Genomic DNA, 281,781 nt, shown 5'->3' with positions numbered 1-281,781 from the left:
CGTGAGAGCCACCAGGGACCAGAGGAAGAACAGGCTTCAGGAGAGAGATGGAGACAGAGCGGGGCCTCCCCTGTCCTGACTGCCACCTGTGGGGGTTGGTGCTCAGGCTCCAGGGCCCCCAGCTGGGGGGCTTGAGACGTGGGCCCCTCTGAAGGAGCTTAGCCTCTCTCCCTGCATGGTCCCCTTTGTGGGGGCTTGACCGGTACTCACCCCTTGCATCTCATCTTTTCTCTGAATAATCTCTCTCTTTACTTCTGCCATCTCACCTGCCTTCCTGTGGCCCCAGCAAGGGACCAGCCTTGGGACTTTTACCCTCACTTTGCAATGAGGGGGCAGTGACTTGGTGAGGGCCACACCGCTCACGGGTAGCAGCCAGTCCTCCTCACTCGGAACGTGCCTTTACAGTCCTACGGTTGAGCGTTAAGTCATCCAGGTTTTGCAATCCACTCAATCTTAGAGTCAAGCATGTTCTGATACAGAAATGGTGGGCTGGCAGTTTTCGCCAGGAAGACCTGCCATGTGTAGTCTGTGGAGGGGGGGCCCGTCCCCCAGCCCACCACGGCTGCAAGAAGGCTGCAGCAGAGCAGGCTGGGGTGACCGGGTGAAAGAGGCATGAGAAAACCTGGGGAGAAACACAGGCACGGCAGGATGCAGCTTCCAGGAAGACTGGGGTGTCACAGTGAGTCCAGTAAGTGGGACTGGAAATGGGGGCAAGAGAGCGAGCCTAGGAGGAAGGGTAACTCATCAGGGAGCCAGCCTGTGTGCCCAGCGCAGCACGTGGCCTGGGAGGGACTGGTAGGCGAGGGCCTGGGCTTGCCCCACCCTCACCAGGATTCCCGTCTGGCAGGCGGGGAGGCAGAAACTGGGCACCCAACCACCGAAAGGATGACTCACAGAGTACAAAGGTTTGCACAGGCACGAGAAACCCCAGAATCGGGCCAAGGGTGTCTCACAAAGCCCTTACACACAGGGCTTCAGCCTTGGGAATATTTAACTTGAATTTTTTTTTTTTTTGAGATTTAATTTTTTAAAACATTATTAGAAACTTTTTATTTTCTTCTCTCTCCTCTACCAACTTATTTTCAAAACTTTCAAACCTGAAGACAAGTTGAAAGAATAATACAGTGATACCCCTACCACCAAATTCAGGGATTATGAACATGTATTGCCACGTATGATGTCTCCCTTTCTGTCTCTCTCCCTCGCTCTATATTTTTTTCTGAACCATTTAAGTTACAATCATCGTGTGTCTTGTTACTCTTAAATATGTAGCTTGTAGCTCCTAAGAACAAGGACATTCTTCTCCCTACCCACAATGTCATGATCACACTCAGGAAATTTAACATCAACACAGTCTTATTAACTACATATGCCTCATAAGCAAATATCACTCAGTGGTCCCAACAATGACTTCTGTATCTGGTTCTGTCTTTTCCCAACCAGGATTCGATCAAGGATCATCTATTTCATTCAGTTCTCAGAATACTTTATTTCTTCCTCATACCCAGAAGGCAGGTACACAGGTGTCGCTCTATTGTTCTTTGGGCCTCTCTGTATTTCTTAACTATTGTAAATAGTTTTTTAGAAACGACTTACAAAGTTACAAGTGTGAGTGGACTCGAATCTTATTTACTGACGTGACTCACTGAGAAGGGAAGTTCATCCCCCAGATCCTGTCTGTTTGGCTCTGGGATGGAACTCACATCTGAACACAGGTGTGTCCCAGTCCTGGAAATTTACTTTTGTCATTGCAGTTTAACACATTTTGGGGACACCTCCCTGACTGGCCCCAACCTGCCCAGCTGGTCTCCTCCTGTTTCCCCCCCGAGGTCATTAAAGACTGAGGTCATTAAAGGGCTCCCTGTGTTTGCGGAGTGAATGGAGAGGGTTGTAATGTCAACAGAGAACAGCTCAAGTGCAGCAGGTGCTTAAAAAGCAAAGCAAGATCTGCCTCTGATAACTGGGCCTGAGCCGATAAGACGGAGGAGTGGCCTGGTTCCTTCCTCCATCAGCTGGCGGCTGCTCCTCTGAGTGGTGCTGTCCCCGTGACAGAGGAAGGGGAAGAAAAGGAGGCCAAGGAGAGGGAAGGGGTGAGCCTTCCTTTGCTGAGGTCTCACTACCGCCCCGGTGTTATTGATTCCCATTGTACAGGTGAGGAAACAGGCCTGAACGTGGCAGGCAGAGTTAGCCCCAGAATGAGTAGGTGCTGCAGTGAGCACTGAGGATCCACCAAGAAGAGGAGGGGATGTAGCTGAGGTCGGTCAAGAAGAGCGGAGGGAGCGGGGGGTGTGTGTAACAGGCCTGGGGCTGATGAGGAGGTGGGTTCAAGACCTTCAAGGGGCGAAGGGTCTGATACTAGAGGCTGTTCCCTGGTCCTGGGCCCTGGGGTCTTGGGAAATGGTGGTAAGGAAGCAGGGGAATGAATAGGGTTGGCTCTGGGGAATGTCTTGAGCTGGTGGCTTTAACCTGCCTGGGCCTCAGGTTGCATCTGCAGAAAGGGGATTAAGGGTTGGGGGAGACCTGCTTCACACGTGGACACCGTGAGGTCCGAACGAGGTAACGCACACATCTGGCCGGGTTAGCGCCCAGCACTTCTGCACCAGCTGAAGCAGGCAGGGTGGGCAGGGCCCGGGCTGGCAGATGGGGGCCAGGGTGATGGTGTACTCACGTAGCCGCAGGCCCGGCAGTGGTGGCGGCGGCGCGTCAGGGCGTTGAAGGGCTCCTGGCAGCGCATGCACATGGTCACCATCTTGTCCCGCACCCACTGGGGCGCCCGGAGGCCCAGCTCCACGGACTGCAGCTGTGGGGCAGCGGGGTAGGCACTTCAGGACTCCCCTGCCCTCTCTCCGAGGCCCTGGGCCCTCTGCCCACCAGCTTGTGGCAGAGAGTCTGCGGGCTGTGCTTCCCAGTGGCTCCCACATGAAGGGGACCGGACGGATAAAGACCACACTTGGGGGACGTCAATCTCTCCACATCCTGTGTTACAAGTGAGGAAACTGAGGCCCAGAGAGGTCAAGGGACTCAGCAAAGACACCCAGCAGGCCACAGTTCAGAGCTCAGAGCTGAAATAGTCACAGACACTCTCTGAAACTGCCACCCCACCTGCCTTCCACTTGCCCTTGGTCTAGCATTTTTCAGGCACTTTCAAAACCCCAGCCTGCACATACAGCCCCCCTCACCCCCCACAGCCAGTTATACTCATAGCCCTGAAATCCTTCCTGGGAGCAGCTGCACAAAGAGGCTCCCAAAGGACTTTTTTGCTAATGAGGGAGTCTTTGGCACTGAGTTTCTATGAGTAGGGTGATGCTGGGGTGTGGGGCTTCCCCTGATCCCTCCGAATCATTTGTGATGGGTGACATGCCCCTGCCCTCCAAGCTACCTAGATAGAGCCAAGAGAGGGAGTCATTTCTGTGTGAAGCTGGAGGCTCCGAGCGGGGTTGGGGGGCTAGAAATACAGAGCCTGCATTTACCTCCTGCTCCTGGGGGTCTCCCTCAGGGCTCTGGACTGCAGCCTTGAAGGTTTCATTCCGCTTCTCAATTTGGTCAATGGCGGCTTGGCAGGCCTGGTGCAGGGTGGGGGTCGGGGGTGCAGGGCAAAAGGAGGTGGTTGAGGGGGAGGCAGGAGGGGCTTGCTCATCTGTGAATCCCTCCACACATTCAACAATCACCGCTAAAAGCCTACTGGGTACCGGGCACAACATTCCAAGTGTACAGTGTCTGATTAAAGGCAGGAGAAACTATTTGGCCACCTGACGCGAAGAGCCAACTCATTGGAAAAGATCCTGATGCTGGGAAAGATTGAAGCCAGAAGGGGAAGAGGGCGACAGGAGGTGAGATGGTGGGATGGCATCACTGATTCAATGGACATGAACTTGGGCAAACTGCAGAAGATAGTGAGGGACAGGGAGGCCTGGCGTGTAGCAGTCCATGGGGTTGCAAAGAGTCAGACACAACTGAGCAACTGAACATACAACAGATGTGAAAACTGAGGCTCAGAGATGATAAACGACTTGTCCCAGGCCATTCAGCGGCAAGATCTGAACTTGTCTGACACCTACAGAGCTGAGGAAGAGCAGGTGGGTGCATGTGTGCTCACACGTACACACACACACACACACGCACACGCACTCAGCACCCCTCCCTGCCCCACAGTCACAACCCTAGGGGCCCTGGAGCTTTTGTTCTGATACCTGCAACCAGGAGATCATTTCCTCCTGGGACCTGCTCAGAAAGAGAACACAGGTGTTGAGGGGAGCGGCCCCTCCCAGTTTTCCCGTCTCTCCCCGCCCCGGCACCCCCTGCCTACCGGGCTCGCAGCTCCAGGGTTCGCTGCTTCCCGGACACCAGGAAGGAGTGGGGAAACTCTGCGTCAGTCAGCTCCCGCACCTGCTCGGAATGGGAGGGAGAGATGGCTCAGGCTCCCGCCTGCCCCCCCCCCCCCCCGAGGCACTGTGGTGGGGAGGGAGGAGGATCGTGCCCCAGGGACAATTCAGACAGAGAGACAAGGATGGGGAGCTTGTTCAGTGGCTCCCCATTCTGTCCAGCCCAGCAAAGGCGCCCTGAGCTGGCCTCGATCTACAGAGCAGACAGGACCTGGGGCTCCCGGAACTTTAGCAGATAAGCCTGCCCAGGGTGAGGTGCAGACTCCCAACAAAGGGGTCACCAAGATGGAAACTGGCTCACATGCTGGGTTTGGGGACACGGCTTTTCCTAGAGCAGACATAGAGCCTAGGATGAGACCCTCTGCCCCATATCGTGAATGAAGGAATTGATCAACCAACTCGACAGATCCGACAGATCCCCACCTCCTATCCTCCACCATCCTCATCCCAGAACTCCGCAGGTTCCGAGGCTGCTGTGAAGGCTGCCGGTCACAGAACGCTTCGCTGAGCACCCACACGTGTTCTCATTTAATGGGCACAACTGCTGAACCCACTGATCAGTTCTAACACTTAGCGGCCACCACGTGTCCCTGTGGGCACTGCCTGTCACCGGCCGCAGTCCTCTGGCACAGCTGAGCCCGTGGTCATCTACCAGTTTACAGGGAATATGGGGGACCGTGGGATACAGTGAATGACACCACTGGGGTGCAGTTAGCAAAATCCAGACTGAGAGCGACTCTGCCAGAGAAACGATCTGATTTTCAATTAATAAATGAGAGAAAAGTAGGAGAGGGAAGTATGATAGATAAAAGGGCATGTAAGAAGCATATCAGAAATGATTCACACAGATGAGCTGTGAGAAGGCAATTGTGAGACAGCCAAGGAAAACCAAGGGATCTCACTGTTATTAAATAAGTATCATTAGTTTGTTAGATGTAATCATGGTATTGTTGGCATCTTTTAGGGCAAAAAAAAAAAAGAAAAAGAAAAGAGAATCCTTGGGCCTTCACTGGCGGTACAGTCTGAGTTTCCACTGCAGGGGGCAAGGGTTTGATCCTTGGCTGGGGAACTAATATCCCACATGCAGCATGGAATGGCCAAAAAATAAAATAAAATATCTTTTTAAAAAAAGAGTTCCTGTCTCTTACAGAGACATACCCAAGTATTTATAGGTGAAATTATTATGTATCTGAGATTTCCTCTTAAATAATCCATTGGAAAAGGGGACTAGAAGAGGGGTTGCTGAAGAAACCAGTTTTGAGTTGACAATCATCATAACCAGTTGATGAATACATGAGGTACCATTTTCTCCCCTTAAAATTGTCCATAATAAACAGTGAAAGAAAATCTTTACAGCAATCTTGAGAGGCAGATATTATCACCCTCATTTGGGAGATGAGGAAATGGAGATCAGAGAGAGCAAGAGACCTGCTTGAGGTCACACAGCATCTAAAGAGCAGAATGAAGATTCAAACTCAGGGTTTTGGTCCTCACGGGAAGGTAGAAGCACATCTCTTTCTACTCTACCCCAGAGCCCGGTAAACACAGATGTCTCCCAGGCTGTGTGAAGACAGGGTCATGAAAGGAAGTGAAGACACAGGCCTGGAGCCCAAGGGCCTAGCGTGGAGGCACGGGAACCACCTTGAACCACCTGGCACTTGGCCCCTCTGCCAGCTCCCTGCTGCAAGGTGAGTAGGCCTTGGCACACTTTCAGGCGGCCCACCACTCCCGCAAGAGCATGACTTGCTCACGTGAGGCCTGGTCTACTCATAGGGCCCACAAAACCTGTCCGTTCCCTCTAGAAGGGGCTGGATGTAATCTGCTCTTGATACTCTTGACAATGCGGAGGCTCAAAGGGTCTATATCAGGAATCTGGCAAGACTCCATGACTGATGGGGGGAGGGAGAGGGACAAGAAGGGAGAAATCTAAGGTTTGGAGGCCAGAGCTAGGAAGAAACATGACACTTTTCATAGAAAAGGGGACTGGGGAGACCCCTGACCTGAGGGACCACCTCTGCAGGGGTGCAGGATGCAGGTTTCTGGAGGACAGTTCCCCGAGCTGGGCTGTGCCCAGGCTCAACCACCAGACTTGGCTGTCAGGTCCCTGCCAGCCCATGCAGCGCCTTTGTGCTAATTAGAAAAAGACACCCCTTCCTCAAAACACTTTACTGACATCTGTTGGCAAACTGGTGTAATAGTCAAGAGTCTGGTATGTTGAACCAGAGACTTGACTGCCATCTGCCGGACAAAGAGAACTGTCCATATGCAACCTGTGCTGTCTGCTGTGGCTGCAGAGCGCTCATCTCAGCTGGGGCTGCTCGTGCAGTGCCCAACCTGCACAGCAGTCCATGGAGACGCAGTTGTCTTGGGTCCATGAGTACCCAAGGGCCCACACCCCTTCCTTCTTCCCAGGCTGGCCCTGTGCAGAATGGCGCAAAGATAGGACCCAGGCAGACCGGGAGGAGAAGGGGACGACAGAGGATGACGATGGCATCACAGACTCAATGGACATGGGTCTGAGTAAACTCTGGGAGTTGGTGATGGACAGGGAGGCCTGGCGTGCTGCAGTCCATGGGGTCCCAAAGAGTTGGACACACAACTGAGCTGAACTGAAACCCTGGGGGGTGGGAATCAGCTGCTGAGATCCAGGGCTCCCTGACACTCAGGAAGGAGGGAGACCAGGAGGGTATGGGCCAGTGGGAGCCATCATGGTGGTCAAAGACCAGACCTGCCTCCAAACCTCAGACTCAGAAAATGATTCCTGTACAAACGCGGCTGGGTGGACAGCTCTGCACCCGCCAGGCCCATGCCATCCAGGAGACGGCGCTGTGTGACCACCAGAGCACCAGACACGCCCTGCAGTGATTGTATCGCAGAGACCGGCAGACGCCGGGAACCCGGTGCACACATCCTGAGCGTCAGACACTCTAGGGAACATATTTATGGATTTCCTCTTTATGACTCTGTTTTGGTCTCTATATTTCTTGGCTTTTCTGTCAATCTTTGCCTCTCTTTTTCTACGCCTGGGTCTCTGCCAGTCCTAAGATAGGGCTGCCAGTCTCCAATTTCTGTCTGTAGCTCTCCATAACCTGCCTTTCTCAGTCTCACCCACCACGGCTCCCAGATGTACAAGCGCATGCCCGCTCTGGCCTCTGGGACATTCTGGCCACATTCAGTAAGAAAAGCTGGATGAGACAGAGTAGGGGGCTGCGTTCCCAAAAGACCTCAGTCTGCTGAGGCATGGGGGGTGGGCTGGGAACCCCCAGAAGCTGCCCATGTCCTACCATCAGCTCTCATCACCCTCAGGCTATACCCCACCCCCAGGCCCTTGTTTCAGCCCCAAATGCCAGCTAATCCAAGTCGGGAGCAGGGGCAAGGCCCTCCTGCAGGGGCTCTCAGAGCTCAGGAGGTCTCCAGGGGCAGAACTGTCCTGCCCTCAGCTCCCTCCTGAGGCAAATCCTGGGAGATGTCATGTGGGATAAGGAAAGGGAAAGGGGAGATGGAAAGGTACTAAGATGGGCCAGATCTGACCTCTGTTTCTTCCAGCCCCGGCCACCGGGACCTAGGAACCATCAGAGAGGGGTGGCCAAGAGGGTTTTCTTCCCATTTCCTCCACTTATGCCTGCAATTCCACCCTATGCTTTATCCCTCTGGGTTGAAGCCTTAATAGGAGACAGTATAGTATACTGGTTAGATACAGAGGCTCTGGACTCTGTTATATCTGGGTTTTTGCTGTGTGACCCCCAAGCAAGTTACTTAATCTTTCTGAAAGTCGCTCAGTTGTGTCCAACTCTTTGCGACCCTATGGACTATACAGTCCATGGGATTCTCCAGGTCAGAATACTGGAGTGGGTAAGCCTTTACCACTGAGCCAGCTCTTTACCAGCTGAGCCACAAGGAAGCCCAAGAATACTAGAGTGGGTAGCCTATCCTGTCTCCAGTGGAACTTCCCGACCCAGGAATCGAACCAGGGTCTCCTGCATTGCAGGTGGATTGTTTACCAACTGAGCTATCAGGGAAGCCCTAACCTTTCTGGGCCTTGTGTTTTTTGTTTTTTTTTTTAAATCAGTGTTTAGGTTCACAGCAAAACTGAGAGGAAGGTACAGAGATTTCCCATATACCCCCCTGTGCCCATACATGCACAGCCTCCTCCATTAATAACACTTCCCCACCAGAAGTGTTATTAGAATCAATGAACCTGTCATTATTACCCAAGGTTCATAGTTCACATCACGCTTCACTCTTGGTGGTGTACATTCTGTGGGTTTGGATAAATGTATAATAACTGATATCTACCATTATATAGACAAAGGAGTCCATGGGGTCACAAAGAGTTGGACACGACTTAGCAACTAAACAACGACAACCATTATAGCACCATACAAAGCAGTCTCACCACCCTTAAATTCCTCTGTGTTCATCCCTCCCTTTCCCCTAACCCCTCGTAACCACTGATCCTCTCACTGTCTCCATCCAGAGACAGAATGCGTTTTCCAGGATGTCATAGTATTGGAATCATACAGTAGATGTACACCGTATGTATACATGTAGCCTTTTTAGATTGGCTTCTTCCACTTAGTAATACGAATTTAAGTTTCCTCCATGTCTTTTCATGGCTTTATAGCTCACTCCTTCTTATCACTGAATAATATTTCACTGTCTGGATGTATCACTTTATTTCCTTATTTTTGAAAATGGGATTAACTACAGATATCCTCAGACTGTACACAGTTATTTACTGCAGTCTCATTTGCAGACACTGACAACTGAGAACAGTCTAGATGTCCATCAGCAGTGGACCGGTTGAACGAATTACGGTCCATCCACACACCAGGACACTGTGCATCTATGCAAAAGGATGAGGAAGCTCCAAACAAACTGAGTTCTAATCATCTCCAGAATAAGTAGCTAGTTTAAAAAGTCCAACACAGAATAGTGTATGTGAAAAACACTGTTTATGTGAAACAAAAGTAAGGATGCCATAATGAATACCCTACCTCTGGAAGGCCTCACTAGGAGCAAAGGCGGCCTCTAGGAAAGGGGGTTAGGGGATGGAGTGCCTATATGTGCAATACATGTCGCATATATTTTTTACATAGTTTGATTTTGGAATGTGTATTATTTACACTTTTAGGTAATAAAATTTTTTTTAAGATTTTTTTAAAACTAAAGAAATGCAGGGGATAATAACAGCCCCTACATCCCAGGGCTGTAATGAGGGTCCAGTGGGATGATGCAGGGCCTAACCCATGGGGACCACTCAGTCAACGGGCACTATTACGGGCTGCTGTCCCTGCTCATTCGTGGCCATCTCTGGATGTGGACACATCCAAGTCGGCAACTGAGCTGACAGTGGACACCCTTCCTACTCAAAGCTGCAGTACTGGCATCCACCAGGAGCTGGTCAGAAATGCAGAATCTCTGACCCCACACCAGACCTACTGAATCAGAACCCATTATTTTAACAAGACTCCCAGGGGATTCATGCAGTCATAAAGTTTTCAAAGCCCTGGTGTAGATGGTAGGGAAAGCAAAGTGAAGCTGGGTGCTGGGAAGGACCCTGGACAGGAAGGCTGGGAGCACAGGTGGGAGAGATCTAAGCCTCATCTTTTCCGCCTTCACACTGCCCCAAACCCTCCACACCTGGGCTCCTGGACTGAGTTGCCGGTTGGCCCCTCCTGCTGCTCCCCATCCTGGGTCCCACCCTGGGGGTGACACCCTCCTACCTTCATGCCAGCCACGTCGATGCGGGTCCTGACCTGGAAGTGGGCGCCCACCTGGATGACCCTGGGCACACAGTAGAGCAGCATGTTGTTGAACTGCAGGAGACACGAGCGGGTGTGTGTGCACAGTGGCGCAGACAGGCGGGCACACCTCGCTGGACGTGGGCTGAGCCCACTGGGCCTTCCTCCACTCTCGCCGTGCGCTGGGCCAGCTCACAGGACAGCCCAAGTGTGACGAGGAAGCGGCGATCTAGCCCCACTCCACCTGAGGTGCTCACCGAGGGGCTGCCCGACCTGTGGACTTCAGGGGACCACGGCAGACTTTGGAGACCCACGAGTCCTTTCTCACGGCGGGTCAAGGGTGAGAGATTGTAGCTCCCGCCCCCAAACTTCCAGGTGGGACCAGTTTCCAGATCTCCAGGAGACCCCTTGGCTTCCTCACTGCAAACCGGGGCTGTTCTTCCTAGCAGCCAACCTAATTCCCTCCTGACTTGCACCCTCTAGGGCTTCCCTGGTGGCACAGTGGTAAAGAATCTGCCTGCCAATGCAGGAGACGTGGGTTCAATCACTGGGTCAGGAAGATCCCCTGGAGAAGGACATGACAACCCACTGCATTCTTGCCTGAAAAATCCCGTAGACAGAGGAGCCTGGCAGGCTACACAGTCCACGGGGTCACAAAACAGTCGGATGCGACTTAAACGACTCAACAGCAACAATAGCCTGCCCTCTCTAGAGCACAGATTGACACCACAGGTTTTGGAGCCAAACAGACTTGGTTCAGATTCTGACTCTGTGGCTTCCTAGGACATGTCTGGGAACCCCCTTAGCTGGAAATCCCTGAGGCTTGGAGGCAGCATGTGATTTGTCCCAAGTCAAGGCTATGGTTTTTCCAGTGGTCGTGTGTGGATGTGAGAATTGGACTATGAAGAAAGCTGAGCACCGAAGAATTGATGCTTTTGAACTGTGGTGTTGGAGAAGACTCTTGAGAGTCCCTTGGACTGCAAGGAGATCCAACCAGTCCATCCTAAAGGAAATCAGTCCTGAATATTCGTTGGAAGGACTGATGCTGAAGCTGAAACTCCAATGCTTTGGCCACCTGATGTGAAGAGCTGACTCATTTGAAAAGACCCTAATGCTGGGAAAGATTGAAGGCGGGAGAAGAAGGGGATGACAGAGGATGAGATATTTGGATGGCATCACCGACTCAATGGACATGAGTTTGAGTGAACTCCAGGAGTTGGTGATGGACAGGGAGGCCTGGTGTGCTGCAGTCCATGGGGTCGCAAAGAGTCAGACACGACTGAGGGACTGAACTGAACTGAACGACCAGTGTGCCAGAGCCATAAAGATAGAGAAGCCGGTTTGTCCCTGCTCTCCTGCAGTGCCGGCCAGGTAGATGCCAGGCGGGCAGGACCTGGGGCAGAGGGCCCATGCCTATGGACTCCCCTCCCCAGTGTGGAGGGAGTGGGCTCCCCAGGCATCCCCTTACCAAGAAAAGGTAGCGCTCCATGGGGCCGCTGCGGCGGAAGGAGATCTTGAGGACGGGGCCCTCGCGGAGCAGGGTGTTGGAGGGGTCGACTATATCGTCCTCCAGGCCCAGGCGCTGGTACACGTCCCACAGTTCCTGCAGCCGCTCCTGGGGGCGGGAGGGCCACCCTCAGCCAAGGCCAGGCAAGACCCTGCCTGCTCCTGGAAGGCTGGCCTCGCGTGGGCGGAGATGGGATGCGGGGAGGAGGGCAGCAGGGGGCAGGGTCAGAGGAGGGGCAGACACAGAGACCTGGCTGGGCTGGCGGGGGCTGAGAGCGGCAGGAGGAGGTCACAGGGCCCTGGGATGCCCACAGCTCCTTCTCAGAGGACTGGGGTGCTCACCATTTCAGTGATGGCTGCATTGGAGTGCTGAGCGGCTGAGAAGATCATGTCAAGGGCTTCTGAAAAGGGGGCAGGGTCAGAGTCATTCCCTGAAAGGGTAGCTGAGGCAGGAGGTCCCTGAGACTTAACCCAGTGGCCTCAGAACCTGCCCTGAGCACCCCAGGGGCAGGCCTTCCCCTGTAGCCTGGTGCATTCAGTGTCTAGATAATGGGGTTCATTTCTCACCCAGGGTGAAGGGACTAGAGGTCCCTGAAAGACAGGGCCGAGGTGGCTAGCCTCTATGACTTTCACTGCCCGCCATATCCAGGGGTGAAGGCATGGTTTCAAATCCTAGCTCTGCTTCTTTTTGGCTGTGTGACTTTGAGCAAGTCACTTAACCTCTCTGGGCCATAGTGTCTGTAGAAAAAAAAAATGACTAATGCTATAGACAATGTCTATGACGTACAACAATGTTGATGGTTGATGGTCATCAAAACCATCTTTAGCTGGTGCTCCATAAATTAGGGGAGTGGCCTGAGCCTTCCCAGTGCTGCCCCCTGCCCCCCGCCCCCCGATTCACTGGGGGTGTCCTCACTCTGGGCATCAGCCAGGTCTGGGGCCTGGCCTGGCAGCTTCTGGACGTACTCCTTGAGCAGCAGCTCGTAGCGTGGGATTCTCTGCACAGGTTCCAGCATGTGGTGCTGCAGGGTCAGGCTAGCTGAGGCCTCGCTGCTCTTGGGGAGGGAGAGGGGGAGAAGAGGAGGAGGAGTCAAAGGGGGAAGGGGTGGGTCAGGCTGCCCCTGAGGGTTGGGGGAGCCGGCAGGGCTGTGGAAGCCGCTGAGCCGGCAAGGTGTGCCAAATCACTTGGGGAACAGGAGCCACCACAGGCTGGGGGCGGCCGTGCAGGGCTCTGCCCCGTGCCTACCCCAGCCTCACCTGGATGCGGGTGATAACCTCCTGGAAAGGTGGGGATTTGTCTGTCCAGGTGGCCAGCAGCTCGATGGCTCGCTCGAAGTTCTTGACATACTCACTGTACATCTTCAGGAAGGGTGCCAGCTTCTGGATCACATCACCGATGCGGGGGGTGGTGGTCCTGCCGGAGGGGCACCAGGTACTGCCCTCAGTCTGGGGACCTCTTCTCTTGCCTCCACACGGGGTCAGGAGAGGCGAGGTTCCCCTCAGACCACCCCCCCACCTCTGCAACACAGCCTTTCTGCAGCACTCCTGAGCACAGGTATTGGGGGGGGTGTGTTATCCCGGCACAGGTGTGGTTCACCCCTCCTTAGACTGTGAGCCCCCGGAGGGCAGATGCTGACCTCTCCCATGGACAGAAGCTCCCTAAAGGCCCAGCACAGGGTCAGGCCCACAGCAGGTGTTCAATAACCACCTGATGCTTGTTCTCGTAACAATAACAAGGGTCACATGCCCAGCACTGCCCAAGACATGCTGCATGTCTCATCTCATTTAATTCGTCTCATCTCATTTAATTCTTACAACCCTGTGCAGGGGAGGAAGGACAGTCAGTCAGTGGCCCCTCTTAGAGAGGAGGAAGTCCAGGCTAAGAGAGGTAAGAAAAAGTCATTTAACCTTTTTGTTGAATTGTTACAGCAGAGCATCAGTGATCTGGAACTGGCCTGCCTGAGTCTGATTTCCAACCACACCACTTACTCCAGCTGTGTGTTCTTGGGCCAATCACCTAGCCTCTCTATACCTCAACTTTCCCATCTGAAAAAATTGGGCATGATGATAGGTTACCTTACAGGGTTGTCCTTTTTGAAAAAAATTATGGAAAAAAATTTTGATCGATCATAAAGTAAAAAAAATATAATAAGGAACCCTTATGGATCCATCAGGTTCCCTGGTGGCTCAGATGGTAAAGAATCTGCCTGTAGTTAGAGAGACCTGGGTTCTATCCCTGGGTCGGGAAGATCCCCTAGAGAAGGGGATGGCTGCCCACTCCAGTATTCTTGCCTGGAGAATTCCAAAGACAGAAGAGTCTGGTAGACTACAGTCCATGGGGTTGCAAAGAGTCAGACACGACTGAGCATCTAACACTAACTATAGATACATCGCAGGATTTAACAATTACTAAGATTGTGAAGCTGAAATTCCCATACTTTGGCCACCTGATGCGAAGGACTAACTCATTTGAAAAGACCCTGATGTTGGGAAAGATTGAAGGTGGGAGGAGAAGGGGACGACAGAGGATGAGATGGTTGGATGGTATCACCGACTCAATGGACGTTGAGTTTGAGTAAACTCCGGGAGTTGGTGATGGACAGGGAGGCCTGGTGTGCTGCAGTCCATGGGGTCGCAAAGAGTCAGACATGACTGAACGACTGGACTGAACTGAACTGAAAGATTCTTTTTGGCCAAGAAATTTTAAAGGACATGCCAGACATCATGGCATTTCCTTGGCAAGATACTAATTTCACCACTAAATACTTTCGTGGGTAACTCTGAAAGCAGAGAGGGTTTCTGGCCTAACCACAAGGCCATCATCACACAGTGAGCTGATCTGAAGACTAAGCAAGTTAATAGGTGTGAAACCCAAAGCAAGGCAAGTAGGAAATCTTCAGTTACTGCTGGTGGTTTCCACTACCTCCTAAGTCACTCAGCCTAGTGAGGACCTGATCCATCCCCTTCTCCAGAACACACACACACACACACACACACACACGACTTACTCAAGCCCTTCACTGTGCAGACAGACAAAGCCCAGAGGAGTCGAGTCATGGCCACATAGCAAGCGCAGAGACCTAACAGGCCAAGCCCAGAGTCCTGGAGGCTGCACCTCGACTTGGCCAGGGCTGCAGTTGGGGGGCCTCAAGGGCTCCTGCTGGACCTCACCAGTCGTCCAGCCGCCGCTGCAGCTCTGGGAGGAAGAACTGTGAGTGGAACTGGTAGATGGAGGAGATGTTGGAGAAGATGAGCCTGACCACGTCCTCAGGGAAGGCCTTGCTGCTGCGGGCCTCCTTCAGTAGCTCCTGGAAGAAGACCTGCAGCCACCGCTGGGTCACTGAGCCTGTGGCAGAGCAGGAGCCCCCCACCCCTGGCCCCAGCCCGGGGGAGACGAGCAGAGTCCCGGGGGCTTTGGGGTCCCTCCCCACCCAGCTTCCAGAACATTTGCGCCTCCTTAATCTCCCATCATCCACAAAAAACCCTGGGAAGAGATACAGTAATTATTCTGGCCATTTTATAGATGGGCAAACCAAGGGACTTGGCCAGAGGCTGGGAGCTGATGAATGTCAGGAGCGGGCCCATCTTGTATCTGTCAAGGCCTCGGACTTCGCCAGGCTCAAGACCCCAGTTCAGTGATTTAACCTTCTTGCCTTAGGGTTCCTGAAGACAGTGTGAAGGGCTAAGAATGGTGAGGATGCTGGGAGGCAGGGTGACAGATGAGGATGCTGTGTGGGCCCTGGAAGGACTGGCTAGTGTGGTCTCTGCTCCTAGGAGACCAGCCTAGGTACCAAGGGTGGAATCAGGAGTGGTGCTAATGAGCTGTATCCCGATTTCTGCCCAAACTCCAGTCATCAGTTAAAGGACTGAGGCTTCCTAGAATCAGACCTGAGGTCCTAACTCTCAGCTCTTATAAGGTGGGCCAGAAAGGAGAGCAGGGTTAGGGTGAGGACGCCCAGGTGCCAAGGAATGGGGCGGGGGGGCGCCCTGGCCACTGGCCTGGTCCAGCAGGTGGAGGCGGGCCACGTAGGCCTGCTCAGTCTCCAGCAGCTCCCGGACAATCTTCTTCTCCTCAGGCTCCTGCAAGGAAGTTGGGGGGAGAAGGAGAAGGAGAGATTTGGTCTCCTTTGATGGAAGCAGTATCCAAAGATGCCCCATTGAGCGGAGCTCCCAGGACTCAGGCCATGGTGCAGGCGCATCTGGGTTCATGCTGGGATTGAGAGAATGGGGCAGAGTGAGGCTGTGCCTGAGCCTCAAGAGGCCTGGAAGCTTCCACCTGTGCTCTCTTGGGAGCCACGAACTACCATATTTAGAGGTCTAGCTGCCCTGAGGTAGAGGCCACCGGGAGAGGAGAGGCCCAGGGACCTCACGGACAGGAAGCCAGGGGCCCAGCTGTGCCAGCATCCCAGATGAGCGAGCTTTCCAGCTGTCACTGCCCAGGCACTAGGCTTGGGAGATGAGCTATCATGGGCACTCCTGCCTCAGCCAAGAGCTGACTGAAGACATGTGGGAACTCTTGTTACGGACTAAATTGTGTCCCCAAGTTAATATGTTGAAGCCCTAACCTCCCATGTGACTATACTTAGTAATTAAGTTAACTGATGCGAAGGGTGGGGCCCTAACCCATCAGGACTGGTGCCCTTATAAGAAGAGGAAGGGACACAAGGTGTAGGAGAAAAGGTCGTGTGAGGACGCAGTGAGAAGATGGCCATCCACAGGCCAGGAAGGGAGCCTTGCCAGAAACCAACCCTGCCAGCACCTTGACCTTGATGTCCAGTCTTCAGAGCTGTGGGAAAATGTATTTCTGTTGTTTAAGTCACCTGTGCATGCTAAGTTGCTTCAGTCATGCCCAACTCTTTGTGACCCCATGAACTGTAGCCCACCAGGCTCCTCTGTCCGTGGGATTCTCCAGGCAAGAATATTGGAGAAGGGTTGCCATTTCCTTCTCAGGGGATCTTCCTGACCTTAGGAATCAAACTCACATCTCTTACGTCTCCTGAATTGGCAGGTGGGTTCTTTACCACCAGCACCACCTGGGAAGCTCTTTAAGTCACCTATACTGTCCTGTGCTGTGCTTAGTTGCTAAGTCGTGTCCAATTCTGTGACCGCCATAGCCTGCCAGGCTCCTCTGTCCATGAGAATTCTCCAGGCAAGAATACTGGAGTGGGTTGCCATGCCCTCCTCTGGGGATCTTCCTAACCCAGGGATTGAACCCAGGTCTCCCACATTGCAGGTGCATTCTTTACCATTTGAGCCACCAAGGAAGCCCAAGAATACTGGAGTGGGTGGCCTATCCCTTCTTCAGGGGATCTTCACAACCCAGGAATCAAACCAGGGTCTTTTGCATTACAGGTGGATTCTTTACCAACTGAGCTACCGGGGAAGCCCTTAAGTCACCTAGGCTGTTCTAGTTTGTTATGGCAGCCTGAGCTAAGTGAAACCAACCCCAAGTGAGACCAACAGAAAAACTATCCAATATCATTCCAATCAACCCACAAAACTGTCAGAAGCAGTAAGCTGCGTGGCCACTACATCTGGGGGTAGTTTGTTACATAGCAAACGATAGCCAGTAGACACAGCATGTACCAGTATGATCGCATCTCCATTCTCTAAATGAGGAAACAAGCACAGTAGGGTTACAGAGACTTGCCCAAGGTCACACAGGGAGCCGAAGAGCTGTGAGCCCTGGTGGTCTGGCTTCAACCCCATAGACAAGAAAACTGAAACCCAGAAAAGGGAGGTGACCTCCCCGGAACCAGCCTCAGGGCAGGGATCAGCACTGACCTCTATTTCTAGTGGGCAGTGTTGCCTCCTTCAGTAGGTAACCTGAGGCCACATCTGGGAGGGGTACCAGGTCCCACGTTGAGTGGTCTCAGACAAGTTCCTTAAGCTGTCTGAATTTCAACTCCATGCCTTAAAGACTCCTACAAGGCTTCCCAGGCGGTTAAGGATCCGCCCGCCAATGCAGGGGACATAGGTTCAATCCATGATCCGGGAAGATTCCACATGTGTGGAGCAACTAAGCTTGTGCGCCTCAACTACTGAAGCCCATGTGCCTGGAGCCTGTGCTCCACAAGAGAAGCCCCCACGACGAGAGGCCTGTGCACCACGGCAGAGTGCTAATTTCTCCGCAGCTAGAGAAAGCCGGTGCACGGCAACAAAAGTACCCAGCACAGTCAAAAGTAAACAAACGCGTAATAAAAATCAATACATAAATAATTAAAAATTTAAAAAGACTCCTTCAGCGAGGGGTATGAGAAATAATGTCAGCAGCAGGTTGCATAGTAGGCACTTAATCAAAGGCCATCAAGGGTGGGAGGGGGTCGTGAATCTAGCTTTCAGCTGATTTCTGGTCACAGAAGACCCCCACCCAGGGGAGGAGTTGGCTCCGGCTGGGAGAGAATGCATGGGGAGGAGATCAATCGATGGCCCCCCAGTACCCCACTTCTTCCCCAGCCCTCCGGCACCTGTGTCCCCGAGCCAGGGCAGGTCCTGGGCTGGTAAGACTTCCTCCAGGCTCCGCTGGACAGCTTGTTCTTCAGGGAGCTCAGGTACCTCCTGCTGACAGTCCTGGACCCAGATTCCAGGGCCTCCTCCACAGTGGGCTTCTCCCAGGGCCCTGCAGACGTAGGAGCCCTGCACCCAGGCTGCTGATGCCCGGCCTCCAGGCCGTGGACTCTGGGCACTGCTCCTGTCATCCTGAGGAGAAGAGAACAGTTAAGAGTAGGGAGAACTGCACCTCTCTGGTAGGGATTTGGGGGCAATTAAGGCAAATGCGCGGAGAAGGCAATGGCACCCCACTCCAGTACGCTCGCCTGGAAAATCCCATGGACAGAGGAGCCTGGTGTGCTGCAGTCCATGGGGTCTCTAAGAGTCGGGCACGACTGAGCGCTTCACTTTCACTTTTCACTTTCATGCATTGGAGAAGGAAATGGCAACCCACTCCATTGTTCTTGCCTGGAGAATCCCAGGGATGGGGGAGCTTGGTGGGCTCCCGTCTATGGGGTCACACAGAGTTGGACATGACTGAAGTGACTTAGCAGCAGCAGCAGCAGCAGCAAGGCAAATGCGAAGAGCCAACTCATTGGAAAAGACCCTGGTGCTGGGGAAGATTGAGGGCAGGAGGAGAAGGGGGCGACAGATGATGAGATGGTTGGATGGCATCACTGACTCAATGGACAGGAGTTTGAGCAAACTCTGGGAGATAGTGAAGGACAGGGAAGCTTGGCGTGCTGCAGTCTATGGGGTCAAAGAGTCAGAAACGACTTAGCGACTGAAAAACAACAACAATGCAAATCAGAGATGTTCACTGGCCTCTGAGTGTCTGGCACATAGAAGGAATTGACAGAGACATCTACTTCTCTTCCGAACACCGTTCTTGGAGGGAACTCCAGTCTTCAAAATGAGTCAGCGTAGACTGTTTCTTGTTTTCTGGGTAACTACACACTTCCCTGTTTAAAATGCAGTGAGGAACCCTTCCTTCTCCACATAGAGGATTTTTTTTAACTTTTTATTTTGTATTGGCGTATAGCTGATTAACAATGTGATAATTTCAGGTAGACAGCAAAGGGACTCAGCCATACATATACATGTATCCATTCTCCCCCAAACTCCCCTCCCATCCAGGCTGCCACATAACATTGAGTAGAGTTCCTTGTGCTATACAGTAGGTCTTTGTTGGTTATCTATTTAAAATATAGCAGTATGTGCATTTTGATCCCAAACTCCCTAACTCTCTCTTCACCCCATGCTTCCCCCCTGGAAAGGATAAATTCATTCTCCGTAAATCTGTTACTGTTTTGTAGATAAGTTCATTTGTATCATTTCTTTTTAGACTTTGCGTGTAAGGGGTGTCATACAATATGTCTCCTTCTCTGTCTGACTTACTTAGTTCACATAGATTTTATGTACCCTCCCAGATCACCCTGCCTGTGAGCCTCACCCCAGATTTTAGTCTCTCTATAGCAGGAAATCCCCTAAAACCCTAGTAACTGATACATTGAGGGAAGGAAGGAGCCATAGAACACTCTAAAGGGAGGGTAGAGCTGATAAAGCTGGGACTTTTCAGTGGGATCCTAAAAGATGATGCCATGAAAGTTCTGCACTAAATATGCCAGAAAATTTGGAAAACTCATGAGTGGCCAAAGGACTGAAAAATGTCAGTTTTCATTCCAATCCCAAAGAAAGGCAATGCCACAGAATGATCAAACTACCGCACAATTGCACTCATCTCACATGCTAGCAAAGTAATGCTCAAAATTCTCCAAGCCAGGCTTCAACAATACGTGAACCATGAACTTCCAGATGTTCAAGCTGGTTTTAGAAAAGGCAGAGGAACCAGAGATCAAATTGCCAACATCCGCTGGATCATGGAAAAAGCAAGAGAGTTCCAGAAAAACATCTACTTCTGCTTTATTGACTATGCCAAAGCCTTTGACTGTGTGGACCACAATAAACTGTGGAAAATTCTGAAAGAGATGGGAATACCTGACCTGCCTCTTGAGAAATCTGTATGCAGGTCAGGAAGCAACAGTTAGAACTGGACATGGAACAACAAACTGGTTCCAACGAGGAAAAAGAGTACATCAAGGCTGTATATTGTCATCCTGCTTATTTAACTTATATGCAGAGTACATCATGAGAAATGCTGGGCTGGAAGAAGCACAAGCTGGAATCAAGATTGCTGGGAGAAATATCAATAACTTCAGATATGCAGATGATACCACCCTTATGGTAGAAAGTGAAGAAGAACTAAAGAGTCTCTTGATGAAAGTGAAAGAGGAGAGTGAAAAAGTTGGCTCAAAGCTCAACATTCAGAAAACAAAGATCATGGCATCCGGTCCCATCACTTCATGGAAAATAGACTGAGAAACAGTGGAAACAGTGTCAGACTTTATTTTTGGGGGCTCCAAAATAACTGCAGATGGTGATCGCAGCCATGAAATTAAAAGACGCTTATTCCTTGGAATAAAAGTTATGACCAACCTAGACAGCATATTAAAAAGCAGAGATATTACTTTGTCAACAAAGGTCCGTCTAGTCAAGGCTATGGTTTTTCCAGTAGTCATGTATGGATATGAGAGTTGGACTATAAAGAAAGACAATCGCTGAAGAATTGATGCTTTTGAACTGTGGTGTTGGAGAAGACTCTTGAGAGTCCCTTGGACTGCAAGGAGATCCAATCAGTCCATCCTAAAGGAAATCAGGCCTGAATGTTCATCGGAAGGACTGACGTTGAAGCTGAAACTCCAATACTTTGGTCACCTGATGCAAAGAGCTGATTCGTTTGAAAAGACCCTGATGCTGGGGAAGATTGAAGGCAGGAGAAGAAGGGGACGACAGAGGATGAGATGGTTGGATGGTATCACCGACTCAATGGACATGAGTTTGAGTAAATTCCGGGAATTGGTGATGGACAGGGAGGCCTAGTATGCTGCGGTTCATGGGGTCGCAAAGAGTCGCACACGACTGAGCGATTGAACTGAACTTTCACTGGGAACTATGCCCTCCACACCTCTCAGTTTAGTTCAGTTCAGTGGCTCAGTCATGCCCGACTCTTTGTGACCCCATGGACTGCAGCACGCCTGGCTTGCCTGTCCTTCACCAACTCCCGGAGCTTGTTCAAACTCGTGTCCATTGAGTCAGTAATAAACAGCCAGCCTAGGGTCAGTTTCCTTCTCCCTCCAGGGATAAGCTTTCATAGTGTAGCTTTCTTATCCTACATACTGAATCTGCAGACCAGTTACATTCTTCAGATAACAGAGGCCAGCAGCAAGGAATATAGCCAACAACATATGATGTGCCCCATTCCCTTTGGTGTGGGAAGGCCTGTGGTGACGACACAGGGTGGGCAGCCTTATAAGAAAGGCAGACTGGGAAACGCAGGACCAGACAGGTACAAAATCTTCAAAACTCTGTGACGAAGTTTTTCATTACCCCCATTCTGCAACTAGAGAAAAAGGGGATCTTGCAGAAGGAGGGGGGCAGAGGTGGGATTCAGATCAGGCTGGCTGGCTCCTGAGTCTGAGCCCTAAACTGCCCTTCCCCATGTGAGTCAGGGAGAAATGGGTGCAGAGCGTCAATGTGACTTGCCCCACATCACACACTGGCTGGCGGCAGAGAGGAGATTGTGACCCAGTCCCCCGTGGTTCCTCACTGGCTCTTGCACCCCAACACCCGGTTCCTCAGCCCCTGGGTCTGCAGCTTATGGAGTTTGCTGAATCTCAGGCTTTCTGTTCTATGTTTGGTTTCAGCTTCTGCATTTCTTCCCCAGGGCGCAGACCAGTTTCTGTTTCCTCTTTACTCCCTCAGTTTCAGATCAGTTAAGGCACAGAAAGACCTCACAAGAAAGCCCGTGCCAAGGCACCTGGCCTTGGCCCCTCTCATAAGAGTGAGGGGTGTCTCTCACCCTGCTGACAAGACCTCCTCTGATCCCACTGTGGTCAAGGGCTGCCTCCTCCTGCAAGGGATATTTCCAAGGCAGAGCACATGTGCTGAGGGTCTCCACTGGGCATGCCTGGTGTGTTGAGTGGGGTTGGTGGTATCTCTGCACACCCCAGGGGATGGTGGTCCTGGAAGGTGGCACCTAGAGCTGTCCTTGGTGCTGAACAGAACATGCCGGCTGAGGCCTCTGGGAGAGGCGGGGCCAGGTCACCTGCTGAGGAAGCTGATTGGCTCTTCTAGGTCCGCATGATGCTGCCTCCACCATGAAGCCCACACAGAAGGCTTTGTCCGCTCTGAGTGCCCTCAGCAGAGTGTCTAGGCCCCTCTCAGGATATCTGTTGGTCATGACCTGGCATCACAGTCATTCCATGAGCTTAGCACCAAAGACAGAAGTCTTCTGGGCAGGGATCTTTCTTTAGGCTCCTGTGTCTGGTACAGGTCCCCTGCGACGCTGTGCCGTGCCACCCACAGCCCTCAGGACGGAGGCACTCTTCCCCTAGCTGCTGGGGGCATGGTGGCTGAGAGGTTACTGACTGGATCCCTCCCTGGGAACTGCCCTCTCTGCAAGAGAGTGGCCTCATCTAAGGTCAAGTCCACATCCAATGACTAGTCCACGTGGGGGTACAAAGACCTAGCCCTTTGCCTCGAATGGAACAGCCAGAGGGGCCTCCAGCTCCAGAACTCTCTGGAACAGGCTATATCCACTGGAGAATGCATGGCAGTTCAACTTTTACCTGTGCCCAGTGCTGCCTCCCTCAACCCCAAACCCTCCCCAGTAAACCTCCTGAAGCAAACCTCTATCCCAGAGTCTATTTCCAGAGAACCCTACCTACAACAGTCACAACCTCTAACACAATCCCGGGCTTAAGAAATGCCTGCAGAGTGGATTAATGTCACACACAGACACACGCAATGACCTCCAGCCTGTTCCTTTCAGAAGGAAGCGCCTGCTTTGCTCCTTGCCCATGAACATAAAACACTTAAACCACCCCCCACCTCTCTGTGCCTCCCCTTTCTCACCTATAATATAGGAACAGAGATGGAACCTACCCCCAATAGGCTGATAGATGATTAAATGAAATAAGTAGCAAACACACTCAGAACACTGCCCCATAGATAGGCTGACCACACAATCTGCTTTGCCTGAGATGGTCTCAACCTCTTCTCATAGGGAGTAAGCTCTTGATAAGTATTAGCTACTATTTCTGCCAGAGGGATAGTAGGTGGAGTTCTGCAGCCCAAACAAGGCATCTGGTCCACCCACACGCACACACCTAATTACACACATCTGGACTCTCCCCAACACACTGACACACACACTCTGATCTCTGCCCAGACCTGGTGCCCCAAACACTCTTCCAGGCCCTGAGGAGCCTGTGATCGAAGGATGTGGGCACTGTCCGGACAGGAGTGGGGTCCAGGACAAGGACACTGCTCATTGTCAGGGTTCAAGGCAGCCTCTGGCCTGCTCCTCAGCCAGGAGACTGGGAGGGCCTGGGCTGCCCAAGGGCCCAAGGGCAGGCAGCGGAGCTCAAGGGAGACACCAGATAGCCCTGATGACCCTCCCCACATCTACTACCCCATACCTGCTATTCTCAAACACAGTCACCAGACTGGACACAGATGTCAGAGTTTCCTCACTTGCCCCCTCCATCCTGCAGGCCTCCAGGGCAGCCCTCAGCTCCCCTGAAGCAGGGCGGGAGGTCTCCAGCCAGCACACTCAGTCACCCCCACCTGGGGTCACAGGTGGGCTCCGGCATCCTTGGAGTCCCGTCTCTCCCAAGGGCTCAGCAGACCTGCTCCCTGCTTCAGAGAGAAGAAGAAAGAGGAAGTGGTCCCAGAGCCACAGCCCTGAAGGGGAAAGGCCAGGGCTCCCTCAGGGGAGGAGCTTGCTTGGACCCCATCCCTCCCACCATGGGCGCTGACCTTTGACTCCTGTAGACCCCTGGTTCCAGAGGCCACTCCAAGGGGGCAGTGAGGGGCTAGAAGTGGCTTCCAGAACTGGGCTCTAGGCCTGAGACGCTCACCACTCTGGCCAACCACACTTTCTCTCTCACAAGTTTCCTGGGGGATTTTATTTGGTCCTTTCTCCACAACTTCTTCTCTGCATCTGACCCTGTTCACTGTTGTAAGAAAACAGCTTCTTTAATTAAAAATAAATCACAAGCCTATTAGGGGCTGGCAGAGAGAAGTAATGTGCTGTTCCTGCCTCCTCCCTCCCTGGGCTTCTCTCATTTTAATAACTGCTGTCTCCACCTTCTTGCCCCAAGGGAAGGCAACTTCCTCCCCAAAACTCTGATGTTAATAATAACGAACACACACTCTTTCTTAGTGTTGTACAAGTATTTTCTCATTTAACACCACAACAGTCCTATGAGGTGGGCCCTATTATGACCTCCATTTTACAGAAGAAAAAACTGAGGATCAGAGAGGTTAGGTAACTTGCCCAAAGTCACCCAGTAAGAAACACAAAAAAAAAGAAGTCAGATTTCTAAAGCAGAGGTCAGCGTCCTACAATTCCAGCAGATTTGGTTGGAAGCCTGCATGACCAGTTTTTGCTGCTCCATCCTCGAGCTTCCCTGCTCCCAGCCCACTGGGTTGTCTCTGCCTCCCTCCTTTAAGACTTAGTCTCCCAGTCCTTCCAGAACAATGATCTCTGCTTCTCTTCCCTTTATTCAAGTCTCACAGGCCCTTCAGGGCTCTCCCACTGGGTTCTGGTCTCACTTGACCTGAGCAAGGGCCCTCCACTGAGACTGGTCTTTGTCCTGGAGAGTAGGGGCTGAGCCTCATTTGTTCTGGTACCCGAAGCGCCTGGCAGTTTCACGCTCCAGCGCCTGTGAAACGCTGGGGCCTCCCATGCCCAAGAGCTTCCCTCCCTCAGAGTTTCGCCTAAGCAATTTCTTCTAGCAGATGCCTTCTCCCCTCATGTCTTCTGCTGCTGCTAAGTCACTTCAGTTGTGTCCGACTCTGTGCGACCCCACAGACAGCAGCCCACAAGGCTCCTCCGTCCCTGGGATTCTCAAGGCAAGAACACAGGAGTGGGTTGCCATTTCCTTCTCCAATTGATGAAAGTGAAAAGTGAAAGTGAAGTTGCTCAGTCGTGTCAGACTCTTCTCGACCCCATGGACCGCAGCCTACCAGGCTCCTCCATCCATGGGATTTTCCAGGCAAGAGTACTGGAGTGGGGTGCCATTGCCTTCTCCGCCCCTCATGTCTAAACCTCACTAACTCTCCTCACTTTCTGTTATGGAGAATTTGGAACACATGCAAAAGGAGACAGAATAATATAATGCACCCCCATGAACTCATAACTCGGACCCAGCAACCATCAACTCATGGTCAGCCTTGTTCCATCTACAGCCACATTCACCCTGCCCCTTCCCAGACCAGGTTGAAGTCAATCAGGTGATTTCACCCACAAATATTTCGGTGTGCTTCTATGATAAAAAGTAAGGAAAAATATATACTCACACACAATATATACATTGGGAATATTATGCTATACATGCACACGCACTTACAAATATTTTATGCATGTTATACACACGTATCCCTGGAGAGGGAAATGGTAACCCATTCTAGTGTTCTTGCCTGGAGAATCCCATGGATGGAGGAGCCTGGCGGGCTATAGTCCATGGGGTCGCAAGGAGTCGGACATGACTGAGCGACTTCACTTCACTTCATGCATATGTGTATGCATATGTATATATAGGAAACACTAATACCATTATCATATCCTAAGAGATGTGTGTGTGCTAAGTCGCTTCCATCATGTCTGACTCTTTGTGACCCCATGAACTATAGCCTGCCAGGCTCCTCTGTCCATGGGATTCTCCAAGCAAGAATATTGGACTGGGCTGCCTTCCCTCCTCCAGGGGATCTTCCCGACCCAGGGATTGAACCCGTGTCTCTCATGTGTTCTGTATTGGCAGGTGAGTTCTTTACCGCTAGTGCCACCTGGGAAGCCCATCACAGGAGACAATTTGCAGTAATTCCTCAATATCAAATGCCTAGTCAGCAAAGTGCCAATGCCTCACAAATGTCACCTGCTGTGAACTGACTTGTGTCCCCCCTAAATTCACATATTGAAGCCCTAACTTCCTGGGTGGCTGAAATTGGAAATAGGGCCTTTACCAGGTAATTAAGGTTAAACGGGGCTTCCCCAGTGGCTCAGCAGTAAAGAACATGCCTGCTAATGCAAGCGACACAGGAGACTCAGGTTTAATCCCTGGGTTGGGAAGCTCCCCTAGAGGAGGGCATGGCAACCCACCCCAGTATTCTTGCCTGGAGAATTCCATGGACAGAGGAGCCTGGCAGGCTATAGTCCATAGCGTCGCAGAGTCAGACATGACTGAAGCAACTTAGCACACGCCCAAGTTTTAAGGAGGTCGTAAGAGTGAGGTTGTAATTTGATGGGACTGGTGGCCTTTCAAGAAAGGGAGGAGCCCTGTCTCTCCCCACCCCACTCCCCGACTCCCACACACACCCCTGCACACTCCGAGGCAAGGCCACCTGAGACTAAGTGGTCGTCTTTAAGCTAGGAAAACAATCCTCAGAAGAAACAGCACACTGCCAGGCCTTGATCTGGGACTTCAAGCCTCCAGAACTGTGAGGAATACATTTCTGTTGTTTTTAAGCTTCTCAGTCTGTGGTATTTTGTTATGGCGGCCTGAGCAGACTAACTGATCATCATTAAAAAAAAAAAAAATCAGGATCCTAATAAGGTCCACATGTTACAATGGGCTGTTGTGTCTATTAACTCTCTTTTCATGCATAGGTTCACCTCGTTCTTTCTGTTTTCCCACACCATTTGGCTAAGAAGACGCTGGGTCGCTGAGCCTACAGCTCCCACGGTCTGCTGACTACAGAGCTGGCCCCTGAATCTCCTGTTCCCGTGGTTAGATCTAGGGGCTTGATGGGAAACATATGTAAATACCACTTCTTCCTGGATTCCTCCCACATCTGGGGAGGCCTCCCTCCTTGGTGTTCCTCTCCCCTCCACAGCAGGGCCCAGTTTCTTCCTCTGCCTCCCACCAGACTGTTTCCAGGCTCCCGACAGGCAGGGCCCTGTCCCCAGCAAAGCCCAGTGTCCTGCACGCAGTGGGGCCTCAGGAGGCATGCAGGAAGGACAAATGTCACACCCTGAGCCCAGAGGCTTATCTCACCCTTCAGCTGCCAGAGCCTTGGGCTTCCGAGCAGGGGCTGAACATCTGAACCTGCCCTTCACACCGGGGTGGGGGGAGGGGGCGCAGAGTGGGCCGGGGCACCGGCAGGAGGCCACAATAAATTGGCCCAACTCCAAACAGGGCCCAGGCACCATCCGAGCTGCCGAAGAAGGAGAATCCAAGACACCTGCACACCCCTGCTTCCCCCAGATTTTCCAGGGCCCTGCTTCTCTGATCCTCCCACCTCCCTGACCTCAGCCCGTACCATCCTGCCAGCCTTTCTGCCTGACTTGCTTCTCACCCGCAGGCACCACCCGAAGCTCAGCTTCTGGTCCCCTCATTTACACGCAGCCTCTACTACCCAATTTAGAATCTATTCCCAGGGATCCGTGGGCATCTCATCTTGCCTCCCACCCCAGCCCGAGTATGCCCAACACCTCCAGGATATCACTAAGGGCTCGTCCCACCTTTGCTTCCAATTCGACACACAATCTCGCAAACCAGCATGGTGATCACATGAAGAAATTCCAAACTCTTTGGCGTGCTGCCAAGACCCTCCTGGCTTGGCTCTTATTGACTTCCCAGTCATTTCTTCCTTATACACATGAGGTCTGGGTTGGGACCCTGACCTGGTAGCTCTGGGCTGTGCCAGCTGAGCTAAGCTGAACCATGATCCCAGGATTGCCTTTCCTGTAAGCTGACCATGGAGGCAGGACGGGACACAAGAACCTCGCTCACTCCTGTGGTCGGTGCAGGGCTCCAGCACTGCCGCAGCTCACGCGTGTTGATGGAGATCTGGGGGTTCTCTATGAACCTCCTTCAGCTTGTCTAGTCCTGGGCTGGGTGTGTGTTTAGCTCCAGGACAAAGGATGCCAACTTCGCCTATAGGTCACCTGTGTCCCTGAAGTTGCTGTCTTGGTGTAGCTGCCTGTTCATCCTCTAGAGTCCCAGCCTTTTCTCATTGGTTCTTCCTTCTTGTTCCCCCCAACTTCACATCCATCTTCCCTTCCCCACTGCGTGTCATGAGGATTTTAGACTCAGAAGCATCAATTCTTTTTTTTTTTTTTTTAACTATTTATTTGGCTGAGCCGGGTCTTAGCTGTGGCATGTCGGATCTAGTTCCCTGACTAGGGATCAAACCAGAGCAACCTCTATTGGGAATACGGGGTCTTAACCACTGGACCACCAGCATCAGTGATTTAAGTACCTGGCCCCTTGTATAAAGTCAAATTCCATATTCTGTTGATCACTTCTGGTTGATCTGCTTCTCTCATCAAATATAACCTCAACACCTTGGGCCAGTAGTTAAACTTCACTTTCCTCATCTGTGAAATGGGGATATTTATAGTACTAATCTCCTGTGGTTGTTTGTAACTATTAAATAAGAGGATTTAAGAGTAAGGCCTTCCAACCAGTCCATTCTGAAGGAGATCAGCCCTGGGATTTCTTTGGAAGGAATGATGCTAAAGCTGAAACTCCAGTACTTTGGCCACCTCATGCGAAGAGTTGACTCATTGGAAAAGACTCTGATGCTGGGAGGGATTGGGGGCAGGAGGAGAAGGGGACGACAGAGGGTGAGATGGCTGGATGGCATCACTGACTCGATGGATTTGAGTCTGAGTGAACTCTGGGAGTTGGTGATGGACAGGGAGGCCTGGCGTGCTGCGATTCATGGGGTTGCAAAGAGTCGGACATGACTGAGCGACTGAACTGAACTGAACTGAAGAGTAAGGCCTAGTACAGAGGAAGCACTCAGTGAATGTTATTCCTGACAGAAGACCTCTTCTATGGCTTCCCCACTCCCCTACTCTTGATTAATCTGTTGCTTCAGCCTGGAATGTCTCCACCCAGTAAATAACTTTTTGCTTCCTCCAGGAAGTCTTCCTTAATATCCACTGCTGGAATTCCCTTCCCTCCTCAGAGACCTGGTGCTCCTCTCTGTGCACTTTGATCTCTTCTGCCCCATTCATTAAACTCATGCATTCAGTTGGCAAGTGTATCTTGAGCATTTATTACGGTAGAGGCCATGTGTGTCAGCCCGAAGGTAGAGGTTATGGATTAAACACTGTCAGCCCTGAGGCAGAGGTTATGGATTAAACTGCCCCTTAACTCATAGCCTGATGAGGAAGCTGGGCCTATTAACTACTGAAATACAATGTGGGAAATGCTTTGAACAGGGAGCTGTGAACATTCAGAGAAGGGGCACTGAAGTCTGCAGAGAGCAGAGGGTGCCATCAAGGAAGACTTTCAGCAGAGGCAGCCTGAGAGATGAGTATACTCCCCAGGTGGACAAGGTGGGGAAAGGCATTAAAAGCAGAAGAGATATGGGCTTGAGAGACCAGGGCAAGACCAGGAAAAAGAGCAGGGAGTCGCGCGCAGTGCGGTGCCTAGGGCCTGGGGAATGGCAGGACCTGGGAGGAGGGGGCCACGGGAGCTTGGCCCTGGCAGGCTTTGTCTGCTGAGCTAAGGTGCTAAAGGGAAGTGGATACAGAATTTTATTTATACACAGGACACTCTGATCCAACGGTCATGAACACATCTCCCTCTGAGTAGGGGTACATCCATTTTAGGGCTTTTGGGGGTCCTTGGCATGAATAAGCCTCATGGCTTTTTTCTCTTCTTAGTTCTGCTTTCAAGCAGTAAGAAAGAGGGAAGAACTTAGTTCCCTGTAGCCCACACAGTGGAAAAGAGGGAGGGAGCAGTGCCCAAGCAGGAGCTGCAGGGCTGAGCAGCCACAGGACAGGCAGTCTGGCTTTCTGGCAAGAAAGCTCTGCCCTGGGATGCAGAGGCGGCTTTGTGTGCAGATCGGGGGCACCCAGAGGGCTCCTCATGGGCAGCCCTGGGGCCTCAGAAGGCACTTGGGGGCTGCTAGGGAGGAAATGTCAACATTTGGGACCTGGATGGTGTGTGTGTGTGAGAGAGCAAGAGGAATACCCATGAGATCTCCAGGGGTTTGTGAAGGGGTTTTTCAGGGGCGAGTGAGGACTCTCCAGAGAAGCATTTATCCTCAGTAAGCCAAGCCCCGGAGGGGACAGGCTGGCGTGTTCCCTGGGACCCCCTTGCCCCCCAACCTGGCCTGCAGCCTCAGTCAAGCACAGCACCTGCCAAGAGCTTAGTCGCCTGTGACTGTCAGACCTGGGAGGTGGGGCTGACGTGGCTCCAGAGGAGGTTCAGGCAGCTGGCTGAAACCTGCTCCTGCAGCACTGCCCTTGCCCCTCCTCCCCTCACAGCCTCCCCTTCCCCACTGCAGTCTTCTAGCCCCCTCCCCCCGCCCTCCCCCCCCCACCTCCCCCCCACCTGGCCCAGACAGGGGTGAGGGGGTGGGCTGTCTGGGTAGTCACGTGATGGGCAGAGGCCAACCGCTGGTGCCAGTGGAGGGGTGAGCCTTCCCCGCTAGCCTCCGGCTTTGGAGGAGGAGGGATGAAGAAAGCTCGCCTCCCTCCCAGACCAGTCTTTCCTGTCCCCTCCTCCAAACGGCCAGGATTTCCCATCCTGTCCCTCCAGTATTGATCTTCCCGTCTCCTGGGAGGGCTTGGTGCCGTCAGCTGCCCGTCAGCATGAGTGCCAGGCTCAGGCAGCCCTGCTTCTGCCCTGCCCTGCCCCAGGACGCTCCCCACATTTCCCCTTCTCTGCGCCCGGCCCCTTTCTGCTCCCAGTGCTCCTAACTTGTCAGTCGGCGGGATGTGATTATTCCCAGAGCCGACTGGCGCCTGGAGGGACCCAGGGCCGCACACCACCCGCCCTCCACAGGGGGAGACTCCCTGAGGGCGGGGGGCCTGAAAGACAGCGGACAAGTCAGTCCTGACGCGGGTGGCCTGGAGGTGTCAGTGAGGACCGTGAACAGCTCTTCTTTGGCGTGTGAACCATCTAGCTTCAAAGCTGGCAGTTCTCAGGGACTGGGCCAGGCTTGTGCAAGGCCCGGGCCCCGCCCCTTCTTTATTCCAGAAGGCCTCAAGGTCACCAGAAGCTCGCCTGGGGGTGGAGGGGGGGCCCAGGGTGGCGTCCTGGGAATGAGGACGGAGGGCCTTGCGTGAAACAGCAGCGGGGTGGGGGCTGGCCTAACAGGGAACAAGCTGGAGGCTGAGTTACACCCCCAGCCCCTGGGAGAGGGGGGCCAGCCAGGAGAGGGGGGCCGGCTGGGAGCAGAGGGAGGGATCATATTTCTTGGGGAGGACAGCCCCCCCACCCCTCACCCTCAGAGCCAAGGCAGGGGTCTGGGCAGAGAGGCGCCAGATGGGAGCCAGCAATGCAAGGCCTGAGCCCCGGAACAGTGCCAGGCGGCGCCTTCCCAGGCGCCTGGAGGGCGAGCACACGACCGGCAGGTGGGGCCTCACACCCCAGATCAAGCTCTCTTTTATCTCCAAACAGCTATGGGCCTTTCTTGAGGCCCGAAGGGCCCTCCGCAGCAGGGCATGGAGAAACATGAGCAGCTTGGAGGTTCCCAAGTGGAGAAAGGACAGATTGTTTCCAAGCAGCCAGCTGCCCTGCCTGTCCTGATGACCTTTCTCCTGTGAGCACTTCCCAGCCTGAGCTACTCTGCCCGTCTCCTGTTTACCAAGTCCAAGCTTGCTCTGCTGGCCGCACAATAGGTCAATGAATCTGAGACAGGTGTTGAGGCAAGGAAGAGACTTTAAACCGGGAGCCGGCAGACCGAAAAGATGGCAGGCTAGTGCCTCAAAATAACCATCTTATTGGGGTCTGGATGCCAGGTTCTTTAATAGACCAGAGAGAAAGAAGCAATGAGGAACCAAAGTCAAAAGGCAGTGGGGAAGTAAAGTGAAAGGGTCTTCAGTCTTGCAAAGCATCTCTAAGGGAATGGCCTGCCTTTGGAAGGGGTGAGCTAATCTCTTGTATTCACAGGTGGGCAGGGACAAACCATCTCTCCATGAGCTGAACAAAGACACTTTAGTTTATAGTCAAGCAGAGAGGCAGGGTCCTCCAGGCAAGCCACGGAGTATTATATAGTAATAAAAACGATGAAAAGCAAGTCAAAGAAACAGTTTCCAACATGGAGTCAGAATTGGCTTCCTCCCTGCAACAACCCCACGCCAGCCGCCATCCAAGAAGCAGTGATTCTCCATCTGAGATATATAATCAGTGCATCTTCTCCATGACAAAGCTCCTGTTTTCCATCTTTCTGGGAGAGCTGTAACTCTGGGAGAGTTACATAACAAACCACTAAAATCCACTCCTTCCATCAAAGAGCTGTGTGATTTCTTCTTTCTTCCCATCAGGATTCTGTCTTCCTTCTTTTCTTTTAACAAATAGGCACGGTGCTAGGAATGTGAGGAAATGCGACAAATGATGCTTATAAAAAATCTTTTTGGCTGTGCTGGTGTTCGCTGCTGCATTCAGGCTTTCTCTAGTTGCGGCGAGAAGGGGCTACTCTCTAGCTGTGACGGGCGGGCTTCTCATTGCGATGGCTTCTCTTGTTGCAGAGCATGGGGCTCTAGAGCACAGACTCAGTAGTTGTGACACGTGGGCTTAGAGGCTCTGCAGCATGTGGGATCTTCCTGGACCAGGGATCAAACCCATATCCCCTGCACTGACATGCAGATTTTTAACCTCTGGACCACCAGAGAAGTCCCACAAATGACATTGTTAAATCTCACCAGAGGCTTTAGTCCTTATAAGACAGTGGGACAGGATCTTGGCTTCTGTGTCTCTGTGTCCCCAGAATGTAGCACAGTCCCCACCACAGAGTAGGCCCTCCACTAATCTTTCCTGAATAGGAAGCAGGACACTTGGAGAGCGTAGGAAGTGCTTGTGGGAGAGTAGAGGGTCCTCTTTCCTCCTTTACCAGATTCCAAGGAGCCCCAGCCTGTCCAGCCTCCTCTGTCAGGCCCCACCCTTCAGGGTTACACATACACCCACCCTGCAGTTTTCCACCCATCTCAGGGCTCAGCAAACCACCACCACAGTCCCAGCCCCCTATATTGTCCCAGCTGACCGTTCTGATTGCTCTAGGGCAAATCGGAAAGAAAGCCGGCTGAATGTCGGTGACTCTAGCCTCAGTTTCCCCACTCTTTTCAAGGGCCACCTTTGTCTGGTCTACATTAGGGATATATCCAGCGTACGTCTCTGCTGCTGCTGTGCTGGGCCCAGTCATGTCCAGCTCTGCTACCCCATGGACTGTAGCTCACCAGGCTTCTCTGTCCCTGGGATTCTCCAGGCAAGAATACTGGAGTGGGTTGCCTTTTCCTTCTCCAGGGGATCTTCCTGACCCAGGGATCTTAAGTCTCCTGCATTGACAGGCAAATTCTTTACCACTGTACCACCGGGGGTGTCATAGCCAAGCCCACAGCCAATAGCCCACAAGGCTCAACTCCCTGACCTCCTTTCCACTGTTCTCCCTCCTCTGCCTCTGCTCTAGGCATCTGACCTCTTTTCCCTCCAACCTTCCAGACTAACTTCCACCCCCAGGGCCTATGCCTGTGTCATTCTTCCTATCTAGAACTTTCTTTTGCCATATACCTGTCTGGCTCACCCTCTCACCTCCGTTGCATATTTGCTTATGTGTTACCTTCTCACCAATGCCTTTCCTCATTCCCACATACTCCCCAACATGCAATACCACAACATGTTTCCAGTCCCCTTCCCTTGCTTTATTTGTCTCCCTTATTGCCTTCCATTATACTGATTTTCTAATGATGTTTATTGCCTCCCGCATTAGAATGCCAGTTCTGGGATTTCCTTGGTGGTCCTGTGGTTAAGAATCCATCTACCAATACAGGGGACACAGGCTTGAGTCCTAGTCCAAGAAGATCCCACATGTTGTGGAGCAACTAAGCCCATGTGCCACAATTACTGAGCCTGCATTCTGTGCCACGACTACTGAGCCCAAGCACCCTAGAGCCTGTTCAGTCAGTCGTGTTTGACTCTGCCACCCCACGGACTGCAGCAGGTCAGGCTTCCCTGTCCCATTACCAACTCCTGGAGCTTGCTCAAACTCATGTCCATCAAATCAGTGATGCCATCCAACCACCTCATCCTCTGTTGTCCCCTTCTCCTCCTGCCTTCAATCTGTCCCAGCATCAGGGTCTTTTCCAATGAGTCAGTTCTTCACATCAGGTGGCCAAAGTGTTGCAGGAAGGGGGAACCCTTCCAGGGCCCAAAACTGGGCTCTTGTCTAACACTCAGAAATGAATTGTCCGAGGAGACACATGTGCTGACAAAGCAAGAGATTTTATTGGGAAAGGGCACCCGGGTGGAGACCTGTAGGGTAAGGGAACCCAGGAGAACTGCTCTGCCACGTGGCTCACAGTCTTGGGTTTTATGATGATGGGATTAGCTTCCGGGTTGTCTTTGGCCAATCATTCTAATTCTGAGTCTTTCCTGGTGGCGCACGCATCGCTCAGCCAAGATGGATGCTAGCGAGAGGGATTCTGGGAAGTGGATGGACACGCGGTGTCTCCTTTTGACCTTTCCCAAACTCTTCCAGTTTGTGGTGGCTTATTAGTTCCATATTCCTTACCAGGAACTCCTGTCATAAAACAGCTCATGCGAATGGTTACTAAAGGGCCTGACCAGGGTGGGCGGTTTCAGTCAGTGTGCTTCCCCTAACAAAAGTATTAGAGCTTCAGCATCAGTCCTTCCAATGAATATTCAGGACTGATTTCCTTTAGGATTGACTGGTTTGGTCTCCTTGCAGTCAAAGGGACTCTCAAGAGTCTTCTCCAACACCATAGTTCAAAAGCATCAATTCTTCAGCGCTTAGCTTTTTTTATGGTCCAACTCTCACATCCATGCATGACTACTGGAAAAACCATAGGTTTGACTAGATGGACCTTTGTTGGCAAAGTAATGTCTCTGCTTTTTAATATGCTATCTAGGTTGGTCATAGCTTTTCTTCCAAGGAGCAAGCATCTTTTAATTTCATATGCTCCGCAAAAAAAAAGAAGCTACTGCAACAAGAAGCCCATGCACTGCCACTAGAGAGTAGCCACTGCTCATCACAACTACAGAAAGCCTGTGAGCAGCAATGAAGAGCCCGTGCCCCGCAACAAAGACCCAGCACAGCCAAAATTAAAAATAAATAAATAAGAATGCCAGTTCCATGAAGGCAGGCATTTTTGTCTGTTTTGCTTACTGCTATATCTCCAGCATCTGCAACAATGCTTGGCATACAGGAGGTGTTCTATGCATATTGGCTGAAGGACTCAAGGGGCATTTTTACTTTCTGTCCCTCCTGAAGTCTCACAGGGCACCTAGCTTCACTGTGAGCCAAAGGTCATTCTGCCTCTGTGTCCTGCTGGAACCCTGGCCCAGCTCTTCTGTGCAACATACAGCTTCTACCTAGTCCCACGCAGGGGTGGGGTGAGCAATTCACATCTCCCTTACTGCCCTGTTCCTCTCTTTGAGGAAGGAACAGGAACTACAACCTGGGGAGGAAAGAGAATGTAAGCTGGAGGCTACATGTGATTCTTCCTTTGGTCCAAGGAAAAAGCACCTTTACGTGGTGCCTTCCTTAAAAACAAAACAAACAAAAAACATATTATGGTCGTCTGCAGAGCTTCTCTGAAACATTTAAATTTCCAGACTCTATCCCCAGAGATTCTTAGGCAACTGTTTGGGCTCAGAGCTGAGCTTTTTTTTTTTTTAAAAAAAAAACAAAAACAAAAAAAAACTCCTTCAGTGATTCTCCATCCAAGTAATAGCCTGGTAGGCTACAGTCCATGGGGTCGCAATGAATCTGACATGACTGAGTGACTTCACTCCACTTCAGTGATTCTAATGTTCTGCCAGAATAGAGAATGAGGGGTCCCGGCAATGTCCTGGCCAGGTGCTGCTGTCCCTCAGTGTCCCAAGAGCACCCAGAGTGAACATGGCTACCCCAGACATCAAGTCTAGATCCTCCAACTGGAGAATTGTGGCTGTGCATGGGTATTCTTCAGTTCATCCAGTATGTAACCATCTACACACACACAGTTCTACCAGAAACCAAACCAATTCTCAGAGGCGGCACAACCTGAAGCAGGATTTACAAACTTACATGCCAACCAGAGCCATGCGGGCAAACCCTGAATTGCAGTAGGTATGTTGTTGAGACGCAGCTTCTACCCTGTTATGACCTGTTCTTTTCAGGAGGGAATGCAGGCCCCGTGGTGCCAGATATTCCTCTCTGTTCTTCCAAAGAGAAATCAGAATTCATAAACTTTAAATGAACTAACGCGTGTTGTTGCTCTTCAGTCGCTCAGTCATGTCCGACTCTTTGGGACCCCATGGAGTGTACCACACCAGGCTTCCCTGTCCTTCATGATCTCCTGGAGTTTGCTCAAATTCATGTCAGTGATGCTATCTATTAATCCATATTTTCACTTAAAAATCCTGATGCTGCCAACAGGTTGCTAACCCCAGTTACACGGCTGCTAAACCACCATATCTAGCAAGGCTGACCGCTCTTACAGGTGGGTGGTCTTTCACACCACCACTTTAGTGCAGTGTCCCTTCCTCCTGCCACCCTTCATGTTCAAGCTAACAGGCAATGACTGCTTGCCCCAGAGCCTCACACCACTTTTAACAGCTGTTCCCTCAGCTCTGCCAAGACTCCCCTGAAGTTTTGCAATAAAGGCTTGTTGCAGGGGTGTGCTGGAGCTGGCTCCTACTGGCTTGTGAAATTCAACTGCACCCATTTCTTCCCAAGTCCACGCTTGTTGACATCACATCAGCAGCAATGAAATCAGCCCTGGTGAGAGTATTTACACCACATTTATCAGCAAGTGCTATGAACCAGGGTTTTTCTTTTCCTAGAAAGCTAGTTCTTAAACACTTATCAGGACAGCCCTGCACAGAAGGATTTAGACTCTGCCATGCTCTTGCCTGGAAAATCCCATGGATGGAGGAGCCTGGTAGGCTGCCGTCTCTGGGGTCGCACAGAGTCGGACACGACTGAAGCGACTTAGCAGCAGCAGCAGCAAGTTGCTTCCTGACCTGGTTAGCGTGACATCAACTTGGTTGCAATAATGAGAAATTGCTATTTTGTATTCTGTCTTTTCATTCTAATGGTAGTTCTCCACATGATCCCAGGGACTGCTAATCTATGTACCTGACCATTCTCAAGGTCTACAAGAGTATTATGTATTATTTCTCTTTTTGGGGGCCATATGACATGGCATGCTGGATCTTAAGTTTCCTGACCAGGGATCAAACCCGAGTCCCCTACAGTGGAAGTGTGGAGTCTTAACCGATGGACTGCCAGGGAAGTCCCAGTATTTCGTTAATTTTCTGCTGTTTATTTGATCCTGCTTTGGGGGCATATGGGTCTTCCTAAAGTTTTCATTCTTTAAGTGGTGCTAACATAAATAACTTTGTAACGGTTAAAGGTACTTTTGCTCATTCATTCATTTTCTAGTGACTATTCACTGGGTTCTTGCCATGTGACAGACACTGTGCCAACCATGAATAGGACAGTCCAGTGTGCCCAGAGAACTTACAGTCTAACAGGGGAGGAAAGAAGCAGCTATAGGGCAGTGTGGTAAGCCCTGTGAGGGGGCAGTCACGGAGGGCAGGGGACTGCAGGAGGGCACTAACCAGCTGAGCTGGAAGTACAGACTGACAGGTTACTCAGTTGAGTGAATGCTGAGCAAGATTTTCTTTCACTCAGTCATTTCAGTGAGTATATTATTTCTAGATTATTTGATTCCTTTTCAAATACACCTCTTCTTTTCTCACAATGTCATGTCCTTTTTTCCCCTTTCTTTCAGTATTTTCCATTCTTTGCCTTCATTTGAAAACTGCCGTTTTCCCCTTAAAGTTTCTTTCAGATAGATCTATTACATCAAGTTCCAAGGAGTATTAATCCTCCTGTTTTGCCCATTCATTTTCATGTTGGAATGAATGTGTTTTTGAGTATTGCTGTTGTTCGGTCACTCAGTCGAGTCTGACTCTTTTCAACCCCATGGACTGTAGCACGCCAGGCTTTCCTGTCCATCACCACCTCCCAGAGTTTCCTCAAACTCATGTCCATTGAGTCAGTGTTGGTATCCAATCATCTCATCCTCTGTCATCCCCTTCTCCTGCTTTCAATCTTTCCCAGCAACAGGGTCTTTTCTAATGAGTTGGTTCTTCACGTCAGGTGGCCAAAGTATTGGAGCTTCAGCATCAGTCCCTCCAATAAATATCCAGGATTGATTTCTTTTCTGTTTGACTGGTTTGACCTCCTTGCAGTCCAAGGGACTCCCAAGAGTTTTCTTCAACACCACAGTTCAAAAGCATCAATTCTTCAGTGCTCAGCCTTCTTTATGGTCCAACTTTCACATCCGTACATGACTTTTGGAAAAACCATAGCTTTGACTGTATGGACCTTTTTTCAAGTGGCTTGTAGTATTTGTATTGTGAAGGTTTTTTTTTTTTCTCTTCCTCTTGGTGTCCCCATGAGCCTCAAGTTGTGGTAATTTAGCTACAGGACAGTTTTAACATTCGCTTCTGCTCTGTTCCCTAGGGGTATAATGGCTGTAACTGACCTATTTTTACTTCAATTTCTTCCAGGAAATTATTTAATTACTTAAAAACAATTCACTGAACACTTACTGTGGAAGATACAGAACAACGCAAGACAACACAATGAAGCCGCCTTACAGGGAACCACAGTTTGAAAGGGCCAAACATACACAAAAAGTAAGGTGACTACCCAAGGCAGATAAAAGGCTACTGGCCTTTCCTGTCAGAAAGGAAGGAAAAACAGAGAACTGGAGAAACATGCAGAGGAAAAGCCCAAAGGAGGAGGAGATTTGTGTGAGGAAGTTTCAGAAGGAAGGTGAAGGGTTCCTTCTGAAAAAGGAAGGAAACCCCCCTTCTGGGTGTAGTTGGTAAGGCGCTGTAACGTTAAACGAAGCTGACTTTAAGGTCCCTGTTAAGAAAGTTAAATCAGAAACCAGGCCGAAGGAAATCTTTTAAAGTGCTCCTGGGGGTGGGAGGTAGGTTCGATGAAAACACAGAGGACGAGGAGGCTTCACAGTGATTCAGACCAGAGCAAGCTTGGGCTGAAGACGTCAGCGTGGAGGAGAGAGCAATGAGGGAGGCAGCCTGACAGGATTCGGACGTGGAAAGTACATGGAGAATTTATTGTCAGGAGTAGCCAGCGGAAATGTGGCTGTTTAGAGGACAGGAAGGGAGTCTGGAAGGGCAGGTTCCAGGAAACCCGGACTAAGAGTTCAGAAGGCAGACTATTCTCAAGAACTTTCTCACAACGAAGACAGGATAAGTACAAAGGGATCAGGTCACCCATTGCTGTGTCCCTGCCACTCTAGATCCTCCATTTCTTTCCCTTTAAACAGAAGCTTTTGTTGAGCACCCCCACAACTAGCAGGTTCTACGTGTTGCTGCAGGAAGTGTGCACACTTACAAACATGAACAGGGTACTTAGAATAAATACCTTCCTCACAGGACTGTCAAGAGGCTCAGACTGGAGTCAACTTGTTCAAAACACTTTAAAAAGTGGCACAAATAAGTACGATTTAAGAGTCACCTATGGCTTGTTTTTATCAACTAAAGGTGAGACTATCGGCTCCTTGGAGAATGCTTGCAGGTGCTCACACTGAAGGACTAATTAAAACCTTCCGACCCAACGAAGGAAATTCCACGTACTCTAGCGCAGGATACACAGTATAACCGCGAACTCGAAGGAAGGCTGACGAAGGCTCAGCTGCCAAGGAGAAAGAGCACAACCGCCGAGGAGCAAACTGGGTCTGAACGAGTGAAGAGGGCAGCAGGGTGAGACAAGCCTGGGGAAAGCGAAGGGACTCGGCCTGCCACAGGAGTCCTCGCACGCCGCGGGGCCAGGGATGCGGGCTGCAAAGGGGCGGGCCCAGAACCGCGAAGAAGACTCCCGAAGCCAGGGATGGGGGGAGTTTGGAAGCGCCTCAGACCATATTGGGGGCCGCTGGCTTCCAGAACCGCCGAGCCCCGCCCCCGCCGCTCTGGGGGCGCGCCCAGGCCTGCTGCGGCCTTCGCAGTCTCCGAGGCCACGGCCCCGGCCGTCCGCGACCACTGACCCCCAGCCCACTGTTCGGCGCTGAGCTAGGGCCCAACCCCACCCGGTGTGTGTTTGGGGTGGGGGGATCGGGGCCCACATCCAGCGCCAACAGCCACCGCGCCACACTCCTGCATGCCCCGCCACCATGAGTGGTGCGGGCAGGGCCCGCCCCCTGACGCATGACGCAGAGGAGGCGTGGCGCCCGCCCCGTCACGTGACGGGGGAGTGACCTCGCCGCCCCGCGCCATGGGGGCTTCGGACCCGGAAGTGGCGTCCTGGGCTCCCGGCGGTGCCGCGGGGATGGCGGGAGCCGGAGCTGGAGCCGGAGCTCGCGGCGGGGCGGCGGCGGGGGTCGAGGCCCGGGCTCGAGACCCGCCGCCCGCACACCGCGCGCACCCGCGCCACCCTCGGCCGGCGGCGCAGCCCTCGGCCCGCAGGATGGACGGTGCGTCCGGGGGCTTGGGCTCCGGGGACAACGCCCCGACCACCGAGGCTCTTTTCGTGGCGCTTGGTGCAGGAGTGACGGCGCTCAGCCACCCGCTGCTCTACGTGAAGCTGCTCATCCAGGTGTGGGGGCCAGGGGTGCCACAGGGAGATGGAGGGCTGATATGAAGGTGACCGGCCAGGGTCTGGAGGGGGATGGGGGCGGCGGGGGGTCGAAGGCGGTGGATTTGAGGAGGGGGGCGGAGAAGGCGGGGTGATGCGCAGGAGCGGGAGAAGACTAAAGCGGTGAGGGTTTTAGGGATGCAGCGGGCATAGTTTGGGGATGCAGGAGACGAGTGCAAAATGGTCAGCGACAAATTTGGGAGAAGATGGAAGGAAAGAGGAATTTCGGGATACAGGGGAGGGGGCATTGGAACGAAGAGATAAGTTTAGGAAATGAAAGAACGGAGGCAATGGACTTGGAGGGGAGGGGCGGCATTTTGGGGTGAAAGAAGCAACAGAATTGGGGGAGGGGTGGGAAGTTTTTGGCGATAGGGTGGAGAGGAGGATTGGGGGCCAAGGCACAGTATTCAGAAGATGAACACTTGTTTAGGGTGAAGGAGAGCCAAAGCTCTAGATTTGATAGAGATGGATTTAAAGCGATTTAGGAGGATTGGGGGGGGGGGCGGGACAAAGGACTGGGGTCATGGCCAAAAATTTAGGAAAGAAAAGGGGCATCAGCTTCTGGAAAGAAGGGGACACAGGATTCAGTGTTGATGGAATTTGGCGAAGGCGAAGGATTTAGCACAGGAAAGCTATCGGTTTACAGGAGATGGGGGCTCTGGATTTGATGGCGACGACAGATTTGATGGGAGGAGGGGACAGGATGACGTGCTTTGGAGGAGGGGAGCAGATAGGGAGACGCGGTGGGGGGAGGAGTAGTGGCGATCCGTCTGGAAAGGGGAGTGAGGCGGAGGCTTTGTGGGGGGTGAGGGGAGAGATGACGCATTTGCCGAACATTGAAGTCACGGTTGGGGGCCGGAGTGGTCTGGCCGGATTGGAATTGGCCAGAGGGGCCAGTTGGGAACACAAGGTTGGAGGGTATGTAGGGACTGACTTAGACTGAGGCCAAGGTAGGCTGTCTCTGCAGTCGAGGCTTGCAGGGGCACTGGGTGCATTTGGTCGGACCAGCAGTGCCTTTACAGATAAACTGGGCTGCTTGAGAAAGGGAGAGATGGAGCTGGAAGGGGGCGGAGTGCAGGGGTGGAGGGAGTGCCTTTGGCAAAATTAGGTGGGCGTGACGGAAAGGAGCGCAGCCTAGATGGGGTGGTTCAGGCCTGGACTGATAATCTGAAGATTCAGCCTAGAATTTTTAGCTAAGAAGCAGGAGGGGTTAAAAATTGAGATGGAAACCTAACCAAATCTTGAGGTTTGATTTGAGTTGAGGCAAAAGGGTATCAGATTTACTGTCCTGATAACGGACTGAGAGTGGGAGATACAGTTGGAAAGAGAGGGACTTGAGAATAGGAGTAATTGAAATCTGGAGTCTGAGGAACCCGAGCCAGTGGATTTTGGAGTGTGACAAGGAATATGACAAAGAATGAGGACATTCAGTCTTGGAAGTGACTGACAGGGTAAAGGTTGAGACTGGTGTCTGGTTGTGATTTGGGAGCAAGGGCTGCTTTTCTTATAAAAATTAAGGTTGTATTTGCACCAATAAAGATCACAAGTTTGGGAGAGAAACTGAGGCTTTGGAACCGGTGGTACCTGAGATGAGAAGCAAGGATGATGGAATGAGATTGGGCAAGAACTGCAACTTCAGGGTGGCCAATAGGAGTGTCTGTGGAGTGGAGGCTGCTGGAGTACGAGGAATTGGGCAGAGGTCTCCATGCGAAGGAAACTGGAAGTGGCTTCATCATTTGGACCTTGGTAGGAGAAGGTCCTCCCTTCTCTCTTGCAGGAGAAGAAAATTGAAATAAGGGTCACTAGGAAAAGCAGTTGAGGAATGAGAGCGAATGGGGAATGAAGGAGAACAGGGAATTAGGGAATGAGGGAGTCGAGAGGGTGAGACAGTCTGGACAGTGGGTGGTAAGGGTGAGTGAGCCCAGCTGGGATGACTGAGGTGGTCTGTCCTGTTTGAACGCAGCTGGTGCTGAGTGTAACATATCTGAGGGTGAAATCTTAAATGGATACAGCTTGGGAATTAGAGATAACATTTTGCAAAAAGGAAGATTCCAGTTTGGGGTTGGGTGGCAGGATTGGAGTGGCAGATTTGGGGGTTGTCCCAGAAAAATGAGTAACGGTAGAGAATCTGCCTGCAATGCGGGAGATCTTGGTTCAATCCCGGGTCGGGAAGGTCCCACACGCCTTGGGGCAACTAACCATGTGTGCCTCAGGTACTGAAGCCCGAGCGCCCTGGAGCCCATGCTCGACAGCAATGAGAAGCCTGAGCACTGCTACTAACCCCCTCTCCCTGCAACTGGAGGAAGCCCGCTTACAGCAGTGAAGACCCAAAAACTTTGAGAGGGAAGGGAATAGGGGTGAGATAGGATCAGCAGGCCTTCAATAACACAGGTGGAAGTTAAGAAAATAGACTCCACAGATTTGGGAGCTATGGGAATATGGATGAAGGGACTGAGCAGGTTTAAGGGTGAAATCAAATCAATGGGGCTCCCCAGTTGTGGTGACTGGAGTGGATAAGGCAGCAAAAGGACAGTGGCTCAGACTTGGAGTTGAGGGTATAAAGAAATACGGCCTGTATAAGAGAACAAAATCAGAACAAACCTAACCTCAGAACCTTCATGCTTTTAGCCCCTAAGGGGAAAGGTCTGGAAGGGGGAGGGTTCACTGCTTAGGTCACCTGGCCCAGCCCTTCCCTCCAGCTCCCCTGGGCTTGATTTTTTTCTTGTAAGAAGTTCTCTGTCCTGGAGGGAGTTTCTTAAGTCATAATCAGTAATCTGTCATGCAGCTCAGAATCCCATCTGCAGGGGACAGCTTCAACTTCCAGAAACACTTGACTAAGGTGAAGAAGCAAAAACAAGGTCTGAAGAAGCTGGAAGCATGCGTAGTTCCACTGATAAGGCAGCACTTCCCAATCCTGCTGTTTTTACTTTCACATCCTAGCGGAGCTCCTCCGATTCATCTGGGCAGCTCTGAAGGTCCCCTGCCAGGGAGGAGCCCTCTCACACCCCACTGAGATGCTGGTCTCCTGGACACCTTGCCTCTAGCTGGGCAGCGGAGAATCCTCTCATTAATCGGCAGTATAACAAATGGCCTCACCCCTCAGGAGAACCCCTCTCCTCCTCACAGAGGGTGGGGTGGCTTGGTCCTTCACTCACCCATGGCTTTAGCAGACACCTTAATTATAATCATCATCTGTACAGCAGGAATTATAACCCTACAGAAATGAGGGGGTCATTCTGTCCCAGGGATGTGGGGTGATCAAGGTTAGATCACTGGTGAGGGATTGTCTGAGCTGGCAGTGTGCTCTGCTGGGGAGTGAGAGGGACGTATCTGTGACGTCTGCAGGGGGTGCAGGAGCCGTCTGAAGTTTGGGGCTGACATCTGGGTGTGATGGGTTTTGGCGTTGCCACCTTGGGACTGAGACTGGAGTGACGTTTTTACCCTGGAGATGAGAATTAACTGAGATTTTTTTCCTGAGATAAGCATGGGGTTTGAAGTACCTGAACGTGGGGTGAGGGGAGAGTCCCTGCACTGGAAATACCTGGAATTGGGAGGTCATAATGTTGGGGGATGGGCGGCTTGGATTGTGGTGACTGTGGTGTCTGGAACTGGAAACTTCTATGCCTCGAGCGATTACATGATGCTGATAGTTAACAGACTGCGATGAAATTCCGGGTATGTTTTGACGGGAAAGTGTCATCAGGAACAGCCCTGGACTCTGTGGGAGGAGAGTTCGAGGCCTGGGAAAGAGGAGAAGGGAGACCGAATCAGCAGGAGAATCTGACTCTGCCTCTGTGTTTGTCGATTCTGAAGGTGGGCCATGAGCCGATGCCCCCCACCATTGGGACCAACGTGCTGGGGAGGAAGGTCCTCTACCTGCCGAGCTTCTTCACCTACGGTGAGTGTGCTCCCCAGGCAGGAAAGCCCACGCCCAGAGAGACATGAAAGAGGCGTCAAGCAGGGAGCAGGCCCAGCTGGGCCCGGGGAACAAGGTGGGGCCGCATGGGGTACCCAGCGTCAGAACTGGTGTGGGAGTGGGGTCAGGGACAGAGGGGTGTCGGGGTGGGAGCCGGTGACCCGCACGGCTGTGGGACAGTTCCTCTGCCTGGGCTGCCCGCGGTCAGTGGGAGAGCAGACAGGTGCCCGAGAGAGGGCTGTCCGGGACAGGGGTTCCTGTCATCTCTGCCACCCCAGGCTGTGCCTGGGAGCGAGGGTGGCGGCGGTTTTCCCTTGTTTCCCTCCTGAGCAGTCTGGCTGTCCTGTTACCAGTTCTTTGGCCTTCCTGCTCCTCCAGCAGGAGACCTGTTGGGACCTCCTGGGTTCCTTTCCTCCCCTGTTCCCCAGGCAAGAGTGCCCTCTCATTCAAGCACCCCCATCCCCTGGGGTGGAACACTCAGGTGGGTCTCGGCTTCACCTCTGGCCCTGATGACCTGCTCGAGCTCAGGGCTGCTCTGGCCTTGCCCTCCTCGTCAGCTGCTGCCCACCCAGGCCCTTCATACAAGCACAGCAGCTCTGCCTGCCTGAGGGTCTCTCCATCAAGAAGCCCACCACGGTGGTTGGGGCTTGCCCAGTGCCAGCAAAGCCCACCAGCTGCCCACACTGCTCATCCCCAGGCCCACAGCCGGCCAGGACCATTTCACATCTACCATCCCTGCCCGCCTCCTGAACTTCTTTAAACGTGCCTTTGCTCTCTCAGCTGGGCTGATCCCCACATGCTCCATCCATCCTTGCTCGTCTTATCTGTGTAGTCAGTCCAGAACAGTCCTCTGAAAAGCTTTCCTTCTGCTAAATAACTTAGGCCCTTGCCCGCGCACCGCCCCCCCCACCTTTTTTCCACGTCACACACTCTTGGCAGAACCTCACGTCCCATTTCTCTTCCAGTTTGGCCACTTTATTGAGTACAGCATGGGCCAGGTGGAAGATGTTGTTTTGAGGGGAGAAGTCTGTTCATATTTGTTTCATTTAAAAATTGTCAGTGTGGGGGAGGAGGATGTCACAGGTTTAGGGAGCTCCCCTCACCGCCCCTGCAACTGGCACACAATGAAGCCAGTGGACACTCGCCCTGCAGGAGGCTGGGTGGCGGGCTGCCAGCCCCGTGCCTCCGTCTCTCTGTACACGGCCGTGCCGGGCTCTAGGCCTAGAGAGACCGGGACCCAGACTGTCTCTGTTGATGTCCCACAGTCGTTCTCGAAAGGACGCAGGGTGGAGGGTCTTGACAGTCATGTTATAGTGTCTTGTGAAGATGAGCCGAGTCCTGAGGTGTCCCCCGCCCCTTTTATATAAATGTGGTCTCAGTGCAGATGGTGGAAGCAGGTGCCTGGTGGGCATTTCTGGACACCATACCTGCTCTCGAGTTGGGCAGGGGGCCCAGCTATCTGGCTGTCTAGACACTGTCCGGACAGGATCTCTTCCTCCCCATCATGGTGAAAAGTGTGGCTTTCTTCAGTCTTCTCCCAGAAAGGGCCTCCTGGCGAGGAGTTTTTTGGGGGACTATAGAGAAACCGTGGAGTGATGGAGCCCCCGGCCAGCCAGGGGGCCCATGGTGGCACAGAGGCTTCTCCAGGCGCTTCTGCCTGCCCTTCTCTGCCCTGGTTCATAATTCCGCCCTGAGATGGGGGGAGGTAGGCGTGCTCCCTCCTCTTCTTCTGGCTCGGAAACTGGGTGGAAATAGAGGCTAAGTGTCCTCTCTTTCTGGAACTCACGCTCAGGCTTTATCCCACCAGCTCTCCTTCCGGCTGCTTGGAGCTCCCTTCCCCCAAAACAAACCTTCCTTCTGCCTGTTCCCTCCGCTCTGAGGCATGGCGTCCTCCCAGTGGCCCAGCCTCCCCTCTCCTCCTCCTCTCTTTCCAGCCCCACACCTGGCCCCGGAAGCCAAACCAGCAGGTACCAGGTGCCCTGGGGCCGGGAAAGCCGGTGGAGCTGCCACGAGGAATGGCTGCTGGCAGAAGCGGGGAGGGGAGGACAGGCACCTTGCGGGTTCCCGCCACTGTGCGGAGCTGGAGAGCCGAGGTCAGGGCTTGGAGGGGCTCTGTGTGAGGGAACGTTCTGCTAGCTTCCAGGCACTCAGGTTTATAAAAATTTGTCTTGTCTCCTTTTCTGAACGTTGTCTAAAAGTTGATATTTAATGAAATAAAGCAACAAAACGTTAAGAGAGTATCCATTTAGAGGCTCATGAAAAGCAATGACTTAGATAGGGTCCAGCTTCCCTGACCACTTGTTTTTTCTGTAGAGTAGTTCATCAGTGCCTCTATTTTAGTTACTTCTCCACTGGTTTTTCCCCCCTGCCCCGCCGTCCCCCGTGATTAATAAATGTCAGGAGGTGCCCGGTGGGGTCCTGGGTGCAGCACATGACAAAGTGGGCATGCCCCTCTCCCTCTCGAGCCTTTCTCCCGGGACCCCTTCCTTTTCCTTTTCCCTCCCTTAGTTTGCAAACTTCATTGTTCCCTGGGACCAGTCTTTTTCCTTTTTTTCTCTTTTTCCAGAGGAAAACATTTTTCATCAACAGAGTTGGTTCCTAGGTTGTAGCACTGAAGCTGCTGAGTTGAAAACCTGTCGCTCAATTAGCCAAGATTTTTCAAAGCTAAAAAAAAAACATGAACCTGTTTGTCAAAAAAAAAATGTTTTGAAGGTTTTGCAAAAGGAAATGGGCTAGAGAAGATAATTGGGAGTGGGGCCCAAGTGCTCCCGGGGTCGTGGCCAGTGCTCCCTCCCGTGACGGAATCCAGCAGGTACCGAGGGACAAGGCCGCATCCAGTCTGGGTGTGAAATGTGACCCAGGAGTGGGTGCCCCGGGGCCGGGTGTGACGCTGCCCCGCCTGCTCTCCCGCAGCCAAGTACATCGTGCAGGTGGATGGGAAGATAGGGCTGTTCCGAGGCCTGAGCCCCCGGCTGATGTCCAACGCCCTCTCCACTGTGACCCGGGGCAGCATGAAGAAGGTGAGCCCGGGGCGAAGCCAGGACCGGCTGCCCGGCGCCCCCCGAGCTCCCGGTCCCCCTGCAGGCCACTACGGGCACCCGTCCTGCTTCTCAGTGCCCGGGTTGGTCGAGGTGCCCCCCCCCCCCCCCCAGCACCATAACCAGACTCCAAGGCCAGGTGGTCCGGTGCTGAGTCCCCTCAATTGGAAACACTCCTGCCCTACTGTGCACCCTGTGACACTCGACAGGGGCTTTCCCCGCCAGCTTCAGCCCTGGGGGGGTTTCCCATGCTGGGCCCCGCTAACGGACACGGCCAGGAAAAGCAGCCGGAGCTGCGTCCTGCCCTCTGCGTCCCCTCCCAGTTCCATCTCAGAGGCGCTCTCGCACTCTGCTTCTGAGCCACCTCTGCTCTTTGCATCTCAGGTTTTCCCTCCAGACGAGATGGAGCAGGTTTCCAACAAGGATGACATGAAGACTTCTCTGAGGAAGGTGGTGAAGGAGGTGGGTACCCGGCCCTGGAGAAGAGCCTGATCATTATCTCTTATGCCAAGTCAGGCCAGTCGATGAAGAGTCACAGTTGGGGCCCCCTGTGTGCTCATTGGGGGATGGAGGACAGGATTGTGCGCGGGTGAACCAGGGCCCGTCTGAGGTAGACTGATTGTGTGGGAGCCTCGGGATCCTGGTTTCTCCCCGTTAAGTGCTCGTCACTCCCCGTGAGTGTCAGGGGAGACAGGCCTGACGGGAGACAGGAGTGTTCCGGAGACAGGCCAGACTGAGTGCCCGCCTCTGCTCTCTTACAGACCTCCTATGAGATGATGATGCAGTGTGTGTCGCGCATGCTGGCCCACCCCCTGCATGGTGAGCTGCCCGCTGGAGACTGCACCCCAGCCGTGGGATGAGCCCTCGTGGATGGTAGACAGGGAGCAGTAGAGTGCCTGGGAAGTAGCGTTACTGGGATCGCTAGTAATGCTGGCGTCCAGTCCAGTCCAGCGGAGTTGGGGCTCTTCCCAGGCAGAAGAAATGGGACGTGATCACAGGGTGTCTCATGATCACAGGGATCCCAGAGGCTGCCTCCCCTCCTGGGCTTGGACACAGGCCCCGCGGCCGGGGAGTTGTGGTCTTTGGCCATTGTGTCACCTGCGTGTGTGTTTCCTTTCTCCTCAGTCATCTCAATGCGCTGCATGGTCCAGTTTGTAGGACGGGAGGCCAAGTACAGGTGGGTAATGCTTCTCAGGATGGGCAGGAGGGCCCTGTCACTACTCAGAGTCTGCCAGGACAGGCCAGGCTGGGATCAGCTCCCGCCCCATTTCTGCCATTTCTAGCAGCTTCAGAGGAGTGGGCTAGTGACTTCCGTAGTCTGAGTCCAGGGCATCTTCTCCCTCGCTCATCTAGGGTGTCCCTGGATGAGCTTGGGCACCTTGCAGAGGGGTGGGTGGATTGGAGTCCTCTTGATTAGGGGTCCCACCGGGGCTCCCTCCTGACCCCTGAGTCATATCCTGACCCTTCCTCCAGCTGTCGCAGGAGCGGGCTTATAGTTGGTTCCCTCCTCTGTTAAGCTGCCATCCAACCTGTGGGCTCAGGGCTTGTCCCTCCCATTGTTTACCTGCCATGCCCGTCACTGAGCTGGGTGCTCTGGGGTCATCAGTGTGTTGACCCCGCCCTTCCCTGGGGCAGTTGTGCCCTCTCTCCCCTCTGGGTGCAGGACAGGAGGGGGTCCTGGAGACACAGGGCAGGAGTCATGCGCTTGTCTCCCTTCCTCTCAGCTTCTCATTTCCTGGGTTCGGTGGTTTCCTGTAGCTGTCCTTGGGGCCACTGCCCCAGGAAGCTTGGCTGCCATGGTGCCTCCTTTTGAGTTCGCTAGTGGGAAATTGGCCCATTCCCCCAGTGAGCTCAGAACCCAGTGGGCCGAGTCACAGTCCTGAGAAGCAGGGTAGTGGGGCCTGGCAGGGCTCTGGCTCCCACCGCCTTTCACCTAGGCCACCCCAGCCCTCAGCTTTGCAGAGCCTCCCTGCATTGTCCAGGCCCCAGAGGTTGCAGTTGAGCCTCCTTTGCATTTCACACCTAAGACGTCCCAGCCTGCCCTCTGATGGCTAAGAGGCTGCAGCGGGCGGGGCACATGTTCCCAGCTCCCTGCTGGGATAGGCCAGGTGTCTGTCTTTTTCCAGGCTGGGCGATCTGGGCGGTCTGCTGCAGGGCCTTCTGCTGCGGGGCCCTCTATTCCGTCCCTGCCCTCTGGGAAGGAGCCTCTCTCCACTCGCCTCCTCTCTCTCTCTGTCAGGCATGCAGGCTCCAGAAGGTTGTTCAGCCAGAGCTGAGCACAAAAGCCTGCCAGAAGGAGGGTCCGTCGCCTTGTAGCAGCCCAGGCCTGAAGGTTCATTCCTACATTCCAGATCCACACAAGATAGCCATAGAGAACTGGGGTTCTGCCCCCGGTGGGGTGGGTTTCCTGAGTCTCAGTGAACTGTGTCAGTGCCCCTCTCATCCCCAAACAAGGGCTGTGACTGTCTCCACTTGGCTTCTGCCCGGTGACAGAGGATGTCCCCTCCCCGTCCCAACCAGGGCCGGACAGCTCTGAGCAGGGGTTGGGGGCTCCCCTCCCCACCCGGGTGCGGGCTTCTTGCAGGCGCCCGGTGACCTTGTGTTCCCCGTGTTCTCCACAGCGGCGTGTTGAGCTCCATTGGGAAGATTTTCAAAGAAGAGGGTCTGCTGGGATTCTTCGTGTACGTGAGTTTTATACTCCCCGTAACTGTCACGGAGCAGGGTCTACTAACAGGCGCGTTCTCAACCCTCAGGCCGCGGCTGCTAGCCTCAGACTAACCGCTGCACCTCGGCTTGGCCCGTAGAGCTCCACAGCACGTGCGCTGCGGACTGGCAGAACCAGAGCTGCCCAGCCCCCTCCACGCCACGGCTCGCCCAGCAGTGGTACTGTCCGTCCAGCACACCGGGCGTGCGGGGACCATCCCCCCACTCCAACCCCACTGCCTCCGTCCGTTCGCTCCAGGGCTGGGGAGCGGGCACAAGGCTGGCCTTCAGGAGGTCTTCAGCTCGTCCATCGTCCTTGGTTTCACTGCAGAAAAACAGCTGGAAGTCTGTGACTTAGGCTGAAGGTCAAGCCCCGGGCAGCTCGTAAGCTGACTCCAGCTGATAAATCCTGTTTGACAAAGTAGTTCTTCACATTCAACATTTGGGTTTCCCAGGTGGTGCTAGTGGTAAAGATCCGGTCTCCTGTCTGCCAGTGCAGGAGACGTAAGAGACACAGGTTCGATCCCTGGGTCGGGAAGATCCCCTGGAGAAGGAAATGGCAACCCACTCTAATATTTTTGCCTGGGAAATCCCATGGACAGCAGAGCCTGGTGAGCCATATATAGTCCATGGGGTTGCAAAGAATCAGATACAACTGAAGTGATTTAACATTTAATATTTAGAATGCTTCGCATTACAGTCCCTGTTTCTGGCTTCTCTTCAAAAGTTAAGACCTGGCCGTTCCGGGCCTGCGTTTCTGCAGAGCAGCTGTCAGCAGGGCACGCCATCTCCTGAGGGTCCCAGACCCTCCACCCAACCCAAGGTGGGGTGTCTTACACCCACCTTGCTCCACCTGTGAAGAAAACTTGCACTGTATAAAAAGACTGTAAACCATGACAGAACCCAAAAGCCAGGCCTTACAAATATTTTTGTTTTGCTTTTTTTAGGTCTAGACACTGACATACATGATGTCGTGAGCATAGTGCGCTAGACCTGGGGCTCTGTGTTAACTCACTTTGAGGTGCCACAGTCGGCCAGGTGTTCTGCATGTAGGTGTGTGTGCGTGTGTATGTGGTTCTCAGTAGGAGGTGAATTTGCCACAGGGGTCGTAAGTAATGTCGGGAGACATCTTTTGGTTGTCACAGCTGGGATCTAGTGGGTAGAGACCAGGGATGTCGCTAAACATCTTGAAATGCAGAGGTCAGCTCCCATGACAAAGAATTTACTCAGCCCTAAAGGTCGACAGTGCCAAGGTTGACAAACTTTGATTTATATACACACACTTATTCAAATGTACGTTCGTGTCTGTGTATGTCTATACGTGTGTGTGTGTGTGTGTGTGAATAAATATTTGCTTGTGTGACTAATACTTCAGACCTTAAAACACTGCATATCATCGCCTCTGGTATTTTTCACTCTCACTGTATATATACATTCTATTCTGATGTGTGAATAGGACTCCCACACAACAGCTGCTTACCCATTGGATTCTTTTTTCTTTTGCATATTTGTAGAACATGATCTGTGTGCTCAGAAATCGCTGAGTGTGTATGTGAAAAGTCAGTCTGAACACAGATGGAACCAACAGGATTGGAAATTGCATTCAAGAAGGTTCATTTTATTAATGTCCCTCATATCATATTAATAGGTGTGTTATATATTTTTTTTAACTTTTCAGATATTTTGAAATACTTTTTCAAATTCAAAAATCCTAATTCTGCGTCCTCTCCCGAAGATAAAGCCATTCTCCTGAAACTCTTTCCACATGACTTCATATCTAAACAAGCAAATAAACACATTTTTTAAAAAAAAGAAAAAGACCACAAGGATCACACAGGACCCACTGATACCAATCTGGCTTTTCGCCCTCAGCACTGTATCTTAGGAAAACTTCATCTTACTGTGTAGAGATGTTTATTCTAAAGGCCATCACTTGAAAAGGCAGCCCTCCTTACTGAAGCTTGTATGGAGTGTCTTTGGTGGAACATTCCAGGGATGAAGACAGACGCCCTGAGCAAAGTTTTGTGAGCGTTGATTAGGTAAATAGGCAAAAGGAAAAATGCCAAAGTGTAGGTACTCTTTCCTTATCTGCATTTGAAAATCCCAGATTTTGCAACATTCATCTTAAGACCCAGCTTCTGTAGTTTGAAAACCACTTATGAGATCATAGGCTTAACTTGTGCTCTCAGATATGGCTTGTAGCATACACTCCACCACCCCACACCCTGTGAAGAAAGGAACACTGCCTTCCTGGTGTGGATAGCTGCTGGCCCACGTGGCCCCTGCAGCCTTCCTTCCTGAGGTGGTGCTGGTAGATAACGCTGAAGTTTAGAGCTTGGAACATCCTTGCCTGCTTCCTGGGTGTGGAGCCCCCAGGAATCGCTCCCTTCCCTCTCCTGCTTATCTCTGCTCACCTTGTTTTTTTAGCGGCTTAATCCCTCACCTCCTGGGCGATGTGGTTTTCTTGTGGGGCTGTAACCTGCTGGCCCACTTCATCAATGCCTACCTGGTGGATGACAGCGTGAGTGACACCCCAGGGGGGCTGGGGAACGACCAGAATCCAGGTTCCCAGGTTGGTTGGAACAAGGACTTGTCCATCTTTCCATGTACTGCTGATGCCCAGGGTCTGGGGCAGACTTGAGGACTCTGGGATTCTGAGCACTGGGCCCTGGGGGCTGGAGAGGGTCCTTGGTGGGTAGGGGTCTGAGCAGAAGACCTCTGATGGTCCCTGGGTGAACTTTGTCTCCGAGGAGATGAGATCGCTAACAAGACCTAGAGGGGTTTATGGGATGCCCATCCTTGGGCAGCTTCACTGGTAACGTGGATACGGACTTTATCCAAGGCTGGTTTGAGACAGTGACCCAACTAGGGGTCCCTAGTAAGGCAGGAGATAGACCAGCTTATGGTAACGCTTCAGCTCTCACTTAGTGTTGTAGGCTTGTTCAGGCCCTTTTGTGAACAGTGACGTTTGATCCTGACAGCACCCCAGTTGTGAAAGGAGCAGAATCAGGGTGACACTGTGTTTTACAGACATGAGCCCCAGAGATTGAAGGGCTGTCCTGAGGCCCTTGGCTGTGAGTCAACAGTGCTGGGACTAGGTCTCCCTCCCTGGGCCCAGCTGAGGGTGCTTCAGTCAGCTAGGCCATGCGCCATGCAGGCGCACCCCGCTCTTGTTAGCAGGAGTCTCCACAACTAGGTGTGCACAGACCTCTCAGCTGGTTGGGTCAGGCACGGGGAAGCCTTGATCCTTCTAAAAGGCACTGGTTAAGAAAGCTGGGGACTTAGTTTGACTAGTTCTGCCTGAACCAAGATACGAGTTGGGGGGCTGTGATGAGCCGGGGCTCCTGGTAGCCAGACATCCCAACAGCAGGGATCGCCCACTCTAGGAGGGTTGACGAGGGCCTGGGGACTTGTCTCCCAGAATCGCCTTGTTGGGGGTGGGGGGCTCATCGTCTTGTGTCTGTGTCTGGGCCCCAGAACAGCAGTTCCAGGGTGAGGGTGGTCTGGGAAAGAGTCCGTGGTGAGGAGTGCCTCAGAGCTCACAGCTGAGGCAGAGGGAAACGGACCATTTGAAGTGGATAAGTGGAGTCTTACTGGCCTTTTAACGTAAGCAAATACAAGTTGCAGTAATGAGAGTAGCACACCCATGGCCCTGCCCTCGCTCCAGGGCGTTGGGAGTGGGTGAGCTGCTGCCGTCACACACAGCAAGCTTGGGACAGCTGGGGTGTTGATGGGGGTCGTCCCACAGCTGACGGCTTCCTCCAGTCCAGGTGGGCAGGTGTTTGACCAGGGGCTGCTGCACTTACCCTCAGACAGCAGCAGTCAGCACTTCACTGAAAGTACTTTTCGAGTGCTTCAGGCTAAGGTGAGGCTGCCGCTCAAGCAGAGGGCCCGGTAGACCTCCACCCAGGGTTTCAGGGTGTCCATCTGGTGGGGCGGCCCCACAGGAGGCTGAGGGATGGGTCATCACCCTTCCTGTTTTGGGGCTGTTTCGTGGGTAAAGTTGAATTTAGGAGTTGGGCCTGAAGGGAGTGAGAGTTTGGTGAGGTGGGGGGCAGAAAACCCAGCGGTGCCCCTCACCTTTCACTGCAGGACCCAGGATTCTGTCTGGGCGGTTCACATGGGCACCTGGTTTTCCACTTAGTAAGCGCTTATGTGTGCCGAGCCCTGGGCACTGATCAAAGGCCCAGTCCTCAGGACTTGCAGAGGCTGCAGCCTAGAAGTCCACCTTCCTTCCCTTCACCGCTCACCACCCATGGTGGGGTCACAGAAGCCCTTTCAGTCAGGATATCCCAGTTCTGCCCCCCAGATGATTGCGGCTCTGACTCACAGGCTGCAAGAGCTGCTGGCAGGCCCTGAAAGTGGGCTCTTCGTGTGCGGAGGAGCTGAGTGCTAGCTGGGTGCAAGGCCAGTGTGGATGGCAAGGTGAAGGGGGCCACAGAGCAGGCAGTGAGGACGGGACCTGTGCATCAGAAGTCTGCTTCCCGAGCCAAACCCATCTCCCTTTGTGTCTCTCCAGTTCAGCCAGGCGCTGGCCATCCGGAGCTACACCAAATTTGTGATGGGGGTAAGTCGGGCCCTGCATGGCCCTTTCCACGGTGCTGGGGGCCTGGGTGGGGCCTAGGAGGCCAGCTCCGGTGGTGGCTGAAGGCAGGCCTTAGTGAAGGCTACTGGCACAGGGTGTCCCTGCCCCCTGAACTCCGGCCAGGGCTGCGGTGGGTGGGGTCACTGACCCTCGGGTCTCCTGCAGATCGCGGTGAGCATGCTGACCTACCCCTTCCTGCTGGTCGGCGATCTCATGGCTGTGAACAACTGCGGGTAGGTGTGTGCCCCTCCCCCAGGCACCCTGCCAGGGCTGCTGGGGGGACCTGGCTGAGCCCCTCCCGGCCGCTCTGTGTGGCCTCAGCCCACCTGGCATGCCAGCTTCCTCTGGGATTCATCATACCCCTTTGGGAGGAATATGTGGGTCAGTATATGGGTGGTGGCAGCTTTAGCTCCTCCCACTGTCTTCTGGGTCTGACACGCTCTTCTTCCCGTGCAGGCTGCAGGCTGGGCTCCCTCCTTACTCCCCAGTGTTCAAATCCTGGATCCACTGCTGGAAGTACCTGAGTGTGCAGGTAAGTGTGCACTCCAGGGAGTTTTCTCCTCATTTCTCCATAACATTGATCGGAGAGAAAAGATTTTTGTATACCCTTCATGGAAAGTTAAGGGCTTGTCATAGAATTCAAGGCTTTTATAAGTAAATTTTACTGTATGTAGAAGGGGTTTGAGGTGCTTAGATCTGAATTTCCTTAAGAATTAAACATCAGATCAGATCAGTCGCTCAGTCGTGTCTGACTCTTTGTGACCCCATGAATCGCAGCATGCCAGGCTTCCCTGTCCATCACCAACTCCTGGAGTTCACTCAGACTCAGGTCCATCCAGTCAGTGATGCCATCCAGACGTCTCATCCTCTGTTGTCCCCTTCTCCTCCTGCCCCCAATCTCTCCCAGCATCAGAGTCTTTTCCAGTGAGTTAACTATTCACATGAGGTGGCCAAAGTACTGGAGTTTCAGCTTTAGCATCATTCTTTCCAAAGAAATCCCAGGGCTGATCTCCTTCAGAATGGACTGGTTGGATCTCCTTGCAGTCCAAGGGACTCTCAAGAGTCTTCTCCAACACCACAGTTCGAAAGCATCAATTCTTCGGTGCTCAGCCTTCTTCACAGTCCAACTCTCACATCCATACATGACCACTGGAAAAACCATAGCCTTGACTAGACGAACCTTTGTTGGCAAAGTAATGTCTCTGCTTTTGAACATGCTATCTAGGTTGATCATAACTTTCCTTCCAAGGAGTAAGTGTCTTTTAATTTCATGGCTGCAGTCACCATCTGCAGTGATTTTGGAGCCCAAAAAAATAAAGTCTGACACTGTTTCCACTGTTTCCCCATCTATTTCCCATGAAGTGGTGGGACCGGATGCCATGATCTTCGTTTTCTGCATATTGAGCTTTAAGCCAACTTTTTCACTCTCCTCTTTCACTTTCATCAAGAGGCTTTTGAGTTCCTCTTCACTTTTTGCCATAAGGGTGGTGTCATCTGCATATCTGAGGTTATTGATATTTCTCCCGACAATCTTGATTCCAGTTTGTGTTTCTTCCAGTCCAGCGTTTCCCATGATGTACTCTGCATATAAGTTAAATAAACAGGGTGACAATATACAGCCTTGATGAACTCCTTTTTCTATTTGGAACCAGTCTGTTGTTCCATGTCTAGTTCTAACTGTTGCTTCCTGACCTGCATACAAATTTCTCAAGAGGCAGATCAGGTGGTCTGGTATTCCCATCTCTTTCAGAATTGTCCACAGTTTATTGTGATCCACACAGTCAAAGCCTTTGGCATAGTCAATAAAGCAGAAATAGATGTTTTTCTGGAACTCTCTTGCTTTTTCGGTGATCCAGCGGATGTTGGCAATTTGATCTCTGGTTCCTCTGCCTTTTCTAAAACCAGCTTGAACATCAGGAAGTTCACAGTTCACATATTGCTGAAGCCTGGCTTGGAGAATTTTGAGCATTACTTTACTAGCATGTGAGATGAGTGCAATTGTGCAGTAGTTTAAACATTCTTTGGCATTGCCGTTGTTTGGGATTGAAATGAAAAATGACTTTTTCCAGTCCTGTGGCCACTGCTGAGTTTTCCAAATTTGCTGGCATATTGAGTGCAGCACTTTCACAGCAGCATCTTTCAGGATTTGGAATAGCTCAACTGGAATTCCATCACCTCCACTAGCTTTGTTCATAGTGATGCTTTCTAAGGCCCACTTGACTTCACATTCCAGGATGTCTGGCTCTAGGTCAGTGATCACACCATCGTGATTATCTGGGTCGTGAAGATCTTTTTTGTACAGTTCTTCTGTGTATTCTTGTCATCTCTTCTTAATATCTTCTGCTTCTGTTAGGTCCATACCATTTCTGTCCTGTATCGAGCTCATCTTTGCATGAAATGTTCTTTGGTATCTCTGATTTTCTTGAAGAGATCCCTAGTCTTTCCCATTCTGTTGTTTTCCTTTATTTCTTTGCATTGATCGCTGAAGAAGGCTTTCTTATCTCTTCTTGCTATTCTTTGGAACTCTGCATTCAGATGTTTATATCTTTCCTTTTCTCCTTTGCTTTTTGCTTCTCTTTTTTTCACAGCTATTTGTAAGGCCTCCCCAGACAGCCATTTTGCTTTTTTGTATTTCTTTTCTATGGGAATGGTCTTGATCCCTGTCTCCTATACAGTGTCACGAACCTCATTCCATAGTTCATCAGGCACTCTATCAGATCTAGGCCCTTAAATCTATTTCTCACTTCCACTGTAAAATCATAAGGGTTTTGATTTAGGTCATACCTGAATGGTCTAGTGGTTTTCCCTACTTTCTTCTATTTAAGTCTGAATTTGGCAATAAGGAGTTCATGGTCTGAGCCACAGTCAGCTCCTGGTCTTGTTTTTGCTGATGGTATAGAGCTTCTCCATGTTTGTCTGCAAAGAATATAATCAGTCTGATTTTAGTGTTGACCATCTGGTGATGTCCATGTATAGAGTCTTCTCTTATGTTGTTGGAAGAGGGTGTTTGTTATGACCAGTGCATTTTCTTGGCAAAACTCTATTAGTCTTTGCCCTGCTTCATTCTGTATTCCAAGGCCAAATTTGCCTGTTACTCCAGGTGTTTCTTGACTTCCTACTTTTGCATTACAGTCCCCTATAATGAAAAGGACATCTTTTTTGGGTGTTAGTTCTAAAAGGTCTTGTAGGTCTTCATAGAACCGTTCAACTTCAGCTTCTTCAGCGTTACTGGTTGGGGCATAGACTTGGATTACTGTGGGCAGGAATCCCTCAGAAGAAATGGAGTGGCCATCATGGTCAACAAAAGAGTCCGAAATGCAGTACTTGGATGCAATCTCAAATTAAACATCAGACTAGGTCATTTCTTCACCTCTTAAAGACTCAGAACAAATATGGGCGAGCCCACGGGGTAGGTGGTGAAGCCCAAGAACTCCTTATAACCTTGAGTAATCTGGGCTGAAGACAAACCCGGCCTGTTGGAGGCTGGCCCCTCCTTCCCGCAGGACGCCCCAGGTGCCCAGGAGAGCCTGAGCTTGGCGCTGGGCCACATGGTGAGCTTGGTGAGAGTGCCAGTCTTGAAGTTTTTGTGTTGCCCAGGCACACTCCTCCTGGTTGGAGTTCTGGGTCCAAGGTCCAGGTGGCTGGCCGAGGGCAGATCCTTGGCTTCCCTGGCCTTGGTTGGCCTCAGTAGGATGAGGCAGGGGCCTGGGCAGGAGGAAGCAGCACACTGACTGGCCTCCGGCTTGAGAAAAGGATGGTGGATGGGAGGAAAGCAGGGAGGCGTGAGACAGACACAGGCCTTCTGCAACTCAGGTGGTTCCTCATGCATCGCGGCCTGTGTATGGGAGGAGCTCTAGGCCCCTTGGCTCTGATGCCAGAGAGCAGCGGGTGTCCTCCTCAGGAGCCCCATCAACACTGGACACTCTATGCTGCAGCGCAGAGCAGATCCTGACATTGCCCCGAGGAGTGCAAACGCAGACCGGCTGCCTCCAACCCCAGGGGCTCACAGCTCCCGGCCCTTTGTTGGTCACATGCTGGCCCGGCTCTGTGGGTTGAGGAGCCTGGCCTCCCCTCTCAACTGACCTGACTGCTCTTTCCAATCCAGGGCCAGCTCTTCCGAGGCTCCAGCCTGCTTTTCCGCCGGGTGTCATCAGGATCGTGCTTTGCCCTGGAGTAATCTGAATCACCTAAAACCAACCAACCAACCAACCGCGCTGTCTCAGCCTGGCCACCGCGGGTGAGGCCTGATCATCTCGGGGCACCTGTCAGACAACCACCCCAGCGTCACCTAGATGTGCTCTAGCAGGGCTGGGCTTCAGTTTCCGTATTTCCCATGTGTCTGTCCAGAAGCAGGGGCGGGGTGGGGGTGAGGCTGCGTCCAGTGGGCTGGGCATTGTTGGACCCGGGGAAGGTGGGGTGGGGCTGGGGAATGGGGGCCCGGTCCACTTTGCAGATTTCCCGAGTCGGCCTCGTGCAGGGGTCTTGTGGAGGCCCACGCTGGAGGGGTACAGGCTCCTGAGGTCGGGTGGCACTGCCCCACTCACACCCCTCAAGTCAGCCCCAGCTCTCATCCCGCAGCTCAGCTGGGAGCTTCGCGCTCTTGCTTTGTAAATAGGGTGTGATCCCCTTTCAGGGGGCTGCCGTCACTTCCCGGCCTTGGCTAGGAGGCTGTCTTTGTTTTTCTCAACACTACTTGTCTGATTAAGGCAGCACCTTCTAAATGGGAAATCATGTGTCTGCTCAGAATGTGTTCCTCTCCCTGTCAATTTAAAGGTTCGTCGGTTTAATGGTGATGCCTCACGTGCAGGAAATGGTTATCTGTGCAATTGTGAACACCCAGATGTTAGGCAGATCAGCGTCTCTAGTCGTATCCAGTTTAAAGTTCCTAATAAGATCTGACCCTTTGTCCCGCAAATAAATGCATCGGTGGTGATTTGGAGCTTTGTGGAGAGTGTCTTATTTTCATGAGCTTAACTGTCTGCAAGGAGAAGGCAATGGCAACCCCACTCCAGTACTCTTGCCTGGAAAATCCCATGAGCTGAGGAGCCTGGTAGGCTGCAGTCCATGGGGTCGCTAAGAGCCAGACATGACTGAGCGACTTCACTTTGACTTTTCACTTTAATGCATTGGAGAAGGAAATGGCAACCCACTCCAGTGTTTTTGCCTGGAGAATCCCAGGGACAGGGGAGCCTGGTGGGCTGCCGTCTATGGGATCGCACAGAGTCGGACACAACTGAAGCGACTTAACAGCAGCAGCAGCAACTGTCTGCAGGGTGTTTCTCAATCCTTTGTGGTTGTATGAGAAGTGAAATGAAAGTTGTGTCCAGCTCTATGCAGCCCCATGGACTATACAGTCTGTGGAATTCTCCAGGCCAGAATACTAATGTGGGTAGCCGTTCCCTTCTCTAGGGGATCTTCCCAACCCAGGAATTGAACCCAGGTCTCCCACATTGCAGGCAGATTCTTTACCAGCTGAGCCACAAGGGAAGCCCAGTTGTGTGAGAAGGGGCTGTAAAGTGACAGGGCTGGGGGCAGCCCAGCCTGGGCATGCGAAGGGCCTGGGCTTGGCGTAGATCAGTGGGCGGGGGCAGGGGGAGGGTGGTTTTCTGAATTAGGCCGAGATGCCAGTTCACAGAGCAACAGCTAGTGCACAGGCCTCTTCCCAGGGAGACACGCCCTCGAAAAAGTCCTCCCAGCTTCAGAAAATGTTCCATGCAAAAGTCCAGCTGTCCTCAGCACCGTTTGCAGATGATATTGTCGGATTTTACCAAGTTGGTTGGGGTAGCAGTCATGTGGGTACAGCAGAAGGGGTAGGCAGCCTAGCTGCAGCACCGAGCTTGGCCTTCTCTAGAAAAGGCAAAGCTCCCTCCATTTACTTCTGCCGAACACCAGGGTCTATAAACAGGCAAAACTTACAGATGGAACATGCTGGTCCCTGGAGACTGTAGGCTTCCAGCTGATGGGGTGGTAATACCAACTGAGGGCCAGCTGGTTTCCCCAAGTGTTCTCTGCCCCTGCCCTAGGGGAGCGGGCTTCGGGAGTTGGGGTTTGGGACTTAGGTCATATTTCCTCACGGTGTGGCTGGGTCCTGCCCAGGGACGGCCCTGGAATGCTTTTGCCGTAGTTCGCTTCACATATCCTTGTTCCCCGGAACACGGGAGCGTGCCTGTGCAGGTGTCCTGTAAATGTACATTGGTTGGGGGGTCACTAAGATCTTACACTCAAGCTCAGATAACCGAAGTGGCCGGGAGGGAAAGCAAATGGCAAGGCGAGTGGGCCAGGGCTCGCTGGCATGGATTCTGTAGAGAAGGAAGACCCTTCAGAGGCGGGTCTGCCACACAGCACGTGATCTTTCTCTAGCCCAGCATGGCTTCCCCTGGCACTGACCACTGCCCCGGGGTAACTGTTCTTCCCGTTGCTCCATCCTCAAGTCCTGTTCTTGGATTAATTGCTTCCTGTGGGCCCCCAGTTTCGAGTCCGAGCTCAGCTAGTCCTAAGAACCCCTCCCTCTGGCAGCTGCCGCCTCCCAGGTGTTTGGAGAAGCCACCGAGGTAAAGAGCCAGCCTGGGGGGCCTGGCGAGTCACTTTGAGGAGAGGCAGTGCCATTCCCGGGCAATACCCTGGGATCGCTGAATTTCAGGCTCTCGACTACATTTCCCAGGTTATCTTTCACATGCAGAAATGGCAAGAAAATCACCGGTGATACTCCATCTCAGTTTTTAGTTGAGCAGTTGCTAACCATTTTCAGTTCAGTATTCAGGTGCACGTATTGTATATGTTAAATGTGCCCTTTGTTTCCTGGACCTTTCATTCTTTGAGGATAGAATCCTCCCCTGCCACCCGCTCCCCTAACCCGCCATAGCACCTGGCATGTTTCTCCCTGTCCTGAAAACTAGAGTGACAAGGTCCTGATCTGAGAAAAGAGAGTGGATTGAACTGGGGTGGGGGAGGGCGGAGCTGTCTGCAAAAGGAGGGGTGATGGGAGTGGGAAAATCCTTGTGGACACCTCCCTCCCCTCCTGGAAAACCTAATTCCAGTGGACAAAGCGAGAAGGTCCCCTGACGGGCCTCTCGGGACCCCTTGTGATGAAGCCCACATCCCATGTAAAGGCGGTGGCGGTGTGTGCAGGGCGCCACTGGAGCCCGTGGCTGTGCGCAGACGTCTGGGAGTCCTGCAGCAGTGCATAGGAGTAGACCCACCCCGCTCTGGTCCCCAGGGTCTCAGGGTGCGAGACTGCCTTACCCCTCTCTTGGAACATGCCCTCCCGTTCTCACCTCAGCCCCTTTCCCTGCCACCCCTACTCCTGGCCAGTTGTCACAGCCCTGCCTGTCTACTCTAGGATACCATCTCTTGGCTTCAGTTACTTCCCAAAAATCTCCAAAGAGGTCCCTGACGTGACAGGTTTCCTGAAGGCTGTGGACACAGGCGCTGTTTATTGGCGGGAGGCCAGCCGATCCCACCCCAAAACGGAGGAGGGTGGCTTAGCCCTCCATCTGCTGGCTCTGCCCTGAGGCTGCCTCAGCTGAACGCCTCACAGGACTTGGGGCTAGCTTGAGAAAACAGGCTCACGAAAGCAGAGATGCCCTTCCCGCCTCAGGAAGGCAAGCAGGGTCAGCCTCTGGAAATCAATTAGTGTCACACATTCTCACCATAGAAGGAACAAAACCACATGATCGTGTCAATAGGCACAGTGTTTAACAAAATTCAACATCTGTTCATGATGAAAACATTCAAAAACCTAAGAAGAGAGCTTCCCCAACCTGATAAATGGCATCTATGAAAAAACCCATGGTTAATATTTTACCAAATGGTGAAATGTTTTCCCCATTAAGATCAGGAATAAGAAAAGACTGTTCTTACCATTACTTGACATTGTACTAGAGGGTCTAGCCAGGGCAGTTAGGCAAGAAAATGAAAAGTTATCTGGGTTAGAAGGCAGAAGTAAAGCTCTGCAGATGACATGATCGTGTATATAGGAAATCTAAGGAAGCCACTAAAAATGCTGTTATAACTAATAAATGAATTCAACAAGGTTGTGGTATATAAAGTTGATTGTATTTCTATATGCTTGTAATCAGAATAAAATGAAATTAATGAAACAGTCTCATTTACAACAGCATAAAAACAAACACATTTAACAAAAGAATTACAAAATTTTTATTTTGAAAACTATAAAACATTGTTGAAAGAAAGTAAAGAAAACCTAAATAAATGGAGAGACATCACATGTTCTTGGATTGGAAGCCTTAACATTGCTAAAATGATGGATTACATAATCCCTATAAAAATTTTGCAGAAATTTGACAAGCTGGTCCTAAAACTTATATGGAAATTCAAGGGATGTAGAATAGCCTAAACAATCTTGAAAAAAAAAAAAAAAATCAAAGTTGGAGGACTTACATTTACCAATTTCAAAACTTAACTGCAATACGATAGTAATGAAGATGGTGTGGTAGGTAATAGCATAAAGACAAATACGTAAATCAATGGAATATGATTGAGAGTCTAGAAATAAACATTTACATTTTAATTCACACAATTAACTATAAAACTCTTAAAACATAGGCATAAATCTCTATGACCTTGGATTAGGCAAGGGTTTCTTAGATATACACCAAAAGTGCAAATAACAAAAACATTGATGTCAGAAGTCATCAAAATGAGCAACTTTTATGTTTGAAGGATATCATCAAGACAAGACAACCCATAGAATAAGAAAAAATGTTTGCAAATCATTTATCTGATAGGGGACTTGGATCTAGAATATATAAGGAAATCCCTATAACTCAAATACTCCAGTTAAAAAATGAGCAAAAGACTTGAGTAGACGTTTCTCCAAAGAAAAATACACAGATGGCCACTAAGCACATGGAAAGATGCTCAACGTCATTAGCCATCAGGGAGATGAAAATGAAAACCACAGCAAGATACTACTTCATGCTTGCTATGATGGCTATAATCAAAAAAGACAAGTGTTGGTAATGTGGAGAAATTGAAACCCTTGTACATTGCTGGTGGGATTGTAAAATGGTGCAGTCACTTTGGAAAGTAGTCTTTGGCAGTACCTGAAAGAATTAAACACAGAGTTACTATATGACCAGAGTTAACCGTATGGTACCACTCCTAGTACGTATCCAAGAGAAATGAAGACGTATGGCCATTCCAAAACTTTGATATGAATGTTTACAGCAGCAGCATTTACAATCGCCAATTGTAGAACACACCCAGCGTCTACCAGTTGATGAATGGATGAAGTTATATTTCACATAAAGGAATATTACTTGGTAAAATCAGAAGGAATACAGTACTGTTTCATGCTACAACATGGATGAACCTTGAACATATACTAAGTGTAAGGAGCCAGATACAAAAGCCCACATATTCTATGATTCTCTTTATACAAAACGTCAGAATAGACAAATCCATAGAGACAATAGATGAGTGGTTGTTTAGGGCAGGGGCTGGCGGGTGGAGGAAAGGAGAAAGGGACCCTTGACAGGTATGGGGTTTTTGTTTGAGGTGATAAAAATGTTCTAAAATTGTGATAGTTGGCATTACCCTGTGAATATACTAAAAACCATTGAGTGATAACTATAAATCAGTGAATTTTATGTTCTATGAGTTATTCCTTAATCATATATATCACATATGTGTGTATGTATATAGATATCATATAAATATATGTATGTATACACACAGATACATACACACATGCAGTGTGCAGCTCTGGACTGATTTCCTGTTTAACTGTTCATAGCCCAGCTTTGCCTGGAGCCAGTTGCCCGCCCCTCCCCTCCAGCCCCAGTTGGGTTCCCGAGCTGCCCTCACCCACCATTGTGAGCTCTATGCACACACACATTTGTGGTCTGCTGCCCTACAGCACTTCTGGACAATCCTGTGCTCCTGTGCTTTCCTGGGGCAGTGTCAGGGGGAGGCAGGTGTCTGGGACTCCAGAGCCCTTTCTCAGGACCCCTCCGTGTCCCAGGGGTTGGCCCAGCCATCCCTGAGGTACGTTGCTGACCTTGCGTCCAGGATGGGCCTGGGCAGCAGCACCCCCTGAGAAGAGGTGGTGTGCTGCTCCCATCTTGGGTCAGGAACCCAAGTGGCTCCACCACTCCCGGGAGAGTCAGCCCAGCACCCTTGGCCTCCCTTTGGCCCTGTCTGCCTCCTGCCGGCTACCTGAAGATTTTTTTTGTTGGAGGGGGTGTGCAGTTGGAAAGGAAAAGTGCTTCAAAGAACTCAATGGAGTGTTTGAGGGCGACGGGGTGTGAAGAAGAGGGAACGGTTGTTGTGGGTCTCCCAGGGCCCCCCAGCGAGCCCTCCCCTGCCCCCCACCCTTCACAAGCACGGAGACTGGTGCTCATACACAGGCTTTTATTCCGGAGTCAGGGGCCACCTCCCTTCCCTGGTCCCTGCTCCCTACCCTCCTGTAGAACCCCTCACAGATGGGGCTTGTCCTTCATCTGCCCCTCAGCAGCCACTGCCAGCTAAACAGGCAAGTTCAGGGAGGGGGACATTCAGGGAGAACCCTTATCTTGCCTCAGCAGACAACCCAAGGCCAAGGCAGGCAGAGACCTCCCTGGAATCCTCACCCCCCCACCCCACCCCCAGACTGAGAAGAGAGGAACCAGAGGGGCCCAGGTGATGCGTGCAGTCAGCGGGCAGCAACCTGAGCTCACAGCGGCCAGGCCCTGTGCCCCTAGAGAGGTCTGTGGATGTGGATCAGACAGATGCCCCACAGCCTTTCCCTTCCAGAGGGACTTTGGCCACGAAGCGTCTCATTTGGGGAGGGCTGGGGACAGGTAGGGGAGATGGCTGGAGGCGGCTGACCTCTTCACCTGGAAAAGGTAGGAAGCACTCCTGGGAACAGGTCCAGGCTCTGATGGCCCAAGGAAGAGGCCAGGGGACTGGAAGGGGTCGAGGGGTCCTTGGGAAGCCCTGAGACCTTCTGTTCCCGGAAGAGCGGGACTGTGACCACAGGACACCTGGAGAGCTGGTCCCAGAGGCCACAGGAACGTGCTCAGAGCCACCTGCAGCTGGCTAAGGGGTGCACCTCCCCAGAGGCAGAGGCGCTCGTGGGGCAGTGCCATGGGTCGGCCCTGTAGAGGCCTCCTGTGGGCACAAGGCCTCTGGCCTGGGGTCTGGCTGGGGTGAAGGAGGGTTGCTGGGTCCCAGAGAGGACCTCCCAGGAAACTGTGGTCTCTTATTGGAAGAAAACAATCCAGAGGTGAGGGATCCCCCTGTGAGGCCTTGCCTTTGAGTGATGACCCCTTCAGAAGATTCCAGCCAACACCAGGGGAAGCAGTAGCAGCAGTCCCAGGAGGAGGCCCCCGACGTGCCCAGGGCTCGCATTTGACCCTGACCTGAAGCCATGCTTTCCAGGGCCCTCTGAATCTGCAGGAAGGGAGAGGCTTGGCCTCAGTCTGGACATCTCTCCCCACCCTCATGCCCACCCTACCTGGCACACACATGGGGACCCAGCGGCCAGGGAGGAAGCTCTTACTCGGGGGGTGCACGCCCCGCCTTGCCCACACCGCCTATGCTCGAGCAGGGTGCTGACATTCTGCAGCTCCGAGGGGAGGTAGGATGGGCTCCACAGGCCTTACCTGGCAAGGAGGACTGCAAGGCCAGGGTGCGCCCACCCACGGCATTGGCGGTGGCAGAGGCGCTGGGGGAGTTGGACAGGGACTTGGAGGAGGAGTGCCCTTTGTGCTTCAGCGTGGTCTGCAGCTCACCTGGCTTCTCCTGGGCTGGAAAGACTGAGGCCAAGATCTCACTGCAATGAGCCAACTCGGCCTCAGCCTCACCCTCCTCCTGGGAGAGGGGTAGCGGCTCCCGTGTCCCCATCAAGGATATCTTGGGGTGCAGAGAACTCTCTGGGATCCTGGAAGGCATTCTTGTACTGCTGGCCTCTTTGTCTGCTGATTTGGGGATGGGATCATGGGTTGATTTGGGGAGGAGGGTAGCTGGCCTCTTATCCAAGGAGAGCAGGCTGTGAGTGGCCAAAACAGAAGGGACCTTAGTTGCTAAGGAAAGTGGAGTCTTTGTTGCCATGGAAGGGGAGTCTTCCGTTACTAAGGAAGATGGGGCCTTGGTTTCTACAGAAGATAGAACCTTTGTTGCCAGGGAGCCTGAGACCTCTGTTACCAAGAAGGGTGGAGGTTCTGTTGCTAAGGAAGAATCAATCCCCTCTCTCCTAGAGCTTGAGGCTTCTGTTGCTAGGGAAGATGGGGCCTCAGGTACCAGGGAAGACAAATCCTGAGCCTCTTCTGGGCCTCTGATGGGTTCTGAGAAGAGAGCCAAGGCCTGGCATTAGTGCTGCAAACAGGATCCTGCATTTCTCACCCCACCGCGATCAAGATGAGGAGACCAAATGTACTGTGAAGACACACACGCACGCACGCACACGTGCACCCTCTCCAGCAAATATGTCCCTCGTTGTTTCTTGTGATTGACATTTGCCCCTTCATCCACCTCCTTGTCCAAGTCTTCCCCTCTCCACACTCGTGCTTCCACTTCTACAGGGGACTTCAGCTGGATTACTGTTCCTAGCACACCCATTGCATCTCAGGCCCTGGTCCCTCTGACCACCCATCTGGCCACACACCCCAACCCCTGCACTTGCTCAGGGAGCCCCCGACTCCTCCACCCTCTGCTTGGAGGGTAGGAAGTTGGTCCCTTGGAATGCCAGGGCACCAAAGTAGCTATGCAAGGAGGGCAAAGCAGGCCAAGTGGCCTTGGAAACCTGGACGCGTTGGGGCCGCTGAGGGTTCCTCCCATGGCCCACACAGCTGTTCTGGAGCTGCAAGAGGCTCTAGACCATCCAGTGGGTGTCCCCTGCCTCACCTTCCTTCCCCCTGTGCCACGCCTCCCCACCCCAACCGGACTCACCACAAAGGGAGTTTTTGCAGTGGTAGCCCAAGGGACATTGGGAGCACGGAGTCCCCTCTTGGTAGGGCCTCTGGCCCTTCACGTTCCCCCTGCAGGAGGTGAGGAGAATGCTGGGGGCAGGGTCCCAGCCAACCCTGACCCTATCCCTCATACACACGCCTTGTCTAGAAGTGCTCCCTGGGTCTTACTCAGCCTGAACTAACTTGCTGGACCGATGAGAGCAGACTCCATTGGTGCCCTCATAGCTCCCCAGGAGATGGGCCCCAGATCGGCCCGCTTCCTCTTCCTGAGACTGTGTCCAGCCCGGCCTTCCCCTTGGCTCTTGCCCACCCCTTCCCCCAGGGCTCCCTACCCCACTCACGGGGGCTCATAGTTGCAAACCAGCAAGTGGATGTTGGTCTCCTCAACACCCTGGAGCTTCTCACAGAAGTGGGAGCCACAGCCAATCCTCTCTGTTTTGGCCCAGACCACCTGAAGGAAGGCAAACCCAACAGTTAAGCCTGGGCAAGATGGTTCCTAGCTAGCGTCTCTCTACATCAGCCTTCCATGCGTGAGAGAGGAGGAACCTTATATGTAAGAGCCAGATTCCTGAGGACACACAGCTTCAGGACAAAAATGTCCCAAGCAGTCTCCTCTCAACCAACCACACACACTATTTCACCAGGACTCTATCCCTCTGAAAACCTTCCCCTTTGACAGACCCTCATGAATTCTTCCTGAGGGCTCTTCCTAGAGTCCCTTACATTTTAAATAAGGGATGTAACAAAGGAATGAATCTTAAACGGGTGAATCTTAAACAGGAGAATCTTAAACATTAGCAACAAATCAAAACAAGCTTTTGCACTGCCACTGGCTGAAACAAGCCAATATAGCCTCCCTTTGCTATTTCTAATTTCAGTCTGCCCAGGAGTCACTCAATCTGAAGTCAGTTTTTGTTTGGTTGGTTTTGTTTCATTTGTGCGGTAAGATCAGGCTCTCACTGTTAACTGTGAACAACTTCCCAGGATCGGGGTCTTGCGGCTTGACTCAGCTGAGAGTTCCCTAGGTACCACTGTTGAGCATCTGCCAGGCAGAAATGACCCCAGAGTGCAGATGCCTGAGAGAACACAGGGGTGGAGGCGGGGCGGTCCTCTCCTGCTGGTTCTGCCAACAGTTCCTGCATGTATGGGCATGTGAGAGGGGAAGAGGGCAGGGAGGGCTGGGGTTTCACAACTTCCTGATCTGGATGGGTGATGTTGGGATTTCCTTCCCTAAAGATCAGCACTAAAAATACCACCCAAAAGAAACACTGGAAAGTGGAACTGGTGGATATGGGTGGGAAGGTGGCTGGTTCGTTTCCTTTTCCTTTTTAAAAAATTTGTCGTGTTATTGTTTGAACAACAAAAGAGCATTGGGAGGAGGAAAAAAAAGAATTCAATAACACTAATGTTAATTCCTCTACACACCCCTACACCCCTTGTTCGCAAATGCAAACTTTCAAAATGCAGTAAAGCAATGAGTGATTGCAAGAGTCAGGAAATGCTCTCAGAAGGCTCTCTGAAACCTTCACTCTGTGACCATGTATTCTCTTATTTAAATTTTTATTTATTTATTATTATTCTCTTATTTTAAAATTGTTAGAAGCTAGCTTAAAACAACATTCAAAAAGCTAAGATCATGGCATCCGATCCCATCACTTCATGGCAAATAGATGGGGAAACAATGGAAACAGTGACAGACTTTATTTTCTTGGGCTTCAAAATCATGGCTGCAGATGGTGACTACAGCCATGAAATTTTTTTTTTTAGCATGAAATTAAGACGCTTGCTCCTTGGAAGAAAAGCTATGACCATCCTAGACAGCATATCAAAAAGCAGAGGCATTACTTTGCTGACAAAGGTCAGTCTAGTCAAAGCTTTGATCTTTCCAGTAGTCATGCATGGATGTAAGAGTTGGACCTTAAAGAAAGCTGAGCGCAAAAAATTGATGCTTTTGAACTATGGTGTTTGAGAAGACTCTTGAAAGTCCCTTGGACTGCAAGGAAATCCAACCAGTCAATCCTAAAGGAAATCAGTCCTGGATATTCACTGGAAGGACTGATGCTGAGGCTGAAGCTACAAGTACTTTGGCCACCTGATGGAAGAACTGACTCATTGGAAAAGACCCTGATGCTGGAAAAGATTGAAGGCAGGACAGAGGATGAGATGGTTGGAGGGCATCACTGACTCGATGGACATGAGTTTGAGCAAGCTCCAGGAGTTGGTGATGGACAGGGAAGCCAGGCCTGCTGCAGTCCATGGGGTCACAAAGGGTCAGACATGACTGAGCAACTGAACTGATTCTCTTATTTTGCATGTCGTTTTTAAAGACAAAATTAAGATTGTGTATTTGCTTTATCAATCCCTGGCAGATGAGGAGGAGCAACTTGGACACACTGAGAAATGACAAAAGATGGACAGTGAGAGAGGGACAGGAGAAAAGAGGGATGTGTTTACTGTTGGGACAAAGAGCCGTGTGTAGCCTCGGCCAGCGGACAATATTGTTTAGATCGCCTGGCACAGTAAGTATCCTCAAGGAGAAAGGCTTCGGGAACACTTAATTCAGGTCTCTTCAGGACCAGGAGGCCGAGAGGGCGGGAGCCGCCTAGGTTTTCAAAAGAGACAACTGAAGATGGTTTGTGAGAAACCGAACTTCGTTGGGGCCTGGACAACACCCGAATTGCTATGGAGATAAGACTCTTATGAAGGATGGAAGCAGGGGCTTAGGGACTTCTGGGATCTACCTGAGGGGAGAGGTGACCCCGCCCATTGCCGTGGGGCCCCGCCCATTGCCATATGGCTCCGCCCATCGCCGTGGGGCCCCGCCCCATTGCCATGGCCCCGCCCTCCCGGCCAGCCCCTCACCTGCGTGTAGTGGCCGCACATCTGGCCCGCGGCGCAGCTGATGGCGCTGAGGTTGTAGTGCTCACGCTCGTGGTGCCACTCCTCCATGGCCAAGGGCACGTCCAGCCCCTCGCCCGTGATGGCAAACAGGTTCTCTCCGCGTCGCCCTCTCTCCTTGTTGTGGCCCCACACGCACTGCTGCGCGTAGGCCTTGGCGAAGGCGGCCAGCTCCTCGTCCCACCTCTGCAAGGGCGGGTCAGGGATCAGGGAGGTGAGGACGCCTCGGGCTCAGGGGAGGCGGGAGAGGAGGGTGGGAGAGGGGAGGGGAGGGTGCCCACGATTCTGTGGGGGTGAGGATAGAAGATTGAGGGTGTCCTGGGGGGCCCTCTGGAGGAGGAAGACCTTCCCCTCCTTGTGGGGTGACTCCTGGCGGTGATCTGGAGCAGAATTCTGGGCCCGGTGGGCTTCTGTGGGGAGGTGGGAGGGTGGCACCCCAGGTCCGGAGGAATTAGCCAAACTTGGGACCATTCCTCAACTGTTTGGTTTTAGATAGATTGCCTACTTTTCTGAACTCTCATAAGACTTTGGGAAGAATAAATGGGATGATGTTTTTGACAGTGGAATTATTAATTAATATGAATATCTGTCTACATGAAAGGTGGGTTGTGGTGCCCTGCCAGGGCTGCCTGAACTGTCCTGAAGCATCAGATGTCCAATGAGATGTTCTGGGGCTGGGTGGTTTATTCAGCCATTCTGCTCCCTCTACCCACCCACCAGAAATCTGACTGAGGGGCCAGCACTCCCCTTTAACCTCCCACTCTCTGTGGCTCGGATGGTTAAGAATCTTCTTGTAATGCAGGAGACCTGAGTTTGACCCCTGGGTTGGGAAGATCCCCTGGAGAAGGGGATCCCCTGAAGAAGATCCCCTGGCAAACCAAACCAGTATTCTTGCCTGGAGAAGTCCATGGACAGAGGAACCTGAAGGGCTACAGTCCATGGGGTCGCAAAGAGTCAGACTCGACTGAGTGACTAACACTTTCACTCACTCCCCTTGGGATAGCCCGGCCTCCATGGCTTTTCTAGTTTCAGGCTTCCCTCCCAATTGCTCTCTTGTCAACTAGACAACTACTTTCCCCAAGAAAATGAAGTGTCTCTGTGCGACGCTCACTGAGAGAAGTGATTCAGAGCTTTGGTGGCCCAGAGAGCTGTCTAGTCCCGAAGGCAGGGTTCTCCAGGGGGGACCTCTGGTGAGATGGTAGGAGGGGGCATTTCAGGTTAGGGGGCTACAGAGGTTTTGTGTCCCTGGCAGGGTCGACAGGCCCAGTGTGGGTGGGAAGAGGGAATTAACAAGGCATCTGACCAAAGGATTGAGGAGGGAAGCCTGGATCCCATTAAACTTTGTTCTTGGCCTCTCCTGGAAATGGATGGCCTGGCAGCAACTCTCGCTCCACCCTCTGGGGGCCCTGCCAGCTGCAGGAGCCAGACGGCCCATAAAGGGCCAAGAGCGTGGGTGACCCTGAAGGGAGGGGGCTGTGTGGTCACACCCACTCCTCCCCCAACACACGACACGGTTCTCAAGAGCAGCTGCCTGGGGCAGGAATGGGAACCCTAGCTGGATAGCTCTACCGCTGTAACTTTCAGGTGAATCCCCTTCCCCTCTGTGGGCATTTTTTGTCCCAAGTCACTGGTCTCTGAGGTTCTCGCAAATGGGGAGTGGTGGAGAACAGGGATGGGGAAAGGGGCCTGGTGCTGGGGTCCAGGCTCAGGGTGTCTGGGATGACCTTCGGGGCTCCAGACTAGAGCGTAGTAAGCTCCTTCAGGGTGGCCAGCATAGAGCAGGTGCTCAGCAGACATCTGTCCGCTGTTGACATCTATGACACAGCCCTGCTCAAAAAAGCAGGCTCCTCTACAGACCTCGGCTGTAATTTCTGTTCCAACTGGATGCCTTGAGTCCCACCATTAGAGAGTCACTCCTGTGGGTCTTAAGGCTTCTCAGTTGTCCAGAGACCCTTGTGGAGAGGCTCAAGGGTCACAACACCCACCCACAGTAGCCAGTTGGTCACCATCTGAAAGCAAGTCCATTCATTCACTCATTCATTCATTCAACAGTCCTGGGCACTATGCCAGCCCTGGGGTGATGGTCAGAACTAGGAATCTCAAGATCTCAGTGTTATAAACCACTAATTTAGCCACTATGTGGTAACTGACAGCTATGCAATGGCGTAACCTTTACTAAAGGGGGCCATTTAGCCCAACCTGAGGATGGAGACTAGAGGAGGGCATGGCAACCCACACCATGATTCTTGCCTGGAGAATCCCATGGACAGAGGAGCCTGGTGGGCTACAGCCTATGGGGTCACAAAGAGTCGGACATGACTGAGCGGCTGAGCATGCATGCACGAGGATGGAGAAGGAAATGTGAAGCTAAGTGTTAAAAGTGAGGCACTGCCAGGTGGAGAGGGGAAAGGCGTCGTGAGCCGAGGCAAAACATGAACCAAGAGGTGGAGAGGGGAAACCAGGTCTTGGTGGGAGGCGACAGCTGCTGGGTTACAGAGGAAGAAGGCGTGCAGGAGGCCAGGCTGGAGAGGCAGGAGGCAGGACCACACACCCAGAGCAGGGCCTCTCAGGGGCTGGGGCTTTAGCTGGAGGCAGCAGGGAGCCACTGGGGGCCAAGGAAGGGTTTTTAGCAAGGTCAGACCAATGTATCGGACCTTCATGCTGGTTATAAAGGCCAGAGGCTGGGGAAGCAGGTAGAGGCTGTTCTAGAAGTCCATGGGAAAAGAAACACTGAACCAGGATTGTGTCAAAGAGATGGTGAGGGGTGAGAGGAGATGTTAGTCAAGAACAGTTGGGCCTTCTGGGAGGTAAAAGTGGTGATAATTAGACTTGGAGGCTGAGGGAGAGAGGAGTCTATGATGACACCTTCCTGACTCAGCCTGGATCCATTCCCTCTTCTGTATCACTTATTGAGCACTTACTGTGTGCCAGGCACTGTTCTAAGTACTTCACACATAGTCACTCATTTTGTCCTTACACCCACCCTACGAGAACTGTTATAGTGTTGTCATCTCTGACTTACAGCTGGGCACAGAGAGGATACATAACTTGGCTGAGGTCACACAGCTAATAAAGGGCAAAGTCAAATGTGAACCCAGGCCATCTAACTCCAGAGTCTCGAATTTATCACTGCTGAAGCTGAGCCTGAACCTTGTCCCAAATTTAGCCTGATGTCCCAGTCTAGCCTTATACCCTCTTCCTCAGACCACTTCCTACCAGGCAGCAGCACATGTCGTCAGTATCTGAACTGCTTCAGAAAGTGTTGCCCCACTCCTGAGGTCCACCTCTGACTGCAAAGAAGTTCCCAGCCTGTTGCCCCCAGCCTTAGCCAGCAAGAATGTAGGCTATCAGGAACCTACCAACGGGGAAACCGAGGCCCAACAGTGAGTTCCAGGCCTCAATCAGGGAACTGTAGGAACAGCTGGTACCAGCATCTGTGCTGTGCTTAGTCGCTCAGTCACGTCCAACTCTTTGATATCCCATGAACTGTAGCCCTCCAGGCTCCTCTGTCCATGGAATTCTCCAGGCAGGAATACTGGAGTGGGTTGCCGTGCCCTCCTCTAGGGGATCTTCCCAATCCAGGGATAGAACCCAGGTCTCCCAAATTGCAGGCGGATTCCTTACCAACTGAGCCACCAGGGAAGCCCTGGTACCAGCATCAGGGCCTCCTAATTTGTTGTCTGCAGCTCCTGTCGGTTGCCAAGGCTGACAGAACTGGGAAGGGGGATACTGTGTGCACCTGCGGAGCTGTAGATCTTTCTCACAGGTCTTCCTGTCTGACCCCCAGGGCAGGGGTTGCCAGCGTCATGTGATCAGGAAACAGAGGCTTTTGAGGGTCACTTCACCCAGAGTCACGGAACCAGGTTGGACAGAGATGTTAGAACTCTGGGCTTGGACCCCACAGGTGCAACCTTGCTCTTTGGCACCCCCTAAGGGGCCCTGGACACTGCTCCCCACCTAAGGGTGACTGGAGAAGATGGGCCGGTCTAGCCCTCGGCCGGGGGCAGAAAAAGGGGTCAATCGCTCACTTTATCTCTCTTAATCCTGAGCATCCTGTCCCCCAACCCTGCATCAAATAACTCCCCCTCTGACAGTGGTAACTACCTCCCCAAATCTGGCTTCTGTCATTCGTAAGTGTGTCTATCTGCGTATGTCCTCCACCAGCATGCAGTAGTACTTTTTACATGTTTTTAAACCTCATGTAAATATACCCTAGTCTACTTAAAAAATGAATATGTATATATTTTTTGAGATTTCACTTCCCCCTATTCAATATGATATCTCTGAGATTCAGTCATGTTGATATTAGTTGTTGTTTTAGTAGCTAAGTTGTGTCGGACTCTTTGCGACCCCATGGACACTGTAGCCCACCAGGCTCCTCTGTCCACGGCCAGGCAGTGGGTTGCCATTTCCTCCTCCAGGGGTACCACTGAGCCACCAGGGAAGCCCGTATGTTGACATAGAGCTCTAATTATGATCTCATTTTGTAGATGGGAAATTGAGGATCTTTCCTAGGTTAAGGGGCCTTCCCTGGTGGCTCAGTGGTGAAGAATCTGCTGGCAGTGCAGGAGATGTGGACTTGATCCTTGGGTTGGGAAGATCCCCTGAAGGATGGCAAGGCAACCCACTCCAGTATTGCCTGGACAATCCCATGGACCGAGGAGCCTGGTGGGCTATGGTCCATGGGGTTGCCAGGAGTCAGACACCAATGAAGCGACTGAGCACGCACGCGTGCACAGCAGGTTAAGGGACTCACCCTGAGTTACTGGCCTGTCGAGTGGTCGAGCAGAATTTGACGCGTGTGATCCAGAGCCTTCTCTGCCCCTGGTTCCTGTTCTCACCCCACCTCCTTAGTCCATCCCTCCTACCCTGGGTGCTGGTTCCCATCCTGCTGCCTGTTTGTTCTTCTCCTCTCCTTGGAAGGCACTTGAAAGATGGTTTCACCCCGGTGTTAGGAACTTCCTGTGTTTCCTCTCCCAGGGGCATGTGCATTTTAGGAGGTGCTGGGAAGGGGTCACTGGGTCGGGAAGCAGGGCTTCTAGGCCCAGTTTACCAGGTGTGGGACCTGCAAGCTCCTGAGGGGCCAGCAAGTCCCTCTAAGCCTCAGTTTCCTCATCTGGATAATGAGACTGCTTATGGGGCCGGAGAATTCTACAGCGTCAGGGACCCTGTTTGTGTCGGAGAGATGAATCTGAGGGATTCATCCACTCATGAATGAAGCCACTCATGAATGAAGCCACTTGTGGAGCGAAAGGGGTTGGCGGGGGTCTGGGCTGCACTCACCATTTGCAGCATGTTGGTGGCCGGCGGGGACACCTGGGTTCGGTAGAGGTTGTGCAGCTCCACCATCACATGTTTCTCCTCTTCACTGAGGGCTCCGGCGGGGCCTGGGGCAGCCCCCAGCAGTAGCAGTGGTGGCAGCAGACACGCCAGGAGGCTGCCGGAGCCGTGCATGGTGGCCAGTCCTCTCTGCCTCTCCCGTTCAGGGGTCTGGCAGCTGGATTTAAAGTCCTTCCTACACAAGCACCACCCTGGCTGGGACGGGCGGGAGGGGCTGAATCTGGAGGCCTGGCCCTGCTCACACAATGTCTCGGGGAGGGCAGGGTGCTTGGGTCCCGACCAGAGCTGAGTCCACTCCCAGCGTTTCTCCCCCCTCAAGAGTCCTTGGCCAGAGCCTCCCTTCTCTCGGTAACGGGGGCTCAGGCCAAGAGCCATGTGAGTTCTGCAGTCCCTCCTGACAGGTCCACAGAATCACAGTAACTTCTGCAGTGACTGCTTGCACACCCAGTGGTCACACCCACTGGGTGCTAAGGACACATAACAGGAAGGAAGCCACATGGACTCTACGCTCAGAGGACTGGGCAAGATAAGAAAGCTGCAGGTGGCTTGTGGAAGGATAGAGGAAGACAGGGTGTGTTTGGTAAAGGTTGGGCCAACCTCAATCTGAATCTTGGTTCTCCTCCCTTTCTAGCTGTGTTTTTGGCAGTTTTCTCAACTGAACCAATGACAGTAATAGTACCTACTTCATGGAGCTGGAAGGATTAAAATGAGATCAGATATACAAAAAGCACCTAGTACGGTACCTGGCACAGAGCAGGCCCTCGATGGGCCTTCCCTGGTGGCTCAGTGGTAAATAATCTGCCTGTGATGCAGGAGACGTGGGTTCAATCCCTGGGTTGAGAAGATCCCCTGGAGGAGGGCATGGCAACCCACTCCAGTATTCTGGCCTGGAGAATTCCATGGACAGAGGAGCCTGGTGGGCTACAGTCCGTGGGGTCGCAAGAGTCAGACGCAACTTTGCGACTAAACGACAATAGCCCCTGACAATAGACAGCAACCACACTGCTTTGGAGTAGCGTTTTTCACTATAGATAAAACTATGGCTTCCATGTGCCCTCAGCGAATGCATGTGCTTGAGGTACTTATTTGGAGGTGGGATGCTGGGACTCTTCCTGCTCTGAATATATAGAAGATAGACCATGTCTGTTTCTTCTTTTGAAATCAAGAGAGCTCACAAAAGCAGAGCCGTGAGTGAGCTGCTGTAGCAAGGACTCTGAGGGGAGGGTGTTGGAAGGGAAACAGGCCCAGTTGCGGTGGTCAAGCCCTTGCATTGTAATGACCGAGCGGGGACCAAGTTCTTGGCCTTCACACGGTAGGAAGCTGGAATCGGTCATCTCTTTAATTAATCAATTTGTTTTTGGCTGCCCTGGTCTTTGTTGCTGAGCACAGGCTCTCTAGCTGTGGTGGGCAGGCTTCTCAGGGCCGTGGCTTCTCTTGTTGCTGAGCACTGGCTCTAGAGCACTCAGGCTTCCGTAGTTGTGGTACACAGGCTTCGTTGCCCTGTGGCACGTGGAATCTTCCCAGACTAGGGATATGACCCGTGTCCCCTGCATTGGCAGGCAGATTCTTAACCACTGGACCATCAGGGAGGTCTTGGAATCAGTACTTCCAGAGTTCAGCTGGGATCCTCGAAGCCTGCACTCTCAGTGAACTATACACATAAGAATAGTCCAGATAGTGCAGTGGGGCAGAATTTATCCACCCATTCATTCATTCATTTAACAGAGGTTTCACAGAGCTTCTCTGGGTGGGGAAGATCCCCCGGAGGAGGGCATGGTAAGCCACGCCAGTATTTCTTGCCTGGAGAATCCCATGGACAGTGGAGCTTGGACAGCTGTATTTCAGAGGGTTGCACAGAGTTGGACACGACTGAAGAACTTAGTACTGGCACGCTCCATCGTGCCAGGCCCTGAGCTGGGTGAGTAAGAGAGATCTGATGATCCCCACCATCAGGAAGGAGGAAAACCACCAGGAAGCATGCATAGCTTTGTGGATAAGAGTGTGGGGCTTATCATCTGGGTGGACTTGGGCAAGTTTTTCCCTGCTTGCTGGCCTGTTTCCTCAACTGTAAACTGGGCTTAGAACAGAACCTACCTCATAGGATGGTTGTGAGCATTAAATGAGTTTAAACACGGACAGGGCTTGGGATGGTGCCTGGCACACACTAAGTGCTCATTGAGTTAGCCAATATGAATGTATTATTATTATTATTGCAGGTGGGAGGAATTACAGGGCCTTCAGTTCTAATAGAGAAAAATAATGCAGCAGCCTGGCCTGGCTTTTCCTCTGGGAAGGATCCCCTCTTGGACTGGGGGAGCGCACAGCTGGAAGGGGAGGACGTGTACACTTGGAGGGGAGGTAGACTGCGGAGGCAGAGAAGGAGGAGCCAGCTTGTCTGAGAGGGGAGGGTGAGATGGGAATGAGACTGGGAGGTTGACCAGAGCTGGCCTGACTGTTTGGGGACTGCTATGCAGCCAGAGGGCCCTACTCCACATGCACACATCCCCCCATGGGCTCAGAGCCCTTGCTGTGTTTGTGATCTCATTTACTCCTCAGATGACAGCTCTGAGGTGGGTACTGTCATCACCACACACGAGAAAACTGATGCTCAGAGAGATGAAGTGATGTCCCCAATGTTGGGGGCTGGGAAGGGGTGCACCAGAGCCTGGGACCTCCCACTGGGGAGAGAGGGAGATTGAGGGCAAGCAGACTGGGGACAGAGGGGTGGAGGCCAGGAGGTGAAGTCAGGGGAGGAGGCGGAGGAAGCACGCAGGCTTGGCTGTGCTTTACGTCAAGTACATTTTTCTCTTTAACCAGGACTTGGAGGAAATTTGTTTGTTTTTTTTTTGAAGAACACTGTATTAATGTTTATTTCTAACGACAAACAGAACATCAGTCCCTTATTTGTACAAAAATACCTGAATGTTTACAGTTAGGTTCGTGAGCCGAGGAGCTATGTACAGAAAGGAGCAAAGCACGTGGGACAAAGGTTTTGTCTTTTGGGTTAATCTGTTCTGCGTTCCCTGAAAACGTCGACACGTCGGGCGATGCCATGCTCACCACACCACGGCATCAGAGCCCCCGAGAGCCAGCCCCACCCCCGCAGAGGTGCGTCGATGGAAATTTGTTTTTTGAGTTATTATCTGTATATATTTTAAATTGTTTTTCTTTTCTTGCTTTTTTTTTTTTTTTTTGGCTTTGCTGCATGGCTTCCTGGATCTTAGTTCTCCGACCAAGGATTGAACCAGGGCCCCAGCAGTGAAAGTGTGAGTCCTAACCACTAGACAGCCAGGAAATTCCCCAAATTTTGAATAGCAATATAATTCCACAAGCCAAAAAGAGGGGAAAAATTCCACCTCTGTAGTATTCACCTTTAGTCTTTGAGTGAGTGCTACTCCAAGTGTGGTCCATGGCCCAGTGCCATTCTGCCAGATGGTCACTGCTCCTCCTTAGCACAACAGGTTCAGAAGACAAGAGCAGGCACTGAAGCACTCTTACAGTTTGACATAATTTGGCCTAATTGTTTTGTGTCTGTTGAACATGTGATTCAAAAATTGAGGCGTCTTGTGCTGTCACCGTTGTTCAGTCACTAAGTTGTCAGACTCTGCGATCTCATGGACTGCAGGGTGCCAGGCTCCTCCGGCCCCTACTATCTCCTGGAGTTTGCTTAAATTCACGTCCACTGAGTCGATGATGCTATCTAACCACCTCATCCTCTGTTGCCCACTTCTCCTTTTGCCTTCAATCTTTCCCAGTATCAGGGTCTTTTTCAATGAGTCAGCTCTTCAATTCAGGCGGCCAAATTATTGGAGCTTCAGCTTCAGCTGCAGTCCTTCCAATGAATATTCAGGGTTGATTTCCTTTCGGATTGACTGGTTTGATCTCCTTGCAGCCCAAGGGACTCTCCAGGGTCTTCTCCAGCACCACAGTTTGAAAGCACCAATTCTTCGGCGTTCAGCCTTCTTTATGGTCCAACTCTCACATCCACACATGACTACTGGAAAAACCATAGCTTTGACTATATGGTGGATCTTTGTGGGCAAAGTGATATCTCTGCTTTTTAATATGTTGCCTAGGTTGGGCATCACTTTCCTTTCAAGGAGCGAGCGTCTTTTAATTTCATGGCTGCAGTCACTGTCTGCAGTGATTTTGGAGTCCAGGAAAATAAAATCTGTCACTGCTTCCACTTTTACCTTCTATTTGCCATGAAGTGATGGGACCAGATGCCATGATCTTAGTTTTCTTAATGTTGAGTGTCAAGTCAGCTTTTTCACTCTCCTTTTTCACCCTCATCAAGAGGCTCTTTAGTTCCTCTTCACTTTCTGCCATTAGAATGGTATCATCTGCATATCTGAAGTTGCTGATATTTCTCTGAGCAGTCTTGATTCCAGTTTGTGATTCATCCAGCCTGGCATTTCACATGATGTACCGTAGGAGGCGCTAGTGGTAAAGAATTTCCTGCCAATGCAGGAGATGCAAGAGATGTGGGTTTGATTCCTGGGTCTGGAAGATCCCCTGGAGAAGGAAATGGCAACCCACTCCAGTATTCTTGACTGGAAAATTCTATGGTCAGAGGAGCCTGTGGGTACTGTTGGTGGGGTTGCAAAGAGTCAGGTATGACTGAGAGTGCACACACACACACACACACACACACACACACTCTGCATGTAAGTTAAATAAGCAGGGTGACAATATACAGCCTTGATGTACTCCTTTCCCAGTTTTGAACCAGTCAGTTGATCCATGTCCGGTTCTAGCTGTTGCTTCTTGCCCTGCATATAGGTTTCTCAGGAGACAGGTAAGGTGGTCTGCTATTTCCATCCCTTTAAGAATTTTCCAGTTTGTTGTGGTCCACATGTAAAAGGCTTTAGCATAGTCAGTGAAGCAGAAGTAGATGTTTTTCTGGAATTCCCTTGCTTTCTCTATGATACAACAGATGTTGGCAATTTGATCTCTGGCTCTGTCTTTGCTAAACCTAGCTTGTACATCTGGAAGTTCTTGGTTCAGGTATTACTGAAACTAACTTGAAGGATTTTGAACATAACCTTACTAGCATGTGAAATGAGCACAATTCTAGGTTAGTTTGAACATTCTTTGGCATTGCTCTTCTTCGGGATTAGAATGAAAACTGACCTTTTCTAGTCCTGTGGCCACAGCAAATTTTTCCAAGTTTGCTGACATATTGAATGCAGCACTTTAACAGTATCACCTTTTAGGATTTTAAATAGCTCAGCTGGGATTCCATAACCTCCACTAGCTTTGTTCATAGTAATGCTTCCTAAGGCCCACTTGACTTCACACTCCAGGATGTCTGGCTCTAGGTGAGTGACTACACCATCATGATTATATAGGTCATTAAGACCTTTTTTGTTTGCATCTTGTGTATCTACTTTTCATTTTGTTTTTCTAATAATTTTTAAAATAATTTAAAATTTTTATTTATTTTGTCTGTGCTAGGTCTCCGTTGCTGCCTGGGCTTTTCCCTAGTTGCGGTGTGTGGGTTTCTCATTGTGGTGGCTTCTCTTGCTGTGGAGCACAGGCTCTAGGGTGTGTGGGCTCGGTAGTTGCGGTTCCTGGGCTCTAGAGCACAGGCTCAATAGTTGTGGCACATGGGCTCAGTTGCTCCATGGCATGTGGGATCCTCCTGGACCGAGGACTAAACACGTGTCTCCTGCATTGGCAAGCAGATTCTTTACCACTGAGACACCAGGGAAGCCCTCTAATAATTTTATTAATGTTTTATTTTGAAATAATTGTAGACTCACAGAAAGTCACAAAAATAGCAGAGTCCCACAAGCCCTTTATCTAGCTTCTCCCAGACATCTTATATAACTGTGCTACAGTATCTAAACAAGGAAACTGACATTGGTGCAACAGTGTTGTACTGAATCTACAGACCTTGTTCAGATTTCACTTACCTTGCCGTACTCCTTTCCCAGTTCTGAACAAGCCAGTTGCTCCCTGTAGTACACATATGTGTATGTGCACATGTGTGTGCATGTGTGGTTCTGTGCAGTTTGATCTCAGATTTGTGTAGTCGTCATGACAACTAATATACAGAAATTAAAGCAACTTCCTCTTGTACCTCTTTATAGTCTCAACCCCCACTCCTAACCCTGTTTCCTGGCAACCATTACTTTTTTCTCCATTGCTATTGTTTTATAATCCAAGAATATTATGTAAATGCAATCATATAGCATGTAGCCTTTCGAGACTGACTTTTTCACTAAGCATAAATGCTCTTGCAGTCCATCCAGGTTGCTGCATGTGTTAGTATCAATAGCCCATTTCTTTAGCTGGCTGAAGGGTGTTCCACAGTACAGATGTGCCATGGTCTGTGTAACCGTTCACTCTCGAAGGACATTCAGGTTGTTTCCAGTTTGAGGTTATTATAAGATAAACATGGTGTATGGATTTTTGTCTAAACATGAGTTTTCATTTCTCTCAGATAAATGCCGGAGAATATGATTGCGGGGTCTTTTGGTGAATATGTATTTTGTTTTACAAAAACGGTGAAATTACGTTCCAGCTGCAGTGTCTGAGAGATCTAGTTCCTCCCCATTCTTGTCAGCATTTGTGGTTATCCTAGGTGGCTCAGACAGTAAAGAGTCTGCCTGCAATCTGGGAAACCCAGGTTCAATCCCTGGGTTGGGAAGATCTCCTGGAGAAGGGAATGGCTACCCACTCCAGTATTCTTGCCTGGAGAATTCCATGGAGAGAGGAGCCTGGCGGGCTACAGTCCACGGGATCAAAAAGACTGGGATACAACTGAGCAACTAACACCTTTTTTATTTTTATTTACACCATTAATGTGGGTTGAATTGTGTCCCCTTAAAAGATATGATCAAGTCCCAACCCCCAAAACATATGCCTATGATCTTTTTTGGAAATACAGTTTCTACAGATATCATCAAGCTAAGACGAAGTCACACTGGATTAGGGTGGACCCTAGATTCAGTGACTGGTATCTTTATAAGAAGGCTATGAGAAAGCACAGACACACAGGCAGGAAGGCTGTGTGATGACGAAAGGAGGGACAGAGATAGAGACGATGCAGCTGTGAGCCGAGGAGCACGGGGGTTGTCAGCCGCCTCAGGAAGCTAAAAGAGGTCTTCCCTGGTGATCCAGTGGTTAAGACTCTGCACTCTTAAAGCAGGGGTCAGGGAACTAGATCCCAGATGTCCAACTAAAAATTCACATTCTGCAACTAAGACCTGGCCAGCCAAATAAATATATTTTAAAATCTTAAAGTGTGAGTGATAGTTGCTCAGTCGTGTCCGACTCTCCGTGACCCCATGGACTGTAGCCTGCCAGGCTCCTCTCTCCATGGAATTCTCCAGGCAAGAATACTGAAGTGGGTTGCCATTTCCTAAAAAAAAAAAAAAAGAAGAAGAAGATAAAAGAGACCAGGAAGGATTCTTTCTTAGAGCCTTTGGAGGGAGCATGGTACCCTTGATGTGTTGATTTCTGGTCTAAAGAGCTGTGAGAGAATAAATCTCTGCTGTTCTAAACTGCCAAGTTTGTGGTAATTTGTTTTGCAGCCATAGGAAACTGATGGGCCCCATTCTAATCTGTGTGCTGTGAGAGCTCATTGTGATCTCACTTTGCATTTCTTGGTGGATGATGGTAGTGAATGTCTTTTCATGTGGGTATTTGCCATCCTCTTTGGTGAAGTGTCTGTTCACGTCTTACTCATTTCAAATTGGATGTTTTTTTTTTTTACTGTTAAGTTTTGCAAGTTTTTTTAAAAAGTATATTTTAGGCACTAGTCCTTTTTTTATCTTTTTTATTTACTTACTGTATGTATTTTTTGGTCATGTGGCTTGTGGGATCTTAGTTCCCTGACCAGGGGTTGAACCTGTGCCCTCGGCAGTGAAAGTGCCGAGCTCTCACCACTGGACCACCAGGGAATTCCCTGGATGCTAGTGCTTTAATAGATATATGTTTATTATTTATTTTTATGGCACTTTACAAAACTACTGATTTGTGATGGACTGGAAATTTTACAAACACAAACAGGTCCTTCACCTTCTCAAACTGGGTTTGAGAAGCACAGTCCCAGTATCTTTCCTTCTTCTTTCCTTAATGAAGCAATTGATGCTTTTGAACTGTGGTGTTGAAGAAGACTCTTAAGAGTTTCTGGGACTGTAAGGACATCCAACCAGTCAATCCTAAAGGAAATCAGTCCTGAATATTCATTGGAAGGACTCATGCTGAAGCTGAAACTCCAATACCTTGGCCACCTGATGTGAAGAACTGACTCATTTGAAAAGACCCTGATGCTGGGAAAGAGTGAAGGCAGGAGAAGACGGGGACGACAGAGGATGAGATGGTTGCATGGCATCACCAACTCGATAGACATGAGTTTTAGCAAGCTCCAGGAGTTGGTGTTGGACAGGGAATCTTGGCATGCTGCAGTCCATGGGGTCACAAAGAGTCGGACACGACTGAGCGACTGAACTGAACTGAATGAAGCAATAGCACATGTACAATGTTGGATTCTTTTTTTTTTCCCCCTTGGAAGTTATCATAAATAGTTTCTGTAATTTGGTCCTATCTTCCTAATGACCACTTTGCAGTGTTTGGAAAATAAAAACTGCGAAATTATTTTCCAGCTACATCATAGAGTAGCTGTGATGTCAGTTAACCAGTTCTCAAGGTTATACATCAGGTGAATCACTTCCCTTTGGGTGCAAGGTTTTTTCTTATATTGTGGGTATTGTTTTTTTAGTTCTCATTCTCATCATTGTAGCTCAGCTTGCTCTTTTATTAGCATAGACATAGCAGACTCGGGCCAGGTTGCTGGGTGCCACATTCTGTGTTCTCATGGAAACAAAAGGTCACTGGCACGGAATCCAAATCACTCTGAAAGTCCTGGCTTTTGCAGTCCCCAGCCACTTGATGGTACAGCAATTCACTGTATAGTGAATTATCTTTGTGTTTCTGGGTCAGGGAAGGAGAGGAAGTAGGGGAGATGGAAGTGATGGGGCAAGGAGAAAGGAACAGAGGAGGGGATCACACAGACAGAGGTACAGAGAAAGGCTGGGGAGGAAGAGACAGACGGGAGGCTGGGTGAGTGCCAGAGGAAGGGAGATGATGAAAAGGGGGTCTAGAGAGTTCAGCGGTGAAAGCAGGTCAGATGCTTCCAGGTTCTAAGCATGAGTGTCATTCACTAGCTGGGCAAATCACTTACCCCCTCAAACCTCACTTTGTTCATATGTAAAATGGGATAATACCACCTTCTTCAGAGACTTGCAGGGGTGATTCAATAAAATTAATGTCACATATGTAGCACTTGAAAAATGGTAGCTGTTGTGAATCAGTAGAAAGAGGCAGGAGGTGCCCAGGTGCCTTGATGGCGCAGAATGGGATCTGCTAACTAGTGTCTTGGTCTAGGGTTTCTTGGCTCTGGGAACAGGGACTGAGGGGCTCCGAGGAGAAGGCATCACCCCCACAGTCGAGGCCACAACAAACTGCTCTGAAGAGGAGGCTGACCCAGCCAGCCCCGAATCATGCCCAGGTCCCGGTGCCCAGCCGTGGGGTCAGAGGCTCCCTCCCTCCCCTGAAATGCCAAACTTGGCCAGTGTCCACAGCCTGCATCCAGGAGCCTCTTGACCTTAGCAGAGCTGGGCGCCTGGCCCAGACCTCCCCTGGGTTGCTGGCTTCTTGCTGCAGACAAATTCCTGACGGAGCACAGCTGTCCCAGGCCTTGCTGGACTCTTAATGGGACGTGAGTGGCCCTTTTGCCAGTGTGGGCTGGGCTTGGTTTTGGAGCTGGGTGGAGGAGCCTGTGGGAACGGGTGTATGGTGAGGATGGTGGGGGCTAAGTCTGGGCCAGCAGGGGGGCCACTTGGAGGTGTGTGTGTGACCGGCAGGGGGTCAGCCTCTGCAGGTGCTTGTGCCTGACCCCTTCATAGCTGTCTGGAGGTAACCATGGCAACGAGGACCAAGAAGAGTATCTGTGAGGATGGAGGGTGGTGATGGCAGCAAGGGAGCGGCTGAATAGTACACATGGGGACCGTGTGTACCAGGCTGAGGACAGTCAGATGCCCCCACAGCCAGTGCTCCCTACTGCTTCCTGACACCTCTCAGGTGAGAAATTCAAGTCATTTAGTTCTCCTACCTGACCTGTCCTCAGTCTCCATCACACTGTCCTTCTGGTCCAGTCCACCTTTTAATACTGTTTTTACTACGAAATACTTAAGGCCTATAAAAGTATAGATGATAATATATCAAGCGCTCATTTAGCCACTGGCTTCGGAGGTAAAACATGGAAGCCCCTAGTGCGCCTTCTCTGATCCTGAACACGTCCCTTCCCAGACATCCCGCTGTAAGATTTTGCTCTCTGACATTTGCATGATCTCCACTGTACTTTGACTACACATTCCTTATCCAGGCACAACATACATTGTTTTCTGTCTTTGAAAACGTTAGCGCTGTCCAAAGGAACTCTCTGTGATGGTGGCAGTGCTCTTTATCTGTGCCATCACAGATGGTAGCCACTAACTGCATGTGGTTTTCAAGCACTTAAAATGTGGCTGGTGTAGGAATTGTATTTAAATTTTAATTAATTTACGCTTACATAGCCCCATGTAGCTCATGGCTACCACACTGGACAGCATGGGTTAGATCCTTCTGAAACTTGTTTTTCCCTTCTTCTCCTCCTTCCTTCCTCTCTTTCCAAGGTTTCTTGACATCAAGGCTTAGAGAACTTTCTGCTCGTTTTCCCTGCTGCAGTTTTCTATTGTATGAACACACAGCTGTCTCCCTATCCATTTTCCTACTCATGGATGTTTGGGTTTTTTTCCTCACACCCCCTCCCCCACCGCCGCCCCAAATACAAAGGATAGCACAGGAATTATTTTTGTGCATATCTCTGCCTGTCTTTCCCAACTTCATTTCCGGTGCCCGCTGTGACAGACAGTCCCATGATCCTGACCGGAGTTATTTCAAGGCCTCCTAGCTGCCTGCCTGGCCCATTTCTGGACCCCACAGCTCCTTTCCTCCCCCGGCATCTGTCAGCCGCCCAGCCAGGATGATTCTGAGACACTGCATTCCTCCTGTGTCTTTCCTTCTGAGAAACTTGACGGCTCCCACAAGTTTCTCATCTCACAAGCTGGCCCTTACCCTAGGGCGTGCTGTTTGCCAGCCTCCTAGTCGTCTGCACGCATCGAGCTATTCCATCAAGCTTTCATTTTCCAGGCAAAGCACCCATTCTGGAACATGTTTTCCTGTCCCTCATCCACTAAAGTCCTTTCCCATCTCTGAAGGCCCGGCTCAGGCCTCACCTTCTCTGGTGTAGTCCTTATCCTACAGCATTCGCTCAGGAAACACTCACGAGGAGCCTGTCCTCACGGAGCTCACAGCCTGGCTTTAGCCAGTGACTCTGAGGAGCCTGTCCTCACGGAGCTCACAGCCTGGCTTTACCAGTGACTCTGGTCCACTCCCTTTCCCCACGCCCAGCTTTGTGCCATTCCTCTGGCATCTTAGCATGGATGAAGCTTCCTAATCCAAAGAGGTGTGGGTAAGGTCAGTTATGCCAACCACCTGGAGGGCACTGTCTTCCCAATCAGATGGGCACTGCCAGCCTCTGCCTCTGTGGCTCTCCCTTTTCTGGGCTTCCACTGGTGACCACTCTCTCCACTTTCTGATGGGCACGATCTTTACTGTTTCTTTGTATTATATCTCCATTCTGATTTGTCAGATGTGGAAACGGTTCCTTCATGTGGCTCTGCAGATCTGTTCTGATTCATCTTGCATTGATACGGTTTAATTCTCAGAGAACATCTTACTTTCCAGTATTTAGTTCTTCAAGTGCCCTTTACACTTGCTCCTGTGTCTCCACAACACAAATGTATTAAACCTTGAGGGGTTGGGACCATATTCTTTTCTGTAACCCTGAGGACATCTGGGGAAAAAACCCTGACACGTTCAGCCAACCCTCTGGGCTCTGCGCAGCTCAACTGGAGATGCCTGGAGGTTGGCAGAGGACAGATCTGCCAGGCACTGGGGCTTGGGCAGGAGTCGGGGAATCTGAGAGCCGAGAGGTATCTTTGGGGCCAAGATAGTTCTCTCTGAGGCCTCCTGAGTATGCTGCTGGCAGGACATCCGTGTAGAGTTTTGTCCTCAGACAGGGAGGGATCTGTGTGGGTGGAAGGAGAATGTGGCTGACTCTGTCCACATGAGCTGCCTTAAGGAACCAGAGGGCAGGAGAGAAGCGCAGGGTCTCTGCCGGAAGATTGAAGGGCCCAACCTCCAGAGGGAGCTGGGAATGGGAAGGGGTTCAGCTGAGAAGAATGAGCTTTGTTTTTTGTCCCACAAACGCGGGCCAGACAGGGCGGGTGAAAGAAAGTGTTAAATGTGGGAGTCAGCAAAAGAGGATGAGGGAAGAGCTTAGTGGGAGGCTGTGAGGGGACATCTTTAGGTGATTTTTTAAAACATATTTTTAATTTTCATTTATTTGTCTGCGTTGGGTCTTAGTTGCAGCACGTGGGATCTTGGTCGCCTTATGCAGGCTCCCTGGTGGCTCAGTAGCCCCACAGCATGTGGGATCTTGGTTCCCTGACCAGGGGAACTGCGTACCCTGCACGGCCCTGCAAGGCAGATTCTCAACCTCTGGACCACCAGGGAAGTCTCTCTTCAGATGATTTTTACCGAGGGTTCAGAATGGAACTGGGCTAAGGGAAGCCAAGGGGAGGACTGTGGAGCTGGGTAGGGAGCTGACAGACAGTATTTCCATAAACCTAAGAGGGCCGGTGGTCAGGAGCACTGGGTGGGCACTTCCACTCCTGACTCAGCCATCAGCTTCAGGCCTCGGCTTCACTTCCTCACAAAAGCGGAGAGGGGACTAGAGAACCTTTGGGGCCTGGTCCGGTTCTGCCTGTCATTTCCAGGATGGCTTTTGAGGCTGGGGGAGGGCCGTCCACAGTGAAGAGCAGCAGCTGACTGTGAGAGAGGACTCAGCTGAGCATGCGTGGAAAACGGGACGCTGAGGCCCTGCTCTGGGCCCTTCACACACCTGGTCTCAGGTATCTTTATACTGATGCTCTGAAGACAGGACTAGCTGCACTGGTTTAGGGATGAGGAAACCAAAAGCAGAGAGGTCAGTGGAACTCCCCAAGGTCACTGTCCTAACAAGCCAGGAGTGGGATTCCTACCGAGGCCTCTGGCTCCCGAGTCTCCAGCCCTTTCACTTCACGGAGAAGTCCCCGAGGGGCGAGGTGGCCCTGTGTGTGGGTGTGTGTCAGGGTGGTTGGAGAGGAAGCGCCTACTGAGTTGGCTTCTAATGTATTTTCTTACATTTACTAGGTTTCCATTAACTTAGTGTTCAGTACTTTCACTTGGTGGGGATGGAAATGAGGAAATTTTTTTTTAAACAAGAGAAGATGGAATATGGTAAGCAGTTGAGAAAATATGAGTTCCTGATCAGGACAGAGTGAAGGTTGAGGTCAGGGAGGAACAGTGAGAGTGTCTCAGCTGTCTACCTGGTGGGGAGGGTCCTCAGGTAAGAAAGCAAAGACAGGGCTTTCATGGCAAGCACTAAGTGAGCTGCACAAGTCAATACATCATTAATATGGTCAAAAGTTAGAATTTGTAAAATCTTAGTGGGGGGCACAGACACTGTTAGAATTGAGAACGTACCCAGATTATACAGAAATGAAGATTTGGCAAGAGCTGCCATGTTAAGCATGAGACATTGAAAAGAAATACATGAAACATTGAAAAGACGGAGTAGCTGCAGAAATATATGATATATTGATACATGCCTGTGATCAATGAAAACCAAGTCTAGAAAAAAAAGTAACCCAAGGAACAGAAAAAATAAATCCCTACAGCATTTTGAGCTACAGAAAAATTGAACAACATGAATTCAAGAAGTAAGCACAGATGGGATGACAATATTTAGGTTGGTGCAGATGTAATTGCAGTTTTGCACTGCTGAAATTTTCAACTGGATACTGGAATACATGCTTGAATAGATGTGGTTATGCTATACATCATTTTAATATGCACTTCTCTCTTTTTTTTTTTTTTGCTAATAACTTACTTGCTATTTTATATGTATTTTAGATTATGGAAGTGATGTTAGACAAGCAAATTTGAGTGGTTTTCTTATTTGAGTTCAAAATGGTCATAAAGCACCAGACAACTCACATTTGGCCCAGGAACTGCTAACGAATGTACTGTGCGGTGGTGGTTCAGGAAATTTCGCAAAGGAGACGAGAGCCTCGAGGATGAGGAACACACTGGCCGGCCATTGGAAGTTGACAATAACCAACTGAGAGCAGTCATCGAAGCTGATCCTCTTACCCCTACAAGAAAAGTTTCGCATTTGAAACAAACTGGAAAGGCGAGAAAATTTGCCAAGTAGGTGCCTCATGAGCTGATCGAAATCAAAAAGATTATAATTTTGAAGTGTCTTCTCTCATTCTATGCAACAACAAACCATTTCTCGATTGGATTGTGATGAGTGACAAAAAGTGGATTTTATGTGACAACCTGCAAGGACCAGCTCAGTGGTTGGACCAAGAAGCCCCAAAGCACTTCCCAAAGCCAAACTTGTGCTAAAGAAAGGTCATGGTCACTGCTTCCTGGTCTGCTGTGGGTCTGACCCATTACAGCTTTCTGACTCCCAAAGAAACCGTTACATCTGAGAAATACACTCAGTAAATTGAGATGCACCAAGATGTGTTTGAGCCTAATAATAATGAATTAAAATTTATAGTCTGAAATCGCAATTATATTTGCACTAACCAAATGTTCAACCTGATTTTAGAAAAGGCAGAGGAACCAGAGATCAAATTGCCATCATCCACTGGATCGTCGAAAAACCAAGAGAGTTTCAGAAAAACTTCTATTTCTGATTTATTGACTATGCCAAAGCCTTTGACTGTGTGGATTACAATAAACTGTGGAAAATTCTGAAGGAGATGGGAATACCAGACCACCTGACCTGCCTCTTGAGAAACCTGTATGCAAGTCAGGAAGCAACAGTTAGAACTGGACATGGAACAACAGACTGGTTCCAAATAGGAAAAGGAGTACATGAAACGCTGGGCTGGAAGAAGCACAAGCTGGAATCAAGATTGCTGGGAGAAATACCAATAACCTCAGATATGCAGATGACACCACCCTTATGGAAGAAGGTGAAGAAGAACTAAAGAGCCTCTTGATGAAAGTGAAAGAGGAGAGTGAAAAAGTTGCTTTAAAGTTCAACATTCAGAAAACTAAGATCATGGCATCTGGTCCCATCACTTCATGGCAAATAGACGGGAAACAGTGGAAACAGTGGCTGACTTTATTTTGGGGGGCTCCAAAATCACTGCAGATGGTGATTTCAGCCATGAAATTAAAAGACGCTTACTCCTTGGAAGAAAAGTTATGACCAACCTAGATAGCATATTAAAAAGCAGAGACATTACTTTGCCAACAAAGGTCCGTCTAGTCAAGGCTATGGTTTTTCCAGTAGTCACTTATGGATCTGAGAGTTGGACTATAAAGAAAGCTAAGTGCCAAAGAATTGATGCTTTTGAACTGTGGTGTTGGAGAAGACTCTTGAGAGTCCCTTGGACTGCAAGGAGATCCAACCAGTCCATCCTAAAGGAGATCAGTCCTAGGTGTTCATTGGAAGGACTGATGCTGAAGCTGAAACTCCAATACTTTGGCCACCTGATGCGAAAAGCAGACTCATTTGAGAAGACCCTGATGCTGGGAAAGATTGAAGGTGGGAGGAGAAGGGGACGACAGAGGATGAAATGGTTGGATGGCATCACTGACTCAGTGGTCATGGGTCTGGGTAGACTCCGGCAGTCGGTGATGGACAGGGAGGCCTGGTGTGCTGCAGTTCACGAGGTCGCAAAGAGTTGGACACGACTGAGCGACTGAACTGAATAGAAAGGGAACAAACTGTTGGCACTTCTATAAAACAAGCATATCAAAAATAACAAGAAACGAAATAGATATGGCTGAAAAATAAATTGATACAGAGGGAACCCTTGAGATATTCATGGTAAATGAGAAAAAAAGACAGGTATTAAAGAGAGAGAAGAGGGACTTCCCTGGCAGTCCAGTGATTAAGATGGCTTCCACTGCAGGGGGCGAGGGTTCAGTCCCTGGTCTGGGAACTAAGAGCTCACGTGCCACACCAGGTGGCCAAAAAAACAGGAGAGAGAGACAAGGCAATAGTCATAAAAGATCAAGACAATGAAACAAAGGAATAAAGGCAGAATCTGAAACAGAAAACCTAACAAATGAAAAAGCATCCATTTTAAGGAAGATACAAGACATCTTCCCCAGGATGAAGACTGGAATTGCAACTCAAAAGAGTATACCTTGTTCTAGGAGAAGGTGATAAAGAATAAAAAAGAAAGAATTCTTCAAGCATACGGATGAAGAAAAAGAAGAAGAAGGAGAGGAGGAGGAGAGGAAGAAGAAAGAGGCAGGTGAGGAGGGGAAGAAGAAGAAAGGGGAAAAAGTCACTTTTATTTTAAAGGGGAAATCTTAGGGTGGCCCACCTTGTTCCTACGAACAGTCAAGCTGCCAAATGACAATGGAGAAATGCCTCCAAAGTTCTGAGCAAAAGAAAGTGTGATGCAAGAATACTTTACTCAGCCAAGTTGTGTTCAAGCATAAAGACCACAGAGACATTCTCAAATGCAGAAAACACAGCATTTATGAGCCATTCCCTGAAAAACTTAATGATGATTCAGCCAACCAAGAGTTTGAAAACAACTCAGGAATGAGAAGTGATGGTAAAAGTACTGCTGGTGAGTCACAGATCAGTTTAAATATAAAATGAAGGCTAAATAATTCTGGGAATGATGATTTCAGAGCAGAAGGAAATTCAACAGTGATAATATCCATGTAGCTGTAATTCATACAGATTGAAAAGTAGAGGAAGAGATAAGGTTGGAGAAGGAATGAGCTATTTTTTTATCTTCAGAACCTTGAAACATATCGCCTAGAAATGAAACTTTATTGCGAACAGTTCCAGTTTTTTCAATGTTTCTCATAATCTTAACTTCAGAGAGGTTTTTAAGGAATCAATTTTTTGTGTGGGGGAGAAAGAAATGTCTACTTCACTTTCTTTTTCTTCTATCATAATTATATAAAATTGATATAGCATTTTTATTCTTTGATATGACTGGGCCCATTTTAATAAAAGCATTTTAATCTAACCTTCTAGCTAGGAATACTCTCGAGATGCTTAGAATGCTGTCAGTAGTTATGTCTGGGTGGAGGTTTCCATAACATCATTCAAACTGCCTTCAATACTTTAAAAGAAAATGAATCATTTTTACAGAAATAATAAAGTCATTATTCTGAAAAACTAAGATCGGTGAAATAGCTATCTTCAACATGGTGTCTAGAGGCTCGTCAGCTTGATTTAGTAAGAAAGCCTAAAGGACATGTGTCATGTTGAAGGAATGTGCGCTAATACAATGGAATTCAAACTGAGCAAAAAGGACATATTGAAGTTTAAAAATATCATGGGATAAGAATGATAACTTGGAAGTAAAAACAACCTGGATGCAACTTGATCTGTAGAGTCAATGCAGTTTCAATCAAAATTCCAGCAAGTTATTTTGTGAACATCGACAAACTGATTCTAAGGTTTACATGGAAAGGCCAAGGAACCAGCATAGCCAGCTCAATATTGAAGAAGAACAAAGTCAGAGGACTGGCACAACTGGGCCTCAACACTTACCAGAGTCTACAGTAATCAAAATCATCTGGTATCGGCAACATAGCAAAGATCAATAGAGCAGAAGAGAGCCCAGAAATAGATCCACATAAATACGGCAAATTGATCTTGGACAAAAGAGCAAAGGCAATACAATGAAGCAAAGACAGTGTTTTCAACAAATGGTGCAGAAACAAGTGGACACCCACATGCAAAAAAAAAATCTAAACCCAGACCTAACACCCTTCAAAAGAATTAACTCAAAATCGTTCATGGACCTCAATGTAAAACACACAACTATAAAACTCTTAGAAGATGACACAGGTGAAAATTAAGGTCATCTTGGGTATGTGGGTGAATTTCTGGATGTAACACCAGAGGCATGATCTGTGAAAGAAACAGCTGACAGGCTGGACTTTATTAAAATGTTGAATTTCTACACTGTGAAAGATAATGTCAAGAGAATAAGAAAACAAGCCACCCACTGGGAGAAAATGTTTATAAAATGTATGTTGGATCCAGGACTGTTATCCAAAACATATGAAGTCTTAAAACTCAACAATAAAAAAAAAATAAAAAATAAAAAAATAAACTACCTGATTACAAAATGGGCCAAAGCCCTGAACAGATACCTCACTGAAGAAGATACACAGATGGCAAGTAAGCATGTGAAAAGAGATTCAACGTTGTATGTTGTAGGGAACTGCAAATTAAAAGGACGGTGAGGGAATTCCCTGGTGGTTCAGTGGTTAGGATGCGGCATTTTCACTGCCATTGCCTGGGTTCAACCTGTTTAGGGAAATAAGATCCCACAAGCCGCTCAGCACAGCCAAAAAAAAAAAAAAAAAAACACTTAACAATGAGGTATGAATGGCCCAAATACAGAACACTGACAATACCTAACGCTGGTAAGGACATAGAGCGACTGCTGCTGCTGCTGCTGCTAAGTCAGTTATTCCTGGTGGAAATGCAAAATGGTGCAGCCACTTTGTAAAAGTCTGGCTGCTGCTGCTGCTTTTAAGTCGCTTCAGTCGTGTCCGACTCTGTGCAACCCCATAGACGGCAGCCCACCAGGCTCCCCCATCCCTAGGATTCTCCAGGTAAGAACACTGGAGTGGGTTGCCATTTCCTTCTCCAATGCATGAAAGTGAAAAGTGAAAGTGAAGTCGCTCAGTCGTGTCCGACTCTTAGCAACCCCATGGGCTGTAGCCCACCAGGCTCCTCCGTCCATGGGATTTTCCAGGCAAGAGTACTGGAATGGGGTGCCAAAAGTCTGGCAGTTTCTTACAAAACTAAACATTACCCTTATCATACGAGCCAGCAACCCTGCTTCTTGGGTATTTACCCAAAGGAGTTGAAAAAAAGCTGCACACAGATGTTCACAGCAGCTTTACTCATAATTGCTGCCCAAACTTGGAAGCAACCAAATAGGTGAATGGATAAACTGTGATACAGTCAGACAATAGAATATCATTTGGTGCTAAAATGAACTGAGTTGTCAAGCTATGAAAAGACATGGAGAAAACTCTCAGATGCATATGTCTAAGTTAAAGAAGCTAATCTGAAAAGGCTACATATCGTGTGATGGATGTAAACTATGTGACATTCTGGAAAAGGCAGAACTGTCAGTTCTGTTCACTCAGTCATGTCCGACTCTTTCCGACCCCATGGACTGTAGCATGCCAGACTTCCCTGTCCATCACCAACTCCCAGAGCCTGCTCAAACTCACGTCCACTCCCATCCAACCATCTCATCCTCTGTCATCCCCTTCTCCTCCGAACCCCATGAACAGTATGAAAAGGCAGAACTACGGCGACAGTAAAAAGATCAGCAGGGAGGGAAGGGTTGAATAGACAGAGCAGAGAGTATTTTTTAGGGCAGTGGAACTATTCTGTATGATGTTATATTCTGTATGACACTATCGTGACGGGTACATGTCGGTATGGGTACGTGCTAAGTTGCTTCAGCCGTCTTTGACTCTTTGTGACCCTATGGGCCATAGCCAGCCAGGCTCCTCTGGAATTTTCCAGGCAAGAATACTCAAGAGAGTTGCCACGCCCTCCCCTCCAGGGGATCTTCCTAGCCCAGGGATCAATGTCACGCCCCTTACGTCTCCTGCATTGGCAGGTGGGTTCTTTGCCACTAGCACCACCGGGGAAGCCGACACGTCAGTATGCGTTTGTCCAAACCCACAGAATATGAAACACCGAGAGAACCCTAATGTAAGTGGACTATGGACTTTGGGTGGTGATGTGTCCGTGAAGGTTCATTGACTTTAACATGTACCACTGTGGTGCAGGAAGTCAATAGTTGAGGGGAGCTGTGCCTGTGTGAGGGTAGAGGGTATGCAAGAACTGACTTTTTGCTCAATTTTGCTATGAACCTAAAACTGCTCTTTAAAAAAAAAGAAAGAGGACAAACTCAACAGTCTGGATGTTTCTAGGAATTATGGACAGTCCAGTAGAGGTGGGGCACAGTAGATGAGCAGGGAAAGCAAAGGAAAGAAGTGGAATGAGGCTGGAGGGGCCAGCCAGGACTTCCTATCTTATGGGTAATGGAGAGCCACTGAAGGGTGCTGAGCAAGGAAGTGAAGGAACAGAAGCTTTAGAAAGATCCCTGGGGCAGCTAAGTGGATGGTGAACTGGGACGGTAGGGAGGACACGAGAAACAGGGCAATCACTGGCTAAGTCCAGGAGTGAAACAGCGAGGCTCTAAACTGGGGCTGGGCATGTGACAAGGAGGCAGAGGGCTCCGGAGCTTGGTTCTGACCAGAAGCAGAGGCTTGGGGGAAAGACAGGAACCCTCGGAGACTGCACGGTTGTTGTGTACATGGTGACTTAGAAGTGCTTTGGGAGAGAGCTGATGGAGATGAGATCCCGATGCTTGGATTGACAAGTCTAGAGCTCAGGTGAGGAGCGGGCCTGGCCTGAGCTCATGGGTGACTTGCCCATGGGTGGAAGGTAAAGCAAAGAGCTGAGATCTCTCCCAGGAAGGAAGCAGAGAGGAGGATCCAGGGGCAGACTGGTAGGGGAGGCTAATATTTCAGAGACGGGTGGGAGGTCCTATAGAGGAGACGAGTGGAAAGAGGAGTCTCAAGAGGGGACCAGTGGTCGCACAGAGGCCAGGGGAGGGAGCGGTTTTCCACAGGTCAGTGTCAAGGGCTATAGAGGGGTCGAGAAAAGGGGCCTGGTGATTCTGCCACCTTTTTACATGGAATCAAGACTTATCTTCTCTTTTTTTTTTTTTTTGGTTGAAGTACAGTTTTCAAGCAGGTTAATGAATAGCATTATGGAATGCACTAATTTTCAAAGAACATACATTAGACTTGGCACAAACAAGAATGAATATGTATTTTGTAAAAACAAGCATTGAAAAAATTAACTCTAGACTCCTTGACTCATAATCCAGATAATCATTGAACAGGATGTGATTTACCAGCAAGAGAAAAGTTGAATACACGATGGCATATCCACACCATAGAATATTATCCACTAAAAAGAATGGATTAGAGAGCTATGCCAGTATGCCAGCTGACTTGAAGGGAACTCTGTGAGGTATTGAGGAAGAAAAGCAAGAAACATCAAGTGCCTATAACATGATCCCACTTTTGGCCAATCAATGACAAGTCTTGTGATTTCTGATTATGATTACAGAGAACACGGAAGAAAGAGTGGGAAGATGTATGGCAGGATGTGGCTGTATGCATATTATATTCGCCTGACCAGGGAAGAGGAGGGATGAGGTAGGGGAGGGAGAGGGTGCTGTTGCTGCTGCTGCTGCTGCTGCTAAGTCGCTTCAGTCGTGTCCGACTCTGTGCGACCCCAGACGGCAGCCCACCAGGCTCCCCCGTCCCTGGGATTCTCCAGGCCACAACACTGGAGTGGGTTGCCATTTCCTTCTCCAGGAGAAGGGTGCAGCAAGTAATAAAACAGGGGATGTCCCTGGAGGTCCAGTGGTTAAGACTTCATGCTGCCAATGCAGAAGGCCTACACTAGTCGAGAAACTGAGATCCCACATGCTGTACAGCACAGCCCAAAGAGTAAAAACAAAAGAGAAAATTATTATTTTTTAAAAAACTGAAAAAAAGAGAGAACACTAAATACTATATAGGAAATGGCCATATTTATGCATTGATATAAAATTGTGCATATAGCACAAAGAAATTTTCAAAAAAGAATAAACACACAAAAATGACTTAAATCTGCAACTGAGTTAACAGAGTGCTGCAAGTGGGGCCTGGGGGTGAGCTAGTGAGGGCGCCAGCCAGCGAGGGGGGCCTCGCTTTCCTCCTGCAAGGACCAAGGACACATGTGGGTGAGGCGACACTGTGAGGGCACCTGGGCTGTGTGCAGCCAGCTGGCAGAAGGAGAAAGGTGTTGAGGGTCTCATTTGAATTTTGGGCAAAGTGCAAGAACAGGGGAGGGTATTAACAGGAGGACTGAAATTTGAGAATTGAACAGATCAGAAGCCATTGCATGCAAACGGTTAGAAGGGGGTAAAAGAAGCATCTGTGAATGTGAGGGAGTGCAAAGCTCAGTGCGGATGTGAGACAGGACCCAGGCCGGGGTGGACAGGTGACCTGGAGGCCCACAGCAGAGGCCTGCCTCAGGAGTAGGATGTGACTATCAGTCTCTGAGTTGCGGGAGAAGAGAAAATCGGACACCAAAGGATGACACCAAGTACAGGCCAGTTCTTATCAACCAACATACACACTTTTAATTGCAAAAAGTAAAAATTTCTGTCACATGAAACCTTAATGTACATACATTCTTTACAAGTTTGCGGTAGGTACATTAAGTTACAATCAACATTCCACATTGAACACAGAGTAACATCTTAGACCATTCGGAGCCCACGTGGCTGGACAGGTGTCCGCCCCTCTGCTCACCGGGAACCCCCGGGGCCCGCCACCCCTGGCTCCATAGAGAGGAGCTGCAGCCATCCTGGATCCCGCCCCTGGTGGCGGCAGGGACTTTGCTGAGTGCCCAGTTCCCACTCCCTTCCGCCCTAGGCGTCTGTCACTGACTTTCCCACAGGAAGGAGGAGGAGGAAGAGACCATGGCTAGCGTTTTTCTGAGGATGAGACTATGGAGAGAAGTTTGGAGGGAAGGTCATCTATGGCGGAGGTTGCGCCTTCTCTGGGAATAACAGCGTGTGTCCACCCAGTTCTGGTCACCAACTCTCACAGGTAAGTGTTTGTTCCTGAAATGGCTGGAAGCGCTCTGAGGGGCTAAAGTTTGAAGGCTGGGACCCTGCTGAGCTGTAGGTCAAGGTGGCTTTGCAGGCTGACCTCACCTCCCCCACAGAGCCGTGGAGAGGGATAAGGAGATAAATTAAGCCTGGTGTGAAGCAGATGTCCCGACTCTCCAATTTCTGTCTGAAACTCAAAACTAAGCTGGTTTCCCTTCTCAGCACGGGTGTCTGCAGCTATGGCCCACTCTTAGATTGACACTGGCTGACAGACAGACAGACGCATGAAGGCAGGAGTGGCCTGTGGGCAGCCCTATCATGTCTGGACAGTTCCAGGCCTCCGCTTAGGAGTTTCGTAACATCTCTTCTCTCCAGTATTCTGCAAAGATCTGGACGTCTCACGGTCTCCAGAGAGGGAGACATGATGGGTGTAGTTAGCTCTAATGCTGAAATTATGCAGGGCACGAAAACCAGACGCAAAGCAACCTGGACGGCAGACGAGCTGGCTGGAGGGCTTCTCACCAGGGCCAGCACTTAAGAGCCACGCCGCGCCCAGGGCGGGTGGACTCAGACGTGGTGCCCGAGGGAGACCACCTGTCCGTCTTCTCTGAGATGCTTCTGCAGAAGCAGCTGCTGGATATGGAGAGGCTGATGGCGACAGAGCACAAACTTTCCATTTGTGACAGAGCTCGCTCTGTAAGCACCTCATCTGCCTAGCCTCCTGGCCCTGACGTGCGTCAGCTCTGGACCCAATATCCGTGGGTCCGAACGTGGAGAGGTTCTCAAACCAAAATGCTATGTTAAACCACGTCTCTGGCACTCCCTTCCTTCAACCAATTTTAGTGGGTGAAAAAGCTGAAAAGGGGAAGTTAATGAGTGTGCAACTTATAAGTCAGGAGAGTCTGTCTTCTAGCGATAGGAAAACTTAAAAGTCTAAAATATTCCTGTTTGAGAACTGATTCTCGAAAGGTAGACAAGATCGACTCTCTCTCTGCTCTAGTCTCTTTCCTCTACAACCTGGCCGCCTGCTGGGTGAGGATTACAGGAGAAGCAAACATCTACTCTGAGGGTTTCAATTTTCACTACGGAAGCCGCTGGCTAATGAGCAAAACTGCATCCAGATTGTATTAAAATGACTGAGGGACTTCCCTGGTGGTCCAGTGGTTAAGACTCTGTGCTCCCAGTGCAGGGGATGCGGGTTCAATCCCTGGTCAGGCAACTAAGATCCCACACCCTATGTGGTGCAGCCAAAAAAAAAAAAAAGAACACTGCCTATATAAAAAACATAAAATGATTGAGGCCATCACCTGCAGCTAAGGAATTATTTTGTTTTAAAATTCCTCCTACACCGAGGTCTATGCTGGGTTTTGGAAGAAGGGAATAGAAAACCGCGAACTAAAAAAACAAGTGATGCGAACTCCAAGGGGACCCACAACTGGAATTGGGCTGAGTCCCTCTGCTGGTCACACGTCTGGAAACTTGCGATGATGGGAAAATGGCTGGAACATTCACTCCTAAAAAGCACTTTCAGGTGGGGACGGGGGAAGGGCTTTTTATAGAAGTCATCTGTTAGCTTCTCTCCATTTCTGTCTCAAACAGTTTTGAAAACAAACCCTGAAGAGGTCCTGGCTTGCTGAGCCTACCCCTAGGTTCTCCCACTCAGCTGGGCACACCAGAGTCAGCTAGACCCACGGCTTTCCTCCTGGGCACCACTCTGCACTGGCGCGGGAAGACACTGCTGTGGAGCCAGCCATCAGCCGCCGACAAAGGAACTGTCCTCGGCCCCAGTTTCTTTACTTGTAAACGAGGCTCTCATAGCTGCTTCACAGGACTGGGCAAAGATCAGAGGAGAAGATCACGCGTACCCAGACACTCTGAAGCTGGACCGGACTATTTCATTATTAAGAAACATTACTATGTCTTTCTCTCAGAAAATGACCCCAAATTTGTCTATTTCATAGATTGTTTTGTATTTCACCAAAGAGGCAGATTCTGTTTTCATAAACTATGGTTACTTTACTCTCTCCCCCTGCTGAACAAATTGAGAGTGGGGGGAGGGTAAGTTCTACTTATGTTCTTCATGAACCAGGGCAGGGGTAGTGTTCTTCTCAATATCCAACTCTCAGGAACCTCAAGACACCTGGATATAATGCCTCAAACTGGGGCCAAAGCAGCCTTTCTCCCCAGAGAAACGCAGTACATGAGTTTCACTGCCATGTCACCTCTTGGTAAACACTCAACAAACTTGTGAGCAAGGCCCTCTGTTTAAAGCAAGCCCTGTGACTGTTCTTAGGGTGGTGGTAGACACGGGGATTTCTATGGCCCCACCAGCCCCCTGACCCTGCTTCCTCATCTTCATGAGCCTCCTTCCCACACTGGGTCATGTGGAGAAACTTTTGCTGCTTCCACGAAGGAGCTGAGAGCGAGGTGAGCAGGGGTGACCCCGCGGCACACTCACACAAAGCCTTGGGTAACTGGAAAGGAACTAGCTGGTTACTCACTGACCACTGACCAGTCAGTGGTAGAGTCTGCTTTTCAGAATTACCTTGAGAAGAAGGTACATTACTTAAAAAACCTTCTTTGAAGAATTTCACCCCTAACATAAATCTACATTCAATTCTGAACTGGACAGATGTTAAGTAAAATGAGTAGTGTACACACGGAAAGTTTCTACTTATCTGCTGCAGACCATTCTTTGTTGAAGACAGCTGACAGCTCTGGGGACCTCCCACAGAAGGCCTCAGAACACCAACACACACACAAGACTCATTCAGTTTTGAGTTGAAGATGGTATTTTTATGATCATTTAAGGTGTGAAGGGCTGGAGTAAAATGGGGAATTTGGATCACCAAAACAGTTGCTTTGCTCCTAAGTAACCCTCTCTTCTGTTAACCCAAAAGGCCTAATTTAAGAGAACTCTGAGAGACCTCTAAAGAACTTGTTTACATATCACCAGGGGCAAGGACATTGCAAAGGCTCTAAAGTATGCACAAAGCTGGCCTCTGACTGGTCCCTCTGATTTAAAACCTCTTAAATTGTAACTGCTTAGCAGCGTGCCTTTTATACGGACATGAAGTTTTGTTTTTCCTGTATTACTGCACACATGGTACTGACTCTTTTAAGCAAAAATTCCCTCAGGTACAGTTCATCCTACTTTCACTCAAGTCTGTGGAGGAGGCTCTGAGCGATGTGAACCCTCCCTGTCCTCTACAAGCCCCTAAACAGGCCATTCAAGCACACACTGATCCTCACTGACGCTCACGAGATGTGTAGAGAAAGAGGGCCTGGGGCAGGGTGCAGGGGTGCCGTCAAAGGATGACGAGGACCCCACGGTGAGCCCCATCCTCTTCCCCCACCACTGTCTGCCTCTGGTCTGTAATTCAACACGGCAGACACCTCCACTATCGGTCTGATTTCTGCAGTTCAGAACCAGAGGCTGTAGCACGGTCTGCCTCTTTTCCTTCAGCTTGGCAATGGCATGATCAGAGGCCAGATATTTAACAAAGTCGATAAAGGAATAATAAAGGGGGAAAAGAAACAAAAAAGTGTCCTTATTTGTACACTTAAGACATACAAAAAGCACTTGGGGAAAACAATGAGCAGAGCGAATCATCCAATCAAAAGGAACACAGTTTTGTATTTTCACAAGAATTAAAAACACCTCGCCTTGGTTCCCAGTACGGAGAGAGAAATCATTTCAAGACAGACAGCCGCACAGTCGCACGCCCAGCTGACCAGCACTTTGCGTCTGGAGTTCCTTCCCTAGCCACATGACAACATCACTTTGACACATCTGTAAAACATCTCTGCAGAAAGTCGGACCCTAAAGATCAAACCCGGGGAGGTGCCCTCTCCCCGGGCCAGCACTCTTAACTCACCCCCTTCTGAAGACATTTGGTAAAAGCAACACAGCTGATGAGAGCAGTGCTGCCTCAGCAGTAAAGGGCTCTGGCTGGGCCAAGGGAGGGGCGCTGGGAGCCCAACTGCTGAGAAGCCGGCCAGATAGGCGAGGGAGCAGGGAGGGAGGGAGAGACTGAGAACCTGACCCAAATGGAGGAAGGTATTACCTTAGGAATTACCGCTTCAATTATAATCAGGCTCTGACCTGGCACTGGAGACTCCGAGAGCCACTCGCACTTGGGAAAGAAGTGCACTTCTCGAGTGCAGTTTGAGGTTGTTTGATCCTTTTCACTGGTTCGATATTCCACTGTGCTTGGGAAACTGCCATGACTTCTTTAACCATCCGTGGCTTTCCAAAAGATGTACAGGGTGGTGTTACCAGGGAGATGGGACAGGCAGGCCCACCTGGCAGAGGATGGCGCTGAAGTCAGGACCTGCTGACTGCCCTCTCATGGCCAGGAGCCAGCAGAGGGGATCATGCCATGCAAGTGAGGGAGGGTACCAACCCTGCTCCCTGCCTGAAGGCAGCCTCAAGGCTTTGGTGCCAAGGGGCTGGGCAGAGGCCCATCTCTCATAGATGGGTATTGGTGGCGGAGTCCTGGCCAAGTGGCTGGGCTGGAAGAGTTGGGAGGCCCAGGCTCCGGCCTTTGCCTCCAGCACACAACTGGCTCACACATGCATGCACAGGGCAGGTGATTAAGTAACCAACCCCTGGAAAGTGGTTTCATCGTTTTTTGTTTTTACTCTCTCCATCTCGATCTGGTCTTCAGCTCTCAAAGCTGTTCCTTTAGATCTGTGTCCTATAGCTCTGACAGGGTGGTTCCATCGCAGACGACCAAAGGCTGGACCCCTCTGGCTATAATGTAGACCTTCCAGTGGGTGGCACCAGCGTAGCCTTGAAGGGAGACAGCGACAGGAAAGCGTGTAAGTGGTAGGGACTGGGCCGACTTGTGGGCACGAGCTAAGCGGGTCTGCAGAGCTGCCCTGATTCACCTACAGACTCAGAGGCCATTCCTGCTCTGGAGGTCTGTGAGCTCTTCCTAGCATAAGTGTCCCCAGCTATCATACGGGTTCATCCAAGCATGAACCAAAGTGTTTCAGCGTCACCCCTCACCTGGGTAACTGTGAATCACAGTTCGGCAGGTTTACAAAAGCAGGATGTTCTAGATACGGCTGATGCATCTGTGTGTGCTAAGTGGCTTCATCTGTGTCCGACTCTGTGTGACCCTATAGACTGTAGTCCCCCAGGCTCCCGTGTCCATGGCATTCTCCAGGTAAGGATACTGGAGTGAGTTGCCATGCCCTCCTCCAGGGGATCATCCCAACCCATGGATCGAACTTGCAGCTCTCACGTCTCCTGCATTGGCAGGCGGGTTCTTTACCACTAGCGCCACCTGGGAAGCCCTAGATAAGGCTGATGTGCATGTGTGTGTGCTAAGTCGCTCAGTCGTGTCGGACTCTTTGCAACCCCACAGACTGTAGCCCATTGGGCTCCTCTGTCCATGGGATTCTCCAGGCAAGAATACTGGAGTGGGTTGCCATACTCATCCAGGGGTTCCTCAAGGGGATCTTCCTGATCCAGGGATCAAATCTGCATCTCCTGAGGCTTCTGCACTGCAGGCAGATTCTTTACCACTGAGCCACCAGGGAAGCCCCAGATAAGGTTGATATGGAGCATCAATTCTCAGGGTCATTTTTTTTCAGCAAAAAGACAGGACGGGTTCTAAGGGAGGCCAGGGCGCCCTGTCCAATTCTCCTGAGGTTATACACAACATGGTCTCATTATAGAACATCCAGATTAACTCAAACCAATACTTCCTAAATTGTATTCTGCAAACAGTAGCACCCTATAAGACAGTGCAGGGAAAAAAGGGTTCCGTGGTCAAGTAAGTTTTAAAAACACCAGATCCCTCCAGGGCTTTTCAGAGCCTTTTGTACACTAATGTGTACTGTGTTTCAACAAGACAGGCATTTCCCAAAGTCAGTGACTCAAGAACTTATTTGCCAAGGGTCCTTCCCAGGGGCTGTTTTACGAACCCTAGGGTCATGACCTGTATCATTTCAGCAATGATATCTAGGAATGGGCTAGAAAGGTAAAATTTAAAAACTTTAATACATCAGTAACTTCCTGATGAAAAATTTTCTAGAGAAGGATATACACCACTCATCTTTAAACTGGGAGCGCTGAATGGAATGTAACCTCTGTTTGGTGACTCAAGAAGGGTCACTATGAGCCGTGACTGTACCATCACGGCAGGTAACATGGGCTTAGCTGTATCAGCCTCTGACGCTTGACACCCACGTCACTCTTGAAAATGCCGTCCGTCATGGGTTTTCTGGTGATCGTGAGCACTGCCCTCTGAATCCAGCCATCATGGGAAAATGCTTATTTTGTCAAAAAACACAGAATCTGCTTGACATGGTGCTATTCTTGAGGGTCTCTGAGGTGCAGGAGTGGCCATCTGTTTAACAGCCACTAAAGTTACTCCCGTCCACTGTCAGGGTCTGCCTTTCTGTCCTCATTTTTCCCTGCAGCAGCTGCAGCCGTTGCTTCTGTTTCTGCCGCTGCTTCCCGAGTCCACTGTCCTCCCCAGCCCTCCCCACCCCCAGCCTTCTCCTGACTTGCCCTCTTCCCTGGTTCTCATCAGCCTCCATCCCTTCTCCACATTCCTATCATGTTCTGCCCTTCACGGACACTGCCAAGCACAGGGCTCCTTTCCCTCCCTCCAGTCAGCAAGCTGTCACAGAATGACAAGGATCAGTCTCTGGATTCTGGGCCATTCTGGACCAGCCACACCAGCCTTTGATCACACAATCAAAGCTTCTTTGATCACTGCCAGTCACGCATCTTTTTTTTTTCCTTTTTTCCTTAATTCTATAATTGGCACTCGGGATGTTTGTGGGAGCTGAAAACCTGGAATTTGGATAACGAAAGTGTTTCTGTAGCTGTCTGAACTGTCAGGCATTTGTAGAACATAAGACAGAAACTTTGTCAAACACAGCTACACATTCCAAAACCAGAATGCCATGCAGACTTGTGCAGCATTACTCCACTACAGAATGACAGGTTTGGAGTAACTTCCACACAAGAATCCTCTTTTCTTGCAGTAATCCTCAAGGGCCAGGCCAGCTGTGCTCCATTATCAGCTAAATGCTTAATTTGTGCATTGTTTTCATTTTTAAATTGAAATAAAAGTTATGAAATTTGGATTAAAGTTTGGCAGTTTTCAGTATGCACCCTACCTCCAAGTGAGGTGAGAGGTTTCTAGGGACCGAGGTCTTCCAAATAGAAAAACTAAAAAGAAATAAACTGGAAAATCGGTCTGGGCTCTGTCAGGGAGTCAGGGCTCCCCTAGGTTTTGTGAGGCAAGAAAAACAAGAAGGGCAACGGTGATGCTTGTTAATTTATTTTGCTTCTGCCAAGACAGTTCTATTGTCAAACTGACAGTGGTTGATTCAAGTCTGTTTCTTTGGAACCAATTTTTAGATGGTTAAGGCACAGAACAAGTCACAGTCGGGAAATCATGGAGCCAAGGGTGGGTCATGACTGTGAGGCTGTGACCAGACTGTGGGATCCACAAGGAAGGTAGTATTTCCTTGTGTGACTGTTGCCCTTACATACTGCCTGAATTGTTTTACTAGCAAACTGGGCACAGAAAGGGTTTCATCGAATCTGAATTGGACCTCCTCTGGCTTGTCTGTGTAAAAGGAGTCACTTAAAACTGATGCTTTGCCTAACTGACAGTTGGGCCTTGGAATGGTCACCTCTCCTCTCTTGGTCTCAATTTCCTTATCTGCAAAGAAAGTATTGCTCTGAATATTTTCCATAATAATTCCTCCTAATTTGAAATCTCGAAAGCCAATGGACACATGCATTCTAAATGTGCATATGACCCACTGCTCTTTGCTACATTTTCTCAGTAATTACTTATCATTACATCTAAGCATAAATAATTGACCTTGCTAATAAAAAAAGCTATTTTTTACTTTAATAAATATTTGTAAAGGCAATATTTAATTTTTAGAATGCTTTTTTGAGTTAAAAACTAAGACGACCCTGTGGCTGCCCCTGCCCTCTGGGGGCTCCACATACCGATGTCGCCTGGCTCCAGTGGCATCGCCACGGACTGGCAGTGGCTGCGGCACTGGAAGGGCGGGAGGAGCTGCAGCATGGCCTCCCCGCTGCCGATGGTGAACAGGTCATGCATCCTGTGCATCTGGAGGAAAGGACACAGGGGAAGGGAAGGAAAACCAAGTCACATCCTGGGGCGTGGGAGAGGAGCAGACAAAAACTCTTACACGTGTGGCTCTGGGTTTCCTAGCAGCCTAAGCAAAGAGGAAGACAGAACCAAGAATAAAACTCACAATTCTGTTCGAAAGACAAAAAACAAATTAGTTTCTGCTAAGCATGGCGTCTCCCCGTACTGAGTCTAATGAAAGATTTCTATTTTTTTTTGGCCATGTCAAGGGGGCATGGGGGATTTTAGCTCCCAACCAGAGTTCAAATCTGCATTCTCTGCCATGGAAGCTCAGGGTCTTAACCCTGAGCTTAACTGAACTGTCAGGGAAGTCCCATGGTAAGATCTCTTCTAGGGTTTTTCTTAAAGAGACATTGTGTAGTTTTGTAGGCAACATCTGCAATGTCAGCCCTGTAGCAGAAATGGCTCAAGTTTCATAATTCACAATTTCTAGCCATAGTTTCCAAGTAGGTCATAGGCAAAATATTTAATTGTATTTTAACAAAAGTCTCGCAGAGGCCAACATGTGGTGGTCTAAATATGCGGTCAACTGAGGGTCTGGTTTGATTCAGACAGACAACCTGCATATCCTGTGGGCAATAGTCTGTGGAATATTATTTCTTACTATCAGACTTTTCAAGAGAATCGGACAGCAGCAAGTTCAAGTTCACAATTTTTTGGCAAGACCCAGGTGAGCAGATACATGACGCTACTGATTAAGGACTAATAACAGTAAGATCAGCCTCTGATTTTGAAAGCTAAGGATGTACAACTGCACGGGTAACTACAGCTCTCTGAGGGCATATGGATTGTAGTCGCCAGGCTCCTCCATCCATGGAGATTTCCAGAATACTGGAGTGGGTTGCCATTTCCTCCTCCAGGGGATCTTCCTGACCCAGAGAACAAGCTGGCATCTCCTGCATCAGCAGGTGGATTCCCTACCATTGAACCACCAGGGAATCAGTCCTGCTTCCAGCAAGCATTAAGTGCAAACTGCTATGTGCCTGGGGTTTAGGAGGGGCAGGAAATAGAAACAAAGGGATAGGGTGCTCTTGGTCAGACTTCTCTTCCTGTCTAGATGGCAAGAGAAAACCCCAATCCCTAATGTGCCCTTAGAAAGCAGGAGTCAGAAGTCTGACTCCTTAGGCCATGCCCTGTTTTTTCCTACCATCTGGGTCCTCCAGGGCCTGAGAATGTGGCCCTGCCCTCTCCTGCCTCCCAATTCTGGTCTCCCTCTTGCTCCCCACAGGCCCTGGCCATGACTCTGTGTCCATGGAAACGCTTCGAGCCGCTGCAGCTGCTGCTGTAGTGACAGGAGGAGGACGAGTGTCTGGAGCTGCTGTGACTGACAGAAGCCCTGTCATGAGCAGTCTTGAAAAAATTCCAGAAGACCAAAAATTAAGCAGATATATCTCTATTTCACATAGGCCTGAGAGGGGCTGGAACCACGCTCCTCCACATTCAGGATGAGGAGAAGCAGACAACAGGATGGAATGGGTCGGCCCGAGGCAACATCCTGGGGTGCGTGAAGTGGGCCCTGGAGCCCCTAACCTCTTCCCTCAGGGTCTCTCAACAACGGGACCCCACTGCTTATCTTCTATCCCAAGGCTGCCTTTTGGAACCTGGGCCCACAGACACATGACTTTACCAGAGTCCAGAGCCCAGGGATGTGGAACAAGGGTGGAGTAACGTGGCTGTGGAGAAAGGAGAGCCTGGGCCAGGGTGGGGAACAGATGCTCTAAGAAATCAGACTCTCAGGATTTCTGCCTATTTGGGCCACTCCCCTTCCAAAAACATCCTTGAGAACCACAACAAGATGATTCTGACAAGCGTCTGCGGAACTCTGTATTTACCCCTTTGGCTGGGCTCCCTGGTGTCCCTGTTCGGCAGACTGCTGAAATTAAGATTCAAGTGGGAAAACCCAAGACAGTGATGAAGGCCCTCACCCATAATTTTTTCATATATCATAATTATGAAGATAAAATCATACCAGGGCCCTGAGTTCTAGCCGAAGGCAGCAGAATAAACTTCTTTAAAACCTGAGGCCAAAGCCCAGCACCTCCACCCTACAGCTGGCAGGCAGAAGTTCTTACTTGTAGACAAAATGATTGTTTTTTAAAGGCTTTGAAATTCCTTTAACACGATTCAGCACATTTGGACCCAAACAATAGTGTCAGGAGGTTAAAGACACAACCCAGAGTTGGTAGGGGTCGCAGTTCAGCAAATTTAATTTTTTAACAAAGGAAAGTTCATCCTTTTAATTATTCCAAACCAATCCAGACTCAAAAAGCTTCCTCAGGGTTGAGACTCAACAAAAGAGCAATTCAGAGAAAAGTAAACAGACACAAACACAGTAAAGCTCTGCCCAGTCTGCTGGCCCCAGAGGAGAAACGTGGGCTCCGGGTACCTGGCCACGGACGGAGGTGAGAGGCAGCGCCACACACTGCCTCAGGCACGGCTTGTCAACCCTTCTGTTCCCAAACCACGCTCCCAAGCTTTCTGCACTCCCTTTTTGCTCTCCATCTGAAGCTTCTCATTTGTTTATTTCTGGGGAAAGCCAATCTGGGAGTGGAGAATGAGGTGAGACCTCTTACTAACTTGCTGTGCCCTTGGGCAAATCATTTAATTTCTCACAAAATGAGAAACGTTGGACTGTTCATTTACACACTATTCATTCACAGTCTGCCTGCTCTCTACTTGGAGGTAGAGAAGTCTGACTGCATGCTCAGGACTCTTTAAACTTGAGGATTCTACTTCCTTTAATGTAGAAAGGTAGCTTGCCCCCAGGTGTTAAGGGCAGGAAATAGATCTGCAAGTCACTAGACTTTCTGGAAGCATGCTTTCAGTAAAAAGTCAGGCCGCTGCAGGTGTGTTGGCAAGCAGCAGGAAGAGAGAACTCCAGATTCTGTGGATGACCCTTCAGGTCACCCTCTAAGTTGACATGCAAGGAAGGCTTTGATTATGACATCAGCCCGGTACCAAACGAGAAAAATTCTAGATCCAAATCTTCTCAGAATTTCCTACCTTACTCCCCACAATAGGTTCTGGTTGAAGAAGGAAGCATTTTTTCAAGGAGGCTTCTTTTGGAAATGGCAGATAGGTGAAAATAGGGAAAAGCTCATGTAAAATGTGTGATCTGTTCAGCGGTCTTCTCCTGCAAAATGTGTACAAGAGAGAAAAAGTAGTTAAACTGGGCAACCCAGCCCAACGCCATGGCTAAAGAGAGCTCAGTGAGGGTGGGAAAACTGTGGGTGGTGGGTGAAGAGGGAAAGATGTCAGGACAACAACGGAAGTATTAGGACCATGAAGAGCAGTCATGCTGAATCAATTAACTGAAACATCACACACACACTCACACACACACACTCACTCTACAGCCACAATTTGTCTTGTGTGGGTGGGGTGTTTATAAAATCCAGCTAAAACAACATATAGAGGGCGAAAAGAAACACTCCATTCATTCCCTCTTGGCAAAGAGACTGAAGTAACAGCAGGCAGGGCAAGAGAGGAGAAGGAAGGAGGAGGGGGGCAACAATCATGACCCTTTTGAAGTGGAGCAGTACGACGTGGGAAGCCTGTTTCAGCTCGTAAACTGAGTATTTGATCATGCACATAAACAGCAAATTTAAAGAAAGGCAGAAGCAGACAAACTACCCAACAAAAAGCCTGAAAAAGCAGTTTTAATCCTCTTTGGAATGATTCTAGAAGTAAACTTGCGTTCCTTTTATTTGTAGAAAGCAAGGTTACCCCCAAGAAATGGCCCATGTCGTCTATAAGACCCGAGAAGGAACAGGGAGATAGATGCGGGTTTCAGTGTTGGCTGGGTGACCTTAAGCAAAGTACTTAACCTCTCTGATTCCCACTTTTCCTGAACTGAAAAACGACAATGACAATTCCGACTTCCCAGCGCTATTATGAGCATCTCCAACGAGTAACAGACACTAAGCACTAAGGCATGCTGCCTGGCACAAACAAATGCCATGAAATAACCTTCCCTTTTATTCTTTGCGCTCTCTCTGCAGTCCTCAACACTCAGGACCTGCTCAGCATGAAAGCAAATGCTAAACACTGCAGTTAGGAGTGAGTGATGCTTCTATTAGGCAATCTCAGTGTCCACCATGGTGACGCCCCTCTTGACACACCTCTTCAACTCATCTCCTTCTCTCAGTTTTTCGACACTGTGCTCTGGAGTTATCACTTGACTGGGAGGGTGTGCTGTAAAGTTTACACAGTGCCGGGCATGGCAGGGTCTCGGCAGTAATTGGTACTGTTTTGACATTTGGTCTGCCCTCTTTCTGTACACACACATGGCTGGGTGCCCCTTTCCGCACTCACCATGGATACGGAAATGGGAACCACCGTCCAGGAAAGCAGCGCCACCACTTGGTGAAAAACCCTTCGGTGAAGCCTTCTGTCACCTCCGGATACTGGCACAAAAAGTCTTGAAGCCCCTCAGTCGACAGGGACTGTCCCGTCTTGGGGAGGCAGAAAACAAAAGCGCAACAAGACAACACGGAATTACTTATCAGGAATGTCCCAGGGCCTGGTGCTTTCTAGCCATTTAATGGGTTATGAGGCAGTGGGAGAACCAGTCTTTCTGCGCACCTTGATCACTAGAGGATGCAGTCTCTCAAATCTCCTTGGGGTATCTTCCAGGAGCATCACCTGGAGGGGTAATTTCTGGGCACAGCCAGTGCAGTTGGCAGGGGTGGGGTCCGACTCATTCTGCTCACAGTCATTTGTCCACCAGGGGTCAAAGTCTGAGAGAGGAAGGGATGTGGAGAAAGCAGATACAGCAGGTGAATCCAGGAGGCCCAGCAATGGAGACAGAGAGGCATAAAAATTTTAAAAGCTCACGGTGATCACCACGGGCGACCGCTGAAAAGGTACGTATCAAACAAGTTAACCCTCAAGAAGGAAACAGAGAGCCTAGCTAGGGGACAGAGGTGGAGAGGGGAGGAAATACTTTTTAACACGTACAAGTATCTCCTAAGTCAAATCAATAACTAATGTCAGTTTGGGGAGCTGTATTTGTGACATGGGGTTGGAGATGCAGTTCTTTCCCAGTTTTCTAACCTGTGACCAACAGGTCTGAACCGGCTACAGCACGTGGGGGAGGGGCAGGCAGGCAGGGTGGTCCCACTGCCAGTGATGCCAGCATTTCTCTGATATCCTACACCCTGGGCTCACAGGGACAAGGTACAAGGCCGGCCCAGGACAGCTCTGGGAAGGAAGAGTGAGAAATGGGTGCAGAGAGAAGGGATGGAGAGGAGAGAGGGCCCATCTGTGGAGTAAAGTAAATGGCCTCTGCTCATCAGCACTCTGTTCCAGTTTGGGGGAGGGGAAAGGGCTACTAACCGTGGCTTCCAGCCCCAAGGACTGCAGGGTGGTGAGAACTAGAACTCCCCACTCAGGCCCTGATTGAGAGCTCGCTGGCTCCCCCACACCCTACTCTGGTGGGTCCTTCTTTGAGGGGTTGGCTCTGTTTCTATGCAGCCTTTCTTGGTTTTCTCTGCGTTCCTTCCCTCTGAGACTATTCTGTTCATAATATTATTTCATTATGTCTTGTTTGCTTTCTGTTCCAGTCTGGGTTTCATCTGTGTTCTCTGAGATATGTGTTTGTGATAGATCTTTAATTTGAATCCAAAATTTTCACCAGATGGTTTCTGATTAAAACCCAATGAAAACCCAATCAGGAGACAGCCTAGAACAAAAGACAACAATCCAATGTGGCTGAAAGGAAATCAGCTCTTTGAGCCAAGAAACAGACGTGGAAACTGACTCAACACAAAACATTTTCTGTAGTGAGCACAAGGCAGGAGTCTGCAGGATAAGGAACACTCACCGGGGAGGGCAGTGCGAGTGCTCAGTGCATCCCAAGCCCGCATCTCCTGCAGACAAACCCTGTGTTTCCTGCAGGCAGCACTACCCACTATTCTCACCCCCGGGAGGAGCACACAGAGACCACTGCGAGCCTCCACGGGCAGCGGAAAACCTTCAGTGGCACCTGTTTTAACGGCACGCTGAGGCTGCAGTTACCCTTTTATTTTCCTTTCTGGAGTATTTTCACATGTTTCTTACTAGAGGTCAACTATGATGAACTCTTGTCAAAACACAACTCCAGGTAATGGACATACAATGAGGCATAAGTCATCGTGTTCAGTCATTCAGTCGTGTCTGACTCTTTGTGACCCCACGGACTGCAGCCCATCAGACTCCTCTGTCCATGGGATTCTCCAGGCAAGAATACTGGAGTGGGTTGCCCTGCCCTCCTCCAGGAGACCTTCCCAATCCAGGGATAGAACCTACATCTCCTGCGTCTCCTGCATTGATAGGCAGATTCTTTACCACTGAGCCACCTGGGAAGCCCCAAATGCAACTTCAGATCAGATCAGTCCCTCAGTCGTGTCCGACTCTTTGCGACCCCATGAATCGAAGCACGCCAGGCCTCCCTGTCCATCACCAACTCCCGGAGTTCACTCAGACTCAGGGCCATCCAGTCAGTGATGCCATCCAGCCATCTCATCCTCTGTCGTCCCCTTCTCCTCCTGCCCCCAATCCCTCCCAGCATCAGAGTCTTTTCCAATGAGTCAACTCTTCACATGAGGTGGCCAAAGTACTGGAGTTTCAGCTTTAGGATCATTCCTTCCAAAGAAATCCCAGGGCTGATCTCCTTCAGAATGGACTGGTTGGATCTCCCTGCAGTCCAAGGGACTCTCAAGAGTCTTCTCCAACACCACAGTTCAAAAGCATCAATTCTTCGGCGCTCAGCCTTCTTCACAGTCCAACTCTCACATCCATACACGACCACTGGAAAAACCACAGCCTTGACTAGACGGACCTTTGTTGGCAAAGTAATGTCTCTGCTTTTGAATATGCTATCTAGGTTGGTCATAACTTTCCTTCTAAGGAGTAAGCATCTTTTAATTTCATGGCTGCAGTCACCATCTGTAGTGATTTTGGAGCCCAGAAAAACAAAGTCTGACACTGTTTCCACTGTTTCCCCATCCATTTCCCATGAAGTGGTGGGACCGGATGCCATGATCTTTGTTTTCTGAATGTTGAGCTTTAAGCCAACTTTTTCACTCTCCACTTTCACTTTCATCAAGAGGCTTTTGAGTTCCTCTTCACTTTCTGCCATAAGGGTGGTGTCATCTGCATATCTGAGGTTATTGATATTTCTCCCAGCAATCTTGATTCCAGTTTGTGTTTCTTCCAGTCCAGCGTTTCTCATGATGTACTCTGCATTTAAGTTAAATAAACAGGGTGACAATATACAGCCTTGATGAACTCCTTTTCCTATTTGGAACCAGTCTGTTGTTCCATGTCCAGTTCTAACTGTTGCTTCCTGACCTGCATACAAATTTCTCAAGAGGCAGATCAGGTGGTCTGGTATTCCCATCTCTTTCAGAATTGTCCACAGTTTATTGTGATCCACACAGTCAAAGGCCTTGGCATAGTCAATAAGCAGAAATAGATGTTTTTCTGGAACTCTCTTGCTTTTTCCATGATCCAGCGGATGTTGGCAATTTGATCTCTGGTTCCTCTGCCTTTTCCAAAACCAGCTTGAACATCAGGAAGTTCACGGTTCACGTATTGCTGAAGCCTGGCTTGGAGAATTTTGAGCATTACTTTACTAGCGTGTGAGATGAGTGCAATTGTGCGGTAGTTTGAGCATTCTTTGGCATTGCCTTTCTTTGGGATTGGAATGAAAACTGACCTTTTCCAGTCCTGTGGCCACTGCTGAGTTTTCCAAATTTGCTGGCATATTGAGTGCAGCACTTTCACAGCAGCATCTTTCAGGATTTGGAATAGCTCACCTGGAATTCCATCACCTCCACTAGCTTTGTTCGTAGTGATGCTTTCTAAGGCCCACTTGACTTCACATTCCAGGATGTCTGGCTCTAGGTCAGTGATCACACCATCGTGATTATCTGGGTCGTGAAGATCTTTTTTGTACAGTTCTTCTGTGTATTCTTGCCATCTCTTCTTAATATCTTCTGCTTCTGTTAGGTCCATACCATTTCTGTCCTTTATCGAGCTCATCTTTGCATGAAATGTTCCTTTGGTATCTCTGATTTTCTTGAAGAGATCCCTAGTCTTTCCCATTCTGTCGTTTTCCTCTATTTCTTTGCATTGATCACTGAAGAAGGCTTTCTTATCTCTTCTTGCTATTCTTTGGAACTCTGCATTCAGATATTTATATCTTTCCTTTTCTCCTTTGCTTTTCGCTTCTCTTCTTTTCACAGCTATTTGTAAGGCCTCCCCAAGACAGCCATTTTGCTTTTTTGCATTTCTTTTCCATGGGGACGGTCTTGATCCCTGTCTCCTGTACAATGTCACGAACCTCATTCCATAGTTCATCAGGCACTCTATCTATCAGATCTAGGCCCTTAAATCTATTTCTCACTTCCACTGCATAATCATAAGGGATTTGATTTAGGTCATACCTGAATGGTCTAGTGGTTTTCCTAAATAGCCACAGTCAGCTCCTGGTCTTGTTTTTGCTGACTGTATAGAGCTTCTCCATCTTTGGCTGCAAAGAATATAATCAATCTGATTTCGGTGTTGACCATCTGGTGATGTCCACGTATAGAGTCTTCTCTTGTGTTGTTGGAAGAGGGTGTTTGTTATGACCAGTGCATTTTCTTGGCAAAACTCTATTAGTCTTTGCCCTGCTTCATTCCCTATTCCAAGGCCAAAAACTTATGTTGAGTCAAATCCAATTTAAAAGCCTTAATTCTCACAGAAGATAAGGGGCCAAAATAGAGCCCTGAGGCAACATACTATGTTACAATTATACAGCGTTTCGGTTTCCAGAGTACTTGTGAGGGAGGGGGAGGGAAGGGAAGAGAAAACTAGAGAGATCAGCAGCGAGCCCAAAGTGAGTTGTATTTCCGCAGGTAGTGTACTGTTTACTCTTACCATGTAATTATTGAGGAGGCATCACTATTCTGCTTTTACAGATGAGCAAACTGAGAGTGAAGGCGAGAGGAATCACCACCCAAGGGGGCGGGGTGGGAACAGCACAGAGGCTGCTGAGGAAGACAGTGCCGAGGGCTCTAGGGCTTCCTTCTAGGAAGGTTATTCTGCGGCATGACTAGGGTGTCCTGCAAGAGGGAGGCTGGCAAGAGGCAGACCCAGTCATGCTTTGTTTTTGTCCTTTTATTGGGGAGGGAGGAGGTGTACGGTGATGAGAGCGGAAATTTAACAACAGTCTAACTGAGCCAGTGGCCTTGGGAAGAAAGCGGTGATTCCAGAGGCAGTGATGACAAAATCCATGGCTCTCGGCAGCACTGCAGAGACCATCTATACAGGCTGAGATGGTCCAAGAGCTCCTCATTTAAGGGAGACCCTGGAGGGCTGCAAATACTTATTATCACATTTTTCTGCAGTAACATGTCATATTCCAAATGAGTCTGTTAATTATGACAATCATATCAGGAGTGAAGTGCTAGAAGAAATTCTAATTTATACAAAGGTGCTTGGTGGGCTGTGCTTGTGCTTAGTCGCTCAGTCATGTCCAACTCTTTGTGACCCCATGGACTGTAGCCCGCCAGGCTCCTCTGTCCATGGGGATTCTCAAGGCAAGAATACTGGAGTGGGTTGCCATGCCCTCTTCTAGGGGATCTTCCCAACCCAGGGATCGAACCCAGGTCTCCTACACTACAGGCAGATTCTTTACCATCTGAGCCACCAAGGAAGCCCGCTTCATGGGCTAGTAGCAGCAATTCTGAACCTAAGAGTATCAAGAGATTATTTTAACTTTCACTTAATTTAGTTTTATTCTGAGCTTTAGGTATTCTTGGGATTTCCAGGTAGAGATGCTTGAACAGCAGGTGGAGGAAGAAAACCCAGAGAGGAAAAGAAAACAAGAACAGAATACTAAAAAGAGAATTTAAGAAGGTGGCAGAATACAAGATAGAGATCTCTAGACATGTGAACACCAACAGTGGTCTTACACTGCATCTGTGTGTGCTCAGTCGCTTCAGTTGAGTCTGGCTCTTTGCAACGCTATGGACTGTAGACTGCCAGGCTCCTTTGTCCATGGGATTCTCCAGGCAAGTATACTGGAGTGGGTTGCCATTTCCTTCTCCAGGGGATCTTCCTGACCCAGGGATCAAACCTGCATTTCCTGCACTGTAGGCAGATTCTTTACCCACTGAGCCACCTAGGAAACCCTGTTCTTACACTACTAACCATAATCTTTTAAAAACAGAAATGGAAAATGATCTCATTCATAATAACTGGCAAAAAAATTTAACAAAAAAGGTAAAACCATAAAATTTTACTGAAGGATATAAAGTAAGACCTAGATAAATGACTAAATGTCATAAAGATATCAAGTCTTCTAAAAACACATACACATACATTTAATACAACTGGATAGAATTTCATCAGAGTCTCTTATTGGTGAAGGTGGGGATGAGGCAGAGCTGTGACAATTGCATTCTAAAGTTTATCTAGAAAGAAATATGTATGAGAATAACAACAGGCAACAATCCACCACCTGCCAAATTAACTCTAGGAGATGTTTATGTGCCCAAAGGCGACCTGGAGTAACAAAAATGAATTATAAAGTACGGTCACGTTTATAATCTATGGGGAATACACCCCTTAGGCACAGGTACAGTTAGAGAATGTAGTAAGAGCCTCGTGACAGCACTGGGCATGTGGCAGACCCGAGGACCCTCACCTCCGACTGCTCATGGCTCACCTCTGTGCTGGGCAGGAGGGCAGGTCTGGAGGCAAACGGCACTGTTCTGTTCTCTCTGTGTAGATAATATGGACAAGTAGTCCACAGAAAAACAAATACAAATGGCCTAAAAACACAACTGAAAAGACATCCACCTTCAATGATAATTGAAGAAATGTAACTTAAAGTGAGATACCACTTTTCAGTCACTTGACTGGCAAAATGATAACATCCAGGGTAGATGAGCAACACATGTTAATGAAAGTTACACACCGACATAAGTTTATGAAGATAATTTTTTAGTATTTATTAAAATGTAAAATGTCCATGCTTTCTGACCCAGGTATTCTACTTCCAAGAATCTGCTTTACAGAAATAATAGTGAAGTGTTAGTTGCTCAGTCATGTTTGACTCTTTGTGATCCCCTGGACTGTAGTCCGCCAGGCTCCTCTGTCCATGGGATTCTCCAGGTAAGAAAACTGGAATGGGTTGTCATTCCTTTCTCCAGGGGATTGCCCCGACTCATAACAAACCTGGGTCTCCCAGATCGCTGGGAGATTCTTTACCATCTGAAACACCAGGGAAGCCCCACAGAAATAATAGTACATATATATAAAAATATGTGTATATGAATGTCCCAAATCTTTTTTAATAACAGCAAAAAAATCTGGAAACTGTTAAATTAAGCAATACTCAGACCATGGAATAATATAAACTCCTGAAAAATGTGTATTCTGGGTTGAACAGTGTCCCCCCGCTAAAATTTAAGTCCTTCTGGAACCTCAGAATTTGATCATATTTGGAAATAGGTTCCTTGCAGATGTAATTAATTAAAGATGAGGTGATACTGAAGTGGGGTGGGCCCTAAATTCAATCTACATGCATTCTTATCAGAAGAAGAGAGGCTGCATGACGACTCCCAGAGGGAAGATGGCCATACAGAGTTATGCAGCCATAGCTAAGGATGCCGAGGACTGATGGCAACCAGCAGAACCTGGAAGAAGCCAAGAAGGATTCGTCCCTAGAGCCTTTGAGAAGGAGAAGAGCCCTGAAACACCTTGATTTTGGATTTCTAGCCTCCAAAACTGTGAGAAGATTAATTTTTGTTGTTTTAATTCGCCTGACCTTTGGTACTTTGTTACATACAGCAAACTTAGAAACTAATACAATGTTCCTAGCCAAAAATATTTACATAAGCCTTCCTTGTGTGTGAATCAAAAAATATTTTATATTTATAGATACAAAGTATAGGGATCTGCACAGCCATGGAAAAACTCAGAAGGATGGATGTATATTCAAGTTATTACCAGTGGTTGCCTGGGTGGAGGAGTTGGGAGGGGTAGAGGTGAGAGAATTTACTTCATTAAAAATATTTTTTTGGATTTTCCTGGCAGTGCAGGGGTTAAGACTCTGTGCTTCCAATGCAAGGGGCACGGGCTTTATTCCTGGAAGAGAAATAAAGATGCCACATGCCATGTGGCACGGCCAAAAAAAGTTAAAAAGTATATTTTCAAAAATCAAAATCTTAGGTCTTTTTTTTGTCTTCATATATGTTTTATGTATTTTCCAAATAAAAATGTCTTTGGAGGGAATTCCCTGGTGGTTCAGTGGTTAGGACTCTGAGCTTTCACTGCCAAGGGCCCAGGTTCAATCCCTGGTCGGGGAACTAAGATCCTGAAAGCCGTGAAGTACGGTGGGGAAAAAAATAGATACGTGTATATGTAGAACAGAATCATTTTGCTGTACACCTACACACAACATTGTTAATCAATATGCTTCAATTAAAAAAAAAAAACATTTTTTGTATGTCTTTGAAGACCATGAAGACTCAAACCGAGAGTATTAACTTTTAATGCAGAGTTTAGTCATCGTGGAAGGCAGGCCCCTGAAGAGGCCCCTGACAGAAGAGGAACCTGGGCCAGGTTGGTGGCCAGCCAAGGAAGAGGGGAGGTGATGCAGAAAAACAATCCCCAGAATGGGGGTAGTTCATACACTCCATCTGAATTAAGGGGAGCTCATGCACTGGAGAAGGAAGTGGCAACCCACTCCAGTGTTCTTGCCTGGAGAATCCCATGGACAGCGGAGCCTGGTGGGCTACCGTCTATGGGGTTGCACAGAGTCAGACACGACTGAAGCGACTTAGCAGCAGCAGCAGCACTTCAAGAGGAAGAGCTACTCTGGACTTCTCTGCAGCCTTTGTCACCAAGGTGGATAAAGAATGTGCTCTTATTTGTTTCAGAAAGGGATTGAGGAATGGCTAAGCAGTGAAGTGACCAGGAGGAGGGGGGCTGTGTACAGTTGGGGCTCCTTTTCCCCTTCTCACAGAATTTCCAACAACAAAAGGAGAAAAGACCAGACTTCAACTTGGCCTCCATCTGTCTGAAAAGGTTTTGTGTGCTGTGTGCTCTGTGAGCAAAATCTCACTCACGCTGGAAAAGAGCCAACAGCACACAGCAGACCATCCCACACCACCCTGGTCCACGGCTTTTCTTCAGTTACCAAACACGCTGCATCTCACTTCTTTTCAGCCCTCCTCGGCGTCTGTCCACTTGTCCTCCAGCACCAAACAGAAAGGAAGCTGGATGGCAATCCCTAACTTTCTTTTGATTTCTAAGGCTTCCTTCCTCAAGGTATCCTCCTTATACTAAAAAAAACAGTTGTGCCAGAGAAGTGAAACTCCACATTATTAGAGTTCGATAAAAGACAGGATCTGGATTCCAAATTTTCACTCTGATCACGGCATCGTTTCACTGTGTGAGATGTCAAAAACAGTCTTGCAGACAAAACACAGCCTTGAAGGTAAGGAGGGCAGAAACTGTAACCTCCCAGGCTTCTCTGTGAGTTGGGCACTCTGCAGAACAGCGGCGAGCCAGGGCCTGTCAGGAGGCTTCCTGGTGCCTGAGAGTTGTTTACAAAGGAAACGCACCCAGGCTGGCTCGCTGTGAACAATCGTAACATACTCTGGAATTTGAAGCGGAGAGTCCTTTTACACAGACTATTAATCTGGCAAAAAGAAAAAAAAAAAGAAAGAAAAAATATATATATATATATTTCTTTCCAGGAGCACAAAAACCTCCCTATGGGTAAAAAGGATAGGGAAGAAGAAAGACACAAAGTCAAGGCCAGCTCCACGAGAGCGGGGTGTCGGAGGGGGACTGTTTTGTTCGCTGCTCTGTTGAGAACAGTGCCTGGTGTACAACAGGGTCTCGATACACACTCACTGAATGACTGACTGAATGAATGAAACTTTGACTTTTCAGAAGATTTAACGATAGGATTGGGCTTCCCAGGTGGCGCTAGTAGTAAAGAATTCATCTGCGAACACAGGAGATGCAAGAGATTCGGGTTCGATACCTGGGTAGGGTAGATCCTCTGGAGTAGGAAACAGCACCCCATGCCAGAATTCTTCGCAGGAGAATTTCATGGGCAGAAGAGCCTGGTGGACTACAGTCCATGGGGCCACTAAGAGTCAGACATGACTGAGCACACACACACACACACAACAATAGGATCAAGTCCATCAGGAGAAAAAAAATCAGATGATCTGAATTTGGAGAAAAACCTCAAAATAAGGATTAAATAAATACAATCTCATGATTTCTTAGATGTCTCATATTAGAAATGTACCTAAGAGAAGCCTGCAAAGTCCACAACAAAGCCTCTGTGACATTCACTGGTGCGTGCTCAGTATTTAATCAGGCTATGCTCCAGCAGCTCATTTTGCTTAGCACTTCCAGCTCCCTGGGCATGAGGCAGGGGTGAAGCCTTGACCTTGGCCAGGCCCCCTGCAGGAGTGGCAACAGGCCCAGAGGCACTTTCATACACCATAGGGATGGAAAGAACCCAAGAAATCATTTTGCCAACAGCTCTGCTGTCAGGAAGCAATGCGTATGAACAATTCCAAACTGTAGAGTTCAGCTATTTTTGTAAGTCCTCCTCGTATAGAAATTTGTCTCTAGATGTGAGACTTCAGCTTAGTTAGTCAACCCCCTTGCATATCAGCTCCCTCATCTCTGAAATATTAACATAAAATGTTAACTGCCTTACGTGATTGCTGTGAAGACTGGGGAACACCGGGTGCAGTACATGACACAGTGCCTGGTATACACGCTGTAAGTGCTGGACGGAGCTGTCGTCACTTTACTCTTTTATTTGCAAATAAATAGGTATGAGCACTGGCCTGGACTCTAAGTCTGATTAGAGTCATGAACGATCTACTATTCCCCAAACTCCTTAATACTGGGAGATCCACTTCAACCACCCCTTCAAAGCTCATGGATACGTAACCTTCCAATTATGCAGTACACATACAGAGATGCACCTTCTAACTGTATGTGAGGAACTGACCCAGGCCTTCTCAGGATATATGAGTGTTACAATTAAAAATCAGAAATGCCCAAAGTAAACAAAATAGTTCAGTCTAATAGTCTAGTCAAGGCTATGGTTTTTCCAGTAGTCATGTATGGATGTGAGAGTTGGACTATAAAGAAAGCTGAGCGCCAAAGAATTGATGCTTTTGAACTGTGGTGTTGGAGAAGACTCTTGAGAGTCCTCTGGACTGCAAGGAGATCCAACCAGTCCATCTTAAAGGAAATCAGCCCTGGGTGTTCTTTGGAAGGACTGATGTTGAAGCTGAAACCCCAGTATTTTGGCCACCTGATGTGAAGAGCTGACTCATTTGAAAAGACCCTGATGCTGGGAAAGACTGAGGGCAGGAGGAGAAGGGGATGACAGAGGATGAGATGATTAGATGGTATTACCGACTCAATGGACATGAGTTTGGGTGGACTCCAGGAGTTGGTGATGGACAGGGAGGCCTGGTGTGCTGCAGTTCATGGGGTCGCAAAGAGCTGGACACGACTGAGCGACTGAACTGAACTGAACAGGCTGGAACCTGGCTTGTGTGAGGGCAAAGGGAGCAGGCAGTAAGTGTGATGTGATGGAACGAGTGGCAGACTCAAGTTAAGAAACTAAGGTTCAAGTGCTAGTCTGTCATGTGTGACTGGGTAAGCAAGCTATTCCACCTCTTCCAGCCAGTGTTTCCTCTTCATAAAACAGAGGCATGGAAGCAACCTAAATGCCCATCAAGAAAGGAATGGAGAGAGATGAGGCACACATGTACAATGGAATATTACTCAGCCATTAAAATGAATCAAACAATGTCATCTGCAGCAACATGGATGGACCTAGAAATCGTCACGCTGAGTGCAGTCAGTCAGAGGAGGAGAAAAACTGTATGATACCCTTATATGGGGAATCTAAATCGAAATGATACAAATAATCTTATTTACAAAACGGAAACAGACACAGATTTACAGAACAAACTTATGGTTGACAGAGGGCAAGATTCCAAGGTAGAGATCGAGAATTTGGGATGGACATGTACACACCACTGTACTTGAAATGGAAAATTCCCAAGGACTTACTGTATAGCACATGGAATTCTGCTCAATGTTATGTAGCAGACTGGATGGGAGGGGAGTGTGGGGGAGAATGGACTCACGTACATGTATGGCTGAGTTCCTCTGCTGTTCACCTGAACAATCTCAACACTGTTAACTGGATACACGCCAATACAAAATAAAAAATTAAAAAAAAAAAAAAAAAAAAACAGGAGTATGTACCAGATCAACTCTAACGTTCCTTTTGAGCTCTAAGACAATGATTTTAGGGAAGGATAAAATCCAAGAGGACAGATGGCAGGGTCAAAATGGATATAAAGGTAGAAGGTGGGAGATGGGGGTGGGAGAGTGGGTAAGAACTAAAAATGTAAATGTGAAGGGAAAACTATAGGTTAATAAGAGAAAGGACTGGGACTCTCTGGTGGCCCAGTGGCTAAGACTCAGAGCTCCCAATGCAGCGGGCCAGGGCTTGATCCCTGGTCAGGAAGCAGAACCCACACGCTGCAATTAAAGAGCCTGTGTGCTGCAACAAAGGCCTGGCACAGCCAAACAGAATCAATCAATCAGTGTTTTTCAAAAAAGAGAGAAAAGGTTAAGTAAAATAGTAAGTCAAGGTTTCCCTGGTGGCTCAGTGGTAAAGAATCCAGTAAAGAATCTGCCTGCCATGGTTCCATGACTTACCAGCCTTGGATTCTCAGGCAAGTGACCTAATCTCACTGTACTTCAGTGTCTTCTGTAAAACAGACATAAAACCAGAACCTGCTGCCTGGGAATATTGTAAAGATCAAGTGAGCCACCACATGGAAAGCCCTTTGAACAGGGCCTGGCAACTGGCAAGTACTAAGTAAGTCAGCTTAGTTATTTTCTGCTACAGAGTGGGGTGTCTACATGACTCACCAGAGTCACCTCATTCACCCTATGAAGAGGATTCAGGGGCAGGGTTTCCTACCCAAGGCTGAAACCTAGGAAAACAAAACCCCACTTCTGTTGCGTTTGTTCCCTGGGCAGAGTCAAGAGGGAAAGCCACCGGCGGTCGGGAGGAGACCTAACAGCACCGGTGTGGCGCGTCTGGAGTCGCCGCTGCCCCTGCAAGGAGCGTCAGATGGTCGCTGGGGGCACCAGGCAGCCCTTAGGGAAACAGCACGCTGAAGGGCTTTCTGCTGGGGAGCCATGCTCACTTTACATTCTCCTTCTACACTGACTTTGAAGGTACTGCTAAGTAGTCCTAACTGAAAGGCCGCTGCTTTCTGGTACATGACAACAGGAACGATAATTTATGTGTTTTGCTTTTCTGGCCCTCTTCCAGGACCAGCAGTTTGCATTTCTTTTTTTTTTTGGCCTCCCAGGATGTGGGATCTTAGTTCCCTGATCAGGGATCAAACCCATGTCCTTTACAATGGAAGCTTTGAGTCTTAACCACTGGACCCACCGGAGAAGTCCCTGCACTTCTGTTATCTAATTCTCCCCAACATGTTTCCATTCACCCCTTATTTCATTATGCATTCTTAAGCTTCCCTCCAAATGCTATGCAAAATGCTGTTACATGTCTACAGCTTCCCAGAATTATGAGACATAGGAAAATAGGGTAACAAATCTCTGTTTACAAGTAAAAGCAGCTTTGTAGTAGAATCAACAACATTAAAGACCTAAAACCACACCCTTCCAATGCTCTCTCTTTACAAGTGCGCTCTAAGGACTCATTTTATTTTAATATGCAAGGCAAAATATTCATTTGGAGTGGCCAAACAACCTGGCTTGTTGAACCTGGCTTGTTGACAAGACACTGATGTTTCTTGAATTTTTAAACTCTGATACACAGAATGAGCAATCACTGTCCACTGACTATGTTTTCTTAACTCAAGAGTCTGTGGAGATGTAGTTTATAAGATGGAGAGAAAGAAAGTAAATGCCGTGAACCTGGTCCTAAACACTGCGGACTTCCTCCCACGTGCCACAGAGCAGACGAGGAGCTTTGGGAGGCTGGGAGGGGAAGACAGGACGGGGGCCGGTGCATCCGAGGAAGCAGGGCAGGCTGGCCTCACTGACCAGTTTCTCTGGCTTTTTCCCCACGTGCTCTGGACCTCCCTGATAAACAGTTGGAGCTCTGTTGATGACATTTCAAAAATAACCTTCCCAATAAACATTAGAAAGTTAAATCTGGAATTTAAAAGTCTAAATATATGAGTTGATTTAAAAAAAAAAAAAAGACTTATGAGGTGGGGTTTTTGTTTTACAATGTTCCCTTCCTCTGATTTTGATATAATTCTGGAAACCTCTTAAGGATTTCCCAAGTGTACAAAAATAGCTTTCAAAGGAGACCCAAACCAAGCGATGATTTTTATGACTGATTAGGTCTTGGCTTAAAGAGTAGCACTATGATGATAAAGCTTGGTTTCAACTACTAACTTTTTTTTTTGGAAAACAACATTGAAGAGAAGACATACTTCTTCAACAGTTATTTTGAAGCCTAAGGTTTCAGAACATGGTTATACAAAAAGTTCTATAATCCATTTGTGGTGTTAATGTACATATTCCTTCACACAGGCGAATAAGATAAACAGATAAAATAATAGATGACTACAATAAAATCCCCAAATAATATCCCTCTATTCTTTCTCAAAAAGTAAATATCAAGTCTTACTGCATTACACTATTTTCAAAAAAGCAACTCCTCAAATGGTCTATCGGACCAGGAATTCCTGTGCTACCACTGCATTGTTACTAAAGTGTTTCTTAAATTCAACTTATTGGCAAAGTTGTATACTTATGAGCACTATGTAAGTGAATCATGAAACAGAAAAGATTCAACTGAAAGAGAGGGATACACCTAGACAAAAACCTAGCCCAACAGGCTAAGGACTATTAAGGGGTTGGACTCAGATGCTTTCAATAAAGCGATAGCTACTTATTAAAATATCTATTACGGATAGGGACCATAGGAGGGAAAATGGTAAAGATACACTCAAATCCTTCCTATGAGGAAAAACTCTCATCCCCAACATGTGTGTTTAAGAATCAGGGGGCTTGAATTTGACACCAGATGTGTTTCTCTGACAAGTTTCTTCATCCTCGGAGCCTCAGTTTCTCAATCTGCAAAATGGGGTAATAAAACCCATTCACAGAGTTTTACTGAGGATGGAATTAAATGAGACAACACAGCAAAGTGTCTCTCATTAGATGTCAATAAATGTGACCTTCTTTCTCATGACATACTGCCAAGAAAGCTGTATCTAATAAGTAGTGAATATAGTGCTCTACCTGGAAAGGGTCTGTCTTCCTTGCCCCCACGCAGAGGAACTCCCTTATTTTCTGGCATATACTTCTTGGTAATGGGCAAAGACATCAGCCGGATGTGATGGATGAGTGAGCGCCAGGTGTAAGCTCCGGAAAGCACTGGTTCAGGTGCTAATGGGCTGAAAGGTTGAACCACAAAGTAGGCAGTGAGCAAGATTAATCCCAGGGTTATGAAGACCTACAAGGAAAGACAGGAAATGGATTAATAATAGTCCCAGCAAATGAAATACTTTAATGCCAAGGGGAAAAAAAACAAAACAAAAGGCATCTTCTACTATGTCCAATGTGTTTTAAGAACTAATCCATTTTCATAAACAAGCCATTGACATTCACTTCTGAAAGGATTTAAAGCTTGACAACTGTGACAACTGCAAGGCTCACCAAGTTTGTATCACATGGATCAAGGGCCATGTTCACCATTTAAAAATACATGCAAATACAGCTATCCATAAGTACACAGCTTTCACCTACAACATTTAACAGAAGAGTCAAGTTTCCTAATCATATATGGTAACAAAGAGTAAAGGCCAATTGACTCATAGAAAAAACCAAGGTTCAGTGGTGGAATCAGTCAGCAGTAATATCTGGGGAGAATGTTGATGGGTCTGTGCTCTGTCTAAGCTATTTCCAAGTTTTTACCTTGTACATAGCTAGAAGGAGTGGATACTGGGGTGGCCCCCTCTGAGGTTCATTCTTCTCCAGCAGCTGTCTGATAAATTTTTCAATTGCCTTCTCTGACATGCCACACTGATGGCCCGTCTGTCTTACCAAATCAACAGTCTCTGAGAGTTTGTCATAAATGCTGAGCTCATTAGCGGCAAGATCCATGTCTTCCAATGCAGAGTCTCTGAGAGACAGAGAGAAAATAAATGTAAAAAGATGGTTTCTTTAAAGTACTTCCTTCTCAAAGTTACATCCTTTAGAACAGTACTTCTCGGCTACCTGTGGGGAGGGACCAGTTCTGTGTTTTTCCCAATCCACTGCTGACCAATTCTTTTGTAAAACATAATGAATATGTCGAGATAATGTCAAGATGTGGTACAAATTTTTAAGTGTTTCTTAATTGTGGGCTAGTAACAAAAATGGTTTACAGACCAGCATTGGTTCCCAAACACTTTGAGGAATACCAGTTCAGAGCACAAAAACAAATCCTTAATGGGACTCTGAAATGCTAGTGCCCGTCCAAAATGATTTTTTTTTTAATAAATATTTGTCTGTGTTGGGTCTTAGTTGTGACACTTGGGATCTATGTCGTGGCATGAGGGATCTGTTAGTTGAGGCATGTGGGATCTAGTTCCCTGACCAGGGATCAAACCTGGGCCCCCTGCATTGGGAGCGAGGAGTCTTACCTACTGGACCGCCTGGGAGGTCTCCCAAAAGATTTCTGAAACCAATCACAGGAGATCTGCTACAGGTAATTTACTAAAATAAAAAGAAATAGACTATAGAAAGTGTTATTGATCAATTACTTCCTTCCTTTCACATCAAATGAACCTTTTAGCAACATGAGAGGAGGAACTGATCACTGAAGGCAAGATTTACTGAGGAACCTGCTGATATGCTTCGTTCCTGGCTGAGCAAGGATTTCAGACAACACAAAACCACGGCATGGGAGCGCTTCACACTTGGCAGGCTGCAGTCCTCATGCTTTTCTGCAAATAGAATTTTAGACAACAAAGGGCATTTCGTTTGTATTTTACATGTTTTAAAAACCTAAGATCTATATAACTCATTTTAAAATTCAATTTGTGTTCTCACACTTATTTTAAAGCCAGGCCGTTTCACAATGGCCATACAATAAAAGGCAAAAAGTAAAGGCAATATAGAATTCTCCCCGGATCACTTGTAAAACAAAATAAAGCACTTCTCTTTAAAAAGCACTTGGGCTACGGAACAGTGTTCTTCTTCATTTATAGGAGGAAAAAACTTTCCTGGTGGCTCAGACGGTAAAGCATCTGCCTACAATGCGGGAGGCCTGGGTTTGATTCCTGGGTCGGGAAGATCCCCTGGAGAAGGAAATGGCAACGCACTCCAGTACCCTTGCCTGGAAAATCTCATGGATGGAGGAGCCCGGTAGGCTACAGTCCATGGGGTCACAAAGAGTCAGACTTCACTTTCACTTTTTCATAGGAGGAGAAACAGCCCTTGGGATCCATGCTGTCTTCTGTTGGTTGGGAGTTTTGCTGTTGTTGTTTTCATAACGCACAGGGTCCTCTTATTTCACAGACTTCATCCCTAAGGTGTTTCTAACATGGAAAAGCACTAACATGGAACAACTCTATCCCTTCCGTGAGGAGATGCTGCCCTCTGTAGAGCAGAAGAGTCAGGAAGCTCCACAGAGGCAGCGGCCTGCGCTCCACAGGCCAGCACACACCCCAGTACAGCTCCTCCTCGAACAGTGCCCTAGTCCTCAACTGCCTGCACGGCAGGATCACCTAGAGAGCTTTCAGGAATGCTCATACCTGGGCCCCAACCCAAGGCTGACCAAATCAGAGTCAGACTTCGAACAGTGGGTTAACAAACAGGTAACCTAGATTCTGAGGACTGGAGGGGTCCCCCACACATTTTAGGGGACACAATCTTTCTCCAAACTCTCTGCCGTTGCTCAAAGAGTTTTTTTAAAGACCACATAGGGCTTCATTTTAAGATTCAGGTAAAAGGGTGGTGAAAGTCTATTGTGTACTTTCGGGAATTCCCTGGTAGTCCAGTGGTTAGGTCTTGGCTCCTTTGCTGCTGGGGGCTGGGGTTCAATCCCTGGTAGGGAAACTAATATTCCATAATCTGTATGGCATGGCCAAAAAAAAAATAACAGAAAATAAAATGGATATTTTCAACAAATGGTGCTGGAACAACTATATATCCACATGCAAAAGAATGAAGTTGGACACTTCCTTACACTACAGATAAAAATTAATTCAGAATGGATAGAAGACCCAAAACTAGAAAACAAAGGGGGATCTTTGTAACACTGGAGTAGGCAATGGCTTCTTAGACAGGATACCAAAAGCACAAATAGCTAAAGAAAATTAAATTGGACTACATCAAAATTAACAACTTTTGTGCTGCCAATGATACCATCGAGAAAGTAAAATGACAACCTACAGAATGGGGGAGGGTGATGTTATTTGCAAATTATATATCTCATAAGGGACTAAGAGTCAGAGTTCATAAAGAATTCTTAGAACTCAATTATAAAAAGATAAATACCCAACTAAAAATGGGCAAAATATCTAAATAGATATTTCTCCACAGAGGATATACAAATGGCCAAGAAACTCATGAAAAGATGTTTAACCTCATTAGCCATCAGTTCAGTTAAGTTCAGTTGCTCCGTCGTGTCCGACTCTTCACGACCCCATGAATCGAAGCACGCCAGGCCTCCCTGTCCATCACCAACTCCTGGAGTTCACTCAGACTCAGGTCCATCCAGTCAGTGATGCCATCCAGCCCTCTCATCCTCTGTCGTCCCCTTCTCCTCCTGCCCCCAATCCCTCCCAGCATCAGAGTCTTTTCCACTGAGTCAACTCTTGGCATGAGGTGGCCAAAGTACTGGAGTTTCAGCTTCAGCATCATTCCCTCCAAAGAAATCCCAGGGCTGATCTCCTTCAGAATGGACTGGTTGGATCTCCTTGCAGTCCAAGGGACTCTCAAGAGTCTTCTCCAATACCACAGTTCAAAAGCATCAATTCTTCGGCGCTCAGCTTTCTTCACAGTCCAACTGTCACATCCATACATGACCACAGGAAAAACCACAGTCTTGACTAGATGGACCTTTGTTGGCAAAGTAATGTCTCTGCTTTTCAGTATGCTATCTAGGTTGGTCATAACTTTCCTTCCAAGGAGTAAGCGTCCTTTAATTTCATGGCTGCAGTCACCATCTGTAGTGATTTTGGAGCCCAAAAAAATAAAGTCTGACACTGTTTCCCCATCCATTTCCCATGAAGTGATGGGACCGGATGCCATGATCTTTGTTTTCTGAATGTTGAGCTTTAAGCCAACTTTTTCACTCTCCACTTTCACTTTCATCAAGAGGCTTTTGAGTTCCTCTTCACTTTCTGCCATAAGGGTGATGTCATCTGCGTATCTGAGGTTATTGACATTTCTCCCAGCAATCTTGATTCCAGCTTGTGTTTCTTCCAGTCCAGTGTTTCTCATGATGTACTCTTATAAGTTAAACAAGCAGTGTGATAATATACAGCCTTGACGTACTCCTTTTCCTGTTTGGAACCAGTCTGTTGTTCCATGTCCAGTTCTAACTGTTGCTTCCTGACCTGCATACAGGTTTCTCAAGAGGCAGGTCAGGTGGTCTGGTATTCAAGGAAGTGTAAATCAAAACCCCAGTGAAATGCACCTCTCACCCACTGGGATGGCTATAATCAAAAAGTCAGAGAATAACAAGTGCTGGCAGTGGAACTCTTGTACACTGCGAGTGGGAACGTAAAATGATGCAGCAGCTTTGGAAAAGTCTGGCAGTTCCTCAAAAACTCAAATACAGAGCTACCATAGGAGCCAGCAACTCCACTTGTAAGTATGTACCCATGATAATTTAAAACAAATATCCACACGAAAACTTGTTTAAGTCACAGTATTCATAAGAGCTCAAAAATGAAAGCAATCCAAATATCCAAGAAAGGATAACAAAATGGATTTCAATAATATTCATACATCAATAATATCCACAAAATGGAATATTACTGGACAATAAAAAGGAATAAAACACTGACACATACTACAACATGACTGGAGAAGGCAATGGCACACCACTCCAGTACTCTTGCCTGGAAAATCCCATGGTCGGAGGAGCCTGGTAGGCTACAGTCCATGGGTCACGAAGAGTCGGACACGACAGAGTGACTTCACTTTCACTTTTCACTTTCATGCACTGGAGATGGAAATAGCAACCCACTCCAGTATTTTTGCCTGGAGAATCCCAGGGACAGAGGAACCTGGTGGGCTGCCATCTATGGGGTCACACAGGGTCGGACACGACTGAAGCAACTTAGCAGCAGCAGCAGCAGCAGCAGCTACAACATGGATGAACCTTGAAAACATTATGCCAAGTGAAAGAAGATAATTACATGACTGAATTTATATGAAAAGTCAAGGACGGGCAAAATAGAGACAGAAAATATTAGGGGTTGCCTAGGGGAGGGGGTGGGGAGGAATGGGGAGTGACTGTTAACAGATACAAAGCTATTTCCCGGAGTGACAAAAATGTTCAAAACAAATTGTGATTGTTGCGCAACTCTGTGAATAAAAAAATCCCATTGAAGTGTACATCTTAAATAGGTGAGTTTCATGGCATACATAAATTATATCTCAATAAAGATATTTTAAATGTGTATTTATAGAATTTGAACTTATCACTGTTGTAGCATTTACTATACTCACTGCTATGATTTGGCTAAGTCACTTGGCCTATTTCCTCATCCAAAAAGCATGAGGATTGAACCAGAATGTTTTTAAAGTTTCCGCTGCACTCAATATGCCAGCAAATTTGGAAAACTCAGCAGTGGCCACAGGACTGGAAAAGGTCAGTTTTCATTCCAATCCCAAAGAAAGGCAATGCCAAAGAATGCTCAAACTACCGCACAATTGCACCCATCTCACACACTAGTAAAGTAATGCTCAAAATTCTCCAAGCCAGGCTTCAGCAATATGTGAACCGTGAACTTCCTGATGTTCAAGCTGGTTTTAGAAAAGGCAGAGGAACCAGAGATCAAATTGCCAACATCCGCTGGATCATGGAAAAAGCAAGAGAGTTCCAGAAAAACATCTATTTCTGCTTATTGACTATGCCAAGGCCTTTGACTGTGTGGATCACAATAAACTGTGGACAATTCTGAAAGAGATGGGAATACCAGACCACCTGATCTGCCTCTTGAGAAATTTGTATGCAGGTCAGGAAGCAACAGTTAGAACTGGACATGGAACAACAGACTGGTTCCAAATAGGAAAAGGAGTTCATCAAGGCTGTATATTGTCACCCTGTTTATTTAACTTAAATGCAGAATACATCATGAGAAACGCTGGACTGGAAGAAACACAAACTGGAATCAAGATTGCTGGGAGAAATATCAATAACCTCAGATATGCAGATGACACCACCCTTATGGCAGAAAGTGAAGAGGAACTCAAAAGCCTCTTGATGAAAGTGAAAGAGGAGAGTGAAAAAATTGGCTTAAAGCTCAACATTCAGAAAACAAAGATCATGGCATCCGGTCCCACCACTTCATGGGAAATAGATGGGGAAACAGTGGAAACAGTGTCAGATTTTGTTTTTCTGGGCTCCAAAATCACTACAGATTGTGACTGCAGCCATGAAATTAAAAGACGCTTACTCCTTGGAAGGAAAGTTATGACCAACCTAGATAGCATATTCAAAAGCAGAGACATTACTCTGCCAACAAAGGTCCGTCTAGTCAAGGCTATGGTTTTTCCTGTGGTCATGTATGGATGTGAGAGTTGGACTGTGAAGAAGGCTGAGTGCCAAAGAATTGATGCTTTTGAACTGTGGTGTTGGAGAAGACTCTTGAGAGTCCCTTGGACTGCAAGGAGATCCAACCAGTCCATTCTGAAGGAGATCAGCCCTGGGTGTTCTTTGGAAGGAATGATGCTAAAGCTGAAACTCCAGTACTTTGGCCACCTCATGCCAAGAGTTGACTCACTGGAAAAGACTCTGATGCTGGGAGGGATTGGGGGCAGGAGGAGAAGGGGACGACAGAGGATGAGAGGGCTGGATGGCATCACTGACTGGATGGCCCTGAGTCTGAGTGAACTCCGGGAGTTGGTGATGGACAGGGAGGCCTGGCGTGCTTCGATTCATGGGGTCGCAAAGAGTCGGACACGACTGAGTGACTGATCTGATCTGATCTAGCTCTAAAATTCTAGGGGTATATGACTATTTCTGGAAGTACAAAATGGTAATATGATACTGAATACACACACTTCTCGCAAGCTGTATATCCTTCTTCCCTGAGATTCTGATGCCATTTCCCGAGATACCAGAAGGATAGTTACTAATAATTTAATGAAGTTTCTACGAGCACATGGCGGGTCTTGGTAATAAGCCTTCTTTTTGTCTTTGCTAAAATCAGTGGTTCTCAACTAGGGGCAACTCTCCTCCCCCTTCCCCCAGGGGTATGTAAAAAGTTTGGAGACATTTGTGATTGTCACACTTCAGGGGTACTACTGGCATCTAGTGGATATGATGTTAATTAAACAACCACAACAAAAAATCTTGTCCCTTTAGGGCAAACTAGCAGAGCAGCTCCCTTGCTAGGATCTGTTGAAAGTCAACCCTCAACACAAGGGTTTGTATTAAAAAAACAAAAACAAAGAACTTGCCCCTTAAAAAACAAACAAACACAAAGTCAGGGTTAAGCATCAAGTATATTCATCTAGACTAAGTGAAATCAGCTGAAGCTTGATGGCAATCCCTTTCTCTCTAGTAAGAAGGTCCAACTCTGGCAGAAATGAGCTTTGCCACAGAGAGAAGTTTCGATGAGTGAGCTCGACTCTTAACAGTGGCTTATACCTGCAAGGGCATAGGCAGAATGACCTACAGAGTTATAAAAATCAAGGTATCATGCAACACCCTTTATACACCGAAATGCCAGAAGCCTGGGAGTGGGACCCAGGTGTGGAAGTTTTCAAACCTCTTTCCTGCTGATCACAGGCACACCCCCAATCAGGAGACACTGCTGTGGAACAGTACTTCTCAAGCAGGTGATTCTGCTCCCCAGGGGATGTCTGGAGACCTTTTCGACTGTCAAAACTGGAGGGGTACTCAACGTTTCCCAATGATTTTTTTCTTCTCCATGCCAACTTCAAAGTCCCAAGAAGAGGGAAACCAAAGGGAACAGAAAGGAAAACCTGGAATTTCTACTTTCTCTCATAGTCACAACTCATGTCTCACAGCAAATCTCCTAGGCTTGTATTTACTTCTGATCTTGAACAAAACAATTTCTTACGTAACAGATTATCATCTTCGGTGGGGTGGACACACATTAGTGCACTTGGCAATAGACTGTGAATGATACATTTTTCTCCAAATAAAGCTATACATCAACACACACAAACAAAAGCTGTAGGGGGCACTACAGCATCTAATGCAGAAAGACTAAACCTCTTACGATGCACAGGACAACTCCCCATGACAGAGAGCTCAAAACGCTAAGAGTGCTGAGGTTAAGAAATCCTGCTTTCAAGAGAGGCCTGGGGGAGATAAGCCAGGGGGCTGTTAATATCTGAAGGATTACTTAAGGAATAGAAGGAGGCAACTGACAACTCTGAAGGGATGGTCTCCACAATTCCTTCTGAGTCTCAGTATAGGAAAACACAGGACAGAGCCATAGCTGGTAGAATGACTCCGACAGAACTCACCAATAAAGACGGTTAAGGCAGAAGACAGGATAAGAGGTCAGACAAAATGTACATTTCTCCTTTATACTGTTTAAAACAGAATTTCTCTACTGATATAAACATGTTCTGAACACTGATACGACATCACCCTGGATGTCAAATCCAAAGCTGTTTCCCCAAATAAACAGCTATACCATCTAGGCAACTCTAAGATGCAATACTGACTCATCTAGTTAAAACACAAAAGCTGTATTCAGAAAGAAAGTTTCAAAAGCCCATCTAAATATTTCCCAATCTTCAACTACGGTAGGAACATACAGAGTACCTAACAATAAATTTTCTTTTTCCACATACTAGGTTCTTTAGTATTATGCTAGCTATGTAGTATGATAATCCATTCTTCAGTGTTATGAATATATTCCATTCTATTTTTTCCAATGATTCTCATTGATTGAAGACGTGTTTCATTAAACCAGGAAAAAAGGTTATCATTGAATTGTAATAAAAACCAAATTCCACATTTAAAGGAAAGATAAATGATAACACATTAAAATGATACAATTTAAAAGAGGAGCAATTTAAAACTGTAATAACTGCTTTAAATTTACAATTAAGGGAATTCCACTTTTTTGTACTCTTATCATCAACGTTCCTCTTTCTGGACATTTCTGCTCATTGTGACTTGAAGAGTCTAGTGTTTTCTTTGCTCTCTGAAAATATACTGTTGTTCTCTCAATTTTTTATTTTGAAAAATTTCAAGCCTCTAGAAAAACTGTAGTAGTACAAAGAATGTTTGTATATCCTTAACTTAGATTCACCAATTGTTAACAAACATTTGGCTATATTTACTTTCTGTCCAACTGTCTTTTTTTTTTTTTACCAGAACCATTTGAAACTTATTAATGTTAACACATCATGAAATCACTTCTAAATGTTTCAACATGTACCTCCTGAAAATAAAAGTATTATTCTACATAACCATCAGCATCATTGTCATACTTATTAAAATTAATAATTCTCTAACATTATTTAATATCTAGTCCATGGTCAAGCTTTCAAAAAAAAAAAAAAGAAAGGAAAGAAAGGCCATACAGCTTTGTAGAAATCTAGGCACCAACCAATGATCACATATCACAGTTAGCTGTTATGTCTCGTTGGTCTATTTAAATCTACAACAGATGCTGGTGTTTTTTCTGGCCTTTTATGACACTGACATATTTGAAGCAGGAACCCCCAGATTTTTAAACCTCGCCTCACTTTTTCTAGTTTCTATGGTTTAAAAAAAAAAAAAATTCTTCCTCTCTAGATTTCCAGAGCTTATACTCTTCCTCTTTTCAAAGTTAAGCTCTCAAACAAACAAAAAGTTTCACTTCCTTCTCGTTTCTCAGGTCTGCATTTGTTTCTTTTCCCCTCACACCACCGATACTGCTTTCACTAAGGTCACCAAAGGCTTTCTTCACATGCCAAGTCCAAAGGACACTTTTTCGGTTATCTCTTTGCAGCAGCTGCCATTCCTATCCATTATCTCCCTCAAGTGCCCTCAAATCTTGGCATAATTCTCTTGTTCTCATTCTCTCAGAATGTTGGCATTCATCACGGATGTCCTTGACTGTCTCATTCCCTCCATGGCTTTAGCCACCAGCTTTAGTGATTCCTACATCTCTTCACCAATCTGCTGCTGCTAAGTTGCTTCAGTCATGTCCAACTCTGTGCGACCCCATAGACAGCAGCCCACCAGGCTCCCCTGTCCCTGGGATTTTCCAGGCAAGAACATTGGAGTGGGCTGCCATTTCCTTCTCCAATGCATGAGAGTGAAAAGTGAAAGTGAAGTTGCTCAGTCGCGTCCGACTCTTCTCGACCCCATGGACTGCAGCCCACCAGGCTCTCCTGTCCATGGGATTTTACAGGCAAGAGTACTGGAGTTGGGCGCCATTGCCTTCTCCACTTCTCCAATCTAGAGCTCTCCAAAACTCAAGACCCATCCATCTAATCAGCTACCAGACATCCTGGCCCAAATTTCTTATAGTCTCCTACGTGTTATGTGTCCATACCTGACTTATTATTTTTCCCCTGCAAACGGTTTATCCTACTATATTCCTTTTCTCAAATAATGAAACATCAGTTTTCCAAATTTAAAACCTCTCCTCCTGCTTCCTCATCCCCACCAATGAACCAATCACCAAATCCTCAATTTTATATCCTGTATAGCTCTCACATTCATCACCTCCTCTTTAGCTCTACATTAGTGGCAGTCAAGGCCCTCAACATCCCTCCCATAGACCATCACAAAGATATTTTAATTTCTATAGTTCCAACCCCTTTTCTCCTTTCTGAGCCAGTCTCTACAAATTATTTTTCTAAAACACAAACTGGCTTACATTGCTCATCTATTTAAAGCACTTTAGCACTTTCCTTGACTTCCCACGCCCGGCTAGGGAATAATTTAGCATGGTGGTTAAGAATACCAGCACTGGAGTCAGAAAAAGCTGAATTCAAATACTAGATTCTCCATCTATTGTGTGGCCATGAGACACTGTCTTAACCTCTCTAAAGCCTCAGAGTTTTTATCTATAAAATAAGAATAATTGTGTCTTTCCAACCATGTTGTTAAGCAATTACAAGGTGATATATCTAAAACATTTGTCTTATTACCCAAATTAAATACATAATAATTACAATAAGATGAAGGCCAAATTACTTAGCATGACCCACTGGTTACTGCCTATCTGTTCAGTCTCGTTTCCCATTCTTTCCTCACATTCTTTGCTCCCATACTATTTCACACCTTTCTGCTTCTGTACATGTAATTTTCTGTTTACAAAAACTATCCCCCTGTGCTTTATCCAATGAGTGAACACTATTTCTGCCCTTTGAATCTTAGCCCTTCATTTCTGCCCTTTGAACCTTAAACACAACCCTATTACCCTGTATTACATCTATTCCTTGTCTCCTTGCCACGAAACTGTTTCTTGAAAGCAGATTTTTTGGAGAAAATAACAACACAAACTAATAACAGACATGGAAATTTACCTCAGAGATATGGAACCTTATCACTGCCTGTTGAACAATTTATAGAAAACACCTAAAGTAATCATTTTGTTCACAAACTAATGGTTATTTTACTTCTCATTTTTTAAAAATACATCAGCCTAATGAGAGTTTAGGTGAACAAGATAGGAACTTCACACTTGGATTTTTTGTGTGTGTGGAGCTTTAAGTAGCTGTGGAAGAACAGGGATTTGAACTGAGTCTTGAAAACTGTTTTGGTCTGTAGCAGAAAGGGCAAACAGGGCCTGTGGTATTCGAATTGGTGGATGTGAACTTCAGTCAAAACTTCAATGTAGCAAAGCTAAATTTAGGTTAAAGCATGTCCTTCCTTAAAGGGAAACTGTCATAACTCAAACAAGCAAATTTATTAAGGGAGAGATGTCCATGGAAGATTCCACTATGGGAACAACCAAATGAGCAAATAGGAAAAGACAAAAATTATTCTGGAAGTAGTCTCTATTATGAGTGAAAGTGTTAGTCACTCAGTCTGTCTGACTCTTTGCAACCCCATGGACTGTAGCCGGCCAGGCTTCTCTGTCCATAGAATTCTCCAGGCAAGAATACAGGAATGGGTTGCTGTTTCATCCTCCAGGGGATCTTCCTGACCCAGGGATTGTACCCACTTCTCCTGCACTGCAAGTGGATTCTTTATCATCTGAGCCACCAGGGAAGCCCCTACCATGAGGAGAAGGCCAAATGCCTTACAACTGGTGTACTGGCAAATACCAAGTATATGTAGGCTCTTAGACCAGAAAAGAGGTGTGGCTTGCAGGACTAATGATCTTAAAATACTAGGCAACATGAAGCAGGCAAATTTCCTTGTTCTAAATGGAGATTACAAACAGCTCATTTAATCAAGCCAATAAACCAAGTCATATTCCTTTCTGAAATCCGAGATGCCATGTTTATCATATACCAAGATCACATTTTAAAAAAAAAAAAATTCCTTCCCTAACAATTATCAGAAAAAGATGTTTCGGAGTGGGGCGGGAAATCTACTGTAAACATTCAAAAAAAAAAGACAAATCTGAAAGGGCAATGAAATATAGACTTTGCTAGGACCGCTGTTTTGGTCATATTGTGACCCCGCGAAACAAGTTCATTTAGGGCGGAACTCTCGGAAAAAAGGGAGAAGTCTTAAGAAAGTTGACCCCGGGGAGTTGGTGAAGGGTGCTGTCAGTCCGCAAAACGCCAAAGGCTCAAAGAAGAGGTCAGCGCAGGGGCACGAGTTGCACTGGCGCGGAAAGGTGGGCTGCGCGAGGATTTTACAGACGGGTGCGGCGACAGTGTTGTCACGAAGCTGCCTCCCCCCTCCCGGCCTCGGGCCCCAATCACTCACACGCTGAGCCCGCGCCCCCTCGGGCTCCTCCCGCCTCGGGGACAGCAAGCCTCCGGGCGAGGAGGATAGGCCGACAACTTCCTACTTCCGGGCGCGCGACCCGGAAGCAACTCCACAGGCGAGGCAGCGCTTCTTCTTCCCGCCGGAAGCTTCCGCCAGAAGTAGATCAGGCGATGTCTCGGAGAACTTGGGAACTATCACGAGATCTGGAGAGTTCGGCTTCTTGCTCCCCCTGGCGGCCAGTTCTTCCCTCTCGGTCTTCTTCAGTCCTTGCTGGCTGTCTCTTTGTGAGTCAACAATTACTCTCTGCCAGACATTACAAAGGGAGAGGGCAATGGCACCCCACTCCGTACTCTTGCCTGAGAAATCCCATGGATGTAGGAGTCTGGTAGGCTGCAGTCCATAGGGTCGTTAAGAGTTGGACATGACTGAGCGACTTCACTTTGACGCATTGGAGAAGGAAATGGCAACCCACTCCAGTGTTCTTGCCTGGAGAATCCCAGAGACGGGGGAGCCTGGTGGGCTGCTGTCTATGGGGTCGCACAGAGTCGGACACGACTGAAGCGACTTAGCAGCAGCAGCAGACATTACAAAGGACTTTATATTCGTGAAACTGCTTAAACAACCTTCATTTACCCTCTTACTAACCTACCTGAAGTTTATGGAAAGGTTAAATTGCTCGAGATTACACTGGAAACTCGCTCTGTTCAGATTCTGATCTGGAACATGCCCTGCGTGAATGTTGAACTGAACTGGATAAGGCATGCCTGCTTAGTCATGTCTGACACTCTGCGACCCCATAGCCTGTAGCCCTCCAGGCTCCTCTGTTCATGGAATTCTCCAGGCAAGAATACTGGAGTGAGTTGCCATTTCCTACTCCAGGGGATCTTCCTGACCTTGGGATTGAACTCGTGTCTCCTGCATTGCTGGCTGATTCTTTACCACTATGCTACCTGGGAAGCCCAACTGCATAAGGACGTGGTCCCTAACATAGGTTATTGACAGTCTACTTGGTGAGAAGAAAATCTGAGACAAGCATTTAGACAGCGATGGAATGTGGCACCAAATTAAAGATCAGGAAGAGAGAAGGAGAGTCTACTACAGATAGGATGAGTAGAGAGGAGACGAACAAGGGAGATTGGGTGAAGTTTGGTAAAGCATTGCAAGGAAAAAGACTAGCTTGGGCAGAAGTCTGAAAGTGGGAATGCTGATTCCACATATAAGGCTTGGATAATAAAACAGTCCAAAATCTGACTGGAGAAGTCAGTGAGTGGTCAATGATGAAGGGCCTTCAAGCTCAGGCCAAGTGATTTGGGATTATAATAGGCAGAGAAACCATTTAATACTTCATGGCAATATCATAGTATTTCAGATGAGGGCTTTGGCTGCTGTGTGTAAAATGGATTACTAGAGGGAAACCAAAGGGCAGGGAAGCTCCAGCAAAGGAGCTTCTGAAATAATCCTGGTGTTAAAGGTCTGAAACAGCAGTGGGAATGGGAAGAAAGGAATACAATTTGGGAACCTTTGGAAAAAAAGAGTTGACATTGTTTGATGATGTGTCATTTACAGGGAGCAGAGATAAAGAGGATGATCCTTAGGATTCCAGCTCAAAAAATGATGTTATAGTTTTGGATTATGTTGTTCTAATTATGATGTTATAATTTTTAATAAGGGATATTTATTCAGAAGACACATTAAACTTAGATACAGAATAAATGAAGTAAGTACAAGCTGCAATCTAATAGTGAACTTAGAACAGGAATCTAGGCCTCTTTGTCAACTCTGCCATGAAGCCACTGACACCTAATGTTCTCTTGGGAATAAAAAGTCCAACCAAAGCTGAGCCTCTTGAGTAAGGATTTTGGAATGAGCCAGCAAGGTACTGTCTTATGCTTCTGTTAAACCCCAATGCATCCTCACCATGCCCTAAGCCTCCCAAGATATGTAGTAAGGAACTACATAAGGTCCAGAGAAAGGAAACTCAGATAACAGACTGGACCAACAATGAAAACTTTCTCATCCAGCTCAAAGGCCATAACGAGGGCACAAACACAAGACTGCAGGAAGTGTAAATTAATTATACCTTACATTAGCACAGCTTTCATCAGTCTAAAATGTAATTTTCTTTTCAAAAAAATAATTTTATTCATTTATTTATGGCTGTGCACAGGCTTTTCCCTAGTTGAAGAGCAGGGGCTACTCTGCGTTGCAGTGCGTGCACTTCTCAATGCGGTGGCTTCCCTTGTTGCGGTGCATGGGCTCTAGGCGCACAGGTTTCAGTAGTTGTGGTTCCCAGGCTCTAGAGCACAGGCTCAGGATTGTGGCACACGGGCTTAGTTAGTGAAGTTAGTTAAGGTGGTGCGTGGGGTCTTTCTGCAGCAGGGATTGAACCTTTGTCTGCAGCATTCCAAGCGGATTGTTTACCACTGAGCCACCAGAGGTAAACATTTAGGGAAGCCCCTAAAATGTAATTTTCTGTTTATTATTCATTCAATGAAACTCGAGCATCCTATGTTCAGTCCTCTGCGAGGAGGACACAAAGATGAACAAGGCTCAGTTATTCTCTCAAGGAGCGCACTGTCTAGTTTGACCTTTACGATCTTGTATGCCCTTATTCCTGCTTGGCAATTAAGGAAACTGGGACTGAACTGTGGTCAAGAGCACAGGATCCCAGCTCTGGTACTTTGAGCAAGTTATCTCTGTAAGTCTCAGTTTCCTCAAAGTAAAAGGGGGAATAGTGATATCTACCTCTTGTGGGTTTGAAGATTAAGTGTTGTCAAAAGCTCAAAAATAAGCTACAAGGATATATTGCAGAGCACAGAGAATATGGCCAATATTTTATAATAACTATAAATGGAGTATAACCTCTACAAATTATGAATGAGGAAATTTTCAAGTGTGAGTTCCATTTGTGTTTGATTTTTAACGATGTGAAAGTACACAATAGTGCTTACTGGATGCCTGGTATAAAGTAAGCATTCATTTAACTGCCATTATCAAGTGGTGTGCAAAGCATTTACAGTATGTTCACTGATCCCATTTCTTTCTTGTCCTCCCTCCAAACTTCCTCTCATTGTCTTTGATAATGTGTAAACACTCCTAACAACCTTGGACTACCATCTATCCCAGCCACAGTCACTCTAATCCTTGCTTCTAGCCCTGACCTATTTGATCTTCATTCTCCTAGCTTTCCCTTCCTTTATCTCTGACTTTCTTCCCAGTCCTTCCCTCTTCCCTCTCCCCAGACACTTTGCCTTTGGAGACTAAGTTTGATTTGCTTTATGGCTATGGGGCTATGGACCTGTTGTTGTTTAGTACCTAAGCCATGTCCAAGTCTTTTGGGACTCCATGGACCATAGATCAGGCTCCTCTGTCCATGGGATTTCCCAAGCAAGAATACTGGAGTCGGTTGCATTTCCTTTTCCAGGGGATCTTCCTGACCCAGGGATCTAACCTGTGTCTCCTGCATTGGCAGGTGGATTCTTTACCACTGAGCCACTTGGGAAGCCTGGCTATGGACATATGTCATTTATCTGCTGAGTCTCAGTTTTCACATCTGAAAAATGGGAATAACATCAATTTTACAGGGCTGTTTTGCGGAGTAGATAACATAATAATGTCCAAGTGCTATGTAAATGTACAGCGCCTTACATTAGTGTTAGTTTCTGGCAGCTCTCATCTCTATCCCCTTCCGTTCTCTTCCTCTTCTTGGGTCTCAGCACTATTGTGGGACTAAGAAATTCTTCCAAACGTAAGGTTAGGCTTTAACTCTATTAGAAGTGCAGATTTGCCGGTCGGTCACACCCCACCCCATGCCTAAACGAACCAATCAGAGAGTCCATAGAATGGCGCGGTCTCTCTCCACTCGGAGATCACCTCCAATGGAGCTTGGCACTTTTCTCCGACCTAGGAGACAGCTTGCTTTAGCCTCACGCTCTAGATTCTCGGCCTTGGAGGTGCGGGTTGGGGTGGGGGTCTTTCCTCTGCCTGGTCTCAAATCCCCCCAATTTTGGCATCTCTCGAGTTGAACGGCGGGAACCGGAAGCCGGTTGCAGCAGCCGCGGGTCCCGGCGAATCGACGCCGGAAGTAGCGATCGCCTCGGGAGTTTTCCGCCAGCTTCGCCATGGCGGCGATTCCTCCAGACTCTTGGCAGCCGCCCAACGTGTACCTGGAGACCAGGTGAGGGTCCGGCCTCCGGGGCTGGGCTGGTGGAGGCGACGCGGAGTTTCAGGCTTAGCCGCGGGGCTGCGTTCCGGGCTCGCGCCTTCGGAAGGCCAGCCTCCTCGTGGAGGGGCGGTAGTGAGGGCCGCCTTGGGGCTGAGTGGGGACCGCCACTGCCCGCGTCCGAGCTGCACACCCACTTGCGCTGTTAGCGACAGCGGCCCGAGTGCCCGCCTTCTACCCCTCGGTTCATTCATCCTTCATTCAACCAGCGCGCGTTCAGTCTACAGGCCAGGGACGTGGGATCGGAGGGTCAGAGGTGGATGAAACAGCCTTGCCTTTAGAAGCTTACAGTATAGTAAAGGAGACAGACATGTAAATATTAAGGGTTGTAAGTAGGTCCGTTATTTACACAGATTTTTAGGAGAACACAGGAAGAAGCGCATTCATTCCCTCCTGTCAAAGTGATAGTATTGAGCACCAAACAGCGAGTGCCATGTCCCCTGTGTGTAGCATCACGTTTAGTTTACTCCTCTTAGCAACTCAGATCATGTAGGTACTATTCCACCTTCTCTCTAGTTTTAGCAGGGGAAATGTCAAAATTTACAGAGTAAACTGCTTGATTAGTCTTGTAGCTAGTAAAGTAGGGGAGTCTCATTTGGAGTCTGATCTGTTTGCCTGCTGCGCTAGGTTCTTTAGCCCCATTCATTCCATTGCCTCTTTGGAAAAAGTTAAAAGAGATCTTTCCGAAGTAGGACAAATAACCTTAAGTAATTTCTTACTGCTCCAGCAATATAAAATTCAAATTTTGTGGTCTCTCCTTCAAAGGTGATTTTTTTCATCCCATATTTGCCTACCTCTCTCCGCCTACAGTCTTCCATTTGCACATCAATAAGCCAGAGTCCAGCCATTGTCTTTCTGCCTTCCTCTTGCTTGTGCTGCTTTCCTTCAGAGCACAGTTCTCTCAGATGCTGTTTTTGTCCCCTGGCCATCTTGCCTATCTTCTTACAAGGGAAAATTCTACTTTTTCTGGTCAACTTGAAAGTATGTAATTTCTCAACTACCTGTTTTTTTTTTTCTTCTTCTAGTTACAAAATAAATGAAAATTTAAATTCAAGCAGTTGTAGAAGTGTATACAGTAAGAAGTGACAGCCACTCCTGTCTGTAAACACACTACTAATAGTTTGAGAAGACCCTGATGCTGGGAAAGATTGAGGGCAGGAGGAGAAGGGGACGACAGAGGATTGAGATGGTTGGATGGCATCACCGACTCAATGGACATGAGTTTGGGTGAACTCTGGGAGTTAGTGATGGACAGGGAGGTCTGGCGTGCTGCAGTCCATGGGGGTCGCAAAGAGTTGGACACGAATGAGTGACTGAACTGAACTGATGTTGGATGATCTGCAGATCTTTTTCTCTGTACAAAAAGACATCTCTTTTATGTTCTATATTTAAACAATAATAAGACCGTATGATCATACTGTATGTTTTTTTTCTGTAATTTGCATGTAATACATGCAGCCTTCTGTATGGATATTTCATATTTTAGTCATTCCCTCTATGAAGGACATTTAAATTCCTTCTCATTTTTTTGTTAGGACAATTACTGGAATAAACAGCTTTGCACCTATTATATCCTCAAGCACTTTTGTAAGTTTTCACATAGAGTAGAAACTTTAGAAGTTGAAATTGCTGCCAAAAGGTATGCACATTCCAGATTTGTATAGGTTATTTTCTGATTGCTGTTCCAAAAAGTTATTCCCTGTATTTTAAAAGTATCCACCAGAATGTTCCTCTGTAAGAGGAAAAGCACTTAGAACCATGTCTTGCACAGAGTAACTGTTAATCTATGTTAAATGTTAAGAGTGTAAATGAATTGCCACTAGAAAGGCTTTTAGAAAGCTATGTTCTAGCACATACCACATTTATTTATAGAGTCCTTATACTGCGCTTCACACTAGGTATTTAGGCTATACGGAGTTGACTCAATTCTTACATTCTTGGAGCTTGAAGTCTAAGTGAGAGATGAAATGGAGGTAGATGAATGAAATTAAGATAGGAAAGCACCTGTCTTAAATCTCATTTGTTCCTTTTTCTTAGCCACTTTTCAGGGGGAAAAGTGCTCATCACATTGTTGTTGCTCAGTCATGTCTGACTCTTTGCAATCCCATGGACTGCAGCATGCCTGGCATCCCTGTCCTTCACTGTCTCCTGGAGTTTGCTCAGGTTTGGGACAAGGTTTGAAGTAATCAGGTTAGCTTGCCTTTGTTGTACTTTGATACACACAAATTGTACTTTTTTTTTTTTCCATTAATTTTTTTACAAATTTATATGGCCCAAAAATCACTGAAAGCCTTTCTGTCTCTCATTTACTCAGTTTCCACCTCATCCCCAGAAACTTGTGCTGTGTGCTGTGCTTAGTCACTCAGTCGTGTCTGACTCTTTGTGACCCCATGGACTATAGCCTGCCGGGCCCCTCTGTCCATGGGGATTCTCCAGGCAAGAGTACTGGAGTGGGTTGTTGTGCCTTCCTCCAGGGGACCTTCCCAACCCAGGGATCGAACCCAGCTCTCCCGCATTACAAGCGGATTCTTTACCATCTGAGCCACCAGGGAAGCCCATGAATGCTGAAGTGGGTAGCCTATCCTTTCTCCAGGGGATCTTCCTCACCCAGGAATGGAACTAGGGTCTCCTGCATTGCAGGTGGATTCTTTACCAGCTGAGCTGCCAGGGGAGCCCCCAGAAACTTAGGTATATGTAAATAAATGTGAATTCCCAATATTTTAATATCCAACTTAAATAAAGTTATAAACTGGGTGTAAGATTTTTCTCCCTAATTTAGGGGTTAGTTATATTGGTTTCCAATGATCCGTGATTTGTTGTGTATAAGGCATTAGGATTTTTAGTTCTCCATGGTTACTTTGCTTGAAAGAAGGACCAGAAGCCCCAGCATGTTTTCCTCAAAGGAGATGTCTGTGTTTATGTTATTTGCATTGTGTTGTTTTCCTTTGCTGAGCATGAAATCTGATCTTTATCATCATTTCATGACTCAATAAGCTTGCAAATGAAGACTTGTGGAGTGGTCCCATAACGTTCCTGTGTGCCATGACCTTGTTCTTGACTGGAGCTCTACTGTCCTCTTCCCCTGCAGCATGGGGATCATCGTGCTGGAGCTGTACTGGAAGCATGCTCCAAAGACCTGTAAGAACTTCGCTGAATTGGCTCGTCGAGGTTACTACAATGGCACCAAATTCCACAGAATCATCAAAGACTTTATGATCCAGGGAGGTGACCCAACAGGGACAGGTACAGTTAAGTCAGTGATAGTTTCTGAAATCTCATCCTGTTTATAACTGGGTATATGGCAACCAGAGCTCTCTTCCAAGTATCAGGGCCTGGGTTAGTTGATTCTGGCAACCACTTCTGCCCTTGCTACCACACACTCTTCCCCAAACACACGCATATGACGAGAAACCAGTCTTGACTCTTGAGCTTTACAGAGTTTCTCATAACTTCTATGTATTGCTTACTAAGAGCAAATAATATCTGCCTGAATTGTAGTAAGTAGCTCATGTGGTAAAGAATCCACCAGCAATGCAGGAGACCCCAGTTCCATTCCTGGGTCAGGAAGATCCCCTGGAGAAGGGATAGGCTACCCACTCCAGTATTCATGGGCTTCCCTGATGGCTCAGATGGTAGAGTCCACCTGCAATGCGGGAGACCTAAGTTCAATCCCTGGGTTGGGAAGGTCCCCTGGAGAAGGGCATGACAACCCACTCCAGTATTCTTGCCTGAAGAATCCCCATGGACAGAGGGGCCTGGTGGGTTGCAATCCATGAGGTCGCAAAGAGTTGAACACAACTGAGCGACTAAGCACACAGTCTGGATAATCAGAAGAAAGATATTTGCAACGTTTTAAGGAAAAGAAAATAGTGGATTCTTTGATGCACTCATTTAAAAAATATTGAGTACCTACCTTGTGCCAGATCTGAGTTCGAGGGACATGGCTCAGAATAAAGGGAAAAAACCCTCCTGTTCCCAATAAAGCAGGAAAAGGATTCAGTGATAGGATTTTAGTGGAAAAGTCAGGGAAGTCCTGTCTGAGAAGGTGTGGTTGGAACAGGAATCTGAAGGAAGTGAGGGAATGAACCTTGTTATTGAGAGAAGAACATTCCAGTAGGTCCAGAGGCTGTGAGGTGGGAGTCCCTGTAGGAGATCAATTGGGACCTTGTAGGGCATAGTAGTAGAGACTTCGGGTGTTATTCTGAATAAGAGGGGAGCCATTAGAAGGTTTTGAGCAAAAGAGTGACACAATCTGACTTATTCTTTTAAAAGATCACTGAATTCTGTTTGGAGAATAGAGATGGGGCAAGAGTGAGAGCTGGGAACCAGTTAGAAAGCAGCTGTCGTCAGCCAGTCTCGATGTGGCTGGGACTCGCGTGATAGTAGAGATGGTGGTGAGAAGTGACTGGATTCAGGTTATGTTTTGATAGAAACAGAGCCAGTGGAATTTGCTGAGGTTGGAAAGAGGGAGGGGCAAGTGGGTGAGAGGAAGAGATAGTTAGGGATGACTTTAAGGTTCTTGACTTGAATTTAGTAAAATGGGAAAGCTGAGAGAACAGCATGTTTGGATGTGGACCAAGAATTTGGTTTGGGTTTTGGCCACTATGTTTGAAAGACTTGTCAGATCTTCTGTAGAATAAGTAATGGGATATGAGTGTGGAGTTCATGGAAAGGTCTAGGATCGAGGTACGAATTCGGGAGTTACCATCATTTAGGTGGAATTTATTACTGAAATCGGTAGATGCCAGCATTTATACCTTTCAAGGGCCCTTGCTTCTCAATCTGCATTTTCTCTGCTGATTCCTACTCCTGCTCTTTTCCCTTTAAGTCAGCTTGGGTCTCTCTGTGGCAGCTTTTTTCCCGTCTTTTTCTTCTTTGTCATTCTTAATTGTCCTTTGTTTATCCTTTATGACTAAGAGGCATTTTATTTTTTTGATATATATGGACACACTTCAAAATACAGAATATAAAAGAAAGTAGAAAAAAAGAACCAAAAAATCAGTCATAAGGGGGAATTTCCTGCTGGTACAGTGGTTTGGACTCCGTGCCTCCATCTCAGGGGCTTGGGTTTGATCCCTGGTTGGGGAGCTAAGATCCTGCAAGCTGCGCAATGTGGTCAAAACAAGAAAAATCACTCATAAGGATACCTCCTAAGGATCCCTAACCACCGTTAGCTATTTCCCCCAGTATCCCACCTCTCAGAAATAATGAACATTAGCTTTTGGTGACCATTATTCTAGACATCTTGCATTTTAGATACCTAGTTAAAAGGATGGAGCGCCAGCTAGATGGAAATAATTTTAAGAGAATTAGGCTATGTTATGAATACTGTTGTTTTTTAAAGAAAAAGTGTTGTATTTAATTTTGTATCTATTTAACAGAAAAGTTGACTTCTTGCTCTGAAAGATGAGGCAATTATACCTAAATTTCTACCCATTCCTCTTGTTTAGGGAAAACTTAGTTTTGTCTACCTCCTGTGTTGGGAAAAACTCAGTTCTACCCTCCTGGGCTTCTCCTTTACTTTTATGTGCTCGCACAGAACACTTTACTTCTTACACTTCTGGTCACCAAATATATGGAGTTTTCCTCCCCACATCAAGCAATTCCTTGGACACCAGCTGTGTTTGATTAATTTGCTAGAGCAGGCCACAGAACTCGGGGAAACATAAGTGCTTACTTACCAGTTTATTAAAGGATATGACAAAGAATACAGATGAACAGAGATGCTTCAGGTGAGATCTGGAAGGGTGCTGGAGATTGGAACTTCTGTCCTTGAGGAGTTGGGGTGCATCACCCTCCCAATGTGGATGTGTTCGTCTGCTTTGAAGCTCTCTAAAGCCTATACTACTGGGATTTTATGGAGGCTTCCTCCTGTGGGCATGATCAAGTATTAGCTCCATTTCTAGGCTTTCTCCTTCCCTCTCTGGAGAAGGGGCTGGGGCAGACACTGATAATTCTAACTTCTAATTATGACTTGGTCTTTCTGGCGACCAGCCCCCATCCAGGAGCCCCCCAGAATCACCTCATTGAAACAAAAGATGGTCTTCGTGCTCTTATCACTTAGGAATTTATAAAGGTTTCAAGAGCTGTCTGTTAGGGACAGGGTCAAAGACCAAATATTAGAACAAGAAATACTCTTAGTGTTCTTATCACTTGGGAAATTACAAGGGTTTTAGAAGCCTTGTGCCAGGAACCGGGGGTAGGTATCTATATTTTTTTTCCGTTATCTCACATCTGTCCTCCCTCCTTTGCTCCCAATTTTGTGTTAGTTTTGTTTTTCCTTATCAGAGTTTAGAGCGTTTTCTATACTGCACCCATGAGTCCTTCAGTTACAGAGTGGGTTTACATTTTCAGAGGGTTCAGCGCTCACCACTAGGCTTTTCTATTTGTAAGTACTAGAAGGCAGAAATGGCTTTTATTGCAAGGGCTGGAGGGTGTTATATTTTTTAATTCAATCATGTTTAACAATTTCTTCCAGTTAAAAAAAGACCATGACTATGTACACTTGGGCCAGACAAATTCCCTCAGATTTTTGCAGACAATTCTGCTCCATTGCCTTCTGGTTTAGAACATAGCTGTGGAAAATACTGAGGCCAGATTTGCTCCTTCCTTCAATACAGGGAAACATTTTTTTTGTATTTCTGAATATTTTCTCTTTTATACTTACTGGATTTTCTATTTCATGGAACTGGTTTTTCTTTGTTTCATCACCTCCACCTTCCGTATCTGTCACATTTCTTCTGAGTAAGTGAGGTGATGTTTTTCTATTTTTTCCTGCACCCGCTGAAATAATCTCAGACCTTTACTCTGGCTTATTCAATTTTGAGTCATGTCTGTTCTGTTCTTTACTGCTCTGACTTATTTATTAGTGCTGTCTTCGTGTCATTTGGCTCTCAAACTTTGCAGAGAACTTGCTCTGCAATCTTTTCACCGTATCCTGTTGATTTATATTACCTTGTCTTTGAGCTCTTGTTTTGTTGAATTTTTCTTACTGTTGAAGCGTCTGTAGCTGCGACAGCCACGAAGAAGCCCTTCTTGGGTCATATTTTCTCCCTCCTTCCGTTTGTTGTGTATGTTCGCACAGTCTCCGTGCCACTTCTTGTCGCCTTATCCATGCTTAGTGTCGGAACCTGCACTGAGCTTACCTTTTATTCGCTTGGGTACAGTGTAAGTGGACTCTCTTTGTCACTGTCCCCACCTATGTGGGACCAGCTACCTTTCCCATACCAAATACTCGGTTGCCAACTTCTGCTCTGTCTTCCCAGACTTCATGCTAGTGGTGTCCTTCTGCCCTGGGCCCTGGGCAGCCCTTGAGTGTAGCTGGAGCCAAGGAAGAAGCCTCATACCATTTATCATTCTCAGCTGTGTTTCCACAACAGAAGATAAATTAGCAAGAGAATAGCCTACAAATTCATTTCATATAAGTTGTGCATGACATTTCCTTTACAAGGAAATGGAGACCTGAAAAGGTCTGAGCGTTTCTATGCAAGCGTTGATTGAGTGGAAAGTTGTGGGAAGATGTTACCGGACAGAAGTGGGTATGAGTATGAGCTCAGTGTAGTAAACTAGGGGAGACGTAGCAAGGCTTGTTCATTCAGATTTCTCTTGATGTCCTTCTTTCTTGGAGGTAGGAATGTTCCGTTCCTCTGGGTGTACGAAGGGTGTCTCTCACTTGAGGGTCTTTATGCCCACTTCAGGGGAAGGTAAGAAAGTCCTTCCTGTACCTGCTATTTCTCAGATTCCTTCAACTTGAAATATTCAGTATGGAACCTTACTTTGGAGTAGTGTATCCTAATCCCCCATCATGGCCCTGTGTTCCTCCTGCCCACTAAGGTGGCCGTTGCTGGTAGCCTGACCGCCACCGCTGAATGCCTGTGGTGTGTGGGCTTCTCCTTAACTTCTTCAGGGCTATTCACCTACTCCCCTTGTTGGCTTCACAGAATTGGAGGGCATGTGTAATAATTCTCTGGGTGACGTGCCTCCTTTCCTGATTTCTCCTTTTAAGGAGTGCAGGAAGAAGAATCTCTTAATTCTTTCCTTGACTGACTTTTCAGAATCTTTGGAATAAGATTGTCTCTCTTTTCCAATTTGGTTTTTGCTGATGAATTTTTGACTTGGAAAGAGATTGAATTTTTGGGGTTTGCTTCATCCGTTATTGGAGGGGGCAGAGTCTAATTCTGCTTCACTCCACTTTCTTAGTCTGAAAATGTCCTGTCAACACGTTGATGTACTTCTTTCCTGTCTTCCTTCTCTCCTTTGTTATGAGATAAAATTTTAATTTATAACACCAGTAGAACTGAGAGTGTCCTTGATTAGTGTACAAGAATTGGAAGTGACTCAGATGTGAGTGCTCATATCAGAGCTTCCCAATATTTCTATACTTGGTTCTCAATCCTTCATAATGTCACACACATTTCCCTGATGTAATTTTAATGAAATTGAATCACTCAAAAGATTTCCAAATAATTGCATCCAACCTCAAGTATAGTGAGTAGTTGAGCTAAGCCTGCTGGCAGGCCTGTGACGGAAGGCAAGCAGGAATTGGGCCCTCCTGGGTCCTGAGTATGGACTGCTAGCTGATTAGGTAACACAAGATATGCTGCGCGTGGCATCCTGAGCTCCTCAGCAGGTCAATGAATCATTTCCATCCCCACCTGTCCCTCAGTCTGGCTTCTCTGTAACTATACTTTGCATGATCTTTCTGATACACCTTTGCCAGATGTTTTCTGAGTTCGGCTATCTTTGACCTCCTGTTCATTTTAAACCATCTTTTTCTTTTAAATCTCCCTTACTGTAATAATGCTGTGTGGAAAGCGCGCTTAGCCCTCTGAATGTCTCCTGTGTCTTGTCTGCTGACCTCTTGTCTCCCCTCCCTGTGTGACCTGGCTCCCGTCAAGCTCTCCTTTCACTCTTCCCGCTCTGCACTTGGCCTCATGGTGCTCGCCGGCTGCCGTGATTGCACTGATTAACTACACGCTGATTATGCTGTGCATCGCCCTCACTGATTTCATCTCACCTCTTAGTAGCTCCAGGAACACCTGAAATGTAAAGTGTTGAACAGCAAGCTCATTGTTACTTTTATTCATTTGATGAATGTTTGGTAAGAGTCTGCGGGGTATCCTGTACTATTCCAAGGTCTGTGAGGAGTATTTAAACATTAGAAGCCAAGGCATTTTTCTCTTCCTTGCAGAGCTCCCTGCCCTGCCAGGAAGACAAGGTACTCGTTATAAGAAACAACAGGAAAGTAATAACATGGAGGCTTCCCTCATAGCTCAGTTGGTAAAGAATCCGCCTGCAGTGCAGGAGACCCCGGTTCAAATCCTGGGTTGGGAAGATCCGCTGGAGAAGGGATAGGCTACCCACTCCAGTCATCTTGGGCTTCTCTTGCAGCTCAGCTGGTAAAGAATCCACCTGTAATGTGGGAGACCTGGGTTTGATCCCTGAGTTAGGAAGATCCCCCGGAGAAGGGAACAGCTATCCACTCCATTATTCTGGCCTGGAGAATTCCATGGACTGTATAGTCCAAGGGGTTGCAAAGAGTTGGACACAACTGAGTGACTCACTTTCAGAAAGTAATAATACAATAAATATGCACATTCATGGTTATACGCTTTCGGTTATCTATAGAACATAGGTTGGAATAATTCATAATAAAAGAAAAGTACAGTGGAAGTGGGACTGGAATGGGATGGAAGCATATTTTGAGGTGAGCCTTAAAGGAAATGTAGAATTTTAACTCTTGAGAGGACAGGGAAGGGCATTTTAGATTTCAGAATGAATGCAAAGAGGAGGCGCAAGGGAGAGAGGCCTCTGGGGTGTGAGGGAGAGCTGTCACCCCGGCATCGTGTCTCGCACTGGGACTGGCGGTGACGCAGCCCAACTACCTCTCCACACCCAGGACAGATGCCGGAAATGTGATTTCTAAGGCCCCTGAACTGTGTGTTTAAGGGATAGTAAGGGAGGACCAGTTAGGGACAGAGTGCAGAGTAGTAGGAGAGAGAGTGGGGTTTAGATCAGGCCAGTTCATGGAGATTCACAGACGGAAGTTCAGGTTTGATCCAGCATCATCAGGGACCATTTGGGATGCTTTGTAAGGAAAGTATGTGAGGACATTTAATCCACCCGTGGTCCGTGCAAGGTAATGTAGTGTTGGGGTGAACAGAGGGTTGTGGAGCCTGGTGGGCTTGGGGTTGAATCTTGGCTTCACATGAACACTTTTTAATTGTAGACAAGTTATGTAACCTCGCTGAGCTTCTTATCTGTAAATGGGGAGTGTGGTTATATGTACCTCATGGGGTTATTGTGAGTAGTAAATGAGCAGATGTTTGTAAAATGGTTAGCGCAGACTTGATACAAAATACGAGCGCAGAAACATACGGTTTTTATTATTCATTTTGGTTATTAATTCATTTAACAAATGTCTGTTGGACTCCAGGCATTATTTGAAGAGCTGGGGATACAGTAATGACTAAGAAAGCCCTTGTGAAACTCATCCTAGTAGGAGAGAGTGAACAAATAAGTACATGATACGGGTGACAAATGATACAGAAAAAACGATGGATAAGGGGGAGAGCAGGGATTCTCAGTCTTGGCATCACTGACATGCTGGGCAGGGCAGTTCTTTGTTGTGGGAGTGTCCTGTGCCTTGTAGGATGTTTAGCTGCTTCCTGGACCTCTACCCCCAGATGCCAGTAGAATCCCTCGGTGTGATAAGCAAAAGTATCTGCACGTATTGTTCAGTGTCCCCAGGGGGCAGAGTGTCGCCTGGTTGAGAACCACTGGGATATGGAGAGAGGTGGTATTGTGGATAGTGTGATTAAGGAAGACCTCTGGGAGGTTATGTGAGTGGAGCTCTGGGTGAAGTAAAGTAGTGCGCCGTGAGACTGTCAGGGCCGGGCCATCCAGAGGGAGCAGCAGTCAGAGGCCTCAGTGCAGTGTGCTCTGCAAGAACAGCAGAGGCTGGTGTGGCTGGAGCAGGTGGCGAGGGCGAGAGTGGCGGGGGGCCCTGGAAAGTGTTGTAAGTTGTTGTGAAGACTTTGCATTTTGTCCTAAGTGTGGAGAAGTGTCACTGGAGGATTTTGAGCAGAGGTCTGCCATGATCAGACTTGTTTTAAAAGGATCCCCCTGAGTTCCACTTGGAGGATAGACTAGTGAGGAAAGCTGGAGGCAGGGAGGCCAGTTAGATGGTTTCATTGTTGTCAAAGCTAAAGCTTGTGGTTTGGACTACGGTGATAGCGGTTCCCTGGGTGCTGGTCCTCTGGGAAGCACATGCCTGGATAGAGTTAGGAGGTCAAGAGATTTAATGGGGTAACACCTGTGAAAGATAAAGGGGTGAGGGAGCAAGGACTGGAAAGAGAAGTCGTCACGTAACAATGCAGGTCTAACATCTGTGACAGAGGAGAAGGAAGCAGAGAAGGGAAGCAGAGGAAAGTGAAGAGCTGTAGTAAAGGTGGGATATCAGGAAGGGCGGCAGCAGCTATGAGACGCTGCTCGCAGATCAGGCAGGGTGAGGCCTGACGACTGACTGTTGGACTTAATGACGACGTAGTGGTACCGACGACCTTGACAAGAGCCGTCTCCACGGAGTGGTGAAGGCAAGCATCTGGATGGAGAGCATCAAGAGGCCGGAGAAGGGGGGTGGAGTTTTTCTGGGAATTGATGCAGAGACATAGGGGGAAACTTGGAGACAGTGTTTGTTACTGTTGCCGTTTTTCCAAAATGGGAAATAGTAATACCATGCTTTTATGCTGATAGGAATGATGTACTAGAAAGTTGATATAGGACAGCGGAACATCGGAGTTGCAGAGTTTTTTAAAGGTGAATGGGCTTGATTGGTGTGTGGTGGTAGGATAATCATTTGGACAGTTTGAGTGTATTAATAACGGAAGAGGGAAAGTAAACGGGTAGAGATGTAGGAAGGAAAGAGAATTTGGTGGTGAAAATATGTGCAAGTTCTCATCTTTTTCTCAGTGAAATAAGAAGCAAAGTTACCCACAAAGAGCAAGGAGCAGCCAGGGAGTAATGGAGGTTTGAAGACGAATTAGAATAAGCTCAGGCAGACTGACTCCCAAGGTGGATCATGATCTACAGTCACCTCTCACAGAAGATGTTCAGATTACCTCAAAGGGGGCTCATCATCACTGATGCCGCTCTGTGTGCTTCATGTTATATATCACATGGTTTATATATGACATGCATGCTCTCATTTAATTCTTGTAACAGTCCTATGAAATGTATGAAATATAATTCTATGAAATATAATTTCTACTACTATTCCTGCTTTACAGACAAGGAAACTGAGGTTTAGAGAGGGTAAGTGTCTTGCTTAAGGTTGCACAACTAGTCTGCGGTGAAGTGGGACCCAAAATCCAGATCTCTTTGACCCCAAAGGCAAGTGAGCCTGAGAGGACTCTTATCTTAAGAACGTAAAGCTTCTTGGGAACTGTAGTGTCATTTGCTGTGTTAGATCTGGTATCTGGCATTTGCCCTGGCAATCCACTAGCAGCCCCACTAGTCAGCTTCCCCTTCCTACTGTTAACTAACCAAGTGGTTGTATCAGTTTCGGATCCTTTTGGCTGCAAGTAACAGAAAACCACGGAGGCTTTGTTTTTTTCATGTGACAGTATGTCTGGAGTTAAGCAGTTGTGGGCATTGGTTCCCCTGCCCAGTGGAGTTGTCAGGGATCCAGGCTTGCTGGATCCACTCCTCCATTCTTAGTGCTTTGGCCTTTGGTACCAAACTTGTCTTATGGTTGCAAGATGGCTGCCGTTGCTGCTGACATCACCTCTGCTTTCCAAGGAGGAAGATGAGAGACAGAGGAGTCTCCCTTTTTGTCAGGAAAGCTGTAGCTTTCTTAGAAGCTCTATTCAGTGGCTTCCGTATACGTTAGTAAGTCAGAACTGGGTCATCTGGTCACCCCTAGCTGCAAAAGGGACTGGTCAGTACCTGCCTTCTTTGTCTCTGAGGTTGAGGCAGGCTGTGGAGAAGGGGTTGGAAATGCTCAGAAGACAGCTTCAGTATCTGTTAGAGGCTTCCTTGCTGAAAGAGAGGCTTTGATTGGATTGTGGTTAGTCACCTTCTCATGTCAAATGCCCCAAGCAGAGCTTTCACACGGGCCTCCTAATGAGTAAACTGGCTGACCTTTGGCTGCTTTAGGGCTGGATATTGATCCATGATCCCATCAGCTATGGGAGAGGTGGGGACAGGTAGCACCAAGTTTGGTGATCTTTGTGTGGGAGACCACTCTGCATGTCTCAGATGCCACTTCAGTTCATCTTGAGAGGTTTCTGTAGTCGGTGAGGAGCAGGAGGAACAGACATCAGAGGACTTTTGGGAATAAGAAAGGATTTATGTTTTGTTAGTTTTAAGAAACAGAAAGCACGGGTCATATGGAAACAGTTTAAGGAATTTCAACTGCAAAAAAATTCTTTGTGCCAGAAGATCCCATTAAAAGAGTGAAAAAAGTAAACTGGAAAAAAATACTTGCAAAAGCATTCACTGACAAAGGATCAGTATCTAGAATAATCCTACTAGTGAAAAAAAAAATACACACACACACACACACACACATTGTAAAATGTCAGACCACTCAGTTGAAATGTGGCTATTGACAGAGGAGGAAAGCTAAATAACCACTAAACATGAAATTTTGCATAGCTCCAGGGAAACGCAGTTTAAAACACAAGAGAGCTGACACACATTAGAAAGCCTGGCAAAAGGACCTCAGGCAGTGAGAGTGAGAGCACTAGGGGGCGGTGCACATTGGGGCCACATCTGACGAGATAGTTGGGGAAATGTAGTAACGGTGAAACGCTCATAACCTGTGAGCCTGCACGTCCCCCAGTGAGGTATCATCCCTGAACACTCCTGCACTTGTGTTCGGGAGACAGTAGAAGAATGGTTATTGCAGCATAGTTTATGATAGCAAAAACATGGGCAAGATCCTAAATATCCATCGCCATGAGAAAAGATAAGATTGCAGTGTAATCAGAGCTGCCTGGAACAAAATGGATGAATATCACTTACAGTGTGAGCCAAAAAAAGCTAATTGCAGAAGAATATATAGAGTATTGGAGAAGGAAATGGCAACCCACTCCAGTATTCTTGCCTGGAGAATCCCATGGACAGAGGAGCCTGGTGGGCTACAGTCCATGGGGTCGCACAGGGTCGGACATGGCTGAGCGACTTAGCATAGCACATTTATATAAACTTAAGAGCATGCAAACAACAGTATCCTTGTTTAGGGATGCAGACAATATGTAGTAGAAAAGAAAATGCACAGAAATTACAAATTCCTGGTCAGAATAGTATCTGAGAGGAAAGTGAGCCCACAGCCCTTGTTAGCTCTTGGGGAATAGCGGAGTTGAGAGAGGGAAATGGGGTGGGGGGTGTGTGCTTGGGGTCTTTGGGTCTGAAACCGTCTGGTGTCATTTCAGGAAGTTCCAAAGAGTTCCCAGTACCACAGTTCTTTACATCTCAGCACGGAAAGAATTCAGTGAGAGGCAAAGAGATATAGATAAGTGATTTATTAGAATAGGACGCTTGTGTGGTTTACAGGTGGGCAGGCGAGGGGTTGCCACGTCCTGAGAACTTGCTGGGCTACAGTTTTATAATCAAAGGAAAAGCGGGGAGCCAGGGGAAGAACTTTTTTTGTCTTTTCTGAGTAGACATTATGTTTCTATCATCAGTTCCTCCTCCAGGTTGCATAGGAAAGTTTTTCATCCCTATATGGTCAAGTTAGGTCCACAAATTACTGTGCATTTTATGTGTACAGAGAGCGCGTCCTGGGGCTCATTAACTTACTGAGCTTACTGGGCAGGATGTGGGGCTAATGCCACTGTTGTTTAGGGGCAGGTCTCATGCTTCTAAGCAAGCCTGCTCTTTATTGTTAACTTGCAGGGGTCTCCCATGTTTTTTCTACTTAGAGTCCCCTGATGGGGTTAATTACTTAATCACCTACTTTGTCCCTTTACTCTGTCCCTATCAGACTCCCGTATTTTCTTTCTTTCTTCTTTTTCTTTTTATTTATTTGGCTACACCAGGTCTTAGTTGCGGCATGCAAACCCTCAATTGCAAATTCTCAAATGTGGGGATCTAGTTCCCTGAACAGGGATTTGAACCTGTGCCTCCTGCATTGGGAGTGAGGAGTCTAGCCACTGGACCTCCAGGGGAGTCCCTGCACACTTTTATTCCTTGAGAGGAGGGTGCACAGTTGTTTGTCATATTACTCTCTGTATTATGTCTGAAATATTACATATTTTGAGTAAATATGTGAAAGAGAGGACTGAAGAGTGAAAGAACTTGGAGAGTAGAGTGTGGAAACAGGCCTGTGCTTGTGCCAGAGGAGCCCACAGTGCATTTTGACCGCAGAGCTTCCTAGTTGTTGGCTTTGTTTGTGATCATTGACCTGTTGTGCTCTTGCACCAGACAACTCTTTAATTACTCCTGTCCTCCTACCGTCTCTGCCCTATTCCACATGCCCAAAGGAATGCTTTGATTGGAATTATTTGTCTTTCTGACATTTTGCTGCAAACCCTACTGAACTGAATTAAGTTATGAAAAGATAACATTATGACTAAACTGTCTTCATGGCCCGAAGTACTTGTCAAACTATGTACTGGTCAAACTATGCCTAGTGAGTAAAAAGGGGCCTCCAGGCCCTTTCTTCTCATCTCCTGGTTGCTTAAACTTCAGGCTTCATCTACGAGGCTCTGGCAGTCCTTGACTTGCAGAGATCATGCTTCTGAGCTGCTGAACTTCACCCTCAGCTTGCTCATTCAAGCCCTGGGGGTAGGGCTTGACCTGGATTTGTCCACATAGCCCTGTTTCTCCTCTTTCATCTTCAGCCCTAGCCCTGCAGCTAACCCCCCTACCTTCACCCCAGGCTCAAGCAGGAACCTTGACCCTGTAGTCAGAGGGAATGTATTGGTTATATAAATGCTGTTTGGAGGTATACTGACAAGATGGGATTTTTGGAATGAATTTTTACATAGTTTGGTAGCTCAGTAATTTTCCAGAAGCTTAGGTAGCCTGGGCCAGGTGGGAGGTTTCCCCAACTCTGTTAGGATTCACCCCCATGCCTCTACATGAGAACAGTGTTTCCTTCCTGAACCGGGGGCTGTGACACGCTCCCTGTGGTGGAGCATCCTAAAAGATAAAGCAAAGGATTTTTTTTTTTTTTTTTACCATGGAAACATCTTAGCAGGGCCCAGGGCTCTCTGGGGGTGGACATGGTGCTTTAACATGCTACTTTCACAGCAGGCTGTAAAAGAAAGTGAGCTCCCTGCCTCTGGCCAGTTTCCTGGCTGCCAGGCAAGCAGAATAAGCTGGTAAAATCCACTGTTCACTGTGTTTCAGGATGTTTTGTCTTGACTGGTCAACTTGAAAGTGAAAGTCACTCAGTCATGTAAGACTCTTTGTGACCCCAGGACTGTACAGTCCATGGGATTCTCCAGGCCAGAATACTGGAGTGGGTAGCCTTTTTCTTCTCCAGGAGATCTTCCCAACCCAGGGATTGAACCCAGACCTCCCACATTGCAGGCAGATTCTTTACCAGCCGAGCCACAAGGGAAGCCCAAGAGTACTGGAGTGGGTAGCCTATCGCTTCTCCAGCAGATCTTCCCAAACCCAGGAATTGGACCAGGGTTTCCTGCATTGCAGGTGGATTCTTTACCAGCTAAGCTATCAGGAAAGCCCCGAGAAGCCAAAATAGTTCAACAAGGCATATGGTTGACTAAATAATTGATTAGGAAAGTTATCTCCTATTAGGACATTTTTTCCTGTGGTAAATTCTTATTTAACATATCATTTTTTTCTAACAATAAACCTGGGTGCCCAGCATAGCAAGAGTATGGACTGTTGTATCAATAATATAAATAATGTGGTGGTGGTTACCAGCAAATTGTTCCCAGTGCCATGTTTCTTCATATCCTCCTTATGTTGTAGCCACATGTTCCGGGAAACAAACTCACTCAGAAAGACAATGCAGATAGTGGAGTGCAGTTTGTTACACCGGCAGGCCCAAGGCAGAGTCTCCTCTTAGCCGAGGACCCCGACCAGTTTTTGTGAAAACTTTATATACCCTAAGTGTACTTGTTCAAACCCACCTCCCCAAATTCCTTGAAACTAGTCTGGACAAGGTAAAAGAGAGATACGATCAAAGTTAACCCATGATTTATGTGTCACAAGACTAGATAAACAGTGGATATTTATCAATAGCCCTGTGGTCATATCCCTATAAACATAATGGAATTTACCACTTTGTTCTGTTACAGAGATAATTAGCATATTCTTTTAGGCAATGGAGAGTCCAAGTACAAGTCTTGAGGCTCTTTTATCCGGGGGTCTGATTTTCCATTGGTGTGCCATTTCTATAGACACCGGGCTCAGAGTTCAGAGTCCACTGGGAGGGTGACCATGCGTGTAGCCTAATGTTCGCAGCCTGGCCTGAGATGGAGTCCAGCTCTGCCTGTCTCCTCCTTCACTTACAGTATGTGGCCTGTCCTCTTAAAGAATTCTGCTTACTGTAATATTATTATTTTCTGCCACATTGCCACTTAGCACTGTCCCTTTTTCTCCTTAAGCTAGTTATCTGACTTAAATGATTCTTTTTCCCCTTCATCTAGGTTAAGGTAGTGAATAGGTTTCAATTCTTATGCCATCTCTGATCCATTGAAAATAGCTGTCTGGAGTTGTGGGTGGGTACAGATTCAGAGGCCAATCTGAGCTCTGCAGGGAAAAATGCTGATTAATTAGCAATGTCTGTGACGGGCACAGGCTTAGGTCTTAGACCACTCCTGTCTGAAGTACTCATAAAAATGTAAAAAATTAAGAAAGCTCTTAACACGTCAAGTCATGAATGGTGGTTATTGTAGATTGTTAGATTCAGGAGAATTTGCTATTCCTTTGATAATGATCTATGTTTTCTGTATTTTGACAGTGAACATGTATTACTTTAATAAGCAGGAAAAAAAAAACAGTGTTATTTTGAAGAGAAACGTCCTACCTAAATGAAACTGGTGATTTGAATGTGCTGTGTCAGTGCTTGATTCTGCTGCTGGGCTGTGTGGTTGCAGTGTACTTAGCGGGCGGCTGGGTGTGCGCGGTGATCTTCCTTTCCCGTACTCCAAACAATCTTTTGGCCCTGGACCGTAGTTCTTGTTGTGTGGTGGGATGTGAGACTGACTGACTGGTTTCCCATCTTCTAACTGGCAGGTCGAGGTGGTGCGTCTATCTATGGCAAGCAGTTTGAAGATGAACTTCATCCAGACTTGAAATTCACAGGTAAGTGTACAATCTGGCTGGACTGGGTAGGAAGAGGGAGTGGATTTTAAAAGCTCACTCTTTTGGCAGTGATTCAGGGTGACTGCCTGACGCCATGGCGTGGTGCCATGTAGCTGCCCAGCTGCAGCGCCCCAAAGAGCTCTGGCCGATTAGAGAAAGCGGCGCCTCTCGGAGTCCTGAGTGATTCAGAGCACTGGTCTGAGTGATCTCAATTCTCACTGCTTGTTGAATGTTGCAAGAAAGCAAAAGATTCTGCAAAGAAGCAGGAGACCTTCCTGGATTTTTGAGGGGAATTGAGAACCTGGTCCAGCAGTTAGCAGGGATCATGATGGATATAAGCTGAGGAATAGGTGAAGACAGGGCTTCCCTGTGGGCTCAGAGGGTAAAGTGTCTGCCTGCAATGAGGGAGACCTGGGTTTGATCCTCGGGTCAGGAAGATCCCCTGGAGAAGGAAATGGCAATGCGCTCCAGTACTCTTGCCTGGAAAATTCCATGGATGGAGGAGTCTGGTAGGCTACAGTCCATGGGATTGCAAAGAGTCGCACATGACTGGGCAGCTTCACTTCAGGTGAAAACAAGGAAGAGGAGGCCATTGGGGTAGTCCAGTTGTCAGTCTCTGTGCGAGAGTAGAGAGCCTGCCCTGAGGGCAAGATTGTCCAGTTGGGTGCTTGGTGTGGCTTCTTTCTATCCCTAGGCTGGTATAGCAGGTCCAGGCTGGAGTGTCAGGGTTACTCATACTCTTTCCTCTTCCTTTTTGCCACCAGGGGCTGGAATTCTCGCGATGGCCAATGCAGGGCCTGACACCAACGGCAGCCAGTTCTTTGTGACCCTGGCTCCCACCCAGTGGCTTGATGGCAAGCATACCATTTTTGGCCGTGTGTGTCAGGGTATAGGCATGGTGAATCGAGTTGGAATGGTGGAAACAAACTCCCAGGACCGCCCCGTGGACGATGTGAAGATCATTAAGGCATACCCTTCCGGGTAGACTTGCTGCCCTCTCGGCCACACCCTGGTCTTCGGAGATGGCCCCAACAAACCAGTTTGCAGATGACCTAGAATGACTCATAACTCTAAACTTCATTTTGGCCTTGCAAATCTGAGGCACTGAGGAGGCCTGGGGTCTTGGGTGAGTTAGAGATGGAAGTATATTTTGATCAGATGCTTCTTTTCTCTTCCCCAGTGCCTGCGTTGACTGAGCATTTGCAGAAATGCTCTTACACGATCTTTCACAGATAGCTGCTCACTGCACATGACCCACACTGCTCCTTCTCGTGTGTGTCTGCTTTATGTACTTCAAACAAAGTGAAGCCAACTCTGTCATTTCGCAGTGCCTAACAACCTCTTGTAGAAATTTATATTCTGGCCTACACTGCAGTCTTTAGTGGCTGACAGCCATAGAATTCAAAACCAAGTAGTGTCTATCAGCCTTCTTAACTGTGTGCGCCCCCTATTTCGTCTCTTGCATTTGTTCTTCCAGGGATTGTATGCATCTCTGTATATATTTTTCCTCTCAGAACATCAACACTGCTGTTTCTGACACTTAGACATCCCACGCAAAGCCACTTTGAATTTTTGCCAAATGAAAAATGCATCCAACAATCAAGTTTCTAAGAAGGTGTCAAGTGGGGAATGATAATGTGTAATAATCGAGAAATGAATTTATTAAAAAGAAGCAGGCGCATTGACCATTTTTTCTCCAGGAAGGAGTAGAAATCTGTAGTGAGCATAAAGGCAGACTGTGAGTTCTCCTTAAAAAAGCAGTATTCTCATAAAGGAGAAGCACCACTTAAGTTTTTTTAAACTAAGACTTAAGAGAAATTAGGTAAGAGAGTTTATATGTATTTTTTTAATCTTTGTAATTTTTTTTAAGGAGGGAGTGGTGAGGGAAAGGAAGTTAATACCTATGGAATGCATAGAAACTTCCAAAATAAAATGCCATTGATGGTTGAAATCACTGCTGTAGTCTGATCTTAAACATTGTACGAGGTTCTAACAGCCATTCGGACCTCTGAATCATCTCAAGTAGTACTTATTGTAGGACTGATCTTTAGGCTTTCATATCATTTTAGGTTTGGGGATCTCTAGTAGATTTCTGCCATCCAAGAGGAGGTTTGACTTTTAAATGGAGGTACCAGAGAAGGAAGTTAAGTGATGTCGACCAGCATTTCTGAGTGAGGGGGACGCCCCTGTGGATTAACCACGTGGATGTGCTGAGATACCTGAACCAATAGGTGAACTTGCAGGAGATACACCCGCGTGTCATCATGAACTCAGGGGCAATGTGTGATGTAGTATTTGCTTTCTTAAATGGATAGCTCCTTGACTGAAAGAGGATTATAGCTTAAATGTTCCTCCTGATCCCTCTCTGATTTTGGAAATGGTGATTTACTTTATGGAATGGCCAAACAAGGTTCTGTTCCTCAGGCTTTCCCCATGCACATCTTTCTCTTTTCTCTCAATGACAAGAAAGCAAAACCCAATAACAAACTATGTAAGTGACTCTGTAACCTCCCAGAGATGGTTTTAGGGTACAGAATTCTATTGTAGGAAAGTAGAAATACATTTCTTTCAGCTTGGACTGGGTGGACATAATTGGATCCTCCTCTGGGAGCAAGGAATAAGACACTCTACCACTCACCTTCCAGAATTATAATCCTGAAAATCCCTGTTTTCACCCAGGTCATGGGAGTGGTGGAAATGTGTTTTGGCTACTTTGAGAAGTAAACAAGGTTGTGATTACGTTGGGAAGAGAGCCACACAGGCACAGTTCCTTGTTTCTGGATGAGTATACCACACGTATGCCATGGTGATCATACATGCAAGCACATGCCAGTTTTCAGAAAGGATGTGACCTCAAAGAGTAAAACTTGAACTGAGTCACAGTTTCTAGTAATTCTGCCAAGTAGCCAGAGATGTAGAAATTCCTGATTCTGTGTAAAGGGAGCTTGTGTAAAAGGAATCCTGGTTGACCCTTTTGTCATATGAATGTTCACATCCTCTCTGGAGAAGTACAGTTAGGACAAGTCTCATGGAAGTGGGATGTGCTGGGACACAGCTCATTTCAGTCACAGCTCAAATAGATCAAGATGAGGGTAGGTTATTTGGAGAACGCAGAATGAGTTTGTAACTTAGATGGAGATTAATGAAATAGGTCATGTACCCAGACTGAAAAGTGCATAGTCCCCACGGGGTCTAGCCCAAGCTTCTCACACTTTGCCACACAGAAGAATCACTGGGGAGCCTGCCCTTAGAAAGCGGATCCAGATTCAGCATCTGGCCAGAGATTTCTGCGTCTCTGACCAGTTTCCAGGTGATGGTGATTGCTGGTCCAGAGACCACACTTTGAGTAGTGAGAGGCTAACTCTCACGTTTGCCCATCATGATATTGGGGCAAGGGGGCGGTTCTTAAGGGCATGGGCAGTCAGGACGTTAACCTTTTCTTCTGCCTCCTAGACCAGTAGTGTTCTCAGAAGATTAAGAAGATTGAAGGGATTCAAAGCACAGGGTGAGCTTTACCGGCTCTTGGCTTTGGCAGCTAAGGTGCAGCTTTAAGAACCAGTGCCCTTCCACCTTCCATTCCCATTTAGTGTACCATGGACATCAGACCACGTGTGACCCTGAGATCCTGTGGGCACCAGAATGACTAAGATGGTATGATTTAGTAGACATCACAGAAAGGCAGGGATATGTCGTCATCGGTCATGACACTGAGGGTAAAGGGCTCTGAAACCAGACTGCCAGGCCTCAGAGCCCAGCGTCACCACTCAGCACAAGTATGATGAACGTGTTCCTTAATCTCTCTGTGCCTTGGTTTAGTGGTCCTTACCTCTTAAGGCTGTTGTGAAGATTAAATGAGCTGGAGCAAATACTCAGAACAGGGATGGGCCTTTGGGAAACAGCTGTCCTTCACACCGGTGGTCCTCGAAGCCACCGCACACCTCTCCTGCCTCTTCACCCCAACATTTCAGCGGCCTGAGGTTGCACATCGCTCCCTCCCACCAGGCTAAACTCCAAGAGCAAAAACCCTTGTCTTATTCCTCTCTGGGAGCCCCCTCAGCACCTTATGCAATTCTTTGAGAGGTTATTACTGAATAAATCAAATTAAAAATTGTTCTCTGTCAGGAAAAGGTTGAGATCCATTTGCAGAAATAGCTTTACCAACCCAAGCTTTAGCTTGTACGGCAGCAAAGCCTTTCCACTAAGCCCTGTGGAAGTCCTCAGCTTGATTTATTTTTGGATTGCGTCTCCAGAATATGTCAAAATAGCTTTCCCTGCACACGGGAAACGATTCCTACCCCCAGATCCTCGAGCCAATCCGAGCTGTCACTGTGGCCCCTTCTGGCACTACATTCTTGCAACGTGTGGAGGAGGAAACACTGAGAAGCGCATTTGTGTAAGTGGCAGAGTTTACTGCCTACAAAGCCCTTCAGGGTCTCAGAGCCCTGTTGCCTGTAGGGTAGATTACTATTCATGTCGATACCAGGACAGGAGATTGTCCAGCAACATTTTTAGTTTTTTTAACAGATAGGGGAGGGAAAAAAAGAAGCAAAATGTATAGGGGAAGAAAACAGGGTCTCGTTCTAAGGCTGGCTCGGTCTGATTTTGAAAAAATGGGTCCTTATTTGTTCAAGTAGGTAATTCATGATCCCTAACTGCATCCCTAAAACCACAGAGAACCAGTTTATGGACAGTGAGCTGTAAGGGCTTTTGTGTGACCATTGGACAAATCACTTTACCTCTGAAATTATGTTTTCTCATTCATCAGGCGAAAATCAGAATGAGGCCCCTATTAACCCTAAGTTTCTAAATCTAGGTCATTCTGAGAAGATTCCTTCCACTGCCAACTTTCCATTTAGCATGCTATTTTGGAAATTTGCCACTAGAGGCCAGTGTGAATACAATTTAGCCTTACAGTCTCTTTAGAAGGCAGAAGCCTACCAATGCCTTTCAGGATTGATTCCAAGCCAGGCCAGCCACCCCTTTGATGTGGAAAACCAGCGACTGCTCGGACTGCGTGGGGCCAGAATTGAGATGTAAGCCTGGCACTAACAGGCCTGGGAAGGCTCTTTCTCCTGTCTACGGGACTAGGTGGAGAAGTCCGCCGTGCATAGGAACGGGGAATAAGCCCCGGTGCCCAGGGCCTGGTTCTGTGATACGCCCCATGGTAAAGAGCCAGGTCCTTCTTAGCCACTTTATATCCCTCAGCAAGTAGCTTTGGAGCCGTCTTTTAGGCCCAGCAATAGCAAATACTTCCATAGAGTCAACCAGAAGGATCCTTAAAGAAAAGATGCTGTCGCCCTTGCTCTGATCCATGGTCTGTGGAAGCTGCTTATGTGTATTTTTCTCTTAATCCCCAAAACCAGCCTCTGAGGTTGGCATTTAGTATGCCCATTTGCAGATGAGCCAACTGAGACCCAAAGACAAGTAGAAAGCCTTGGACAGAGTGAAAGGGTGTATGGAATAATGGACCCAGGGTGACATGGCTAGTGAAAGGCAAGTTCTCTCGAACTTGAGAACTGATGCAAAGTTCAGCCCTTTCATCTCTACCTTTGACATTCAGAGGAGGAAGATGAGGTGCAGAAAAAGAGAACGATCTAGGTGCAGGGCACGGGTGAGGACCCGAATCGCCTGCCTTGCAGGCTGTCCTGTCCAGCTGCTCTATCTTAGAGCATCCTCAGGTCAAGTTGGCCAGGAAACCCCAGCCTTAGCCATCTTCTTGAAGGCCCTTCCGAGCAGAGCCTGCCACAGTCCTGCCGAGGTTCAGCAGGAGGAGGTGAGGGAGGGAGGGAAGGAGCACAAATGACCCTAATCAGTGTGTTTATTAGATCATAACTGTATTAGCCTCACCACTCAGCTAATCTCAGAAAGCACTTTCCCCTCTGCGAGGATCTGGCCACAGCTCCATTAAAAGCTGGCTGGCCTGAGTACCTGCGAGGGAGCTCTCATACAGCAGAGGCAGTGGGGAAGGAGGGAGAAGCAATATTTCTTCCTCATTACACTGATGGGGAAAATGGCCATTTCACAGTCACTGTATAAGAAAAGCCCCCGAAGAAAAGGAAATCCAAGACTCACAGTTGTCCTTTTGGCAATATTCAGCTCTTAAGAGAAAACGTTCCCCTTGTGCCTCCTCTTTTCAAAAGCACGTGTAGCTGTGTAAGCTAGAAGACGGTAAGGAACTCGTGTTTAGGGAACATGCCACGCGCTTTGCATGGATTACTCCATTTAATCCTCTCCAAAGGCCTGTGAACAAGACATCATGATGTCCGCTTCAGAGACCAATCCGTTTTGTAGATGAAGGCTCTGTGTTGATTGACTGGGTCTTGGCAGGGCTGAGCTTTGGGCTTTGGGTCTGCTCTCTCCCTTGGTCATACCCGAAACCCCCCCAGGAATACTTTCCTTAACATCCTGTGCCCCCTCCTCCCTCCAGCTCAGGCAACGTGGAGGCTGGTCATTTCAAGCCAGGTTGTTGCGTGACCTTGGCAGGCTTCTTCCATCTGTAGAATGAGAGGGCCCAACTTGGTCTCTCACCATGCTGTGGTCTAAACTGGGGCAGTTTTATGATGGTATTTCCTTTTAGCACATCCTCATCTAATTGGAATCTTATACCAGTTTGGAGGGGATAGGCGGAATGGGTATTATGATCCCCATTTTTTTAAGCTGGGAGAACCCGAGAAGCAGAGAGACAATGAGGGGTTCAAGGTCACAACGTGAGTGGTTGGAGTGGAGACAACCCTGTGCTGCCCCCTTGCCCCCAGGCAGGCGGCCAGGCGAGCCCTGAGAGGCCGTCAGCAGCCGCTTCCAAAGCCTGATGCCGGAGCCTCAGCCTGGCTCCTGATAGGCTTATCGGAGAACAGGGGACACACGCTTCCTGTAATCAGGGCAAATTTTCTTAGCCAGGGGTGGAGGAGGAGGAGGCAAGATGCGAAGTGTGTCTGACAAGCAGGGCCCAGAGTTAATAGAACTCGGGGAAATCGCAGCAGGCAGCTGGAGATGCCAGCAGGCGCACCCCTGGGGCAGGGCCCTGAGGACTTCAGCTTCCACACAAAGCCAAGCTCATGGCATTTCGTGCACGTTTCCGTTTTCTTCCACAGCCAGGCGGGCAGATACAAGCAGTTTGGCATGAAAATGAATTTATAGCTTAAAAAAAAAAAGAAAAGTTTCACCCTTGGTGGCTTTTCAGACTGCCCCAGTGCAGGTCCAGCCAGGGGATGTGCTAAACGAACTGCAGGGTAAGGAAAAATCCGAGGGTGTGGGTGGAATGACGGCTCCCCTCCCTACCCATCCGCCTGAGGCCTATGCAGACCCTCAAGCAACCAGGCCAGGGGGAGAAATGGGAGGGGGTTTGGGGAATAGACTCAATCAAGGCTTTCAATCCAGCTATTTTATCCCACCCCCCGGGCCGATCAGGAGAACATCAAGTGTGTTGGTGGGAGGCTGGGACTTCAGAAAGTGACATAGGCTGCTTTTAAGCTTCTGAAGATTCAAATGTGAGGATTCATTCTCCATTTCCCAAGATGCGCAAATAAGAGGAAATGGCTGAGATCAAATGAAGAGAGTGTTCAGGAGGCCCAAGAGCAGACTGGCTGACTGAGAAGTAATATGTTCAAGTGTAATTAAATCCAGCAAAAAAGAAGAGAGGGAGGCCGAGGCTGGGAAAGGCCAGGCTACGGAGGACCAAGATCCAAGGGCCAATGCCTTCAGGGTACACTCCCTGTTAAGTGGAGAAGAGAGAAAAATCTACCTAAGAGAAATGTTTTGGAGGTTCAATGGAAGGAGAAACTTGGTGACCTTGGGTGAATCCAGGCTGGCTTCCTGGAAGTGATGGTACCTGACAGATGGGTAGAATATGGGCCTGGTGGAGAGAAAATGGCAGGAAGAAGGGCCAGGGCCAACCATGTGGCCGGTTCTGGTTGGGTGTAAAAAGCTGATGGTGGAGATGGAGGTTCACCTTGGCCCCTATCACCAAAGGCTCGGAGATGGCACAATTGCATTTATAAAGTCAAGGGGACCCATCCTTTCTTGAAGGAGCTGAGCTAAGGGAAGAAAAGATCTAGGAGTTCATTCTAATCTGAACAACTGTTAGTTTTTACCTCCAGTTGCTACTTGTTGGCAAAATAACCTCGGCCAATTTCTTTCCCTCTCTAGGACTCAGACTCCAAATCTGTAAAATCAAAGTGAGTTGCATTATCTTTCAAGTCCTTTGTAGCACTGAGGTTTCCAATACCACAATAAAGAGCTAAATACTGGGTTAAATGTTGGAGGGGAGGATCGAGGAGGGCAGAGAGTGACGTGCTGTGATGTCTGTGCTGTGGTGAAAAGTAAAAGGGACAAGGCTCTGAGCACAGATCACATCACGCCAGACTAGGCCCCGCAGCCACATGAGGGGCTACGTCACAGACACCGAGACTCCTTGACAAGCCCTGAGTAAAGGCTGAAGGAGTTGGCCTGGCGTCAGGCAAAGACAGGGGCTGGGTTTGCATCCTGTCCTCTGCCACTTGTCTGTGTGAACTTGGGCAAGTTAAGACCCATATTCTATAGATTCCTCGAAGGTCACTCAAAACAAGTGCTCCAACGCTACTGGACAGAGCTTCTGCGGAGACTGGGTCTCCCTCATCTCTCTCTCCCTGGTAGTGAACTAGCCCGGCTCGTGGCACAGAGTTTATCAAATGGGACAATAGCATCGTAGAGTTACTGTGAGCATTCCATGTGTGATGGGTGTTAAATCCGTGTTGCTGTGCTTATTACATGGTAGGTTCTCGGTAAACAAAGTAAAGGGATAAGATCCATTTCCTTCTCTGTGCTAGTGGCCATGGAGCCCAGAGAGTCTCAGTCTGAAAGTTGTCAATGCAACAACTGAATTCATAATAGATGCTCCATAAATGCTGGATGGATGAAGGCTCGGTGTGAGATGTATATGGGGGTGACCCTATTTGGGACTGCTCAGTAGAAGCCAAGGGTCCTCACTGAATGAGTCAGTGTTTCAGAGGGGAGAGATGAACTTATGAACTTTTCATATTGTCATATTGAGGAGCAGATAGATGGGCCCCAGGGTGAGCAGCTGGGTTTCGTTCCCTGTGGACAGAAACTCCACAACAGCAGGAGCGAGAGAGGAGGCTAGGTCCTGCCCAGGTAAAGGATAAGAGACCACGTATTTCTCATTCTCGAAATCAAGAACTTCCTGACTATAAAGCTCGTTGGAGGTCAAAAGGAGTGATGTCAACTACCCATAGGCCTCGTCACTGGAATCCATCTTGACTAAGAGATGATCACACACACATGGGAAGTTCCTGAGATTTACCAAATATGGACTCAGAACCAGGCAAATCAAAATGATCAGCCAAAGGAAACCTGGAAGAAACACCCCATGGAAGTGATTCAAACTACCACGAGATCACAACACTGAGCCTGCCCATAGACTCTTTTCCTCCTAATAAACGCTTTACTTTTTTCACTACTCTCTGTCTCTGTGTGGAAATTCCTTTCTGCACAGCTGATGGGCCAAGGCCTTGTCACTGGCCACTGGTCAAGCAGCTAGGATACAGCCCCTCACTGCTGCTACCCAACCCCCATCTCTGGCTGGGAACCAAAACCCTACTTCAAGCCGCTGCAGGCCAAGTCCAGCTGACGTCAGTATGATCAACTGAGCACCTATTATGTGCTAGGCACTATTTAGGAGCTGGGAGTGTAACCACAAACAAGGCAAGGTTCTTGCTTGTATAAAACTTGTATTTTAGTGGGGAAAACAGAGAAGGATATCGCTCTGAGGAATAATAAAGGAGGGTCAGGGGCAAAGAGTAACAAGGCACTGTGTTAGGTATAATGGCCAGGAAATCCTCCTGCAGACGAGGCAGAGACCTGAGGGCCCCAGGGCCAAGTATTCTAAGCTGGGACTTCCCTGGTGATCCAGAGACTAAGACTCCATGCTCCCAATGCAGGGGGCCTAGGTTCAATCCCTGGTCAGGGTACTAGATCCCACATGCTGCAACTGAGACCTGGGGCAGTCAAACATAATTTTTTTTTTCTATTTAAAGTATTCTAGGCTGAGGGAACAGCACTATAAAGGCCCTGAGACAGGAGCCTGCGGGTCAATAAGGAGGCCAGTATGGCTGGAGTGAAGGTTGTGATGGGCTGAAGTCAGAGAGGAAAGATGAGCTGAAGTCAAGAGAGGTCACAGGCCTTTTGGTCCACAGCCCACGGCCCATCAAGTCCTCTTGGCACAGAGGGAGATGGAACCCAAGGCAAGGTCTCAAACAGAGAAGTGACACAGCCTGACTCTGGTGTCAAGTGGATCCCCTGGTTGCTGTGAAGATTCTAGTAGCTAGACAGGGAGGCCTCCCCTCACTTAGAAAGGCAGGAGGGGCTGGAAGGAGGAGTACAAGAGACGTGGGAGGCAGCCCTGGGGTGGGGGCGGGGGCAGGGGCACAGCTGGGATCCGAGCGGCTAGGAAAGGCCGCTGAACCAGCAGCAGGAGCGCCCTGGGGCTTCCCTTTGCCCGGATGACTGAGCTAGTGGTGCTCCCGTGTGGGGAGAGGCAGAAAGGAAGGGTGGGGTGGGGCTCTGGTTGGGATGGTGGGGCAGCTCCAGGAGGAATGGGGGCTGGAGGTGTGGAGAGCTCCGTGGCCAGCTTGTGCCCCTGCCTTCAGCCCTACCGAACAGGGCTGCTCCCAGACCTTCTCAGGCAGGTCCACCTTGCACTTGGGCATCTGACCTCACTGTTACTACTGGAGTGTCTTATTGAGGGAAGAGGCGGGTGACCTTAAGTTCTTTACTCCCCTTCTCTAAACGTTTTAGTGAAAGAAGGGGTTTAATCAAGATGATCTCCAACCATGCCCCTGCTAGCATTTCTAGTAATGGATGGAATCAGACACTGCATCTCCCTCACCTCTCTACTGCCATGATGGTTTCAGGTTCCTGCCATGCCCTCTGTCTTTCCCTGTCTCCCCAGGACTCCCATGCACTGTGGTGCAGGGTCTTCACTTCCCAAGGGCACCCAGCCAAGGGAGTACACAGAGGCTCAAATCCAGTCCACACTCTGGTCCACGAGCCATGTGCCCTGGCTGGCTCAGGACAGCATTTACCCAAAGGCCTTTTTCCAGTTTGTTCTAAGATGCAGTATGGACGGCCTCCACTCCCTGTCCCATGCACAGTCCTTCTGCTCCTTTGTGTTCTTTTTGTCTTATCATCCCCAGCCTTGTACAGGGCAGATCTGAGGGCAGTGTTTACACAACAGGGGGTGGGGGGTGGGGTAGGAGACGGGCAGCAGCTGCCTCATCTGTGAGCTCTGCCTCCTAAGCCCCGTGGTGCTTTTCCTCTCCTTATCAATGCTGCGGGTTGCCTCTCGAAATTGCTCTGCCGTCATTAACACCGTGGATTAGGTCAGATGATAGAGCGTTTGCAGTCTTGGATGGCAAAGGCAAAACGCTGATGCTGATTATTCCACATCTTCTGGGCATGGCCCATTCCGTGCTCACAGTCTGTAATCAGAGGGACAAGGGTTGGTTACATGGTGGGGTGGGCAGGGTGGTGGTTGGCTCTAATCTGGCTGCCGGGCCCAGACAGCAAGACTGCAACACCTTCTGGCCTGCCGGCTGGCTTCCCTGAACTTCACAGGTGACCTCAGTTACTTGCCACCACTATCATAGCCCATAAAGGAGAAATGACCTCTCCAGTGGCAATGCCCAGAGGCTGCTCTTGAACCATCAGCAATTCATTTGTGCAAGGACTGTGAGCATTTTGCCCCAGGCCTGATCAGCGAGTTTTGTATTCTGGGGTCACTGGTTAACCATGGAGCTCAGGGGTGTCTTTTAGACTTGCCCTCCTCCAGTGTCCCCTCCTGAAAAGCCTCAGTGGCCAGAGGAGGCCAAGGTCCATGGCTTTGCATCATGGCCCCTCACCTCCTGGCCTCCCATTCTATCTCTGCCACCTTCATCCTGCACTCCAGGGTCTCCAAACACAGCTTTCTGGCCCTTAATCTTGCTGGTCGCCTGCCAGAAGCACCTGCTCAGCCTTGTCCTCCAGGCAGAAGTCCATCTTCTGTAGCAGCTGCTGTCCTGTCTGTACCCTCACCTTTACCGTTTCAGTGCCCCAGCCCACCTCCCGCTGTTGGCACCTGTACTCCTCTGCCTGCAGCTCTCTCTGGCTTCTGGAACCCGCATTGCCACTCTCATTGCCACACGTCAGGTTAGACGTGTGCCAGGAAATGAGCACTCTCCAGAGGCGGCACTCAGCCACTGAGCCTGTGACTGATGAAAGCTGTTGTGTCCACAACCCACCCTGCTCCCTCACCCCTCTGGTGGGCTGAGTGTGAGGTGTGTGCTGCATGGTCTCCCAGAGCGCCCTGGTGGGAATGAGCCTAGTTGCCCGCAGGGATAACCGGCTGGATAAACCACCCCTATTGGCTGCCTGCCCCGCCTCACCTCCACACTCCCCACATGGCATTTCCTTCGTCTCCCAAATAAACTACTCACATTTAAAGCCTTCTCGCAGGGTCTGCTTCTAAGGAAGCAAACAGACATCATCTTCAACGTCCATCTCAGTATCAGCTCCTTTTTGCAGTTTCTTCTGAGCCTCCCTTGCACCCACTCCTGGGGAAGAACTATTGGTCACTCCTCTCTGTGGCCCTGGCCCTTTATGCCTGCCTCATCAGCACTGCTCTTGCTGCGCCATCATTTATTTTCTGCATGTCTTGGGATCCCCACTGGCCTGGGAATTCTTTGGGGACGGATACTATGTCCTTTTCATCACCTTTTTAATCCTCTGAGCCTGAGATGGCACCCGGCACAAAGAAGTTGCCCAATATAATTTTTTTCCCCAAAGAGCCACGATGGAAATGCAATAACTAAGAGAGAGCAAAATAAAAATAAACACCATATATGAATGCATATATGTGGAATCTAGAAAAATGGTACAGATGAAAGTATTTGCAAGGCAGGAATAGAGACATAGACTGAGAATATTCATGTGGACACAGTGGGGGAAGGGAGGGTGGGAAGAACTGGGCCTGGCAAAAGAGATAGCTAGTGGGAAGACAGCTAGAACAGAGAGCTCGGCTCAGCGCTCTGTGATGACTTAGAGGGATGAGATAAGGGTGGTGGGGTGGGAGGGAGGCCCAAGGAGTGGATATATGTACACATAAAAATTATTCATTTCGATGTACAGGGCTTCCTGGGTGGCTCAGTGGTAAAGAATCTGCCTACGATGCATAAGATGCAGGAGACACGGGTTCAACCCCTGGGTCAGGAAGATCCCCTGGAGGAGGACATGACAACCCACTCCAGTATTCCTGCCTGGAGAATCCCATGGACAGCGAAGCCTGGTGGGCCACATTCTATAGGGTCGCAAAGAGTCGGACATGACTAAGCGTGCACACACGCGCAGCAGAAACTAACACAACATTGTAAAGCAATTATACTCCAATTTTTAAAAAGTATTTTAAAAAGAAATAAATCAGTGAATAAAACAGAAAAAAAAGAAAAAGAGGGAAGAGAGAGAAACAGACAAATTCCAGAATCTTTCTAGAAAGAGACATAGGGGCTGCTATGCCCAATGCTGTAAAATTACAAGGTTACGTGATAGAACTTCAGTCTCACTATTCACCTGCTCAACAAGCTGCAATGACTCCCACTGTTGTCCTCCTCAACTGGACCTAATTTCATGGATGTCTGTCTTTTTAAAATATTTATTTATTCATTTGGCTGCACTGGGTCTTAATTGCAGCATGCAAACTCTTTAGTTGTCGCATATGAGATCTAGCTCCCTGACCAAGAATTGAACCCCGGATGCCCTACATTGGAAGCATGGAATCTTAGCCGCTAAACCACCAGGGAATTCCTATGGATGGCTTTTATGACCCTTCAGCACCTGGCTCCATCCTAAGAGGCAATCAAGACTTCTGTTCAGAGTCAGGCTTTGGTCTCAACCGCCTGGGTTCAAATTCTCGCTCTGCCAGTTCCCAACTGGGTGACTGTGGGAAAGTTACTTAGCTCCCCTGAAATAATAATACCTCACACCTATACTTGAGAATTTATAATCATGCACAGTCCTTGTAAATATATTAAAACCACTGAATTGTATACTTTAAAATGGTGACTTTTATAGTACACAAATAGTATTTAAAAAAATTAATCACAGTGTCTGGCCCAGGGTAGGTTCTTTGAAAACAAAACGGTGGTTATCATTGTGACCAAGGAAGCTTTCCAAGGGAACCTAGCACCTGGTCAGACACAGAGTGGGTATTCTGTAAACACTGGTGGAACCAGTGGATAACATATTCACAAGTATGTTTGGAGCATGTCTAGGACAGCTCCCTGGGGGAAAGCAGGGAGTCGGGGACACAGAGATTCCAAGCCCAGTTTTGCATCCCTTGGGAAAGGAGGCCCAACTTATTCTTGGTGGAGACAGGGTCTTAAGCCCAAACCAAAGAAAGGAACCTTTCAACCCCGCAGCGCCCCACCACCCAGGGCATCCCCTCTTTGTTCTTGCTGTCGGGGCCCAGGTCGCAGAGCCTAGTCCAGCGGATCCTAAGCCATGGGTAAACGGAAAACACTTAACCCAGGCTGACGAACGTGTTCTTATATTTGTCTTTGACTCTGGCTGTATCCGATGTTCTGGGAATTGACTTCAAACAGAATCTCGAGCGCCCGTTAAGGCCCAGCTGCCAAAGCCAGGCCCGGAGGGCGCGGCTTTCCCAGAGCCGGTCTCAGGCTCTGATCCCCCCAGGACCCTTCCCCGGCAGAGAGGCTCGTCCGCTCTAAATGCCGGGGCGATGGTGAAGAGGAGGTTCTAGCTTAGTAAAGCTGAGATTCAGGCTGAGGAGGGGCCGCGGGAGATTTCCTAGGGAAGAGTCTCTGAGAAGCCCTGGAGAGACGCCACAGAGCTGCAAACCCAGGGGCTCATCCAGGAGGGCTAGACCCCGGCAGAGTGGAGCAGCAACGGGCCAGGCTGGAAGGGGGGCCGCCAGAGAGGGGCCTCGACTCTCTCCTCGCTCCCCTGACTGCGATTAGAGCCCGGCACACAGCAGGCGCCTACTTGGTGCAGGTTGCAGAGAAGCCTGGAGAGCTCGGGCCGCCCTCTGCCTGGTTGGAGGAAGCTTCTAGACCCGGGGGCTGGCTAAGCCGTGTGGTCACGACGGGCCGGGGATGGGGAGGGCTCTGTCGCGTGGCTTAAGTGGCCGACTCCGCGTGGCCAGGCCCGGCGGGGGCAGAGGCGGATAGGGGAGCGCCCATGTACCCACGCTGCCTAGGCCTAAGGACCCTCACTGAGGCGGCCCCTCCAGGCACTGGGGTCGGCCCCACACGCTTCCCTAGGAGATGTAAAATCTGTTTCTGGACTGAGACCCGCCCCCTCCCCCGCGTTGGGGCGCACCCTCAGCAGAGACCCCCCTCAAACCTCTGGGGGAGATGCTGTCTCTGTGCACAGATCCCTCCCCACCCCCGCTCCGCAGAGACCCTTCCCAAACAGATGCTCCTAGGTTCAGACACCCCTCTGGCTCCCGGGGTACCGAGACCCTCCGGGAGGCGGGGAGTGGAGCGCGGGCGCAGACAAAGACGCGCACGGCCGAGACCATCTCTAGCCGTCACCCCCTAGCTTCCCAGCATCTGGAACCGCGTCCCCACGCCCGCCACACGCGCGCACACACACACACACAGATTCACACGCTCGCACACACACTCGCGCGCAGACCCCGCCCGCGGCCCCGCCCCGGCCCCTGCGGGCGCCCCCTCCGGCGCTCAAGGACCCAGCAAGCGGCCCGCCCCGGGTGGCGGGAGGCGGCGGCTTCGGGCAGATTTGATTTTCCCGCAGCCCGGGCGCCCTGGAGCCAGAGCCCGAGCCGAGAAGGTGGCGCTTGGAGCCGCGTCCCCAGCCTCGCCGCCGCCCGCGCGGAGACCCAGCGAGTGGCGCCGCAGCTCCGGCGCTCCGGGTTCGCTCCGCGCTGCCTGAGTCCCGCCGCCCCCGCAGCCCTAGCTCCACTCGACCCCCCACACCCCCTCTCCCTCTCCTGCACCCCTTCTGCCCCCACCCCGAGCTCCCCGCCCCTTTCCCGGTGCTCTCTCCACCACTCCGCGCGTCCCTCCCGGCGCCCTCGCTTCGGGCCCCTCCGCCTCTCCCCGCTGCGCCCCAGCTCCCTGAGCGCTTTGCCCCTCAACACTGGGTCCCCAGCCTCCTCTTGGCGTCACCCGCACCCCCTCCTCTCTCCTCGGCCCCCGCTCCCTCCGCCCCCTTCCCTCTCTCACTTCCCACGCCCCCTCTTCGCTCTCCTCTCTCCTCCCTTTGCCGCCCAGCCCCGGCTCGGGAGTTGGGGGGAGAGCCCAGGGTTTCCGTTGCTCCGGAGGAGGCGTGAATCGCGCAGGGATTGACTAATTTGGGGTAGGGGCACGGTGGGCTATGGAACAGCCCGAGGACATGGCGTCGCTGAGCGAGTTCGACTCCTTGGCGGGCAGCATCCCGGCCACCAAGGTGGAGATCACCGTGTCCTGCAGGTGAGCCGCCCGCTGTCCGGGTCCCCCCGCCCCGCCCCTGGAGCCGGAGCCGCGTCTACCTCCGTGCGCCCCCTTCCAGAGCGTGCTCGTCTCCAGGACGCCCCTCTGCCTGTCGGGCAAGAGCCCATGCCCAGCCACGGGTGGCCAAGGCGGAATGGGAAGCCAAGCTCAGGGTCTTATCCGGGAAAGTTTGCACACCGGGCTGATGTTGCGAGGAGATAAGAAGACGCGGGGGGTAGGGATCCGGGAGCCCGAGGTGGGAGAGGGAGGTAGTGAACGAACACAGCAGGGTCTTCACGCCGTCTGTTTCTGATCGTCCCCTCCCCAAATGGAGAAGAGAGGGATTTGCCTCATCCTTCCCAGGCGTGCCCAGCCTCTGCCTTCTGCGCCCTCCTTCCCTGTCTTCTCCCCGCTCCTTCACCCCAACTCCCCCACCCTCTCTCTCTCCCTCCCCCCACCTTGCAGACCCCAGGATCCTAAAGCCTTTCTTCACCTCCAACAGCAAAACCGACTCGGGAAAGGATCAGATTGGCTCACTCATGCTGAGCTGTGGATGACTGATAACAACTCGAAGTGACACCATTAAAAAAAACAATAACTGGGGTATAAAATCTTAAGCCAAAGGACTAGGACAGTGAGTGTGGAAGTTTAGAGTCCAGCAGGGGAGGGAGAGGAGTTTTTGTGGGCTCTCACCCCTAAATCCTCAGCCAGGTTACACAGGCTTTGGGAGTCACTAGGGGGAGGGCATCGGAGCTGGGTCTCCCGCAGGTTCTTCCATCAGAGAGGAAGGCTGCCCCAAGCAGTGAGGGGCACAGGTGGGCTAGAGGGGGATATCTCCCCTAGTGCAGTCACCCTGCAGCTGGCCTAGGGTCACTGCCTTGTGGGGACTGTGAGGAACACTGTGGTCAGTGCAGACCCCACCTCTGCAGGAGATGCCATTCCCCTGCCCAGAGTGACCAACAGCATCTCTGGGGTCCCAGGTGCGCACTTGTCCCAAATCGCCTGCCCCATCCTCTTCTAGGCCTCTCTTTGGTCGGACGTTCCATCCACCTTCGTGGCACCCCCCGCCCCCACCCCCCACAACCCTGTATTCCCAAGTTGTGGCCCTGGGGAGATGTATGTAGATGAACCAGAGGAGCTGGGCTGGGGTGTGAAAGAGGAAGGATTGGGGAGCAGGAGTGGGGGTTAGGGGAGTAGGAGCAAGAGCTGATGCGGTGGAACATTGCTGTCCCCTTGTGTTAAGGCCCTTCTGGGGGCTCCTGTGATGACTCCCACGTTTCTGCCCCATGGTCCCACACACAGTTTTGTCAGGATCATCTCCCAAGGCCATTTGCATTTTGTCATTACTCCGCTGGGAGATTCCTGATGGCCCGTTAGCTCTGGTCTCACTTCCTCAGCCATCCGCAGCTGCCCCAGCCCGCCCTTCCCTCCCCTGCGGGCATACAGCCTGAGGCTCCTTCCCAGCCCAGCCTTCAGTCATGCCCCTGTCAGAGCTGTCTCAGGGTCCTTTTCATCCCAGAGCCTCTGAATGGCACCTTCTCCATCAGATCTCACCCAGTCTTCATTTCTACCAGTTTATGTCTCCGCCCCCCATCCTGAAAAGCCTGGCGTCATGCTCCCCACTTCCAGCCATCCTTCTCATCCATGGGACACCCAACCCAAATCACTGCCTCAGGCGTCCACTGAGTCCTGAGCACTCAGCCTGGGCCAGGGGATCTCTCGCATACTGAACCCGGAACCTCTGAAGACATCTCGGTTGTATAGACTTCATTCCTCTTCCCCTAAAGTAAACTGTTTTTTTCTTTTTTTCTCTCTTTTTTCTTTTTGGAAGTGGGAGTCCCCACTCTGACTCAGATTCACAAACCCTCTACTTCCAGGGCAGGTAGAGGAGGCAGAGGGCACAGGGCACCATGGCTTTGGATCAGACACCTTAAGATGGAATCTGCTCCACCACCTGGGACAAAATTTTAGCCTCGATTTCTCCCATTTGTCAAGTGCAAACCACCTGCAGCCCTAGGAGGTCCCATATTCATTGAGAAACCTTACTTGCCAAGGTAGCTCATGTGCTTGGAAGCGTGGCTGGCACGTAGCAGATCCTCAGTAAATCCTGTTGGAGGAATTAACTTACAGGAGTAGAGGATCATGAAGCATCCAGCATGCTGCTTTCCACTTGCTTCACATACAGTAGGTGCTCAATAAATAGCTACAATGATTACTGTAAGGCAGTAGCACTTGGCCCCTCCTGTTTACTCTCTGAAAGTAGAGGTGTTCAAAGACTCAAACCTTTGGCCTAGGTGGTACCCAGGGATGCAGTTGAGTTCCTGGGGGATGTGGTTCTGGGATCAACCCTGGTGCTTATTCCTTTTCATGGGATATCAGGCTGGGGACGGGGGCATGACCCAGGCCCTGCTCTCCCACCCTCCCTGAAGCCAGAGGGTGGGGAAAATGGGGTTCTGGTAGGAAGGGGTGAAGGGAGGAGTCACCTGGAACAGAGAGGAGACAAGGAGCACAATGTGGGTGGGCTTGAAATCGTCAATCCATCTCTTTCCCTCAACTAAGTCCAACTATCCAGTTTCTAGAACAGATTGAGAGGGAGAGAGAAGAAAGGAAAAGGAGGAGGAGGGGGAGGAGGGAGAGCTGCACAGAATGGCTTTCTCCAGCATATTCTATACTCCATGGCCACCAATTACTGGAAGTCCTGGCCTCTTCCGTTGCATTCCATGGTCAGCATTGACTGAGCCCCGGGGAAGGAGGCTATGGGATGCCCCTGCCCTGAGCATCTAGGTGACAGGGAATAGTGGGCAGGGGCCTGGAATAGTAGGGCAGGCAAAGGTGCTGATTGACTGAGTTCCAGAGGGCTTCAGAGCAGGCATCTCAGGATGAGGGGCCAGTGTTTCAAAGGAACTGGAAACTGTCCTGGGAGCTAGTTCCCTCCCCTCTCTGCTTCTTAGGAAGGCCCCTGCCACCCCTGCAGCCCTCGGAGGTCTCTGCTGTTGCCTGAGGGAGGAACTGGCCCCGCACCATGCCTGTCCTAGGACACTGCTAGCTGAGCCAATCTGCTTGGCACGGGGACAAGTGTGAGCCCCAGCACAGGATCACAGTGGACGCCCACCCACGCCTCTGCTGAAGGCAGATGACACTGTGGGGTGGACGTGTTTCAGCCCCTGGTTCTTTGTGTTGGTATTTCTTGGGCTAATCTATAGTCTCTGTATGTGTGTTTTTGTTAATCACTCAGTCATGTCCAACTCTTTGTGACCCCATGGACTGTAGTCCCTCAGACCCCTCTGTCCGTGGAATTCTCCAGGCAAGAATACTGGAGTGGGTTGCCATTCTCTTCTCCAGGGGATCTTTTCTACCCAGGGATTGAACCCCGTTCTCCTGCATTGCAGGCAGGTTCTTTACTGTCTACTCCCAAATAACTGTTTTTACCGATTTTGGTAATGTTCAGTTGTTCATTCGCGCCCGACTCTTTGTGACCCCATGGACCTGCAGCACACCAGGCTTCCCCATCTTTCACCATCTCTCGGAGCTTGCTCAAACTCAAGTCCATTAAGTCAGTGATGCCATCTAACCATTTCATCCTCCGTCCCTCCCTTCTCCTCCTTTGGTAAACTCAGGGTCAAAGATTTTAAAGCCTCTGGTTGTCTGGCTCAGCGTTTAAGACCATGAGTCTGTGGGGTCTGTCTGCCTGGGTTCAATCCCTGTGATCCTGGGTAAAATACTTAACTTGGGCCATGGTTTCCTCATCTGTAAAGGAAGTGTAATAATCCTTATCACAGTAGAAGGATTAAATGGATTAATTAAATGGATTAATTCAGGAATAGTAATTTATGTGCCTATTATTTGACACCTGAAAATAAATAAAAATCTGTCTTTATAGCTGGTTTGCGTGGGTTTTGGAGATCTGATCCATCTAGGAAGTTCTATTTCCCCCACTCCCAGCTTTATTGACATATATTTGACATATAGTGTGCATTTAGAGACTCTGAGGAGTTGTTTTGGGAATAATGGTTTGTGAAACCGGATTCCAGCAGACATCGTAGAAAGTGTGAGCCACGAGCTTCTCCCTCCTCTGATGGGTCTGTTTCAGACCATTCCCGACTTTAGTAGTCTCCCTGCAGACCCAATCAAAACTTACCTGTCAAAAAAACCCATAAAACCTCGTCTGTCCAGTGCCCTGTTCCCAAGGCCCCCACTATTTCTCTATGCCTCATCTGATGCAGGGATCCAGACCAGCGTGTTGGTTAGAAAGGGCAATTTGCATTTTTTATGTAACAGAAACCTGTGCACTTCCCAGGGGTCTTGCTGGCAGAAGCAACGCACAGTTAGTTCTACATGGTGGGATTCCTGAGACCCGCAGGGGAGGCAAAGAGGGGACAGCCCAGTGGCGGGCGGTGGCTTAGCCCTGCTGGGGTCTCTCAGGCGGCTGCCCATGCCCCTGCAGCAGATGTGGGGCTGGTGGCAGCTGTTGCCTCTGCCCCAGAGATGTTGTTTTCTGCTCTCTGTTCAGGTTGGCATTTTGCTGCCCCAGGGCTCGAGAGGCAGCCTAGCTCCAGAGCGGTGCCCTCAGCCTCTCAGAAGGCGTGTGAATGGGCTCAGAACACTGTCTTCTGACAGCCAGGGCGAGGGTGGTTTTGGCGAAGGAGGGGGCCTGGGGGCAGTGTGGCAGCTGTTAGAGCCAGTGCTGGGGAAAAGAGACATATCCAGCCACTGAATATGTCAAGATACCATTTAGAGGAGCCAGGGGAATAATAACGGTGGGATTTATTGAGTGCTTACTACATGCTAGGCACTTAACATCTGTATTAGGCTGAACCACATGCAGTTGCCTATACGCAACTGTTTTTTAACCTACCCAAATAGCAATTTGGTCCAAACTCAGATTTTTATTAGTTTTCAATTGCTGTATAACGAATCACCACAATCCTAGGGCTTAAAACAATGGCCATTTATTATCTTACCGTTTCTGTAGGGTCAGCAGCCCAGATATAGCACAGCTGGCTTTTCTGCTCTGGGTCTCCCCAGGCTGAAATCGAGGTGTGAGCAGGGGCTATGATCTCATCTGAGGCTTGGGGTCCAAGCCAAGCTCATTTAGGTTGTTGGCAGAGTATAATTCCTTGCAGCTATAAGATGAAAGCCCTGTGTACTTTTTGGTTGTCGGATTGGGGCTCTTAGCTCCTATAGGCCACCCTCGGGTCCTAGCCACGTGGGCCTCTCACAGCATGGCGGCCTGCTTCTTCAAAGCAAGTGGGATAAATCTCTCCAGAGTCTGCAACTTAATATAAAGTAACAGGAGTGAGTATCCAATCATATTCCCACTCACACTCAAGGGGAAGGGATTGTGCAGGCTTGTACAGCAGGCATGGGAATCTTGGGGACCGTCTTGAGTTTCCGCCTACCACAATGACTGCATCTTTTGTAACCTTACAACCACCCTGTGAACTAAATAGTAGTATTTTCCCTTTTTGCTGATTAGAAGATCAGGGCTCAGGTTCAGGAACCAGTAGAGTTAATGTGTTTTAGAAAAAGGGATCCAAATTCAGTTTCCTCAGACTTCAAAACGTTGAGAGCTTCTTCACATTGAGGATTAGGGTGTCCAATGATGAGAATTGCAGTAGGGCCTGGGTTCCAACCATGGTAGATGGAACCAAGAAGTAGGTACTCTATCTCCAGAGATGAAAGAGGTCTTCTTGCTCAGTGATGACTTTGATTCTAAGCGGCAAACCCAGAGGAATCCCTAGGGAGTAGAGGCCAGAGAGGGTCACAGAATGGCAACTGGCCTTCCACGGCATCCAGACTATAAAGTAGCAACTTATCATCTGTCCTCTCCCAGCCCCTTGTTCTTTCTGCTCAGACTTAAGGCCATTGCTAGAGATGGCCTACCACTGGAGAGAGAGAGTGGAGAGGAGGTGAGGGGAATAGGTAGAACAAGCTTTGGGGCACAGAGGAATCAGGTTCAGTTAGGAATGCTTTGGCTGTAAGTAACAGGAATTCTGATAGTGGATCAAACCCAAAACACATTTATTTTTCTTAAATCACAGGGAATCTGTAGGAAGGTCTTCTCAGTTCTGGTTTGTCTGCTCACTTTGCCTAAGCACCCAACTGCCCTTCTATCTTGTCGTCATCCAAAACGTGGATCTCATTGTTACAGAATAATTGCCTCCGTTCTAGGCATCGCAACAGCATCCAAAGACAAGAAGCAAGACGTAGCGCCAAAGACCTCTCTTTAAAAAGTTCTTTTTTAATCTAGAAAGCACAATCCTTCTCAAAAATTTCTCAGCAGACTTTCCCTTCTATCTCAGTGGCCAGAGCCAGGTTTCATGTCCACCCCTAGACCAATATATTAGCCAGTTTGGGCTGGTATAACAAAATACCATAGACTGGGTGGCTGAAACAAGAGAAATTTGTTTCTCACAGTTCTCAAGGGTAAAAGTCCAAGATCAGGTTGTCACATTCCGGTGAGGACTCTCTTCCTGGCTTCAGATGGCCACCTTCTCACTGTTCTCACATGGCAGAAAGAGAAAGTGAGAGCTAGAGCCAACTCTTCCTATAAGGGCACTAATCCCATCATGAAGGACCCACCCTCATGACCTCAAACCACACTAATTATTTCCTAAGACCTCGTCTCCAAATACCAGCACATTCAGGGGTGATATTTCAGTGTATACATTGTTGGGGTTACACAATCAGTCAACAGGAACAAGGGACAGGAGCCTACCTTCTCTGACTTCAGGGCAGCTGCATCAGATACCTGAACCAGTGTGGATTCTGTTAGGAAGAAAAGTGAGGAATATTTGTTGATCGGATAGCCATGGCCTCTGCCACAAGGAGGAGGTTTTCCAAGTGATCCATAGGTTCCCTGAGATCCCTGAGGCTAAAAGGGGCCTAGAGTTTGGGGTCCTCAGTTTTTCCTGCATTTAGTAGACAGCCAGTGTTAAGTGACTGGGGACTGATTTTCTAAGCAGAGCTTGGCTGGACTCTTGACAAAGTCTTTTTCTGCTAGTTTCCTGGTCAAGACAAAAAGACTTAGAGTGATTCCAAAACATTTCAAAGTGCCTCTGTCCCCTAATATCCCCTCTGTCTTCCCACAGTCCTCTCTGCTGGCCTTGCATAGGACTGAAGTTCCCAATAGGAGAAATTTTAAGATTTGATGAATGGGACAGGAGTGGGCATAAGGAAGTGCTACCTACATTTCTATTTTAAGCTATTGGCTTCTCAGCTTCACAGGACAGGTATATGACTGCATGCACTGATGAGGAAACTGAGGTTAAGTAGCTTGTTCAGGGTCACAGAATTACCATGTGTCAGTGTGGAGATTCTAGTTTGAATGGATCTGAGGCAGAGCTCAGGCTCTTTTCCTCGGTCACGCAGCTTAGGAGGGACAATTATTACAATAATTAATAATAACAAAAATGCAAATAGCTCCAGGAAGGAGAGCTCTTTAAGCCATGTGAAAATTGCTTTTTAGACCTTGGCGAGGTTGCTTGGCACAGAGACAGTGCACGGGCGTGTGGAACAGGATCTGAAAGGGGAGATGGGCAAGTGCCAGGGGCTGAGTGCCAAGGTCCCTCTCCTCCCCAGCTCCCTCCTTGCCTTTCCTGAGATTACTTCTGCCTGTTAGAACAGGGAGCAGAGCAGGGAGAGATGGAAAGCCCTCCAGTTCTCTTCAGCTGTTACTTTGCGAGCAGCCCTGATGAAGCTAGGGGACAGGAAATCGGGAGTGAGGATGTGAGGGGCACTGCTGGCTGGGGTGGGGATTTGGGAGACCCAGGGTTTTGGTAACACAGGCACCCCCCTGCCTCCCCATAGCAACTCTGAATGGGCTCCAGCTTCAGAGTTCAATCTCAGTGTTCCAGCTAAGCTGGGGGACACTGGCACACCTCAGGCCCAGCTACCTTCCCTATAAAAGGAGACAGTGTCTGTCTCCCTGCATTGATACGTAGGGTGAATAGGGTATCATAGGTTAAGTACCCAACAAAGGATTTGGTGCAGATTATATCCATGACTGGGCTTCCCTGGTAGCTCAACTGGTAAAGAATCTGCCTGCAATGCAGAAGACCCCACTTCGGTACCTGGATCGGAAAGATCCCCTGGAGAAGGGATAAGCTACCCACTCCAGTATTCTTGGTCTTTCCTGGTGGCTCAGATGGTAAAGAAGCTGCCTGCAATGCAGGAGACCTGGGTTTGATCTCTGGGTTGGGAAGGCCCCCTGGAGGAGGGCATGGCCACTCCAATATTCTTATCTGGAGAATCCCCATGGACAGAGGACCCTGGCAGGCTACAGTTCATGGGGTCGCAAAGAGTCAGATACAACTGAGAGACTAAGCATGCACACATATCCATGGTTAATGTGGCCCTCTCGCACCCGCTGCCTACTGGGGGTTGACCAGATGTTTGGTGTTGAATTGTTCCATAGAGAAATAGGTGCTTCTAGCAGGCCCCTCAAGCTCTGGGGTCTCTCCAGCCTCTTTAGGATTCCTGTTTCTCCCTGATAGTGACTCAGTTGTCCTCAGTCTGTTCTCCTCAATGAAGGAGATGGGCAGTGATGGGCCGAGGACATGTGGGTGCTCACGGTCCTAATTAAGCCCAGCAATTAGGGAACAGAGAGGGGAGAACACAAGGAGTCCCTACAAGACACCTTATCCTCCACAGGGCTTTTGTGAGCACTTATTGTGTGCTAGCATATTAAAAAGCACAGATATCACTTTGCCCACAAAGGTCCATGTAGTCAAAGCTATGGTTTTTCCAGCAGTCATGTATGGTTGTGAGAGTTGGACCATAAAGAAGGCTGAACACTGAAGAATTGGTGCTTTCAAATTGTGGTGTTGGAGAAGACTCTTGAGAGTCCCTTGGACCGAAAGGAGATCAAACCAGTCAATCCTAAAGGAAATCAACCCTGAATATTCATTGGAAGGACTGATGCTGCAGCTGAAGCTCCAATACTTCGGCCACCTGATGCAAAGAGCCGACTCATTGGAAAAGACCCTGATGCTGGGAAAGATTGAGGATGTGAGGAGAAGGGGATGAAAGAGGATGAGATGGTTGGATGGCAATCACTGACTCAATGGACATGAGTTTGAGCAAACTCTGGGAGATGCTGAAGATCAGGGGAGCCTGCTGTGCTGCAGTCCGTGGGGTTGGGAAGAGTTGGATATGACCGAGCAACTGAGCAACAATAACATTGTATGCCAGGCACTGAATAGCAAATTACTGTGTGCGGGACACTGTTCTGTGTTGCATGGATGAGTCTTAATTCTTAGAAAACTTGTAGGAAAGAGGGGCTATGATTACTCCCACTTTACAGATGGGGATACCGAGGCACAGGCAGACTAAGTGAGGTCCTAGATACACGGGAAGAGCTGGGTTCTGGACCCAGCATTGAAGATGCAAGTTATATGTTCATCACCACCAGCTTTTTGCCCGAGGTTGCAGGGATGCTTAAGGATGCTGTTGGAAAGAAACTAAACCATATTTCCTTGGTCTTTTGAACCTCATGAACCTCTTTGAGAATGTGATAAAAACTCTCCAGAAGAAGAATGCGTCCATACAGATCAATATGCCACATTTTGCTAATAGTTTAAAGGGGTTCATGGACCTCAATTAGGGACCTACAGTCAAGAAAAGCTGAGATACATCTTCTTGGAGTGTTTCCTTATTCTGTATCAAGAGTCATTGCTAGTAAATTCATGGAGCATGTATGGGCTTTGTTTGCATGCATGCTCAGTCGCTTAGTTGTGTCCAACTCTTTGTGACCCTATGGACTGTAACCCGCCAGGCTCCTCTGTCCATGGGGATTCTCCAGGCAAGAATACTGAAGTGGGTTGCCATTTCCTCCTCCAGTAGATCTTCCTGACCGAGGGATCAAACCCACATCTCCTGGGTCTCCTGCATTGGCAGGCCAATTCTTTACCACTGAGACACCTGGGAAGCCCATAGACTTTGTTTAAAGATTGAAGATGTGATAATCAGTTCACCCAGCAATTTAGCTCAGAGGAAATGTACCCACCCCCTCAGACTGGGGCTCCCCGAGGGCAGGGCTGTGTCTCCCCTCAGACTGGGGCCCCTGATGCAGGGTCCAGTATCCTCTGAGATTTGGTCTCCAGTAGACAAGGCTGTGTTTCCTCTCAAATTCAGGCTCCTTGAGGGACGGCTATGTCTCCCTTCAGATTGGGGCTCCCTAAGGGTAGGACTGTGTCTCTGCTCAAATAGGGCTGGTTGAGGGCAGGGCTGTGTCTCCCCTCAGAATGGGGTTCTCTGAGGCAGGGCCGTGTCTCCCCTCAGACTGGGGCTCCCCGAGGGCAGGGCCGTGTCTCCCCTCAGACTGGGGCTCCCTGAGGCAGGGCTGTGTCCCCTCACACTGGGGCTCCCTGAGGACCTGGCTCTGTCTCCTCTCAGATCTGATCTGTCTGAGGGAAGGCTGTGCTTCCTCTCAAATTCAGACTGGTTGAGGCAAGACTGTTTCCCCTCGGATGGGGCTTCCTGAGCGCAGGGCTGTGTCCCCCTCTCAGATTGTAGCTTCCTGGCGGCATTGCTGTTTTCCTCAGACTGAGACTCTCTATGTCTCTTCCTCTTTCTGACTACAGAGCCTCACCTTCTATTCTGAGTCTTTTAAGCCCTTCCTCAGGGTGTCACCCTCCGGCTCTGTCCTTTAGTACTTGGCAGGAACTCTCATTTTGGCCTTTCTGTCTTTGCTGGGGTCTTCTCCCCTCACCGCCCAGTGCATGGTCATTCTTCCTGCAGCTGTTTCAGAAATTATTCTGAGGGGAGAGCGGTGAGGAAAACAGCGTTGGCCTCGGCTCCCTGACCTTGATTTAAGGAACAAAAGAAGCCAAGCTTTAGGTTGCAGCTTGGACAGCTGAAGTATTTTATGCTTTGGGGGAAAAAATATATTTTGCCTGTTGGAAAGAAAGTCTCTTTGAGTTCTCCAAAGACTGGAGAAAAGCACTTGTGGTCTGGTCTCTTTATGTCCTTGCAGATTGAGCCCTGCTTCACGGTAGAGGATCTGGTTTTTTTTTACCCCATGGGTTCTTACTACCCCTGGGCCTGTGGGCAAGTCGCTCACCATGCCTGAGCCTTGGGGTCTCAGTGCATCAGCCCCAGTGGGAAACTGGGAATGTAGATGATGGGATGGGCTTCCCTGGACCTCTAAGTGTAGAAGTGGCTTGTGTTGCTCTTCCTGTCTCTTCTTTGTCATCAAGTGAACCAGAGTGCTCACCAGGAGAGTGACCGCTGTGCTCAGCACCAGGCTGATGATGACTAAACTGTCTGATGAGCCTCACCATGTCCCAGGGCTTCACAGCAGTTCTAAAGGAGGAGCTATTTATAACTCCATTTTACAGATGGGGAAATGGAGGCACAAGGAAGGCAAGTAACTTGTTCAGAGGGGGGATGTGAACTGAGTTCGTGTGACTGCAGCCCACACACTTAACCATCAGGCTCTGCAGCTAAGTGGAAGTACAGGGGCCGACCCTGAGCATGACCCTGTGGGGAGACAAGAGCCTCGCTCACCCGTCTGGCCATTCCTTTTGGTTTTCCTTCATCCACTCAATTTGCCAGGGCCCTACTCTGAGTCCAGTGCTGGGTCGGCCTGGAGCAGTGCTGGGGTCGCTGCCCCGTGTGAGAGACAGTGTGTGTGTGCGCTAAGTGACTTCAGTTGTGTCCAACTCTTTGCAACCCTTTGGAATGTGGGAGACAGAGGCACCCTGATTTTGCAGTCCAGGGTGTGCCGAGTATGGTCATGGGTCCTACAAGCCAGAGAATGGCACAGTACAGGCCAGAGAAAGCTCTGAGGAAATAGTTGTTGGTCAGTGTCTGTCCAGGGAAGGCAGAGTTTAGGACAAATAGGAATGCTTCTGGAAGGAGGGTAAGGATAATCTCAACAGAACAGAGGGAAGCAGGTTTGCATTACCCTCCGGGCCATGGCCAGGATGACCCTAAGTCTCAATGAGAGTCCAAGGCTACTGGGCAGGGAGCCACCGAAGCTAGGTGGCTGGGTTCTATTTCTTAGTCCAACCGGGTGTGCTCACCAGGAGAATCCCCATCGCCCAGACAGGCCCCATCTGCTTCTCTTGGAAGGTAAAACTCCATATCTGTGTCTCTTTCTCTCAGTCACTTTCTCTTTCTTTCACGTGCATGCACACGCGCGCGCGCACACACACACACACACACATACATACACATACATGCCCATATCTAGGCTGGAATCCAGTTTCACTCTCTCTCTCACCTAGACATGACTGAACCTGAGTTCCAACTAAACTTGAAGGATACCTAGAAGTCAGTTGCCTTCTCTCCAAGTCTCACACTCCTGATTTACAAAGGAATTAGAAAAGGTGACCTCTGAAGTCCCTTCTTGCTTGAACATTCTAGGATTTTATGTAATTACAGAACTTCATTATAGAATTCAAAGATGAACCTCAGCACTTGCTTGAGAAGAAGAGTCCCCCTACTCCCCCATCCCTCAACCTTCTTTATGACTTTCCAGCTTCTCGCCACGCCTCAGGTTCTACCGCTGCAGAGTCATCTTTGGAATTTAGGCATTTTGTGTAATTCCAGACCAACGCTCCTGCCCTGAATCTAGCACACTGAGGAGGGGAGGGTCCACCTGGGAACAGATCAGCCCACCTCAGTGTGGAAAGAAAGTGAAAGTGAAGTCACTCAGTCGTGTCCGACTCTTTGCGACCCTGTGGAATGTAGCCTACCAGGCTCCTCCATCCATGGGATTCTCCAGGCAAGAGTACTAGACTGGGTTGCCATTTCCTTCTCCAGGGGATCTTCCCCAACCCAGGGATAGAACCCAGGTCTCCCGCATTGGAGGCAGACGCTTTAACCTCTGAGCCAAAATAGGTAATGTCTTACCTGTGGCTCCTCCTGCCTGCTTTTCAGAGCTGCCTGTGTGTGTCGTTTCAGCTGATGCTCACTGCAGAGGGCTGGGAGGTTTATCACATGGTTTCCAAAGTGACAGCTGCTGGGAGCAGGTCTGGTAGAGGGGCAGTGGAGGCAACATAGGGTTTCTGTGCCTTTGGGGTCCCAGAGGGCTAGCAGGGTAGCTACCTTCGTGGAGAGACCCCTGAGTGAAGAGACTGGAGCAGAGGATGGGAGTCTGTTGGGAACCAGAACTGGACTGATGGCCCAGCACAGTCTGGGCCTCCCCGGAAGCAGAGCATGCTGTGTGCCGTCACCAGGAGGCTGCTGCGTCTGTCAGTCTGTCTGTTGGTTGGTCTTGGGCTCCTACCTCAGAGTGAGGGGTGTGGGTGGTGGGGCTGGCTGTGGGTCAAGGTGTCCAGACAGGCTGTCTCTGCTGATGGCTTCAGTGTTGGTGACTTGGGGGAAGGTCTCCTTCTGGACCTCTCTGGCTCTACCACTGCTGGCCATGCCCTGTCCCTCCCTGGGCCTCAGTCTCCCCCTCCTCAGGGAGAAGGTGAAGGGATAATCCTGAAGGTTTATCTGTTATCTGATCACAGATAATCCGGCTCTGATACTGGGAGTTGGCTGGCAGGAAGCCACATAGCCCTGTGTCTGTGGCTTCTCCTCTCTGGGGAAAGGGTACAAGGGGTCTGTTGTGGAGGAGTGGGGCATGGGAGTAGAGAAGGGGAATGACAAGACCCCCAGGGACATCTGAGAGGGAGGTGGGACATGGATGAGGTGGTTGGCAAGGGCAGAGCGGGACTCTAGGGCAGTGTAGGAAAGAGTCAGTAGCACCAACAGGTGGGTGGGGTGGGGGGGCCTTACAGGAAGCCCCTTCAACAATGAACACCTTGCCCAAGTCAACAAGGGTCTTCAAGGAGCAGGTCTCCTGGCGGGCCCCTCTGGGGGGCTGTGTGGGACACAGAGCGAGCCCTGGCGGGGGAGTGAGGAAACTGGGCATTGATGCCCCAACTCCTGCCCATCATTGGCTGAAGGCTGCTCCGGGGAGTGTCAACTCCCTGGTTATTTGCAACCCTGTCCACCTGGGAGAGCCCTTGGAAGAGAAGCAGGAGGAACCGGGGGTGCGGACGGGAACTCTGAGGGTTGAGGAGGGAGGGAAGGCCGAGCCTCTCTATCGTACAGATGAGGAAACCGGCCCAGAGAGGTGGAGTCACTTCCCGGCTGGAGACCAAGTTTCCATCGGGCCGTGTTGTGTCCTGCACAAGGACGGCTGCAGGTCACTGTGCAGCGAGGGACGCCAGACGTGCAGGGCACATCCTTGCCCAGTTGCCCCTGTTAGATGGGATCCTGCCTCCCCAGCACCGACCTTGCAGGACCCTGAGAGGACTGGGAGCTAATATTTGCCCAGCTCTGAGCGCGGCGCATGGGGCTCAGTGAGTGGGAGCTGTGATCGCACATAGGCAGGGAGGGAGGGGGATCCACACCTGTCTCTCTGCCCCCAAACACTGGGTCCATCATCTTTTTTTGTTGTTGTGGACCATGTCACGTTGCTGGCAGAAGCTTCGTTCCCCAACCAGGGAGTGAACCCTGGAGAGCACCACGGAATCCCCTGTTGTGTCCATCATCTTACTGCGTGACTTCAAGTCTGATTGTTAGGGCCATGTGTGAGCTCTGATCTTGATCACCGAAGGACCCTGTTCCAATGAGTCTGCATCTCCTGGGAGGTGTCATTAATTAATCCATAGGCACAGGGGAGATAATAGAGTCAACTGGCTCTAAGTAGAGCTCTGGGAGAATGGAACAGTGAATGGAGAAGTTTTTGATGGCTTGATTTCGTTTTCTTTTCAGAGACAGAGAAGTGGTAAAAGGAGAATTTCTAGAACAGAATTTTTAGGACATTGGGCAAGTTGGGATTTGGCCCAAGAGCGAGGTGCTGTGCAAGCTAGGGTACTGGGGTCCACAGGAGTGTGTGGTGGTGGGGGTGAGAGGTAGGGAGCACCAAGCACCCTAGGAAGGCTGAGCTGAGCAACCTCGTGGGCCCACCCAGCTCTAATGAGCCCTACTAAACCACTCTGGGAGTTGGTGATGGACAGGGTGGCCTAGCGTGCTGCAATTCATGGGGTCTCAAAGAGTCGGACACGACTGAGCGACTGAACTGAACTGAATTGAACTGAAATCATGCAGAAGGAGCCTCCTGCTTCCTGTTTGCCTGAAGCCAAGCCTGAGGCTGCCTCTGGGTCTCAGTAACAACCTGAATCCCCTGAGATCCCGGGGCTGTGCTAACTCCTGCTCTCTCCCCGTCTTTCAGGAACCTTTTGGACAAAGACATGTTCTCCAAGTCTGACCCACGTAAGTCCTGCTCTGACAGTAGTAACAGTAGCAACAATAACAACTGCATTGTGTTTGGTGTATTTTGTTCTTTTCCATATTTTATTATAAGATAGTGAATATACTTCCCTGTGCTCTACAGTAAGACCTTGTTGTTCATCTATTTAATATATAGTAGTAATCCCCAACTCCTAATTTATCCTTCCCCACCACCTTTCCCCTTTGGTAACCATAAATTTGTTTTCTGTGTCTGTAAGTCTATTTCTGTTTTGGAAATAAATTCATTTGTATAATTTTTTAGATTCCACATATAAATATTATCATATGATATATGTCTTTCTCCGCTTGGCTTACTTCACTTAGTAGGACCATCTCTATGTTGCTGCAAATGGCAAAATTTCATTCTTTTTTATGGCTGAGTCATAGTCCATTGAGTATACGGACCACATCTTTATCCATTCCCCTGTCTGTGGACATTTAGGTTGTATCCATGTCTTGGCTGTTGTAATTGGTGCTGTAGTACATGTACTGGCGTGCATGTGTCTTTTCAAATTGGAGTTTTCTCCAGATATATTCCCAGGAGTGGGATTGCAGGATCTTACATCAACTCTGTTTTTATTTTTTAAGAAACCTCCGTACTGTTTTCCATGGTGGCTGTACCAAGTTACATTCCTACCAACAGTGTGGGAAGGTTCCCTTTTCTCCACAACTTCTCCAGCACTTGGTACTTGTAGATGTTTTTGTGATGTCCATTCTGACTGGTGTGAGGTGACACCTCACTGTAGTTTTGATTCGCATTTCTCCAATAATAAGCAGTGTTGAGCATCTTGTCGTATTCCTGTTGGCCATCTGTATGTCTTCTGTGGAGAAATGTCTATCTAGATCTTCTGCTCAGTTTTTGATTGGGTTGCTTGTTTGGTTTGTTATTGAGCTGCACGAGCTGTTAGTGTATTTTGGAAATTAAGCCCTGTTGGGTCGCATTATTTGCAAATATTTTCTCCCAGCCCACAGGTTGCCCTTTTGTTTTGTTTATGGTTTCCTTTGTTAACAATGGCATTAAGACTACTACCTTGGCTGACTTGGGAGCCAGTACTGAGTGCTTGCTATGTACAAGGCACTGTTCCCGTACATCAAGGCTGTCTGATGTTTCACCAATGCCGTCTGCAGGAAGAGAACTGGTGGGGCGGGAGGATGTGAAACCTCAACACAACCAAGCAGGTGGGGAGGGCTCAGGGTGTTTGGGGCCAGAAGGTCTCAGTCCCAGGGAAACCAGTGCAATGTCTGTGGCCTAAGGGCATGAGCACTGGTTTTGGAGCCCAGGGTTCTAGCTCTAAGCAACGCTGCTCAAGTATATGACCTCAGACAGGTCATTGGCCTCCTCTGATCCTCAGTTTCCCCATCAGGAAAGTGGGGCTGATGGTAACAATAGGCCTCCTGAGGCCACCTTGGGCTCTAAAGAGACAGGCAAGTCTCAGATATCCGCTTCCTGCCACATCTCTGCCGCTCAGTCCTCCTTCAGGCCCACCTGTCCACCCGCCTCACACTTCACACTTGCTCTGGCCTAGACTCCAGTGGCCCTGACCCTCCTCCCAGACCCCTATATTCTAGGCCCCCTACTCCAAGCTGACCTCGCCCCCACCCAGACCCAACAAGGCTCACCAAGATGGAGTGTCCTGAGGTGCTTGACCCCCCAGAGCCCTCCCCATCTGGGGCGCACATCCTTCTCTTGGCCTGGAGCGTTAACCCGTTTTTCTCTCCTCTCCTCACAGTATGCGTCATGTATACTCAAGGGATGGAGAACAAGCAGTGGCGGGAGGTAGGTACAGCCCCGCTCCCACCCTGGAAACGCCAGCCTGTCCCTGATGGTCTGTCCGTCTGTTCATCTAACTCTGGAGTCCTCCCACCTGGTAACTTATTACCAACTCCAGCATCTCAGCTCCCGAGGATAGTAAGGCATGCAGAGTCTTAGCCCTGCTGATGCAAGAAGAGACTGGAGGTGGTGAGAAAGTTCCTGTCCTCAGGGAGCCCCCGTCTGACTGGGGAGACAGGGAGTCCCTGCCCACCAGGGTCGTGGCCTGAGGCGTGGGTACAGCATCTAGCACTGAGTCGCCGCCACAGTGGCTTTCCTGGGGTTTTTGACTAACGTGAGTGAGCGTGGCTTTAGTTAGGTGACTCCCCTCTGCTTTGAATCAACTCCCAACTCCTTAGTCTGACTTCCAAGCTCTGCCATAACTCAGGATGACCATGTTTCCAGCCTTGTTTCAATTCCATTGTCCCACCAGAGTCCAAGTGTCTTTTGCCCCTGGTGACAGGGGCTCTAAGGAGAGGGCAGACTTGAAGGGCTCACTGTCAAGAATCACAGAGACTTTTAGTGGGTGGGTGCTAGATACCTTTAGTCTATTCCTCACCCAAAGGCCAGAGGAATCCTATTAAAACCCAAGACAAACCCTGTCTCTCCTCTAGTCAGAGCCCTCCAGCAGCTCTTGCAACACCACAGTCTCTTTGGTGGCCCACCAAGCCCCATGGGGTCTGACTTCCTTGAGCTGTCTGACCCATCGCCTGCTGCCCATCCCCTCCATCACTCCACTCCAGCCATGCCTGCCTCCTCCTGCCTCAGGGTCTTTGCACTTGCTGTTCCTTCTCTCGGGATGCTCTTTTCCCAGATGTTCATGTGGCCCCCTCCACAATTCCCTCAAATCTGGACTCAGACATCACCCCATCAAGGCCTTCCCTTGGCTACCCACTCTAACATTTCACCCTCTCCAGCACATATGCACTCTCCTGCTTAATTCTGCCTCCCTACCACTTTTCCTCCCTGCCAACACCCCACAGCGTGTGTGGTCTCAGTTCCCCAAACAGGGATCAAGCCCACACCCCTTGCTTTGGAAGCTCAGGGTCTTAACTGCTGGACGCCCAAGGAAGTCCTGCCTCCCTATCATTTTTCACTATAAACCATAAAACCAGTAGGTGTTAACAAATGGCTGTTGCAGGAGTGACTGGATTAGGAAAAAGAGGTGGGTGACAGAGGCCAGCAAGGATGTGGCAGCTTTTGTCCCCTTCCTAACTCTGCTTCCTTCTTCCCTCACACCTTCCATGCCAGCTGGTTTTCAGATGCAGAGGATAAAAGGGGGAACAGGCCAAGGGGGAGGGTCCTGGTAGCCCCTGGCTCCTGTCTGAACAAAGAAGGAGCAGACCTCCTTACTCTTGGAGAAGAGGATCTGGCCAAACAAGGATGGCGTGAAAGTCTGGGAGGTGAAGAATGTTTTCTTCCATGGTTGAAGGGGTGGAACCTCCATGAGGAGGTGGGGGTGAATTTATCCGGAGGTGGTTTCCCATGGTCTTTGTATTGTGCACACTGAGCTTGCTCCTGGCGATCAGAAGAGGATCCAGGATGGGATGAGAAGGGTTTGACCTTGGTAGCCCCACCTGTGCCCTTCACAGGGAGGGAGGAGGCCCGGGGCTCTGAATAGAGACTTGGCCTGGGGTCTCCACTGAGAGAGGCAGGCGCTCTATCTAACGGGACAGAGGCAGCTTCAAAGAGCAGAGGGACACAGGTCTAGCCTCCAGGGCCTGCTGAGAGGGAAGGAAGGGAATGGGGCACAAGAAGAAAAAGTCAAAAGCCAAGAGCCTGCAGGGGTGGGGCTCCCCGGTGGCTTGATGAGAATGAGGGACTGCCAGGCCAGTAAAGCTTCAGTCTGGAGGAAGTCATGAACCGCTTCCTCTTTGGTGGACTGGCCGGAACATCACCTGTCCTGCTCCCTGCTCCTCCCTCCTTCAGATCTGGCAGAAGCAAGTGGCCGAAGTGGATAAATTTTATCCATAAAATGTGTGGGCAATATTTCCCCAGGGACTGGGCTATTGTTGACTTTTTTTGCCCTCTCCAAGACTCTAAACCAGTTAAAGTCTAAACCAGATTGCAGAGGAAATGTTTAGCCTAAATTAACTCATTACTTTTGAGGCCTTTGGCGGAGCTTCACAGAGAGCAGGAGTGTCCTAACATCTCAGTGATTCATTCAGGAAAGTCTGGACGGGCCTCTTTGGAAGAACGCTGCTCCACGAACCCTTAATCCACTCTGTAATGAGGCTTGTCTCTTTTGGGTCAGGGTCCCCAGTTGTCCACGTTGCATCTTTTTTTTTTAATTTTTGGCCATGCTTGGGGCATGCAGGATAGTAATTCCCCACCCAGGGACTGAACCCGTGCACTGAAGCACGGAGTCTTACCCATTGGACCGACAGGATTGAACTGATAGGAAAGTGCCCACGTTGCATCTTGTTATCACACACACCACAGGATGAAACAGAGGAAAGGAGACAGGCCTTGGAGTCAGATACACCTGTGCGTTCACTCCTGGCTCCAGCCCTTTCTGGAACAAATTTCTTAGCCTCTGTGTTTCCACACATGGAGATAATACGGGGATAACACTGACCCCACAGGCCTGTGATGATTGTAGGGCAAGGTGGCTATAATGTGCCTGCTGTGTAGTCGTCGTTCAGTAAATATTATTGTACAGCATCGGCCAGATTGTTGGGCCTTACTGGTCCCTCTTCAGTCAATATTTACAATAGGAAGCATCAATGAGGTGCTGAGGGAAAGAGGGAGACAGGCCAAAAGAAGAATTTCACCGAAAACACAGATGGAACGGGGAGTGTTCAGCCTGGAAGGGGAGATCCCCGTGCATGAATAATGTGGAAGGAGGATGTGATGAGAGGTATTGATGAGAACAGAATGGGAGTTCAGAGGAGAGAACGTTACAGTCAGGGTGTCATTCTGGTTTTTAAATGCAATTGGAACCTAAACACCAGTCACCTGTCTGAGGGGTGGTTGACAGGGATCAGAGGAGACGGTGGGTTGGAAGGAACTTTGGGGCCCAGCAGGCTCACCCTCCTCGTCCTGTAGAGGAGGGGGACTGGCCTCGGCTGTTGGAATTGGGGTGCTCGACCCCAGCGCAGCGGGAGCGTCCACTTGGGGGAGCTGAGTGAAGCTGGGTTTCAGTGAAGTGGGGAGACGTGGTGCTTGCAAGGACCCAACAACAAAGATGGAGGTGAAAGCACAGGCTTGGAGGGGACGGGAGTAAGCAGGCCAGTCTAGGTCTTGGGTGGTCGAGACATATGATAAAAGGCTATTTATAAAGGAGTGCGCGGGGCTCAAGGAAACCAACGAGGGCTGGTGAATCGCAGAGGCTGGCAACAGTGGGACCTCTCCAGGCCTGAGGCAGTAAGGAGAAGGCCGGGGTGGTTCCTGGAACCCCAGGGCAGGGCCCTCAGTGGAGGTGTGAGGTCAGCCCGGCCACCCTCGCTCTCCCCACCCTCTGCTCTCCTGCCTTCACCTCCCTTTGGGGGAACCTCCTGGGAGACTCGGGGCAGGGGCTGCGGATCCAGTCCAGACAGGTTGGCCTTCCAGGCACAGAGCAGGGTGGGGAAGGGCTGGAAGTGCATCCAGAGGGGCAGACAGAGACTACCCAGACGGACAGCGAGCGAATGCATGAGGTTGGCATTCAGGGGGTGTTGTGGGTAAGATACAGGGAGAGGCAGCTGAAGGGAGCTCATGACCATCAGACTGAGGACTGCTTGGCGCTTGGCTCATAGGGTCAGAATGTCAGAGAGGAGGCTGATCCTGTTTATAGGATCCGTCAGCACCATGTCCAGCCTTCAGGGGCAAGGGTGGCAGAGCTCTGTCAATGGGCTACCTTGGGACACAGGCTTCAAGCTACTTCTAGAGAAGGGACGTTTCCCTCAAACACATCGAAGGCCCTACTGCTTTGCCTGATTCTTTGTGTGACCTGCAGAGGAAAATATCAGGAATGGAGAGGTTAAAGAATAATCCAGACCCACCTCGATGGAGTGGCCCCTGCTATGGAAGACTGCTTTCCCTGGTAAACACAAACCCATTCGCATGGCTCCACATTTCATTGCAAAATGCCTCTGCATGAGCTTGGATTTTGGCTGAGAGCTACTCGTGCCATGGCTGGAGGGTATCAAGTGCAGGCACAGCAGTTTCTCCAGGCAGGGTCCAGACCCCCCTGTTTGCATAAGGCCGCAGAAGGATGAAAGCTGCTCTCGCAGCTCCTGGCTGTTGAGTTCCAGCTGATTTTAACTGTTTGGGTCATTTTAATGCCTTCTGAGAAAGCTCCATCTTCCCAGCACCTAAATCTGTCACTGCACTTTATGAAAATTGACTCAAGATGTAATTTTAGCCCAGGAAATTGAGCACTATTTGCATCAAGGCTTGCCGGGGCCTTCTGCATGTCCCAGGAAGGGCAGGATGGCCAGGCAGGAGGAGTCCCAGAAACGCTCTCACTTAGGAAGAGGGGGCTGTGCACGGGTCCCCATTTGAAAAGTGTAGGGGTAGGGGTGATGCCTGCCCCTCCCTTGCCAGGTGGCTGCCCAGGCTGAGGGCCCCTGGGAAAGGAGGAGATGGGTATCATGGAATCTGAGGGTGTCCCCCGATGATTGACCCACACCACCCGCAGGGCATGCGGCCCCAGCCACCACGCCCACGCGGCCCTGCCTGAGTGCTCAGTCTATTTTTGAGCAACCTCAGCCTGTTAAACATCTTAACACCAGCTGGGAATGACAGTTCATCTCTGAATGTTCAGGATGATCTTCTTCAGAGCATCTTGACATGAGCCTCCACATAACTTTAACTCAACCTGCTCTGTGCTGGGGGATGGATGCTGGTGACACAGAAGGGGACTAGATACTGTCTATGGCCAGAGCTCCCTTTCAATTCAGGGAGGTAACAAAAACCTCAATAACAGCAGTAGTAACGCTAATAGCAAACACTTAGCTAACAGTGATGGACCCTGGCACTGATCTAAGGATTTACCATTGTAACTCATTTAATCCTCACAGCAACCCCATGAAAGAGGTAGCTGCAGCATCATTGTTATTATTATTATTGGCCCTATTTAACAGAGGAGGAAACTGCAGCACAGAGAGGTTAATGTGAAAGGAGTTTCTGCACATGACGTCAGAACTATAATAGAATTATATATAAAGGGCAAAATTCCACTTGTTCCTAATTCCATACTCTTTGTGCAAAATAAGCTGGTTTTCTCTCCCACATGTTCTTTCAGTGTTTGAGGACAGCTCACAGGGCCCTGTTAGTCTGCTTTGGGGCAGACTTAGAATGTGACCCTTTCTGTCAAAGTCGTTCTTTATTTAAGTGTCTCTTGTCCCTTTGCCAGTCTGGGTACACTTTCTGGAACACATGTCTGTTTGTCAGTGTTCTTTCCAAAGTGTGTGTCCTGCTCTGTCCCCTTCTCTAGCTGAGAGCACCGTGGGTTGGCTGTCTCCTCACCAGGTCTTGGACTAGATGATCGTGCATTCTGTGGGTCTGTTTCCAAGGTTTATGTGTCTGTCAACACTGTCTAGAATTCCACTGGCCTCTTTGACAGATGTCTTTGACTTATTTCATACTGAGTTTTGGGGCTCCTGGATCTTTCTCACATGGGCTGCTATCCGAACAGAATTCCTCCAGCTCAGATTTGGCAATTGCATTGTTGAACCTAGATGTGAGGTTTTACAGTTACCTCTGTTATGTGTCATTTGGCAGATCCAGTCTGTTGTTATGGTCCTTGACGATCACGTTGAATTATGGTTGTGCATTCAGCATCCTGGTTCTGCCTTCTGGTCCTGCGCCAGCTGCAGTCATTTGTCCACACAAGTGAGAGGGGTTGAGTGAAATGGAGTGCTGTGCTCCTCCGCTCGAGACCTTTTCCCAGATTGATCTAGTCCCAAAGGACATCATGAATAATGGTCAAACGACTTGTCAGATGACACCCTGAACTTGATGTCCAAAACCCTGCGTTCCCATCCCAACTCTGAGATTTGCTATGTGACCTGGGTGAGGTATTTATCTTCTCTGAGTCTCATCTTACTCATGTGTAGAATGAGGTTAGGAGATCTTCTTGGGAGGACTAAGATAATGCTTGTGAACTATCAATGGTAGAATATCATTGCCCAGCTTGGGCACCTGGCCCTTCATAGTGGGAACGGCCACACTTGGAGACCCTGGGAATCAAACCAACATGCCCTCCCAGCATCTAGAACTCATGAATGACAGCCAACATTCTGTATGTAATATGCAAGCTTCCTGGGAAACTCGAGTCCCCTCCTCAGAGGCTGTGGGACCTCACTGGCTCCAAGGAATGAGGGCTTCCTGGGGGAGGGGGCTTCCCAACCCTGCATGTGAGGGTCCCTCGTCAGGAGGGGCTCTTTCAGGAAAGGCCAGACACCGGGATGTCATGCGTGTGTCACGTGCAGAGCACTGCAGCGTGGCGTACCAGCCACCAGGATGGGGACCGCTGGTGGCACAGGAGCTCTTTCCCAGCCTCAAGGGTGCCTTTGTCCCCTGCGGTGTTTATCCGGGGTGTCTTCTCAGTCTGCCCACGAAACCCTGCCTCTCTGTGTGCCTCATCCCCCCTTCCAGACCCTGATCATCCTCCCTGCCTCTGGCCCCAAAGGTCACCCCCAGATTCATCCCCAAAGTCTCCTTTCTTGCTCCTCCTGAACAGAATAGGCTTTCTCCTGGCCTCCAAAGACTCTCTGAATCACAGCTCAGGAATTCACCCATTTCCCAAGGCTCTGAGACAAGACATCAACCTCTTAGCCTGGGGTTAGAGCCTCTCCCACTTGGACTCCCCTAAAAATGGCCATAAGATAGGAGCTACCAGGGATTCAGCCCTTGCTGTGTGTTCTGCTCGCTCATCCCTACCCTAACGCTGCAGCCACAGAGAGGAGATGTGATTGGCCCAGATCACAGAGAGGAGCTGAGGCGGGGCAAGGGGAAGCAACTTGTGCACGGCCATACACTTCATCATGTCGGGCTGGTACTCAATCTGTTATGAAGCCTCCTAACTCTGGTTGGCCGTCCACAGCTGCCGGGCCATTATGGGAGACACCTGTCCCCACGGTCAGGGCTGGGTCAGGCACATCTCTGTTTCTGCTCAGCCTTGACACTGGGCCTACATAACCATGAAATCAGGACCCAGGCTGATTTCTTCACGTGTGCCGTGTGTTAGAGTGAACCATGCATGCATGCTAAGTCACTTCAGTCACATCCAACTCTTTGCGACCCTATGGACTGTAGCCCGCTCCTCTGTCCAAGGGATTTCCCAAGCAAGAATACTGGAGTTGGTTGCCACGTCCTCCTCCAGGGGATCTTCCTGATCTAGGGATCCAACTTGCGACTCAACGTCTCCTGCATTGGCAGGTGACTTCTTTTACCACTAGCGCCACCTGGGAAGCCCAGATTGAATCATTCAGATTTGCAGTTTGAAAATATTGGCAGTTTCACATGGTCTGACAGTTAAGGTTAGGCTCTAACCTAATATTAGCAAGTGGTCCCTAGTCACACACCTGTCCTTACAAGCTCAGAGAGGTCCCAGGGCCTGCCTCTAACCTGAGAGGCTTCTCGAGGCAGGCTGAGGGGATGCTCCAGGGTTGGTGATGATCAGGCCACAGCAGCCTCCATCTGTGGGAGAACCTGGGGTATCCCGGACCCACTCCCAAGGCATGAGGTCATATTGGTCTCTGCTGAGTTTTGCTCCCTGCTCGTTCAAGCACTTAAATACTTGTACAGACCTTCTAACCAACCAGTTGTCTCTCTACACCTTCCTGTTAGCTGTGAAAAATCATTGCTAACACCCCTCTGTTAATATGGTTCTCCAGTGCTCAGAAGATAGTGTATTAAAGGTGAAACCTCCTAATAAGGGTCTTTCCAATGTAACTCCCACTTGTAGGGTGGATGAAACTCATTAAAAAATAATTTAAAATCATGTGATATAGACAATAGAAAAAACCCTCTGCTGTTTGACTCCAAGCTTTTTCTTCCTACCTCAGGGCCTGGTACCCACTTAGGGAAGAAACTCTCCTTTGCTCTGACCCTGTCTCTGCAGCAGCCAGCATCAGAGCCCCCAGTCTGGGGTACTGCCCACTCTCACTCTGTCCCTCCAGAGGTAATTTTCCACCATGCCCTTGCCTTTATCCAACTCTGATCCACCTTCAGCTCTCTCTGAGCTCCCTAGACACCCCTATCTTAGCAGCCAAGATTGCTCCCTGATAACTGATGATTTAAGCTACCCAAAGAATCAATCAAGATGTACAGAAAGTCTGTATAACAACAGGCCTCCTTTACTGAGTGCCTGCCGTGTACCCAGCATCTCAGACTCATCATCTCTGATCCTTGTAACAACTCTTGTAACAGGTACAGAGTATGCCCAGACCGTGCAGTGGGGGTGGGGTCCTGGGCAGTTTTAGGAGCCAGACAAACCTGGGTTTGTTTTAGGACCCTAATACTTGGAACTCTGTGGACTGAACCAGACATTTATCCTCTCTGAACCTCAGATTACTCACATGTAAAATGGGCAACTAGCAATACTCACCTGCTCGATTGTCTAAGGATTTGAGATAACACAGGGTAGGTTGGGGGCTTTGCTGTTAGATCAGCTGGTAAAGAATCCACCTGCAATGCAGGAGACCCCAGTTTGATTCCTGGGTCGGAAAGGTCCCTTGAAGAAGGGGTAGGCTACCCCCTCCAGTATTCTTGCCTGGAGAATCCCCGTGGACAGAGGAGCCTGGCGGGCTACACAGTCCATGGGGTTGCAAAGAGTCAGACATAGCTGACTAAGCACCACACCGTACAGCATAGGCTAAGCGGAGAAGCCAAGTAGGCACTTGGTAAAAGATAGCTCTTGATCATAGATCACTGATGGGCTCTGGGTGCTGGGCAATGTACCAGGCGGTTTATATACGTTCTCTCAGGTGTGGAAGCCAAGAGAAGGGAAGTCACTCAAGTAAGACACTGTGGTAACCTCCAGGGTACAGAGGGTAGCAGGGAGGCCCCTGCTCTCAGAGGCCTTACAGGAAGCTCTGTCCCTGGTATGCAGGATGATTGCAAGAGAAAGGACAGAAGCAGGAAGACTGTATGCAGCGTTGTGGAACTCCTGGGATGAGAGGGAGTGGAGAACTGACATGTACACAGAAAGATTGAAAAGCCTCCTTTTGTTGATCTTGATGAGGGTGTTGGATCAGATCCTGTCGAGGCCCCAGGTTTCAGACTACAACTAGTCCAAGAGCTTCCCAAGAAGTTTAGATTGGAATTCTCAGCACTTCACAGCAGGGAGAGATCCAAGGGGAATTCCGGGGGGAGATGGCACCATACCTGGGACTCAAAGGATGGTGGGAGGAAGAAAGGGCATTCCAGGGATGGGGCCTCACAAAAGCAAAGCCTAGGGTGTGAATGGCCTGCATGCATTCACATGATGGCTGTGACTCAGTCTGACTGCGGCCCAGGGTGTGCTGGAAAGAGGTTAGCAATCAGCTTGAGAGGAAAGGAGCAGAAAGGGTGGTGCCTGCTGGGAGTCCTGTTGGGAGTCTGCAGTCTTAAATGTAATCACGGTTTCCAGAGTGAGCAGTCAGGGAACAGGCATTTATGGAGCACCTACTATATGCCACACACTGGTCCAGGCACGTAGTGGAGGGCAAGACAGGCAGAGTCCCTGCACTGGAGAGGATTAGGATGGTCAGCAAGGAAATTGATTTCAGGTACTGATTGATAAGTGTTGTGAAAAAGATAAGACAGTGTAATGAGATAGAGAGTGACCGGGAGAAGGGAGCTGCTTTAGTTAGAGGGGTATCGGGCAAGGCCCTGCCGAGTTGAGCGTTGAGTAGTGCCATGCCTAAGTCTGGGGGTGGGAGGTTCCAGACAGGGAACAAGTGCAGAGACCCTAAGGTGGGAACAGTCTCTCTGTACTCAAAGGACAAAAGAAAGCCGGTACCATCTGAGTGGCGTGAACGATAAAGGCAATGGGCCGTGTGGTCACAGAGCTTGAAGGGGCAGATTCTGTAGGGCTTTGTAGGCCATGTATGAGTTCAGACACTGCTCTTAGTGCAGTGGGAAGCTATTTGAGGGTTTTGAGCAGGGGAGTGATGTAGCCTGGCTTGTGTTTCAGAAGGACAGCTCTGTCCCTGGTGTGCAGGACGATTTCAGGGGAAAGGACAGAAGCAGGAAGAGAGTTTGCAGTGTTGTAGAACTCCTGGGATGAGAGGGGGTGGGCACCGGCAGTGGGGTCAGGTTGATTCAATGGCCAAGAGTTTAAGAGTGAAATGAAATGACCGTCCACCCACTAGGCTGTAAGCCCAGTTTGGGATCCCTGATGACCAACATAGGACCTGGCCCTCATCATAAAACGTAGACCTTTATCAAAAGATGGAAAGTGACAAGTGGACCATTATTATTGTTAAAGCCCAGAGCAAGAGACAAGCCTCTCAAGGAGGAAGACTACGACACCACAATGGGGTTGGTTTTCCAGACTCTCCCCTTTTTGCAATCTGCCTCTGCAAAGAAAGGCTGCTCTTGGGAACTTCCCTGGTTGGTCCAGTGGTTAGGACTCCACACTCCCAATACAGGGGGCCTGGGTTCCATCCCTGATCAGGGAACTAAATCCCATGTGCCACAGCTGAGACCCGGTGCAGCCAAATAAATAACGGTCACTCTTGAGCCTTGGGTTCCTTGGGCAGCCTTTGGTGGGTTTTGTTCCTGAATTTTCAGCTGAATTTCAAGGGTCTTGACCCCTGTCATCAGCAGCAGGCAGTCCAGGACAAAGGCCTTGCTTCCGGGAGGGACCAGGCGGAGCCACAGATATCTGCTCCCAGTCTTAGGTTTTAGAACCTGCATTATTACCGTATCTCTTGAAATCCTGACTTTTCCACTTCTCAACCTCTCTGAGCCTTAGTTTTTTTTCATCAGCAAATGGGACTCTGGGACCCTGATTCCTGCTCATTTGGCTGTGATGGGACGAAATGACAGAATCACTCAGCTCAGTGCCTTGTTGTGCTCAATGCTTAATTTTTTTTTATGAATCCATTTTATTTTTGACTGCTCTGGGTCTTCGTGTTGTGCGGGGGCTTTCTCTGGTTGTGGAGAACAGGGACGACTGCGCTGCAGTGCTCAGGCTTCTCGTTCCAGTGGCTTCTCTTGCTGCAGAGCGCCTGCTCTAGGCGTCTGGGCTTCAGTAGTGTGGCAAACGGGCTTAGTAGCTCTGTGGCTTGTGGGATCTTCCCAAAGTAGTGATCGAACCCGTGTCCCCTGCATTCTTATCCACTGTACCGCCAGGGAAGTCCTGTGCTCAACACTTTAAGTATGATGATGATGATGGTGATGCAGCACAGTCAGGCAAAGCTGTGGGGTCGCTCTGTCCCTGGTCCTGCTGATCCTCAAGAGGAGGATGACGGACATTCCTACTGCCTCGTGCAGTCCCCACATCACCGCACCCCGTTATCCCCCGTGGCCCTCACCACAGCCCTGACGAGGAAGCCGAGACATGGAGGGGGGTCCCTGCTTCACCCAGAGACTGCTAGAAATTGACAGAGCCGGGACGTGCTGTGGTCTTCTGAGTCCGAGGCTCTGCTCCTCTCATCTGCCCAGGCCACCGACTTTCAAAATGGGCTTTTCTAGCTCTAGGCTTTGAGGTGGTGCCTCCGGGGCCGACTGTGAAATTTGTGAGTGGCTCCTGCCGCCCCTTCCCCCGTTCAGCCAGAGGTGTTTGTTAGTTCTGTGTCACACATTAGACAGAAGCCTACGTTTCCATTTAGAAAAAGGAGTCAGCCTTTCTAGTAAACCCCAAGGATCTAGGCCAGGTCCCTTGATAGCTGAGAAATCTATTTACTCTTTGGCGTTAGCGTCCAGGCACACTTCACAGCGCTGCGGCTAACCTGCTGAGAGCGTGGGCTCTGAAGTCAAGGCAACTGGGTCCAAATCGAGGCCACCACCTTCCCAGTGGGGGCTCTTAAGCAAGTGCTTAGGCTCACAAGCCTGCTGTGGGGATTAAAGGAATTGATTCATATAAAGTGCCTAGCACATAGAAAATGCTGATAATGTCTCTTCCTATAAGAAGCCATAAATGAGACACCACCTATGGTATCATTTCACTGATGGTGGATCAGGAAGGAACCACTGCTGCAGTCACTTCAAGTATCTGGATGTCATTTGATAGGAACCGTAGACATTTTGGGGTGTGCTAAGGAATAGGTGCTGTTATGGCAGGCTTTCTCAGGCTCCCCCGCTCCCCTAAAAGTACTATAGCCAGACCCAAGACCCAGCGGCCTAGGCAGGACCCGGAGGACAAGCCAGGGGAGGGTGTTTCACCAGCAGCTTGGCAGCCAGGCTTCTTGGTGAATGGACCATTCCGCCAGGAGCTGGGACAATTTAACAGATTATCTGGAACGATGACTAATTAGGAACTAAGCTTTTTGGCAGGATGTCTTTTATTATAAAGCTTGGTAAAATTTCACAGGCCACTGCCACTGTCTGAGGCCAGATCGGGAACCTTCTTCGTTCAGGCCTGATCACCAGGAAGGCCGTTGGAGCCCCAGGTTCCCTCTCTCCACCCTTGCCCTTTCTCACCTAGAGGCCTTACCAAAGCAGGAAGTGGTCTGGGAGGCCATAGAAGTCATGGTTGGCTCTGGGTGACTTTAGGTAAGACTCTTGCTTTCTCTGGGCCTGGTTCTCCTCACTCTCCAAGGCAGAGGTGGCCACAGAATCTTGGACCCCTCCCATGAGAGAACCTGAGAGAAATTTCCAGGCCCGAGACGGTGGCAGACCTGGCAGGGGGCCGGATGCTGTGTGCCCTATCCCTCAGCCCGTGCCCTCCTTCTTGATGCCCAGACCTCCGGCCATTCTCCCCAGCCCTGGGTGCCTACCCGGTCCCGTGTTTGCAATGCCAAGCAGATTCCCCTGTCCCATTTCTGTTTGAATCAGATGGCTTTCGGGCCTCTAATTTTAATCCCGGTGAACATTATTCATGAGGGTCCAGGGCTTGGGCCCTGCAGTGAAACTTTTAGAATCCCCTGTTAAGAGACATCAGTAATGTATGAGGATTATAGGGGGACTCCAGCTGGTGAAGGGTGGGCAGCTTGGTGGCAGTCTGTCAGCTCCCACCTCCCTCTGTCCAAGCCAACATAGCCACCGGGGGCCTCGCAGCTGAGGGGAGGTCTCTGAAGCTTCATCTAGCTGTAATTTGTAAAAAGGCAAGAACTGTGTAAAGTAGCGGTCATTAAGGTTGTTCGGGCTTGCAGAGCCACCCACTCATTCCTGAGGCAGGGGCTGGTGGTGAGTGGACACTGTGGGACACAGTGCCTCTGTCACCCCTGGGGGCCCTGGCCCTCTCTTCCGACCTCCTGGAGCTCAGTTTCTTCATCTGTAAAATGGGGATGGTAATAAAGTCATCTCCCCAGGGGTCGGTGGGGGCGTTAAATGAAATCGTGGATGTCTGGAAGTCTTTTGAAGATGAGACGTCATGATGAGCCGATCTGATGAAAGGAAGAAACCTGAGGTGCGGAGTGGACAGGGGGTGTCCACAGGCTTCCAGGACACGAGGGCACTGCTCAGAGCCAGAGCTCCACCTGGCCTGGGCTCCTGTCACCGCCCTTTTCTTGATCAGCTGTGTGACCTCCATCAGAGCACCCCTTTCCCCCTTCCCTGCCGCTCTCTTCTCATTGGTTGAGAGGGTTTGGTTCCTTCTGGCCCTAAAATCTTCAGTTCTAAGTCAGCTTGCTGTGTGTGCCATGTGCTCAGTCTTGTCTGATTCTTTGTGACCCCATAGACTGTAGCCCACCAGGCTCCTCTGTCCATGGAATTTTCCAGGCAAGAATATTGGAGTGGTAGCCATTTCCTCCTCCAGGGGACCTTCCCCACCCAGGGATCAAACCTGCTTCTTCTGTATTGCAGGCAGATTCTTTACCCGCTGAGCCATCGGGTCAAGCTGTTCATCAGTGAATATTTACAGAAATCACAGGAAGGACCAGGACTATGGTGTGTGTGTGTATGTGTGTATATATATGTGTGTGTGTAGGGATTAGAGGTGGGGTAAGAGTTGAGCAGAGGAATCGCTCGGGGGCATTCACCTGTACCACTCAGCCCCACAAGAAGATGGAAGGGACCAGATGGAAGGGACAGTAAGCACTGAAGACGTTCAGGGGTTGCATGCATAATAAGTTGCTTCAGTCGTGTACAACTCCGTGACTCTATCAACTGTAGCCCACCAGGCCCCTCTGTCCATGGGATTCTCCAGGCAAGGATATTGGAGTGGGTTGCCATGCCCTCCTCCAGGAGATCTTCCCGACCCAGGGACTGAACCCGCATCTCTTATATCTTCTGCATTGGCAGGCAGGTTCTCTACCGCTGGAGCCACCTGGAAAGCCAGTTCAGTGGTTGAGCTGGGGCAAAGACTGGATAGGACATAGTCCTAGCCTCATTCACAGTATTAACCTCTTATTGGTAAGTGACTGGACCAACTCCTAACTGACTAGGAGCCAGATTGCCTGGGTTTGAATCCTCTTCGTCCCAGACATTTGCGGTGTGACCTTGGGCAAGTATCTCAATCTCTCTGAACCTTATCTTAGTTTACTTATGTGTAAAATGACGGTGATGATAGTACTGCCTCATAGAGTTATTATGAAGATTGATTACAGGCGGATCCTTTACCACTGAGCCACCAGGGAAGCCCAGTATTATGAACATTAGATGAGTTAATCTGGGGAGAACACTGAGCCCCTGGCGCCTGGTAGGGCTTGGCAACAGTTGATGTCAGTATTGAAACCCACTGGGCGGCAGATGCTCCAGGCAGCCTTCCATACACATTTCTTTCTAGCCTTGTCCAGGAGAAGGAAGGAGGCTCTGTTTTATCGATGGGGAAATGTGCTCTCTGAGGGGTTACCCAGGTGGTCTTACATAGATAAGAAGTAACAGAGCCCTGGCCAGTGTGAAGCTCCTGGGCCACTGGCTTGGCTACCCCTCTATACCTCCCTGGCTACAGCCCCCGGGGCTCCGCATCCAGGGTCATCTGCATGGAGCTGCCTGACAAATTGGGAGACATCCCTGAGCTGCTTGCTGTCACTGCCCCAACAGAGTTGTGAGGGAGAAGAAAGTGACTAGGTTTTAGAAATCTGAAAGCAACAGAGAGAGCCTCTTCCAGGCTGGCTTAGTTCTGCATCTCCAGTGTCTGAGCTGGGGATGAGCGGGCCAGGACTCTCTCCCTCCATAACCACTAGCAGCCTCCTTGTACAAGCTTCCTGCCCTCCCTTTTCTATCAGTGAGCAGAGTGGATTTTCTTTTTTTTTTCTAATATCTCTTTATTTTTGGCAGTCTCGGGTCTTAGCTGCAGTAGGAAGCTTCACTCTGGTTGTTGGTCCTGCAACTTGTGGGATCTTAGTTCCTGACCGGGAATCAGACCCGAATCTCCTGCATTGGAAGGCAGATTCTTAACCACAGGACCACCAGGGAAGTCCCCAGACTGAATTTTCTTCTCTGAAATTTCTTCTCTAGGCCTGGGTGGCTAAGCACATTTTACACATCCTACTGCCTTTTTCTAACGGAGGCCTGGGGGCATTGCTAGGTGTTGAGGGGAGCCCACGGGAAGGGCCGAGCCTGGATCTTAATGGAGCAGCTGGTTTCTAAGAGCAAAAGGCCAGCACCGCATTTTCCCCTCGGCCTCACCCTGTATGTCGAAGATGTTTGGAGAGAAACCACATAAAAGTGGGGCCTCCAGGGGACTCAAGCACAGAGGACCCCTTTAGATGGAGGACCGAGACCTTCTAAGGTGTGGAGGGTGAGTAGGAAATGTTAGTGGTCAGGGCCAGGAGCATCTCAGAGACAGGGCTGAGTTCAGAGACTTGGGAGACATATACTTCCTGGGTGGCTTGGCCACCAGGGTTTGGGATTTATGAAGAACCAGAGCATGGACTTATACATTTACAGAGGATGTTTTATGCCTCGGGCTCTCTTCTAAGTATGTCGTTGTTGTTCAGTTGCCCCGTTGTGTCCGACTCTTTGTGACCCCACGGACTGCAGCACGCCAGGCTTCTCTGTCCCTCACCATCTCCCCAAATTTGCCCAGCTTCATGTCCATTGCATTGGTGATGCCATCCAGCCATCTCATCCTCTGATGCCCTCTTCTCCTTCTGGAGTATATCACATACACTAGATCATTTAATAATGCTCTGACAACCCTATGATGTGTGGATAAATGGTCATTTCCATTTTATGGAAGGGGAAATTGAGGCTCAGAGAGGTGAAGGTGTTGTAGGAGGTGGGACCCCTTTCAGGGCCTGAGAGTGGGCTTTTGTCTAACACTCAGAAATGAATTGTTCCAGAAAACACATGTGCTGACAAAGCAAAAGACTTTATTGGGAAGGGGCGCCCAGGTGGAGAGCAACCGGTTAAGGGAACCCAGGAGAACTACTCTGCCACGGGTTCACAGTCTTAGGTTTTATGGAAAGTGGAAGTGAAAGTCGCTCAGTCGTGTCCAACTCTTTGCAACCCCATGGACTATACAGTCAGTGGAATTCTCCAGGCCAGAATACTAGAGTAGGTAGCCATTCCCTTCTCCGGGGGATCTTCCCAACTCAGGGATTGAACCCAGGTCTCCCACATTGCAGGCAGATTCTTTACCAGCTGAGCCACCAGGGAAGCCCAGGTTTTATGGCGATGGGATTAATTTCTGGGTTCTCTGACCAATCATCTTGCTTGGCCCTTATTTGGTCTGATTCGGGGTCCTTCCGGGTGACATGTGCATGTCTCAGCCAATATTCTGGGAGGACTCCAGCACAAAGGATTCTGGGAGGATGGTAGGACATATTATAGGCTGGTGTCTCCTCACTCTTTGGCCCTTCCTGAATTCTACCGATTAGTTTTTCAACTGTAGCACCATGTTCCTTATCGGGACCTCCTGTTGTGAGGCAGCTCATGCAAGTGGTTATCATTGTGCCTGACCAATGTGATCAATTTTGGTCTGCGGTTCCCTAACAAAGGAATTTGACCAAGTCACACAGTCAGTGAGTAGCTGAGCCAGGATTTGAACTTAGGAAGTCTGGCCTCAGACTGCTGTATTAACTACTTTATTGCCTTCTGTGGGAAACCGTAAGATCTGTCTTCAAAGCTTGAATCAGTGATTTATAAAGCTTTCTGAAGATATGCTTCCCTTTGAGAAATTGATGAAAATCATGGCTTCTCTCCCCAGAAAATGAGTACATGTACAGACATTTGCATTCAATTTCAGGGCATCACAGCCCCCTCAGAGCGGGTTCTAATCTGGCAATTGCCCTTCCCTGCTGGGCTCTCAGGCACCTGTGTGGATGGGGCCAGGATGTCTACTTTCTACAAAGTAAAGGCTGTGATGGGAGCCTTGGTCCCTGAGAGTCCCCACAGAGTCTCACAGGTGGGATGGCTGTGCTGGGACCCTGTATCCCAGAGGGCTGTCACGGACCTTGGATATCTAGGCTGCCTGACAGGAGTCACAGACTTTACTGGTGATAGGAATGTTACAGTGTCTGAGAAGAATGGGGTGGAGGTGGGGACTGTTCTTGGTTTATGGTCTGTTAAAGATGGAAATTGTATGAGTGTGTGAATGTGTTTGTGAAAGAGAAAATATATCAGCCAGGGGCCCAGCAGGAAGGAGAATTCTAGTCAACTGGTTTCACTGAAGAGATTTAATGGATTTCTTTCAAAGGTGTGGGTGAGGTTGAGGACACCCACAAGGGACGGTGCCACACTCCGGGCCTGGCAAAGACAGGGAGCTGTTCCCACCCAGGCTTGAAGGGGCAGCGGGAGGAGACAGTGTTGCTGTGTGAGAGTGGGAGGTGAGTGAGGTCAGCGGGGAAGCAGCCCCTCCCAGAACCATGGTGCTGAGACTAGGCGGGAACCGGAAGTAATAGCCCAACCTCTCTCTCCTCCCATCTGCCAGTGCCTCCCGCCGTGTGTGTATCGACTCTTTGTGACCCCATGGACGGCAGCCTCCCCCCAGGCTCTGTCCATGGGATTTTCCCAGCAAGAATACTGGAGTGGGTTGCCATTGCCTACACCAGGGGATCTTCCCAACCCAGGGATCAAACCAGAGTCTCCGGTATCTCCTGCATTGGCAGGCGGATTCTTTACCACTGAGCCACCCTCTGGCCAAACCCAAATGGAACCCCCAGGGCAAGGGAACTGGATGATGGAGTTTGGTGGGAAACAGTCTCCTGGAGTGTAGGGCAGGACCGAGAAGGAGCTGGGCAGGCCAGGGCGGTAGCACTCCTCTCTTTAGCAAGAGAACAAGCCTCCAAAGCAGTCTAGGCCTAACCGCCAGCCCAGTGCCGCCTGCAGGTTGGGACACCCCTGTCTTGATTCAGGCCTGCCTTGTAGCTGGATGTGGGAAGAGAAGACCTTGCTTGACCGTCCTAGGTTCTCCATCCCAGCCCTGCACTGGCCCTTGTCCCAGGACAGTGTGGCGGTGCAGCTCCCCACCTGCCCCCATAAATCTCCACTTCTCTGTGTAGCACAACCCCTGAGAGCCACTTAATTTGGTCCTCAGAGAAGTTCCAAGTCTGCCTCCCCACTTTGAGGGCCTCACTGGAACTTATGATATGTAATTAATGCTGCTTAATTGATATTCTTGGGGCTTAGTCATAGGGGTTTTAGGGCCCCTTGGGAGCATCTTTTGTGACGCATCAGGAGCTTTTCCCACTGGGTTTGGTTGCCAGGACAAGAAGTAAGCTTTTCAGAGGGTAAACACCCTGAATTTCCAGGCTTTTTTCCCATTTGTGCTTTCTCTTTCTTCCCTCTGGGAGGCTGTCCCTGTCAGTGGGGTCACAGTCCCCTCACCACCCAATCATTCAGCCCCTTCCCCTGTTTCATACCCCAGCCTGCTCAGTCCTGCACTTGCCACCTACCCAACAATTCTCTAGGGTTCTCTGCATTAGAATCACTTGGTAAAACAAAGCAGATTTCGGGCTTCCCTGCAGCTTTGTTAATCAGAGAGTTCCTGAGGCCCCCAGTGTTCGGTGGTCTGTTCCCCAGACTATAAGCAGTGTCAGGCCCCCTCCCATCCTTAGAGACCAAGTATGGACAAAAGGCTTCAGCGGCTCAGGTCCTTCCTGGGAGCTGGCAGACTTGGCTCCGGATTCTGGGTGGTGAGGGGTTAACCTACTCCCCCCTCCCCCCTCCCCCCCATCCCGCCCCCCAGCAGAGCCAAATCTCCAGCCTCTGTGTGCTTTCTTCCCACTGCTAGTTCCCTAGCACTTCATCTCTCCAAGTCCCTTAGGCTTGAAAGTGCTCTAATTCTATGTAGAATGAAATACAGCCAAATTGATTACAAAAAAACCCCCAAAACTATCAGTTCATCTGTGTTCTGACCATCATGAATAGAAGTGTAAATTGGGTCTGACAGAGACCCGGTGGCTCCTTGGATTTTTTAAATCCAAGTTTTCACGTTTTTTTCATTGTTAGTAACCCAAGTAATGAAGGCTATAAAACATCTTTAGTAAGTCCCTGGGTTGAAGATTCCATACGCAGTAGTTTGTAATATGCATATGTTAATTACTCCGGGTCCCGGTAATTCATCACCGCCCAGCCAGGCTCGCTTGCCCCCTTTCCTGCTCTAGGAGATACTGGGTGCCCTTGGAGTCCCCCTCCCTGTCCTGTTTCCAGGGGAACTCCATTTTCTTCTCTGGCAGAGATCAATCTCTAGGGAATTCCCCTCTATTGAAGCCTCGAGTGCCGTTTTAAAAGCAGCGCTGTCATCTTCCCTAATGGGTGTTTTCCTTGGAGTCTCTGCCAGGAGTGGAAGGAGGAGGCAGGCTGCACAAAGGCATGCTTGCTCTTTCTGGGCTGGGATTTTTATATAAAATCCTGCCGGAGGGATTTTTTTTTTTTTAATGTGTTTGAGAGAGGAAGGCAGTGTATTGAGGAGGAGGTAGGTCCCTTTCTTAAATGAGGATTCTCTGGAACCTGGGTGTTTTCCTGGAATAGTCTACATTTTAGAAAGCTATTAGGAGAAATTTTGTTTGCATCTGAAGACAAGAGGTATTAAAAATTAGCAAAGGCAGGAGAGGAAAATTCGGGAACTCTTTTGGAACCAGGGTTATAGGTTATAAGATTGTTACGGAATTTGGTGGGTGGGGCAGGAACCCAGTCTTAATTCAACTCAACGCCCTCCCCAGTGACTGGCACACAGGGAAGTTTCTATAAATGCTTGCGAAGTAAACCTCATATTTACTTGGCTTTCATAATGCTTGAGGACTCTTGGCAGTTAGATGAAGGAAAAAACATAAGGAGCTTTGGAGTTAGACATACTTAGGTTTAGACCCAGCTCTGCCTAGCTCTGTGACCTTGGGCAAGTCACTTACCTCTGATTTTCAGTTTGCTCACTTGAAAAATCCCTGGAGAAGGAAATGGCAACCCACTCCAGTGTTCTTGCCTGGAAAATCCCATGGACAGAGGAGACGGGTGGGCTACAGTCCATGGGGTCACAAAGAGTTGGACAGGACTGAATGACTGAGCACACACTTGCAAAATGGGTAACAACTCACAGAGTTTTTGTGAGAATTGGATGAGATGAATTCAGTCACTCAGTCGTGTCCGACTCTGCGACCACATGCTCTGCAGCACGCCAGGCTTCCCATCTTCGGGAGTTTGCTCAAATTCATGTCCATTAAGTTGGTGATGCCACCCAACCATCTCATCCTCTGACGTCCCCTTCTCCTGCCTTCAATCTTCCCCAGCATCAGGGTCTTTTCCAGTGAGTCAGTTCTTCGCATCAGGTGCCCAGACTTTTGGAGTTTCAGCTTCAGCATCAGTCCTTCCAATGAATATTCAGAACTGATTTCCTTTAGGATGGACTGGTTGGATCTCCTTGCAGTCCAAGGGACTCTCAAGAGTCTTCTCCAACACCACAGTGCAAAAGCATCAATTCTTCGGTGCTCAGCTTTCTTTATAGTCCAACTCTCACATCCATACATGACTACTGGAAAAACTATAGCTTTGACTAGAAGGACCTTTGTTGGCAGAGTAATGTCTCTGCTTTCTAATATGCTATGTAGGTTGGTCATAGCTTTTCTTCCAAGGAGCAAGCATCTTTTAATTTCATGGCTGCAGTCACCATCTGCAGAGATTTTGGAGCCCCCAAAAATAAAGTCTCTCAATGTTTCCATTGTTTCCCCAACTATTAGCCACGAAATGATGGGACTGGATGCCATGATCTTAGTTTTCTGAATGTTGAGTTTTAAGCCAGCTTTTTCACTCTCCTCTTTCACTTTCATCGAGAGGCTTATTAGTTCTTCTTCACTTCCTTCTGTAAGGGTGGTGTCATCTGCATGTCTGAGGTTATTGATATTTCTCCCTGCAATCTTGATTCAGCTTGTGCTTCATCCAGCCCAGCATTGCACATGATGTACTCTGCATAGAAGTTAAATAAGCAGGATGACAATATAAAGCCTTGACGTATTTCTTTCCTGATTTGGATCCAGTCTGTTGTTCCATGTCTGGTTCTAACTGTTGCTTCTTGACCTGCATGCAGATTTCTCAGGAGGCAGGTAAAGTAGTCTGGTATTCCTATCTTTTGAAGAATTTTCCACAGTTTGTTTTGATTCACATAGTCAAAGGCTTTGGAGTAGTCAATAAAGCAGAAGTAGATGTTTTTCTGGAACTCTCTTGCGTTTTTGATGATCCAACGGATGTTGGCAATTTGATCTCTGGTTCCTCTTTCTTTTCTAAATCCAGCTTGAACATCTGGAAATTCACTGTTCATGTACTGTTGCAGCCTGGCTTGGAGAATTTTGAGTATTACTTTGGTAGCATGTGAGATGAATGCAATTGTGAGGTAATTTGAACATTCTTTGGCATTGCCTTTCTTTAGGATTGGAATGAAAACTGACCTTTTCCAGTACTGTGGCCACTGCTGAGTTTTCCAAATTTGCTGGCATATTGAGTGCAGCACTTTCACAGCATCATCTTTTAGGATTTGAAATAACTCAACTATAAAGATCCACTTAATCTACTGACTATTCAATAAGGGGCTCAATAAATGTTAGTTTTCTTCCTTCATCCTGCATGCATGCTAAGTTGCTTCAATCCTGTCCGTGCGGACTGTGGCCCTCCAGGCTCCTCTGTCCATGGGATTCTCCAGACAAGAATACTGGAGTGGGTTTCCATGCCCTCCTCCAGGGGATCTTCCCCACCCAGGGACTGAACCTTCGTCTCTTATGTCTCCTGCATTGTCAGGCAGGTACTTTACCACTAGTGCCACCTGGGAAGACCCTGTGTTCCTACTGAGAATCTGCTATTTTTAACACCATCTGCACCTTAAACTTATGTAGGGAACTTTTGAAAAATACAGTTGTTCAGACCCCACCCATTGAGACTTGGATTTAATTGGCCTGTGGTAGGGCTTGAGTATGGGTTTTGTTTTTTTTTGTTTTTTTTTTGACCCTGCCTCAAGCCTTCTGGGATTTTTAGTTCCCCTGCCAGGGATCAAACCCTCACCCTTGGCAGTGAAAGGGCAGAGTCCTAACCACTGGACTACCAGGGAATTCCAAGCATGGGTTATTTTGAAAAATCTCTTGTTAAAGGATACATTTTTTAAAGATAAAATAATGATTCCCACAGAAATATAAATTGAACACATAGCAAAATTTTATTCAACTTATTCATTAATGAGGGAACCAGTAAGATGTTATTACTGGTTCAAATCCAACAACGCGAGCACATACACAATCACGAATGCTGAGATGAATGTACAAATAGATGCAAATCCACTGGGTAATAATCAAATAATCAATTGCATCCCACTGAGGGAAATTTATTTGCATTTCTGTGGATAAGAATCATTTGCATTACGTTATGCCTTCTGTAATTTACAGAGTTGTAAAAAAGCTCAGAGGTAATGAAAGATGCAGAGCTCTATGAAATCAGATACCTGGACTGGTATGTGAAACAGGACACCCAGGGATCTGCTTTTTGGTACGTTTCAATGACTTCCATGCTTCCCCAGCCAGAGGAGTGCACCCTGCCTTAGACCTTTGCATGTAATTCTGTGATGACTGTTCTCACACTCTCTTGTAGTTATTATTTGAGTCTGAGCTGTCTCACCTACGACAGAGGAGTCCTGAAATATAGGATTCATATTCTATTTATCTTTGTAGCCCAGGACCCACCACGCTGCCTGGCCTACTTTATAAGTGCTTGAAAACTGTTGAATTCATCATTGAATTGAATTGGATAACTCAAAGAAACAAGCAGAACAAGTAGTGTTCTTATTTATTTATTTTTGGCTGCTCTGGGTCTTTGTTCCTGTGCTCAGGCTTTCTCTAACAGCAGCGAACAGGCTTCTCATTATGATGTCTTCTCTTGTGGCACATGGGCTCTAAAATATAGGCTCAGTAGCCATGGTACCCAGACCAAGAATCGAACCCGTGTCCCCTGCATTGGCAGATAGATTCTTTTTGATTTTATTTTAAACCTTTATTAAACTCTTTATTGGGTTATAACCACTTAACAATGCTGTGATAGTTTCAGGTGAATCACGAAGCAGCTCAGCCATACGTATACATGTATCCATTCTCCCCCAAACTCCCCTCCCATTCAGGTTGGGTAGGCTGATTTTCAACCACTGGGCCACCAGGGTAGTCCCAGAACAAGTAGTGTTATATTCCATCTTCTGATGAGGAAGCTGAGGCCTTGAAAGTCTCTGATCTTGTCACATAATCAGCTTGTGATAAAGTTGGAACTCAAACCCTCTCATCCATTTCCTCCTTCTATCTTACTTCATTCAACAATGAGTAGCTACTCTGCACCAGTCACTGGGAGCAGTGGGCTTCTGCTGTCCTTGCTCTCAGAACCTTACATGTAGGGCAACATGCTTAGAGAACATGAGCCAGAATGCCTGAAGTCAGCAATTATTAGCCTTATGACTCTAGACAAATTACTTGGCTTTTCGGTGCTTTCATTTTCTCATCCATAAAATAGGGAAGCCTACCATAAAAGGATTAATTAAGGGAATATGGTGCAAAGTGTTTACAGCAGCTGCTGGTGCTATAATCATCTGTGAAAGATGAGGAAAACGTGGATCCTCCCATTGCTTGAGAAGCTCTATCTATTGGGATGAAAAGAGTAGATCACGGTTAGGGCGTGTGGTGAGTGCAGTCATAGGGATATGAGGCGAACTGCGGGAGTTGGAGAGCTGGACTTCTGGGGAGCTGAGTCCTTAAGCATTAGCATGGGAAACCACATGGGGTTTCCCACGTGGCTCAGTGGTAAAGAATCCGCCTGCCAATGCAGGAGACAAAGGAGATTCGTGTTCAATCTCTGGGTCGGGGAGATCCCCTGGAAGAGGAAATGGCAACTCACTCCAGTGTTCTTGCCTGGAAAATTCCATGGACAGAGAAGCCTGGCGGGCTACAGTCCATGGGATCGCAAAGAGCCAGACAAGACTGATAGACTAACACACTTTAGCCACTTAAACAACAGGGTCATGAATCTGGGTTCAGCTTTGTGGAATCCTTTGCCTCAAGGTCTCTCACAAGGCTTCCGTCAAGGCGTTGGCCAGGACCTCAGTCCTTTCAAGGCTGGGCTGGGGCAGGATCCCACTTCTAAGTTCCTTCAGTGGTTTTTGGTAGGATTCAGATTCTCAGGGGTGGGTTGGCTGATAGCCACCGTGGTTCCTTGCCACATGGGCCTCTGCATAGGTCAGCTCACACCATGGCATCTGGCTTCATCACAGTGAGCAGGAGAGAGGGAAGGTGCCCAAGACAAAGCCATAGTCTTTTTCGGCCGTGCTGTGTCTTTGGTGTGATCCTTTGTTATGGGAGCTCCTCTGGTTGTGCATCACAGGCTTAGTTTCCCGCTAGCATGTGGGATCTTAGTTCCCCTACTAGGCATCAAACCTATGTCCCCTGCATAGAAGGCAGAATCCTAACCACTGGACCATCAGGGAAGCCCCGCCATAGTCATTTATAACATAACCTCAGAAGTGACTTGTGTTCTAGTCCAATCTTCATTAGAAGCGAGCCATTAACTCCAGTCCACGTTCAAGGGGAGAGGATTACACAAGGGCATGAACACCAGGAGAAGGGATCTTCAGAGATCTCACAGCCCCTGTCTCTGCCTTGCCTTTACCATCAGGGCATCAAATCAGTACGCCTAAATCGAAATGAGTCCAAGAAGGAAGGTAGTCATAGAGGTAGCACAAGTTCAGTGTGCTCACAGAGAGGTGTCTGGTTGGAGGAATCAGGACGGTTGCCTGGAGGAGGCAGCATTAACAATGGACCTTGGAAGAGTGGAGGACACGCCACTGGCCGAGAAGGGGAGGCCAGGTGAAGGACACAGCATAGGCAAAGGCAGGGAGGTGGGCAAGTGAGGGGCCTGCTCAGATGTCCAGATATCAAAACCATCTCACTTGGGAATTCCCTGGCCATCCAGTGGTTAGGACTCTGTGATTTCATTGCTAAAGATCCCAGTTTGATCCCTGATTGGGGAACTAAGATCCCACAAGCCAAAAAAAAGCCAACAAAAAAAACACTCTCTCACTTGAGTGGAACCTATGTAAAGAAAATGAGAGTAAGGGGATGGCAGTGGAGATTAGAACCAAAGGTAGATGGCTTCCACTGTGAGATGAGGGAGCTCTCTCCTTGACGAGGGGATGAGGGTGGGGTCAGGGGCTGGAAGAGGTGTGGTTTCCATTACTACTGGGTTCAGGACTGGGGAGTCTCTGAGTCCAGTCCCTCCAGCCTGGCTGCAAGACCCACGCCCCTTCTCCTCTTGCAGTTTGGACGCACTGAAGTCATCGACAACACACTCAATCCCGACTTCGTGCGCAAGTTCATCGTGGATTACTTCTTCGAGGAGAAGCAGAACCTCCGTTTTGACCTGTAAGTAGAAGATGGTGCTGAGGTTGGAGCTGGGGAGGGAACCACGGTTGGGAGGTGGGGCTCCAGGACTTCTTGTTGGGGCAGCAGTTTCCTCACTCGGGAAGGTAAGAGATCTGTCATATCAGAGGAAGCCCAGGGTTGACCTGGGAGAAAAGGGACTATTAGCTGAAGTCCAGCCCCACCCACATCAGGAGATGGAAGAGAGGTGGGGAGAGGGAACAAAGGCACCCCCCCATTTGTCTAGTGTGGAAGGGCACTGGGCAAGCTACCTGATTCTGGGGCGGGTGGTTGAGGAAGATCTTGGGGGCAACTCCAGCTCTGCCTCCAGGGAGCCCAAGTCCCCAGTGAACTCTTCCTCTGTCAAAGCTGGTTCTGGGGGCAGGTCCCCTCCAGTTTCCCCTCCTGCCGAGGTTACCTGGCTGATCAGACTCAAAGCATCTATGTGTTCATCACATGGATGCAGAGTGCCCCTCTCCTGAGGTTAAAGGTGACAGGGGGGTTTCAGTCTGGTGAGTAGGTGGAGGAGTGTTTTGTTGTTTTGTTCGGGGTATAGGGTGGTTAGAAAGGACTGTGCCCCCAGAGAATTGTGGATGGAATGGGGAACAGGGGTTGGCAAAGAGGGAGCGAAGGGAAAAAAATGCAGTAAAAGGAGACAAAAGTGGAGGGAGGAATAGGAGGACTCAAGGCCCAGGGCAGTCAATGCAACCGATTGCTGGGAAGTCAGCTTCCCAGGTGGCACTAGTAGTAAAGAACCTGCCTGCTGATGCAGGAGACACAAGAGACACAGGTTCAATCCCTGGATCGGGAGGATCCTCTGGAAGAGGGCACGGCACCCCATTCTAGTATTCTTGCCCGGAGAATCCCATGGACAGAGGAGCCTGGCAGGCTACAGTCCATGGAGTTGCAAAGAGTCCGATACTACTGAGTGACTAACACATACACAACTTACATCTGGGCTTCCCTGGTGGCTCAGTGGTAAAGAATCCACCTGCCAATGCAGGAGATGTGGGTTCGATCCCTGGGTTGGGAAGATCCCCTGGAGAAGGAAATGCCAACCCACTCCAGTATTCTTGCCTGGAAAATCCCATGGACAGAGGAACCTGGAGGACTGCAGTTCATGGGGTTGCAAAGAGTTGGACATGACTTATTGGCTAAACAACAACATAACTTATATATAGTGAAGTGCTCAAACCCAATCCCATGATGCATTTTGATATCCATTTATCACCCAGATCAAAAGACACACCAGGTCTAGCACCTTAGAAGGCTACCATATTTGTCTCCTTGCTATTACTCCCAGAAATGTCCACTGTGTTAGTGCCTGGTTTGGGGAGAGCATGGGTTCTGGCTCAGCTCAAGAAGCCAGACAGTTCAGGGCAGGCTGCCCCAGCTGCCTTCACCATCTCTCTGTGTTCCCTGCAGGTATGATGTTGACTCCAAGAGTCCTGATTTATCCAAACATGTGAGTTCTGCCAGCACCTGCCCAGCAATTCTGAAAATCTCCTAAATGCCAAACTCTGAGTTGGCCTTGGGCTTCACTATGACACAGAGTGTGTGTCTGATGCTACATCCTGTCATTTCACAGCCCTCGTATATCCAGGTGTGGGGTGATGGGGGAGGCAGGACGACTGTGAGCCTAGTGGGTGACAGTGGTCTTTTTTGCACCCTGGATGTGCAGGATTTCCTGGGCCAGGCCTTCTGCACCCTTGGAGAGATTGTGGGGTCCCCTGGGAGCCGCCTGGAGAAGTCCCTCACGTAAGTATACAGGGAAGTGGAGGCTGTCTGGGTTGCTTCCTCAGTGATGGTCCAACTTGCTGTTCATCCTTGCTGAGGGCTAGCTCAGGGGAGGGGCAAGCCGTCAGCCGGTCATCATGGGCAGTCAGAAGTATGGAGACTGAAAGGGCCTTGCAGGACGTTTAACCCAATTATCTTGGAGGGACCTCGGCTCACTTATTAGAGCCCCACATTCCTTAGAATGGCCGGAGACCTTATGTAGTCCACTCCCACCCCACCCCATCATTATATAGGGGAAGAAACTGAAGCCCAGAGAGGGAAGTGATTTGCCCAAGGCCACATAGCTAGGAAGTAGAAGAGCTAGGATTTGAACCTAGGGATCTGCTCACATAGAGTAGCCTTCAGATTGTTCGGATGGCGAAGCCCTCCCCACCCCACCCTGCCCCTGCATCATAGGGTTTTCAGTGCTTTAGGGGGAAACTATTACACTGAACAGGCTCTGCCATGAAGAGTCCCAAGGCTTCTCACAGTGGAGCCTGGGGGTGGCTTAAGGGACCAGCCAGGGTTGCCCACGCAGTGGGGTGACCTCTCTTGTCCCTGTTTCTCAGGAACCCCCAGGAGCAGGGCCCAGGCAAGAGAGGCCTGCAAACTGGGACATTTGTCCAGGTCACAGGGTAGGGTGGGCAGAAAAGCACCGCCCCCCCCCGCCCCGGCTTCTGCCAATTTCACACTGGACGCTGTCCCCTCATCATGATCAGTAACTGCAGAATGTGTTATTGGGGGGCGGGGGCTGTTCTCTTTCCCAGGCCCTGTCTCTGACCCCCAACAACTATGTGGAAACTTCAGAGCCCCCAGAAAGTCCTCCTTGTCCCCCAAAAGGTGTCATCCTCTGGCTTCACGGAATATAGTGATAAATAGCTATCATTTCTTGAGAATAGGGAGTAATCCCATGTTTGAGGGCTCTGAAGCTTATAGAATTTGGGTCCCAGGAGTCAGTGTATGTCTGTCCCTCTCAGCTCCCAACTGCCTGGGTCAAAAGCACCTGAGTTATTTGGGTCTGTTTCCTGTGCTGCCCCCTGGCCCTCCAGGGGTGCAGGGGCACACCTTCCGGGGGGTGGAGAAAGACTGGATTGGGGAGGAGCCAGTGGGAGGAGCTTTAAAGGTCAAACAGGATCTAAAATGTGGAGACGCAGGGTGCTGGTGAAGGAGGGGGCCTACTCCCCCACTGAAGCTTCCACATGGCCAAGTTTAGTTGTTTCCCTGGCTAGACCTATGAATGGCTTCCTTCCAATGGGTGTCTGTTCTGGGCCAGACAGTGTTTCGTCTCTGTGACCTCACGAGGTCAATCTCCCCATTTCACAGCCTGCACACTGAGGCTCAGAGAGGTCACGCAGAGGTTCTCAAACTGAAGCAGGCACCAGCATCCCCTGGAGGGCTGGTTTCATAGACTGCTGGGCTCCAACCCCAGGTCCAGGCAAGGGCCCGAGAATTTCCATGTGTAACACGTCCCCAGGGGAGGTGATGCTGCTTGTCCAGGAAACACACCCCAAGAACCTCTGAGGTGAAGTTGCCCAGGGCTTCACCTTGTTAGGTTTGGGAAGAATACCTCTCCTTCCCCTGGCCTGTGGCTCTTGGACCTATTCTGATGTTTGATCCAGAACAGAAACCTGTCTCCAAGAGTTTTGGTGATGCCGAGAGCTCTGGCCTCTCAGGACGGGGATACTCAGCTCACGACATGCTCTTTCTCTCCACAGAATAGGAGCGTTCAGCCTGAATTCCAGGACAGGCAAGCCCATGCCAGCTGTGTCCAACGGGTAGGCCATCAGACACCTCTGGCCCTGGAGTCCTCAGACATTCAGCCAGCTCTGCAGAAGAGGGCCTTGGGGTCCTGGTCCCGTCCCTGCTCCCACCACTGTGCCTTCTTCAGTCCTGCTCAGGGGCACAGAGAGGGTCCTGGGTCCCTCCTACAGGACCCAGGCGCTTGGGGCCACTCTGCAGCTGGCCCTCCCCCAACCCAGGCTAGAGCTCTGGCATCCCCAACCCCAGAGGTCAGAGGACTTTGGGGTGCAGGGTGGGGCTTAGAGGTAGGGGCCGTTTCTGGGCATCAGCAGGGACTGGGCCCTCCTCCTTCCTGTGCTCTCCCAGGCCCGGTTTCTTCGCCCTCCCGCCTCTCAGCCTTGTCCTCCCTTGTCTTTATCTCCCTCTTCTCCAGTGCTTCCACTGCTGGACGTCAGCCTCCTCACAGAGTAGATTCTGCTGAACCCTCACTTTCCGCATTTCCTTACCAGCTGTGGTGGGCTAGCCACGTTCCCCCAGCCCCAACCCTGACCATCTGCTTTTGGCTGGCCTCATGCAAATATGGCCACAGAGACCCTCCCACTCCTTCCCTTTCCTCTCCTGGTTGGCAAGAGGGTCCACACCTGGCAGGGGCTAGGGGGACCAGGGTAGGGAGCATCTGCTTGGGGGACCCACCTGGAGGGGCCACTGGCCTTTGCTGAGGGCCTCTAGAAGCTGGGGTCTCAGTAGCTGGATTGTCCATCCGACTAGCAGGATGTAGGAAAGGGGCCTTCAGGGGACCCAGGGATGTCCGCAGCCCAGGAACGGTATGGATGCTAATTTACAAGAAGAGTAGAAAAGCAGCAATTGGAGAGAGAGCAGGAGTCAGAGAGAGAAACAGAAAGGGAGCGCGAGTGGGAAGGGAGGGAGAGAGAGAAAGGCCAGGCAGGTGGGAGCTGACTGGGGCTGGAGAGCGTGGAAGGAAAGATCGGAAATAGACGAGGGGCTCAGAGGCAAGGAGAGGAGCAGATGGAGAAACATTGGACAGAGGAGGCTGGTGTGAGCATTCTATCTCCCTGGTCAAACAAATCAATCTTTACCAGCAGGCAGGGCTGGCTGGGGGTGGAAGGGCTTTGGGTTACTCAGCTGGCTGCCCAAGTCTAGGGGGACAAGCTGGCCACCTGGCTGGGGCAGGGGACACTCCAGCTGCAGCCCTGCTCTGGCCACCTCATCTGGAGGGATCTGAGCTATCTCATCAGCCCCCTGCAGAGGGCCAGCTCCCCTGCTTCCTCTGTTTGAGACTCTCTCCCTTCAAGAGCTGGCACTGGAGAGAGCTCCATCAGTGGTTCTCCTAAATGTGATCCGCAGCCAGCATGTTGTGGCCCTGAGGCTGGCTCGAGTGTGGGCTGCATTTCATCAGCTTTGCAGAGTGGTAAAGGGAGCCAGGCAGGGAGAGAAATGGTGCTCTTGAGGCCTCCTCCGCGTCAGGCACGGTGTGTGTGCATATTATTTTGTAAAATGGATGCTACAGTCACACCCATTTTATGGGCTAGGAAACTGAGACTCAGAGAGGTGCAGTAATGAGCCCAAAGTCACACAGCTACTGGACGGCTGCCATTTTCTTCTCCCTCCCAGGGGCTGGAAGGGACCTCCCCCTACCCTGGGGTTAGTCCTAAACATCAGAGTGTGATGGGCTAGTACCTGGGCGGGGTGGGGTCCCTCCTGACCAAAGGAAGAGGTCGTGGTAAAACCCCACCCTGGGAACTTGCTCCCCTAGAGAGGATTCTCTGGGGGAGGGGGGCCAACTTCACGTCCTGGTCGCCCACCTCACAGAGGAGCCTCAGGGTTGGCTGAGATCTCTCTCCCCCAGAGAGACCCCAGCCAAGAAGTTGCAGGGGAGGGAGCCATGGGAGACGGCCTGGCAAGCTGCCACCCAGAGTACACCCATCCTCCTGTTTCACTGCCTCTTACTGCTCTCCGTCCTCCAATGGATCAGAGTGGCTCAGAGCTGGGATGTTCCGGGACTCTGGGGATCAGCTGGGTGCAGGGTGGGGTGGCTAGCCCACGAGGTCTTTTGCCCACAGAAGTGGTCTCTGGACGGAAAGTTTGAGAACCACTGGTCTGGAAGCCTCCGGGTGAGTCTGGATGCTTTTCTAGGACTTTCAATGCAGACAGTACCCTTCTTGGTGGGCTCTTGGGGAGCAGGGGGTGGGGCAACTCTAGGCCTGGGGGCCTGGCCCAGGAAGCAGCGCCCTAGATCACAGGAGACTCTGTCTTCTTAGGGGCTTCAGAGCAGATCTGCTGGATGGTGGTGGGGAGGTGAGGGGAGGCTGAAGAGGGCTGATTCAGGGAGAGCTCAGGCTTGTGGCTCTGTCTTTGTCCGACTTTCCATTCTCTCATCTTCTCCTCTCTCAGCGGTGTCCCAGGGAAGAAATGTGGCACCATCATCCTGTCCGCTGAGGAGCTCAGCAACTGCAGGGTGAGTGGCAGAGGGACTGTAGGACAAGACCTGGGGTGGGGGGGGGATGGAGGGCAGGCTGGCCTCCCTGGGACCCTGGGACCGCAGGGTGTCCTTGGAGGCAATGGGGGAAGGCAGGGCTCTTCAGTCTACCTTGGCTGTCGTAGAAGTCCACAGCTTTGGAGCTGGAAGATGTCTCCCCTTTTTAGAGCTGAGCTGACTGAGGCACAGGGAGAGGAAAAAGCTCGCCCACGGTCAGCCGCTGAGCTGGGCTGGGAGCCCTGGTCCACTCCCCGTCACGGCCACGCTCACTTGTCCTTGAGCCAAGACTGCCTTGGCACCAACACTGGCAGCGGAGAGGCCTTTTCAGTCTGGGAGGCTGGGCGCTTAGCATTTAGTTGTCATTTTTCCCTTTTAGCTCTGGAGTAGGGTGATGCCCCTACATGGGGCTGAGGGGGTGAGAGCATGTGGTTGGTGTGTGTGTGTGTGTGTGCGCGCGCGCGCGTGTATGTTGGGAAGCCAGAGTCTGCAGTCCTACGCAGCCCTTGGTTTTGCTTCTTCTGTGGGACTGCAGAGAAGCAGGAGGTAGGGACAACTGGGGGGGAGCTGGGGGGTAGCCAGGGTCTTTAATAACGAGGCTGTAGTGTCTCAAACTCTGCATTCAGGGGCTTCCAGTTGGGGAATAAGACACAGAATTGATATTCTTTGGGAAGTACAGCAATGGCTGCTGCTGCTGCTGCTGCTGCTAAGTCGCTTCAGTCGTGATCTGCTCAAACACAGTTGCTCTATCTGCTTTCTCTGCTTGTCTGTTTACCTCTGTGGGTCTGGTGGACCTTGACCCCGGGACTAAACCTCCCCCACATGTACACCAACAGAGGGTGGGGCGTGCAGTAGGTGATCACAGAGGCTCTTCTGTGAATCTTTAATTGAATGAACAGGAAGCCCAAACCAAATGTTTAGGGGATGTGGGTATAACCTGTATATGCTGGCGATCTGGACACTATTGGAGTCCCTACAAGGGAGAGAGTCAGTTCAGTCACTCAGGTGTGTCCGACTCTTTGTGACCCCATGGACTGCAGCATGCCAGGGTTCCCTGTCCGTCACCAATTCCCGGAGCCTGCTCAAACTCATGTCTGTAGAGTTGGTGATGCCATTGAACCATCTCATCCTCTGTCATCTCCTTCTCCTCCTGCCTTCAATCTTTCCCAGCCTCAGGGGCTTTTCCAATGAGTCAGTCCTTTGCATCAGGTGGCCAGAGTATTAGAGTTTCTCAGAGAGAACAAGGGCAAGAACCCAGCCGATATGTAGACTAGAGCTTCTATTCAAGCTTCCTGAGCCTCAGTTTCTCCGCCTGTATGCTGGAGCTTGCTGTGAGGATTAAAGGATGTGAAGGTGACCGTGCCCGAGGGGCTCTCCTCCTAGTGGGTGTCTGGGGAAGACCGAATCTGAATTCCCTGAAACCTAAATTCAGTTTGCCCTCAGCTTCTAACTCAGTCGGTGGCTTCCTCCCTGGTTTATAATTAGACAAAGTAATACAAACGAAAGTGCTTTGGAAATTCTAAAGCTCTAGATGGTGCTGGGTGCTGCTATTGGTCTCGTTTTCTGGGATTGGTAAACAGTGTGTGTTTAGGCTCTCCTCCTCCTCCCCCACTCTGCCCTCCTCCCCCTGCATCCACGGATGGCAGCAGCTTCTTTGATTTAAGCAGTTTCAGAGCAAGTGGGGGTGGGGGGCTCCCTCCCTTCCTCTTGAGATTGTCAGCTCCTTTTCTTTGGGGGCATCTTTGGCTGAGTTCTGTCTTTCCCTAGAATACTTGCAAGGAAAAAGAGACTAATTCCCAGCATCTGGCTGAATTAAAATAATTACATCTGATCGGCTTTGCTTCTGTCATCCCAGCATTCAGTAGGAGGATCAAAGGAAGAGGGTGGAGTCTGAGAGATGGTTTTTCACCAGAGCTGGGCTTCCTGCTCAAATGAATATATTCTGCTGGAGCAGACAAACCCTCCTTTCATCCATGGGGATGGTGTGGGCAGTCAGGGACCAGAGAAGGATTAGAGTTGACTCCAGAGGGTCATCAGCATACTTTGATGGGTTATAGAAAAACCCTTCTCATGGAGAATTTAAATACCAAGAAAGTTCCAACAATCAGAATTTGACCCCAGATATTATTCAGTGATACTTGATGTTGACAAGGCTGAGCTTAATCTCCTGAAAGGCCTCTGAATTACCAAAGAATTCATTATGGTCAGCAGTAAAACAGTGATTATTGCATGTAATACTGACCAATATTTGCATAGTCCTCACAGTTGACAGACTCTCGTGTTGACACTATTTGATCATTCACCATGGGACTCAGGGGGCTTCCCTGGTGGCTCAGACAGTAAAGAATCTGCCTGCAATGCAGGAGACAGGGGTTCTATCCCTGAGTCCGGACAATCCCCTGGAGAAAGGCATGGCAACCCGCTTCAGTAGTCTTGCCTGGAAAATCCCATGGACAAAGGAGCCTGGTGGGCTACAGTCCAAGGGATCACAACTGAACAACTAACACTTTCACCTTCGTGGGACTCAGGGCCGTGTAGGTGTGAGTGACCCAGTGTCCAGATGCAGAGAAGTTGGAGTGGCCTGCTTAAGACTGCAGCATTCTAACCCAAGCCTGTGGTCTGGGAGTGTTTCCCTCATCCAGTGAAGTTCTGAACCTTCATGGCACATGCAACAGCTATGGGCTTTGTCAGGCCAGTAGCTGTTAGTAGGCCTGATGAGTGGCTGGACTTCTAGAGAGAGGCAGGAGGGTATTGTGGGTGCAGGTGGTGAATAGCTCCTAGGCTTCCCCTTCCCAGACCCCTAGCTGCCCCTAGGCCTGCCAGGCAGCCAGACAGCCTCGCTCTGGAGCCACAAGTCCCTGGCCAGATGCACATTCTCAATGCCATCCAGTCAGGTCCCTGCACACACTGGTGAGAGTGTGACTCACCTCTCACCAGCCAAGGAAGCCAAAGCTCCACCTGGCAGCTATCCCTCCCCATCTCCTTCTAGGTATCAGCAGCCTGGCAAATAGATGGGGAAACAATGGAAACAGTGACAGACTTTATTTTCTTGGGCTCCAAAATCACTGCAGATGGTGACTGCAGCCATGAAATTAAAAGACGCTTGTCCCTTGGAAGAAAAGCTATGACCAACCTAGACAGCATATTAAAAAGCAGAGACATTACTTTGCCAACAAAGGTCTGTATAGTCAAAGCTATGGTTTTTCCAGTAGTCATATATGGATGTGAGAGTTGGACCATAAAGAAGGCTGAACACCAAAGAATTGATAATTTTGAGCTGTGGTGTTGGAAAAGACTCTTGAGAGTCCCTTGGACTGCAAGGAGGTCAAACCAGTCAATCCTAAAGGAAATCAATCCTGAATATTCATTAGAATATGATGCTGAAACTAAAACTGCAATACTTTGGCCACCCAATGTAAAGAACCGACTCATTAGAGAAAACCCTGATGCTGGGAAAGATTGAAGGCAGGAGGAGAAGGGGATGACAGAGGATGAGATGGTTGGATGGCATCACTGACTCAATGGACATGAGTTTGAGCCAGCTCCAGGAGATGGTGAAGGACAAGGTAGACTGGTGTGCTGCAGTCCATGGGGTCACAAAAAGGCAGACACGACTGAGCGACTGAACAATAACAAAGCCTGCTTGTGTTTTCATTCATTTCATTTCATCAAATATGCTTGGGCTCAGTTCATGCCCTCCCAAAGTTTTCAATTTTGTGTGAAAGACAGAAATTGCCAGCCAGCAATGACTGTACAGCAGGGTCATCAATCCTGTCAGACCCGTTGCCTCTTTTTTATGACACATATTTCACAGCACTCTTTACTATCCTGAAGGAAAATTCTTGGACATACCATATAATATGCCAAAATACATACAGGTGAGGCAGTCAGCCCTTGCAGCTACCTAGAGGAAGATCAGTCCAGACAAAGAATACCATAGCTCTTGGAAAGGAAAGAGCAGGAAAACAATAGTGAGTGACGTCAGAGAGACCAAGGTGTGGGTGAATGTGGGGGCCAGATGGTGTGAGACTTTGTGGATGAGAAGCTTAGCTTTAAGTCCTGATAAAGTCAGAACTCTCATTGTTCTAAAGACAAACTTCAGAGAGAGCCCAGTGTCTGCATATGTGAGTCTTGGGAAGATTCCGGGAGAAAGATAGGAATAAAGAGGTAAGGTGAAGTGAGGGAAGTGGTGAAGGTCTTCTGATTCCCAGAATAAGCAGGTTGATCTTTGGGAATGATTTGTGTGTCTGTGTGTGCATGTGTGTGTGTGTGTGTGTTGTGTGTCTGTGTGTGCATGTGTGTGTGTGTGTGTGTGTGGTTAGCACAGCTATGTGTGTTGCACGATGAAAAATCAGCATTCAGATATCACCCTTTTATTTTTTATTTTTTAAAGGAAGAGCAGGTCCTCAGTTATTTCGGGTTGCACTTGGTCTTCGTTGCTGTGCGTGGGCTTTCTCTCCTTGCAGGGGCTACTCTAGTTGCGGTGCTTCTCTTGTTGCAAAGCACAGGCTCTATGGCATGTGGGCTTTAGTAGTTAGGCATTCGGGTTCAGTGGTTGTGGGACATGGACTTAGTTGCTCCATGGCCTGTGGGATCTTCCCGGACCGGGAATCAAACCCATGTCCTCTACATTGGCAGGCAGATTCCTATCCACCGTACCACCAGGGAAGTCCCAGACATCACCCTTTTAAAAAGTTAGTTTGCAATATTTTGGTCTTAGAAATCATCTTTCTGGTTAACAACAACAACACACAGAATGAAAGAAATCAAACAAAAACATTTTTCCTGAGGCTGAAAAAATAATATGTTCCCAACAGACAGTTGAAAATACAGACGAGAAACATCACCAAGAGATAATCATTGTTGACATTTTGAAGCCTTTCCTCCAAGGCTTTTTTCCTGTGTGTCCAAGTATATAGTTTTTTCTTATAATTAGTAGAATATGATATCCAGATTTATTTTTCCCATGTCATTAGATATTCTTGGAAGACATATTTAATAGCTACATATCAATTTTCTGTTGTATGGATGGGCCATAATTTATCACATCTGTTCTCTTAAAGGGAAACAATGTAATTAATACCTTGAACTTTCTCGTAGCTGACTTCTTCCATTTTTCTTTGAACTTTAGTTGATGGGGTTTGGTTAGTATCCTAGACACACAGGCTCAATGAGTGGGAGGAACAATGGTCAATCTGCAGTTCTCCGCCTGTGAATGACCACATCAACAAATACACAGCTGATTGGCTTGCTTGAGAAGCCAATCATTAAAACAGCAGAGAAAAACCAGCTTGACCTCAACGTGGTTATTCAGTCGATGTCTAGAGACAGGCCCAGCTCCTAGACCGGCTTGAATACTCGCCATCTACGTGAGAATAAACTGTAGCCTGTGGAGTCTTCACCACCACCCCTAATGCCTACACCCAGGTCTCTTGCTTCTGCAGGCTTGCCCAGGCAAGCAGGGGCTCTGGGGCTAGAGCCCTTCCAGAGGTCCGTGGTCACAGAATCACCCCCAACTCTGAGTTGTGTTCACACTGGAGGAGTGCTAAATCTGAGTTGTGGCTAATGATTCATTTTCTTACCTTTTTTAAATTTAATTTTTAGTTTATATTGGGATATGGTTGATTTACAATGTTGTGTTAATTTCAGGTGTATGTGTGTGTATGTGACCACACGTGCTCGGTCACGTACAACCCTGCGACTCCATGGACTGTCGCCCGCCAGGCTCCTCTGTCCATGGAACTCTCCAGGCAAGAATACTGGAGTGGGTTGCCATCAAAGCAATTCAGTGATACATTTACGTATATTCATTCTTTTTTCAGATTCTTTTCCCTTACAGGTTCTTTCTTTTCAATGTCTTCATTTTTCTGACTAAAAAAGACAGTACACTAATCCCAGGAAATTTGGAAAACATAGCAAATATTAAGGAGAAGACCATAAATGTCACTCTGTTCCACATCTATTTAAAAGTGTTTCTTAGGGTACAGAATATGAGCAGTAGGGCAAAGCGATTAAGAACTTGGGCTCTGGATCCAGACTAAATGCCATTGCTTACTAGCTCTGTGACCCTGGGCAAGTTGCTTGACCTTTCTGTACCTCAGTTTCTTTATTTGTAAATGGCTTTATTTTATTTAAAATAGATTTTTGATATTTTACATGTCATGGAATTTTTTTTTTGCATTTTTTTTTTTAAATACCGCATTAAAATCTTTATTTTGATTACTGAGATTTTTGGAGTTGCTTAAATTTTGCACTGGCCTTATCCTGGCTCTCACCCTGGGGGCTGCCAGCAAGACTCAAGCCAGAGTAACCTTCCATTCTCCCCTCCTGGCTGTGGCTACCCTCTCCCAGCCTTCAGCCCACCTGCTGACCTCTGGCCTCCAAGGCCCTCTCCTGGGTCAGGGAGGGCTAACATGTTAGAGTAGGCCAGGCCACCACCCCAGAGAGAAAGGTGTTTGCGCTGTGGTCTCGCCAGCAGCCTGATTAACATGCGGAAAGATGCAAATTGAAGCAATCCTGCTGTTAGAGAAGAACTTAATATGTTTTTTAAAAAGATGAGGTGAAAAGGCAGAAATTGCAGAAAATTATATATTGCCGGAGCTGTTTTACCATCCCTGCAGTTGATTCCAGAGATGCTTCTGGTTTGGGAAAGGCATTTTATGTGCTCAGGGAGCCCCCCTCTCTCTGACTGAGAATGTCAAACAGCAGGATCTTTGACCCTTGGCCAGATTTTGCTGCTCCCTAATCCTGCTTGCCCAGTACATTTTATTGCCTCTTCTGGAGTCACGTGTATATCAAGGGCTGATTCATTTATTAACCCTTATTTAAGAGGAACAAAGCATAGTAAATATGATTATTACCATAAACCATGTGAAAGCGTGAAAGTGTTAGTTGGTCATGTCTGACTCTTTACAATTCCGTGGACCATAGCCCACCAGGCTCCTCTGTCCATGGGATTCTCCAGGCAAGAATGCTGGAGTGGGTAGCCATTCCCTTCTCCAGGGGATCTTCCCAACCCAGGGATTAAACCTGAGTCTCCTGCATTGCAGGCAGATTCTTTACTGTCTGAGCCATCAGGGAAGCCCAACATAACCCATAACCCATAGCCACCTTCAAAAGCAAGTCCCTCAGCAGCTCCATGTTCCTTGTCTCAAGGGCTCCCCATGGGTTGTGCACCCTTTAGAGAGGAAGGGTGCCTTGGTTACAGCTAGAAAGTCCTTGAAGTTTTGTCTTATGGCCATGGATTTGAATGGCCCCATACTGTTTATCATAATGGGCTTTTGGCAAATGTTACTGGGTCTAGATGGTGTTAGGGAGGACAGATCAAGTTGAACAGCCAAATAAATCTCTATCAACGCCGCATACATATTTGCTATGGGGGTGCGGTAGGGGAACGAGGTGTGGCTCACTGATGGATTTTTCCAGTTAGATGAATTTCAGAGCCAATCTTTTATCTTTTTTTTTTTGGACTAGTTTGCACAGAGGAGACTTCTCTAAAATGGATTTCACACTTCTCTGACTTCTCAAACTGAGACTGCAGAACATAATTAAACTTATCTTGATGATTCAGGGTCATCATTTGGAATCTCAGTTATTAATCTTTGGAGCCAGACTGTCTGGTTTCAATCTAAGCTTCTCCTCTTATTAAGCTTTGTGGCTTCAGGAAAGAGTATTAACCTCTCTGTGCCTCAGTTTCCTTAGCTTTAAAATGGGAATAATCATTGTATTTATCATAAACACTAGCTGGACACTGGCAATTTCATATGGGTCGGCCTAGGAGTAAATGGCACTCAGAAAGTATTGGCTTTGATTCTTTTATTTAATTTTTTTAAATTTTATTTATTTAATTATTTTTGGCTGTGCATGGACTTTTCTCTAGTTGTGGCGAGCGGGGTCTTCTCTCTGGTTGTGGTGTGCAGGCTTCTCAGTGCTGTGGCTTCTCTTGGAGCACGGGCTCTAGGGTGTGTGGGCTTCAGTACTTGCAGCACATGGGCTCAATAGTTGTGGTTCCCGGACTCTAGAGCCCAGGCTCAATAGCTGTGGCACATAAGCTTAGTTACTCCGAAGTATGTGGGATCTTCCCGGATCAGGGATTGAACCTGTGTCTCCCACGTTGGCAGGTGGATTCTTTACCACTGAGCCACTAGGGAAGCCCCTTAAATTTGTATTAGAGTGTAGTTGCTTTACAATGTTGTGTTGTTTTCTGCTGTGGCTCTGATTCTTTCAGCTGTTCTATGCTAGGCTCTGTGGACTGGGACTTAACATATATTATCTCCCTTGGTCTTCCAAACAGTCTCAGGGGGAAGTCTCCATTTTCCAGAGGAAATGCTGAGACAGGTGAAATTGCTTGCCCCACGCTGCTCAGCTGGCAGACGGCGGGGGTGGGGTGGGGGTCTAATCAGGGGCTGTGGCTCCTTTGTACTCTTTTCTCTGTCAGGTGCTGTGCTGGGACCATGGCCCTCCCAGTGGAGCCCTAAATGGTCCCTGAAGTTATGGTCTATTAAGTTCTGCATTAATATTTTTCTGATATTTCTACTCCCCTTCATGATGATCTTGCAGGGCCCCCCATGGGGTTTCCTAGGCAGGAAAAATAAGAGACTGTTCTTCTGGATTTTGTGGCATCTATTTTGGTTGTTTTCAATATATGTATGCATTTTATTGGGCTTCCCTGGTAGCTCAGACAGTAAAGAATCTGCCTGCAATGCAGGAGACCTGGGTTCAAACCCTGAGTTGGGAAGATCCCCTGGAGAAGGCAATGGCAACCCTGTGTTCTTGCATGGAGAATTCCATGGACAGTGGAGCCTGGTGGTTATAGTCCATCAGGTCGCAAAGAGTCGGACATGACTGAGCAACTAAAACACACACATTATATAGTCAGCCAGTATAAATTGTCATGTGTAGCTCATCTGTGTTCATTCAGGTGAGGGTGTCACACAGGTGACCCCCAGCTGTGGGAGAGGTCACTGTGATAACCACCAAGTTATGTCCTGGGGAGGCTGAAGGGACCCTGGATTCCCAGACTGTCCCCTGAGCACCAGCCTTCCCCAGATGCCAGCCCATATGGTCCCTGTGGCATTGGCACCAAAACCTAAGCCGTCCAGCTTTAAAGGACAGTGGTGGTCATCCCGTCCACTTTTTAGAAGAAGAAGCAGGAAGAGGGCTTGAAGAACTGCTGGGACTCGCTAGAACTCAGAGCTCTGTGTTCCTTGCTGAGGCTCCTCCTCAGCAGAGTATGGTCCTCTCTGTTTTCTGATGTTACTAATGGTTCCATCCAGGGGGAGGAGCCAGGACCCCCTTGATGGGCATGGGATCTGTTCACTGGGGCTTCCCAGGTGACACTATTGTAAAGAACCCACCTGCCAATGCAGAAGATGTAAGAGACATGGGTTCGATCCCGGGGTTGGGAAGATTCCCTGGAGGAGAACAGGGCAATCCACTCCAGTATTTTTGCCTGGAGAATCCCATGGACAGAGGAGCCTGGTGGGCTACAGTCCATAGGGTTGTAAAGAGTTGGACACGACTGAAGTGACTTAGCATGCATGCATGATCTGTTTAGCCATACAAGACCTGCTCTTGGCTTAATGCTCTGCTGTCACAGTCTTGAAATCTCTTAATACTCTTTGAAAAAGGACCTCACCCTTTCCTTTGGCACTGGGTCCCACAAATTACACAGCCAGTGCACAGTTCAGGGAGGTGAGGGGAACCCACCGGGTCCTATGCCACCTCCTTTTCCTAGGCCTTGGGATGGAGCTTGCCAGGAAAGCATTTAGGTGCCCCCTCCATCCAGCATGAGATGCGATTGGAAATTTCTCCTGGGTAGAGCTAATAACTGTTAGAAGTGGACTTCAGTTCAATTCACTCACTGAGTTGTGTCTGACTCTTTGTGACCCCATGGACTGCAGCACGCCAGGCTTCCCTGTCCATCACCAACTCCCGGAGCTTGCTCAAACTCATGTCCATCGAGTTGGTGATGCCATCCAACCATCTCATCCTCTGTCATCTCCTTCTCCTCCTGCCTTCAATCTTTCCCAGCATCAGGGTCTTTTCCAATGAATCAGTTCTTCACATTAGGTGGCCTAAGTATTGGAGTTTCAGTTTCAGCATCAGTCCTTCCAATGAATATTCAGGACTGATTTCCTTTAGGATGGATTGGTTTGATCTCCTTGCAGTCCAGGGCACTCTCAAGAGTCTTCTATACAGTTCAAAAGCATCAATTCTTTGGTGCTCAGCTTTCTTTATAGTCCAACTCTCACATCCAAACATGACTACTGGAAAAATCATAGCTTTGACTAGACGGACCATTGTCGGCAAAGTAATGTCTCTGCTTTTTAATATGCTGTCTAGGTTGGTCATAGCTTTTCTTCCAAGGGATAAGCATCTTTTAATTTCATGGCTGCAGTCACCATCTACAGAGATGTTGGAGCCCCCCAAAATAAAGTCTCTCACTGTTTCCATTGTTTCCGCATCTATTTGCTATGAAGTGATGGGACCAGATGCCACAATCTTAGTTTTTTGAATGTTGAGTTTTAAGCCAGCTTTTTCACTCTCCTCTTTCACTTTCATCAAGAGGCTCTTCAGTTCTTCACTTTCTGCAATAAAGGTGGTGTATCTGAGGTTATTGATATTTCTCCTGGCAATCTTGATTCCAGCTTGTGCTTCTAGCCTGGCATTTCACATGATATACTCTGAATAGAAGATAATAAGCAGGGTGACAATATACAGCCTTGACGTACTCCTTTCCCAATTGGGAACCAGTCTGTTGTTCCATGTCCAGTTCTAAGTATTGCTTCTTGACCTGCATACAGATTTCTCAGGAGGCAGGTCAGGTGGTCTGGTAGTCCCATCTTTTGAAGAATTTTCCACAGTTTTCTTTGATCCACACATTCAAAGGCTTTGGCGTAGTCAATAAAGCAGAAGTAGATGTTTTTCTGGAACTCTCTTGCTTTTTTGATGATCCAAGGGATGTTGGCAATTTGATCTCTGGTTCTACTGCCTTTTCTAAATCCCGCTTGAACATCTGGAAGTTCACGGTTCATGTACTGTTGAAGCCTGGCTTGGAGAATTTTGAGCATTACCTTGCAGCGTGTTGCTGCTGCTGCTAAGTTGCTTCAGTCGTGTCCGACTCTGTGCAACCCCATAGACGGCAGCCCACCAGGCTCCCCCATCCCTGGGATTCTCCAGGCAAGAACACTGGAGTGGGTTGCCATTTCCTTCTCCAATGCATGAAAGTGAAAAGTGTAAGTGAAGTCGCTCAGTTGTGTCCGACTCGTAGCAACCCCATGGACTGCAGCCTACCAGGCTCCTCCATCCATGGGATTTTCCAGGCAAGAGTACTGGAGTTAGATGAGTGCAATTATGCAGTAGTTTGAACATTCTTTGGCATCACCTTTCTTTAGGATTGGAATGAAAACTGACCTTTCCAGTCCTGTGGCCACTGCTGAGTTTTCCAAATTTGCTGGCATATTGAGTGCAGCACTTTCACAGCATCATCTTTCAGGATTTGAAATAGCTCAACTGGAATTCCATCACCTCCACTAGCTTTGTTTGTAGAAATGCTTCCTAAGGCCCACTTGACTTCACATTTCAGGATGTCTGGCTCTAGGTGAGTGATCACACCATCGTGATTATCTGGGTCGTGAAGATCTTATTTGTATACTTCTTCTATGTATTCTTGCCACCTCTTCTTAATATTCTCTGCTTCTGTTAGGTCCATACCATTTCTGTCCTTTATTGTGCCCCACTTTGCATGAAATGTTCACTTAGAAGGCTAAAGATGTTTCTGGGAGGGTGTGAGGGACAACCCTGAAGTCTAAGTGCCTTCATTACTGCCACTGTGTCATCTTCAGTTCAGTTCAGTCACTCAGTCGTGTCTGACTCTTTGCAGCCCCATGAACCGCAGCACACCAGGCCTCCCTGTCCATCACCAACTCCCAGAGTTTACCCAAACTCATGTCCATTGAGTCAGTGATGCCATCGAACCATCTCATCCTCTGTCGTCCCCTTCTCCTCCTGCCTTCAATCTTTCCCAGCATCAGGGTCTTTTCCAATGAGTCAGCTCTTTGCATCAAGGGGCCAAAGTATTGCAGTTTCAGCTTCAACATCAGTCCTTCCAATGAACACCCAGGACTGATCTCCTTTAGCATGGACTGGTTGGATCTCCTTGCAGTCCAAGGGACTCTCAAGAGTCTTCTCCAACACCACAGTTCAAAAGCATCGATTCTTCGGCACTCAGGTTTCTTCGTAGTCCAACTTTCACATCCATACACGACTACTAGAAAAACCATAGCCTTGACTAGATGGACCTTTGTGGAAAAAGTAATGTCTCTACTTTTTAATATGCTGTCTAGGTTGGTCAAAACTTTCCTTCCAAGGAGTAAGCATCTTTTAATTTCGTGGCTGCAATCACCATCTGCAGTGATTTTGGAGCCCCCAAAATAAAGTCAGCCACTGTTTCCACATCTGTTTGCCATGAAGTGACAGGACCAGATGCCATGATCTTAGTTTTTTGAATGTTGAGTTTTAAGCCAGCTTTTTCACTCTCCTCTTTCACTTTCATCAAGAGGCTCTTTAGTTCTTCACTTTCTGCCATAAGGGTGGTGTTATCTGCATGTCTGTGGTTATTAATATTTCTCCTGGCAATCTTGATTCCAGTTTGTGCTTCTTCCAACCCAGCGTTTCTCATGATGTACTCTGCATATAAGTTAAATAAGCAGGTGACAATATACACCCTTGACATACTCCTTTTCCTATTTGAACCAGTCTGTTGTTCCATGTCCAGTTCTAACTGTTGCTTCCTGACCTGCATACAGGTTTCTCAAGAGGCAGGTCAGGTGGTCTGGCATTCCCATCTCTTTCAGAATTTTCCAGTTTATTGTGATCCACACAGTCAAAGGCTTTGGCATAGTCAATAAAGCAGAAATAGATGTTTTTCTGGAACTCTTGCTTTTTCTATGATCCAGCGGATGTTGGCAATTTGATCTCTGGTTCCTCTGCCTTTTCTAAATCCAGCTTGAACATCTGGAAGTTCACGGTTCATGTATTGCTGAAGCCTGGCTTGGAGAATTTTGATCATTACTTTACTAGCGTGTGAGATGAGTGCAATTGTGCGGTAGTTTGAGCATTCTTTGGCATTGCCTTTCTTTGAGATTGAAATGAAAACTGACCTTTTCCTGTCCTGTGGCCACTGCTGAGTTTTCCAAATTTGCTGGCATATTGAGTGCAGCACTTTCACAGCAGCATCTTTCAGGATTTGGAATAGCTCACCTGGAATTCCATCACCTCCACTAGCTTTGTTCGCAGTGATGCTTTCTAAGGCCCACTTGACCTCACATTCCAGGATGTCTGGCTCTAGGTGAGTGATCACACCATCGTGGTTATCTGGGTCGTGAAGATCTTTTTTGTACAGTTCTTCTGTGTATTCTTACCACCTCTTCTTAGTATCTTCAGCTTCTGTTAGGTCCATATCATTTCTGTCCTTTATCAAGCCCATCTTTGCATGAAATGTTTCCTTGGTATCATCTTGGATGACCTCTAAAAAGTCTCAGTTTCCTCATCTGTAAAGTGGGGAGACCAGAGGAGTTACTTCTTATGTGTGTGTAAAGAGGGCTAACGCAGCACCTGGCATCGAGTAAGTGCTCAAGAAGTCAGCCGTTCTCTAATCCAGGTCCGAAGTCCTCGATTTCTCAGGAAGGTTTCAGATTCCCAGAGTTTCCCAGTCCTGTCTCCTTGTCCCTCTCAGGTGCTCAATGCTGAGGCACAAAATAAAAGCTGACATTACCTGGGCACCTCTGGATGCTGGTTGCTGTGCCTGGGCACTGCCCCCAGGGGCTCCCTTCAGGGGAACCTTCAGCCCAGGCTAACTGGAGCCCAGCTCTGCCCCAAGTCAGAAGAAATCAGTGATTCTAAAGATATAGGGAAGCAGGCCTCATGAAGGGTAGTGTGCTCTGTGCTGGAAGAGGCATCACTTTGAAATCATGTTGCCTTCATACATGTTGAATTTCTGCTCTGCCAGTTGCCAGCTGTTGATCTTGGGCAGGTTACCTAGCTTCTGCAACCTCCAGCATCCTCATTTGTAAAATGAGCATTATTATGAAAAAGGATGATTCTGAGGGCTGAATATGCTAAGGCTGTAAAGCCCTGAGCCCAGGGCCGGCCTACACAGATGGTAACTAATCGCTGTTTGTGGAATGAATGAATGAATGAATAAGCTAGTGGTTGGAGCTCTGTTTGCTGTTGTCAGATGCCCTTGAGGGAAGGCTTGTGAGCTGGTAGAGGTGGGCGTGGGGCACGGACAGGGGCCACACACAGGCAGGGGCAGGGAGGGAAAAGGGAGAAATACCCAGATCATCATAACTCATGCACACACAGAACTCAGTGTGCGCCGTACACTCCTCAATGTTGTCGTCAGTTAACTCATTTCATCCTCCGACAAGCCTACGAGGTAGCCTTTCCTGTACCCCCATTATACAGATGAGGAAACTGAGCCCAGACAGGGAGAGGAGCTAGATCACACAGCTAGTGAGGGATGGAGTGGAAGCAGGCAACCTGGCTCCAGAGACCATATTCTTAACCAACATACCGTATCCACCGTCCCGAGCTTTTTTTCTTTTTTTACAAATTTGTTTATTTATGGCTGTGTTGGGTTGCTGTGGGCTTTCTCTAGTCGGGGAGAGCAGGGACTACTCTCTAGTTGCGGTGGGCAGGCTTCTCATTGCAGTGGCTTCTGCCGTTGTGGAGCATGGGCTCTAGGGAGCATGGGCGCAGTAGTTAGGCTTAGTCGCCCCATGGCATATGGGACCTTCCTGGACCAGGGATTGAACCCATATCCCCTGCATTGGCAGGTGGATTCTTAACCACTGGACGACCAGGGAAGCCCCCTGCCCCAACATTTGACCATGTCCTTTGAGCTGTGAGAGGTGGCATCTTCATCTCTGCCACCACTCTGGTCCTCGCTGGGCTGTGGGACTGATCTCCAGAGACCCTCTTCCCCACTGAGAAGAAATGGGCAACACGAGAGAGTGGGTATTTCCTGACAGGCCCGGCCCTTGAGGGCAGGCCAGGCCCCAGGGACCATCACCAGAACCCTAAGCTCTGGCCAGTTGGCAGCTGACTTGTCGGGATGCAGAGCTTTCAGGCTGAAGAGCCCACACGGGGATGGGCAAAGAGGAGGATGCAGGGGCATCTCTGCCCAGTGCCCTGTTGGCCACAGCGAGCCGAGGGGCCAGGAGCCGTGTGAGAGGAGGCGCCCAGGATCCTCATGGGGCCTGGGTACCTGCCACGTGCTCTTGGGCTGAGGGTTGGGTCGGCCAGGGCCGTTAACTCATCAGAGGAGGCAGAAACCTGGGGCTCTGTTTGGCAAACGTGTGGGGGTTGCTCCCTGCTCTGAGCTGTAGGCTCCTCAGCTGTAAGATGAGGGAGCGGGGGTCACAGTCTAGCTGTACCCGCCTGAGAGTTAGATGGGTCTTGTGTGTGTCAGTGCATGTGGAAGGCATGCTTAAACTCGGGAGCCAAGCAACCCTGTGAGGGGATGAGGCGATGTGGACCGCGAGGGCTCTGGGGCTGGGTGGCCAAGCTCCGAGTGGCTCGGGTTAGTCATTTCAGCTGTGAGCCGCTCGGTACAAGAGGATGACACCATGTGTGTGAGCCTCGACTGGGGGATGACGTGCCTGCAGCGTGCTCTCCTTCAGCCCTCACCACGTCCCTCTGCGGCGTGCGCTGTCATCAGGCCCACGTCACAGACGGGAGACTGAGGCTCCGAGAGGTCACCTCCTCGTCTGCTCACGCAGCAGCAAAGCAGCAGAGCCAGGATTCTAACTGGGGCAGCCAGCTTCACAGCCCAGCTGCTCCGCCAAACCTGCCAGGGAGGGCTGTCTGAAAACAAAATGAGACCTTCCAAAGTGTGAGCTCAGGGCCTGGCACCTTGTGCCAGGCAAACGTGAACTGCTGCTGTCCTTTCTAACTGGCTTGGTGCCTGGAATCCCCAGGCCCCTGGGCTGTGTTTCCACAGGGACAGGGGTCCCCCTCCAGCCCTCTGCTGCCTCACACCCCTGTTCTCCTTCCTCCCCACTAGGACGTTGCCACAATGCAGTTCTGCGCCAACAAGCTGGACAAGAAGGATTTCTTTGGGAAGTCTGACCCCTTCTTGGTGTTCTACAGAAGCAATGAGGATGGAACGTGAGTTCTCTGGCAACACTTCCAGGGGCACGGGTTGGGGGGTGGGCTGAACGGTGATGGCTTGGGCTGGCTTGGGCCCCTGCTCTGGGTAGACGTCAAGGGGCCCCAGGAGCTCCAGAGGCTCCTGGCTGCACAGATGGGGTGGTGGGGGACAGATGGCAAGCCCTCAGTGACATTCTGAGGGTCTTAGTGATGGCAAGTGCTGGGTGTGTCAGAGATGGAAGCAAAAACAAGCGAGAACTCGGGGTCCATCTGACAGTCCACTCCTTCAACATCGATCAGTCCCCATCTCTAAAGCTAGTCTTCACCCATCCACAGCCCTCTGACACCCCATGACACATGTCCTCCCACTTCTTCCTCCTCAGCATGGCAAATCTGCACCCATCTCCCCACCTGGCCCCACGCTCTGCCACAAGGTTCATTGAAATTCCCTCCCATCTTTGAAACCAACTCCCCCCTCCCCGATCTCCTTCTCTCTTCTCCTTCATCTGGAAGCCACCCACAGTATGATGGAAAGACAGATGACTCGTTAGCCAATGTAGGTCAGTGATGTACCCAGAGGGACAGATTCTAGGTTGAGGGTCTGGGGACCTGAGTCCTCTCCACCAACCGGCTGTGTGACCCCAGACAAGTGTGCCCCCTCTCTGGGCCCGTTTTCTCATCAGTGAAATGATCTGGTTGGATGAGGCAGTCTCCATGGTCTCTTTAAGCATCATAGCTCTGGGAGGCTGAGGCCACTTACGGCTGGGATTCTGCAGAATGAGGAAGCCATGGGGCCAGGGAGGTTAATTAGAGAAGCGCTGCTGGAGAGGGGAACTGGGGAGCAGGTTTTGAAGGAAAGAAAGAAAATGGGTCCACGAGGGTTGGGGGTTGGGAGGGGAGGGGAAACTCAGGGAAGAGTAACAGTCTAGAGAAACAGTGTGTGCAGAACTAGTGTGCCCTGAGCAGAGGGCAGGGAGGTCTTGCTAAGGCCCCTCGAATCTGACATTCGTATGTATGTGTGTGTTGGGGGGCAGGGCAGCAGCAGAGAGGAGGTGTTTAACTTCAACGGAAAAACGGATTTTTAAACCTGAACGCACAAAACAAGGGAAATTTTGTACGATCATTTGCATAACAAAAGGATTCTTTGTCTCACCAGAGGACTCCTAGCAGAATTTCTTTAAATAATCCTTGTTGACTTTGATTTGACTTGAGGGAGGGAGGAACAGGTCAGAGGGATGTTCTGGGCGCCCATGGAAATGTCCACGCAGCTCCCCTCCGGCGGGGCCGCGCCAGGGCTGGTCTCAGAGGGGAGGGCCGGGCCGGCAGCGGGGAGGGGCTTGGGCTCTGGAGCAGGAGATGGGTGTGTTGCAGGGTGTTAGCCCATGATTAATCTGGCAGAGCGGTGTGTAGGATGGATGGGGAGGGGGCGGGGGCTGGGAGAGACTCGTGACTGACATGGTGAGCAGGTGGGAGGTGCTGAGCCCGGCGAGCTGCGCGGTGGAGACGGGCAGGGGCGGAGGCGGGAGGGGAGGATGGGGCGAGAGGCCGGTGCTTGGCCTGGCGTGGCAGAACTGGGGTGGGGGCTGCAGCCACACCCCCTCCTCGGTAGAGGAACTGCGGGGAACCCAGAATGTTGAAAATAGCAGAGGAGTTGGTCAAATGGGGCCGGCGATGGGGGGTTATTAGAGGGCGGGTTTCCCTGGGGTGGGGGCAACCCAGGGCAGCTGGAGAAACTGATCCAGAGGGAGTGAAATGTCACGCCTGCCATCCCAGGAGGGAAAAGGGCAGGAACCATCCACAGAGCAGCCCCTGTGCTCCCGGCCCCTCACATACCTTGTCTCCTTCAATCAGAATCATTCGACTGGGAGCAGGAATGTGGTGACGGACAGCCAGGCTCGCCAGTGGCTGCCGGTCATCAGCTATGTAACCTTAGGCGAGTGTCTGAGCTGATGGAACTTTCTGGGATGGTGGAAATGTTCTGTATCTCACTGTCCCACATGGTCGCCACCATGTATAACTGCTGAGCCCCTTGTAAGGGACTAGAGCGACTGAGAAACTGAATTTTTTTAAACTTTCATTTCAGTTAACTTAATGTGAATAGCCACGTGTGGCTAGTGGCCGCCATTCTGGGCAGTGGAACGCTACCCTCTGCGGTTCAGTTTCTTGGCGATGGGGAAAATCCTAACACTTCCCTCCCAAAGAAGCCGGGAGGATTAAATGAGTTAATTCGGGTTATTAGAGCAGGGCCTGGCGGCATTCGTTAGGGTTCTTTCGGGGAGCTGGGGGAGCGCAGTCACTCGCCTGGGGCTGCAGAGCTGGAGGCAGCTGCGCTGGGACCCAAGCTCGCATCTGTCTGAGGCTGTTGGTTCTCACCGCCCACCCCCGCACCCCACCCGCGGAGCGTGTGTTGAAATGAATTGAACTGAGCTGGGAGATGACTGCGGGGACCCTTTCCACACCAGGGCCTTGTACCCCGCCTGCCCGTGGCAAGTACATCAGGGGATCAGGGGCCTGTGGATTTAGCGATGGAAGCGGGGAGGTTGGGGAAGCATAAAGAAAGTGGTTTGAGGCAGGAGTCTGAAGCCCCTCACAGCGCTCAGGAAGAAAGACATGTAGGGAGGACTTGAGGCTTCAGAGCGTAGCCGACTTGCTCAGGCCGTTTGGCCGGCCTGGGAGAGGAGCTCGAGAAGGCGGGGGTTCCAAAGAGGTGAGGAGGCTGAGAGGGTCCACAGTAGGTCTGGTGTCTGTTCAGGTGGGCAGTGAGGGCTTTTTTGAGGTGTGAACCTCCCCCGCCCCAGCCCCGCACCGCCAGTTGCTGCTCCAGAGTCTCCCTTCTGTCCACTCCCCTCATCCCGCCCCACCCCAGCCAGGCTCCTCTTCCTGCCCGACCTGCTGCCCCAGCCCGCGGGCAGCAGTGGCCCCTCCTCCCCGGTCCCCATTCCTCTCATCACCAGCTCTGGGGTGTGTGGGGAGGTCTCCCACATGAACCTCACACTCCAGCGGGTGGGCGAGAAGGAGCACAGAAGAGAAATGCTGAGCCGTGGTGACAGGAATGACATTTTGACTTGAAAATTGCCAGAGAAGAAATGGCACAGGGCTGTGTGCTTAAAGGCAGGGCCTAGGCACCTTCCCAGGTGACCTTTCCAAGCCGAGAGGTAGCTGGGGTGGGTGCTGGGGAATCTCAGGGGCACAGACCCAGCCCTAAGCTCCACTCGGGCTCCCAGCTGCCCCTCCATGGGGGCTTCCAGGGCAGGGCCCCATTAGGCATGGCGTGGGGAGTGGGCCAGGAGCTGGATGGGCACCCAGCTGGGATGAAGCCAATTCTGCACTTTCAGTTTGCAAAGCAAGCTCGTGGATTCAGACTAGAAGAACCGAGAGGGTCTTAGAGATCATCTCAGCCAGGGGCTTTAATATCATTGGCTTGAAATGCCAGTGAGGGCTATGGAAACTCTCCTCTGAGAAATACATTTATTCGTTAGTTCATTCCAAAAAAATACTACATGAACACCTGACTAAGGGCCAGGCACACTTCTGAGCGCTAGAGTTATACCAGGGAACAAAGAAGACAAAGCCTTGACATTATGGAGCTTACATTTTGGTTTCAGACTGTAAAAGAAATGAGAAAGACCAGTCAAATGTCCAGTAGTGACAGATGGGATGAAAACAGCAGACTGAAAGGGGCTAGGAGCCGTCAAAATCAGGGCACCAGGGGGCTGCAAATTTTAGATAATGGTGCTCTGGGCAGGTACTCATGTCACAGACATGACATTTGAGCAAAGACCTGAAGGAAGAGATCAGGTGAGCCAGGATCATGGGAATCTGGGTGAGAGTGGTCCAGGCAGCGGACAGCAAGCACGTGAAACTCAGACACCCAGTTCCACCGATGATTTCAAGGGTTCACAGATTCCTGAAGCAGCGCCCCCAGATCCTGCCATGGGTCTCGGATAAAGAAAGTCTGATAGTGGCCAAGTCCCTGGGATCACAGGTGAGGAAACAGAGGTCCAGAGGGGGACAGGCTTATTCAAGGTCCCCCAGAGAGCATCAGGGGCCAGAACCACATCTCCTGACAGTCCTGCCTGGTGCAGGAATCCTCTCTGCAGCATTTTCAAGAGATGGCTGTCTAACCTCAGCTTGGATGCTGCTAGTGACGGGCAGCTCATCACCTCACAGAGCCGTTCTCTCTACTGAGTGGCATCTGCCGAGATGGGCCCGCCAGCCCCTCTGGTGTCAGGACTGACAGCCCTCATTCTCTCCTCTGCCAGGTTCACCATCTGCCACAAGACGGAGGTCGTGAAGAACACCCTAAACCCAGTCTGGCAAACTTTCTCCATTCCCGTGAGAGCCCTCTGCAACGGGGACTATGATCGGTGAGATGAGAAACTGTCCCTCTCCCCAAGCCCAGGTGCGGGACGCACGGTCGTGTGGATGAGGGCCAGCCCATCGGTAGGAGGAGACCTCCTGGAGCTGTGTGCTGGCGGCCCTGCTCAGGGCGGGCCTGGGAGTCTCTCTGCCTCCCTGGGCAGTGTCTGCTTTTCATCTCTTCACAGCCCTTCCCTCCCCACGCCCCACCTCTTTCCTCCCAATCTGAGTTCCCTTTGGTGGAAGCCCTCCCAGGCTGGGGGTGAGGGGTGGGGCTGGAAGGTACCAGGGATTTCTGGGAAGCCAGGGTGTTGGGGCACCAGGCCTGGAGCTCAGTGGCTGGTCTTTTCACTGTGCCCCAGAGGGCAGATCTAATTGCAGGCAGAGGTGGCCTGGTCCCCACCTGCCCCATTTCCTGGCTGAGGGTCTCTGGGGAGTCAGGATCCTAGGATATGCTCTGCCAGACAAGTTGCCATAAGTGGGGCTGAAGGATGCAGTGCAAAGAGCTCATGGAGTTTTTTTTGATCCTTCAAAGCCTACTCATAATACACATCCTCACTGAGTGCAGATTGCTGAGTGTGGATACCAGATACGTACTTTCTAATCCTGGCTCTGTGATGAAAAGGCACTGTCAACCTGGGCCAACTCTGGCCTGTCTGAGCCTCAGTTTCCTCATCTGTAAACTGGATATTTAAACATCCACCTACCTTGTAGGGCTGCTTTGACGCTCACATGATACAACCTATATAATAAGGCTCTGGTTTGGAGACCTGGGTTCAATTCCTGGGTCAGGAAGCTCCCCTGGAGAAGAAAATGGCAACCCCCTCCAGTATTCTTGCCTGGAGAATCCCATGGACAGAGGAACCTGGCAGGCTAGAGTTCGTGGGATCGCAAGAGTCGGACACGACTTAGTGTTACCTTTCTTTCTTTCTTGCATAAAACGCTTCCCTGGTGGCTCAGCGGTAAAGAGTCCACCGGCCAATGCAGGAGACACAGATTTGATCCCTGGGTTGGGAAGATACCCTGGAAAAAGAAATGGCAACCCACTCCAGTATTCTTGCCAGGGAATTCTCGTGAACAGGGGAGCCTGGTGAGCTACAGTCCATGGGGTTGCAAAATAGTCAGACACGACTTGGCGACTAACAGCAACAATGCATAAAACACCATTCAGTGTTTCATCCACAAATGTTTGTTGACTCCCTGCCATGTGACAGGCACTGCGTCAGATGCTGGGGAGTCAGCAGGAAGCAGAACACACAGTCTTCACCCTTCACCCAGCCTCTGGGAGTTTACATGCTAGTGGGGGAGGCAGACATTAATCCAATAATCACACAAAGAAACGTATAATTACAAATTGTGGTAAGTGCGGCGGGTGGGGGAAAGGGGTTTGTGGGACGGAGCTGTAACACAGAATTGGTCCGTGTTTAGTCACAAGAACCCAGCCTGGTTTCCTGGTGATTGCTAGAGCTGGTGGGCGAGCTGGTAGGGGCTTCCTGGTCAGGGCTGCCCAGGTGTCCCTGAGGGAGCTGGGCCTCTGTTGGCCATTCCGACAGGGACACTCGGCGGCTGTCAGAACAGATGCCTCAGGGCACCCCAGCTGGTGGCATTGGCGTGGGTTCCCAAGTGTTTTGTTCCCAGTGGCTACTGACGGGGTGTGTGCGGTGGGTGAGGGGACAGGAGTGAGCAGATGGTTGGCCTCCAGGCACCCCTGTCTCCCTCCCTCTAAGGCTGCTGATCCAAGAGATGAAGCAGCTTCTTTTTCCTGCCTCTCGGCTGGGACAAAACCACCACAATTTATTCTGCAGGTGGTCATGGGCACCTACTGTGTGCTGGGCAGCTGTGTGGCATTCAAGGGAATGTAGCTGCATTTCCGGGCTTCCCAGGTGGCTCAGTGGTAAAGAATCCACCTGCCAAGCAGAAGAGGCAGGTTTGATCCCTTGGTCAGGGAGATTCCCCGAGAAGGAAATGGCAACACACTCCAGTATTCTTGCCTGGGAATTCCCATGGACAGAGGAGCCTGGCGGGCTACTGTCCATGGGATTGCAAAAGAGTTGGGCATGACTTAGTGACTAAAGAGCAGCGGCAGCCACATGTCCATTTTCAGGGGGATTATAGCCTGACCACAAGGAGCACACATGTGCACACACGTATTTTATTTTAGTAGTATTATTTTGGCCGCCCCGCCTGACATGTGGGATCTTAGTTCCCCAACCAGGGATCGAACCTGCTCCCTCTGCAGTGGAATCATGGAGTCTTAACCCCTGGGCCGCCTGGGAAGTCCCCGCACACATGTATTTTAGATAGCTAAATAGCTGTGCAAAATGAGGCTAGAAACAAAAAGAGGCATTTCAGTCTAACAAACTCCTGTGTCTGGCCAAGTCCTGGGCCTTCTAGGGTGGTGGGGAATTGGCGGGGTTGAAGCGATAGTGTCTAAAGGAGGCTCAGGGGAGATTGGAAGGTTGAGGAGGCGTCAGTTCCTGGGACCAGGGCTGTAGGAAAAATGGTTGGGATAGAGAGAAAAGGAGGGGGACGTTCAAGGTGGGGGATGGAAGGATGTGGCAGCTCAAGTCTCAGGGGCATCCAGCTGACCCCCCACACTCCTGCATCCCAGGGTAGGCCTCCGAGGAGCCTCAGAATCCAGCCTTGTCAGGGTCAGCCAGGAGGGCAGCCTGGCTTAGAGGCCTGGGCTCACTGTTCAGCCATCAGAGGAGTTGAGGGCTGGTGAGGAGGTGCAGGTCACGAGGAACGTCCAGGTGGGCTCCCATATCCCCAGCCCATGCTGAGTCCTGGACTGGCTTACCCCCGAGATGGCCACAGGCAGCTAGGGCCCTCCTCCAAAGCCAGGAACAGGTTGACTGTGATGTGACTGACTGTGGTGTGAATTGAGCGGTCACGTGTGTCATCCTGGCCTGGTGAGCCCTAAGGTCACCTACATGCCCAACAGCCACTCAGGAGCTGCTAGAATTTAGGAGGCCCCGCTGGGCAAGAGAGGGTGGGCCTTGTTCAGGAAAGCAAGGCCGCTTTCCACGCCTTCCAGGGCACCTCTTACAGCCTCACAGGGCACATTGGCTTTAATCCAGGAGGCCTGTCTTCTAAGCCAGCCAGATACCGGGCACCGTCTTGGGTGCTATGGACACAATGAGCTATCAGACCCAAGCCTCCTTCTGAGGTTGCTCCCAGGCCAGGGTGGGAGACAGACGGGTCATAATCATAACAGCAAAGGCTCCTATAACACTTTTGAGGTAATTGATGTATGTGAACTAATTTAATCCTTCCAACAATTAGTAACCTCTTCTGAAAAAAGGTACAAATACCCGCATCTCATTGGTAAAGAGACTGAGGCCCAGAGAGGTTAAGTGACTCACCCAGGGTCTTACTGCGAGTCAGTGGTCTTACTGCCAGTCAGTGGTCTTACTACCAGTCAGCAGTCGTTCCAGAAGCTGGACCCCGGCAAGCTGACCCTAGAATCTGTGTTCTTAAACTCCAGCGCTCTGCTGACAAATGGTCAGGACATGGGGTGGGTGTGGTGGGATTGGAGAACAGCTCTCAGAAAGCTTTGCCCGCAGGCTGGGGCAGGTCTGCTTTGCGTCTGGAGGTCAAAGGAAGACTCCAAAGGTCTGACATCTACCTGGATGAGGGAGTGAAAGAGACAAAGAGGTTATCAGGGTTTGGAGCTTGGAGGATGAGGGAAGGTACCACTGATGGAAATGGGAAGTGTGCCAGGGAGCCAGGGTATGTGGCTATGAGACAGGGACAGTGGGGTTCTACTTAGGAGAGAAGAACAGGATCTGGGGTCCCCAGGAAAGGGCTGGCAGAGGTGCCCAAGGCCCCAGGGGAAAGGCACAGGTCAGGAACAGGAGGAAAAGAGGGGATGTCAGAGAGGAAAGAGGGGTCCAGAGCCGGGCAGCCATAGCCAGAGGGGAAAGACAAGAAGAGGGTTCAAACAGAAGTATCAACTGCTGTTGTGAAAAAGAGGGCCAAGGGGTGAGAACAAGGGGTGTGGTGAGAATGGGTAGTTTTCTTGGAATGATGGGGGTGGAAGCCAGTTAATCTTTTTAAGATTTACTGAGTCTTTAGGACACGGGCCAAATTGTGTCCTAATTGGTTGAAATACAGTATCTTATTTTATGAATTTAAATTTCACAGTAACCCTCGAAGGTGGTACTAGTGAGGTGCCCATTTCACAGATGGGGTAATGGAGGATCACAGATTCTGTAACTTTCCTGGGCAAGGAGAAGGTGCGTTTCTCTTCCCCAGAAGTCAGCTCTGGTCTGGCCCTGTGATTTGGGATTCCCCTAGTTTGGGGTCCCTCTAACTGTACTGTATTTCCAGTCCACATAAGGCCAAACCCAAGCAACCCAGCTGAGCAGAACTGGAGTCAGAGGAAATCACATCCAGATCAGAATGAATCTAGCCTTCCAATAGGGGGATGAAGGCTCTTCTCTTGCCTTCTGCAGTCCCCCTGCTTGTCCTTGAATATTCTGTGACTCGAGGATTTGTCTCTGTTCAACTAAATTCCTCTAGGCTGGGCTGCTCTCACTCACACCCTCATGGTGAATGAGTAGCTTCTAAAAGAGTGATCAGGGTGCTGAGTTTTCACCTGGAGAGATGAGAGGATTCCCAGGAGCCAGAGAAACTCTGGCCTGGACTGAACAAGTTGCTTCTCCTTTAGGCCCCACTGCACACTGAGCCCTGGGAGGGGCTAGGCACAGCACGAGGGCCTCAGTTAGGAGTGTCTTATCCCAGCTCACACAGGTACCCCCTGCACCCAGGCAGAGGAGGCAAAGCAACGCTGTACAGCCGGGCTTGCCCAGTGCCCCTGCCATCACGTCTCCTGCCTGCCTGGGCCCGTGAGGCTCGATGCTTCTCTTCTTCTCCAGAGCATCTCAGAGTAATGGGCTGACTCAGTTACTTTAGGGTGAACCCCGCAGGGCCTGTCTGCCCTGGGAACTTGTAAGCGTCAGGGAAGCATATCTTCTCTTGCCTGGGAGAGGCAGAGGTTCATTAGGAACAGACCCACAGCTCGGCTCGGAGGAGGCTACAGACAGAGGTGCTTGGTGTGCTGGGAGGGAAGCCGGGTGTCTCTGCCAGCATCCCCCATCCTGTGGGCCTGCTGAGGCTCACACACACCCCGCTCTGTCATCCCTGCCCCACACATTCAGAGACGCGTGGGACACCAGCTCCCAGCCCTGCGCCCGGTGTCACTACTGACCAGCTCTGGGGAAAGCCACTCCCTTTGGAATTTTTTTTTTTTAATATTTATTTATCTGGGTGCACTGGTTTTAGTTGTGGCTCACAGGATCTTCTGTCTTCATTGCAGCAGGCTGGATCTTTCGTTGCAGCCTGTGGGATCTAGTTCCCTGACCAGGGATTGAACCCAGGCTTCTGCATTTGAGCACAGAGTCTTAGCCACTGAACCACCAGGGAAGTCTCTCCCTTTGGGATTTTGTAGAAGGAGGGTCTTGTTACTCTGGCCCACTTCACAAAGTTTTAGAACATCTTAGTCAGTCAACAGGTATTTAATAATATGTATATTACCTAATGGGCTTCCCTGGTGGCTCAGCAGTAAAGAATCCACCTACAATTTGGGAACCGCAGGAGACATGGGTTTGATCCTCGGGTCAGGAAGATCCCCTGGAGGAGGGCACGGCATCCCACTCCAGTATTCTTGCCTGGAGAATCCTGTGGACAGAGGAAACTGGCAGGCTACAGACCACAGGGTCGCAAAGAGTCGGACACGCCTGAAGCAACTTAGCACGTATGCACACATATTACCTAATAGATGCCAGGCACTGTTCTGGAGGTTGAAGATACAGCAGTGTACAAAATGAACAAAAATCCATGGCCTTGTGGAGCTGACATTTATATGCTGAATGGGAATTGTTTGGGAGACGGGAGTTTAGAAAAAAGGCTTGAATGTTTTAGATGGAACAAACATGTGTCCGGTGCCAACTGTGTGAACAATGTAGTTGCCTTCTGATAGCAATTGTAAAGTGGGTGTGATTATCCCATTTCACAGAGGAGTAGTCTCCCGGGCTTCCCCAGTGGCTCAGTGGTAAAGAATCTGGCTGCAACACAGGAGATACAGGAGTCATGGGTTCGGTCCCTGGGTCGGGAAGATCCCCTGGAGGAGGGCGTGGTGAACCACTCCAGTATTCTTGCCTGGAGAATCCCATGGACAGAGGAGCCTGGCAGGCTAGTCACACAGCCTGGGTCACACAGGATCTAGCGGGTCACACAGAGTCAGACACAACTGAAGCAACTCAGCAAGCACACAGCAGTCTCTGAGGGTGAAGCCAGCTGCCCAGGGCCACACAGCTAAGCTCCTGGAAGAGCTGGGATTGCCACCCAGGGCTGCCTGCCCCAGAGACCACTGTGTCCCTTTTCTGCCTCACTGCCTCCCAGACGAGGTGCTCTGTGTTCTGAGCCTTTTTATGCCAAATAAGATGTTCGTTGTGTGAGGTCATTTCATTGTCCCACACCCAGGAGCCCCTTCTCCTGGGCGCTGACCCCAGAAGTCACAACCCGACATGAGCCCTGGCTGGGCCTGTGCTCAGGGATTGGGAGCCACGACGTGCAGCCCAGGAGTGGCACACGGGGTGACCTGGGGCTGCCCAGCCAGGGCTGGGCGGTGACAGAGCTGTTAGTAAGTGGTCAAAGCTGTGTCTGGCTTCTGCTACTGCCTCCCCCATCTCTGGGCACTTCCTTCTTCCCCTGGTCTGGAGGTTGCAGCATCCAAGCTCCTGTGACACCACCACTGCCACCCCCACCACCGCTCGCAGCCATCCCTGGATTCTTGGTTGCTCAGGAATCCCACCCTCAGTGGTCTCAACCTCAGCTGCAACGTCCCATCCCCTGAGGAGCTTTTAACAATTCCCTGCACAGGCTGCACCCCCCAGGCCAACTGATTCTGAATCTCTGGGGTGAGGCCTCAACCATCAGGATTGCTAAAGCTCTCCTATGGGATCCGATGTGTAACCAAGTTTGAAAAACGGTCATTTCATCTAGAGAGGTTAGAGGCTCTGGCAGCACATTAGAATCAGCCAGGGGACTTGTAAAAACTACCCGTGCCTGAGTCCTTTCCATACCAATCAAACTTGCCTTCTGGTGGTGGGATTTTTAAAAAACCTCCCCAGTGATTTTTTTTTTTTTGGATCTCCAAGGCTGTGGCTATGAGTGGGGTCCTTCCACAGCCTCTGAGCACGGAGCTGTCCCTGATCTGGTCACCTGAGGGACTAGTGTTGGTGATCCAAGGGGAGGGACTTCTTGATGGGGTCCCTGAAGGTCCTCTGCAGAGCTGGAGGGGGAGGCTCTGGGGAAGGACTGGGAGACACTGGGGAACAGGGTCCTGGCTCAGATCCTCAGATCCTCACCAGTTGTGTGACCCTGGACAAGTCACTGGGTGCCCTTAGGGCTCAGTTTCCCCAACTGAAAACCAGTGGCTGGAGGTCATGTCTCCAGAAGATGCTTAGCAGCAGCGTCTGTGGAGGCTTTCAACCTAGATTCCTGGGCCCAGAACTGCCAAGAACTGGACCTGGGCGGGGGGCAGGCTCTGTGTGTCTGAAAAGCTCCCTGGTGATCTGCCAGGTGGCTAGGCTAGGATGCTGCCAAGGGCACTTTCAGCCTTGTCATTCTAGGAATCAGAAGTTGCAGAGCCCAGGTACCCAGGCTCAGGTGTCCTTCATTTAAGTAAACTGCATGTGAAAAACTATCCCAAGTGTGGCCTGAATGCTAAAGTGGAGAGAAGGAGGCATTTTTATAGAGACCCAATGCACGCCAGGCAGCTTTACCAACCTCTCTCCACAGCTGTGCTGTATGGCCCTTAATTGTTGTTGTCATTGAGTCGCTAAGTCCTGCCTGACTCTTGCAACCCCATGGACTGTAGCCCGCCAGGCTCCTCCATCCATGGGATTTCCCAGGCAAGAATACTGGAGTGGGTTGCCATTTCCTTCTCCAGGGGATCTTCCTCACCCAGGAATCGAACATGCATCTCCTGCTTGGCAGGTGGATTCTTTACCACTGAGCCACCCGAGAAGCCCCAGGGCCCCTCACTATGCCTCCCTTAAAATGATATCGCAGCTTAGTCAGGTTAAATGACGTCTCCAGGTCCCACTGCTCAGGGCCCAGCATCCCAGTCCACACCCCAGCCACTTTCCACTCCTTCCAGACCACCAGCCCACCTTCAGAGGCCTAGGTGTTTCTTTTCCTTCCCATAATAATTCACCTCAGAGAGACGTAGTGTTTTGTTTCTTCACAGGAATTCAAAGGATTTCTCTACTTGGTGGGCTTCTGTGCCTGCCCCATTTCACGTTTTGGTAACAAAAAATCCAGTTGCTGCCCAACCTCTGGGGCATCCCTCCATTTCCAGAACAGTTTCTATGCCAATTTGGGAGAATCCACACCCACCCCCAGGCCCCATGGAGGCTCATCTGAAGGCAGACAGCGCCTCCTTCTGGGAGCTCCAGCACCCCAAGGCCGGCTCCATGTAGCCCCGAGGAGCTGGTCTGCGGCCACGGGCGGGTAATGAGATATTCATAGAACACCGGCCCAGGCAGCCGCCTCTGCCTGCCCCATTTAGAACTGAAGGCTGGAGACCTCGGGCGTCCCCCATGCCTCTCCCACCTCCCCAGACCCTGACCCTGCAGAGGGACCCAGGCGTCTGCCCCGTCCCTGTGCATCCCTGGAGGACGGCTGGCACCAAGGGTTAACCTGCAGCCCTCCACCACCCTCCTCCGCCTCTGGTCTGCTAGCCTGCTGCCATGGAAACGGGCTAAAAATACAATGGGCTCCCAAAGCCCAGCACGGAGCTCAGGAGTCAAAACAAACTAATTAAAGCAGCCAGGCTAAAATGTGAAGATAATTACGCCCTCACTCGGGAGCCAGTCTGGCATGGAAAAAATCCGAGAGCCATCCCCAAGTCACGGCCCCTGAGCCCACCCCTGACGGGTGGGGTCGGGGGGCTGCCCACCACTCAGACTCCTCGGACCCCGGGGTCCCACCACACAGTCTTGTGACTCTGCCCCAGGAGAGCCCACCCTGCTTAGGCCTTGGATCTAGGGAACACCACATTTCCCCTACGACAGTCCCACCCCGATAGACTCAGAATATGGCTTCATGCTGAGACCTATGCTCCCTTTGGGGTGGCCAAGGAGAAGGCGGAGTGAACTAGAGTCTGAGGTTGCTTCTCTACATCTGGCCTGAAATTCAGGGAAGTCTCTATGCAGTTTTGGGGCTGCCTGGGTCCCTGAGACCTGAGGCTGCAGAATTGGTCCTTTGTCTCCACCACGGGCCCTGGGTGTTCCTGTATCCCCTTGTGGCCCGAGAGCAGGAGAAGGGCCCTGTGCTCAGGCCACACAGGTGCTGGGTCAAGTCCATCCCACCACGGGCCCTTTGCCTTCCAGGACCATCAAGGTGGAGGTGTACGACTGGGATCGAGACGGCAGGTAAGCTGGCCGAAGGACAGCAGGTGAGCAGGGAGGGGGCCACCCCTGGGGGGAGGGCGGGTCTTGCTCTTGAGGAGAGAGCTATGCCCAGGCCTTCCACGCATGGCAGCTCTGGGGTGAGGGGCCTGGGTTTTCCTCGTCCCTGCCCAGCTCCGCTGAGGCACCAGAAGGCCAGTGTCCTGCAGGAACTTGGCGCAAGGGGAGTAAGAGGCCTCTTTTCCTCAAATAGTTGTCTAGCGGCCAGCCCAGTGTCCAAAGTCTCCCCCACACTTGGGAGAATTTAGGATTTTCTGAAATGTGTGTGTTCTAAGGTACAGGCAGATGTTAGTGACCTCCTGAGCGTTGGTGATCACGTTCTCTGTGTGAGGCTAAGCATTGTGGGGTGATCTAAGTGCTAAAGACGAGCTGTCCCTCAGAAACTTCCTGAAATCCAGCAGGGAGGCCCTTGACTTCTCAGAGGAGCTGTTTGCAGGGAGCAGGGCTGGAGGGGGCAGGATTTGGGGGAGGTGAGCTTCGACGCAGACGAATGGGCCCAGGAGCCGTGAGGCAGAGCCCGAGGAGGGCTGAGCTCAGCACTGCGGGGGGCGGCCAGGGTCTTCCTCTTCTGTGCATCTAAGTGCCCCCAAGGAGCCGGTATTGCTGGAAATCCATAGACAGGACCAGAATAGGCCTCTCGCAACTTTAGCAGAACCCTCACCCGCTCTTGCCAGTTGAACCAGATCCAAGTATGCCATCCCTCCTGACTTTTGTGAGCCCTGCATCCTGTGGTGCTACAGGGGGTGTCGTAGAGGGGCTTTAAGCCCTGCAGTCTCCACTGGTACCTCCTAAGTCTGGGACGTGGACAGGGGATGCCGTGGAGAGCTGTGCACATGCAGCTCTAAATCGGGCCCCAGCTTCTTCCAAGGAGCTCACCTTTCCAACATCTTCCGATAGAGAAGCTCCAGAACCAACACTACCTCTGCCAACTCACCCTGGCCCCTCCTCTCTCCACTTTAACCACATCACAGGCAAGTGAGCCTCAGGCTTCCACCCAGCACTCACCTCATCATCTTACCCCGGGGTTCCCCATGCTTCACCTTTGCCAGGGAAGCTGGAAGTGGCTTGAAAAAGCTGGCTTAAAATTCAGCACTCAAAAAACTAAGATCATGGCATCCAGTCCCATCACTTCATGGCAAACAGATGGGAAAAAATGGAAACAGTGACAGACTTCATTTTTCTTGGGCTCCAAAATCACTGCAGATGGTGACTGCAGCCATGAAATTAAAAGACACTTGCTCCTTGGAAGAAAAGCTATGACAAACCTAGACAGTGTACTCAAGAGCAGAGACATCACTCTGCTGACAAAGGTCCATATAGTCAAAACTATGGTTTTTCCAGAAGTCATGTACGGATGTGAGAGTTGGACCATAAAGAAGGCTGAGTGCTGAAAAATTAATGCTTTCAAACTGTGGTGCTGGAGAAGACTCCTGAGAGTCCCTTGGACTGCAAGGAAATCAAACCAGTCCATCCTAAAGGAAATCCGCCCTGAATATTCACTGGAATGACTGATGCTGAAGCTCTAGTACTTTGGCCACCTGATGCAAAGAGCCAAGTCATTGAAAAGACCCTGATTTGGGGACAGATTGAGGGCAGGAGGAGAAGGAATGAGAGGAGGAGGATGAGATGGTTGGTTGGCATCACCGACTCAATGGACGTGAGCTTGAGGAGATTCCAGGAGGTAGTGAAGCACAGGGAGACCTGGCGTGCTGCAGTCCATGGGGTTGCAAAGAGTCAAACACGATCAAGACACTGAACAACAACTGGAGGTGGCCACCAGATGCCACTGGGCCCCACCATGAAGGAGCTCATAATCTGAAGGCTGAACGCTGTAAACATGTAGACAAACACAGTGTGGACTCGAGGTCTCACGCTCCAGCAGGTGCTTCCGGCCAGCACGTTCACCACCGCCCGCTATGGGACAGTGACGGTGAAAGGCAGCCACCCACAGAAGGGACGGGAGTTCTGCTTTGTACAAGGTTCTGCTGCACTTAGCATCAACACACGCTTGTGGAGCAGAGATGCAGAAGATATGAACACTGCAGAAAACACTTCAAGCTGCCTGGACTGACCTAGTGCTAAATGTCTTTTCAAAACATGTTATTGGAAAAATGTCAAGTGCACAGAAAAGTCAAGAGAAGAGTTTAATGAACACTTTAAGCCTGTCACCTGACTCAGACACGTGTTCCACGTGGCCACAGTGGCTCTATCTGTGTTTTGCTGATGTAGTTTAAGTTACAGACATCATGGAATTTTAACCTCTAAATATCTCATTGGGAATGTCTTAAAAAATAAGGGCATTTTTCTACCTAACTCCACATGTCATTATAGCACCAAACACATTGAACAATAATTCTTGAATATGATCTAATATTCATTTCATATTCAAAAATCCCCAGTTGTGCCCAGAATACCCTCTACTGCTCGTTGGTTCAAGTAAGAATCCAAGTATGAGATCAGATCAGATCAGTCTCTCAGTCATGTCCGACTCTTTGCGACCCCATGAATCGCAGCACGCCAGGCCTCCCTGTCCATCACCAACTCCCGGAGTTCACTCAGACTCACGTCCATCGAGTCAGTGATGCCATCCAGCCATCTCATCCTCTATCGTCCCCTTCTCCTCCTGCCCCCAATCCCTCCCAGCATCAGAGTCTTTTCCAATGAGTCAGCTCTTTGCATGAGGTGGCCAAAGTACTGGAGTTTCAGCTTTAGCATCATTCCTTCCAAAGAAATCCCAGGGCTGATCTCCTTCAGAATGGACTGGTTGGATCTCCTTGCAGTCCAAGGGACTCTCAAGAGTCTTCTCCAACACCACAGTTCAAAAGCATCAATTCTTCGGCGCTCAGCCTCCTTCACAGTCCAACTCTCACATCCATACATGACCACAGGAAAAACCATAGCCTTGACTAGACGAACCTTTGTTGGCAAAGTAATGTCTCTGCTTTTCAATGTGCTATCTAGGTTGGTCATAACTTTCCTTCCAAGGAGTAAGCGTCTTTTAATTTCATGGCTGCAGTCACCATCTGCAGTGATTTTGGAGCCCAGAAAAACAAAGTCTGACACTGTTTCCACTGTTTCCCCATCTATTTCCCATGAAGTGATGGGACCGGATGCCATGATCTTCGTTTTCTGAATGTTGAGCTTTAAGCCAAACTTTTCACTCTCCACTTTCACTTTCCTCAAGAGGCTTTTGAGTTCCTCTTCACTTTCTGCCATAAGGGTGGTGTCATCTGCATATCTGAGGTTATTGATATTTCTCCCAGCAATCTTGATTCCAGCTTGTTTCTTCCAGTCCAGTGTATGAGAAGTAAGTCCCATTCTCCAAGACCCTGCTCTTTGCTGGGTTACAGCTGGGTTTCTGGCCCCATGGGTGACATTCGGCTCTTCCCAGGGCCCCACCATCTCTGCTGGCACGGACCCCTGGAGCAGAGGTGCTGGGCAGAGCTGGAGCCAGGCGTAGGGACATGAGATGGGGTGGGATGGGTGTGAACAGCCTGGCCTCGAGTCCATGTTCTCAGCAGTGCCCTTCCCTTGCAGCCACGACTTCATTGGGGAGTTCACCACCAGCTACCGGGAGCTGGCCCGCGGGCAGAGCCAGTTCAACATCTATGAGGTGAGGTGGGCTTTGCTCTGACGATACGTAGCTTCCACAGTCTCTGAGGCCCACAGGGAGCCCGGGCTGGGGTCTTTGCATCTTCTCCTGTGAGGTGGGTGTTACTGTCCTATTTCACAGTTCAAGAGACTGAATCTCCAAGAAGTGAGGGGACTTGACCCAAGTTCAGAAAGTGGCAGAAGAGGCCAATGATCTAAATTTATCCGACTCCAGATCATTGAGTTATATTCCACACCCCCAGCCCCGAAGAGAGCTCTTCCAATCAGGCAAGGGGATAGAAGTGCTGGTGGGGCACGGTACCAGCAGGTTCCTGGCTCCAGACCCAAGGTCCTGAGTCCTCCCTTTCATCAGAGCAGTTGCAGGGCCTGCAGAATGTGTTCTCTGTCCTAGAAGGAAAGAGAGGGACAGGAGCTGGGGTGCCTCCATCTAGACTGGGGAACCTTGGACAAGACACCCAGTCTCTTGGCAGATAAGAGCCTCTGCCCTCAGGACAGTCTCTACACTGAGCCTCTGCCTGTGTGTGCTCTTCTCTCAGGATACGCTCCCAACCTCACAGACCAAGATCAGGCCCTGCTCTCTGGTGGCCTGTTTTCTGGCACAGAAGTGAGGCAGCTCCATGAACAGCACAGTTCATGCCAGACCCACTGAACTGCAGATGCTTGTAGCCCTCGTTTACGGCCCAGGGTTCCTATCCCAGCTCTACTGTGTATAAGCTGGGTGACCCTGGTTGAGCTCCTGCCCCACTCTGTGCCGTACACACTGAGAATTAAATTACTAGAACCACGCCTGGCCCCTGGTGAGCATTACGTCAGTGCTATCTCCTAGTATCATCTGTCGAGAGCCTGGGTGCCAGGAGATTTACATTTCACAACCATCCTACGAGCTGGCCCTGTCCTCATGTCGCTCAGCGAGTGAAGTCGCAGAGCTGGCTTTGACTCCCATCACCGAATCTGAGTCCCTCCTTGCGTTCCTCCCTCAACCTGTATCTCTGTCCCGAGTGGACAGGTCTTGTGTTCCAGCTGGACCGGAGCGCCCCGAGGGCAGACTAAGTGACAGCCTTTTCTGTTGCTCTGTTCACGTTGGCCTGGGTCCTCGTAGGCACACAGTAGGTGCTTATTATACACCCACGCTGAATTCAGTTAACAAGGCTATTTGTGAGAATGGAACGTGGATGAATTGCTTTGTAAGAGCTCTGACACTCACAGTTAATTGCTTTGTTTTCTGCAAGGACAAAGGACGGAGCTGTCTCTTTTCTCCCACCCACGCAGCAGGCTCCTTCTTTCTCTGGACTCTTTCTTTTTTTTAATTTCTTTATTTTTGGCCGTGCTGGGTCTTTGTTGCTGTGTGGGCTTTTATCTAGTTGTGGCGAGCGGGGGCTACTCTCTCAGCACGTGGGCTCTAGAGCACAGTTGTGACGCAGGAGTTTAATTGCTCTGCTGCATGTGGGATCTTCCTGGATCAGGGATCGAACCCATGTCTCCTGCATTGGCAGGCAGATTCTTTACCCCTGAGCCAGCAGGGAAGCCCCTCTCCAGACTCTCATTTACTCATTTTTTTGGCCATGCCACATGGCACATGGGATCTCAGTTTCCCAACCAGGGATTAAAGCCCACCCCCTGCATTGGAAGTACAGTCAACCACTGGACCACCAAGGAAGTCCCTAGAGTCTTCTAAGAAAATTTTTAGGGAAGGGAAGGGAAGGGAAGGGGTCAGATCTCTTGGAGTCTGGCCTTCTAAGGGTGCTTGACAGGCTCAGATGAGGCCATGATCTCTCAGGCTTAAAGCAGGAAAGGTTAGATCGACTTGTTTTCTCGGTCGTTGAGCCCTGCTCCCTTGCGAACAACGAGAGAAACTGCAACACTGGCAAGCCAAAGTGCTGTCTGCACACACTGGTAACGCCGGCAGGGAGAAAAGAAATTAGATTCTGGCTGCCGAGGGGCAGGTCTGGCACTGTGGAGGGCATCTCTGGGAGGCCAGTTTAGGCTCAGGAAGGCCTTTCTAGTGTCTGAAGTGCCTGAAGAGAGAATAGGCTTCTGCCAGGAAAGACCCTCATCTCAGGCCCTGGCGTCAGCCTGGGTGTCCGCCGCAGATGTGTGTGTATGTGGCCAGCTGTATGTGGCCACTTCGAACTCAGCCTCCTAAACTAATGCGCTGGCTCGAGTCCCTGCCACCCTCGTCTCCTCTGGCCCCTGGGGAGGCACCCCTGATGCCTTCTGCCCACATCCCGCGCCCAGTCCATGACTGAATCCTGCTCCTTCTGCCACCTGAATATTCTGAGCTTTGTCCCCTTCCTTCCTGTCCACCCCCACCGTCACCATCTCCCCTGTGGGGGTGGGGGGCTTTGCGACAGCCCCCTAATGGCCTTTCCACTTCTACTCAGTAACCCAGAGCTGCCTACAAAATGGTAATTGACCACACTGCTCCCCTGCTTACTACCTGGCTGTTCACCCGCTGTCTCGGCCTGGTTCACCAAGGGGAGCGGGGAGCCTCCACCCCAACTGATGTCCGACAGGGCCCTTTACCTACAAGGAAAGGCCGAACTCCTTCACACGAGCATCATGCCCCCGCGACCTGCAATCTCTGTGCAGCTGAGGTGGGGGCGTGTATGAGCAGCCATATACATCACAGCTCTAGGAGCCCCTGGGGTCTGGCCCGTTCCCCGTCCCTCTGCCCACCCTCGCTTTCAGCCCCTTTATGCCATCTGAGGCTCTCTGAACCTCCATACTGGCTCAGTCTCTGTGGCTTCATTTGTGCTGGTGCCTCCCCGGGGCTCCCTTTGCTCTTCTTCACCTGGTTGGGCCTCTACCGGGCCTCAGAGGCGGCCTGTGATGCTCCTTCCCCAGGAAGGCCCTACCTGCACACCCACCAAGTCTGAAGAGGGTGCTCCTGTTCCCTCCTCCCCCACTAAAAACAGGCATGTTACCTGTTTATCATACTACATGCGTGCGTGTGTGCGAAGTCGCTTTAGTCGTGTCTGACTCTTTGCGACCCCGTGGACTGTAGCCCACCAGGCTCTTCTGTCCATGGGATTCTCCAGGCAAGAATACTGGAGTGGGTTGCCATTTCCTCCTCCAGGGGACTCTTCCTGACCCAGGGGTTGAACCCACATCTCTTAGGTCTCCTGCACTGGCTTCTTTACACTAGCGCCAGCTGGGAACCCCTTATCATACTTCCTACCTCCCCCCTGCCCCGCCCCCCGCCCCAAAGACCATGACATCCTCAGGGGTGGGGGCCATGTCTTGCTCACCGTTGTGTCCAGAGCCCACAGAGCTCCTGGTCCTGGGAGCCACTCAGGACCCCCTTGCACAGGAGGGCAGACCCCATAGCAGCCCTGGGGACCCTGGAGACGCTGGGGACATGAGAGGGAGAGGAGAAGGCTTCGAACTCCAGCCCTGGAGTGGAGAGGTTGCTGGCCCCTAGGGGGTGCTGGTCCCCTGCATGGCGTTTGGGTGCAGCAGCTTAGGGCTGGAGAGGCTGGTACATGGGGAGGCGGGGAGGGGGTGTGCGTGCCCAGTGGTGCTGGAAACCCCAGAACAAACAGGATGTTTTCTCAGTGCCCACTTCACAGGAAGATCTGGAACAAAACAGTGCTTTAATATTGAAACAGTTATAATTAGAGAGTGCAAATGTGGAATACAGGCTAATTTAAAGATAACAGAAATGACTTCAAAGACATATGCTTGTGGCCAGGTCTTTTGGTGATGCCCAGACCCCCAGGAGTCCGTGTTCATTCCCCTCTGGTGGGAGAGCTGCTCTGGAGTAGATGTTTGAGATGCGGTAAATTCTAGAAGCCCCACACCCTCATGGGACAGACTGAGAGATCCAGGCACAGGGTAGTCTTGGGGCTGCAATGTGCCCAGTCTCAGTAGCCTCCCAGTGAACTGTCATCCTACGAATCCGTCAGGCAGCACCGGGTCCGCTGCGTGGCCTTCAGACCTGTGGTGGTTCTGAGGCTGTTCTGGGTTTCTCCCCCCAGACTTCTCTCCCCCATTTCCACCTGCACAGCTTGCCAGACCTCCCACCTGAAGTTCCCACCTGTGCCTAAACTCCAGCTCTTTCTTCCTTCTGTGTCTCCCAAGTCACCCTTGACTTCCTCCTTCTCGTCTGCCCCAGGGCCACACCCAGCCCCCGACTGTTCAGAAACGCTCCTTCTTAGCTGGTAACTCGGTTTTATTTTGTTTGTTTGTTTTCTCGGCAGGTGGTAAACCCAAAAAAGAAAATGAAGAAAAAGAAATATGTGAACTCGGGCACAGTGAGTAGCCACTCCCTCTCTGAGGCGGATGTAGACTTCCTGAGCCACGCCCTGGGTCCGGTGGTCTGTGTGGCTTTACTGCAGGGCATGGGAACCAGACCTGGGGGTTAGGGGTGGGGAGGGGTGGGGAGGGGTGGGGCTGACAGAGCAATGGGGGTCGGGGGGATGGGCCCTGTGATTCAGGATGAAAAATCCCAGAGAGAAACTCCCGTGAGGGGCTCTTCCTGCAGGAAGGAAAAGGACTTGAACTTATTGGGCTCTTACTCTGGGAAATTCCCCATTGGGGTGCTTTTCACAGGTTGTTTCCTTAAGAGGCAGGCATTATCATCCCCTCGTCACAAGAGCGGAAACCAAGGCCTCAGGCAGGGAAGTGACTCAACCAAGGTCACAGAGCTGGAAGGTGGTAGACAAGGCAGTGAGCACAACAATTAAATCCGCAGCTTGCAGCTGCTGTGGACACGGCCCCTCCTTAACCGAGACCACCCTGGGATTACCCTGGCCCAGCGGCGGCTTCCAGCGGCTGATCTTCAGCACATTCCTGCATTTCTTCAACAAATATTTAGTGTGTGCTCCTAAGTGCCAGGCACTGTTTGGGGCAGGAGGGAATAAGACTGATGCAAATCCCTGGCCCCCTGGTGCTTATTGTCTAGTTGGGGGGTGGGGACAGGAGACAAGTGCACCCACAAATACCTGTGTGCGTCAGGTGGTTGGGAGTGCTGTGGGAAAAAGTATAGTGAAGTGTGGAATCCAGAAGAATGACATGGATGATCTTACTTGCAAAGCAGAAAGAGACACAGACATAGAAAACAAACAAATACCAAGGGGTAGGGGTGGGATGAATTGGAAGACTGGGGTTTACATATACAGAGTATTGATACTATGCGTAAAACAGATAACTAATGAGAACCTCCTGAGTAGCACAGGTCAGTGCTCTTTGGTGACCTAAATGGGAAGAAAATCCGAAAAAGAGGGGATACATGTAAATATACAGCTGGTTCACTTTGCTATACAGAAAAAACTAACACACCATTGTAAAGCAACTATACTCCAATAAAAATTAATTTTAAAAGTATAGTGAGATAAATTGATAGAGAATGCAAGGGCCAAAACTTGCTATTTTATATAAAATAGTCAAGGAAAGCTTCTCTGAGAAGATAACCTTTAAGCAGAGATTTAAGCAAGGTGAGGGAGCTAAGGATTAAGGATATCAAGGAAAAAGAGTTCTAGCTGTAGGGATCAGCATGTGCAAAGGCCCTGAGGTAGAGCCCACCAAAGCATTTATAGAACAAACTGATGTCTTAGCAGCACAAACATACCCAAGTCTGTACCCTCTAGAGTCCCTCCCACTCTAGAGGGCCACCACCCCGGAGCAAATACAGCCAAACGCAGCCATCTGAGTCAGGGCAACGGCAACTCCAGACCAGACGAGGTCACAGGCGGGGGCCCCCAGGATTCCTCCAAGGAACCTTATTTTCTCCATCTGTAAGATGGGTCTAATATACCATCCCTACCCTGTTGAAGGCACAGGGTGGCTGTGGCAGACTCATGGGAGATGCAGGACTGTAAACTGGACTCTGCTGACCACCGCTTCTCTGATTATAACTGCTTCACATGCAGGCGTGGAGTAATATTTCTTGTCCAAAGCTGCAGGGTTTCTCAGTGGGGATGTTGTCAGCCTTTGAGGCCGAATAATTCTTTGTTTTACAGGACTTGCCCATATGTGGTGGGATGCTTAGCCTCCCTGGCCTGAGCCCATAGCTAGCAGTAGAACCCCAGTCATTGTGAGACCCCAAAGCTCTCCCTCGTGTTCCCAAATGCCCCTTGAGAGGGCAGCACATTCCCCAGCTAAGAAATATTAGATGTACAGCTAAAAAAAAATAAATAAATAAGGTATGAAACCCACTGATCTCATCCAACTTTCTTGCTTTAGCGATAAAGAAACTGAGACCCAGAGAGGGGACATGATGTCTCAGGTCACACAGTGAGTTAGGGAAGGGGCAGGGCTAGGCCCAGATCTCCTGACTTTCCTTTGATCCAGCATTTCCCAATCTTTACCATAAAAAAAAAAAAATTACTCAGGGTTCAGGATCCCTATTAAAATACAGATGCCCAGGCCAGGTCCCTGGGGTTCCATTTTAGGAAACCCAGGCTGGGAGCCCAGGAATCTATATTTAGTGCTTCCCATACTTTACTTGCTATGTGCAGGATTTCCTGGGGATCTTGCTGAAATGCCAAGAGTCTGCATTTCTACCCAGCATCAGTGTGATGCTGATGCTGCTGTTCAGGGACCACACTCTGAGTACCAGGTCCCTGAGTCAATCCATATGGCCAGCCAAGTTCAGCAATTAATTGCTTCATCCCAGGGCCTGAAGCGGGATTCAACCCTGACTGCATGTTAAACTCAAGTGAGGAGCCAAAAATAAGCCAGAGCCATATCCCTACTCCAGAAAGCCTGATGATATTGGTTTGGGATCTTCAGTCCAGCCGCAAGATGTTTTAAAAGCTTCCCGTGGAGTCTAATGATCATAGAGGAGAGGCCACTGCCACAGTCCACTCCTAGAGACTAGGGAGGCTTTGTCCATCCACAGCGAATGGGCGTCTCCAAGGCCCAACTCAGTACTCACAGACTCTCCGTTATTTGGGCTAATGGCTCATCCGCTTTGTCAAGGGGAAGCCCTACGTGGTCTCCCCACCGAGTTGATAAAGATGACAGAATCTGTACCAGTAGGGGGCGCTACAAATCCTAGCGTGGAATTCTCAGACCCTGGTAAACTGTCCCCGCCCCATTCTCGCCTCATTTAATTGACTTTGCCAAGATTGAAGGCAGGACGAGAAAGGGATGACAGAGGATGAGATGGTTGGATGCAATCACCAACTCGATGGACATAAGTCTGAGCAAGCTCCGGGAGTTGTTGATGGACAGGGAAGCCTGGTGTGCTGCAGTCCATGGGGTCGCAAAGAGTCGGACACAACTGAGCGATTGAACTGGTCTGAACTGCCAAGCTTTCATTTGTCTCCACGATCCTAAATCATTATCATAACCCACTGCCAGGTAGTTGCCTGTCTTGGGAAAGCTGATGCCAAAGTTGGCAGGGGCATAGGTCAAGCAGCATCTGCTTAGGCAAGGGGGCCTCAGGTGCTCAGTTACCTCCAGGGAAAGGACAGGCTACTTAGGAGGGGCTTGGGTCTGAGAGGGTAGAGATCGGGCAATGCTAGAGGAATGAGGTGGGACAAGTAAGGTTTAAAACAAGTGCAAACCAAAGAGGCATATTTCAAGATTAATGCATATGTGCGTGCTCAGTCCTGTCCCAACGCTTTGTGACCCCATGGACTGTAGCCCACCAGGCTCTTCTGTCCGTGGAATTTTCCAAACAAGAACACTGGAGTGGGTTGCCATTGCCTACTCCACGGAATCTTCCCGACCCAGGGATCGACCTGGGTCTCCTACATTGGCAGGTGGATTCTTTACCACTGAGCCAACAGGAAGCCCTTCAGGATTAATAGGTAGTGGATTAATATGGAAGCACGAAGCTTGTCAGCACTGACAGATCTTAGGCCTGTGTCGGGGGGACCCCGCCTCTCCCTCCGCACCCGTGTCCACTCACAGAAAACTCAGTTCCTCGGCTTGAGCCCCTGTACTCCAGTGACAGAGACAGGGCCCTTCCAGGATGCAGTTTGGCATCAAGGTCAAGAGCACAGGGTCTGGGGCCAGACAGATCTGAGTTCCCATCTTCCTTGGCCACGTCCTGGTAGTGTCCTTGGACACACTGCATCACTTCTTTGAGCCTCAGTTTCCTGGGCTGGAAAGTGGAGATAATAATAGTACTTCACAGAGTTGTCATGGGCACTGTTTGCAATGATGTGGGCAAACCTGGCACATGCTGGGGGCTCCATCACCATCTGCAAAGCTCCCCGCACCCCCTCCCCGCTCAGTGCTCCCCGCTGACCAAGCCTCTTTTTGTTTTCAAGGTCACGCTGCTTTCCTTTGCTGTGGAGTCAGAGTGCACGTTTCTCGATTACATCAAAGGAGGGTGAGAAGAGATGCAGCCTGGTTTCTTTGGCCTCAGGGGGAGGGAAGGGGCCCACACACACGGACCTGAGCCGAACTGATCCCACCTGGCCTCTCTGAGGTCCTGGCCAGAGCCTGGGATGCTGGGCTCTGATCAGACCTCCAGTATTTGGGCTCAGACGACTCCCCAGAGCGCTGCAGGGCCCTGATGTGGCTGCAGAGGGCGCTGCTGAGCCATGGGGGCTTGATTGGGTCGTGGGCGGTCTCTGTGCCGAGGGGACCTGCAGGTGGTGGGGACTCCATGAGACTCCATGACAAAGAGAACTAAGGGCTTAGGGAGGTGGAAAGGCCCTGATCTAGGCATCAGGAGGCCCAGGCCCTAGGCCCCTCTTTGCCGTGAACTGGTTGGGGTACTTTGGGCATATCACTTTCCCTCCCTGGGCATCCATCTCCTCCGCTCACACGGAGAGGTTGGAATTAAGTGAGTTCTAAGGTTCCTTCCTGCTCTGAGCTTCTGATACCTATGGTCTGTCTGGGAGGCAGTGATTAACCTGCCCAGTGTCATTAGGGACCTATGAGGAACAGGAGAAACTGGGACAGAGGCCAGGGGATGATCCCACACAAGTTTAAGGAACAGAGAGAACCAGAGGGGTTGGCCTCCGGGCCAAGGCAAGCAGAGAAACCTGGAGACTCCAGCCAAACAGCTCATGAAGAAAGAGCCTGACTCTGCAGTGAGGTCCTGCCCAGCACGCTCCCTGCCAGGACAGGTGCCAGGGCAGGGGTGTGGGTAGCTGAGAGCCCACAGGTGCAGGCAGGTGAGTGACTACACCTGTCTGGAAAGGAGACAGGCGGGGCCATTGCCAAAGGTTCATCCCAGCCAAGCCAGCGCTCGGCCACCTGGTTCTCAGGGCAGAGGGAGGAGTCAGGCCCTGGGAAGCCACACTTACTCTCCCATGACGTGCCTCCCTGCTGCCTCGAGCCTGCAGCCCGCAGGCTTGCAGCTCTCCTTGTCCCCGCTGAGCACACGCCCTTACCGCAGTCCCCCAGAGGCCTACCCGTCCCTCCCCAACGTCAACTCCAGCCCCTGCCCTTGCTCCTTCCCCCATCAGAACTGCTCTGTGCTCTATCCTATTGAAAAACCACCCCTGACATCCCATGGTAATTTTCAAGCAGCCCTCATCCTGTTTATCCTTCCCATTTGCATGCGTGCACACTAAGTCGCTTCGGTTGTCCCCGACTCTGTGTGACCCTATGGGCTATATCCCGCCAGGCTCCTCTGTCCGTGGGCAGACTGCCCCCAATTTACGGGACACAGGGGGCCAGGGAAGATGATTATCTCCATTTTACAGATGTCCGAGGCCACGCCGCTTAGTCAGCAGCAGGGTTCATCTCACCGTCACATGCTGCGTTTCTTCCATAGTAATGAATCCACCAAGCTTCCCTTGTAGCTCAGTTGGTAAAGAATCTGCCTGCAATGCAGGAGACCTGGGTTCGATTCCTGGGTTTGGAAGATCCCCTGGAGAAGGAAATGGCAACGTGCTCCAGTATTCTTGCCTGGAGAACACCATGGACAGAGGAGCCTGGCGGACTACAGTCCATGGGGTCGCAAAGAGTCAGACACGACCGAGCGACTCAACCGCCACCACCACCGCCATTGAATCTGCCTCATAGCTATGAGGAGGGGTGTGAGAGAGATGGATGAGTCCAAGGGCTGGGTGCTGTGAGGTCTCGTCATCTTGCTGAGAGGGCGCTCACAGAGGCAAGCCCTGGCCCTCCTCCTCTCCTCTCTTCACACTCTGGAGAGCCTGGGTGAGGGAGCCGTCAGCTCTAGGGAGCGAGAGGCCAGCGTGCGTGTCCAGGCAGGCAGCTGATAGAGGCGTTTGTCTAGGGATTCTCTCCTCCCTCACCCACCTGGACCAGGAGGAAGGCTCTGGGTGCCTCTGTCCCCTTGTCGGAGTCAGAGATGGAACTGGTTGCTGAGCAGCCTGTCCTTGCCCTTAGGCAGGAGAGGTGAGTCTGCAGGGAGTCACTTTTCAACAAAAGTACCTGCTTTTCAGTCCTTTCCTTTCCTGAGCCATTTCAGAACCAGAGCAGGAAAGACTACTTAAGGAGTGAAAAAGCCCGCCTCTCCCTCACCTTTTTTTTTTAATGTGGACCATTTTGTAAAGTCTTTATTGAATTTGTTACAACATTCAGTTCAGTTCAGTCGCTCAGTCATGTCTGAGTCTTTGCGACCCCATGGACTGCAGCACGCCAGGCTTCCCTGTCCATCGTCAACTCCCGGAGCTTACTCAAACTCATGTCCATTGAGTCGGTGATGCCATCCAACCACTTCATCCTCTGTTGTCCCCTTCTCCTTCTGCCTTCAGTCTTTCCCAGCATCAGGGTCTTTTCCAATGAGTCGGTTCTTCGCATCAGATGGCCAAAATATTGGGAGTTTCAGCATCAGCATCAGTCCTTCCAATGAATATTCAGGACTAATTTCCTTTAGGATTGACTGGTTTGATCTCCTTGCAGTTCAAGGGATTCTCAAGAGTTACAACAATGCTTCTATTTTATGTTTTGTTTTTTTGGCTACGAGGCATATGGGATCTTAGCTTCCCAACCAGGCTTTGAACTCTCACCCCCTGCATTGGAAGGTGCAGTCTTAACGCCTGGACCACCAGGGCAGTCCCTTCTCTCACGCTCTATTTGGAAGAGCCAGGCTGACAGGGTCCCTCAGCTGCAGTCCCGCAGGCCAGAACCACCTCTTGCCACCTTGTGGCTCCTTCTCCCTCAGAGCTTGGCGTCTACTGAATGCTCTGGCCGAGGGCAGCAGACAAGGGGGAAGGCGTGTGGGGAGGACTCTCTCTGGCCAGCATACCCTGGGTGGGGTCTCCTGCTCACCATGTCCTTCCCCCTTCCCGAAGATGGAAGGTTCACTGAGCAGCAGCTCAGCTGTGATCAAGTGGAGCGAGAGCTGTGGTTTCTGATAGGGACTGTCAGCTCGGTGCAGGTGAGGTGAGCCCTGCGTGCGTGCTAAATCACTTTAGTCGTGTGGACTCTTTGTGACCCCATGGACTGTAGTCCGCCAGGCTCCTCTGTCCATGGGGTTCTCCAAGCAAGAATACTGGAGTGGGCTGCCATGCCCTTCTCAGGGGGTCTTCCTGACCCAGCGATCGAACCCGGGTCTCTTATGTCTCCTGCATTGGCAGGCGGGTTCTTTACCACTAGCGCCACCCAGGAAGCCCAAGGTGAACCTCACCGTATATCATCCATGGTCACAACTCAGAACAGAGTTTTCCCGGGTGTGATCCTAGAGCCCCCTCCTCAGAATCGCTGCTTGAAGGCAGGGGATGTTTGCTGATTCTGGGGCCCCATCTCAGACCAACTCCCTCCCTGGGAGGGAGGCCCTGGGACAGTCTTTGTAAACAAGCTCCCCTGGTGACTCTACACTCACTGTGTGTGAGAATCACAAGACTAGACTTTATCAGGGATTCGTGTCTTGTCAGCTTTGTTTTGTCAGCATCTGGCACGGAACCCAGAACAGCCAAACCCTCAGAAAGTTTTAACCCTGAATATGAATCCTCAAAACCTAATTTTTTTTTATTATGGAAAAATTCCAAACAGGCAAAAGTGGAGAGACAGTATGATAAGCCCCCAAGTACCCGCCACCCAGATTCGACAGTTACCAGCTCACAGACAGTCTTGTTCCACACACTCACCCTTCCACCCAATTATTTTGAAGCAAATCCGGACATCATATCTCATCCCCTAATTACTTCAGGATGTGTCTCTAAAATAGAAAAGGACTCTCTCTTTGTAAAATATAACAGCAATACCAAAATCACACCTAAAAACCAAGTAGTTCCTTAATGCCAACTGTCTAGTCAGTATTCAAATTTCTCCAGTTGTCTTATAATGTTTTTGAATTGGCTTATTTGAATGTAAAATCAAGGCAAGGTCCATATATTGCGATTGGTTGATTTGTCTCATAATTATCTTGTTTTTTGGTCACGCCGCTCCTTGTGGGATCTTCGTTCCCTGACCAGGGATTAAACCGGGATGCCCTCAGCAGAGAAGGCGTCCAGTTCTAACCACTGGACCACCAGGGAATTCCTCGTTATCTTTTCATCTAGTGGTTTCCCCAAGTGCCTGAAGGGCTTGTTAAAACAAATTCCTGCACCCCACCAAGGGATTCTGGTTCAGTAGGTCCACTGGGGGCCTGAGACTCCTCACAGATTCCCACGTGATCCTGATGCTGCCGGCCCAGGGGGGACCTTCCAGTAATGCTCCTACAGAATTTCCCACAGGCTCCCCCTGCATCCCCCCCAGTGTCGCTTAACATATTCCTCTGTCCCCTGTGTTTCCTGTAAACCGCTGGTAGATAGTTCTGGAAGCTCAGCTGGATTCCAGTTCCATTTTTTTGGCAAGACAGCTTCATGGGTGGTGTTTTGTTCTTCCCTCAGGAGATGCACAATGCCTGTTTGTCTTTTTTTTTTTTTTTTGGCCAGGTTAAACAGTAAGGCTAAATCGGGTTTAACCCTGAATCTGACTCCAAATTTGAGCCAGGAATACAGGGAAACCCTACTTCACTGGCCTCCGGTGGGCCCAGGGGCAGGGTTTGGAGAGGAAATAAGTAATCGTAGACATGTGCCCAGCAGAACGTAAACATCTTTGGAGAGCTGTCCCACTGCCTCACTCTTTTAATGCTCACAGCCGTCCTCTGGGGGAAGGCGGGGCTGACGCTACGCTTCCAGTTTTCCAGACCTGAAGGAGACAAATGCTTCACCCAGACTACATACATGGCATGCAGCAGGGCTGGGGCGGAAGCCGGGGTTCTCACTCCGGTCCAGTACGCTTCGCCCTCCCCACAGCCCTGCCTTTGGCCAGCTAACTCCCCTGTTGTCCTCCTTCTTCTAGGACCCAGATCAACTTCACGGTGGCCATTGATTTCACAGCCTCCAATGGTGAGTAGCGGGCATGGGCCAAGGAGCTGGGTGGGGGCTAGGGGCCTGGAAAAGGGAGGGCTTTTCAGGACTGTGGTAGTTGTCCCTAGCTGGACGCCGGGTCTTCCATACTCTCTGGCCTCATCCTCCCAAAGAGGAGGAACTTGGGCCTGGAGAACCAAAGATACAGCCAAGGTGGCAAAGGCATTCGCTGATTGGATCGTGGTCACTCACAAAGCCGGGCTCTGGGCCTACATACCCTGAGCCTTGCTCTTGAGGACACACAGCCTCCCTGGGGGAATAGGAGAGCCACGCTGTGGGGAGCCCTGGAGCAGGGGTGTCTCCTCGCAGGATCAGACTGCACAGCCCCTGTGCAGTCCAGGGCTTCCCAGGTGGCACTGGCGACAAAGAACCTGCTTGCCAATGCAGGAGATGTAAGAGACTCGGGTTTGATTCTTGGGTTGAGACGATTCGCTGGAGGAGGGCATGGCAACCCACTCCAAGTATTCTTGCCTGGAGAATCCCACGGACAGAGGAGCCTGGCGGGCTACAGTCCCTGGGGTCGCAAAGTGTCAGATACGACTGAGCGACCGAGCACGAGCGGGAGCATGATGTGCAGGCCAGCCTGCAGGCTGGAGGGGAGGCAGAGGCAGGACTGGGAGGTGGGGCACCCGGGGGCTCCAGGCCTCGCCTCTGCTCGGCTGCCCCAGCTTCCTTCCTTCCCTGACCTTCTCCAGGGTGACTGAGCGGTTGGGAGCAATCAGTGCCTAACTGTTAGAGCCATGACAGCCTTCCTTGGACTCTGCACCTGCATTAAGCCCTGCACAATCAGAAATTCCTCAGGTCTGGTAGTCTGCAGGCTTGTCAGAAACCTCTCTCTGCAAGGCCCTACCACGGCAGAGTGCTGAGACATCAGAACTGGGGGGGCGGCCAGGGGGTACGGTGCTTAGTATTCATAACAATGAGGAGAGTTACAGTAACATATGTTTAATCCTCACAGTAGTCCAGTGAGGCGGGGACTATTATTAGTATAGTATAGTATAGTGTTAGTTGATCAGCTGTCTCTGACTCTTTGCGATCCCATGGACCGTAGCCCACCAGGCTCCTCTGTCCATGGGATTCTCCAGGCAAGAATACTGCAAGTAGGTTGCCATTCCCTTCTCCAGGGGATCTTCTCAACCTAGGGATTGAACCCAGGTCTCCTGCATTCCAGGCAGGTTCTTTACCATCTGAGCCACCAGGGAAGCCTGGGGACTATTATTACCCCCATTCTACTGCTGGGGAGACTGAGGCTGAGTGGTTACGCATTCGTATCCAAGATCACACAGCAGGAAGTAGAAAAAGGATTAATACTTGGCAGCCTGTGCTGTACTACTCTCGTTAATAAACAAGTAACTAATATATGGACCATATCAGTGGTAACAAGGGCTATGGAGAACAAGCCAGGAAGAGGGGTGGGGACTGTAGCTTTCAACAGGCTCCAGGGAAGACCACAGCAGACCTGAAAAGGGAGGGAGGAAGGCATGCGCACATCTGTGGAAGGATGTCCCAGAGTGGAGGGAACAGTCTTTGCCAAGGCCCTGAGGCGGGGATGGCTAGACGCTGGAACCGAGGGAGTAACGGGATGGTAGGAGATGCGGAGAGGTGTCACTGGAGGCCAGTTCCAGTGGGGCTGTGTGGGCCCTCATAAGGACTTTAGATTCAGCTCTGGGTGAAATGGAAACATCGGGGCATTTTGAGCAGAGAAGAGGTGTGATTAGGTGAGTTTTGATGTAGACTCAGCCTGGTGGGTGTGCTGAGTGTGGACACAGGGCAGAGACCTGGAGATCAGGCTGCTGCAGTCCTACGAGCAAGAGGCTAGATTCACAGAGGAGGGACTCAGGCTCCATTCGGAGGGTTTCGCAGCCATGGTTTGCTCAAGGATTGAACGCTCAGTAAGGGAAGGAAAGGGGTGCCGTTGGACACCCCTTCTGCATTCCGAGCCCGGTGACTTGGCATGTCCGGGCCATCCAGTGTACCCCCTTGTACCCACTTCGCAGGGAACCCCTCGCAGTCCACGTCGCTGCACTACATGAGCCCCTACCAGCTGAACGCCTACGCGCTGGCGCTGACCGCCGTCGGGGAGATCATCCAGCACTACGACAGCGACAAGATGTTCCCCGCCCTCGGCTTCGGGGCCAAGCTGCCCCCGGATGGCAGGGTGTCCCATGAGTTCCCACTGGTAGGAGACCCCCGGGAGAAAGGGCTGTGGCCTGGGGTAGGGAGGCCTTGCCCATCCTGCCCACCTGGGGACTTGAGCTGCGGGCTTTGTCGGGGCAGGCTGCCTGCTGGGGCTTGGAGCGGGACTTGTATCAGAGCTCAGATCAGAACCCCACTCCCCACTTCGGTCACAATCATCTCCCCTGTGAAGCCACCCACAGTGGGCTCTGCCCTCCTTTTCCCAACAAGACCCTGGTGGAGGTGGAGTGGAGTCATGGCTGAACTATTCCCTAAGACCTCAGAAATGAGGATAAAAAGGGTGTGCGTTGGGGTCTGAACAACTGCAGGTAATTCTAGGATGGGAGGATGTGTCTCAGCAGACACAGGGAGTAGGACAAGGAGCCCGTCTGGACACTGCGCACCTGGAGCTTGTGGGGCCCGTCATGGTGGGCCCTGGGGCTCTCTCCCCAGCCCCCACCCCCAAGCCCCCACCAGAGAAGAGTCTAGGAGGGCCCAGGCCTGCAGGCCTCCTCCATCCTGGCCCAGCCTCCCCCCCAGACCACCCCTCTGCCCTCCTTCCCACCCCTCCTTCCTTCCTGGGCTCAGCTCCCCACCCGCTGTGCTCCCAGAATGGCAACCAGGAGAACCCCTCGTGCTGCGGCATCGATGGCATCCTAGAGGCCTACCACCACAGTCTGCGCACGGTGCAGCTCTACGGCCCCACCAACTTCGCCCCCGTGGTCACCCATGTGGCCAGGTGAGCACGGGGTCACTGGACAGCCCTCCCCGCAGCTCACAAGGGGCTTCCTTCCCTCCCCATCCTTTCAGGAAGGTGGGAGGGCGTGTCTCTTCCCACTGATTTACTTATGGGGGTGCCCTGACCCTAAAAAGATCCCCTTTCCACCAAAGAGCTGTCACACCAGTGTTCAGGGTCCTTGTGTGGGGGGACGGCGTGCCCAGCGTCCCAGCAGACAGACCGCCACCCCCTGCCCTGCCCCAGGAACGCGGCCGCAGTGCAGGACGGCTCCCAGTACTCGGTGCTGCTCATCATCACAGATGGGGTCATCTCGGACATGGCGCAGACCAAGGAGGCGATCGTCAACGTGAGCGGGGCGTGGGGACAGGGGGTGGGGAAGTGCCTCCTTTGCGGAGACCTGTGGGGCATGGCCTCTCTTCTCCCTGCCCTCTTCGGGACCACTCCTGGTTTCTCGCTGTAGAACCTGGAGGGCCAACAGCAGGGTTTGGGGGGCAAAGGGGGTCCGGCTGATGAAGGATCCTACTGACAAACTCTGTACCTACCTCTTCATCACACTGGGTGGTCCACTCCCTCCAGACTCCTATGGCTCTCTCGTTAACCCACCTCTGGGACTGCTGCCCCAGACCCCAGCCCGGCTTGGCCAGGTAGAAGAGATGGGAGGTCCCAAGAGGTGGAGACGGGGTGGTCTCCCTGCACAGGGGCTCTGGCCACAGCTGGCCCTCCCTCCAGGCCCACGTAAAAGCTGTCCCACATGATGGAGGTCCAGAGACAGAGGAGAGGACGGGGTGTCTTGCAGAAGCAGACCTGTGACCCGCCTCCCCTCTGCCTCCCTCCTTCTCGATTCCCACTTCCTCTCTGGTGTCCCCACCTCCGTTCCCTTTGGTCTATGCCCTCTTTCCCGCCTCCTTCTTTTTCTGTGTTTCTCTGTGTGTCTCCATCCTCCACTTCTCCAATTCTTCCCTGACTGCCTTCCTTTCTTCTGTGGCCCACCCCTTCCCTTCCCTACCCACAATCTCCCCTTCCTTTTAACTGGCCCCTTGGCTGGGCCCCCACCCCTCCCACCCACCTCCACCTCCCGTGTCATCTCCCATGTTGCCTCCCAGGCTGCCAAACTCCCCATGTCCATCATCATCATCGGCGTGGGCCAGGCAGAGTTCGACGGTGAGTCCCCACTGCCCCCTGACATGTTTCCCCAGAGGCTTCAGGCCCTTGGGAGTGACCCCTCCCAAAAGAGCAAGGACTCATACCCCGGTCTGTGTGAGACTGTCTGGGTGAGCAGGCAGGGTGTGAGAGTGCGTTTGTTTGCACAGGGAGGGGTGTGTCAAGGTGCGTACCCCACGCCCACACCCCAAGGCTGTGGGGAGGAGGCCCCAAGTCACTCCTCCAGCCTCCACCCTGGGATCCTGCGCGGGGTGGGGGCAGGGAGGGCTGCCCGGGACTGGGCTCCTCCTGTCTCCTGGCTTCAGCTTTCTCATCTCTGACGCGGGGGCCTGGGCCGGCGGCCTCTGTCCTGCCGGGCTCAGGTGCCCTCCGGTTAGTTCCCCCATCCCTTGTCTTTACCCCCTCCCCCCAACAGCCATGGTGGAACTAGATGGCGATGATGTGCGGATCTCCTCCCGGGGAAAGCTGGCCGAGCGGGACATTGTCCAGGTGAAGCCCAGACCTTGGCTTTCCCCACAGAAAACAGAAGAGCCCCCCTAGCCAGGCTGACCTCACTCCCCCTTCTGGGGGCTTCTCTGGAAAGGGGCCCTGGAGGGAGGCATTGGTAGTCCTAAAATGGCTTGGCCATCATAGAAGGAGATAGGAGTCAGTTGTGGGGCTGGACACCCCCCCACCATGTCTGAGACTCACCCCTAGCCTGGTGTTACCCCAACTGGAACGCTCACACCCTGCCCTCCCTGAGCCTGCAGCGTCTCCTGTAGAACACAGAGGCCTAGTTTCTCACACCTTCTGTTGCTTTCTGCTGGGCTGCCTTCCGAAGTGAGATGGCAAACCCTATGAAGGTGGAGGCGGTGTCTAAAGGGCTGCTGCAGCCCTTTTCAAGAATGAGTGTTGCCTGGTTCACTGAATCAGTGCCAGCCTCTCCGCGGAGAATGGCAAATGTAACAGCAGACAGGTCTTTGTCCTCAGGGAATCCCTGTCTAGTCAAGCCTCAGAATGCACCTCAGTAAGCACACACCCCTCTGTGACTCTGCTGCAGACTGAGTGCCTGGTGCTTAGGAGATTCAGAATAAAATAAAAACCCCCGACGGTCTCCATACTGCCTCCACCCCCATTAAAAAAATTAAAATGGGGGAGGGATCATTCCAGATGTGGAGACCAAAGCTGGGGGGCTAGCAACTGAAGAAGGGCAGTCTGGGAGGTGCGTGCAAAGGCCTGGAGGCAGAAGTGAGCCTGAGGCACGGGAGTCGGGGGTAGGGGGGCATGGGGGAGGCAGACATCTCCTGGGAGGAAGCCATAGGAGTGGAACTGTAGGTGTTGGGCCAGAAAGGGAACCCAAAGAGACAGAAGGGACTCTGCTGCAGAGGTGGGAGGAGACCTGCAGGGTCCATTTCCCAGAAACCAGGGATTCCCTTCAGCATTTCCTGAGTGTCTGCTAAGTTCTGCTAAGTGCCTCTGCTTGGTGCAGATACTTAATCAGAGATTAAGGAATCTTGTTCAGTTGTGTGTCCTGGCATGAACAGTGTTCAATAAGTTATTTTTTGAGTGAATGAAAGAACAATGACTATGATGCCACCCTTTAGAGAATCACTATGCTGAGGAAGGCTTGGGTCAAGCCAGGCAGAGGCTGGGCAGGAGTGGGACAGGAGCCCAGGCCTGGAGATTTGGGGGTGGGGCCTGGTGTCCAGAGGGAGACCTGGCCTCACCCTGCTTCCCCCTGCTGGACAGTTCGTGCCCTTCAGGGACTACGTGGACCGCACGGGCAACCACGTGCTGAGCATGGCGCGCCTGGCCCGTGACGTGCTGGCCGAGATCCCCGACCAACTGGTGTCCTACATGAAGGCACAGGGCATCCGCCCACGCTCCCCGCCCATGGCCACTGCTCGCTCTCCCCCACAGTCTCCGGCCCGCACACCCCCAGCTTCCCCGCTGCACACGCACATCTGAGCATGTGGTCTGCTCAGATGGCTGGGGCTTAGGCCAGTAGAAAGGTAGGCGGGGCGCCCAGACCCTGCTGCGGTCCACCCTGCCCAGCCTATGGAACACGTGTGCCTGGGAGGCTGGCGGGGCGGGGCTTCTGGAGACTCCTCCCATACTGCCCCACACCCTGAAGTCTGGAGGTACAGGTGATGGAGTTGGGGATCTGGGCCCCTCCTTCTCTTCTTTCACCGACGCCTGGTTCTGGACCAGCCAGGAAGATGTTAATCAGGACCATTGGGGTCCCCCTCAGCCCACCCGGGCAATCTTCGTCTGCTCCTTTATCACCCTGAGCCTGGGCTGAGCCTCCCACCACCAGGTCCCCTGCTCCTGTGGTATCTACTCCTATACCAGCCCCCTGACCCCCACCTCAGTATCTATCCTGTCCCTGTTGCCAATGAACCCCATGAGGCTGCTGGGCTTTGAGGAATGCCCAAACACGTGACCCCCTCGCTGGGACCCTTGCATGCAGTGGGAGTACTACAGACCCATGAAGGGGACGCGGTGGTAATGGATGGAGGCCGCGTGGTGGGCGAGGAACGGAAGCTTATCAGGCACGGAGTCCTTTCTGGTGCCTCTCCAGCCCAGTATGATGCTGGTTCTAGACAGAAATCCACAGGCCTCTCCTGGTCTGGGCCCATAGAGACCTTCGCAGTTGGCTCCTGGCCTCAGACAGCCCCTTCTTTCCCCAGAGGCTGCCCAGGGTCCTTGGGGTGCAATCCTTTACCACCCACCTGGAGGCTTGGGCAAAAAGCAGCCCTGCTCCAGCACTCTGACACTGCCCCTCTATCCCATGGGGATGGGGGATCCCTGGGTTCAACCCTGCCTCCAGCCCCTGCTGGCTGCAGGAACCCAGGCAAGGCCTTTCTACCTTCTGGATCTCAGTTTCCACATCTGTAAGGCAAGAGGGTTGACCAGATGGCCCTGGGTTTACCTTCAGCTCTGATAGTCTGAGAGTCCACAGTTATCCTGTGTCCAGCTTCCCCCATCCCACTCCTCACTAGTGCTGCCCTTTAAGGCCGTCTTGGCTCTAGGGTCACCCTGTTCCATCCCATCACCCCATATCCACCCTAGTCCCTCAGCCTTGGGCTCCTGGCCTCTGAGCCAGAGCCCTTGCCCCTGTTGTGGGAAAGGTGAGAAAGATGATCTCATGCCTGGGCCCCCACCCCAGCTGCCCAGCCTTTACCCATCTGGGGAACAGGTCATGCATGCCAGTCCCTCCTGCTGCATGGGGCTCCTCTGCCCACTGAATCTCCCATGCCTGGTGGAGACCAGGCCACACCGCATCTGTTGCAGACACTGCTTCCCTCCCCATCATGCATGACGGTGGCGTTTCTATGCTGTCTGGTCCTGTGCCCGTCTCTGAGACAGTCTCTGTGTGGAATTTGCCTTAAACTGAAGTAAATTGGATTCTTTTACTAAAGTTCTTTGTTTTCCTTTGTCCTTTGAAAAATAGCACAGATGTTGCTGTGTGAGCGTCCAGGTGCTCCTCGCTCTCTTTTTTCCCCTCTTTTATTCAACAAAAATGTGCTGAACAGCTATGTGCCGGGGTCCGTGCTAGGCACTGCGGATGCAGCAGTGAACGAAACATGGGGTCCCCGTCTCCGTGTCGAGCTTACGGCAGACACGCGACAGGACAGGGGAAACACAGTAAGCACATAA

The 281,781-nt window shown here is 49.8% G+C and overlaps 6 protein-coding genes and 2 long non-coding RNA genes across 48 annotated transcripts in view; 3 read left to right on the top strand and 5 right to left on the bottom strand.

Annotated features, from left to right (window-relative positions):
- Window positions 1-23,916, bottom strand: part of FGD2 (FYVE, RhoGEF and PH domain containing 2) — a 26,323-nt gene extending 2,407 nt beyond the window's left edge. Inside the window, exons 1-13 of one of the 9 annotated variants that reach the window (XR_015153125.1) lie at window positions 23,662-23,916; window positions 18,100-18,331; window positions 15,632-15,712; window positions 14,804-14,952; window positions 12,890-13,046; window positions 12,549-12,687; window positions 11,975-12,033; window positions 11,595-11,741; window positions 10,109-10,169; window positions 4,307-4,386; window positions 4,191-4,221; window positions 3,471-3,563; window positions 2,669-2,800 (exon numbers count right to left, since the gene is read on the bottom strand). Coding sequence is in view for 8 of the 9 variants with exons in the window: in XM_086371462.1 (XP_086227588.1) it covers window positions 2,669-2,800; window positions 3,471-3,563; window positions 4,191-4,221; window positions 4,307-4,386; window positions 10,109-10,201; window positions 11,595-11,741; window positions 11,975-12,033; window positions 12,549-12,687; window positions 12,890-13,046; window positions 14,804-14,952; window positions 15,632-15,712; window positions 18,100-18,331; window positions 23,662-23,729 (1,461 nt within the window). In the remaining variant the exon portion in view is untranslated. The other 8 variants (XM_086371462.1, XM_086371466.1, XM_086371464.1 and 5 more) reach the window with 8 other exon arrangements.
- A 15,818-nt stretch (window positions 23,917-39,734) lies between these two features.
- Window positions 39,735-60,000, top strand: MTCH1 (mitochondrial carrier 1). Of its 4 annotated transcripts, none has more exons than XM_086371442.1 (12): window positions 39,735-39,951; window positions 44,633-44,717; window positions 47,649-47,755; window positions 48,158-48,235; window positions 48,535-48,592; window positions 48,899-48,950; window positions 50,395-50,454; window positions 52,904-52,997; window positions 54,996-55,043; window positions 55,227-55,294; window positions 55,518-55,593; window positions 59,167-60,000. In XM_086371442.1, exons 2-12 carry the CDS (start codon window positions 44,648-44,650, stop codon window positions 59,236-59,238), a joined length of 783 nt encoding a protein of 260 aa, XP_086227568.1. In that variant the 5' UTR covers window positions 39,735-39,951; window positions 44,633-44,647; the 3' UTR covers window positions 59,239-60,000. The 4 variants fall into 4 exon arrangements, with proteins under 4 accessions (XP_086227568.1, XP_086227567.1, XP_086227565.1 ...); XM_086371441.1 differs by having other exon boundaries at window positions 52,904-53,048; XM_086371439.1 differs by lacking the exon at window positions 39,735-39,951 and adding an exon at window positions 40,455-40,780.
- A 3,094-nt stretch (window positions 60,001-63,094) lies between these two features.
- PI16 (peptidase inhibitor 16) lies at window positions 63,095-76,347 on the bottom strand. Of its 5 annotated transcripts, none has more exons than XM_086371433.1 (7): window positions 76,154-76,347; window positions 70,835-71,056; window positions 68,314-68,423; window positions 67,953-68,041; window positions 66,668-67,348; window positions 66,316-66,455; window positions 63,095-64,126 (listed from the first exon to the last, which is right to left on the bottom strand). In XM_086371433.1, the coding sequence occupies exons 1-6, from the start codon at window positions 76,322-76,324 to the stop codon at window positions 66,334-66,336; spliced, it is 1,395 nt and encodes a 464-aa protein (XP_086227559.1). In that variant the 5' UTR covers window positions 76,325-76,347; the 3' UTR covers window positions 63,095-64,126; window positions 66,316-66,333. The 5 variants fall into 5 exon arrangements, with proteins under 5 accessions (XP_086227559.1, XP_086227561.1, XP_086227563.1 ...); XM_086371435.1 differs by having other exon boundaries at window positions 66,797-67,348; XM_086371434.1 differs by lacking the exon at window positions 63,095-64,126 and adding an exon at window positions 65,419-65,899.
- Window positions 76,348-82,979: 6,632 nt separating this feature from the next.
- C23H6orf89 (chromosome 23 C6orf89 homolog) lies at window positions 82,980-139,423 on the bottom strand. Of its 19 annotated transcripts, XM_086371446.1 has the most exons (11): window positions 139,366-139,423; window positions 131,345-131,655; window positions 128,165-128,266; window positions 127,964-128,036; window positions 127,254-127,461; window positions 126,579-126,792; window positions 111,828-111,982; window positions 111,558-111,697; window positions 110,247-110,376; window positions 107,078-107,201; window positions 98,585-103,879 (listed from the first exon to the last, which is right to left on the bottom strand). In XM_086371446.1, the coding sequence occupies exons 5-11, from the start codon at window positions 127,440-127,442 to the stop codon at window positions 103,785-103,787; spliced, it is 1,047 nt and encodes a 348-aa protein (XP_086227572.1). In that variant the 5' UTR covers window positions 127,443-127,461; window positions 127,964-128,036; window positions 128,165-128,266; window positions 131,345-131,655; window positions 139,366-139,423; the 3' UTR covers window positions 98,585-103,784. The 19 variants fall into 19 exon arrangements, 16 of the variants coding, with proteins under 16 accessions (XP_086227579.1, XP_086227578.1, XP_086227580.1 ...); XM_086371447.1 differs by lacking the exon at window positions 128,165-128,266; XM_086371444.1 differs by lacking the exon at window positions 131,345-131,655.
- On the bottom strand, window positions 119,754-121,400 carry LOC147346702 (uncharacterized). Its single transcript, XR_015153124.1, has 2 exons — window positions 121,273-121,400; window positions 119,754-120,921 (listed from the first exon to the last, which is right to left on the bottom strand). It is a non-coding gene; the product is annotated as an uncharacterized LOC147346702 (long non-coding RNA).
- Window positions 139,424-143,457: 4,034 nt separating the features above from the next.
- Window positions 143,458-163,823, top strand: PPIL1 (peptidylprolyl isomerase like 1). 2 transcript variants are annotated; one of them, XM_086371461.1, is made up of 5 exons: window positions 143,458-143,545; window positions 145,628-145,780; window positions 146,679-146,833; window positions 161,804-161,872; window positions 162,637-163,823. In XM_086371461.1, the coding sequence occupies exons 3-5, from the start codon at window positions 146,680-146,682 to the stop codon at window positions 162,855-162,857; spliced, it is 444 nt and encodes a 147-aa protein (XP_086227587.1). In that variant the 5' UTR covers window positions 143,458-143,545; window positions 145,628-145,780; window position 146,679; the 3' UTR covers window positions 162,858-163,823. The 2 variants fall into 2 exon arrangements, with proteins under 2 accessions (XP_086227587.1, XP_086227586.1); XM_086371460.1 differs by lacking the exon at window positions 145,628-145,780.
- Window positions 163,824-177,610: 13,787 nt separating this feature from the next.
- CPNE5 (copine 5) lies at window positions 177,611-281,542 on the top strand. 7 transcript variants are annotated; one of them, XM_086371426.1, is made up of 22 exons: window positions 177,614-178,350; window positions 193,526-193,566; window positions 195,315-195,361; window positions 221,120-221,223; window positions 222,646-222,685; window positions 222,902-222,978; window positions 224,712-224,771; window positions 226,818-226,868; window positions 227,149-227,212; window positions 243,300-243,403; window positions 247,648-247,752; window positions 257,146-257,187; window positions 260,761-260,836; window positions 265,035-265,088; window positions 269,058-269,119; window positions 274,000-274,046; window positions 276,065-276,246; window positions 276,854-276,981; window positions 277,225-277,327; window positions 278,085-278,142; window positions 278,558-278,631; window positions 279,871-281,542. In XM_086371426.1, the coding sequence occupies exons 1-22, from the start codon at window positions 178,256-178,258 to the stop codon at window positions 280,087-280,089; spliced, it is 1,833 nt and encodes a 610-aa protein (XP_086227552.1). In that variant the 5' UTR covers window positions 177,614-178,255; the 3' UTR covers window positions 280,090-281,542. The 7 variants fall into 7 exon arrangements, with proteins under 7 accessions (XP_086227554.1, XP_086227552.1, XP_086227553.1 ...); XM_086371428.1 differs by lacking the exon at window positions 195,315-195,361 and having other exon boundaries at window positions 177,611-178,350; XM_086371427.1 differs by lacking the exon at window positions 226,818-226,868 and having other exon boundaries at window positions 177,628-178,350.
- On the bottom strand, window positions 268,811-270,627 carry LOC147346699 (uncharacterized). Its single transcript, XR_015153119.1, has 2 exons — window positions 270,492-270,627; window positions 268,811-268,888 (listed from the first exon to the last, which is right to left on the bottom strand). It is a non-coding gene; the product is annotated as an uncharacterized LOC147346699 (long non-coding RNA).
- Window positions 281,543-281,781: the final 239 nt, after the last annotated feature.

Source organism: Bos grunniens, chromosome 23, assembly GCF_055505025.1.
Source record: "Bos grunniens cultivar Pamir isolate PY7600 chromosome 23, Bosgru_T2T1.0, whole genome shotgun sequence".
Lineage (NCBI taxonomy): Eukaryota > Metazoa > Chordata > Mammalia > Artiodactyla > Bovidae > Bos > Bos grunniens.
This window is presented reverse-complemented; position numbering and strand designations above follow the sequence as displayed.

What these genes read in the sequence shown, in the direction of transcription:
- MTCH1 (XM_086371438.1), top strand. Translation starts at nt 40,460, where the DNA reads ATGGGGGCTTCGGACCCGGAAGTGGCGTCCTGGGCTCCCGGCGGTGCC. An exon ending in GGACGGGAGGCCAAGTACAG is followed by an intron (nt 48,951 to 50,394) that starts GTGGGTAATGCT and finishes TGTTCTCCACAG; the next exon opens with CGGCGTGTTGAGCTCCATTG. An exon ending in GGTCTGCTGGGATTCTTCGT is followed by an intron (nt 50,455 to 52,903) that starts GTACGTGAGTTT and finishes TTGTTTTTTTAG; the next exon opens with CGGCTTAATCCCTCACCTCC.
- PI16 (XM_086371433.1), bottom strand. Translation starts at nt 76,324, where the DNA reads ATGCACGGCTCCGGCAGCCTCCTGGCGTGTCTGCTGCCACCACTGCTA. An exon ending in CCACCAACATGCTGCAAATG is followed by an intron (nt 71,057 to 76,153) that starts GTGAGTGCAGCC and finishes CCGCCCTTGCAG; the next exon opens with AGGTGGGACGAGGAGCTGGC. An exon ending in CTGCAAAAACTCCCTTTGTG is followed by an intron (nt 67,349 to 67,952) that starts GTGAGTCCGGTT and finishes CTCTCTTCTCAG; the next exon opens with AACCCATCAGAGGCCCAGAA.
- C23H6orf89 (XM_086371446.1), bottom strand. Translation starts at nt 127,442, where the DNA reads ATGGATCTTGCCGCTAATGAGCTCAGCATTTATGACAAACTCTCAGAG. An exon ending in TCCTTCTAGCTATGTACAAG is followed by an intron (nt 126,793 to 127,253) that starts GTAAAAACTTGG and finishes CTTTCCTTGTAG; the next exon opens with GTCTTCATAACCCTGGGATT. An exon ending in TTCCCATTTCCGTATCCATG is followed by an intron (nt 110,377 to 111,557) that starts GTGAGTGCGGAA and finishes CACATTTTGCAG; the next exon opens with GAGAAGACCGCTGAACAGAT.
- PPIL1 (XM_086371460.1), top strand. Translation starts at nt 143,490, where the DNA reads ATGGCGGCGATTCCTCCAGACTCTTGGCAGCCGCCCAACGTGTACCTG. An exon ending in AACGTGTACCTGGAGACCAG is followed by an intron (nt 143,546 to 146,678) that starts GTGAGGGTCCGG and finishes CTTCCCCTGCAG; the next exon opens with CATGGGGATCATCGTGCTGG. An exon ending in TCCAGACTTGAAATTCACAG is followed by an intron (nt 161,873 to 162,636) that starts GTAAGTGTACAA and finishes TTTTGCCACCAG; the next exon opens with GGGCTGGAATTCTCGCGATG.
- CPNE5 (XM_086371425.1), top strand. Translation starts at nt 178,256, where the DNA reads ATGGAACAGCCCGAGGACATGGCGTCGCTGAGCGAGTTCGACTCCTTG. An exon ending in GAGATCACCGTGTCCTGCAG is followed by an intron (nt 178,351 to 193,525) that starts GTGAGCCGCCCG and finishes CCCGTCTTTCAG; the next exon opens with GAACCTTTTGGACAAAGACA. An exon ending in CGCCTGGAGAAGTCCCTCAC is followed by an intron (nt 222,979 to 224,711) that starts GTAAGTATACAG and finishes TTCTCTCCACAG; the next exon opens with AATAGGAGCGTTCAGCCTGA.